Here is a 288,358-nt window from a genome sequence, read left to right as displayed (position 1 = left end):
GAAGGTGCCCAAAAAAACCCCAAGTCATTATGACGGGAATTCAGGCTAGGGTTTCTGGAAGTTCGATGGCTGGTGTGAGAATACTAACAGTCACCTAAATAAAAATACTGCATGATTTGCAGGGACGGACAGCCCTCAGCTGTGATCTGGTGGAACACAGAAGGGGAAAGGAAAAATAGCCCATCATAAAGTTAACGAATTGTTGTAGTTAGGAGGGAGGAGAAGTGCTGTCAAGTATCATTCCGAGTATGTCTCTAAAGGAACAATCGATTTAAGTTATTATAACATCAGAAGAATTTATGTTCCTAAAGTGGATCATCCGACATGACTGCAGCCCAGGACAGGCAGCAGTGGAGGCGATGCACCATTGTTAGGGAGAACATGGCTGCTCTGGAAGCACTCGAATGAGAGGCGAACGTCAGATTCACCTCTGTGGCATTATACATTTTCTTTTGTTCTTATTAACAACATCCAATCAAGTATAGTCGTTCATGGTTAGGGTCTGGACATCTGTGAGCAAGTATCGGTCAATGTTTCAAGGTCACGGTAGATTATCAACCTATGTCAATTCTTCTGTCATATCTAAAAATACTTGGTAAAGTTGCTCTTACCAAAATCCAAAACTTCATTGAAAAATATTCCAGTGTGCTGAAGGCTTCTATCCAGTCGCTCGTTGAGCAGACTGGTGTGGCAATAGAAGACAGCAAAAGGAAAGCAGAAGTTTTAAATTTCGCGTTTAAGGAATGATTAACGCAGGAGGTTCTCAAGAACATGCCGTCGTCTGTCACACAGATTTCTGTATGGAGGAGATAGTAAAAGGCATCCCTGGCATGGAGAAGTTACTGAAAGAGTTGAAAGCAAATAAGTCGCAGGTCCGGATGGAATACCAGTTCGCTTTTACACAGAGTACGCTGAGGCATTGAACCCTGTTTGGCTTGCATTTATCTCGAATATCTCTCCAGCACCAAGTCCCAAGCGACTGGAATAAGAGCGCAAGTGACTCCTGTATATATTAACGATAAGAGAACAGACCTCCACAATTACAGACTAACATCCTTAACGTCGGTTTGCTGTAGAATTATTGAACATTATGGGTACGTGTATAATTAATTCCCTTGAGACAGAAAAGCTTCTGCCCACAAATGAACACGGAGATAGAGAGCATCGCTCATGCGAAACTCAGCTTTTCCTTTTGTTGCATTACATCTTGCAAATAATGGGTGAAGGGCAAGAGGATTATTCTATGCTCCTAGCGTTCCAGAAAGCCTTTGATCCTGTGCCCCACTTCAGACTGCTTACGGAACAGGCATTTCGTTCAGCACACAAATACAACGGAGAAGTTTCATGAAGTCAAATGGAAAACTCTGGAGGAAGATAATGTTCTTTTCATGAGGCACTATTTAGAAAATTTAGGGAACCTGCATTTCAGGCTGTCTAGAGAACGATTCTACTGCCGCCAACGTACATCCATAACCATACTAATATTATAAATGCGAAAGTGACTCTGTTACGGTTTCACGTCTGAACCGACGAATCGATTTTGATAAAATTTGATATGGACATAGCTTGAAAGCTGAGGAAAAACATAGGCTACTTTAGAAAGTATGTAATGAAACATATTTATTTATTGGGAGAATATAACGCTAGATATGAAACAATAATTACTCTTTGAAAAAGCAATTTAACTCTTTCACTTTTGAACTTTATCATATTTCTAAAAATGCTTTTATTGTTTGATAAGTTGTACATGATACAATTCAACGTAATGGAAACAAAGTTTATACAATCCTCTTTGTGTTTAACCCCTATTTCGCTACGTCAGTCACGAACTCGTCGCATGTAGCCGCTGAGCGGCAAGCGTCTCTTATAATTTCTTTCTTGTGTCTAAATTTGCGTGAAAGCTCGTGATCATGCGGATAGCGCTGCTCTTTCACAATCACGAGTTTCCGGATTCTATTCCCGCTTGAGTCGCTCCTTTTGCTGCTCGCGTCTGGATGTGTACGTTGTCCTCATCATAATTTTATCGTCATCGACGTGCAAGTCTCCAGAGTGGCGTCAAATAAAAAGATTCCGAACATTCCAGTTTCTGAGCTTTATCATATTTGTGAAAAAGGTTTTATTGGTTGATATATTATATGTAATACGATTCAACGTAATCAATACAATGCTTATTGAAGACTCAACATATTTAATAAATACTTCCACAGTAATTGCAGTAATATTAACTGCGAAAGTATGCAACTCACTCTGTTACATTTTCACGACCCTACCGCTGAACCGATTCCGATGGTATTTGGTATGGAGCTTGAACCTTGAAGAAGATCATACGCTACTTTAGAAAGTTGTATCTTTTTGAATATTATTAACGTTTCTAAACATGTTATACGTGAGTGGCAAGCATACTGCGCTGGCAGGGTCGTCGGCGATTCTTAGTGCCTATAGATTATTCCGTTACAGGACAAATCCAGTGTCATTCTGCCCGTGGTTTATGATACTGAGTTCCTACATCACTTGGCATAGATTGAGAGTTTTACTGGAGATACGACGGTATGTATCAGACGGTATGTATCATTCATAGTGTGTCTCTATAGGAGCAATCGATTTAAGTTATTATAACATTAGAAGAATTTATGTTCCTAAAGTGGATCATCCGACATGACTGCAGCCCAGGATAGGCAGCAGTGGAGGCGATGCACCATTGTTAGGGAGAACATGGCTGCTCTGGAAGCACTCGAATGAGAGGCGAACGTCAGCTTCACCTCTATGGCATTATACATTTTCTTTGGTTCTTATTAACATCTAATCAAGTATAGTCGTTCATGGTTATCGTCTGGACATCTACGAGCAAGTATCGGTGAATGTTTCAAGGTCATGATAGATTATCATCCTATGTCAATTCTTCTGTCATATCTAAAAATACTTGGTAAAGTTGCTCTTACCAAAATCCAAAACTTCACTGAAAAATATTCCACTGTGCTGAAGGCTTCTATCCAGGCACTCGTTGACCAGACTGGTGTGGCAATAGAAGACAGCAAAAGGGAAGCTGAAGTTTTAAATTTCGCGTTTAAGAAATGATTAACGCAGGAGGTTCTCAAGAACATGCCGTCGTCTGTCACACAGATTTCTGTATGGAGGAGATAGTAAAAGGCATCCCTGGCATGGAGAAGCTACTGAAAGAGTTGAAAGCAAGTAAGTCGCAGGTCCGGATGGAACACCAGTTCGCCTTTACACAGAGTACCCTGAGGCATTGGACCCCGAGAATCATATTGAAAACCATTACTATAAACCTAGAAACGGAAGTCTGATTTAGCGCATAGTTCGAAGAGAGCTCAAACTGTGAAAGTTACTCGTAACCAGCAAACCTCAGAGCAATCTCATGTCCACCGGAACTTGGATGCAGAACGTCAGGCGGCTTTAAGAGATATAGAGACCTTCGGACAGTCGCAACCCCATTTTAGACGCTGAGCATCACATGTCTCTTACAGCTTCCAAGACGCTTGAAGACTCACAATGACGGTGTCATTTAAAGGCTGTACGACGAATAGTGTCGTATCTTTATATGTGACACATGAGAGGCTTTCGGTGAGACTGCATTTGATTATTGTCTATTAACTGACTATGGTAAAAATGTAAATGTCGTGTGACTAGGGCCTCCCATCGGGTAGACCGTTCGCCAGGTGCCAGTCTTTCCATTTGACGCCACTTGGGCGACTTGCTCGTCGATGGGGATGGAACGATGATGATGATGATGATGATGATGACAACACAACACCCAGCCCCTGAGCGGAGAAAATCTCCGACCCAGCCGGGAATAGAACATTTTTTTTTTTTTTTGTAACCATATATATTTATTTAAATTTTTAACAACGATACACTTCTAAAACATTTCTTTCTATTAAGATATTATATTCCTACAGCTGGTTAACATTACTGTCGTTTTTTATCGGTTTTTGCTTGTATGTTCTTTTCTTTTGCATTTTTCTCTTATTGTTGTTCCTAGAGCCCTTCTCCATGGCCATTTGTCGTCCTTTCTTTGTGGGTAAACCATTGCAGAACAGGCATAATACTCTATATCTATAGTCAACAAATTGATTATGAGTTCAGATTTGTGTATTGCGGTGCTACAGGCACGATGTGCATGCGGGTTTGATATCTTCCTCTATTCAGCACTGTTAAGTGGGACAGTATGAGAAAACATCAGCATAACGTGGAGCAGAAGTGGGAGAAATTTTTACATATACTACAACTAAAAGGTAAATTGAAGAAGAAGCAAAAATAATGTCTTATTATATAAGAGAAGCAGAGAGGAGAGTATAAATTTTATAAAGCACATAGGAAAGGAAACCTTCATTTTTTAATGAGTAGTTGGTGCTTTTTCACTGAGTAATGCTTGTATCCTGAACAATATAGTACAAATAATGAATTATATCTGGGTGCCATGCAACACTGCATGACCGTAATATCTGTTGTCTTTTTTTTCACATACATTCGTTTAGAAGCACTGGTAGTGCTATTGGAAGTACTTTTGACTCTGATTTGGATGTGAGCATGGTAGAGGTTTAGTGGGACACACTACAGACATCACAAGTTGCTTATTATCAAGTGAGTTGTACTGATTTTCAGTGTTGGATTTAATAAAAAGAGAAAAGTGGTGATCGTATAGCGCTTATGACAGTGCAGGAGTGTACTGATTTGGTCATAAACTTATTATTCCACTAATGGAAACTGATTATTTGAGAATAGATTTAAAAATTAGAGATTTGAGAATTAGAGTTTCAAAATGGTAAGGTCGATCCCTAACACTACCACTGCTGGCTATTTGTGGGTTAGGGGTTTATCATTATCTACAATGACAACAGACCTAGGGCATGTACTTGCTAAGTAATAAAAAGTTGTAAATACATCGCGAGATTAGTGCAATAGCCATGCTAGAATGGAAGCCAGCTACCACGACTCTTCAGCTTTTGCACAAAACAAACTACGTTAGTGGAATGGGCGTGTGGAACTACTTTAAGCAAAAACATTGTAAAAAACAAGGAGAAGAATAATTAGGATTGAGAAAGTTGATTCTGATATTGATCATTACTATAGCTGTTCAAATAACTCATTACTGGTGTAGACTCGATTTGCTGGGGACAATTAATCGAGATGTGAAACAATGGCTCCAAACCGACTTTCATAATAAATCTAAGAAGATTAATAATAGATTACATCATATTCGTGTAGGCGATGGTCAATTGTGGAATCACTGGAAGCAGAAATTCATGTCGATGACCTACTTCAAAATGAAATAGTAGACTTCCTTCCTGCTGTACCCCTTCTCTGGTGCAATTGGCGCAACAAGCTGAAATGTGTCAGTAGTGCACCACAAGATCCATGTATTGGCAGGAGTAGCACTGGTCTCTACTACCCTTTGCATGAAGAGGCTCAACCTTCACCGATAAGTCCGTGACTTGCTCCACGTCGAAAAATTTCCGAGTTTTAGTGTTGTAAACCAGGACAGCAAAGAACAGAGGGCTGTTCTTGTGTGTCCTAAGCGACTTTATCAAACCAGCAGAGTGGACTGGGAAACACTGAGATGTGGGGTTGCTGCTTCAGTAACTCCAGCTCCATCTCAGACTTGGCACAGTGGGTGTAACAATGCCACTTTTCTTCTTACAAAAGCTTCATGAGCTTGCATTAATCACCAATTCTCTCTGATTGGACCTCTGCAGGTCGAGGGCACCCCCGCGAATGCCAGAGGGTTTGGCCACGGATTGGATTTTCTTGTGGAAGATCTGATAGCCCCCTGGCCACTGGATGGTGATCACTGGTGAACGAGGCGGTTTCTTCAGCTATGGCAGCATCGTCTCGTTCTCTTTAGCTGCTTCTGGCATGTCATCATAGCAGTTTGCAGTCTCCACACCAGCCAGTCAAACTCGCCGGAGCTCAACACCGCTGGCAGTGTGCTTCCAGTCAGGAGCAAAGAAACCATTTTCGTCAGATTTATGTGGGGATGTGCCACTCTTCTTCACCCTCTTTTTTGCTGCTTCCATCTGTACATGGTGGACTGGGTGAGGAAGAATTCCTCTATGGCTGTGGCAGGGCGCTTCTATGAAGTTTGGGACACCTTCTTGTCCTCACCCTGACCAGGTGGGTTCGTCCCACCTTCCTTTGGTGCTGCTGCTCCTGCCGCATTGAAAAAGGTTGCGACTGATGCGGTTGTAGCACCCTGTGTGATGTGGTTGTGGCCAGTGTCACTGCTGCTGTCGCATTTGGCACGGATTCCACCAGTGTGGCTGGCTTGTGGACAGTCACTCCATGGGCAGCGATTTGCGATCCAGAGGCAGTGGTAGTCAGCATGCAGGTGTCATTGCTTGCAGTGTATCTGGCCTTCACCATCATGAAATCCTCATCTCCTGTGAAGAGGAACAAGTTGCCTCGTGTGCTGAGATGATGTATAGCAACTTTTGGTATGGCCACCTCAGCTGCTCAGCCACTGCTGTTGCTGCTTCTGCCGGTGCCCCTGCCACCCCCCAGTTGCTGCAAACACTGTTTCTCCTGTTGCTGCTGCCCTGACCACCACAGCTGTTGCTGTTTCTGAGACATCAAGCCATCGTGGCTGTTACCGTTAACCTAGACTATAAAGCTGCTGTTGCTGCTGCTGCCCCCAGCAACCACTGCTGTTGCTCCTACCAGTGCTACCCTGCCTGCCTCTCTCCACCCCTCCCCCCTCAGGTGCAGTCAACACTGTTTCTGCTGTTGCTGTTGCCTTGGTCACCATCACAGTTGCTGCTGCTGCCACCCCATCGACTGTGACTGTTGCTGCTACCCCTTGATGACAAAGCCACTGTTTCTGCCGCTGCCCTCACCACCACTGCTATTGCTGCTACTGCTGTGGCATTGCCGCCCCCCCCCCCCCTCCCAGTTGTTACAAACACTGTTTCTGCTGTTGCTGCTGCCCTGGCCACCACCACTGTTGCTGCTGCTGCCACTTCCAACCCACATGACTGTTGCTGCAGCCCCTAGACACCACAGCTGCTGTTGCTGGTGCTGCCTACAGCAACTACTGCTGTTGCTGTTGCTGCTACTGCTACTGACCCCATCACACCCAGGTCGAACCAATTCTGTTTCTGTTGTTGCAGTTGCCCCAAGCCTCTGCCATCATCGCTGCTGCTGTCCATAGGCCACCACTACTGTTGCTGTTGCTGTTGCTGCTACTGCTGCTGCCTCTGCCCCCCCCCCCCCCCCCCCCCAGGTGCAGCAAGCTCTGTTTATGCTGTTGCTGCTGACCTGTCACCCTGCTATTGGAGCTGCTGCTACCTCCACCCACCACAGCTGTTGCTGCTGCTCCTAGACACCAAAGCCGCTGTTGCTGCTGCTTCTCCGCCCCCAAGTGCAGCCGACACTACTGCAGCTGCTGCGCTTGGCCACTGCCGCTGTTGCCACTGTTTCTGCTGCTGCCGTTCACTGCCGCCATTGTAGCTGCTGAGGCCGGTGTTGTTGCCGCTGCTGCCGCTGCTTCCGACTGCTGTCATCGCTGCCACAGCACCCACAGGACTGTTCAGTGCAGACGTAGCCTTCGACAGCTTCGACTGTCAACACTTCTATCGCTATCCAGCTCAGGCACTGTCGTACACCCACCTCAGGCAGCCCACAGACACAAAAGATGTCACATAGTCGAGCACGGGCAGCTACAGTTGCTTATTATCTGGTGAGTCGTGCTGATTTTCATTGTTGGATGAAGTAAGAAGAGAAAGGTGGTGATCATATGGTGCTTACGACAGTGCAAGAGTGTACTGATGTTGTCATAAACTCATTATTCCACTAATGGAAACTGATTATTTGAGAATAGATTTAAAAATTAGAGATTTGAGAATTAGAATTTCAAAAGGATAAGGTTGATCCCTATTACTACCACTGCTATCAGTTCGTGGGTTAGGGGTTTATCATTATCTATGATGATAATAGATGTCGGCCATGCACTTGCTAAGTATGAAAAAGTTGTAAATACGTCTTGAGAGTAGTGCAATGGCCATGCCAGAACGGAAGCCAGCTACACCACCACTTCAGGTTTTGCATGGAGAATTATGTTAGAGGAACGGGCATATGGAGCTTCTTTGCGCTAAACTATTGTAAAAGAAGCACAGAGAAGATTAGCATAGGATCAAGAATGTACCTAAACATGTTTGTTCGGAAAATGATAGTTCAAACGAAAAGTTGATTCTAATATTGACTCATTAGTAGAGCTGTTCAAACAACTCATTACTGATGTAGATTGTAGATTGGATCTGCTGGAGAGTCTTAATCGAGATGTGAAACGACAGCTCCAAACTAACTTCCATAATAAATCTGAGGAGATTAATAATACATTACTTCTTCTAGACGATGGACCATCACTGGAAGTAGAGATTCAGGTCGAGGAGCTACTTCAAAATGATATCGTTAACAGTGTAGATTATGTTTTGAATCAACATGGTTGGTTAAACTAAAAACTCGAAGCTCATAAGTAGAAGTTCCAGTCAGTGAAATGTAATGTGAGCGAGGATCTCTTTTCAAAGCTCAGGTCATTGAAGGAAAGAGAAACTCATTGTGAAAGGCAATGACTGGGAAAATGATAGTCCTTTATGGCGTGGATCTCAGTGCAGAATTTCGTGTGTTCCACACCAGGAAAAAGTCGAGATTAGTAGACAAACATCAGCGAGAGTACCACGTGTTTCATATACGTTAGAAAGACGAGGCGAAATTTCTGTTTGTTTGGTAGGTTATGCCCATATGCTAATGTTGCGAGGGTGATGGGATTTTGCGTTGTTGGGTTTACTGAATACTACGAGGACACATGATTAATAACGAATTAAGCCTGAATGGGTCATATGGTTATGCACGGAATGACTGTACAAGCCAGAAGGTTAAGTTCAGTGCAAAAGGAGTGACAGAGGCAGTGCGACCTGTCTTTTCCTCTCAGGGGAGATTTAAGGAAACGCGTAAAACGAGAAGAAAAGAAAAGCCAACAATGAAACTCGAAGTAACAATTAGATAACGTGATATATCCCTGCTCATAACGTGTAATCAAATGAGAACGTTATTTGCGATTGTTCTGCACGACTTCCGAGTGTGTCGCATTATGATTTTGTTATTGGTATCACTGTTATGAAGTAATTAAGTAAGCAGGCTAGCTTAAGTCTAGTCCTTCAGACATGAACAAGGCTTTGAAGGAGTAACCGGTAGCGCTGAATCAACCCAGAGAGTGACAAAAAGTTTTTTAAGGCAAAGGAGTGTGAAACTGGGGTCGGAAAAAGCGTTTCCAACTAACAAGAATATTCATGTAAAGATATTTACAAGGACTATGCGGAGCTCAATAAGCTCGGGGTCAAAGGATTGGTTGGTTGATTAGAGTGAAGGGACCAAACAGCGAGCTCATCGGTCCTACCGAATTAGGGAAGGTTCGGAAGAGGAAGTCGGCTGTACCCTTTCAAAGGCACCATCTCGGCATTTTCCTGAAGTGATTTAGGGAAATCACGGAAAACCTAAGTCAGGAAGGCCGGACGCGGGTTTGAACCGTCGTCTTCCCGAATGCGAGTCCAGTGTGTGCTGACCGCTGGCCGGTCTGGGTTCAGAGGGGCCAAGCATGGGGCCCTACGGGAACTGGTAAGGATCGCTCGTGGCGCGGCTGTTACATCATTTATGGTAAAGTTATGTAGGCTGCTGGACTAAAGTAGTGAGATTCCAGTCTCATGTATGCTCTCGAAGGTAGGGACAGTCACTGTGACTACTGAAGTAATCCGTACCACCTAAGATTTTTGCAGAAGTGTGAAAAAATTAGTAATAATAATAATAATATGGTTGGAGAAGGGAAGGCACGTATATCTGGCCAATAGTCACTGCGTGTTGAAGCCCGTAACTAGATCGAGTCGTGCCCTAGGTGTCAACAGAATTTACGGAAGCTCTTGTTCAATACAAATTTGTTATTTTTTAGACGATTATCTTTTCGACAGCCAATAAGAGAACTAGTCATCCTGTTTCATACCCTCAGAGAAAATGTAACTTTTATATGATTGCCGCACAATAAATACTTATGTGGACTTCAGTCGCAGAGTTCTTATGGTAGTATATGGTTAGTTGAGCAGATTTGTTTAATGAAGAACTGAGAGCGATTGGAGATGTTCTCTAAACAGCAGCGCTGACTGAAATCCTTCCAGATTATATAGACATGTTCCTTCCTACAATGGTTTACATTAGTTTATAGCTTGAACGTTTAGCTATTTTTCGACACAATCACCATTTCTGTCGATGCATTTTTGTAGGCGCTGTGGCAGTTTTTGTACGCCCATGTCATACCAGCTCGCCGCCATGCTGTTCAGAAAGTTATGACCCTCTTCTTTCACCTCGTCGTCGGAGCTGAACCGCTTTCCGGCCAAAAGCTCTTTTAACCTAGGGAACAGGTGATGTCACTGGGCGCCAAGTCAGAACTATAGGGTGGGTGGGTGGGTGATTTATGTTCCACTGAAACTGTTGCATGAGAGCAACGGTTTGCCAAGCGATGAGTGGGCGAGCGTTGTCATGGAGAATGTGTACGCCGTTGCTCAATATTCCTCTTCTCCGGTTCTGAATTGCCCGTTCGAGTTTTTTCAGAGTCTCACAGTACCTGTCAGCGTTAATTGTGGTCCCAGTGGGCATAAAGTCGACCAACAATACCCCTTTCCGATCCCAAAAAACGGTTGTCATGACTTTACCGGCAGACTGTGTTTGTTTGAATTTCCGCGGCTTTGGCGAAGAAGGATGGCGTCTACTGGCGTGATTGTTGCTTGGTCTGAGGTGTAAAGTGGTACGCCCAGGTTTCGTCGCCCACGACAATTGAGTCCAGAAAGTTGTCCTGTTCGGCTGCAAGGCGGTGAAGAAATGTGCGGGAAGCATCAACTCGTTGCCGCATGTGGTCCTCAGTCAGCATGCGTGGCGCCCATCTTGCGCACACCTTCCGGTAGTTCAATGTTTCCGTTAAAATTCTGTGAGCGGTGCTTCGGAAAAATCTCAGCAACCAACGTGCAGAGATCATCCAGGGTGACCCTCCGATCTTCACGCATGCTTTGCTCAACCTTCAACACTGTGTCCTCAGAAACTGACGATCTCCCGCTCCTTTGTTCGTCGTGAATTTCGGTCCGACAAGCTGCAAATTCTCTACACCACTTACGAACATTTTTGACATCCAGGTACGACTCACCGTACACTTCCGTCAATTGGCAATGGATTTCAATCTAACATCCAACGGGAACTCCATTCTCAACGACTGCCAAGCCAAGACTGAGCGCCTCGGCGCGGCGTGCGCACGTTTACACACAGCACGAGAAGCACTCTTCATAACAGTGTGACCAACTGCCACACAAACACAGTTCTGTACTTATAAAAAAATAGAAGATCTTTCTTTTTGGATTACCCTCGTATATTATGTGTGCTAACATTGCACTTCCATTGGTAGAGAACTGACAGCAGAATTTACTACGTGTGTCTTTTTCCTGCACTGCCGCTATCGCTGCATCTTACATCGTCAAAATTTCCGACTTCTCATGCTGAAAAGACGAACCTGCACGAGGCTTACTTAACATCCAAGCCAAGAAACCAAGTGCAGAGCGCTACAAGAGACACAGTGTTGTATGTGTGTACTGACCTTCAAATTCTTGAACGTGGTGTATTCACCGATCAAAGTTCCTGCGACACTTTGGTCCTTCCTCACGTGCGTCTTTTCAGGAGCGCATTCTGCCCTGACATTTTTATGAACGACTGTTCGCGATCGCATCGAACAGCACAGATGAAGCAGCTCTTGGAGCAAAGGGATACTCGGCGAATGGATTGGCCTGCACGATCCCCCGATTTAAATCCTGTAGAGAATGTGAATGGTGCCTTGGGGAGACGTACTGCAGCCCGTCCACGTGTACCAACGACCATCCAGCAGCTGGCAACCACGCAGGTGCAGAAATGGAACGTCCTGTCGTGAGAACTCCTCAGTGGCCTTGTGGCCAGCATGGGAGCACGTCGCGAGCATGCACTGCTGTCGGTACTGATCACACAGCCTACTGAGGACCAGGTCCCATCACAAATCGTGGTGACTTCATTGTAAGTACTGTCTTTGAATGAAAGGGTCGTTTCTATTTGTCTGATTACGTATGAGGCGCGTTTTTTAAGTAATTACCGTTTTGAAATTTAAAAAATACGTGCTAAGATATCTCAATAATCTTATTTTTACATGAAAGCCTGTACCTTAATCTACTTTTCTACATAATTTCCCTCAATATTGAGGCAGTTGTCATAACGTTGTACCAGTTTTTGAATATACTCTTCATAGAAGTCTGCCGCCTGATTTGTTAACCACTTTTTTGACTTCCTCATCATCTTGAAGACGCTGACCGCCCAGGTGTTTCTTCAAGTGCAGGAACACATGGTAGACACTGGGTGCAAAGTCGGGGCTGTACGGAGGATGATCTAGAGTTTCCCACGGAAAAGATGTGATGAGATCTTTAGTCTGATTCGTCACATGCGGACGGGCATTGTCTTGCAGTAAAACGATGCCCTTGCTCAACTTTCCACGTCTTTTGTTCTGAATTGAACAGCACAGATTGTACAATGTGTTACAGTAAGCTGCTGCATTGATTGTCTCATTACGAGGCAGAAATTCCACAAGCAATACTCCTCTTCTGTACCAAAAAACTGTGCACATGATGTTCCGGGCAGAAATTGTTTGCTTAAACTTCACTTTTCTGGGTGAATCTGAATGCCGCTGTTCCATGGACTGTTGCTACGTCACCGTAGGCAACCAATGTTTCATCACCCGTAACAATTTGGCTCAAGAAATCATCACTGTCGTTGTGGTACCGCTCAAGGAAAGTCAATGCACTAAAGTCAATGCACTGTCTAAACGTTTGGTTTTGTGCACACCCGTCAACATTTTCGGTAGCTAACATGCGCACAATTTTCGGTAATTCAAGTGCTCGGTCACAATGCCATTCAAAACACTACGAGAAATATTAGAAAAGTCATCCCGGAAGGAGGAAATCGTAAAGCGTTATGTTTTCTCTCACCTTATTGTCCACTTCCTGCACCAAACTTTCATTAACGACCGAAGGACGCCCACTCCGTTGTTCATCATGCACATTTGTGCGGCCATCTTTAAATGCTCTCACCAACTTAATCACCATTCCATCACTCATAATGTTTTCTCCGGAAACTGCACAGATTTCACGATGAATATCGATCGCTTTTAGGCCTTTAGCACTAAGAAATCTTATAACAGCCCGTACTTCACAGTCGGCGGGACTCACGATTATCGGAGGATAAGCAGCTGCAGCAGCAAGTCGTATACTCTTAGCTCACTCATTTGTTACATAGTTTAATTCTTAATTTCTTTGCGTGTTTTTGGTACTTGCATTGTTTCATTCATAAATTTCGGGCGTATTATAGTATTTGAGAGTTGTAGCATCGCGTTTTAGTACCTGAATAGTGTAAATTCGCGTAGTCGTTTGTCTACTGTTTTTGTTTTGAACGGCCAGTGTCGGTTGGTCACAGTCAGTGTGCTCCCTGCCGCCGTTGGATAAGCAGCTGAGCAGCAAGTCGTATACTCCTAGCTCACTCATTTGTTACATAGTTTAATTCTTAATTTCTTTGCGTGTTTTTGGTACTTGCATTGTTTAATTCATAAATTTCGGGCGTATTATAGTATTTGAGAGTGTAGCATCGCGTTTTAGTACCTGAATAGTGTAATTTCGCTTAGTCTCCTTCCGCCGCAGAGCAGTGTCAGCAGTGCGCAAGTAGCAGCATTACTGCATTTACTAGGCAATCTTGTATTTTAATAACCGTTTAAATTTTGTCGATTTGTTTGCGCTCTCTGTAGATTAGTTCAGATGTTCTTTGCAAAACAGTTTTTAGCATGGATAGGGACTGCAACTGCTGTGTTCGGATGCAGGCTGAGTTGGCATCCCTTCGCTCCCAGCTTCAGGCAGTGTTGGCTTCGGTCACACACCTTGAGGCTGTTGCCAATGGGCATCACTGTGGGGGTCCGGATGGGGGTTTGTCGGGGACGGCCAGCTCGTCCCACGCATCCCCTGATCGGACTACGACTGTGGTTGCCCGGGATACTGCCCGCATTGAGGCTGATCCCTCACCTGTGGTAGAGTGGGAGGTCGTTTCAAGGTGTGGCAGGGGGCGAAAGACATTCCGGAGGGCTGAACGGAAAGCCTCTCAAGTTTGTCTGACGAACCGGTTTCAGGCTCTGTCTCAGGCTGATACTGATCTTCGGCCTGACACGGCTGCTTGTCCTGTTCCAGAGGCTGCCCCTCAGTCTGCAAGATCCGGGCAGTTGCAGAGGGTGGGCTTACTGGTAGTTGGGAGCTCCAACGTCAGGCGCGTAATGGGGCCCCTTAGGGAAATGGCAGCAAGAGAGGGGAAGAAAACCAATGTGCACTCCGTGTGCATACCGGGGGGAGTCATTCCAGACGTGGAAAGGGTCCTTCCGGATGCCATGAAGGGTACCGGGTGCACCCATCTGCAGGTGGTCGCTCATGTCGGCACCAATGATGTGTGTCGCTATGGATCGGAGGAAATCCTCTCTGGCTTCCGGCGGCTATCTGATTTGGTGAAGACTGCCAGTCTCGCTAGCGGGATGAAAGCAGAGCTCACCATCTGCAGCATCGTCGACAGGACTGACTGCGGACCTTTGGTACAGAGCCGAGTTGAGGGTCTGAATCAGAGGCTGAGACGGTTCTGCGACCGTGTGGGCCGCAGATTCCTCGACTTGCGCCATAGGGTGGTGGGGTTTCGGGTTCCGCTGGATAGATCAGGAGTCCACTACACGCAACAAGCGGCTACACGAGTAGCAGGGGTTGTGTGGCGTGGGCTGGGCGGTTTTTTAGGTTAGATGGCCTTGGGCAAGTACAGAAAGGGCAACAGCCTCAACGGGTGCGGGACAAAGTCAGGACATGCGGGGACCAAGCAGCAATCGGTATTGTAATTGTCAACTGTCGAAGCTGCGTTGGTAAAGTACCGGAACTTCAAGCGCTGATAGAAAGCACCGAAGCTGAAATCGTTATAGGTACAGAAAGCTGGCTTAAGCCAGAGATAAATTCTGCCGAAATTCTTACAAAGGTACAGACGGTGTTTAGAAAGGATAGATTGCATGCAACCGGCGGTGGAGTGTTCGTCGCTGTTAGTAGTAGTTTATCCTGTAGTGAAGTAGAAGTGGATAGTTCCTGTGAATTATTATGGGTGGAGGTTACACTAAACAACCGAACTAGGTTAATAATTGGCTCCTTCTACCGACCTCCCGACTCAGCAGCATTAGTGGCAGAACAACTGAGAGAAAATTTGGAATACATTTCACATAAATTTTCTCAGCATGTTATAGTGTTAGGTGGAGATTTCAATTTACCAGATATAGACTGGGACACTCAGATGTTTAGGACGGGTGGTAGGGACAGAGCATCGAGTGACATTATACTGAGTGCACTATCCGAAAATTACCTAGAGCAATTAAACAGAGAACCGACTCGTGGAGATAACATCTTGGACCTACTGATAACAAACAGACCCGAACTTTTCGACTCTGTATGTACAGAACAGGGAATCAGTGATCATAAGGCCGTTGCAGCATCCCTGAATATGGACGTTAATAGGAATATAAAAAAAGGGAGGAAGGTTTATCTGTTTAGCAAGAGTAATAGAAGGCAGATTTCAGACTACCTAACATATCAAAACGAAAATTTCTGTTCCGACACTGACAATGTTGAGTGTTTATGGAAAAAGTTCAAGGCAATCGTAAAATGCGTTTTAGACAGGTACGTGCCGAGTAAAACTGTGAGGGACGGGAAAAACCCACCGTGGTACAACAACAAAGTTAGGAAACTACTGCGAAAGCAAAGAGAGCTCCACTCCAAGTTTAAACGCAGCCAAAACCTCTCAGACAAACAGAAGCTAAACGATGTCAAAGTTAGCGTAAGGAGGGCTATGCGTGAAGCGTTCATTGAATTCGAAAGTAAAATTCTATGTACCGACTTGACAGAAAATCCTAGGAAGTTCTGGTCTTACGTTAAATCAGTAAGTGGCTCGAAACAGCATATCCAGACACTACGGGATGATGATGGCATTGAAACAGAGGATGACACGCGTAAAGCTGAAATACTAAACACCTTTTTCCAAAGCTGTTTCACAGAGGAAGACCGCACTGCAGTTCCTTCTCTAAGTCCTCGCACAAACGAAAAAATGGCTGACATCGAAATAAGTGTCCAAGGAATAGAAAAGCAACTGGAATCACTCAATAGAGGAAAGTCCACTGGACCTGACGGGATACCAATTCGATTCTACACAGAGTACGCAAAAGAACTTGCCCCCCTTCTAACAGCCGTGTACCGCAAGTCTCTAGAGGAACGGAGGGTTCCAAATGATTGGAAAAGAGCACAGATAGTCCCAGTCTTCAAGAAGGGTCGTCGAGCAGATGCGCAAAACTATAGACCTATATCTCTTACGTCGATCTCTTGTAGAATTTTAGAACATGTTTTTTGCTCGCGTATCATGTCATTTCTGGAAACCCAGAATCTACTATGTAGGAATCAACATGGATTCCGGAAACAGCGATCGTGTGAGACCCAAGTCGCTTTATTTGTTCATGAGACCCAGAAAATATTAGATACAGGCTCCCAGGTAGATGCTATTTTTCTTGACTTCCGGAAGGCGTTCGATACAGTTCCGCACTGTCGCCTGATAAATAAAGTAAGAGCCTACGGAATATCAGACCAGCTGTGTGGCTGGATTGAAGAGTTTTTAACAAACAGAACACAGCATGTTGTTATCAATGGAGAGACGTCTACAGACGTTAAAGTAACCTCTGGCGTGCCACAGGGGAGTGTTATGGGACCATTGCTTTTCACAATATATATAAATGACTTAGTAGATAGTGTCGGAAGTTCCATGCGGCTTTTCGCGGATGATGCTGTAGTATACAGAGAAGTTGCAGCATTAGAAAATTGTAGCGAAATGCAGGAAGATCTGCAGCGGATAGGCACTTGGTGCAGGGAGTGGCAACTGACCCTTAACACAGACAAATGTAATGTATTGCGAATACATAGAAAGAAGGATCCTTTATTGTATGATTATATGATAGCGGAACAAACACTGGTAGCAGTTACTTCTGTAAAATATCTGGGAGTATGCGTGCGGAACGATTTGAAGTGGAATGATCATATAAAATTAATTGTTGGTAAGGCGGGTACCAGGTTGAGATTCATTGGGAGAGTGCTTAGAAAATGTAGTCCATCAACAAAGGAGGTGGCTTACAAAACACTCGTTCGACCTATACTTGAGTATTGCTCATCAGTGTGGGATCCGTACCAGATCGGTCTGACGGAGGAGATAGAGAAGATCCAAAGAAGAGCGGCGCGTTTCGTCACAGGGTTATTTGGTAACCGTGATAGCGTTACGGAGATGTTTAATAAACTCAAGTGGCAGACTCTGCAAGAGAGGCGCTCTGCATCGCGGTGTAGCTTGTTCGCCAGGTTTCGAGAGGGTGCGTTTCTGGATGAGGTATCGAATATATTGCTTCCCCCTACTTATACCTCCCGAGGAGATCACGAATGTAAAATTAGAGAGATTAGAGCGCTCACGGAGGCTTTCAGACAGTCGTTCTTCCTGCGAACCATACGCGACTGGAACAGGAAAGGGAGGTAATGACAGTGGCACGTAAAGTGCCCTCCGCCACACACCGTTGGGTGGCTTGCGGAGTATCAATGTAGATGTAGATGTAGTATACTAAGTAAACAAGGAAGAATCAGACTGTAATGGTGTCAGCGCGTAGACAACAGATGTTGGTACCCAGTGTGCATGCGGAGAACTCCGACCGCTGCGGTGTGGCAAAACGGTACTTACTTTAAAAACACGCCTCGTATTTGTTTCAGTTACCTTGTGTACAATATTATAGCAGCTCTTCCTATGTATGGTCCAAGTTTCATGGAATTAACTTACTTGGCAGTGACACGTCTTGCAAAAGTTAGTTTCGTCTTAAATTTTTCACATGTGTGTGTGTGTGGGGGGGGGGGCTGTTTATATAAATATTATTTTAGTGTTACATAATTGTTTATCAGTGTAAAAATTACTCTAACGTAATGTTTTTACATTTCTTCTGTACCCAAACCATACGGATTGTAAATGTACGTCGTGAGATAAATAAACTACTACTCGCAACTAACTTTAACAAGTCTTTGTGATAGTTATTTTAGACCGTCCCCAATCAAATCCTCCATTTATCAGTACTTGCCCTCTTAGTCTAAATATATGTGCTATAAGAAATTGTACAATTCTCTATTTGATCTTTACACTTCTGTGACATAGTAATGGGTAACATTACTGACTGTTATTTTGAAATTATGTTTGTGTAGCATCTTGAAGTTTGTAAGGACGTCATTGGACAAAGCTGACAAATGGTATCGAAGGCTCTGGTTTATCTCATTTATGAATATGTCAAGTCCTACTGACATTGGCTTCTCAAAGAATGTACCAATATATACACTGAAGAGCCACAGAAACTGGTACTAACATCACCCCCGCGAGCACGCAGAAGTGCCGCAACACGACGTGGCATGAACTAGACTAATATCTGAAGTAGTCCTGGAAGGAACTGACACTATCAATTCTGCAGGGCTGTCCATAAATCAGTAAGAGTACGATGGGGTGGAGATCTCTTCTGAACAGCACGTTGCAAGGCATCCCAGATATGCTCAACAACGCTCATGTCTGGGCAGTTTGCTGGCCAGCGGAAATGTTTAAACTCAGAAGTGTGTTCCTGGAGCCGCTCTGTAGCAATCCTAGACGTGTGGGGTATCGCATTGTCCTGCCGGAATTGTCCAAGTCCGTCGGGATACATAATGGACAAGAATAGATGTAGGTGATCAGACAGGATGCTTACGTAGGAGTCACCTGTTAGAATCGTATCGAGACGTATCAGGGCCATATCACTCCAACTGCACACGCCCCCCACCATCACAGGGCCTCCACCAGCTTGATCACTTCCCCGCTGACTTGCAGCGTCCATGGATTCATGAAATTGTCTCCATACCAGAAAACGTCCACCCACACGATACAATTTGAAATGAGACTCGTCCGAGGCCCAGGTGAGGCGTAAAGCTTTGTGGCGTGCAGCCATCAAGGGTACACGAGTGGGCCGTCGGCTCCAAAAGCCCATGTCGATTATGTTTCGTTGAATGGTTCGCACGTTGACACTTGTTAATGGCCCAGCATTGAAATTTGCAGCAATTTGCGGAAGGGTTGCACTTCTGTCACGTTGAACGATTCTCTGCAGTCGTTGTTGGTCCCGTTCTTGCAGGATCTATTTCCGGTCGCAACGACGTCGGGGATTTGATGTTTTACCGGATTCCTGATATATACGGTACACTCGCGAAATGGTCGTAGCCGCTGTGTCCCATCGCTCGTGCGCCGACTACAACATCACGTTCAAAATCACTCAAATCTTGATAACGTGCCAAGGTGGCAGCAGTAACCGATCTAACAACTGCGCCAGACGCTTTTTGTCTTATACTATAGGCGTTGCCGATCGCAGCGCCATATTTTGCCTGTTTACGTATCTCTGTATTTCAATACGCATGTGTATACCAGTTTCTTTGGCGCTTCAGTGTATAATATGTATTTCTATCTAAATATTGTGCGATGTTTTTGTACATATTTGTTTTTTTAGCAAATAAATGTTGATGTTTTGTAATATTCGGACGACAATTTCCTATTGTTTCATTTCTCAGCAGTTTATCACTCAAACTTCGTTAAATAAACTATAAATTTCGCCTTGGCCATTATTAGTTCCTTAATCCTGACACTATATTCCTATTATTTTGCATCTTAGGTGGCATGTCATAATCTCACTTTTACTGCTGGGTACTTGCGTTAGTGAAGCGACTTCGTGCTGACGTTTCATCTAGTGTGAATGAAAGACAACCTGATGGTGATGTAGCCTGCCGTTTCCATTCCTTTCCATCGACGTCTAGTGTGAATCGGCCTTTATTAATGCGCAGCGTAGGTTTTTTTTTTTCTTTGTTCAGGTAGTGTAAAATGTAAACGAATTTTTAATTTCAGGTACTTGGTGTATCTTGTAGAAGATCAGGAAAATATCAAGCTTTGGCTGTGTCGCAAACACAATGCAAATGATAAAATATAGATTAAGAACATGCAAAAACACGAAATCCATAACTACAACATCAGGGAGCGCAGCGAAAATGCGTTACCTTAAGTCGTTAGCAAATGTCGCTGTTTTTTCTTAATCATCCCGGCTCCTTCATTGACAGCCAGCTTCATCCATATACTTTGGCAGTGATCACTGTTATAAAATACATTAGTCGTACGAATTACTGTCGATAGCTCGAATTCCCTGACAGACAATTCACGAAAAGTTTTTGAATAATAATCGATACTATCATCCACATATAATCTTTTTCTGTTCGTGCTTAAAAGTATATGGACGTCTACTTGTTCAATCTGGGAAAACCCTTAAAACTCCAAAATTTTCTCTCGTGGAATGCTAAGCACTGATGGGCACTGTTCTTATGTAAAGCACAGTCACTTGGCCTAGCTCCCCTTATGTAAACAAAGCTTGTAATTTATAACCATGATGTAAACAAACTGCTCACTTGCACTCTTAGTTTTGTTTACACGAGTGTTACTTAATGGCTACATCTTTTAGCCTAATTCAGTAGCTGTCATTTTAATTACAATTCATTCCTAAAATTGCTACCACATTACCAATTTATATTTAAGAAAGTCCATTAACAATTATCTCAATTTATGATCCAAAGTTGGTTGTCTCCCCTCCTTCACTCGTCTAGTGCGTTGCTACTGGTACCTCACCACCACCACCATTGTTCAGGATACCGTCTTAATGAGACAGACTTTGGCATTTGTGCTCTGCAAGTCGGTCGATCAACAGTCGCAGCAAGTGCAATTTCGAATTCTGCTTTTGCAGTTTGCAGCAGAGTATGGAGCCAATGGTATTTTTTGTAAGCACGCTGCCTTCGTCATATTTACAGTTTTATGGCCATTCGTTTCAATTTTGTTGATTTTCTCGCTGTATTGTGCAGATACCTACTTTTTCAAGAAGATACGCATAAATATGGAGACGTAAAAGTTTAATAATTACCACGACAGTAAATGCACTGCAAGCACGCCAACGTATGATGCTATTTACAGTTTTGAAGCAATTCATAACAATTATACCGATTTTCTCTCAGTTTTCCAAATACACGCATAAATACGGGACTGCAAATGTTTCATAACTGTGTCCACAGTCCATGCCTTACAAGCACTCTGACGTGAGATTCTGTATACAGTTTTGAGGCAATTTGTTGCTATTTTAACTGTTTTCTCATACTTTTCAAGAAGATTAAGAATGAATTCCCAAACTGCGATTAAGATTCGGCATCAGCTATAGAATATTTCAGAACAAATCAAAATTTGTGTCGGTCTGCAACTCGAACACGGACTTCTAGTTCGTCGCGAGCGAGCGAAGACACCAGGACAAATGGAGATACAGGCCGCTCCTGAGGGTCCCAGGTTCGATTCCCGGCGGGGTCAGGGATTTTCACCTGCCTCGAGATGACTGGGTGTTGTGTCGTCTTCATCATCATCATTCATCCCCATTACGGTCGGAGGAAGGCAATAGCAAACCACCTCCGCTAGGACCTTGCCTAGTACAGGGGTGCGGGTCTCCAGCATCGTCCCCTACGCTCTGTCAGGGAGTATGGGACATCATCATCATCATCATCATCACACTTAAATAAGGGACTTTAAATGTTAAATAATTAGCACAGTGCGATGTTTTAACAAATACAGCGATATCCCAAGTTAAATAACTACCGAAGTCGCTATCTCACCTTAAACAACTAGCACAGTGCAACAAACACAGTTTTGCTATGTGCTAAACCCACTTCTCACTTCAGCGTAATTATTCTGTGCTATAAAGCAATGGCTCCCTAAGAGAAGTTTGACACTACGAGATTATAGCAAATAATGGTGGAAAGGTTTCTGCATTGTTAACAATTTGCCACTGTTGCGGCCACATGTAGTAAGCGTTGCTTCACGCAGTGGAGAATGGCAAAACAGAGGCAGCCGGCGATCGCGGCATTGCGAAGTAGGCACGGCAGAGATAGCCTTGCTCACAGTTGCAGTCTACTAACCGGCTGACGCCAGGACGCACGCAGACCGAGCGCCGAGTGAAGCACGGAGAGTGCTGAGTAAGGGAAGTGAGGCCAGCACGCTAAGTTACGCTGCAATATACTGCAGGAGTAATAACAAGAAGCTGCCACCGAGGGTAAAAAAAATCCTCCTGCCGGATATAAATAGTGGAGCACAGGCAGCAACGGGTAGAAGCCATTAGGAAGCAGTTCGGATCTGAGGACGGACGTGGTCCGTGTCCGAATGTTCAATCTTCGTAGGTGACGATTCCGGAAGTCTGTTCCAGCTCGCAGGAGTAATCCGCTCACCGCCAGATGTCTACTTCAGCTCTGGGGTACGGATGTTCAATCTTCGTAGGTGACGATTCCGGAAGTCTGTTCCAGCTCGCAGGAGTCATCCGCTCACCGCCAGATGTCTACTTCAGCTCTGGGGGCCGACCCGAGTCCGGTCGGCACCGTGGCTGACTAACTACAGCGAGAACTTCCAGCAGGACCGGCCACAGCGCGGTCTTGATCACAGGTGATGCCGGGGACTGATGCCCGGACTCCACGGCAACCCGCCCACGCCGCGTGGTCCATCCATGCCGGGACCTCGCGGACATCGCGACTGACGGCTTCCCAGCCGCCGGTGCAGCAGGCGTCGGCATCTGACCTCACGGAGAAGCAGCTCCGTGGGAGTGCCATACTGGGCTGCCGAGCGGTGACGAGTTCATCTCAACCACAGGGCATCCCGACTTCAGCGGAGCACTGGTGGCGCGCGTTGCGCCGCGCACTGTCGGAGAATCTAAACAGCAGAAGCCAGGCGGAAGGATCCGCAGGGCTGGGCAGCGACGACGAGGGAGAAATTGTAAAGAAAGCTCAATAAATAATTGTAAAACTCCACGCCGTCTCAGTCTTTAGTGCAGCCACTGTGTCTGCTGCTAACAAGTACTGCAGAAGTCGTAACAAGTAGCAAACGGCCATAACAAATACTGCAGAAGTTGTAACAAACGGTCATCTGACATAACACCACATTCACCATCACTGAGGACAGGAAACAGGAGAGCTAAGCACTTTATTTTAAAAAAATAGTAAGCGAAATGAGGGAGGACCTCTCAAACCGTCCTTATTGCGTCGTGTTGGGCAGCTGTAGCCGGCTCCTTTTGCCCATGCACACCATAGTTTCCAGACGCCTAGGCCGCCACCGCTGCTACTGCCATCGCAAGCATCCGATCGTTCCTGCTGTTTCTTCTCATCTAAGAGTAAAATCTGTCTGTTATTCCTACATGGAAAGATCCCAGTGAGAGTACAACAGCTTCTTTATAGTTCTTTCGAAAATAAAAAAAAATGTTTGTCACAATTTCTAATTACAAATTAGCTCCGCCTCTTCAGCGGTTCCACTCAAAACAAAATTCTGGGGTTTGGCTCCAAAGACTTCCTGGAGCCGGAACTGATCACTAAAATGACCAACCCTAAAAGAGCTGTTTTCCGAAACAGATGCCTACTTCTCGGTCTTACACTGTCGTCACCGATGACAAGTCGACGAGAAGGACTACAAGCAGTCGGCTCACGAATCGGCCAGATCTCGTCTATGGGAACTGTCCACAGTTGCCACAGTATATCTGCAAAACTCTATGTCTTCTCATATATGTTCCTCGCTCACCGTCGGAACCTTTCCACCAGTAGAGGGCCGTCTGTCATGTGGTGTTCTTCCGTGGGCAGTCGTTGTGGGAGGTGCAGGCTGCGTTTTAGTGTGCGGTTCTACACGACTTGTAATCTCAGTGGATATGAAGTATTAGGATTTCTGCTTCGCCTTCTAAATATAAAATATACATGCATCGGAATACATACGTAGGGTTTGTGGATACATAGCTGTTTCTGTTTGCTGGTTTATTTTTCTTTGGATTATTAGAACAAAGAGAGTTCTGAGCCACTCTGCATTCTTGCCAGATGTATCCAAGATGTTGGCGATGACGTCATCCAAGATGACGGCTTTTGGCGGGAGGTCTGAATTTTGGCAGGAAGAAGGTCAATTGGGCTGCCTCCACTAACCTAACCCCCCACCCCCAGAAAAATGGCGGGAATTTCAAATTCCAACAGGATAATCCAGCACACCTAAGAAAATGGTGGGAAAGAAAGGTCAATTGGGCTACCTCCACTAATCTAAGTCACCCAACTGCCACCTCTTCCTAGAACCCGACGCCAAGTTTGAATTTTGGCGGTAAATAAAGGTCAATTTGCATATCTCTACTAAGCTAAGAAAATGGCATGAAAGAAAGGACACTTGGACTAACCTAAGTCACCTGACCTCCACCTCCTCCTAAGGATTCGTGGGAAAAAGACTTGACCAGTGCTGGATATAAGTCTTTATTTAAACAATTTCATGAAGTATGGCCATCAAGTGTGTTCACCATGAGGCCCGGACTCCAACTGACTTAGTACACGTACCACCACCAGAGGCCACTCTCATCTGTGAAGTAATTCAAGATGGTGGGAAACAAGGTGTTCGTCACAAGGTCCGGACTCAAACTGACCTAGTACACAGTGCCACCACCAGATGGTGCTGTCGTCCAAGATGGCGGCCATGACGTCTTGTGCTGTGCACATTAGTGCAAGTTAGTACACGTTAGTCTGCCAGCATGGGTTCATAAGGGGATATTGCGGTTGGTTAAGGATAGTGGTGGAGATTTTAACTATTTCCTTCCAAGTCCAGGTGGGTGTGGCAATCGCGAAAATTTGACAAAATTTGAATTTCACTCCTGGGAGGGGTGTGTGGCACTTTTTGGATTTCCCGCCACCGCCATCTTGGATTTGGGGAGGGAATCCTATCAGTGTGTCTGTGACATCACAAGTGTAATGGTACTTGCGTCATCACCTGGCGACATGGCCGCCATCTTGAACAACAGCGCCCTCTGGTAGTGGCGCTGTGTACTACGTCAGTTTGAGTCCAGACCTTGTGGCGAACACACTGTTTCCCACCATCTTGGTTTGTGTCACAGATGAGAGTTCTCTCTGGTGGTAGTACTGTGTACTAAGTCAGTTGGAGTCCGGACGTCATGGTGGACACACTGGATGGCCGTACTGCATGAAATGGTTTAAACAAAGACTTATATCCAGCACTGGTTGAGTCCTTTTCCCACGAATCCTTAGAAGGAGGTGGAAATCAGGTGACTTAGATTAGTCCAAGTGTCCTTTCTTTCACGCCATTTTCTTAGCTTAGTAGAGATATGCAAATTGACCTTTATTTACCGCTGGTTCCTAGGAAGAAGTGGCAGTCGGGTGACTTAGATTAGTGGAGGTAGCCCAATTGACCTTTCTTTCCCACCATTTTCTTAGGTGTGATGGATTATCCTGTTGGAATTTGAAATTCCCGCCATTTTTCTGGGGGAGGGGGTTTAGGTTAGTGGAGGCAGCCCAATTGACCTTCTTCCCGCCAAAATTCAAACTTACCACCAAAAGTTGCCAACTTAGATGACGTCATCACCACCATCTTGGATACATCTGGCAGCAATGTAGAGTGGCTCAGAACTGTCTCTGGTCCAATACTCTTTGGTTGCTACTATATGCAACTACACTTTTGTTCTGCATTCTTTTTCAGTATTTTTCTTCATTTTGCTAGCTCAGTGAGTGGTGATAATGAAATGGGTGTGAGCTTAATCCTAAATGGTGGTAAGTGAAGACACTGAGAGAGCGTGGACTGAAGTGTAAGATGCACATCAGATTCCGTTTTGGCTTTGCAATTTTCGGACGATCTACAGTGGACAATATCGCTGTCTTTACCATGTTATGGGGATAATGATCGATTGAGGTTCTTAAGTAAGAGCTAGGAGGGGTTTGCTTCAAAAGGGAGTGAATTTAGACTAGAGTGGGCCTTAAGTGTCCTTCATAGTGGGCATTTCGTTATATTTTGCTGTGTGATGGGTATGAGTGAGACAAGGACTTGTTAGAGTTCTTAAACTAACTAAGATCTTGGGGGGGGGGGGGGGGGGTTTACAAGAGGAGTACATTTTCATACACAACAGTTTATGTATAAACTCATTTCTTTTCTTTCACATTCATTCAGGGTATTCACCTCAGAAGCTCTGGCCACCCTAGTTGTGATTAAGTGGTGGATTTTATTTCCGAGGACTCTTATGGGGTTGTTTGGTGATTCTGTGTCTTCTCGTAGAAGTTGCTAGGTGACCATCGGAACCTTCCCGCCAGTAAAGGGACATCTGTCACAGAGTTCTTCCATGGGGAATGGTCGTGTGAGGTGCAGGGTGCGTTTTAGTGGGCGGCTCTGCATGGCTTTTAGTCTTTTGAGTGAGATCGGTGCGGTGTTTCCTCACACAACTGTGGTGTATTCGAGGATAGGGAGCACCTGTGTGAGGTATAAGATGACACCAATTCTCAGTGGTAGAACTGATGCAGGTTTGAGTACTGGGTACAGGGCTTGCAGTTTACCAAGCACCTTCATCCATGTCTCCTTACCGTGTGGATGCCAGGTTAGTCGTCGGTCTAGCGTGACGCCTAGATACCTGGCTGTTACTGCTCAGGGAATGGGAGTGCCCCTTACTTCCACTTGCGATAATTTATCGGGACTGGTCTCCTTCCTAGTGGGATGGCTCAGGTCTTAGTTATGTCGAATGACAGTCTCTATTTCTTTGCCAATTCAGTCAATGCATCACAGGCGCTTTGAAGTCTTCTCAGGAAGTGGTTGGCATTGGCGCACCAGGATTACAGGGCAGTGTCGTCTGTGTATAAGACCAGGTGTGTTGGTGTGTACATTAAGTATACAAGTGGTCCCAAGACACCACCCTACCACATTGATGCATCATACTGTACATCTTAGGCTCTGATCTGAAATGTACTTCCTTCCAGGTAGTTTTTCAGCAGCATTACGTGTTGGTTGGTTGGTTGGTTTGGGGATGGAGACCAGACAGCGTGGTCATCGGTCTCATCGGATTAGGGAAGGATGGGGAAGGAAGTCGGCCGTGCCCTTTCAGAGGAACCATCCCGGCATTTGCCTGGAGTGATTTAGGGAAATCACGGAAAACCTAAATCAGGATGGCCGGACGCGTGATTGAACCGTCGTCCTCCCAAATGCGAGTCCAGTGTCTAACCACTGCGCCACCTCGCTCGGTGCATTACGTGTTACAGAGTCCAACGCTCATGAGACGTCCAGGAATACGGCAGCTCGTTGGCAGTTTGTAGTCCTTTCCCGGCTTGGGTATGGCCACAATATCTGCATATTTCCGTGCTGTTGGATAACGACTGGTTGTGATGATGTTGAATGTATGAAACGTCCCCTTTGAAGAATTTACACATGACTGTGCTTAACCTAACACACAATGTTTTTAGCGCAACGCAATCTGACTTTCAAAAAATCCCTACGAAAGAATGGGCCCTGACTAACAGTAAACTATACCTTTCACAAATCACTTACCTCACAAAAATCTTCGCTACTCAAGCTTCTGCAATACAGCGAGCGCCACTACTGCCAGCTAAATAAAAGATTCAAACTACTGAAGGCACTAACTACTGATAGGGATAGTTAGAAAATGAAAGATATTAATAGAGAACAAACAATGTATTTACCTTGATATCATCATATATAAATATAGCAGTTCATGACAAATTTCAAAACTCCGCCATCTCTCTCCCCACATCCACCACTGCTGGCGGCTCACCTCCAACTGTGCAACGCTACACGCTGTTCACATCCAGCTGCCGCTGCCCAACACTACAATGGCAGACAACAATGTAAACTAGCCACAGACTGCACACAGCACAGCCAGTGATTTTCATATTGAGCGCTACGTAACGTTGCCAATAAGAAAACATAAACAGCCTACTTACATAGAGAAAACATAAACAGCCTACTTACATAGCCCCCATGCTCCCCACAAAAAAATTTTACAAATTTTTTTTTTGGGCAGTGGCCAATAATGATTTGATAAAATTTTTCATAATTACAATAACAAAGAAATCAAATGCACACACTTATTGATACAATGTTGGTCAAAAGCTAAAATTTTCTGACAGTCCATAAAGATAGTCCTGATCATTCATCATAATAGTAATGACAGGTTTTTTTTCACAAAGTCTCATTAGTAAAAGAAATTGCACACAGTGGATTTCCATGCAGTCTTGAAGAAGTAGTGTTGTCCTTCCAACGGAAAGACAGTGCTGACTCTTGACATGCTGACAGGTAATGGGCCACAATGGAGCAAACCCACAGCAGAGTCATTCGAAGTTTTGAAGAATATTGGTAGGTAGGTCATCACAGAGCAGACCCACTGGAGTCCTGGTAGAGATTGTGGTATTGGTGGGCCACCAGAGGTGCAGACCCACTGTAGTCCTTGTAGAGATAATGGTATTGGTGGGTCATCAAAGATGCAGACCCACTGTAGTCCTTGTAGAGATAGCCAGCAGCCATCTGTTGTGACTGTGCAGGTGCACAATCACCATTGAAGAGTCTTGCGGATGATATAGCAAGTCCATAAACCACCACTTGTGCACTCACAAAGTTTTTGAAATTGTCCTTAGAACCAGCAATGCTGTTATCCAGTCCCTTGCTGAATTATTAACACACGTGCAAACACTAACAGTCCCTACTTCTCATATATTGTCCATATACTATGACCAACAGAAACGTGTGCAGTGAAATGTAACTCACAAGTTACTTAATTTGATGAACTGGTGTCAAGTACAGTTTTATAACATGAGAATACAATTACAAAGATACAGAAAACATCATTGAAACATAATAATACAGATAACATTTGTAGATAATAGGGGCTTTACAAAAGAATAGAAATAAACATATACATCAATGTTACAGGAATTATGACATGAGTACATACATAAAAGATCAGAGTAACTTTCGAAACATCAACTTCACACATGAGCATTAAACAGAACAGAATTAATAATATCCAACATCTTCACAAAGTAAATAACATATTATTAATGCCAATTATATTCGAGGATAACAGTATTCCTCATCATAGTGAATGTAGCTTAATATTAAAAGAAGAAAAAAATTCTATGAAATTACACAGAGACAGGAAGAAAACAAATACACAAGGGTACACAAACACATAGTGGGATAACACCAATAGGAAAGGACAGGGTTCGTTGTACTGCAGTATTTTGCAAACAAAACTTTCTTTACTTCTTGGAGATCTCCCTTCATTCATCATTATTCCCAAAAAGTCCTATCTATACCTGCTTTCTGTATTCTATTCATATTTCTTTCAATATAATTATTTCTCAGTGTACAATACTCATTTTGGCCCAAATCTTTTTCATATTGTCCATAGTCAGTTTCTTATATAGTCTACCTCCTCTTAAGCTAACTTAAATCTACTGAGCTCAGATGTTAAACTAAGGAACGAGGCAATGCAGCAGCACATAAAACAATTAATATAAACAGCAATAAAAAAAATGGAAAATCGCAAAGCAAGCTACAGTAAATCTAAATTACCAAGCAATTCAACATTACAACTAATATGAGGCAATGCGCAGCAAACAAAAAAATAAATCTGGCTTAGCAGAGTAACACAAATTAAAGTACAGTAGCACTATGCCTGGCAAACAGCAGTAACTTATACCTAAACATGACATAGCTCAAGCAGAAAAAATAGTACACTAAAGATAACAATGCAGATAAGGGAAATGTATAATCACATCTTAATGTCTAAGTAATTAAAGTGGTGCACCACAACAACTTATTGTAAAAAAAAATTACCATGTACTTGAAAAGAAAATTGTGTGTGCAGTTACTGTTACTAGTCCCTTCTTATTGTTCTTTCCTTCCCAAGAGCTCCTCTTTCGAAGGATGTGGATCATAAAGTAATTATTTAATAGATCAGTTGACAGAAAGTGTTCACATTAGCAAATGCATTTAATTTTATTTTATGAAACCAATGCTGCAAGACAGCTGGAAACCAGATATCAAATGAAATAAGCAACTATGAAAAGCAAAGCATAAAAATATCATTCAGTAGTCATGTGACATTTCATAAGTTAGTAGAAATTCTCTCATTCTTGTCATTTTATTAGGCATTTCAGTAAATATCATAAATTACGAGCTCCACAGTATGCTTTCAACAAGGAAATGTCAGTAGCACGGACAATGGCCTCCCCTTTTTTCCTTTTTTTTTTACCTGTGCCGCTGAAAGGCTAATGGCTTTTTTTCGGGCGGCTGTCGCCCAGGTGGGTGCCCGCGACGCATTACGTGCAGGTGGTCACTTAACTTTCTTACGGAAATATTTACGACAGCAGTTTCCGCTACAGTGACAGTCATATATACAAAATTTCACAGGTCGAGAATTTACGTTGCAAATGTGTAGAAACAAAATCCTATGAATATAACAGTGTCCAAAAAAATTTTCAGTGGCATTGTGATACATTCACACATGATTCACACATGTACACACATTTCATAATTCTAAAGTACGATTCTTGGTTTCCAACATCGTTTTCCATAAGTCAGAGTCCCTAATCACTATTCATTACTCCTTACCTTATTACACATATACGTATCCATCGACACTCGTCAATATTTCGTCATTATAAATATGAAGCATAATCAAATAACTCATATAGCCTCAGCCTATTAATCATAAACGTACCTCAGCAGCATAATACACATCGTCGTCGTAAAAATAACATCATAACACCTCAGTCAAATCTCAAAATCGTCGTAGCTTCCTCCAATAATTAAAACAATTCTCTGCTCATGTCAAAAGTGTCATCTGCCTCAAACGTACTTTAAAAATCATGAATCCATACCAAATACATCATTCAAAGCTCTCATAGTATCACAATGGTTCCGAAAAAATATGAACAGTTCACAAAGTACAGACAAAATACAATTTCATAAGTGTGAAGTTATCCAACTCTGTAATTGCGTAAACATATGTCACTGATTTAATAAAAAAAGTTTATCTCTCAGTTACATGATCAGATAGCTGTGTAATTTGTGTGTTAGAGAAATATGGTACCGATGTGTAAAGTTGTATAAGCAAATACCATATTAGCTAGGGTTCCTTGTGGTTGCCACACACATGGTACACAAAGTAAGTGTGTACCCCCCTGAGGATTAATGTAATTATATCCTCAGGTGTTACAGATTACAGCAATGAAATGAAATGTATCACTGAAAACCTTTGTATCATTGTACTTCAAATATCTTTAAAAATAAATGATTTAAGTGCAAAATTAATCACTCAAATGCGTGTCCTGTAGCGCTAAATGTTCGTCTTGCTGTAAGATAATTCTGTGGAAGTGTCGTACTTATCGTCCTCCGAAAGCTAAGTTCTGCAGAAGTCAATGTACTTACCTCATGATAAACAAAAGTGAAATGCTTTATGTATAGATATCTTAGTTATTACGCTTATTGCCATGATGAAGAAAGTACTGTGCTGTAACGTATTGTTGTGCTACAGAAAAGGCAGTCTCATTGTAGCTATACCACAAAAGTTACTACTAAAACATATTTTACTTTCCAGAATAAAACAGAAAACTGTGCAGATATAAAACAGAAACACTGCAAAAGCAACATTGTAAATTGTCACTCATTAGTAGCGTCGTGATAAAATCGTGTAGCTGTCACATAAACTAACCACTGTGTCCTCTGGTATCTCACAGAAAGTACTTTAAACCCAGAATGTATTTTCAAGTAAATCAAAAGTTGCATTAAAATGTCATTAGCAGTACCAGTATGTGTCCTAAGTATGTAAGCCTGATAGTCGTTACGTAATCGTGCAACTAACAAGCAAGAATGTACAATTAACAACACTGTGTCGTCTGTTCATTATAACAATGCATTTGTAATTTCTGTTTAAATAAGTTCTCTTGGTTCTTGACTGGATATTTCACTTCAAACATTGTTACATGTTAACAGATTCTAAATCTGACAAAGCATACTAGAAATGTGAAGTGAAAAGTTTTATGGCAAAGACAAAGTTAAAAAGCAGATTATCTTTCAATAAACGGTTTTACATGTGAAATGTGGTGTAAACCTTTACTCTTCCTAGTGCACAGAGTTTCAACTTCAAAGCAATTATCATGTTGTATACATCGGTAAAGAATGCTAAAATTTTTCTCCAGGCTAGCGTCTTATGTTATTTTTCTCGGAGCCAGCGGGCGCACGCGGCTGCCTGCTGTGCGAGTCATTGTCTGTCTCTTTGTTGGCGCGCGCCGTTATTGGGATTAGGAGACCTAACTTCTACAAATTCACTCTGACGAGAAGGCCCTGCCCTGTTTGAATCCCGCCAGTTCTGATGCAATTCAGGTCTGTCGTTACGAATATATCGTCTGTCGTCATGTCGGTAGTTCCTGTAGTTTCTTTCTTGTCGGTTAAGTGGTGGAGAATTTCTCCCTGAATCGTAACTGCGCGCTGGACCGTTGCATCTGAAGTTATTCTGTCTCCCTTGATAATAATTATTTTGGTTCCCATATTGCCTGTTTCTCTGATAGTCTCTGTGATAGTCATTACCGCGGAGAGGTGATCTTTCCCTGTAGTTATTACTACTCTGCCAACGGTTGTCATACGGGTGGTGTCTGTTTTCGTCACGATTTGTGTTGTGAGAATAGCCTTGTCGTGTCAAGTTATTACTTCTTTCATCGCGGAATTGCGACGGATGTGACCTGTAATTGTTGTGTTCCTGGCTTCGCATTCCGCGATTGTCAGTGTCAATTTCTAATTCTTGTAAGAGTCCCTGAAATGCTTCAATGTCGTCTTTGCAACGTCCTGCCAAAATAATATGTCGTAAATGTTCACGCAGTTTGATTAGGCAAATGCGGATGAGTTCTGAGGGGCTGTATGGGTTTGAAAGATACTGATTCTTATGCAACATGTCTTCAAAATATTTCATAAGACTGGAAAATTCAGATTGATCGAAACGTTTCATCATTATGATGCTATGCTTTACTTGGTCTTGTGTGGCTTGAGACCAATATGCTGAGAGGAAGGCATGGTAAAACTCTCCTTCACTGTGGCAATCGTGAATTACCGATCGCATTCTTACAGCTGGTTCATTCTCCAAGTAGCCACACATAAATTCTAATCTGTGTTCTAACGACCAGTTGGGAGGAAAACAATGAGAGAATGGATGGAGCCATGCTTGTGGATGAATGTCGTTGCCAGAATTCTTAAATGTTTTGAATTTATGTGTAGTAATGAACAGCTTATAGTCAAAATCATCATGTCGGCGAGTCGCATATCGGTCATTGTTAGGTCGTGTCGGCCGTTCCATCTCAAAATTCGGTGCACATTGCCAATTTCTTTCATAACTTCCGAAATGCCCTGTGTTATTATTTTGTGGCTGTTCCGTATTTCTGTGTCCCTCTTCCCGTATTGGGGCGCAAGTATCCTCTGAAATACGTAATTCTTGTATTACCTGTGTCAGCTGATCTTGTACTTCCCGGATTTCTCTTTTGTACTGTGTATTGATTTGATTTTGATTCTGTTTGAATTTTCTAATTTGTTCATACTCTTCTGTGTCAGTGAAGGCTACAGGTCTTGTGTCATTCAGATCATCATTTACCTTTGTAGACAAGTTAGTAACCTGATCCGAAAGTTCGGCTACTTTCTCCGATAGTGAACACATTTCCTCAGTGTGTTTTTCTGAACCAAGTTTCAGAGTGTCCATTTGTGTTGAAATCGAATCTACTGTGTCCTTTAAGTTTTCCTGAGTTTTTGCAAGTTGCTTAACCGAATCGGTAGATGCAACTGAGTCAATTTTAGCCCACAAGGTCTCATGATTTTCATGAACAATGGTTTGCAGTTCTTTTATGGCTGCTTCGTGATTCTGTAATGCATTTTCATGCCGCGAAAAAATAGGTTGAAAATGCTCACAAATTTGTGTTTTTACGTCATTACAGACCTTTTGACATTTCGATTCGATGTTATGTAACTCAGTGGTTAAATCTTCACGTGTTTGTTCAAGTGTAGTGTCTAACTTTTGAAGATTTTGTTCCATTGTGTCTAACTGTTGCTGTGTTTGTCTCTGGTGTTGTTCCATTGTGTCTAACTGTTGCTGTGTTTGTCTCTGGTGTTGTTCCATTGTGTCTAACTTTTTAAGATTTTGTTCCACTGTGTCTAACTTTTGCAGCTTTTGCTGTGTTTGTCCCATTTGTTGTATTAATTGTAATAACAATGCATTGGTGGCTGAAACATGTTCCTCAGTGCTTTTCGGCAGTGAATTTACACCGGAAACATTCACATTTTGACAAGCAGAAAATGTGTCTTGACTTATTTGAGAAAACGGTGAGGATCCAAAACCTGAATCTACAGTATTTGCAAAATTGTGTCCTGTCATTTCGGATTCCTGAGGCGAGCTGTTGCCGACCGATCGATCGATAATGCTTCCCTCTTCACTAATTGTTTCACTGTACACGCCATTGTTTGCCGCCCGCTCCATTTCCCTATGCACAATTACCAAATTACTACTTTGAACATCAGTTAATTCATTACTCGGTGGCGCTAACACACTGCTTTCATTTTCACTGTCATTTCTCAGTTTATTTTGGAGCCTAGTATTACGTTTTTCACACGCCATTATTGTCACAGTATTTCACACGACAACACAGAAAAACACAATTTGAAGATCAAAAATAAGAGAACACATTAACATAGCACTGAAAATAATATCTAGTTAATTGCAGCTGCGAAATACTTGGTGCAAATCTACATGCATGCCACAACTGTTTTACTGTACAACAATGAAAGTCTGCAACTACAAAAGAGATTTTCTCTACAATTACGCGCTAGCAATAAACAAAATCTACACTAATTACACAAACTACAACAAAAAATCAGAAGATTCCAGTGAGGTATCCTCGGCTAAGGGTCGACATATGAAACGTCCCCTTTGAAGAATTTATACATGACTGTGCTTAACCTAACACACAATATTTTGTTAGCGCAACGCAATCTGACTTTCAAAATTCCCTACAAAAGAATGGCCCTGACTAACATTAAACTATACCTTTCACAAATCACTTACCTCACAAAAATCTTCGCTACTCAAGCTACTGCAATACAGCGAGCGCCACTACTGCCAGCTAAATAAAAGATTCAAACTACTGAAGGCACTAACTACTGATAGGGATAGTTAGAAAATGAAAGATATTAATAGTGAACAAACAATGTATTTACCTTGATATCATCATATATAAATATAGCAGTTCATGACAAATTTCAAAACTCCGCCATCTCTCTCCCCACATCCACCACTGCTGGCGGCTCACCTCCAACTGCGCAACGCTACGCGCTGTTCACATCCAGCTGCCGCTGCCCAACACTACAATGGCAGACAACAATGTAAACTAGCCACAGACTGCACACAGCACAGCCAGTGATTTTCATATTGAGCGCTACGTTCCGTTGCCAATAAGAAAACATAAACAGCCTACTTACATAGAGAAAACATAAACAGCCTACTTACAAATGTAACTGTCAGTAGCGGGATGACGGTTGGTTGCATCTGTTGTATTAATTGGTTTGTTAGTAGGTCTGGTCTTCTCAGTTTTTTGGTGCTGAGGAATCGGACTTGGGCTTCCAGTACTGTTGTGGTTATTTCTGTTACGAGGGCGATGTGTTCTGGGTCTCCTGGATTGTTTATTGGCTAGAAGTTTTCTGCGAGCACATCCACCAACAGGTGAACTTTGCGTTCGGTACGCAGATTACGTCGTTTCCAATTGTTAACGGCGGTATTCCATTCGTTTTGTTCAGCAGATGTTTTCTTGTTTTCCATGTAAATTGTCCCTGTAGGTTTAGTGTGGCAACTTTATCTACCCACTCTCTGTTCCTATGTTCTTGTACTTCGTATTTTATTTCACAATGATGGCCTTTTATTTCCTTCCTCACAGCTGGGGATCTTGTTTCTTCTCATTCTCTAGTCATCAGGTTTTTGCTCCTTATTTTGTCCAGCAGCTCTTGCTGCGTCCAGTGCATATGATACCTAATAGCGTAGCGTCCGTTCCTGCCGTTGATGAGTCAGGGGCTGTGGCCAGTGTTTTTTCTAGTGTGTCCTTACAGGTTCTGCAGTTTTTGCTCTTCAGGTTTATGCGACTATTTTTTTGCCATCCAGATCGATGCCGAAAACGACAGGTACATGGAGGCTAATTTCCTAATGGAGGTCGCGTTTGTATCAAGGTGGATCCCCATTATAACAGGAATGACTAATTTGTCTGGCTGCCCTCTGTTGCGTGGGTATATCGTGGGTTCATAGGGTGCAACAGTTACAGCGTCATTTCGTTTAATGGTTCTTTCCAGTCTTCTGTCGCTAAGGTTTGTCAGGTGGCTGTTCCAGAACGTTTTTTTTGCGCTGAAATCGCCTCCTAAAAATATGTTGACTGTTATTGACAGGATGGCTTGAAACATTTGTGGCTCTGGTCTTCCATTTGGCAGTCTGCACAACGATATGAATTTTATTGTGCCTCTCGATGTTTTGACTGCTGCTCCAGTTTCCTCTGTTGTGGCGAGATCTGACAAGTTTATGAGATGTATGAACATTATTGCAGTTCCTCCTTATTCTGTTGGTCTGTTAGTCCTATAGAAATTCTCATTTGTTGCTTTGACGTGTGTTCCTGGCGTCAGGTTGGTTTTCTTGGGGTAAGCAAATGTCTATCCTTTCTTCGTGCAGGAACTGCCTAAATTTTCCACCTTGGTGGATTAACTTAGCTTCAGCATTCCATGTGGCTACTATTTGACCGTGTTGTCTAACATACATGTTAGTGCTTGGATTTCACGCTGGGCATGGCCTTTAAGGCTGCTTGGAATGCAGTGTTGATTTGCTGTGGGTTTGTTTTCATCATGACTTCCATGGCAGATGCGACAGCTGTAGCAACTGCTTCCTCTAGCATGGCCATGGTCACTGGTGCACCTTCATCAGTCGGTGCTGTCTGTGAGGTGTTGGGTGCTATGGGTCTCTTCTTTGTTGGTTTGTCTTCAGGTCTCTGGGTTGTTGTTGCTATTGTCAGTACTTAAGTTGCTGTCCTGATTTACCTGGTCAACTTTTGGCAGCGGGTCTTGAGGCACTTTGTTGTCTGGCTGTGTGTTTCTCCATAGCATCACAGCCCATATAGTTTGCTGGGTGTTCTTTGAAGTAGTGGGCACAAGTGGGGGCACTGTTTTTCTCTATGGTGCAGCCGTCTGAGGAATCGTTTCTTGCACATTTTAGACACTTGAGCTGCATGGTTAAGTGCTTCGCTATATGGTCTAGCCCTTGGCATTCGTAGCATCGTCTTTGGCCTCTTTTCTTCTTGGGTTTCTGCTGCCTAACGCTTATCTTTGCTGGTGAGGTGATGTTTCTTTGCCTTCAGTTCTCCGATGTATCTATGGCCGCTATTTGAAAGAGCAGAGTGTCCTTCTTGGTCTTTGAAGATTTTGTTCTTGAGATTGCGCTGGGGATGATCTGGAGTTTTGATAGCTCTGACTTTACCTTTACGATGCCGATTGTGAAAGAAAGTCCCCTCATTACCAGATCAATGGGTTTGTCTCCAGCAGTGGGGTAAGTGTAGTATCCTCACTCCTTTGCTTCCAGCTACTTGGTGACTCTTTCAAAGCCTGGTAGGGACTTGGCGAACAGTCTGTAGGTGTCTTTCCCTGCTGTTTGAAACTGAAAAAGGAAGGAGGTGTCTGATCTGACTGTTTCTAGCAGGTTGTCATATTTTCCCTCAAAGTGGATGACGATGGGGGGTGGTGTTTTTCGTTATTCGGTTGCCTGGGGGTGGGGTTCCTGTTGTTCCTTCTGCAGGGTCTAGTGCTAGGTAAGCATTCGCTGTGGATGCTGGTGTGTGGTGTTGTGCAGGTGTATGGGGAGGGGGGGCTCTGAGCACTATGGAACTTAAATTCTAAGGTCATCAGTCCCCTAGAACTCAGAACTACTTAAACCTAACTAACCTAAGGACATCACACACATCCATGCCCGAGGCAGGATTCGAACCTACTACCGTAGCGGTCGTGCGGTTCCAGACTGTAATTGTAGCGCCTAGAACCGCTCGGCCACCCCGGCCGGCGGGGGGAGGGGGGGGGGGAGAGTTCAGGTGGCTTTGATGAAGCCCTCTTCGTCTAATGCGCCCATGGTTTCTTTGTCTCTCAGGGGTTGCCTGATATGTAGGCGACTGGTACTTACTACTCTTCCTTCTTCCTTTTCCTCGATTACTTGTCAAGGTCATTGGTTGGCTGAGTGTGTGGCGCCCAGCAACGATGCTTCTTCCATCACTGCTCTGGCAGTAGCATGCGTGGTTGGTGGGGAATTGCTGTCATCACCTGCTTGCATCAGGTTTGGAAAGCAGCCTTGCTCGAACAGGACACGATGTGGTGTACCAGCTACCGCTTCTGTGCCCCTCAAGGCTATATGGAGTTCCACCTGGTCTTCCAGATAGCTGTCTGGGGAGTGGGCAGGCAGTGAGGAACACATGGTGTGTGTGTGTGTGTGTGTGTGTGTGTGTGTGTGTGTGTTTGTGTTTTCTGTGCTCCTACCCATTTACTTACAGTTAGTGGCATGTAGAAGTTTGGGTGAAAGAAGATAGATTATTAGCTAAGTGACTCCTGGCTTGTCCCACATAAAGGAGGCCCTGGCTCACAGCGTTCCGTAACAGTCCCTAGGCGCAATACAAATAATTACTTAATGATTTGTATTGCAGTCAGAACAGAGTTGTGTGTGCCTGGCACACGTTGGACCTGCGAGTCTTTCGACTCTTGACGACTTTTACTTTTTCTCCCCTACTAGGGCGGCTATAGCGGTGGTCTCGGAGAAGATCTTGAATAATCTTGTAGACTCGGTGGATTATTCTGTCACCCATAAGTTCTTGAAGATGGGCTCGTCCTCTCTCCTTAGCTCTATTCGCGACACTAGAAGTGCTCTGGGAAACAACCCCTGGAGAGAGGAGAGAAATGGCTGGGTGACCACCACTGAAGTGGCTGCTGTGGTCTCTCGCTGACGTCTGACCCAGCTGTCACTATCGCTGTCGCTTCTTTGGCGAGCTTTCCTTGCTCAGCATGTTGAGCAGTGTAGGCATGAAAATGCTGTTCCCACTGTTCCTGTGGGGAAGGAAAGAAAAACCTTAGCTATACAAACTGGTATTATGTGTTGTGATGATGATTTCCTGTGTCATCTGCGAGAAAATTATTCTCGCAGCAGGACAGGCTATGAGTGGTTGGCCTGTGATGTGGTTGATGGCCCAATTCTAGGATAAGCCGGTTGCAGGATTGCCCTGCTTATTCGTAGAACGACCTCGTAATGGTTCTGTATCTGTCCTGCAGGAGTAGGGTGCTTTTGTCTTCATGTAGACGAGTAGAGACGTGTGAAATATTCTCTCGGAAGATATAAAGCAGCCTTCAGAGCACGGTTCTGGATCCTTTGCAGAGTTATGATGAGTGAATCTGCGGCCTTTCTCCACACCACAGCTGCATACTCTAACACTGGTTGGACCAGATTTAGGTTCAGCGTAATGCCTTGTTGCGGTGGCAGCGTTGACTGCCGGGTTGAGCAGTGGGTATAGTGTAAAGGCGTCCTATGACTCTGCTGTTGACGTCTCAGATACATGGCGCCCAGGAGAGTCTTTGGTCTCGTGTTAACCCTTGGTAATACGTCGTCTTGCTCCATGGGATAGGAGATCCCAGGATTTCGACTTGCAGGAGATCTGGCGGCAGCAGCCTTCGAATTTTCGGATGAGGATCACTGCCTGACTCTTCACTGTGTCGAATTTCAGCAGCCATTTCATTGGCCATGAATCCAGCGTGTCGCACTCAAGTTTAGTGTCTCGTTGACAAGTGAACTGCCATTCAGGGAACAGTCGGTTCTTCTTGGTGACAGCTGCCAGGATGTGCGGCGGTAACACGCGAGAAGTATCGTGGCCGCTGCGGTCGTCTCGGAATGGCAGCATTTGCTGCATGGGGTATTCTTCAGTTGAAGAAGGTTAGGGCTGCGTCGGCCCCAACAACTTCGGGGTTTTCCGCGCCTTCGAGTAACTCGAGTATTTCTGTGTGGAACTGCTCACGCCAAGTTTCTGTAACTCGGACGCTGGTCTAGAAGGGAGGTGCCGATCACATCCATCTTTTAGATGACTGGGACACGATCAGATGATAGGACGTTCTGCGTTTCACCGTACACGAATTGTCCGATGCCTTTCAGGAGCACAAAGTAAATTACGTTCGGTTGGGCTCGAGCAGGGAAGTGAATGGGGTCAAACGGCCTGAGACAGACTGCGCCATTTCGATAATGATGTGGAAGAGTCGACGCCCATTGATGTTGGTAAGACGAGTGCTGCATTTCGGGGTTTTCACAATGAAATCCCCTGGAATGAAAAGTCGCCCCTCCGGTGAGAGTAGAGCATTGAAATTTGCTTTGTGTATCAGTCGATTGGGCCACCGACATACCGACACAAAGAGAATCTTCCTAGCAGTGGTACTGACGGCCGCATCCGTGGCCTCAAACCGATGTTCTCCGGTTGGACCTTGTAGAGGTCGCAGCCTCCACCACGAATGCGGCAGGGTTTGGTAATGGAGAGGATCTTCTTGTGGCATGTGTCATAGCGTCATGAACACTGGATGGTGATTGTTGGTGGGAAATTCCGTTTCTTCATCTGTGGCAGTGTCATCCTATCCTCTTCGGCTGTTTCCAGAATGTCACAATACTGGTTTGCTGTCTCCACTCCAAATGGTTGCACGTGCTGGAGCTCAACAGCTCTGTCAGTGTTCTTCCAGTTGGTAGCAAAGATGCTGTCTTTGCCAGGTTGATGTGGGGATGTGCCACCCCTCGTCTTTGCCCTATTCTTTTGCTGCTTCAGCCTGCACGTGCTCGATTGGGGGGGGGGGGGGGGAGAATTCTTCTGTGGCTATGGCAGGGCGCTTCCATGAGGTTCGGGCCACCGCCATGTCTTCACCCTCAGTGGGTGGGTTCGACCCACGTTTCTTTGGTGTTTCGACTCTGTAAGTGCAGAACGGGGAATCAGTGATCATAAGGCCTTGCAGCATCTCTGAATATGGAAGTTAATAGGAATATAAAAAAAGGGAGGAAGGTTTACCTGTTTAGCAAGAGTAATAGAAGGCAGATTTCAGACTACCTAACAGATCAAAACGAAAATTTCTGTTCCGACACTGACAATGTTGAGTGTTTCTGGAACAAGTTCAAGGCAATCGTAAAATGCGTTTTAGACAGGTACGTGCCGAGTAAAACTGTGAGGGACGGGAAAAACCCACAGTGGTTCAACAACAAAGTTAGGAAACTACTGCGAAAGCAAAGAGACCTTCACTGCAAGTTTAAACGCAGCCAAAACCTCTCAGACAAACAGAAGCTAAACGATGTCAAAGTTAGCGTAAGGAGGGCTATGCGTGAAGCGTTCAGTGAATTCGAAAGTAAAATTCTATGTACCGACTTGACAGAAAATCCTAGGTAGTTCTGGTCTTACGTTAAATCAGTAAGTGGCTCGAAACAGCATATCCAGACACTCCGGGATGATGATGGCATTGAAACAGAGAATGACACGCGTAAAGCTGAAATACTAAACACCTTTATCCAAAGCTGTTTCACAGAGGAAGACCGCACTGCAGTTCCTTCTCTAAATCCTCGCACAAACGAAAAAATGGCTGACATCGAAATAAGTGTCCAAGGAATAGAAAAGCAACTGGAATCACTCAACAGAGGAAAGTCCACTGGACCTGACGGGATACCAATTCGATCTACACAGAGTACGCGAAAGAACTTGCCCCCCCCCCCTTCTAACAGCCGTGTACCGCAAGCCTCTAGAGGAGCGGAAGGTTCCAAATGATTGGAAAAGAGCACAGGTAGTCCCAGTCTTCAAGAAGGGTCGTCGAGCAGATGCGCAAAACTATAGACCTATATCTCTGACATTGATCTGTTGTTGAATTTTAGAACATGTTTTTTGCTCGAATATCATGTCGTTTTTGGAAACCCAGAATCTATTCTGTAGGAATCAACATGGATTCCGGAAACAGCGATCGTGTGAGACCCAAGTCGCTTTATTTGTTCATGAGACCCAGAAAATATTAGATACAGGCTCCCAGGTAGATGCTATTTTCCTTGACTTCCGGAAGGCGTTCGATACAGTTCCGCACTGTCGCTTGATAAACAAAGTAAGAGCCTATGGAATATCAGACTAGCTGTGTGGCTGGATTGAAGAGTTTTTAACAAACAGAACACAGCATGTTGTTATCAATGGAGAGACGTCTACAGACGTTAAAGTAACCTCTGGCGTGCCACAGGGGAGTGTTATGGGACCATTACTTTTCACAGTATATATAAATGACCTAGTAGATAGTGTCGGAAGTTCCATGCGGCTTTTCGCGGATGATGCTTTAGTATACAGAGAAGTTGCAGCATTAGAAAATTGTAGCGAAATGCAGGAAGATCTGCAGCGGATAGGCACTTGGTGCAGGGAGTGGCAACTGACCCTTAACGTAGACAAATGTAATGTATTGCGAATACGTAGAAAGAAGGATCTTTTAGTGTATGATTATATGATAGTGGAACAAACACTGGTAGCAGTTACTTCTGTAAAATATCTGGGAGTATGCGTGCGGAACGATTTGAAGTGGAATGATCATATAAAATTAATTGTTGGTAAGGCGGGTACCAGGATGAGATTCATTGGGAGAGTCCTTAGAAAATGTAGTCCATCAACAAAGGAGGTGGCTTACAAAACACTCGTTCGACCTATACTTGAGTATTGCTCATCAGTGTGGGATGCGTACCAGATCGGGTTGACGGAAGAGATGGAGAAGATACAAAGAAGAGCGGCGCGTTTCGTCACAGGGTTATTTGGTAATCGTGATAGCGTTAGGAGATGTTTAGCAAACTCAAGTGGCAGACTCTGCAAGAGAGGCGCTCTGTATCGCGGTGTAGCTTGCTCGCCAGGTTTCGAGAGGGTGCGTTTCTGGATGAGGTATCGAATATATTGCTTCCCCCTACTTGTACCTCCCGAGGAGATCACGAATGTAAAATTAGAGAGATTCGAGCGCGCACAGAGCCTTTCTGACAGTCGTTCTTCCCGCGAACCATACGCGACTGGAACAGAAAAGGGAGGTAATGACATTGGCACATAAAGTGCCCTCCGCCACACACCGTTGGGTGGCTTGCGGAGTATAAATGTAGACGTAGATGTTTCCACTCCTGCCGCATTGATCGTGCAGACTGCTGCAATGTCGCTGGGCACGGTTGTGGCCAGTGTCGCTGCTGCTGTCCAATCGGGCAGGGTTGCCGCTGGTGTGGCTGGCTTGTTGCCAGTCACTCCACGGGCAGCAATTTGTGTCCAAGTGGCTGCGGTAGTCAGCATGCAGACGTCACTGCTTGCAGAGTACCTACCCTACACTGCAATGATATCATGATCCCCTGTGAAGTGGAACAGGTTACGTCCTGTGTTGAGACGACACACCACAGCTTCACAATGTTCAGCATTGGCAGCCATGGACGCCTCAGGCGCTTGGTTGCTCAGAGCAGTCGTCGCCAACTTGATGGGGCTCGAAAGGTGGGAGGTGGATGGTGGCGGTGGCTGTGACAGGAAAGTTTTCGTCAAACGCCCATCCCTCCCATCCTGTATTTTACAAAAGTAACTTTCTCTTTCTAGCTTCTCGGCTGTGGGTTTGGGTCGTCTCCCACTGAACAGGACGCTTTACTTCCCGTGAAAGCACAACACTGGCGCCAGCTTTGAGGCTGCGGCCCTTTATACTTGCGGCAGCTGCACAACACTAGTACGCTGAGAGGCCAATGGCGGATGTTCCTTCCTGCAGCAGCGCGTGGGAGGGGAGGGGGGGGGGGCACCGTAGTCGGATGTGATACGGCCACGGCCTGCAGTGCCCATGGTTTATTAAATAGCCGTTCTCCAGGAAGAAATGTGCTGCCTCCTAACAACTCGTGACTGGGGGTAGACGTGGTCGTGTAACGCAGCGAGCGATCCCCGCATGTCTGCTGCAGACCGCATGAGCGTTGTATTCCGTGACTCGCGGGTTATAGTTGTCATGCGTGCTGCAGCTGGCGTCCCTGGGTACCATAATTAAGGATGTGGGCGGCAGCCGCAACCTGGAGATGATTTCAATGGTGAGGTGTAGGATGGGGCAAGGTCTCCACCGTCTCACAAATATGAGCACAAACAAGAGGAAATGCCACATGGGCAGAGGGCCCATCATATGACAGCCCCCCTCCCCGATACTTGCAACTGCAGCAGTCTGAGCTCTCCACCACAGTCTCCCAGTGCCCAGGAGGCAGCTAAGTGAGACGCTACGCCACCGTCCAGTCCTCCAGCCAAGTCTTTATGAGATCGTACATATTGTAACGTATTGTAACGACTAAAGGAGTAATTGTGGCTATGGCCGCTTCCTTGAGTAATTCTTTTAAAACTCATTTTTCACGATACACCCAATACGTAATACATATTAAACAAACAGATATTACAGAGCATCTACCACACGTGATTATTAGCTTCAGAGAAGTTCTATCATTTCATCTTAACAGAGCACGCTCGACAAGAATTGACGAAAATGTATATGCTACCACGAGATGTGTTATACAGACATAATCCATTCTAACAACTTAAAAGATCGTTGGTACACCATTTTACACCTAACACAACACGAGTTCTACGTGGCACATAGTCTTCATCATTTTCTAGAGATACATGACTTCAAATGTTTATGTAATTCACGCTCGTTTACGATTTTACTTTTGCAGTATTTTTCCATCATCCTGACAGAATGACCATCAACTACTGTATCAATCCTGAACTGACGTTCCATTCACGGCAGATGGCTCTCTCTGTTTCACTTTTCTGGCGATCAGAGACACAGTGTGTCACTCCTAAGAGTCTGTAGGCGTATTTTTCTCCTGTGTTACTACCATCTGTTCTTGTACCATTCGCGAGTGGTGCGTGGAAATAATGTCTGTTTGTAAAACCACGTAATTTCTCGTTGTGTTTATTCTGAGAGATATGCATGGGACGCTGTAATGGCTCGAAAAGAGATTTTGCAAGCCCCTTCTTCATGGATAATGAATCCCGTTTCCGTAAGATTCTTCCAATGAACCTCAGCACTGCGTCTGATTCATCAACAACTTGCGTTATGTAATCATACTACATTAGCTGCGTCCAAGCTTTTGTTCCAAGGCATTATGAGCTTGTCACCAATCCAATGAAAAGAGCGTATGTCTACGGCCTCTCATAGGGTAGACTACTCACCTGGTGCAAGTCTTTTTAACTGACGCCGGAACCTGGACCCCTCGCTTGGCATTCTACTGCACCGACTACTTGGCAGTCGAGGCGGATGTTGATTCCAGTGGCTTACTGCCAGTAGCATAATCGAGCAGTGATGGGCCTCTTCGCCTCTGTATATACAGGGTGCATCAAAAAGAGTCATCCAATTTAAAGAAAGCATAACTATCATGCTATTTGAGATGTGTGTGTGAGTAATGCACTGTTGGAAAGAGCAAACTCTCCAATTTTGCATGGTTCCTACTAGGAGCAGCAGTGTGCTTCCACTTCAGTTCAAGTAAAAATAGTGTCGAGAGAACAAAAACCGTTTTGTGTTGTACCTTTTGCGCAGTGCGGGCCAGTAATAACTGCTCAGCGTGACTTTCGTACTAGGTATGGTGTGGATCCTCCTACAGCACAGAGCATTAGACGATGGCATGAACAGCTCCGAGAAACAGGTTGTTTTTGTAAAGGCAAATCGCCGGGCTCTCCCCTAATGTCTGACGCAGACGTCGAACGCATCCCCCATAGTTTTACAAGGAGTGCTCAGAAATCCGTTCGCCGTGCAGGTCGACAGCTCAACAGCCCCCGGGGTCCGTTTGGCGTGTGTTGAGTCGACGTTTACACATAAAACCATACAAAATTCGGCTACTGCAAGCTCTTCATGAAAGTGACAAACAACAACGTGTGGAGTTCTGTAATTTCGTCTTGGCAATATGGAAGATGACAGTTTACTTCAACGCTTATCATTTAGTGACTAGGCAACATTCCATTTAAATGGAAAGATGAACCGTTATAATGTGAGAATATGGGGTACAAAATAACCACACGAAGCTGTACAACATGAGAGAGACTCTCCAAAAGCCGGCCGGGGTGGCCGAACGGTTCTAGGCGCTACAGTCTGGAACCGTGTGACCACTACGGTCGCAGGTTCGAATCCTGCCTCGGGCATGGATGTGTGTGATGGCCTTAGGTTAGTTAGGTTTAAGTAGTTCTAAGTTCTAGGGGACTGATGACCTCAGCTGTTAAGTCCCATAGTGCTCCGAGCCATTTGAACTTTGTTTTTTACTCTCCAAAATTTAATGTGTTTTGTGCAGTTTCACGGGAAAAGGTGTACGGTCCATTTTTCTTTGTCGAGAACACTGTTACAGGAACCACATATCTGGATATGCTTGAGAACTTCCTTTTCCCCATAGTTGGAGACTGATTCGAACGACTTCATTTACCACCCGGATGAGGCACCGCCACAATGGCATTTGGAAGTGCGCAAATTTTTAAATGAAAAAATTACTGAAAGATGGATCGGTCGTACTGGACCAAATGATTCAGCCTTACATTATTGGCCTTCAATGTCACCGGACCTGACTGTATGTGATTACTTCTTGGGGGATTTATAAAAGACTGGTTATGTGCCTCCGTTGCCAACGACAATGAATGAACTGAGACCCTGCATAACAGCAGCTGTGGAAGCTGTAACTCAAGACATGATCGCTGCAGTGTGGGAACAATTTGAATACTGCGTTGACACATGTCGTGGATCTCAAGGGGGTATATTGAACATCTATGAAAGGAATGAAAAAAAACTTTTTTGTTTCCTGTTCATCAAAAAACAAAATTTATTGTATATGTTTATTAGAAATAGAGACAGGCCAAGTCCGATGATTCTTTTTGATATACCTTCTTTAATATGTTATATTTATTTATAGCCAGTTCTACACCAGTCGTCGATCCTACGCAGGTCTTCCTGTAAATCACTACAGCATACTGGCTTTGCATCCCCTCTATAGAAAGAGCAGTATCGTCTGCAAACAGCCACAGCCAACATTCAACACAAACATTCCACAAGCCACTATCCTGTGCACGGTGGGGGATACATCTTAACAGTATTATCGATTTTCTTTCCTATTCCACATTTACTGATGGAGTAAAAATGACTCTCTATATAGCTCTGGATCTATTATAATCGCTACACCAGACATAGTTCTTTTACTGGCAAGAATGTAGGGGAATATCTCTCCTGAGCAATTATCAAAGGAGCCGTACTACTGCACCTTTAACTATACATGATAACGGATTTCGACTAGAGTACATACCTCCCCGAAACGGACACTGCACGTATTCGTACCCTCTCTTTAATTGCATGATACTGCACTGTGCGATTCATATTACGCGTACACAATATCACAAAAGTATCTAGACTCCTACATTTGTTTTGTAGGAGCTTAAACAGGAATCCATGAAAAAAATACAATAGTTTTCTGAGCCGATTCTTGCGTCTGTATGGGAACTGTACTGAGAAATCAGATTCCCTCATGTCAGATTACAGTATGTATTGGAGAGTACATTAACGACTATATTGCTCTACTCACGTGGAAAGAATGACTGCCGGTTAACACCTGTAATTGCCGGCCGCGGTGGCCGTGCGGTTCTAGGCGCTCCAGTTCGGAGCCGCGCTGTTGCTACCGTCGCAGGTTCGAATCCTGCCTCGGGCATGGGTGTATGTGATGTCTTTAGGTTAGTTAGGTTTAAGTAGTTCTAAGTTCTAGGGGACTGATGACCACAGCAGTTGAGTCCCATAGTGCTCAGAGCCATTTGAACACCTGTAACTCCTTCTTGTAGCCATTTTGTGAGATGCGTATCTAAGGAAGGAAGTAACATTTCACCCTCAATGTGCTCTCGTGAATTATTTCGTCAGCAGTAAAAATCTCTCAATGATGCACATCATCTCTCTCACAGCACCTGTCATAGAAGTTCGTTGACCATCCCTGTGATTTTGTCAGTCCGAGTAGATGCTGAGCTATTTCATTAACAGAACCTGGTAAGGGTCTGGGCGCGACGAGCAAATACTAGTAAAAAACATCAGTCTAACAGGTGTTTTGGATTACCAAATACACAGTTTTGAGATTCTTGCAAATGAATTCAACCCCAACAACTTCGTTTGTGTTAGGTCACTTTGGATACGCTGGGTATTTCACGACAGTTAATGTTCCCAGAGATAGTGTAATTGTACAGTAGAGGGTTTTTTGGTGCAATAGTTACATTTATTTTGCGTTCAGATAAACTGCACCACCACCGATACCCCACAGGTATTCCAACAGTTCGCCTCTGCCTCCTTCGAGACAACTGCATCTTTGCAAACATCCTACCTCGAAAGCCACTGTACAGAGCGTGGTGGAGATACGTCAAAGCAATATTATCGGTCTCCCTACCATTTCATTCTCACACAGCGTTCGATCAACTAAAATGATTGTCTATATAGCTCCGTACATGCTCTGACCTCCCTTACGTTTAGGGAGTAAGACGTCTTCCCTTCCATGAGCTTTATGCTGTTTCATATTCGAGCGGAGTATGCCGACCTAACACGATCTTAGCAGCTATATGATGCGGGTGCTTCCCAGGTCAGCCACAACCAAGCACGTAACGTGATTTTATCAGTGGTAGTGTTTTGGGAAACCACACCTTTCATGGATGTTTTACATTTCTCTGAGCCCAACATCTGCTTCCGCCGTATGTCCCCATTCCACTTCAGGTCGGTTACGCCTAGGTATTTTACAGGAGCTACTGTTTTCAGCCATAGCGCAATGGAACAGTACTGGATTTCTTCCACTATGCACGCACGTTGTGATACATCAGTTTCAACTCCAACTCTCACTGTACCAATCTTCGATCCTCTGTAATTCCCTGCTGTCTACCGGCACTACCATCTACGCCTTCTTATAGACATCTGCATCACCTGCGACCAGCCTTTTGCCTATTACGATAAAGAATGTATACTGTATAATCATAGTAAACCACCCCCACTTTATTATTTACCTAGCATTGCCAACCTCACACTCTATTCCTTACTTATGGAAAGCAGTTAATGACACTTCTAATTCTGCTTTTAGCATATGAGCCACATTTTTCCTGCGACAGGACCTCCAACCAGGAAATTCAGAATAGTACCCGTCCCCACCACTCCAGACAACTTGCCCGCCCTGGACCGACAGGTTTCAACTTGGTAGCCATTTCCCATCACCCCAGATAGATGTGGACTCTCAAGACTGGTAGACGCCAGTGGCCGACACTGGCGTTGACCGAGGGAGGTAGCTCATTGGACTCGTTTCGGGAGGACGCCGGTTCAAACCAGCATTTGGCCATCCAGAGTTAGGTTTTTCGTGATTTTCCTGAATCACGTGAGGCAAATGCCGGGATGGTTTCTTTGAAAGGGCACGGCCGATTCCCTTCGCCATTCTTCCCTAATTCGAGCTTGTGCTCCGTCTCTAATGACCTCGATGTCGAAGGGACGTTAAATACTAATTCCCTTCTCCGCTGCCGTTGTCACCTTCACTCTCCGCTGCTGTTGACCGCAGTAGACTCGAACTCAGCATGCCTCTGTATTGCCTTCTTCTTCTTTATTTCTTGGAGTTTCGCACCTAATTTTCCCAAACCTAACTTTTTCTACCGATTCTCAACATGCAACTACTGTAAAATCGTATACTCAGAGCCCCCACGCCAACTGCATGCTAGGGAGTTTGTTTGGGGGCTCAGAGAGTAAGATTTTGCAGCAGTTGTGTGTACGTGGATCGGTAGCAAAAGTTAGGTGTGGGGAAATTAGCAGAGGAACTTCAAGAAAGAAGAAGAAGAGTACGCAGTCAACTCGTGAGTTCGAGTCTGCAGTGGCCAGTGTGAGGTGAGGCACCTCGTATCGCTCCTATCTAGAGCCTGTGTATCGGGAGAATGACTCATGCGTGCCGGCCGTGGCAACTCTGACAACCGGTGGCGACTTCGTCCATCAGCATCGGCATTGGGAGCATCCACACATTCGGCAGCAGTCGATATATGGGAACCTACAGAGCTATTGTCAGTGATAGAGCTTCAGACGAATAAGCAGTCAACCAGCATGTGTGGTCCGGATAATGTTAGTGGCCAGTTAGTCTCAATTCTGAATGCGGTGATAGGGAGCTTGATAGGGACAATATTACTGTTGGACCAGATAGTACAAAATTAGAGAGTGGAACTTTGCTTTCAGACATACATCGTCACAATTAATGCAAATTTGCTACAAATGCAATATAGTATAAGGGAATTGAGTACAAAGATGGAACAAGCAAACTCTGATCTCAATTCAAACTCTAAAGTGTAATAACTAAGGTGGACAAAATTAAATCAGATATTGAAAGGGTTACTGATACAAAATTAAAAGTTATAATGGCAGACACGGGCAAAATTTCTGAGGAGGTTGGAATTGATAAAACCAGAGTCGATACAGTAGAATAAGGTTTTTGGGAAAAGTCAGAGGAGGAGGAGGAGGAGGAGGAGGAGGAGGAGATTAGTGTTTAACGTCCCGTCGACAACGAGGTCATTAGAGATGGAGCACAAGCTCGGATTAGGGAAGGATGAGGAAGGAAATCGGCCGTGCACTTTCGAAGGAACCATCCCCGCATTTGTCTGAAGCGATTTAGGGAAATCACAGAAAACCTAAATCAGGATGGCCGGACGCGGGTTTGAACCGTGGTCCATCCGAATGAGAGTCCAGTGTGGGAAAAGATACGAGACGAACTAGGTAGTGATATTAACAATTGTATCCCGAGGCAAAATACGCTTGAGGAAGTGACCACTAAATCGGTTAACAATTTTTCAGGTAGAGTACTAGCATGCGAGAAAGAAGTGCTTAAGAACATTTTGAAGCTGTATTAATTAAAGAAGCTGTGCAGAATGAGCAGCAGTTTGAAGACATGAGGACAGAAATTATTTAGCAGCAAATCAGGCTACTACTGTGATGTGTGTTCCACGGGGTAGTTCAACAACAAAGTGTTTGGCAAATGTAGTAACACACCATCCAGTTGATTCTCTTGCTGCATGTAAAGATGGTTCTTTTTGTGAGGAATGTCGGAAGAGGCAGAAATTAAGTTCGCGTAAAGGCATGTTGAGGGCAATGCACAATCGTGGGAAAATTTAGTGAGTGCCTCATTTCATACCTTTGAAATGTTTGAGATTTGCTTCCTGGAGAAATTCTGGAGTGAAGTGAAAAACAAATGCGGCTCCAGAATGACTCCCTAAACGGAATAAATTTCAAACATGAAAGTGGGTCGATGCGGAATTTTTGTGAGTGTGAACTGGCTAAGCTGACGCTTATAAACCGTCTGCTAGGAGTGTTGACGGAGATTACGACGCTCAAGCGATGACTAGCGGAATTTTCACAATGGGATCTTGTCCCTAGTCTGACACATTCCATTGACGAATCTTTAGTAACAAGAAAACAGTCAGCGCAGGGAAGGCAGGAATGACTGGCCACACGCGGGCGGAGTTGCTTTCTGAATCGTCCGCAGTCTCGTGAGTATCGTGAAGGTTTAATATTCTACGAACAGGGAGTTGTTCTTTCTTTATAAAGAAGGATAACTCGTAATGGAAAATAACGGATGTAACACAGTAATGTGAAATACAATAATGAACATAGTACAAGCAACTTTTTTATTGGCTTATACAAATCATCCTTTCCTTCTTCCGCTTCTTTCTAAATCCTCCACCTTCCTGAGCTCTTTCATGAAACTTGATCTCTAATTTTGCAATTGAGCTTTCATTACATTTTGATCCACAGTTAGAATATCGTCTAGGAATATTTCAACATTATCTTTGTACACCCTGCTGTTTACATTCTTCTTCATGTAATGTTCCTGAATCATATTTCACAAACAAGGTCTTCTGCAGGACAATTTTATAATTTTTCGATGTGGTCAGTGGTCCACTCCTCCTTTGACATACTGAAAGAGACTAGATCTTGCTGTCACGTGCAGAAAAACTCATTGACGTTCTGAACATGGACTGGCCCCTTGCTGCAGAAATACGCACATGTACGCCCAGATAATAAGGCTGGATTGGCTGTTCGACAATTACAGCTGACAGCACCAAAGTCGTATCTCCACTAATGTACAGGCAAAGACTGCAAGTGTTCTAGAATCCGTCGGAAATATCCGTGGTCCGCCTCTAACATCCGATCGTTTGCGGCCTGTTAATGCAGTCTTACGTAGACAGTTCAACGCTGGAGACTATGACCAACCCCTATGGGGATATTATTATTATTATTATTATTATTATTATTATTATATCAGAAATACGTATCATGCAGCAAAGATCTTCCAACGTCCAAGAATTAGAAAATTAGAAAATGTATAGAACAGAAAAAAGAACTTTCGCTGAAGCTGGAGGAGAGAACTGACACGTGTGTGAAGACAGTATGATATGGCAGGATTTCACACAGGTCGCAGATACTCAAAATAAGTTTGTAGGTTTTGCAGATTGTAGTGACTGTCTTAAGTTGCTGGCTTTCCGTGATAGCAGTACTAGTAGCCTGTCGCAGCACTTGAATACCTGCAAGTGGCAACCTTCTGGCGTCAGCAAAATCCATTATCCTGGAGAAGTTTATAACAAATATGCATAAGAGATCTGCGGCCATTCAGCAAAGGAGAACGAGAAAGCTTTCTAGATCTGCCAGAAATAGGAGCACGGTAGCCCATTGAAAGTGCAAGAGACGTGCTTCCTCACCCATCAATAATTTCTCGACACGAAAAAGAAATAGCGGACGAGTAACGTGTGGTTACGGTCCTCCTGGATATGGAGGATGGTACAACTGACACGATGACAGGTGTGTGCACTAAAAGGTATTATTTTACTCCTACTACGCATCCAGCGTCATGCAAGTTGCAGTGCGAAAATCGGATTTTGTTTGTTGCAGATGTGTTGCTTGTTGGGAAAAATTGCAACAAATGCGCGGAACGAAAACTGTAACTAACATAAGCAAGTTAGTAATACTTACAATCTCTTGAATGTTACATTTGTCGCCAATCAGGGGGCAAATGTTGAAAAAGTCACTAGAGAACTGTCGCCGCCTTCCATACACCAACCACTCCCTCAGAACTGTTCTCTGCCACATTCTGCAGGAATATTGTCCTAACGTTCACCTATCGTTGGAATCAACGAAACATGCCGCAACTTATTTAAAAAGTAGTAGCCACATGGAAGACTCATGGTTGTAGTTTAGCGTGAAGCAGTACGTTGAAACTCGCTAGGATACTTAAAAGTGTGTCATGCTAAAATCGGTGTCGATGCAACGTGAACAAATTGCTGAATTTTTAAGTGAATTCGTAAGCTAACACTTGTTGGGGAACTGGCATTACCAGGTAGTTGATAAATTAATTCATTTTCTCGAAGTATTTCAAGGGGCCACCAAGACTATAGAAGCTTACAGTGATCCAACGCTGCAGTTGCTTGTGCCATTGGTGTACCAGGTACAGGAACAATGTGCTCAGAATGTGGCGGACAGTACGGTAAACACTCCAATATATGTAAAAGAACGCGTATATAAACCAATAAAATTTATATTTTGGTTAAATATTTTAAACACCTATAACTGGATAAGAAATCGTATTTGAAGAAGACGGTTTGCCTCAATACTGTCAAACATTTGTGAGAAATAGCAGTGCTGAAAGCGAGCACTCGAGACCTCCTAAGTGAAAGCATGCAAATAAAGTCAATGAATTTGCTTCCATTATTTCTCGTACCCTGATGCGTCATCTAAAGCAACTCTCGATAACTGAGACAGAGGAAGTTTATGCCACAGCGCTGCACTACGAGGTAAACGCGATGTTGGTTAGATATTCCAACTAAATATTTTGTCAGTACTAATGCCCTCAATGTTTGATCGTATAGTGGTGGAAAGACGTAAATTCATGTGAACAATACAACAAATTTATTAGCAGCTACGTGATGTAACATACTTCTCCTCCATGCAGGCATGTTGTATTATTTGCAAAATGTCATACAGAGAACGAAGACTCAGTATCGACGCCTTCAAAACGTGCAGAGTGTGCAATGTGAGAACAGTTCTACCCTGATATAACCTTCAAACTTTCGTGTGTGTCAACAAAAACTTTGAAATACTTCCCATTTCCTTCAACACTATTACAAAAATTCGATAACTATTAGGGGAACCTTTAATAAAATTAACTACTTTCAATGCATCACAAGGTATGTACTTTTTCACATGCACTTAACAGTAAGTCGATTTAACAATTACAAGCAACGAGATGTAAATAATGATCTTGTTACTGATGTTGGAGCCGTAAGATATTTTAATGTAACACCCGAGGTGAAGTACTGTGTCGGTAAATACTGTGCGAAGCAAAAAAAAAAAAAAAAAACGCTCGCATAAGGGCCGCAGAGATTTCGTTCTGCGCCCGCAGACGTGACGAGCAGCCACGCCGCCGGGCGCCCGAGCTGACTCGGGTTCTGTCGGGCACCGTTGCTCGCTCGCACAAGATGAGGTTTTAAACCACGGCATGTTATGAAGTACTAGCTCCGCTAGGGGCGCTCCACCTTCAGTCTTGAGTGTTTGTGATGGGAATTTCATGAGAAACTGGAGTGTACTTGGTGGTGTGCTTGTAGTGGTTTTTTTTTTTTTTTTTTTTTTTTGTAAAGATGAAAAGAAAGTTAGAGGGATAGTAGAAGAAACGGAAAACGAACGGCCCATTTGGCTGGCCAGGGTATTATTTAATAATGACAGATGAAAAGATAGTAGAAGGGACAGTGAAAGAGAGGAAAACGAACGGCCCATTGACTAGCCGGTTGTTTGTAGCTACATGACAGAGTAAAGGAGAGGAGGATAGACAGTAAGACATGAGTGAAAGCGAATGGCCATTGTCCTGGCTTCATCTCCGTGGCGGCGTCGGTGACGGCGGTGGCAGACAGTCTTGAAGGGAGGGGATGAAGTGGGGGGGGGGGGGGCGGCGAAAGGGAAAAAAGTCAGAGATTGAGGCGGTGAGGGGGGGGGGGGATGGCATGACGTAGTGATGAAATGGAGCGATGATATCGAAAAGATGAAGTGACTAGCGAATATGGAGTCATGGGGGGCGGAAGAGGAGGTAGGCCAGCGGGTGGTGGCCAGATGGTGGACATGGGTGCCCAGCGATAGGATTGGGGGATTGGGAGAGTGGCGGGTTTGCTGGTAGAAAGAAGCAGGGCCCCGGTGCTGCTAGCCCGGCTGAACGGGTAGCGCGAGTCGAGGCTCGCCCGGCAGTCGTAGCTGCGGTCCCGGGCGGGACGCGCAATCTCGATACCCGCCTCTGATTGCGGCCATAAAGAGGGTCCAAAGAATATTATACAGTGCGTAAAGAAGGTTGATAAAGATTTGGGACTGAAAAATTTATTGCATACAAGGGAAGCGAATGACGGAATGAATGTATGTCTGACGGTAAAAGTGAAGTGAATGATGGAATGAATGTATTTTTCGTGCACAATTCTGTGATCAGAAAAGAGGCAGAGTTGGATCTGAATTTGATGAAGGTGGAATGTATAACGAATTCTGATAGCTAATAGTCAGTGGCAACAACTATAGTAATGTAGGTGAAAGTAATGACGATGATTTTGTATCAGAGAAACTAGGTGAAGCTATCTGTGAAGGCGGCGAGGCAGTGATCTTCGTCAGCTTGAGATGAATTTTGTGGTATATCTTGAAAGGGTCCTGTAGTCCCCTTCCATTATCATTTTATTTACTTTCCAGTGATACAAAACTCTCTGGCAGGCGTGAGTGAATGAATGAATGTGGGTGTGTTTCATGTTGCTATACGGTGGTTTAGTCTGCTGCAGAGAATCAGCGGTAGTCGCACATAATGGCCAACCCCTATAGTTTTCAGGTAGGCAAAGAGGTTTGCTCACCTTGCATGAAAGTTACCGGTGTTAGGTTGGTGGCGGAAGCCTCATCTCTGGGTTTTCCTGGCCACTGAACCACGTGGGAGACGTTGGAGAGTGTGAGACGGTCAGTCTGCTTCCAGCACACCGCGCCGAGGGTCTGCAGCCGAGCTCTCTTTGAAGGAGGGTGAGTTGGTTTAACCGCGTGGCGCGTTGTCTCGTAGCAAGAGGGGAGCTTTTAGCTTGTGGTCTCGCGTCTCGTCTTATAAGGATTGTTTAACCTTGCCGCAGCAAGGAATGCAAGGATTCTGTAGACTTTCAGTTTGATTCCTACTGCAGACTTTGATGACTTTGATCCGTAAGAACGTAACACAAAGGGGTTGCATATGTAAGAAGTGCGTCCTCGGTTCAGTGTGAATGTTTGTCTGCCTGCAACTGCGTCTGTATACGTTCTAATCATTACTGAACTTTAATAATTTTGCCTCTTCGTGAATTTTCTTTCTCAATGTCCGTTGGAAGCCATCCTCGTGGTTCAATATTAGAATTTGTTGGCCCACTGCCGTCACCCTTTGTCCATTTAAATGTGCCTCCTGAAAAATGTTAATTGTTCGCGACTGCTTGGTTTAATATGGTTAAAACTTGGCCACGGTATGTAGAAACTGTGTCTCCGCAAACCACGTGAGCATACGAGTGCGTTGTGAATTGTGTACCGTTTCACAAGAAATTGTACTTAGTTACCAGGCAACAGCAGTTGTGTAGATGCATTACATCAATGTTTTATGGAATAAATAATTTTGCTGTGTACCGATGTTACGTCTCTATTACCTACGCCATTTACCTTGTAGTTTCCTTGTTAGCCTATCCATAGCATTTCCATGTGCACAGGTCCAATAATTAGTGTTCCCTTTTTATTTAGAATAGACGTTGCTCTCAGGAGTGCTGCTGCAAGCTGCTCTTGTGCACAGTGTTCACGCATTGTTTACTTTATTTTAATATTTGATTCCCGTGAACAATGCCTGGACCAGACTAGTAATTACATCCCATTCTTTACGAGTGATAGTACAATGAATGTTCTCTGAGTCTTTTTTTCTCAAGATTAAATTAATTAATTTTCCGATTCAGCCGAACCCTTTATTTGTCGTGTGGCTAGAGTCGGTGGCGACCCAATCTTTTACATTGATTTCAATGTCAGATAGCATTTTCTTATTCAAAGTGAGCTTCACGTAACTTACACACAACGCCAATTTTTTGCGCAACTTACACATAGTGACCATGACGCAAGCTAACTTACAATCTGCATGTGAATATATTTGTGAAGACGGCATAGCAATAGTCTTGTCAGCTGTTGATGAATTTTATTATACAAGGTGATTCACCAACTATTGCCACCAGGAATAGCTCCGAAAGTATGATAGGAGCTGAAAAGTTTGTGGGACAAATTTTGCATGGGACAATGGGGGCCATAATATGACGTTGGTTTTTTGTTGCTTGGCGGGATCGCGTCACAGACATGAAGGTCAACTTTGTTTTTGTAAATGGGATGCTATAGTTTAGTACTTATTTTCTGATAGCGGCTATCGAGACGAAATCAATGATGTGTAAGATCTTTGAAGTTCAAAAAGGTGGCATGAACGTCCATTTACAGAAGGTGTTCGAAGTGATGACCATTGATATCAATGCAGTGCTGAAGTCTTCTTATCATGGATTGAGTGGTATTCCTTATCACTTCGGGACTTATCGAAGCACATGCTCTGACAATTCTCACTCGTATATCGTTCAAATAGTAAATATTCGCCGAATACAGCGTATCCATCTAACGTGCCATTGACATGTAAATACCATTCGACGGTTCCGCAATACAACACTAATAGGAACCGTAAGACTAGCCTCATCGAATCAAGCGAATGTGAATGATGTATTCCTTCGAAGAAAAAGTCGATATGCTTCTCATTTAATGAGAATACCAACGATATCTAGTGAGAGTTAGAGACGCTGAAAGATATCCTCAACGTACTCACCCTACAAGCCGTACATTTTAACATGTGTGTAATAAACTGAGAACAACTGGATCTTTAACGCATCGGAAACATATCCGGCAGAGGAAAGTTACTAACGAGGAAATGCAAATTGAAATTCTTGCCACTGTGGTTCGAGATCCTTGTGTTAGTTCGCGTTAAATCGCAAGGGAATCTGACATGAGCCAGAGTAGTGTTGTTCGTATTCTGCATCGCCATAAATATCATCCTCACCATATAAGTCAGAATTAACTGGTACGGATTGTATGGATCGCATTGAATTCTGCCGGTGGGCACAACTTCACATTCAGAGTGATGACACGTTTATTAATTTGATTTTATTTACCGACAAGGCTACATTCACGAACCATGGAAATGTTAATTTGCATAACACGTATCATTGGGCAACTGAAAATCCATGTTGGCTGCGGCAAGTTGCACACCAAAAACCGTGGTCGTCGAATGTATGGTGTGGGATTCTGGAGGACATAATTATAGGCCCCTATCTCATCGAAGGAAATCTTAATGGTAGGAAGTACACCACATTCCTTCAAGAAACATTAGGTCTGTTATTGGAAGAACAAGGAACAGAATGTGGTATCAACACAATGGGTGTCTGGCACATTTTTCGTTGGTGGCTAGAAATGAGTTGCAGACAAAATACCTAAATCGTTGGATTGGACGCGGAGATGTGTCGTGGCCGGCTCGTTCGCCAAACTTGACGCGCCTGGATTTTTTTCTTGTGGGGAATCGTAAAAGGCATTGTTTATAAAGACGTTCCAACAGCACCTGAAGATACGCGAGAGACAATTGTCAGAGCATGTGCTTCGATAAGTGCCGATGTAATAACGAATACCACTCAATCCATGATAAGAAGATTGCAGCATTGCATTGATACCAATGGTCATCACTTCGAACACCTTCTGTAAATGGACGTCCATGGCACCTTTGTACCTTCGTTGACCTTCAGAGATCTTACTGTCACACGTCATTGGATTCGTCTCGATAGCCACTATCAGAAAATAAGTACCAAGCTATAGCATCCCATTAAAAAAAAAAAAAGCTGACCATATATCTGATGCGACCCCATCTAGCAACAAAAAACGAATGTCATACTATGGCCCCCGTTGTCCCATGAAACTTTCGTCCCACAAACTTTTCAGCTCCTATCATACTTTCGGAGTTTTTCTTGGTGGCAATAGTTAGTGACTCACTCTGTATATCGGCGGAAGTGGGTGATTTATTGTTACACGGAGGTAAAGGTGATGTTTTAGGTGGTGAAGTTGCGACGATTGATGCTACTAATCTGGATATCCCGGAGGAAGGAATTCGTGCATTTATTTATATTGATGGAAGTGAATCGATGGCTCTTGATGAAAATATACATTATGAGTGGACGTGGAAGGATGAGTGTGAAAGTAAGTATTAGATAGTAGATCAGAAAGCAGAGTGCCAAAGAAATATGAGAGTAGAGAAAATGTAACGGAGACGAAGATGTATCCGAGTTTGGCACAACTCCGGTGTCCTGTAATCTCTAATTTGGAACGATTTAGTTGCGGCAATTTATATAGTGTGTCGGCGGAGGAGAACAGAATGTTTGATGCTTACTAGGATGATGAAGAGATGGGTTTTGAGGGTGATCTAAATCCTACAGATGAGCTGGAGATAGACCAGGAGGATCTAGAAATGGATAATTAGATTGAGGGTTGTTCTGAAATTATAATGTATACCATAAATAAGGAAAAAAGGAAGGGACGTTAAAAATGATCTTTTGAGGGAACAATATTTAGAGGCGGGTGAAATTAAAAATGTGCAGTCCTTAAGTGAAGTGATGATGATGAGGTCCCATACTCCGAGGAGCGTAGGGAACGATGCGGGAGACCCGGACCGCCGACTAGGCAAGGTCGTAGCGGAAGTGGTTTGCCATTGCCTTCCTCCGACCATAATGGGGATGAATGATGATGAAGACAACACAACACCCAGTCATCTCGAGGCAGGGAAAATCTCTGACCCCGCGGGGAATCGAACCCGGGACCCCGTGCGCAGGAAGCGAGAACGCTACCGCAAGACCACGAGCTGCGGACTTTAAGTGAAGTGATCGATGTTGAAAAAGCAAAGTGGGCATTTCTAGAACATAAAAATGGTGCTCCAGCTGTGATCACAAATTTTGTCTGTGTAAGTGCGAGTCCATTGGTGAACGAGCAAATGGGGGCTCGAATTTGAGCAGGTGAAAAAGCGCAAAAACTTGAGATTCAGAAGATACACTGGCGAGCTAAATGTTATAAGAGGCAACAGTGGCAGAACTGCATCTCGTAAATGAAGTACTTGATGAGAAAAAGTGTGTTTAAATAAGGGTACTTTCATGCATAGTTTATAAGAGTTTTGGGGGCTATTTCTATTTTGCGTAAGGGGATTTGGTAGATTCACAGTGCAAGTGATAAAGTATTGAAGCAAAACATAGTGCAAGGAATGAGTAAATACTGGCCGCACAAATGTTGGTGATAGCAGGTAGGCAGACCGTAAATAAGTACCATCGTTTACAAAAAAGACAAATATGGATGATACTGTACATAAGATTTGGGGGGAAATTTTAAGGTGTTATTTGTATGTGATACTTGCAGTATTTTGTACGGGTTTTTTGTGTAATGTGTTTAGTTTATTTGTAGTTATTGTTCGCACAAAATTCTGTGTGGTGGTCATAAGACCTCATTAAAATTTTAACTGGTTGTGGGATTAGAGCGTGTAACTATGTCCAAAGTATAAGCAAAGTTTTGGGGATACATTCCGTCGAGAAATTCTGTAATATGTGTTATTTTGGAAGGATTTTCGAATAGATTTCTATTCGTAAAATTCTCGGGATAACGGTGCATTAGTGCAAATAAGAGTGAACGTTTTCTGAATATATGACGCTGTTTAGCTGCTGAGAAAGTGAGATACATGTGCGATTTTTACGCAGGGTAGGATTAGTTCAAAAATGGTTCTGAGCCCTATGGGACTTAACATCTGAGGTCATCAGTCCCCTAGAACTTAGAACTACTTAAACCTAACCTTCACACACATCCATGCCTCGAGGCAAGATTCGATCCTGCGACCGTAGCAGCAGCGCGGTTCCGGACTGAAGCGCCTAGAACCGCTCGGCCACAACGGCCGGCTAGGATTAGCTATGAAGTTTCTAATTATATGTAGTAAAATTGTGAGAAGTTGTAAAGTGTTAGTTGATGTTTGGTGCCGATAGTTTCATAGCAAGAAAGACGTGTTTTCTAGCTGGAAAATGGACAGAGTGTTTGAAATGTGCTAAATCAATTATGTTTTGCCTTTGCTATAGATAGCTTTTGCTTGTTTGTGAATGTATCGATCTCACTGAAGAGGGCGTTCAGTGCCTGATCTATGGGGATTTGGGCAGTCACAAGATTACTGATAACTATACCGCTGTCTTATTTCGACAGCTATCGTCCTCCTGCACTGACGGTGACTGCGGATTGAGGCATGTTTTGGCGCAGTACATAGCCAAGGGCGTCGTGAATTTCGGCAGACTGCTGGACTACGAATCATCTAAATTTCGAGACCATAACATCACTTGTGTGCTGTGTCCTGGAAAGTGAAGCGCTACGATGCAGTGGTCCAAGCAAAAGATCCTATCAAATGAGCACAAAAGAGCTAAGAACTTCTGGAAAGAACAAAATTGACTCGAGAGTTTATTTAATTTTGTATGTTTATTTGGCATTTAATTAATATTCCGTAATTTTATAAATTGTGTTACATTTACAAAATTTAAGCTGATAATATGATATACCATAGGAAGTAGACGCTGTTTCATATACCACGAGAAAGATACTTACTCTATTGTTTGGACACGAAAGCATGGTACTCCATTTATTATGTAATGCATGTATTTATTATGTTATGTGTGTCAAATTTGGTGTGACTTAATGTGCCTAGTTAGCAAGCTAATGTGCCACATTACGTGGAGGTGAGTCACGTTACACCTACACAAGCAACGTAATTGGCCACCTAGAACTGGTACAAGGTAAGGTGATTTGTTTGCGAAGTTGTGCGGTCCAGAGTCGAGAACGTGCTACAGCTAGGTGGGCCACGATGGCTGCTGCAGGCGGGCCAGATGCAGAGACGAGCAAAGGGCCGGATGTCGGGAAAATACCAGTGGATGAAGCGTAGATTGCTTAAGAGGGCCGGCTATGCTCCTAGCATCGGCGAACTTTGAGACAAGCTGCAAGATGGCGCCTCACAGCTCTTCCAGAATCTTATAATAGTTCACCAGCAAATGTTAATGCAGATCTGAATACATCGACGATCCCACAAAAATCAGGTGCATCTAATGACACAACAAATATCAACATCTTTAAAACTACAGAAATTAATTTTTCACTGCGAGTAAACATTTTCACAAAGAACCTCTGAGTTAACAATTTTTAAACGCCCGATCCGATTTTAACTAGTGATATCTTAAACGACAGCAATGAACAATAGCTATCGTCCCCGAAAGCCATTATCTGTATCTATTTTATATATTGACTTATGGCATTCTTTATAACTTTTTGTTACACAAATGTTTGTCAGAATGTACGCAGCTAATGAATACAGCCTGAACACCTCACATATTGTCATACTTGTGTAGTTATTTAACGAACAGTTTACTATTTTGCCACTTACTTTATTTAAATGTTGATTGCAAGTGCTATTAAAAAATTGTCCTAATTTAAAAGTGGACAATAGTAGTAGGGAGATGGCAATATTGGTGCAGTTTTGATATTAAATTGATACGCAAATTAATTAAATTGATCGATTAATTACCCCACTCACCCAACCAACCCCATAGTCACACCTCTGTGGATGATGTCATGTGTTTTCCTTAGCCTGCACCTGAGCCCCTGCACCCCCATTCTTTCCACCCCTCCCCTCCCTCCACCGCCACCACCTACCCTATTACTCAGATATGTCCGAAAGAACAGACACCATTGATGACCTGCAGCCGTCTAGAACGAAATTTGAATTAATTTAACACCTTCAGCTGCTGATGGGAGTTGATATACATCAACAGGGACAGGTGAAAATGTGTGCCCTGGCCAGGACTCGAACCCGGGATCTCCTACTTACATGGTAGACGCTCTATCCCTCTATCCATCTGAGCCATCGATAGCACAGAGGATAGTGTGACTGCATGGACTATCTCGTGCACGGCTCCCACGTGACCCTCATTCTCATCTTGTATGTCCACACACCACATTTGTAGTGTCCCACGCCAAGACACTCATTACTCATGGAAGGCATTCTTACCAAGTCCCGTAAGAGTTTGGGGAATATGTGTGCATCCTCACAGAAGGAGGAGGTCATGGCCGGTATTGCCAGAACTATATACTTATATGGATTGATGACCTGCAGCCATCTAGAACGAAATTAGAATTAATTTAATACCTTCAGCTGCTGACGGGCGTTGATATATATCAACGGGGACAGGTGAAAATGTGTGACCCGACCGGGACTCGGACCTGGGATCTCCTGCTTACATGGCAGACACACTATCCATCTGAGCCACCGAGGGCACTGGGGATAGTGCGACTGGATGGACTATCTAGCGCACGCCTCCCACGAGACCCACATTCTCATCTTGTATGTCCACACACATGCTGTTTTAACTATGTATTTCTTTCTCCACCTCTGAAAATGTGCCCCGTCCAATTAGTGTGAACTGTGCAGTCACCTCTCCCTTAGGACACCTGAGGCGGTTAGTGCAACGTTGGCCCCCCAGAACGAAACAAGCTACGCAACTCTGTCCAAGACTTGCACTGCATCGCTTGTAGCCATGATATTTATGATCCATCCCTATCCTTTGATAGTCTGCAAAGTGCCTTTTAAAGAAAAATGTTGCATCGTGGATCGTCACCTACTCTCCATTCCAGCTCTGCATTCATAGTGAAACGTATATACATGCAAATGGGAAAAGGAATTACTTAGAATCATATTCCGATCAGCCAAATACACTTTCATTACCATTTGATATGCAAATTAAGTGTGTCACGTCCTAAGTATGGCATGTGACATATCATTCGAATCGTCTAGTTGAGGAGATGCCCATCGAAGGTGGTAAAATGGACTGTCGCCTTATCTATTGGCCATGGAAGGGTGGTAAAAATGGACTGCAAACTTACAGACCCAAATCTAAAAGGAAGTTGCCATTATTAGCCCACTTATCAGTATGGTGTTGCAGTCCCTCTGGTCTGGATGCTGATTCAACTGGGAAGGCTCTCAAAGCCCGTTGTAAATCCTTCCTGAGGAATGCTGGTCCACTACTGCTGTAACTGGTCTTTGATGCCCTGGAGACTGTCACTGGGACAGAGTTGACGTCTCAGCTGGTCCCCCACATTTTCTATTGGGGACATATCTGGCCACTAGAGTAACTCAACATAACGCAGACATGTGTGGACAAGCACTAGCCTCTTGAAAAATGGTCCCACAATAGTGCAAAATGGGAGGTAACACACAAGGATCTAGAAGGAGAGTGATGGACAGTTTTGCTGTCAGAGTTCCCTCAGTCACTACCAGATGTGACCTAAATCCATGACATTAGGAGTAACACTGCCATGTCTCTCCAGAACATTGGAAGAATGGGACCTCGTTCCAGGTTGCTGCTATACTTGTTGATGGTCATCTGGGGTACTACATAACTGCGATTTTCATCATTGAATACAGTAGATACCATTCATCCACAGTCCATGCCTCCCAGTCATGGCACTATGACAAATGCAGCCATTTGTATTGTTGTGTTACCATCAGCATGTGCATGGGATGGTAATTTCCTGGATCGGCTGCTACCAATCTCCCACCAGTGGTGTGGGATGACACAGAATGTTACTGGGTGTCCATTTATTATTCTTGGATATCAGGCACAGATCCGAAAGGGTTACAGTGTAATTGGTGCAAAGTATGGTAATCCTCCCTTGTGGTGATCAGACTTGTTTGGTCAGAATCTTGATGATGAGTAGGGCCTATCCCTGCTTCAAGTTCCGATGTAGTTCAAGTTAAACATTGGGCTACCGTCACACATGAAGCCCCCACAAATGTGGCTATTACACAATTTGGAATGCCAGCCAAATAGAGACCCTTAGTGGGACCCTTCAAATTTTTTAATAATTCGACGTAACTGCTGCGCCAAGCGGTTAACTGCCCACTTTTTTTCCGCGGAAATCTCCTTTGCAATTATCAAGTGATTGACTGTCGTGTGGATGCCGCTGCCATGCTTATATAGCCACGCTGTCACCAGTGCCGTTACTCTGCTCAGTGTCAGTCCTGCACCACATGTAGTGTTTTGGTGGCGTGACTGTCATGTCTGTTTCAACTCCCCAATCATAGGCCGTGCTCAGCTGCAATCCACGTCTTTATTGAGGGTTTTGTCCAATATTTTGACCTCTATTGCTTCGGTTACCATGCTATCCCAGAAGGCGTTGGTCCGTTTGATAACAGACGTCTTTTCAAATGCAATTTGGTGTGTCTTGACCGCATGTTCCGCTACACCTGATTTTTCTGGATGGCGTAAGTGGAAACATCTTCCATACTCTATGCAGCGCTGTTCAATAGCGCGGACAGTCTGACTGACATAAAACTGCTCACAGCCACATGGTATTTTGTATATTGCAGAAGTTCTGAGACCTACATCGTCTTCATTAGTTGCTGGGTCTTTCCTGGGGGCGGGAAGACTGCGATGATTTTATTTCTCTTCAGGAGCCGGCTAATCTCCTGTTATTGAGCCAAAATTTTCTGAAAACGCGATCTTCCTAACGTCTTCTTTGAAGGCCTACTGCTTTCATGGCTTACACGAAACTGGTTGCAAAATTTGTCTGTTGAAACCATTTTCTTTGAAAACTTTCTGTAAAAGGTTCTGTTTCCTAGACAGGTTTTTGGTGTCTGTGGCGGTTTCAGCTCAATATAACAAGGTCCAAAGAACTGACCGTTTCAGTGCTGGGTGGTGGTAGCTGGTGGCGTGCACATACTGAGCTGTGTGGGTGGGCTTGTGGTTAACACTGTAACTGAGACACCCATTAGGTTTACAGCAGGCAAGGACGTCCAGGAACAGCAAAAAACTATCACCCTCTATTTCATTGTGAACTTTATGTGGCCTTGGACGTTGCTGATGGTTACAAGTACTCTTCCAGCTTTTTAAGTCCATGAGGCCATATGTTTTGTTGACAGGGTTTCCAACTTTTTACAGAGAAAATTAGGGCTCAAGGAGGAAGCCTACAAAATAAACAATTCAAATAATGTTTTCTACAAAGAAATATATTTAAAATTTGCATACATGTTTCATTCTACATTTATTTACAGATTTTGCTTCTTTTTGCAGAGATTCAGTCGCTTTTACATATGTGAAGAATTCTCTACAGTTAAAATTCACTGCTACTTGAAGTTCTGCTTTTATAAGCTGAGTGGTACATTTGTTGCACACCTCTGTCCATTTATGGTTCATTAGGGAAAAATTCTTTCTGCCTCAGCATTTGAACCCAAAATGCTTCATACAAACCTAACTACTTTCAACAAATTTGGAATCTGAACATTTTTGGCTCTGAAGGTACAGAAAACATTAACCCACCTTCTGTTTGCATTTTCTTCCATAGATATGCTTTGCTTCAAAATATTCTTTACATTACAAAATTCCTCATACAATCAATCTTCATCTACATCATCTATCTGCACTAACTCCCTTATTCCTTGGAGATGCTTAAATTTTAGCTCAGAATTTAGACAAATAGGTATCCAAGACGCAATTTACATTGGCAGTTGGCCTTCAAATTTGAAATTCTTGACCAAATATGTTTTCAATGACACAAAAAATTCCATAAGATTATCTTCAATGCATTTTCTGGTTATGGAAAAAGTTAACTTATTCGAAACTTTATATGTGCCGCTAACTAAATATGTCACTCATTCTTAGCTCAATTTTACTGATCAATGTCTTGACTGTCTCAAAAGTTTCGATTATAGTAACATCAGAGCGTTCTGAAAATTTAGAACAATATAAAACAACTGCACCAACATGGCGAAAAAAAGTTAAATAAATCTCCAAAGTTTACTATTTTCAATGTCGTCAGAATCATTTTAAAATGTCTTAAGGTCTTTGGGACAATCATCGGTACTTTTCATACAACTTTTAACAGGTTCAAAATTTGTAAGGATTCTATCAACTGCTTGTGTTTAACCCAGATAACCCTGACGTCCTTCTGGAAGGACGACGTAACTCATTGTTGAAATTATTTATTTTTGTGAATAAAGCATTGTTGCAACGGACTGTGACGCATTGTTATATGAGGTAGGCAGAGTCAGTTGCGTGATGCGACAGTCAGTTTGATGCTGTCGTTCATAGTGAGTGAGAAACTGTGTCTTGAAAATAGGGCCGATTTTACCATGGATGGCTGATCGACCTTGTCATCGATGGGTATGTATATTTTCTTTCATATTGCGTCAATAATTCTGAAACTTGTCATATAATACCTTAAAGAATTAACGTATATTATTTATGGGTTCATATTACGATTGAAAGATTTCGTCAGTTGTAATTCAATAATGTTTTCAACCGTCCTTCCAGAAGGACGTCGGGGTGATATGTTGTCATTTTGTATTCACAGAAAACGATGTACACTTATGGAACTTTTGGACATGTTAGAATCAAAAGATGAGGGAATACCTAATACTGGTGTGAATGTAATATTACACCCTCCTCTATATTCAACTAACGATGTAACAGATGAAGATTCGGGTGCTGAAGAAAATCCAGGTGTAGATAAATTACCACCAAGTCAGCTCAATGCTACTGCGCTACATGACCAAAAGAGAGGGGGGTGGAAGCAACAGGAACAACAAGAGGAAACAGAGTTAAGAATTGTACTCTATCATCTGTAGATAAAATGATAAAAAAAAAAATAGAGGATCATATGAAATTTGTTCTGACTCAGCATCCGGGATTTCCATTGTACGTTGGAATGACAACAATGTTGATACTGTAGCCACCAACTTTGACTACGCTCTGTAGTAAGATTTTCCAGGGAACAAAAGAAATGGCTTAGCGTGCCTCAACCTAACTTATTACACTCCTACAATACTCATATGGGAGGCATAGATCGAGCTGACCAAAATGTATCCTTATATAGATGCTCTATAAGAGGGAAAAAGTGGTATTTCCTCCCGATCATTTCACATTTTATACACATTGAAGAGCAAAATGCCTGGGATCTTTACAAGCACAACTTAGAACCCATAGATCATCCGACATTTCGTCGTCGAATTCTTGAAAGTAACAAAAGAGTCACTACCAGCAGAGGACGTCATAGTAAGAGGGCAAAACTAGATTCTAGATTTGATGGAAGAGAACATTATGTTGCTGAATTACCAACGGACGAGATAACAAAAAAGAAGAAGCAGCTGAAATGTCGTAGTTGCCACAAAAATACTACTACTATGTGCGTAAAATGTGACGAACCACTTCATGTTTGTTGCTTTTTGTCTTATCATGCTAGTGCATAAAATATGTGTATAGGTTATTTTCTTTGTTTTTGTATTTATTAGCTGTTTTAGCCCATAATTCAAATTTATTAATGTTTATTTCAAAGTATAAAAACCAAAACAAGTTAATTGTGCAATGTCATATACTTTAAAAACATGTTCTCTTATTGTCCTGACGTCCTTCCGGAAGGACACCCATTTTTGGAAACAATAAAAATAAATACTCAAAATTGTTTTTACTTTCTTCCTTACAACGTTGTGAATGAATGTACATAAGATATAAATCAATTTTGAAAAACAAATAATTCAGGACTATCTGGGTTAAAAAAGACATCAGTAGGTACATGTCAGAGAATTTCATTCCATTCTACATCTACAGATTCAAAAAAGGATTTTAGAATTTCCTTTCACTTTGCAGAAATGGAGAAGTGACCATACAATTTTAGGGCCAAATTTTCAAGATCAACATATATGGTATCACAGGCGTGTTTCATCGCATTGCGCAAAATATGATTCGAAGAGTTTGCCTTGAATATTTGTTTGTTATCATCATTTAACAGTTTCAATACTGAATTACACTTTCTAGAATTAACGTTGGCATTATCGGCACAAAAGCAAAACAATCAGAAACATCTTCCCTTTTTTTATGGTGTGAAGCATCGGTTGCTATAGAGGAAAATTTACTCGACTTATTGCGATCGTTTAAATTTTATTTTTATTTTTGTACCACTGAATACATCCTTCGCAATTTTAAAATTGCTGTCCAAGCTATTATAACTGAGATTACGTTTCACTGTGTGATGCACACCTCAGTTCTGCTGCAAAAGCTCTGAATAACCACTTGTGGTGGAGCTACCACTAGCGGAAAAGAAGCTGGAAATCTTGGAAGACTCCTATGTGTCTTTCTCCTTGTTTGTATGGCCTAATGGTATTAAAGATATTTATTACTACATTAAATTCATATTTACGTAATTTTAAATTGCACCAAACAAAGTAAAACTTTGGTAGCACAAAATTTACTTATAGATTACCTGTAGTTTTTGCATGGTGAGAACTGTTGGTATTGACTCCATGTGCCATACTAAATTCCCGAATGCATGCACAACACAAGGCTTCAAAACAAGTAGTCTTCACAGGACAAATCCAGGAATATGTCTCTTCCTAACATGAACGGTAAACAGACATAGTCCATTAAATTTCTGCCACTGATATTTCGGCGGCATATCGTCCGGCCATCTACAGAGTAAGTCGCAACACATGTGTTTTTCGTTATCTTCCTTGTGGGTGATCTCACTCTGTCCTCATCGTTACTCATCTTAAATCAATAAATCACAAACTCCTAATCTGACCACAACAACGTCACGCCCTTTACTAATGTGTTTTGAGCTTCCAGGAAAGTAGCTATGTTCACAACTGAAGTAACCAGTTAATACTTGGTGCCATTGAAATTGATAACACTATTAGTACCGGTGCTGACGAGTTAAATAAGGAACAAAACTTTCGGAAAGTACATATCGAGTATCAAAATAAATGCAAAATTAAAGTACATTTAAGTGTCAAAGTTGAAGACAATGCAGTCAACACCGACTAATAGTACGCTGCACAGTTGGCAACAAACATCTGTAAATCGCTACGACACGAAATCCCCCGCCCCCCCCTCCCTCTCCGACAGCTACCGAGAGCCACCGACCAGAAACCTAGAAGCCCCCGTGCCAAGTTACAGTTCCGCATAAGTACACGACCAGACGAGCGTTTATTTCACGTGCAGCACCACCAGTGCTGGCCATATGGACGCCTCTCTCATGCAGTGTGATTCCCCTTGGCTACGGCCATGAGCGTTCCTTTCACATGCGTTTGTACGGCAAGTCATACCGCCAATATAGATAACTATTTGTTTTAGTACTGCTTCGGTGCAAGCTGCGGCAACTTTTACTGCACACAGTTAGTATCAAATGTGAGCATATCAGGCGAAATACATTATTTAAAATACTACTGCAAAAGATAGAAAAATACGGTATAAATTCGAAATAATACGTGACAAGGAATCTGACCAAAAAAGAAGCCAAAATACGGGATTTCCCGGGAAATACGGGATAGTTGGCAACCCTAATCGTTGACGTAGTGATAAAAACAACTAAGCTTTCCAAGAGCTGTGTCCTAGGCGATGTCCTCGAAATGCTCAACAAAGAGTTTGGTTACAACTGGAGATAATGAGCTCCCCATTACAACGACGTCCGCCAACTTAAGTATTCTCCACCATGTAAAACATACAATGTACATTTAAGTAAGCCCACATGATAATGTCGTCAAAGAGACGGGACAGTAGGTCTATGGAGTCTGTGATGGGCGCATTCATGAACAGGGAAACCACATCAAAACTAACCATAACATCTCCTTCAACAAGGTATAGATGTTTCATTGATCAATGAAGTCCAACATATTCTTTATATGGTGCACACAGTGTGTTGAGAGGAGTCCAGTCAAATGTTTTGCAAGTCTACAGTTCGGTGATCTGATGGTGCTCACTACAGACCTTAAAGGTGTCTCCTTGTGTATCTTGATGGGGTTTGGGTGTCTGAGGGAGGAGATTCTTAATAACACTCTCTTCCAGTGATGACCATTTGAGAAGCTCTGAAGTCTTCCTCACTGTTCTGGGTGTTGGGTCCTGAGACAGTTTTTGGAATATGTATTCCTCCAACATGTGTCTGATTTTCGTGCCATTAGTTGGCTCATTCCAGTAGGTTGGCATCATTGTCGTTGTCAGGTGGCGATGAGAGGATCGTTGCAGAGAGCACTGAGACCACTGTGTTCAGCTCTAGTTATGTTCAGTGATAATGTTAGTTGTGACATCGTTGCTGCATCAATCCAGTCCCCATCTAAAGCCAAAAGCAACCACGTCAGTGGCAGGTGAACAGCAAAAGGCTCACAACCATTTGTGTCCAGCTGTTTTCAGGTGAGGTGTATCCTTTCCCGCAGCAGGGCGAAACTGGCATAGCGTAATACTCTTCTGGTTACTACAGTGTTAATGTGAAGGTTAATGGCAAAACATAGGCTGACCTTATCATATTGGCAGTGTAGTAGGAAGGCCAGCAAGCTTAATAACCTGGCCTTCTTAACATGCAGCTTCCACATGCGTTTGATGCTGCGCCATGTCTCCTCCCTGTAGAGGTATGTTACGTATGAACTCATGTTCTTGTAGTGATATCCATCAATAACATATTCTCGAGTTTCAAGTTTTATTAATGCATATCACTGCAACGGAACGAATTCATTCACTTTTTTTGTCAGACAGTGCATTTGTACTCTCAGTTAACCACTTGTTTGTACATCGTTTGTTGTCACTAGTGGCTCAATCTATTATGCTGACAGAGTTTAGGAGCATGAAGAATGATACTGTTCTGTGATGCCATCACTTGAGATCTTAAGATTAAGGAAAACAAAGTAAATATGTGTAGATTACTGACTATTTTATTGGACTTGTAAAAAAATAGTCTTTGCATAGCAGTTTACGTAGTTGTGGCCACTACTCTCTACAACTGACTTGTCCATATCACCTCAGCAGAGTAATACGTCACAAGGTCAATTGCCAAACATTTCGTACGCTTGTCACCAGCAATACGAAACTAATCGTCAAATCTTCTTCTCTGTCATAAGTAGAAACCTAATTTAATGCATCTTTCAGGTAGTGGAATATGTATATCACTCAACATTCGTCCTCAGTATTGCTTTTCCTGTATCTCAAGCAGTTTTTTCAGTATAGAGTGATATATGGGTTAGTTGCTCCTGAAAGGTCGTAAGGCACCTCATTACATCAGGATAGGGGACAAAAGGGCAAAATAGCTTCATTTTCATCTTCTCCAATAGAAGTTGACATCATAATGGAATCTGCAATTGAAAATCTTTCCAGTATTTTTGTTGTGTGTCTCTCTTGAATTAGCACAATCACTTCACACTGTTGTACCCTTATGCCAAGGAAACTGTTGAGGGCATCTGTCATTATACCAGATTCACAATTTTGAGTGTTCAGAACAACAAAAACTGTTATACAACATCTACCTTGTGTTTGCTATGTAACACAGAAGGATTTGCAACACTCTTTGAAAACCTTCTTTCTTCATGCATCCCATAACACATTCATTCCAACAGCCTGGTGCTGGAACAAGTACATAAAACCACACATTCAAGAGACAAAGTCAAACTGCACAATCTTCAAAACTTTCTGGTTGTTCTAGATATATTTCATCTTCAAGTTGTTCATTCAAAAAAAGTGGTCATCACACTACAATTGTTTTAGCAGAATCTTCTTTGAAGCAGCTATAGCTATCAAAGTTCCAAAGGTGTCATAATGTGTAACAGAACTAAACATATCTGCATAATCAATTTTTGCTTCCTGACAATAATCTTATGCAAGAAGTGGGGCTTATAGTGAGCAGTTCCTTCAGATGCAATTTTTCAGCATAGAACCCAGATATTCTACAAACTTTGGCATTCTTAGGATTAGGACATTCAACCAACAAACTTCTGTGATTCAGTTTCTTTACTAATACCTTGCATCTACCTTTCCTTCTCATTTGACGGCAATACTTCAGAAAAATAGCTTGGGTCTGTGTGTTCACAAGAACCAAGTTTTGTTAGAATCAGAAATTTGCTATTTCCCATCAATGTTTGGTTTCATTCACTGCCTTTTGTCTTCCTTCAGAACTTTGGAGAACATCTGCCGTCAAGAACTATGTTGGTTCTCCTATTTTGTTCCAGCACTTGATTCTTGAGTTCCTCCAGACTCAAGAGCGCTGGTGCTGTTCTTTACTTTTGCCTCTTCTGGAAACTTCAAATACCGAGTCCAACCATTTCAGAACTGGGAATAAATTCATACTGAGACACAAGAAATTTAGCATGATAGTTATGAAAAGTAGATACTTTTCATGTCTTTAATTTTGAGTCATGACACAATTTTTTTTTTTTACGGGGCTCCAAGTCTAAATCTATGTCACTGACATACCCTAAAAAGTAATCCAAAAACAGCTTTATCATCAACCTTAGAGTTGAATGGTTGTTTGCCAGTAACATGTACCAAAACCTCTGACATGGTCAAATGTTCAACTGCTTGTTTGTCGTGAACATCACAAGAGATTTGTATGGAACCAAAGAGAAAGATTCTCTCTCTTTGTTTAGAATAATAGAGCTTGCAGCACAATTTAAGATAGAGGCTGCCGCACTGTGAGCTTCTGTCCACAGTCCTTTCATTAGTTTACCCGAGTCCAGCATCAAGAGTGCAGCTTAAGAATTTGTAATCTATTTGGTCCTCCTCCTCTATTTTACATGAATCGGAGTCGTTATCTTTTTCATGTCCAACAAAATAAAATACATCTGTATTCTACGAGAGACAATAATGGTGGTGTAAACAATATACCACATCTAAACTGCCTATATCAGGAAACTGTAGTCTAACAAGGTGCAGGGCTCTAATGCACAGCAGTCTTACCTTTTCGGTTCTGTATTGTTGAAGTCCAACTGCGTCATCGCCCCCATGTCACATCCACCTGGTCTTACCCAGAGGACAGCTGACAGCATGTTGCACATCAGCATATGAATACAGAGGACAAATGTGCAACAAAAATATTAATCTGGGGAAGTTATTACACCTACAAACAAATCACAGACACATCTGACAAAGGTTAATACATTCATGAGGCCCACTGTCCTCCAATTTCTAAGGTGTACATCCATTACAGCAAATGCATAAAGGTCCAGCTGCTTTCATCAGAACTCACAGTGCTCTCACAAATGTAACTATTGATTCTCAGCCCGACATTACCAATATGCCAGAGAAATTTACGTGCACCAATAAGCACAATACTAATCTGGCACAAGTCTACCATGCTTTGAAACCTGAACCTGCCATATAGGTCTCGCTGTCACGCTGCCAGTGTAGCTTAGGAAATGTAGGCACTGTTGCAACAAACATAGAGTAATTGAATTCTTTCCTTGCTGCTACTAAATGGTTATCAATCATAATAAATTTACAACACTGAGGCAGTACACATTAGAATGGGAAAGACAAGCAACTTACCTGCACGCACTGTAGTCATGGCACTGTGACTGGCATAAGCTTTGCACATGGTTTGACATTGTCTAAGTTGGTCAGTTTGTTACCAATCAAAAATACTTATGATCGCCAAAAAAAATTCACTTCCTATGTAACATGACTTGCAACTGCATTATTCACATACTATGTGCAAAGACAAAGCATAATCTGCCATCTTCTCAACACGTCCGCTCGCTTCAGGCACCAGCTATGTTCTCTCGAACAATGGTGCATCCTCCCCACTGCTGCCCTACCAGGGCGACAATGTTACCATATTATTTAAGCCATAATATACATAATTTTTCTCAAAAAGAAAATTTGACAAAATTCATTGTAATTATCTTTAACACATGTATGGGTACTGAGCAATTACCAAATCATCCTGCAGATCACTGATTCATTGTTATTTATATAGTCCAGCAGTAGAGCAGTTTACACATTTGGATGGTATTATTTGCATCCTGTTTCCTAAAGCACAGTTGTCACAACATTCATCCTTGTCTTCATATGTTATTTGTTCTAACTGCCGGATGGCAGTGGTACACTGGCAGTAACGGGTGCTACATGTGCTCGATAGGTCCTTTTTGGTACAAAAATGTGCATAGTCAATACTTGCAGGCTATTTTTGACATAGATTACCATTGCAATTTTTACACCACAGTCTTAAAACACACATTTATAATATTCTGGCCCTTTGTTATACTGTGCGACAGTGGGGCTCCAAGTGGACAGTAAGCTACACACCTGAATATGATAAGAGTTTGAATAGTACTGTGTATTTGTAGTATAGCATTGTACATTTGTAACATGATTTTTGCAATGGGGAGCGTATGTAGTGCCACAAAATTTGACAGTAACTAAAAAATTACACCACATCTGTATTTCCTAAGTTAGGACCCTGATAGGTACGAAATGGTACTTTAGCGAACAATTTACTTACAATCCTCTTGTAATCTACAGATATTTACTGAAGAATGTTGGTTTCTTTTAAGAATAAAAAAATTGCAATTAAACAGCAGGAGACTGGACCTTTTGGAGGAAGACGTCATATATCTACTCAACAACGTGAAATTTTGTTCAATATACTTCCAGTCAAATCAGAGAATGTGAACACAGAACATTTGTATGGAATGCAATAGGCATAACTACCTTATTTAACTTACAAAATAAGCCAACAAAACTATAGCTGAAGGGGAAACCACATAGATGCAATAATAAAATGTCACAACAAATAAAACTGTTCACCAACACAGAAGAAACCAATTCCACAACTTATGCTACATCTGACAAAGCCAAAAATAGCAAGAATCTTCAACAAATTCACTTTTCAAGCAAAATGTATTACTTTTACTGGAATATTCATGCAATGGAAAATCAAGTGCAGAGAAAGGACATTGGAATCACTAGGCTCAATACAAAATTGTTACGTGTAGAAGGAAGTGTCTATCATAAAAAGAACAGACAACAGAAATATTTGCTACTCATCCATGAAATATTTTTTTCAGCAGAGTAAACTGCAGTTATAATCACATTCGATAGTATTTCTTCATGAACAAACTGTAGCTTATGTCACTGACTCAGTGAGATTTGGCTATTTTTACATTTATTTTGTGATAATTCATGTCTGTTGACAGTTTACGAATCCTTGGAATGCAAAACTATAACAACAATCCTGTTAATTAAGTAGAAGAATAATTAAAAACAAACATTAATCTTACAGCTAGCTTACTCACCACTAGGGACACTGGGTCATTCCGATTGTCAGATGGTGAGAACTTTCACATCAGTGAGGGTCACGACTGTATATGTTAGACTGTGGTTGAAACTCAGGGTTGCCACAAATTTCCCCAAGTGAATTTGTCTGATATTTCCCTGATTTCCAGACAAGTTTTAGCATTTTTCCCTGACAAATTTTGAGATCTCAAGGGTAAGTAAAGGCACAAGTTGACAAAGAAGATGTAAGGACTTTTGTATTTATAAACATGTGAGCAAAAATCTTAAGTCCTAACATCAACATCTTTTGCAATGAAATGTTTTTAGATGGAGAAAGCAAGCCAAGTGGTATATATGTTTCATTAAGACCACTGATGTTATTTTTGTGGCAAAAATAAACATTTTGTTGGTGTCGCAAGACAGATTTTAAATATTTTCACTGTTTTCAGAAAAAACCTGAGAAAAAGTAGGCCTCTTGTAAGAAATGTATAAGGTGAGGAAGAGTTGTGTAAACCAAAACTACAGGTGACCGCCAATAAAATGTTGGTTCTACAATGTTTGTTATTGTCAGTTATTACCACTGGGTTATGTCTATTATTCTACAGGTATTGCGTGATATTTCTTTCAAGAAATGCACATGTGCACAGCATGCAAACTGCCTGCAACTGCCACAATTTTCATCATCTTATCGTCCATACTTTTCAATATAAAAACTACTTTTGAAGTACCTAAATGTACTAGAATAAATAAAATATCTATAAAATGCCACACTGTACGATTTACTTGTTGTGAGACAGTCTCAATTCCTCAAATCCATTGCCCGTGACCTCTGGCCTGCCGAGGAGCACCACAGTCCTGGGTCCATGGATAAGCCACGAAAATCCATCACATTACGCCACACACAAACAGACCTGGCCTGTGGCGTAAATCAGTGTGACTAGATCCGATGGGCAGGGCTTGCACATTAGTGAGAAACTATGGGCTTCAGGCAGGCAGGCCCGATCCATTAGAGATATCCACAGAAATGGCCTTCGGTTTTGGCCAGTCATGGAAGTCCACTCATGTGGCCAGCTATTCACGTGTCACAGACACAATCTTCATGAAATGAGACCACGGTAATCACCCACACAACAGATAACTTGCTTAAATACTCTGAGAGTCAATACTAATGAGGGCAGGTAGCAACTCACCATAAGGATGGTTTCTGAGCCACAGACAGGCACATAGAAAAGACAAACACCCTCACAACTAAATTTTTGGCCATTGCTTTTGTCAGTAAATGAGAATGCACCCATATTCAGACCAACTTGTGCACACATGACCATTGTCTCCCGGCACTGCATCAATGATCTCTGAGAATCAGATTCAAACAAACCACCCTGCCTCTCATTGGCAGCTGCTAGGCTAGCACCAAGTAGTGGTGACAGAACTGACTGCAAGCTGAGGGGCGGGGTCGGGTGGCAAGGGGAGAAGCAGTAAGAATGACAGAGTAGATAGGCGGCGCACATACTTAGCTGCGCCCAGCCAGCGACAAAGCACGACATTTCAGTAAATAAACAATTTCATGCTACTGAGACAAAAATGAGATTTTTCCAGTTTTCTTTATCAAATTTCCCCATTATGTTTGAAATTCTCTGATATCCCTGATTTCCAGAACTTATGGCATCCCTGAAACTGCTTTTGTAATGCTGTTATAGCCAAAAGGTTGCATTTCAGCCATCAGGTTAGAGAAACCCCCTCCCTCTTGGGGTCAGAGTCGAATGCATGCCAAAATCCAAGTTACATCAGCCATCATTATCTCAGAGAATGCTCATCTTCACAGCTGGGATGCAGAAAAGATTAATCTATTGGTAAACTGCAGGAGCATCCAAGGTCCCAGAATTAGTATTGCTTATTGAAGGTTATAATGCCCATGTAGTATTAGGAACAGAAAGTTGGTTCAAACCAAAAGTAAATAGAGTAGATGAAAAAAATGGGGGTTACGGCTCATTATTCCCAAATTGTCAAAAATCATGAAATCCTCAGAATTTCATAATTTTCTTCCAATTCTGGGAAAAATTACCCAGGATCCCGAATTTTTATCCATTATGGCCAAATATTTGTCATTCTTAGGATCATGGAGGTAAATGAAAGTAAATGAATTTGGCAATTTTGGGGCATTTTTTGTCCAGAACCAGCTAAAATTTACAAAAATGTAGTAAATGATATGAACTATAGGTAAATGATGACGAAATTCATCACTGTGCGATCTCCTGCTTCAGGAGCCACTAGTGAATTCAGTATCATGAAATTGTTTTCATGAACTTTTTCCATTCCTTTTTATCACAGCATAACTCTTCCATCTTCAAAAAATTTGCAGTCCCAAACAGTAACCAGGGAATCTCGAAGTCAAACAATTAATGCTATAATACTAAAGCATGAACAGTGCAGTAATCCTCAAAAAATTAGTGAGATATCCTCAGTTAAATTTTTAGGCACTTTGCTTAGGTTCATAAAAAAATTTACACGAGTTTAAAAGTCATCATGAAGTTGATTTCAAAAATTATAAAATTACACACACTGAGAAAAGTCCATATATATCATCATTAAGACACTACAGGATGACTATTTTACAAATATAACTAGAATGTCTGCTAACTGACAATGGCAACGATTCAATTAAAAAATTTGGAAACAATTCATGGGAAGAAATAAAATAGCATTTTGCATTATTAACTTACTTCAAATCCAGCACAGTGCCTCATAAGAAGAACCAAAAATTTATCAGATTTTGAAAGAGTTGGAATAATGTAATCCATGGAAGCACTGACACACCACTTTGCACAGCATGAGTGTCAAACTCATGTCCTGCAAGCTGCATGTGGCTGTTGACAAATATTTTTGCCTAACCCGTGTGTTTTTTGTACTTAAAACAAGGAAAAAGCAGGCAGTCACCTATAACTCACATGTGTGGAACGTAGAAACTCTCAACAGAATATGGTATTTGCACTAGATTTCGAACTCTTGCTCCTTCTCTAGCAAAAGTATACACATTCACATAGCCTGCTGGCTAAGGTGGGACTAACTGTTGATTATTGAGGGCAGATGGAGATAAGGAGGCAGTAGGGAAGGATGCACGAGGCGAGGAAGGGGTTGCAGGATGGTGTGAGGCAGGTCTTTTGACAGATGAATTACCAGCTGCACAATAAGATAAAAGGAGGAGGAGGAAGGGAGGGGAGGGGAGGGGAAGGGGGAGAGGGAGAGAGGGGGAGGAGAGAGAGGGGGGTAGGAGGAGGAAAGGAATGGTTTGTGAGGGAGAGGATAAGGAGGGAAGAGGAAAAGAGAGAGGGGTGGAAAAGGAGGAAGAAGGAGGAAGGGAGGGGAGGGGAAGGGAGAGAGAGAGAGAGAGAGAGAGAGAGAGAGAGAGAGAGAGAGAGAGAGAGAGAGCACATGCCAGCATGGGCAGTGGGTGGAGGAGGCAGAGTGATAGGAGAAGGCAGCATATTGTCTGGGGAAAGAGAAGTGGTGGGGCAACAGAGAAAGGAAAAGGTATAAGGTGAAGCAGTGAGAAACAGGTTAGTGAATGTTTAGGCCAGGAGGATTGCAAGTGCACTGGATATGCTGGAGAGGCCATTTCCACCTGCATGGTTCAGAGAAACTTTGTAGATGTGATGTCCTCTTACTTAGAGGGCAATACAAGTAACTTAGGCAGCCTACACCTAAAGTCCATAGTGAAGTTCGTTCACAAGAATAATCCACAAACTTGTAATCATACCATTAACATCTCACTTGTTATTGTATCATTAACATCTCTCAAATATGACAGAACAGGCTGAAAATAGAAATCAAGCTTGCCCCATCAGAAAATTTGTTAGTGCAGTCACAGCAGGGAATCAGATGCTTAAATTCCATCTTATTTATTTTTTAAACAAGAAGTTATATACAGTGTTTGTGTCAGTTTACCAGAAAAAGAAATACTGCAGGCTGTTATTTCAACTGTAGAAGTGTTGGAAGTGAATATAATTATAAGAAATAATTATCCAAAATAATTTAAAGCGCATTATACATCTGTGAACTTGCATCTTAACATTTGATACCCAGATCACTCTGAATGAAGTGTACATTCATTCATGAAACTAGATGCTAGGCAACACCATACATACCATTAGTTACACAGAACTGTTCACATTTCAAGTACGTAAGTACACAAAGCCATAGCCAGGTAAGCTATGCAAAGAATTTACAAATGCAGCAACATGGAGCTTCTGGTTTCATACCTTAAACAAAAGAAAGGGTTCAGAAGTGAGATATGTCAAAGTCTGTAGTGGAACCAAAGATGTCTGAAGTCAAGAGCAAAGACAACAGTTGGCACTGCCAAAAATAATGAAGAAGCCAAACAGAAAGGCTTCCTCATTTACAAAGTGAAGGATACACATGTGAAGCAAACACTGAAATGAGAGAAAAGAAATTAACAGAATGGGTTCTGTAATTTCCTCAACAGGAAGGTATTCATTACTGATATATGGAGCAAAGTTAACAGGTTTCAGAACAGAAAAGTTGATACTACTGGATACGTGACACCCTCCTGACTAAACGACTTCCTTGATAGAATCACTTCAACTGCAATTAATAAAATTGTATTATTCACAGAAAACCATAATTATAATAACCACTTTCTACTGCAGCCACTTTCAGTGGAAGAGCTTTATAACACTATGATTTAAACAGTACAGCTCATCAGAAAAAGACTACCCAAATATGCAACTTACTGCAACTGCCTCAACTATCTTAGTTAAAATATTTAATTACATAATTATATGCAAGCAAGAAGTATGCGAAGACCTGAAAATACAACTCATCATCCCTAAACATGAACCAAGTAAAGACCTGTTGAAAGTCAGTGGTTTTCCATCCTGATCTGTAAAGACATTGGAGTGTTAGTAAAACAAAGACTGGAAACATACTAAATTCTTTCACTAATAAAGTATGGATCTAGAAAATGCAGAGGAGCCATAATAACTTAGTGGTGTTATGCTGGAAATCACATTTGCCTTTCACTGGAACCATTTTGTTGTGGGTACCTTTTTGGATATTAACAGAGATTATGATAATGTGCAAGAGAATACATTAGCAGAAAACTATAAGGACATTAAATACCTAAAAGATTTATATGAGAGGCAGAGAGGAAGTCTTTCTTCAGGTATCAGGATAATGTAATGGGCCCTGATACACTCATTCCAGATCACCACAATACTGGGTCACTTCCTTCATATTGTTTATTTGTTTGCATATTGAGTTGTGTGACCCAGTTCCAACCCTCATTCTTCACTATGAAGATGGTGTCAGCATCTGTTCGGCTCACCAGTTGAAAGATCAAGCAGAAGAAGATCTAAACAACGTAATAAGATACGTTCATCAAGGGGACATAAACATCGGCAAAAAGTCATTGGTTGTATTGTTTTCAAAGAGGAGACTTAATACAATACAATCTGTTACACTTCTGGACTTATTTAACTTACACTAAAATCATGAGGTTGATTCCTGGAAGTAACACTTGATGCCTGGATACCTCACGTCAGAAACTTAATTGCAAATAATATACTTAACATTACTTAATATATCTCAAGAGTGTGGTGGAAGCACTCCCCAGTCATTTATCATGTACAGAACTCTAATTCTACAGAACAGATTATGGCAGCATTTTATACCACAACAGTCAAAAGCCACATTTGAAAGAATTAGACAATTTCAATACAAATGTAGTAGAACATGTCTAGAAGCTGTGAATAGCACACCTCGAGGCACTAAAGAAACTACAGCACATAAGAAGGCAATGGCTACCTAATAAATATTTCCTTTCTTCATTATCGTAAACTAAATACTCAGCTTGCCTAAAAATGTTCTTTTGTTTTGTTTTAGGGTGCAAAAACAGCTACGGTCATATGCACTCATGTCATAACCCTACAACGCTAAAACGAAAAAGGAGTTAAAACGATTACACATTAAGCCCAATTGATGGAATGAAAGACAACTAAAAACAAAGAATTCTTCTTGCAGAAAGGTACAAAAAATACGCTGTACAGACGACAGAGATATGAACTAAAGATTAAATGTCCTTCGCCATACTTCTCCAATAGCTGAAAAATAAAAATCTGGTTGACAGCCAGCACATCATTAGCTAAAACAGCCAGTAACTCTGACGGCAAACATACATTTCTAATGTATGTATGTATGTAAGTGGTTAAAAAGGGCATTCTGTCAGGAAATTGTAAACTGTCAAAGGTTGATGACAACGAGCACAAAGTGGTGGGGGATCACCATCTAACAAATGGCGACGGCTGAAATGACAGCGCCCAATATGCAACCTAGCTAAAATGATATCCTTGTGGCAAGAGAGCCAAGAGGAGACGGCCAAGCAGCCAGGAGAGGTTTAATTCCCCAGAGTTTGTTTCCATAAAGGGAAGACCAGCATTGATGCCAAAGTGGCACCAATTGCTGACAGATGGCAACATAGTGATCATTGGAAGGATTGGAAGAACTAGCTGACTGAGGTAGGAGAGCTGCAGTGTTGACAGTAGCATCAGTAGCCTCGTTTCCTGTCCGACCAATGTGACCAGGGACCCGCATAAACATTGCAGTGCCTCCCTCAAGAGTGAGCAAGTGGAATCTTTATTGGACCCGTTGCACTAAAGCATGGACTGCGTACAGCACAGAGAGGCTCTGAAGGGCACAGAGAGAATCTCAGCATATGACACAACTGAGAAGCCTGTGTCACCAGAAGTACAGTGTGGCCTGATAAAGGGTGAAGAGCACTGCTTTCAAGTACTGGGCTGTGATCCGTAAGTCAATACTGAAAATGGTCAGTGCCAATGATGAAGGCACACCTGATACCACAGTCAGTCCGACAGCCATCAGCATACAAAAAGGTACTATCGCTGATCCATGCAAAGGTTGAGAAACTTATAGCGATAGATCAAATCTAGAATAGTGTCCCTAGGAAGCGAATGAAGTCCAAGGGGAACATGGGTCGCCGCATGAAGCCAAGGCAGTGAAGGATCAGTCCAACCTGGAAAGCGGCAGGTAGCATGAAGTTTGCTGCTGGAGAAACAGCCGAAAGCAGACTCTAGGAAGAAACAGAGAAGAGGGATGCGCCCCATACTGGCAGTCAAAAAGAGTCATTGAAGAAGGAGGCACAGGATGGGTGGCCAGGCATGGCAGACAACGGCAGGCGTATCTGCTGAGAAGAACATCACACTGGAATGACAGGTGTAGTTCAGCAGCTTCTGCATATAGACTCTCAACTGGGCTAGTATAAAAGGCGGCACAGCTTCTGCATATTGATTGAAAATGAAAGACAACTGTCATGTAGAATGTCTTTTGGAGTCAATTGATCTCAGTAGGAAAATTGTTCCAGATTCCTCAATAAACTTTTACATTTATAACCGAAAGCTTCATGAGAAAAGAGGCACTGAGGTTTTTTAGAAACTTCCCCAAAACAGAAGTGTTGCTACTATTAGACTATGTCTATAGCAAAAGCACTGGAGGTCTGGAAACATTCTAGGACAGGGAACCACTACATTATTAAAAGAATACAAGAGCTTACAGAATGTAGAAACTGCAATCGGACAACAGTAGTAGTAGTATGGATTTAACTACAGCAGTACAGTGGAACTTTGCTTAATGAGCACTTCCAATAATGCGCAATTTGCGTAACAAGCAAAACAAATTGTACAGAAATGACTTGCTTAATGAGCGATGTTTCACATAAGAAGTGATGACAATTTAGTGAGATCTCACCAGCCATTCAGGTGGGGAAATGTTCATATTGTTGAACACTTTTCACTGTCAGCAACGGCAATTTCTTTAGTATGTACTGCAGTCTGGGTTCAGTGCTCTTTCTGCTACCATTTCTCTAAACTTGTGTTCACACAGTGGTTTTTTGCATGCAAATTTTATAAACTTCATAGAAATGTCCTCGAATATAAAGTTTGAACAAGACAACCATAAGTGGAAGAAAATGACATTAGAAATGAAATGTAAAATCACTGAAAAACGCAAACATGGTGTGAGAATTGCTGATTTAGCACACACATACAATTGGTCTACATCAAATATTTGCACTATCCTTAAGAACAAGGACAAGATTAAAGAGGTAGATGCTTCAAAGGGAATGACAAGACTAAAGAAACGTTTCAAATTCTGGAGGGCACCAAAATATTGCTCCTTATATGGATAAATGGAAAGCAATTGTAAGGTGACACTATTAAAGAGATCATCAATTGTGAGAAGGCAAGAATGATTTTCACCGACCTGATTAAGAAGACACCAGGATCATCAGCGACCGAAGAAGTGTTTAAGGGAAGCCATGGCCGGTTTGAGAATTTTAAGAGAAGAACCAGCATCCACAGCACTGTGAGGTATGGCTATGCAACCAGCTCTGACACAAAGGCAGCAGAGAACTTCATCAGCAACTTCAAGATGCTTGTAGATTCTGAGGGTAATCTGCCGCAACAGGTTTTTAATTGCGACAAGACATGCCTATTCTGGAAAAAGATGCCGAAGCCTACCTTTCATAACAGCAGAGGAGAGTGCATTCCCTGGTCACAAGCCAATGAAAGACCATCTCTCACATCTATTCTGTGCCAATGCAAGCAGCAATTTGAAAATTAAACCACTGCTTGTTTACCATTCAGAAACTCCATGAGCCTTCAAGAAGTGTAAAGTCCAGAAGTGCAGGTTAAATGTATTGTGCAGGTCCAACAACGAGGCTTGGGTGACATGATATTTTTTGTGACTGGATCAATGAAGTGTTTGGTCCTTCGGTGAAAACATATTTGCTTGAGATGAATCTGCCATTCCATGTCTTGCTTATTATGGACAATGCTCCTGCCCAATCTCCAAGACCACCTCCTTGAAGAAGTTCAGTTCATCAAGATCCAATTTCTGCCTCCCAACACTACTCCGTTACTCCAGTCAATGGACCAGCAGATTATTTTTAACTTTAAGAAGCTCTACACTAAAGCACTCTTTGAGCATTGCTTTGAGTTGATTGATGCTACCAGTCTCACTCTCCAAGAGTTTTGGAGCATCAGTTTTGGAACACAGTTCAACATCGTTGCCTATGTCAAGATGATCATAAAGGCATGGGAAGAGATTATCAAGAGAACACTCACTTCTGCTTGGAAGAAGCGTTGGCTGGTGTGCATTGTTGAATATGACTCCGAGGCATTTGAGTCAATACCTGTGGCATCTGTAGTCATTGAGATTGCCTCTTTGGCCAACAGCATATGACTAGATCTGGATAACAATGATATTGATGAGCTTGTGGAAGATCACAGCCAAGAAATGACCACCAAAGAGCTTATATAGATGCAGCGTGTTTCACAGCAGGAAGCTGTGGAGAGCAGTTCTTCAGAGGGGGAGAAGGAGGAGGCAGCGGTAACAGCAAAGCAGCAATCTTCTGGCACAATAAGAGAAATTGTGAAAGCATGGGAATTGGTTGCATCATACACTGAAAATCACCACCCCAATAAAGCAGTGGCTATGTGCATTACAAATTTATTTGACAATAATGCTGTGTCGCGTTTTTGCAGAGTGTTGAAGCACTGGCAGAAACAAATAATTATAGACAGCTTTCTAAAAAAAATGAATAATAAAGCACATAATACCGTATGTATAATTTTCTTTGAATTTTCTTTTAGTACTTTTTTTGCGTGGAACGCATTATTGTATTTTACATTAATTTATATGGGACAAATTGTTTCATTTAACAAGTGTGGCACTACGAGTAAGATTCTGGATTGAATTATGCTTGCTATGTGAGGTTCCACAGTATAACCAATAAAGAGAAGCAGACCCGCTGGCAAAGGAAGCAATTTCTAAGAGGTTATGTCTTTATACAATGCTTCTGCCTGGCTTTGAAACTCATGATCAAGTGGCAAAAACAAAGAATCATTAATGATGTGCACCTGTGTTTTCTGCCAAGTTGTTTCCATTTTCTGCTCAATAGTTCTGCGACTGACCCAGTCACCATTATCTACAGGTGCTGTGAGTTTTGCTGTTACTTGTGCTGACTTCCTTTAGCTCCACCAGGCTGGAGGATAAAATGGAAACAAGACCTCAGCAGAACACCCAGAAGCACACCATTAATCAATCATGGCAAGAAAATGTGAGACATGAAAGATCATGTTCGAAGAAGGTGCTACCCAGATGGACAACCTATCATCCACAACAAAATCCTGTTTAAAGATCATGATTTATCAAGACTAATCATCACTATGATATGCGGGATGATATTTGAGTTGGGTGTTTTCTGCCTCCCCTGTGTGGAATGAACATCAATGAACGCCTTTTTGTAACTGTGACAATGAGATGGTTGGAGATCTAAGCCGCCTGTTGTTTTCTTGTAAGTTTTACTGTTCAAATTTGAGAGTAATTAAATTAACAACACCTTGGGAGATGGTATTCTGTACTATTTTAACATGTGTTTCCAATCATATGTGTTTTAACATATATTAGTGTCAGTTGAGCATTCTAGCTGATTCGCTGCAAGATGTTTGTTCAGAATGCTTGATATGAAAAATTTATTGTAACTCATTCATAAACGAGCAATTATTATAATGTGCAGCTGTCAACTGCCAAATAGGATGATTGTAAGGTTCTCACTGACCAAATGTCAGTGAAATAATGAAAAGTGATACTGAGTGCTTTTGGTAATGCCAAAGGGTGGGATCAACAGGTTATGCACATGAGAAGAAAATCATCAGAAAACATATTGTCGAAACCTCCTGCTGAAGTTACTGAAGGCTGCCAATACCAAGTATCATTGAATGCGTGGGCAATTGTACTTTGTCCCCCCCCCCCCCCCCCCCCACACACACACACACACAATATGCTTATGACATGGGGCTTGGTGCTTTCTTCCTCTTTCCTCGAGTGAAGAAAACATTACGTGACAGATACTTCCAGAACGATGAGTATGTGATTTTTCAGGTGCAACATTTCCCAAACTGTCAAAATGCAGATTTTTACAACCAAGGTCTCCTCTATGTTATCCATCACTGGGAACAATGTGTCTCATTGTAGTGTGAATGCCAAGAGGACAAAGAGCCATCAAGTGTCATGGTCTTGGCAATGGCTCTGAGCACTATGGGACTTAACATCTATGGTCATCAGTCCCCTAGAACTTAGAACTACTTAAACCTAACTAACCTAAGGACAGCACACAACACCCAGCCATCACGAGGCAGAGAAAATCCCCGACCCCGCCGGGAATCGAACCCGGGAACCCGGGCGTGGGAAGCGAGAACGCTACCGCACGACCACGAGATGCGGGTCATGGTCTTGACTTGATTTTTTTGCAGTGGTAATTCAAACTTTACGACTATTCCTTCTAGCCAAGCATGTTTATTTGAGTGCTTCTTTTGTGTTTGTTAGCTCCAAAGGAGGACATTGTCTGACAGCTTGGAAAACTTTGAATTTTATGTGCCAGCCAGACATTTAGTATTTCAATTATATGATGTGTGGCTGTCTTTACCCCTATCATTAATGTATGCAAGGATGTACAGGGTGTACGTCAAGTCCAGGAACACTTTCAATTATTTATTGCACAAGAACCATACATTGTACAGATACCCATACATATGTCATTTTTGAAGAGGAACCCTGAAAGTCCCCATGTATATCCCCACAGCGTGGTTTGGTAATTTGCTGATAGTCAGCACTAGTCACAAAAATGGAGAGTTCAAGTGCAGCGTGAGCTGTTTCACGAAATTGGCTCCCCGATCACCAGATCTCCCTCCATGTGACTTTTTTCTGTGGGGGCACATTAAAGATCTACCACTTGATGTAGCAGAGCTCCAGGAGAGAATACGGGAAGCGATTGCCACAGTCAACAATGCCATGGTGGGACAGGTATGGCAAGATTTCGACTACAGTATTGACGTCTGCCATGTCACTCATGGTTCGCATATCGAATGTTTGTAAAAAAAACTTTCAGAGTTTCAAAATGCAATATGTATGACATCTGTACAATGTTTAGTTCTTGTGCAATAAATAATTGAAAGTGTTCCCGGACTTTATGTACACCCTGTATTTCTGAAATATTTCTGGGTATAATGCACCAACTGACCAACACTGATTGAAATACTATCACGCATGGTGTGAACCCAGATTCATAAAAGTTGCAATGTTGAGTAAAATGTTTGAAGAAAAAAACAATGAAAATATCTTCATAAAGGAGTTACTTAAAGTCTGCCATTGTTTCACATATCAGAACAATTATCCAAGTAGTATGAAGACAATAATGTACAAGGTTACCTTCATTCTACAGCTAATAATGTAACAGAGAGAATATTTAGTCCTTAAGTTACTCCGACTTCAATTAGTTTTCTTGAAGAAAATATACCATTATTTTCATTTAATACAAATCGATTTGATGTGGGTTACAGTCACACTCAGAAACAAAAGAAGAGACCAGGTGATCAAAATAAAAGATATGCAAAATGCTTACAAACTCGCTACGCAGAATGCTGATGGTTCCATAGTACTGAATATTGGCTACTTGTATTATATAAAAGGAATCATTTACAACTTGAGAAGCCATTCCCCTCAAGACTGTTGCACCAACTATGATATCATTCTGCATAAAAGAATATCTTTCTAGAACTGACTGACTTGAGCTGTTTTCTCATATGAAGAAAATTTGTAATACTGTAAGTAAAATTTACATCTTGTAGGAACAGCATGTGGAACATCATTACTCTCTCAGAAAAAGAAATGTACAAAGAATGAAAAGAACATAATCTCACTGGACAAAAAATTAGCCACTCCAGTGCATGCAAGGATGAATCGTTAAAACATTTACAGATGGGGCAGTGGTCACGTCACATGCTCAACCGTACATGCACTGCCACAATTTGTGCATAAGGCAGCAGTGATCAGTGAGTCATATAGGTTTCACATGGACATTGTATGGAAACATGAGTAAATGTGAGAGGGTTACAGAGCAGCACAAAGGGGCAATTGTGTTTGGCTGCCAATGGCCACACGGTGTGTCAAGTTGTTGGATTTGTTGGCTTTTGTGGCAAACTGTTCAACACGATTAAAGCAGTGGTATAACAAATGCGGCCACAAAACACATTGGAACTGTGGCTGTAAAATGACACAGACTGAGGGGTACTAGAGAAATATTCCACAGCTTGTGAATCAAAATCGCTTCCAAGCTTGACAGGAACTGCTGCAGGCAGTGGATGAAGGTCCATCCCAACCCGTTGGCAGAAAACATTGGGGCAGGAATGACACGCAATGAACATTTGGGGTTGGTCACCTTGAAAAAGACCACTGCTCATACAGGCAAGTAAAGACAACAGCACAGGACTGGAAGAATATGTGACTCATTTTTTGAACACTCCCCACTATTACATCTTGACTGACCTGCATAATCACCTGACTTGAACCTCACAGAAAACCTGTGGGGCACGATGGAACACCAGGTAAAACACAGCATCCCTGAAATTTGGTGGATTTCTGTTATCAAATCCTCAGCAATACCTGGATGTGGCATACCTGCAGAACCTCCTGGACACTTCCTACCCGAATCCAGCCAGTTATCAAACTACAGGGGTGGAATTACTCAGTATTAAATAATGCTTCTAATGATTTCTCTAGGGGTGACTAATTTTTTGTCCCATGAGCTTATGTACCTCATGTGTCTGAATTAGTCTCTCTGAATCTGTTTAGTAATAAGTAATTAATACTTGCAAAACAAGTTTTTTAACTATATCTTCACTACCAAGGCCACTGTAGAAGAAACATTGAGTAGAATGCTGACTAGTAAATACACATGCATTTATTAATCATATTTGAATATCCTGTAAATAAGACATCCTACCAATGGTGTTAAGTCAACAGAAGAAATTTAAAATAATTAGAAGAGCATTTTCTTTGTTTTATGCCGCAAACAAGTTTTGTCTTTCTGGCATATTGTCAGTTACACAATATGATTTCTTTACAAATAAAGTATATTTGATTGCTAATAGTCCCTGACTAGGAAACGATTTTTAATTATGGAATAAGCGATAACAAGACACCAAGCAAGGAAACACACAAAGATAAAATATAATTTCTGGAAGTTTAAGGACAGACAATTAATACTAAAACTGTAATGAAACAGTCACAATGTGTCCACCTTTAATTCACTTACTGTTAATAGTATATGGCATCACGCAAAATGGTGAAATTAAAGGAAGTAGCAAGGTTAATAAAAATAAATCAAAAGGGGTAGGTATAATGTAGACTCAAATATTTTCAATAAAATTTATATATTTTATATCTTACACAAAAATATTTTTTCATTTGTATTTACAATTAACCTGGTCAAAATGTACAAAACTCTAATGGGAGTTTATCTGTGATGTCACTCAGTTTCGAACACACTTGTGACTGGGTGCACATCGTCTACTAATTACAGCTTAACAACATTCTGACTAGTTGATATATCATTTTGTTAAAGCTATAAAGTTTCTGAGGACAGTGTGGAAAACACTGTGCCTTATAGTGAAATATTGTGTGTGTCAGAACATACAAAAATTACACTATCATAACGAACGTTAACTACTGAGGAAAAAGACATTTAAAAAGACTGAAAAATTAATGTTTATACATAAATAATCTCTCATGTCCTCATTTAGCTAACACTACTATTATTATTATTCATAACACGGTTTTAGAATGGAAGGATAAAAGCATTCTGCTGCAAAATTAATTTGAAATGTAAAACTTATCTACAGTAACGGCAAAAACATATTTTGTAAACAGCAATCACTTCTATTTTAGGAATCTGTAAACATCCTCTATCATTGTCATTCTACAACAAAAACAAGTAAGTACATTAGCTTTCAAATTTTTCAACGAAAGAAGCTATGACGTAGGTCCACAAAATTTTGAAATCAGAATAAAGGGATTTTAAAAACTGGTAACTGCATCCAACAATGTGTGTATTAGTGCAACATGAATTTACAGTTACAATACCGTTCATTGATATCAACACTCTCCATCAAATGAGGTATGTTGTGCATTATATAGAACAATGGCATTGTGGTAGACGCTGTCACGATGATGCAGACCACTTTGTCCAAAAAACTGAACTATTATGTGACGGCAGTGAAAATGAAGATTTGTAAATAAATTTTAGTCCAAAAAGCAGCAAATACTTCAGTCATAATCAACTATAATTACAGCTTTCTGCACAACTGGAAACAACTAAGTAATGATAATGTTTCAAGGACTTTGTGTTACATTTAACACATTAATGAAAGGAACTTCAAATATTAAGAAGCACCACTTTGTGTAATATGACAATGTTCACATCAGCTAATAAAAAATAAACATCAGACAACGAACTGAAAAAAAATTAGAAGATATTACATCACTTTTTTCCAGTTCCCAAGTCACCTGATATAAAACTTACAGAAAAGGAATTTAACACATTATGGTATCAAATCCAATTAACTCTGTTACGTGAACTTATATTCCATACTTTCTTTTACTGATATGATGTAGCTGCACCAACAAGCTCTCTTTTTCCTTTTAGTGTCAAAAACCTGCGAAGTCACAATGACATACTTCAAAATAATATTACGTCTTCTGCATTGTGCTGCCAAATGCACTTTTTAATCTTCAACTACTAAGCCTAGAAGTGCCATAATTGCTATACCAAACAGAAGTGACATAAGCTGCATTAAGGAGTCCTTTGGATTCTCTTCTTTCAGTAAATCTGGTAATACTGTTACCAAGGCAATGTGAAGAAACCCTCCTGCAGTGAATGGATGAATCCAAGACGTTTTTGCCTCTGAAAAACAAATATTCACACATGAATAAGAAATAGAGAATTAGTTAGATGACAGGCAGTAATCCTGTGTTAAATATATGTTTTGGTGACAAAACACACACACACACACACACACACACACACACACACACACACACACACACACACACACCACAAATTATAATTTTAAAAAAACTGTAGTAAGGCACCTTAAGGTGTGTGGCTGACTGTTTTTCAGGTTGTTGTTGTGGTCTTCAGTCCTGAGACTGGTTTGATGCAACTCTCCATGCTACTCTATCCTGTGCCAGCTTCTCATCTCCCAGTACCTACTGCAACCTACATCCTTCTGAATCTGCTTAGCGTATTCATCTCTTGGTTCCCTCTACGATTTTTACCCTCCACGCTGCCCTTCAATACTAAGCTGGTGATCCCTTGATGCCTCAGAACTTGTCCTACCAACCGATCCCTTCTTCTGGTCAAGTTGTGCCACAAACTCCTCTTCTCCCCAATCCTATTCAATACTTCCTCATTAGTTATGTGATCTACCCATCTAATCTTCAGCATTCTTCTGTAGTACCACATTTCGAAAGCTTCTATTCTCTTCTTGTCCAAACTATTTATCGTCCATGTTTCACTTCCATACATGGCTACACTCCATACAAATACTTTCAGAAATGACTTCCTGACACTTAAATCTATACTCGATGTTAACAAATTTCTCTTCTTCAGAAACGCTTTCCTTGCCATTGCCAGTCTACATTTTATATCCTCTCTACTTCGACCATCATCAGTTATTTTGCTCCCCAAATATCAAAACTCTTACTACTTTAAGTGTCTCATTTCCTAATCTAATTCCCTCAGCATAACCCGATTTAATTCGACTACATTCCATTATCCTCGTTTTGCTTTTGTTGACGTTCATCTTATACCCTCCTTTCAAGACGCTATCCATTCCATTCAACTGCTCTTCCAAGTCCTTTGCTGTCTCTGACAGAATTACAATGTCATCGGCAAACCTCAAAGTTTTTATTTCTTCTCCATGGATTTTAATACCTACTCCGAATTTTTCTTTTGTTTCCTTTACTGCTTGCTCAATATACAGATTGAACAACATCGGGGAGAGGCTACAACCCTGTCTTACTCCCTTCCCAACCACTGCTTCCCTTTCATGTCCCTCGACTCTTATAACTGCCATCTGGTTTCTGTACAAATTGTAAATAGCCTTTCGCTCCCCGTATTTTACCCCTGCCACCTTTAAAATTTGAAAGACAGTATTCCAGTCAACATTGTAAAAAGCTTTCTCTAAGTCTACAAATGCTAGAAACGTAGGTTTGCCTTTCCTTAATCTTTCTTCTAAGATAAGTCGTAAGGTCAGTATTGCCTCACGTGTTCCAGTATTTCTACGGAATCCAAACTGATCTTCCCCAAGGTCGGCTTCTACTAGTTTTTCCCTTTGTCTGTAAAGAATTCGTGTTAGTATTTTGCAGCTGTGGCTTATTAAACTGATAGTTCGGTAATTTTCACATCTGTCAACACCTGCTTTCTTTGGGATTGGAATTATTATATTCTTCTTGAAGTCTGAGGGTATTTTTCCTGTTTCATACATCTTGCTCACCAGATGGTAGAGTTTTGTCAGGACTGGCTCTCGCAAGGCCGTCAGTAGTTCCAATGGAATGTTGTCTACTCCGGGGGCCTTGTTTCGACTCAGGTCTTTCAGTGCTCTGTCAAACTCTTCACGCAGTATCGTATCTCCCATTTCATCTTCATCTACATCCTCTTCCATTTCCATAATATTGTCCTCAAGTACATCGCCCTTGTATAGACCCTCTATATACTCCTTCCACCTTTCTGCTTTCCCTTCTTTGCTTAGAACTGGGTTTCCATCTGAGCTCTTGATGTTCATACAAGTGGTTCTCTTTTCTCCAAAGGTCTCTTTAATTTTCCTGTAGGCAGTATCTATCTTACCCCTAATGAGATAAGCCTCTACATCCTTACATTTGTCCTCTAGCCATCCCTGCTTAGCCATTTTGCACTTCCTGTCGACCTCATTTTTGAGACGTTTGTATTCCTTTTTGCTTGCTTCATTTACTGCATTTTTATATTTTCTCCTTTCATCAATTAAATTCAATATTTCTTCTGTTACCCAAGGATTTCTACTAGCCCTCGTCTTTTTACCTAGTTGATCCTCTGCTGCCTTCACTACTTCATCCCTCAAAGCTACCCATTCTTCTTCTACAGTATTTCTTTCCCCCATTCCTGTCAATTGTTCACTTATGCTCTCCCTGAAACTCTGTACAACCTATGGTTCTTTCAGTTTATCCAGGTCCCATCTCCTTAAGTTCCCACCTTTTTGCAGTTTCTTCAGTTTTAATCTACAGGTCATAACCAATAGATTGTGGTCAGAGTCCACATCTGCCCCTGGAAATGTCTTACACTTTAAAACCTGGTTCCTAAATCTCTGTCTTACCATTATATAATCTATCTGATACCTTTTAGTATCTCCAGGGTTCTTCCATGTATACAACCTTCTTTCATGATTCTTAAACCAAGTGTTAGCTATGATTCAGTTGTGCTCTGTGCAGAATTCTACCAGGTGGCTTCCTCTTTCATTTCTTAGGCCCAATCCATATTCACCTACTAAGTTTCCTTCTCTCCCTTTTCCTACTACCGAATTCCAGTCACCTATGACTATTAAATTTTCGTCACCTTTCACTACCTGAATAATTTCTTTTATTTCATCATACATTTCTTCAATTTCTTCGTCATCTGCAGAGCTAGTTGGCATATAAACTTGTACTACTGTAGTAGGTGTGGGCTTTGTATCTATCTTGGCCACAATAATGCGTTCACTATGCTGTTTGTAGTAGCTTACCCGCATTCCTATTTTCCTATTCATTATTAAACCTACTCCTGCATTACCCCTATTTGATTTTGTGTTTATAACCCTGTAGTCACCTGACCAGGAGTCTTGTTCCTCCTGCCACCGAACTTCACTAATTCCCACTATATCTAACTTTAACCTATCCATTTCCCTTTTTAAATTTTCTAACCTACCTGCCCGATTAAGTGATCTGACATTCCATGCTCCGATCCGTAGAATGCCAGTTTTCTTTCTCCTGATAACGACATCCTCTTGAGTAGTCCCCGCCCGGAGATCCGAATGGGGGACTATTTCACCTCCGGAATATTTTACCCAAGAGGACGCCATCATCATTTAATCATACAGTCAACCTGCATGCCCTCGGGAAAAATTACAGCCGTAGTTTCCCCTTGCTTTCAGCCGTTCGCAGTACCAGCACAGCAAGGCCATTTTGGTTATTGTTACAAGGCCAGGTCATTCAATCATCCAGACTGTTGCCCTTGCAACTACTGAAAAGGCTGGTGCCCCTCTTCAGGAACCACACGTTTGTCTGGCCTCTCAACAGATACCCCTCTGTTGTGGTTGCACCTACGGTATGGCTATCTGTATCGCTGAGGCACGTAAGCCTCCCCACCAACAGCAAGGTCCATGGTTCATGGGGGGAGGAACCAATATTAATACCCCTCCCCTGGCTTTTCCCCTCTTCCATTCACAAACGGTGTGCAGGAATAACAACTGTTAATTGGTCTTATGAGTTCTTATTTTCCCGTCTTGGTCATTTCACAAGAAGTATTTTGGAGGAAATAATATGTTGCCTGACACTTCTTGGAACATAAACCTCATCATGATGCACACCACCTGTCTCTTAGTGTCTGTTACTGGAGTTTGTTGATTTTCTCTGTAACACCTTTAAACCCACTAAACAATGCCCTGATAAAACAAGTCACTCTTTGTTGGATTTTCTCTCTCTCTTCCATTAATCCAATTTTGTAAGTTTCAATACTGATGAGAAAAACTTAAGAACTGGTTGCACCAGTGTTTTGCAAGTCACTTCTTTCATGTATGAATTGCATTTCTTCAATATTCACCCAAAAAGTCTAGGCCTGCCACTTGCTTATCCTACAAATTGTTCAATTTTGTCATTTCACTTGTTCAATTTTGTCATTTCACTTCAGGACACTCCAGACTGTTACCAGGTATTTTACAGCTGTTGCTGTTTCCAGTGACTTCTCACCGGGAGTTTAATCAAACAGTAATGGATCTCTTCATCACTTATATACAATAAATTACATTTCTTTACATTCAGATTCAACTGCCAGTCCCTCCACCAGCTGTCAATATTCTGCACATCTTCTTTCACTTCACTACAGTCACAGACAAAAAATATCTTTCAAATTACAATTAGTGCTATATCTGATGTATCTTTTCATTAGCATCCCTTAGATGCAACAATCATAAAAAAAAGGTTGTCCTACAATCGTATTATCAAACATGGTGACTATATGAGACATTTGAAACATACACTTACATTAGCAGTTTCTGTCTTCTGTATTCAAACAACCAATGAATTAATAGCAACAAAAACACTAATCACTGAACTTCACTACAGTTTCATTTCTTTGAGTCTGTAGGTATCCCTTATCTAACTGTGATGATAAACGCTTAACTCTTACTGAAAATTTACCACAAATAAGTAGATGGGGGACCTGGGACTAATTAACTGAAAATTTACCACAAATAAGTAGATGGGGGACCTGGGACTAATTAAAGAGTCTGTCATTATACCTAAAATGCAAATGTCAAGCAGTGTGATATACAAACAGTGCTAGGTAAATAGTGAAGTACTTCGTAATGATGAACTGCAAAAACATATCCCACTCATTCATTTAGCATGTAGGTAACATTTCCTAGCAGGCTTTGAAATCTTTGAAATTTTTTTTACTTCTAAAAACAGTGTAGAAGAAGAAATTTATGAACCAAGTTGACGAGAGAAATTCTGTCTAAAAGTAAACTAAAATTTCTTATTATTTTCCCATCAGTAACATTTTGATGGAGATAGCTTGATTTACTATATCAGCATAAAATCCTCTCCATAACTAGTGTTAATAAACTATATTTAGCTCCATACTACAAATATTACAATATGCATTCTCTTGTTCATAACATTTTCTGCTCATTTTTGATTATCCTTCCATAGAAAAGTTTTCAGACCCGTTCGTTTTTTCCTATGTTTTCTTAACTCCTAAAGAACTTACCATCACTTTTGAAAATGCAATTTCTCACGTATTTCTATCACCCAAAAGCCCAGGGACACCCGAGTATTGTCAGTGATCATAAACTTGACCAAGGCATAGGGAAAGGCTCCACCTAGAGAAAAGCTCCACGCAAGCAGTTACATGAAGAACAGAGCCTCTTCTATCAGGCAGCCTAATGTAGTGCTCTCATGATGTTTTCGAAACAAGAAGAACAGAGTTAGATAAAAACTGAATATGCCACAGGATGTACAGTGCAACAATATCATGATACTTTTAAGAGTCTGTGTGCTTACAGAGCAGTGACAAGGTGGGTAAAAACTACCAATTGTCAACACCAAAACATGACAAATGTTTGTTGGCCAGTGAAGTAAAATTGTCTGTTCTTACTGTGTTAGTAAGAGCTGTCTTGAAAATCAGGATTAGTGTTTACTACTGTGCTTCACATTATGGAGGAACTCCTGGGCACACGAGAAACTGCGTTATAATGTGTTCCACACAGTTAGACAGGAATAGAGAATTAGCTATGACACACTGCTTACTCATGCCACTTGAAATATTATGAATATGACAGAGGTTTTCTTTTGCTCTGTCATCGTGCTGGGTGAGTCATAGACCAAATTGTACAATCCCATAAAATTCCCATAAACCAAATGGCAGCATTTTGGATTACCATGACAATCGATAGTTTTACAGAATCCTACAAAATAATGTGAAAATTACAGCTATTCTCATGTGCATCTGTGACGGTGTTACCCCTCACACACCCCATTCATCAAAGGCAGACTATCATTGCTCCCCACAGATTATACACAATGCTGGTGTCTACTTTTAAGGGATAGTAAAACTATTTTGTACCAGTCGTATGTGTACACGTCCAAATATAAAACTGTAAGGAAAATGATATGAACAGAGTTCATCTCTGAAGAACTGCACGATTACCATAAAAGTGCCTTTTGCCAGACCACAGACTGAAGCAGGAGAAGTTGCTAGTTCCAGCTTATATGATGTTGAGCTCATGGGGGGAAAAACACATCATTTCAGCATACAAACCACCTAACATACCATTCCCGTTTATTAATCTCAGACCTTTGAATCCACCTGATACCAACATAATGATAACAGACTTCAACAACAACAATGAAGCAGAGGGATAGTCTGGAACTGATGAGAAGTGCAAAAGCATTTAAAAATGGTAGAGGAAAGTAAATTTGTATTGCTCCATGCTGGTGAATTCCACTTACTCTTAACAGTGCAACATGGAAAACGTTGCTATAACTCTGACTAAATTGTGGTTTCTGATAACTTGCCAACAAATTGCCAAACCAATAGGTGACTCTACCCTAACACACAAAACAGACTCATTATTTGCCATGATGTTGGCTCATTTAAGAATGTCAACTGGTCCATTCACAAGAAGATACAACATCTAGAAAGTAAATTGGGTTAAGTTTCCTATAGAGCTTGATACCTCTACAACAAATATCAAACAATTTCCACATAACTACAGACATCTTATGAAAGCTGTTCAACAATCAGCATGGCACGACACATTATTCAAACATGGCATTCTCGCCTAATCTCTTGAAAAATACCACTTTTAATCACATAAATTTTAGCCTATCAATTGCTACACTGTAGCAGAGCAGACAGATGGTTTCTTTCCAATACACTCAATTAAATTTAGATGCCATAAATGTGAACAGCATTAAGCAACAGAGTGATAGTTTACTGTTAATACAGTACACAAATTAACTTTTTATAATTTCCTTATCTTTTATTAATGTAGACCATGACTCGTTCCACATCCCTAAAGGTTCTCTTTCTTGATTGGATATCCCGAACAAGGCAAATGAATGAAGTTAGAAGGGAAACTGGGCATCACCTTAAATGGATCCATACTACCAAACAGAGACAACCTTCCTAGTTATCACCTTTGATAAGTCTGTACCTTCAAGAACCACAGACAAAATTAACAGAAGGCCGAGACAAAAAAGAACTTACTTGCTACACTAGTCAATAACTGATGTGGTGCAAGTACTGCAGTCATGTGGACTTCATATTCTTGTGTTGTGTTGTTAATTAACTGAGTAATAAAGCAGAAAAGCTTCTTGCCTATTTCTAAAATAGAAACTCATGAAGAACTAATACGGGAAAACGGAGTTGCTGCATACATTATGACAAAACGTAAGTTCAGAAAGACTGAAACAATTAAATTTTGTAGTGGTCAGCACATAAAAGTGTGTGCTTGTGAATTAATACTGATACATAATTCATTTTTAATTGTAGCTGTATATAGAGCCCCACTGCGAAATTATGATTTTTTATGAGGCACATGAATTCCTTATTATGTTGTCAGACAGCAGCAAGCAGTTAATAGTCTCTGGTGTTTCAATGTAAATTTTCTAAGAGATTCTCATAAGGAAAATTATCTGGAAACATTTGCATCCTGCAATTTGATTTAGGTAACTGGCTTTCCAACACAGGTGGATAAAGACAGTAGGACCCTAATTTACAATGTTTTCTTTGATGAAGCAAGTACACCCAGTAACTGTATACCCAGACACAAATACTCTCTTTGAATATGAAGTGCAGTTAGTCAGGATAAATAAGGCACTGCCTTATGGTAAAGGTACTATTTAGCGAAAATTAGTTAGAATAACTAATGAGTCCAAGACAAACATTTTTCAGTATAGTTTACTAGAGATGACCTCTGATGAGATTTATAATGAACCAAATGTTGACATAAAATTTAATCTCTTCCATGATTAATTCATCTCATTGTTTGAAAATAGCTTCCCCGTAAGCTAACAAAAAGGGCATTAAACAGCCACGTCAGAAAACTGCAGAGTGCTAGATGGATTAAAGTACCTTGTGGAAGGAAAAGGTAAATATCTCTCTTGGTAAGAACATGTAAAACTCCTGTGGCAATTGCACATGGCACAAACAACTCAAATTTGCTAAGCTGAGTTATTAAAAAAATAAGGAACATGCACACCATCTCAGAAATCGATATTTCTACAACAGACTTAAGGCCTTATGGGAAGTAGTAAAATGAGAGACAACACAAGAAGCTACAGCACAGAAACATTCTTTCTAAATGAAATGGAAGGGCTATTAATTATTAGTCTCAGGTAACAAATATGTTAAATCATAATTTCTAAACTGTAGTAAAAGACACAGGTATCAACAGATCAACAGAAAAAGCACAGCGGTGTGTTGAAAAACAACTCTCAAAATTCAATCATATAATATATCATGAACTTCTCCCTGCGAAATTAAGAACATTATCTATTCTCTCAAAAATAAATACACATTCACTCATCACATTTTAGAATAACTAAATGACAAAAAAAGGGCCAGCTGGTATTTTCTGTAAGCTATCTATGGTACAGCCAACCAATTGATAATGTCATATCTAACCAAAGGAATGCTGATAGCTATACTTAATAACTCAACCAATGTAAGCAGGCGAGAGTCTTCTGAATGGGGAGGAATCACTTAAGGGATTCCTAAAGGTCAAATCAATTTCCACTATTGTTTCTTCTTTATGTAAAAACCTTTTGTCTAATATACAACAAGCAGACTTAGTTCTTTTTACTAATGACACTAGCAATGCGATCAGTTCAAATACATACACAGGAACAGAAGAAATGATAAACAACTCTCTTAAAAAGTATTACTGGGTGGTTTTCTGCAAATGTTCCCACTGCCAATTTCAAAAATACACAATATATTTAGTGCTGCACATTCAGAGGTACCACACCAACGATAACTGTAACGCGGCACCAAAAAATATGAGGGCATACTGGAAATGCCTTTGAATTTTGTATGTGAAAACTCTTAAAACTTCTTAAAAATAAAACAGACTTTATTAACATTCTAAATCTTTTTCTTGAAGCCTAGACATGTATTTATCAACATAATCACCCTGGCAACAAACACATTTCTCCCAATGAAAGACCAGTTTATTGATACCGTTACAGTAGAATATTTGACACTGTTGATGCATTCACAGCCTCAACTCTGCTTGCACCATATCATCACTATCAAAGTGAAGTCCTCGAAGGTGTTCTTTAAGTTGTGGAAACAGATGAAAATCAGATGGGGCCAAGCTGGGACTGCATGGAAGATGATCGATGGTGAACCCCAGGAGTCAGAATATGATCGATGGTGAGCCCCAGGAGTCAGAATATGATCAATGGTGAGACCCAGGAGTCAGAATATGATCAATGGTGAGACCCAGGAGTCAGAATATGATCAATGGTGAGCCCCAGGAGTCAGAATATGATCAATGGTGAGCCCCAGGAGTCAGAATATGATCAATGGTGAGCCCCAGGAGTCAGAATATGATCAATGGTGAGCCCCAGGAGTCAGAATATGATCAATGGTGAGCCCCAGGAGTCAGAATATGATCAATGGTGAGCCCCAGGAGTCAGAATATGATCAATGGTGAGTCCCAGGAGTCAGAATATGATCAATGGTGAGCCCCAGGAGTCAGATTGCTGTAATGTCATAGCACTTACGTGTGGTCTGGCATTGTCATGCTGATAGAGAGCCGATTCAAGTGTGGATTAACTCTTGAAATTCATGCTTTCAGCTTCCTCATACATGATGCAGTTAATAAAGGCTTGATTATAGCCAGCAGTTACATGTGAATGTACACTACAATAGTTATGTAACTAAGAAGAGGCTTGCAGAGGAAAAAATAGTGAAGAGAACCAAGCTTCTGACATAACACCACAACAACGATATCATAACTCCAGATATGAAAAAAATATATGACGAACACCCATGAGCTTACACTATCACAAAAAAAGACCAATATAAACAAATTTTTGTGGAGATGAGTGACTGGATGAAACCTGCCAAAGACATCACTCCAGGATATTATAACTGCTGTTCCTTAATAAATTGAGGACTGGCATGGGCAGATCAAAATATAATTCAGTTACATGGCGTATACTATGATGTGGAGCCATTGTGAGAATGGGGAAAACTTAATCAATATCAGATGTTTCAAAATGACATCCAAATGCAGTGAAGTACATTATCAAGGTGGACCTACTTCTACTGACTGAAAGAGAGTCTTAAAGTTAGTGAGTGTGCAGCTTAATGTTCTGTTAAATTAAGTTTTTAAGCATACTAGTGAAGCTAACAACCAGACCTGAGAACTGTTATGTCACAGTTACTTTATCTAGCTACTTAGACTTTAGTTTTGATTTTCATTTTGTTGATAACAGTAAACAATAGCTATGAAATTAATACAGCAACAGAATGAATTTAAAAAATAGAAATATTTTATATTCCCACTAGAAGTACCTTCTGCAGATGTTTGACAAATTTTTATGACATATGACCTAGACACTGCAAGCACATTTTCTGTTGTCGCACTATGTTGTATGCAACAGATGCTTGAGAAACAGAGGTAAAATGTGTTTTCTTTTGTAACAGTTAAGACTTTCACCAAACGACCTACCCAACTCACAAGAAATACCTTGCTGTCAGTAATCAAAATACATAAAACAGGTTTATCAATATAATATACAAAAGTGTGCATACCAACTGTGTTTGATGCTCCACTGAGTAATATTGCTGTCATTGACCCAACAACACCAGCACCAGCTGTGTACACCTGGGCTTTTGCAGCATCCCATCGTGAGAAACCCGAACGCAGCAAGATTGCAAAGTCACCCACTTCATGAGGGATTTCATGGAGCAATATTGCAAATGTTGTAAGTGCACCATGAGGTAAGGACACCATGAAACTACCACCAACTGCTAAGCCATGAGTGAAGTTGTCGAATGCATTAGCCAGCAGATTCAGGTAGCCACTCACCTATTCAAAAGAAAAACAAACAATTTAGACCTATAGAGAGAATAAATTACTATTCATTAATTGGTGGCACAGCAATAAACATGAGCAAAAAAAGCCAGCTTTCACTAACAGGCTACTTCATCCAGCAAGTAAGTGGAAAGAATGTGAGGAAACACAGCTATTCAGAAATAGGAAAGAAATTATAGTTGGAGCACAAGTTATTTTGTTCATATTTCTTAATTTACTATCACTTAGTAAATATTTGGTTTTAAATTTATTTTAGATTTTTTTTTTCATTTTTTTTCATTGTAGATGTCATTACAGATCCAGGTTTTCTTTTCACTTGTCATGCAAAATTATCATCAAATTCACAGGAACAATTGTAACTTAAATAATGATATAAATATATGTAACTCTGAAAAACACTTCAGTAACTGAGCAAAAATGAAACTTACTACAGTATGTAATCTAAGACGAAGCCGCAACAGGCCTTTTGACTACAGTGTTAAGTGAAGTGAAGACTCTGTAGTTAAACATAACTTTTATTTGCTACTACAAACTTCTACATGATATACATACTCCCTCCTTCTCTTTCCTATAATAACATATTTTGAAGATTAAGGAGAAAAATGTATGGCAATAAAGACAAAACAAGTAAAAACTTTAGTGACTTTCAGTGACATATTGGAATTTTGAATAGTTTTATGAATTTTTTATCCCACTTACAGACAGACACTCATTCTCTAGGGCACACAACTTTCCACTTACACTTTACTTTTGTTTGACTTTTTCCCTAGCACATGAATCAATTTCTTCCTCCATCACTCTTGATAAAGAGGAGGAGAAAAAAGGAACAACTGTACATTCAACACATGGAGTCTTAAGTGAAGCGAACATGGCCTCTGTAAAATTTTAAAAAACTTTTCCCAGTAAAATCCATTTTGATGCTCTTAAGAAATGTATCGTGGCAGCACCAAGATGAGCATATTGAACTTGGCCAGTAGCAATTCGGAGATCTTGATTTCACAAAGGTTTTATGACATGTCTACAAATAAGGTAGTCCAACCTTTTTTGAAGTTTTTGGACAACCTAACATTAAAAATACTGGGCTTCTGGCTGTACTCTATTCATTACGTGTGAATGGAATCAATGACCACTTTTCTTTCCCAAATTCTTTGTAAACAGGCTTGATTCGAAAACATCTATGTGACCTTGGTTGTAGACACATTTTGCTTCTGTAAAGGTGGCACTATCCATTCCAATTTCTTTTTAATATTGTGCTGTGATCTGGTGATTTGTATTTACTCTGCTCAGAGAGTACATCATTTCCAACTATGTGTCTGGAACATTCACAGGAACTCTTGGCAGAACCCTTCATTTTACCTTAAAACTTAATTCACTTAATTTCTTTCCCCAACAGTACATTTTAAGTTCTTATTCTTGTAAGCAGTAAAAGGTACTGATACCTTAAGTGAATAAATTAGCAGTGTATCTAAACTAATGCTCATAAATAAAGGATAATGCTGATACATGATGAAACAACGCTCTGGTGGGTGGTTTGCAGGTTTAAATCACCTTGGGGTATGACCATGGGGTGCATTTGACCTGCGGTCATCGCATGGAGGCACTGGCAGCAGTCCACATACGCAGAAGTGTGTTGGTCAGAGTACGGTGCAGCGACTAAGTGTGCAGAAGTTTTCAGATGTGCTAATGGTGACTGTGTGTTGAAAATGGCTCAAAGAACACACATTGATGACATTACGAGGGATAGAATACTAGGACGACTGGAGACTGGTCAAACACAGCAGGTCATAGCGCGGGCCTTCCGTGTGCCACAAAGAGTGTTCTCAAGATTGTGGCAATGATTCCAGCAGACAGAAAACATCTCCAAGTGCTACAGTACGGGACGTCCACAGTGTACAACACCACAAGAAGACCAATATCTCACTATCAGTGCCCACAGACGGCCATGCAGTACTGCAGGTAGCCTTGCTCGGGACCTTACCACAGCCACTGGAACAGTTGTCTCCAGACACACAGTCTACAGACAACTGAACAGACATGGTTTATTTGCCTGGTGCAAGGTGCAAGGTGCATTCCACTGACCCCTGGTCACACGAGAGCCTGTAAAGCCTGGTGTCAAGAACACAGTACATGGTCATTGGAACAGTGGTCCCAGGTTATGTTCACAGACGAGTCCAGATATAGTCTGAACAGTGATTCTCGCTGGGTTTTCAGCTGGCGTGAACCAGGAACCAGGTACTGACCCCTTAATGTCCTTCAAAGGAACCTGTATGGAGGTTGTGGTTTGATGGTGTGGGGTGGGATTATGATTGGTGCATGTAAATCCCTGCATGTCTTTGACAGAGGAACTGCAACAGGTCAGGTGTATCGGAATGCCATTTTGCACCAGTATGTTCGCCTTTTCAGGGGTGTAGTGGGTCCCACCTTCCTCCTGATGGATGATAACGCACACCCCCAGCGAGCTGCCATCGTGAAGGAGCACCTGAAAACAGAAGATATCAGGCGAATGGAGTGGCCTGCCTGTTATCCAGACCTGAACCCCACTGAGGACGTCTGGGATGCTCTCGGTCAACGTAATGCTGCACGTCTTCAAACCCCTAGGACACATCAGGAGCTCCGACACGCACTGGTGCAAGAAAGGGAGGCTATACCCCAGCAGTGGCTCCACCATCTGATCCAGAGTATGCCAACCCATTGTGCGACCTGTGTACGTATGCATGGTGATCATATCCTGTATTGATGTCGGGGTACATGACCAGGAAACAGTGGCGTTTTGTAGCACGTGTTTCTGGACGGTTTTCTCAGCTCATCACCAATACCGTGGACTTACAGATCTGTGTTGTATTTGTTCCCTATGTGCCTACGCTATTAGCGCCAGTTTTGTGTAGTGCCACATTGTGTGGCACTACAATCTGCAATTATCCTTAATTTATGAGCACGAGTGTAGTTTACACCAAAGGTAGCTTCACTCTTACTGCACATTGATTTAATAGCAAATGGACTGTTCACATTCCTTTGTGCCACAATTAAAGTTGCTTGTGACTAATCAACATGCAACCCATGTTTTTTTGTACTGGTTATACATTTATTTAAAAAGAATATACACTTTAGTTCTTTCTTGTTGTGTCTGACTTGCAACTACCAAATTGCTTCACGCTAATGTTATTACGTGAGAACAAATGCTAATACTTTGATAATAGTGTAACATTTCATTTCATACTCTTCTGGCACAAACTCGTTACTTTTCAGCCTTTACATAAACACATTTGTTTGAGTATGATGCTGACAGTTGTCAGCTTGCTGAATTGTGATTTGAACTATTTATGTGAGAATACATATAGTTTTGACATTTACTAAGCACACTACACAACACGAAATTTTGTCCTAAAACATGTCTTCTGTGAATTACTCATAATTTTATTTGTAATTCATTACATTGTCACTTCAAAATCACAATCAAACCCAAATCCCAAAGCAGGATCATCGATGAAATGCAACACTTAGCAGTGAAAGCACATTCACTACAGACATCAACATACGACTACAACTGACTGAACTCCTGGATGGAGGTTGCAGCTACTAATACAAACACTGAATATTCCAGAATACACAAAAACAAATATTTCTTGAAAAATCCAGAAACGATAAATAGTAGATAGCAGATAACTGCCAGTAGTTGGGTTTGAACTAGTGACCCACAGCACATCAACCAGCGATGCTAATCACTATGCCACACTGCATGCTCCATCACTCACAACAACATAATAGGCCCATAGTGGGCAAAAGTAAGATTCACGTCATGTCCAATGTACATCAACCATGTTATACAGTAATGTCAGAATTCATTTGCCCCACTGTCTTGTGACCAACTGGTGCCATCAATGGTCAGATATAACAAGTGGTTAATGATTGACAAGTACAGGTTCAAATAAAACCAGGTTCAAAAGGCACGAAGGAGATATACATGAAGTTTGAGAAGGAATTTTAAATATTTCAGGATGTGGTAGTAGAGACTAATTCAAATAAAACATTCCATCTGGCAACCCAATCCACCTAAAAATGCAAGTCAAAGTCTGGCACTGGCATGGCAATTTATTTGTGGGGAAGGTCAGCCACTAGCCCACTATGTGCACTGTACTGGCTAAAAGAGCCACACATTATGTAGCTAGCAGTCACTGCTAAGCCCTGCTCCTGCAGCTGCAGGCGACATGGTAGCTCGCAGATGCCATCACTGCCACGAGATGTCACTCCAAATGCCAATTAAATACGGAGCACATAACATTCATGCTTTCCAAGAGCTTGACTCCAGTGCCAGTCTGACACGAGTATCAAAATACATGAAAATATGGTGGGAAGCTTTAATCTATAATACAAGGTAAGTCAATTATTATCCAGAATTTAGTTAAATTTTTGGTTATTTTGGCAGTACTGTCATTTTATGTTGATGACAAATTCTTTGCTTATTTGTTGTTATATCTTTGCAATTTTCAAGCTGCTAAAGCAGTTTCGTTATCGCTGCCGCGTTGTTAATCATGGCTGCTCCGCTATCTCTTTGCACCAAAGAGGAGCAACGTTCAGCGATCTATTTTCTGTGGTTGGAAGACGTATCAGGGGCCGAAATTCGTCAAAGACTTTCCGTACAGTATGGGAACAGTGTTTTGCCACAACAGAGTGTCTAAGAATGGACTAAAAAATTCCGAAATGGTCGCACAAGTGTTACGCATGATGAAGGACTCGGACAACCGTTTACTGCCACAAATGAAGAAACCAATGAGCGTTCACGTAAAATGATTCTCTTAGACAGACGATTACCTATTGACAAAGCGGCACATCGTCTGCAAATTAGTCACGGTACTGCCTACGAAATCATCCACAACAGACTTGGGTTTTATCAAGTTTGTGCAAGATGGGTCCCAAAACAACTCACACAGTTGCATAAACAAACGCGCTTGGAGATCTGCAAAAAAATTTGGATCGCTATAGTAATGAAGGGGACAACTTCTTAGACAGGACCATTACTGGTGTTGAAACATGAATCCATCATTACATGCCAGAGTGAACGGCAGAGTATGGAATGGAAACATGCAAATTTGCTGTGCAAGAAAAAGTTCAAGACCCAACCGTCCAGGAAAACTGATGCTTACAGTTTTTTGGGGCGCACAAGGTCCAGTACTGGAAAATTATGGGGAAAGAGGCACAACAATAAACAGTCTATGTTAGAGCGAGATGCTTACTGCGAGGCTAAAGTCAGCCATTCGAAGCAAACGCTGAGGATTGCTGTCAAAAGGTGTTGTGTTGTTGCATGACAATGCCCGTTTGCATACTGCTGCCTACACTTCTGAAACGCTCCAGAAAGTGAAATCTGAAGTACTGGATATCCTCCATATAGTCCCGATCTTGCCCCTTCTGACTATCATTTGTTCGGTCCCTTCAAAGAGCCATTAAGGGGCCGTCGATTCGCCTCGGACACAGCAGTGAAAGAAGCGGGTCATTCCTGGCTCGCAGCTCAACCGAGAACCTTCTTTTATGAGGGCATTAGGAAGCTTATACAATGATGGACCAAGTGCGTTGAAACATGAGGAGACTATGTCGAAAAATGATGTTCTTGTAAATTTCCTATTTGATTACAATAAAATTTTATAACCCCTTTGAAGATAATAATTGACTTATCCTTGTATGCGTGGAAGGAAATTATATGGATAGATGCAGAGACTCTAGTTATAATAATGTCATGTGGCTTAAAGACCTAGTTCAAGTCCTTCAGCTGGGCATCACTTCGTCAACTTGAGTGTCCGTCAGTTATCCAACAGGGGAAAGGGGATCTACATTTTAACTCTGAATCCAAGTCATGTCTCATTTCTGTTGTAGGAATCAGGACATGACCCTACAGTGGAGGGTGAAATGGGCTCCTGTTAGGTCACAATGAAGTACAGTTCCCAACTGGGACATCGGCTGTGGTGGTGTGGTTGGTGGTGGTGGTGGTGACTGGATATGAATGGTGGACCATTAGTTAAAAGTCCCTGGTTAATAAGTCTTTTATTCATGACAGTTATGAAAAGCAAGAATGTAGGCTCGCACACACTGGTGCGCAATAATAGTGTAGCTGGGAGCTAGCTGGTCCAGGCTCATCAGGGAAGTGGCTGCCGGCAGGAGGAAGTCACCCTGTGGATGACCCAGCAGTGTGAAGACATGAAGTTGACTTCATACAAACTTAACTCAGATGGATACCTGCAGCTATTAACAGCAAAGTTCGTCAGCAGCAGCTGGCTGCTTCATCATGGACTGTGAGTGGTCTTCCTCTCATGGTTATTAGCATGGACTACTTTGCTGGGCATACTGTGCACACCTGGATCCTACTAAGCACAATGAGAATGAGGGTCTCATTTGGGTGGTATAAATGTGAATCAGGCTGGCTGGTATTTCTCCACAGGCAGCACTCTGAGCCTGGAAATCATAACAGGCTGAAGTGGCTGGACATCACCAATGGGCAATGATGACTTCATTTGCCTGGGTTTGCCATTGTGGTAGAAGCAGCTCAGTTGTAGCTATAAGATGTCACAACTTTGGCTCTCAGAGGCACTGCGTCAGCATATGAATTCGTGTACTTGTGCTCTTAATACTCTTTCTTGGGCCGTAGCGCCTGGTCATCAGGCTGATGGGCATTATGATGTCATTCTCCTGAATTGACACAAGAGCAGTTCATCCTCCCCACCCATTTCATCGGCCTTCATGGCGAGCCATCCTGGCCTTACATTTCGGCAAGATAATGCCCGCCCATGGTGGAAGTTTCTACTGCTTGTTTTCATCCTTGCTTAAGCCCTACCTTGGCCAGCAAAAATCCTTTGGAATGATGTTGCTAGATCTTTTCTTCGCCAGCGCATGGTAACCCTTTCCCTTGCTGTGTTTGTTTATGAATTCCATTTCTGATTTCTCGTCGTTAACTAACACTAATTCATTAAAGATGCCCAAAAGACAGTAGCTGTGCATGATATTATTTATGCAGCAATACACCTATGTCCTTTTTTTGAAAAATTTTGAAGGACAGGCATAAACAAATATCTTTAGGCAATTTCTTCTAAAATAGGATGCACTCTACTATAAGTAAAAATACTGTACAGTATTATAAATCTGTATCAGTACCAATTTTTTTCATAATGTAATTCACCGACCTATTCTACACGGAAAGTGTGTTTCACTTAATGAGTGTTATTATGACTGGAACGAATAATGCTTATCAAGTGAAGTAACACTGTATAGCGAAAAATTTTACAATGCAAATAAATCATGCAAAATACGTACAGTCAGTTTATTATTATTATTTCTCTTTCCTATCTCAGACGTTATGTCTGGTTATGTCTGTTATTATTATTATTATTATTATTTCATGACCAATGAAGATACACATTAACTGGCACATAAACTGAAGGACATTTTGAAGTATTCAGCCTCAGCTGTGCCCCCCCCCCCCACCGAATTATTCAATTTATTATACCTTGAATGATTGGCCAACTTCGGCCTCACAGGCCATTTTCAAGCACAGTAGGTGTCCATGTGTTATAAGCTTCTTATCCTGTCAATAAACGGTGATTAGCTGCTCTGAAAGTTAGCGCATAACATGCAAGCATCAGAATTAAAACTGGGAAGTTTACTGCACGCAGTAATAGTCATGTTTCTAGCTAATGCCATGTCATAGGACAGTACATGTGCTCACATTCGTTGTCAAGCTGGTATTGGAAAATGAAAGCATTACGAGAACTTCTTGACTGTACCAAGCAGTACAGTTCCGAGCAGTACTAGGGTAACAGACCTCAATAAAACTTGGACAGACTACTCGTATAGTTAGATATTGGCCCTTGGTGCTTTGTGGAAATGCAAGTTTGCCCATAGACTAAAATGATTGGATATCCTTATCTAACACATCAACTGGACAGAATTTGGCCCAATATCCCTCAGAAGGACATCCACCAACTCTACCAATCAATGCCAAGCCAAATAACCACTTGCATATAGGCCAGGCATGGTCCAATGCATTACTGACTTACTCAGTTCGCGAAGCTCTTTCTTTTGAATAAATCATCCAGTTTTTCTAAAATTGTTATCATTTGTTTGTCTGTACATGCAAATCACATCAACCGATTTCCATCCCATTTTTGATAATTCTTTCATGGTGTGTGTGTGTGTGTGTGTGTGTGTGTGTGTGTGTGCGCGCGCGCGCGCGCGCGCGCATGTACGTACTTGTGCCATATATTAGAATTGCCCAACAAATCACAATAACAAATGGAAAATTCAAATACCTAAAAATTAGTAAAATTTCACGACTTCAAAACAAAAATGACAATTGATAATAAACTCACAGCAACTGGAGTACCGATGGTGTCCACTGTTACACACAGTACTCAGCCACAACCACAAAAGGTGCCACCAGCGTGGCAGTTTCAAGTGTGACACCACACAGTTGTATTTTCATCCAAGAATAACTTCAAGAGTATCTGTTTCTTTGTTATGAGAGTTTCATTCTTGGTTCTTGGTGAATGCATAATAAAATTGCACGATCTTGTTCTAACATTGCTAGCGTATTTGCTTTACCACTATTTATTTATTGCATCTTTTCCTAAAAGAAGTACATCCTCTTCAATTAGTCCTTCCTGTGATTCAAATTAATCACATTCTGACACCTCTTGTCCTATTCCTGAATCATAATCGCTTTATTTACACAATCCTGGTTCTCTGAGTCACGAATACAATTGTCATGATCTTCATAACTCAGCTCATGAAATCATTCCAGCCATACATCACGACTTCTGCTGAAAACTTCCCAGATTTTATGACATTTATTAGAAAAACTACATCTACATCTATATTTACATCTACATCTATACTCCGCAAGCCACCCAATGGTGTATGACAGAGGGCACTTTACATGCCACTGTCATTACCTCCCTTTCCTGTTCCAGTCGCGTATGGTTCGTGGGAAGAACGACTGCCGGAAAGCCTCCGCGCGCGCTCAAATCTCTCTAATTTTACATTTATGATCTCCTCGGGAGGTATAACTAGAGGGAAGCAATATATTCGATAAGTCATCCAGAAACGCACCCTCTCGGAACCTGGACAGCAAACTGCACCGCGATGCACAGCGCCTCTCTTGCAGAGTCTGCCATTTGAGTTTGCTAAAAATCTCTGTAACGCTATCACGATTACCAAACAACCCTGTGACAAAATGTGCCACTCTTCTTTGGATCTTCTCTATCTCCTCTGTCAACCCAACCTAGTGCGGATCCCACACTGATGAGCAATACTCAAGTATAGGTCGAATGAGTGTTTTGTAAGCCACTTCCTTGTTTGATGGACTACATTTTCTAAGGACTCTCCCAATGAATCTCAACCTGGCACCCGCCTTACCAACAATTAATTTTATATGATCATTCCACTTCAAATCGTTCCGCACGCATACTCCCAGATATTTTACAGACATAACTGCTACCAGTGTTTGTTCCACTACCATATAATCCTACAATAAAGAATCCTTCTTTCTATGTATTCGCAATACATTACATTTGTCTACGTTTAGGGTCAGTTGCCACTCCCTGCACCAAGTGCCTATCCGCTGCAGATCTTCCTGCATTTCGATGCAATTTTCTAATGCTGCAACTTCTCTGTATACTACAGCATCATCTGCGAAAAGCCGCACGGAACTTCCGACACTATCTACTAGGTCATTTATATATATTGTGTAAAGCAATGGTCCATTAACTTTCCCCTGTGGCACGCCAGAGGTTACTTTAACATCTGCAGATGTCTCTCCATTGAGAACAAATTGCTGTGTTCTGTTTGTTAAAAACTCTTCAATCCAGCCGCACAGCTGGTCTGATATTCCTTAGGCTCTTACTTTGTTTATCAGGCGACAGTGCGGAACAGTATCGAACGCCTTCCGGAAGTCAAGGAAAATGGCATGTACCTGGGAGCCTGTATCTAATATTTTCTGGGTCTCATGAACAAATAAAGCGAGTTGGGTTCCACACGACGCTGTTTCCGGAATCCATGTTTATTCCTGCAGAGTAGATTCTGGTTTTCCAGAAATGACATGATACGCGAGCAAAAAACATGTTCTAAAATTCTACAACAGATCGATGTCAGAGATATAGGTCTATAGTTTTGCACATCTGCTCGACGACCCTTCTTGAAGACTGGGACTATCTGTGCTCTTTTCCAATCATTTGGAACCCTCCGTTCCTCTAGAGACTTGCGGTACACGGCTGTTAGAAGGGGGGCAAGTTCTTTCGCGTACTCTGTGTAGAATCGAATTGGTATCCAGTCAGGTCCAGTGGACTTTCCTCAGTTGAGTGATTTCAGTTGCTTTTCTATTCCTTGGACACTTATTTCGATGTCGGCCATTTTTGCGTCTGTGCGAGGCTTTAGAGAAGGAACTGCAGTGCGGTCTTCCTCTGTTAAACTAGACGTAAAGGGAATATTTACTTTTCTTACGTTAAGTATTCTAGGCAAAAAACAAGTTAACTGTAATTAGTTTTGATATGCCTAAAATTATGCACACGACAGTTGGACTGAATCTACGTAAACAATGAAGTAACATAGAATCACTTTGTTTGAGACTGTAGCAGTACAGCTCACCCGGATGACCAGCATCCTCAAAGCTATATTAATGTCTTATAAACAGTTCAACTTAACGTAACTGAAACCAAATAATAATGGCTGAGTTAACGGAAATGTACTGAAACGCGCACTGAATCAATTCAGTGCAGTCAGACAAAACAGAGCGGGAATGTCACGTGGATGACAAATGTCAGCAGTGCGAGCGACAGAGGGTTTAGTGGCTGCTGGTAGGGAAGGGAGAGTGTGGTGACGTCGAGCACTCACGTGGATGGTCGGCTCGTCGGCCGGCTGCTTGGCCGCAGCCGCGCACAGCACGGTGCCGATGTCCTCTATCTGCTTGCAGACGCCGTCGGCGATGTTGGCGCACGCGAAGACGACGTCGTCGTCCACGTTGTTGTTGTTGCGCGCGCCGCGCGACAGGCGCTTGCGCAGCCGCTTCTCCAGCATGCACACCTCGGCGCTGCACGCCACCTTGCGCGCCGTCTTCTTCTTGTTCTTGGCGGCGCTCTCGTCCTCGCCGTCCTCTGGCACGAACGTGAACATCTTCTCCAGCACAATGAACACCAGCAGCCCCGCCAGCACTAGTAGGCCCTTGTCGACGCTCGGATGTCCGCCGTGGTCTGCAACAGCCATTCAACCGTGCGCTGGTAAGTTGGTTCGTATGTTTTGTGCCTGGTGGGTATAATTCAAGTGCAGCTAGTAAGGGAGGTGCAGTGTGGGCTGTAATTATCGAGAGGCAGCGGAACCTGGTAGATATGCCAACGCGTTAATGTGTAACAGATTTACGCTGGAAAACAACTAGTTCCAATTGTGACCGCCAGGTACAAATCTGTCGCTGTACACTGATTTTATGACGGAATGACATCTATGAACCTTGCCGCTGGTGGGGAGGCTTGCGTACCTCGGCGATACAGATAGCCGTGCCGTAGGTGCAACACCAACGGAGGGGTATCTGTTGAGCGACCACACAAACGTGTGATTCCTGAAGAGGGGCAGCAGCCTTTTCAGTGGTTGCTGGGGCAACAGTCTGGATGATTGACTGATCTGGCCTTGTAACACTAACCAAAACGGCCTTGCTGTGCTGGTACTGCGAACGGGTGAAAGCAAGGGGAAACTACAGCCGTAATTTTTCCCGAGGGTATGCAGCTTTACTGTATGATTAAATGATGATGGCATCCTCTTGGGTAAAATATTCCGGAGGTAAAATAGTCCCCCATTCGTATCTCCGGATGGGGATTACTCAAGAGGACGACGTTATCAGGAGAAACAAAACTGGCGTTCTACGGATCGGAGCATGGAATGTCAGATCCCTTAATCGGGTAGGTAGGTTAGAAAATTTAAAAAGGGAAACGGATAGATTAAAGTTAGATATAGTAGGAATTAGTGAAGTTCCGTGGCAGGAGGAACAAGACTTCTGGTCAGGTGAATACAGGGCTATAAATACAAAATCAAATAAGGGTAATGCAGGAGTAGGTTTAGTAATGAATAAAAGAATAGGAGCGCGGGTAAGCTACTACGAATAGCGTAGTGAACGCATTATTGTAGCCGAGATAGACACGGAGCCCACGCCTATTACAGTAGTACAAGTTTATATGCCAACTAGCTATGCAGATGACGGAAAGATTGAAGAAATGTATAATGAAACAAAAGAAATTATTGAGATAGTGAAGGGAGACGAAATTTAATGGTTATGGGGGGCTGGAATTCGATAGCAGGAAAAGGAAGAGAAGTAAAATTGTAGGCGAATGTGAAATGGGGATACGGAATGAAAGAGGAAGCCGCCTGGTAGAATTTTGCACAGAGCATAACTTAATCATAGCTAACACCTGGATTAAAAATCATGAAAGAAGGTTGTGTAACGTCTATTAGCAAAGTTAAGTCCCATACTGCTCAGAGCCATTTGAACCTAAATCTGTGCCTTTCCATTATATAATGTATGTGAAACCTTGCAGTATCTCCAGGCCTCTTCCAAGTATACAATTGTAACGTCTATTAGCAAAGGACATATTTTGTAGTAAAGAGAGAACATTGTGCATCATATTCTGTTATTGTATGGAATTATGTATTTTTTTATTATTATTTATTTTAGATAATATCTGTGTCGGCGAGTAATGAAACCGCACAGACGCTGGGCGCCAGTTTCGCGTCAGTTTCACTTTTCGTAAAAACTCTTTTCTCTTATTTTGCTTTGTTTTATTATTATTATATGCGTAACAACGCATATACGAAAAGAGCCGCGAAATACCTTTTATTAATGCTGCGCCATGAATTTCTTTATAATCATTAATTTTCAACAAAACAGAATATATTGGGTTCTTATTGTTCTGTAACTGGCTTTCTATTAAAGGAACATTTTTCGTTACTGTAACTCACTATAAAAGTCAACATATCTTCCCTACTTTATAGTTATTGAAAATGAAAGATTATTTTGTTATGAAATATTTATGTTACAGTTCGCAAAGATTGTTCATCAGCAAAATAATTTTGCAGTGGATTTTTGTTAAGAGTAAAACACCAATAATTACCGCGACTAGCACAAGAGCATGAGACTATTGTCGGAGAAAAATACGTTTTCACTATAAGGTTTGCCAGACAAGAACTAAGCACAGCGAAATTCCTATTATGTTACGAAGGTAAATTATCTTTTTTGTACTGTTAGTAATATATTATCAGCAGCCCGCGTCAACCTGCAAAACACATCACAAAATCTGCTGCTCTGCTCTGCAAGTCCGGAAGCTGAAAGAGATGATTTTATTTCACTATTACCTTCCCGCTTCCTTGCGGTATGATCGATTTCTTTTTATGCAGTTTGAATGCGCCGCGGCAGCGGCTCGTTCGTTCGTAGCGCAGCTCTGCACCACGGATATCTCAAAAGGATGGGATAATATTCCAAGCAAGCTACTACAAATAATAATGCAAGGCTTCATTAAATAACTCTATTCAAAACATTCAAATATGTTAACTAATACACACCTTTTACAATGAGTACGTAATGGCGTACATCTATCGACCTTGACAAAAGAAGACTACGTTAGCATATACTACAGCGTCACAGGCTATCTTACTCGTACAAGTCCAAAAAGAAGACAGAGAAATTAATGTTCGTTCTGTATTATTTATACTAGTGGTATATTCTTATCTTTGTATGATATTTATCGTCTGTGCGGTTTCAGTACTCGCCGACACAGATATTATCTAAAATAAAATAATAATAAAAAAAATACGTAATTCCATACAATAACAGAATATGATGCACAATGTTCTCTCTTTACTACAAAATATGTCCTTTGCTAATAGACGTTACAGTTGTATACTTGGAAGAGGCCTGGAGATACTGCAAGGTTTCACATACATTATATAATGGAAAGGCACAGATTTAGGTTCAAATGGCTCTGGGCAGTATGGGACTTAACTGCTGAGGTCGTCAGTCCCCTAGAACTTAGAACTACTTAAACCTAACTAAACTAAGGACATCACACACATCCATGCCCGAGACAGGATTCGAACCTGCGACCGTAGCGGTCGCGCGGTTCCAGACTGTAGTGCCTAGAACCGCTCGGCCACACCAGCCGGTCGCAGATTTAGGAACCAGGTTTTAAATTGTAAGACATTTCCAGGGGCAGATGTGGCCTCTATTGGTTATAAACTGTAGATTAAAACTGAAGAAAATGCAAAAAGGTGGGAATTTAAGGAGGTGGGGTCTGGATAAAATGAAAAAACCAAAGGTAGTTGAAAGTTTCAGAGAGAGCATTAGGAAACAATTGACAATAACGGGGGAAAGAAATACAGTAGAGGAAGAATGGGTAGCTTTGAAAGAGGAAAAATTGTAAAGGCAGCAAAGGATCAAGTAGGTAAAAAGACGTAACGGGAGAGATATTGAACTGATGAGAGGAGAAAATAGAAAAATGTAGAAAATGAAGTAGGTAAAAAGGAGTACAAACGTCTCAAAAATGAGATCGACAGGAAGTGAAAAATGGCTAAACAGGGATGGCTAGAGGACAAATATAAGTATATTATGGAAATGGAAGGAGACGTAGATGAAGAGGAAATGTGAGATGTGATTCTGTGTGAGGAGTTTGACAGAGCTCTGAAAGACGAGACAAGGCCCCAGGAGTATACAAAATTCCGTTAGACCCACTGATAGCCTTGGGAGAGTCAGCCCTGACAAAACTCTACCATCTGGTGAGCAAGATGTATGAGACAGGCGAAACCCTCAGACTTAAAGAAGAATATAATAATTCCAATCCCAAGGAAAGCAATAATTAACAGGTGTGAAAATTACCGAACCATCAGTTTAATAAGTCACGGCTGCAAAATACTAACACGAATTCTTTACAGACGAATGGAAAAACTTGTAGAAACCGACATCAGGGAGGATCAGTTTGGACTCCGTAGAGATGTTGGAACACGTGAGGCAATACTGAGCCTACGACTTACTATAGAAGATAGGTTAAGGAAACGCAAACCTACGTTTCTAGCATTTGTAGACTTAGAGAAGGCTTTTGACAATGTTGATTGGAATATTCTCTTTCGAATTCTGAAGGTGCCAGGGATCAAACACAGGGAGCGAAATTTGCAATTTGTACAGAATCCTGATGGCAGTTATAGGAGTCGAGGGGCATGAGAGGGAAGCAGTGCTTGGTAAGGGAGTCAGTCAAGGTTGTAGCCTGTTCCCGATGTTATTCAATCTGTAAATTGAGCAAGCAGCAAAGGAAACAAAAGAAGTATTCGGAGTAGGAATTAAAATCCATGGAGAAGAAATAAAAACTTCGAGATTCGCCTATGACATTGTAATTCTGTCAGAGACGGTAGAGGATCTGGAAGAGCAGTTGAATGGAATGGACAGTGTCTGGAAAGGAGGACATACGATGATCATCAACATAAGCAAAACGAGGGTAATGGAATGTAGTTTAATTAAATCAGGTGGTGCTGAGGGAATTAGATTAGGAAATGAGACACAAAGTAGTAGATGAGTTTTGCTATTTGGAGAGCAAAATAACTGATGATGGTCGAAGTAGAGAGGTTATAAAATGTAGACTGGCAATGGCAAGGAAAGCGTTTCTGAAGAAGAGAAATTTGTTAACATCGAGTATAGATTTAAGTGTCCGGAAGTCGTTTCTGAAAGTATTTGCATGGAGTGTAGCCATGTATGGAAGTGAAACATGGATGATAAATAGTTTGGACAAGAAGACAATAGAAGCTTTCGAAATGTGGTGCAACAGAAGAATGCTGAAGATTAGATGGGTAGATTACGTAACTAATGAGGACGTATTGAATAGAATTGGGGACAAGAGATATTTGTGGCATAACTTGACTAGAAGAAGGGATCGGTTGGTAGGACATGTTCTGAGGCATCAAGGGATCACCAATTTAGTACTGGAGTGCAGCGTGTGGAGTAAAATTCGTAGAGGGAGACCAAGAGATGAACACGCAAAGCAGATTCAGAAGGATGTAGGTTGCAATAGTTACTTGGAGATGAAGCAGCTACCGCAGGACAGAGTAGCCTAAAGGGCTTCATCAAACTAATGTCTGGACTGACGACGACATCACATCCAAGCTACGATTTGACAACCTTAACATACGTTGAACTGTACTCGCTATCGAGAAGAGATATCATGAGCTGTTCTGTAGATTGTTTTATGTGAACGGCAGCAGTTACAGTCCTGCATTGAAAAAGTATAGCTGACTTAAAGGTCTGAGGGGAGGCCCATATGTCACTGAATAGTTTAAAAAAATGATAACGGAATTCGAAACCATATGTTACTTGGTGTTACACCTGGCAGAGCAAGGCGTCCTATCCCGGTGGAGGTCGTCCACGAGGTTTTAACTGACCACGCAGCATGTGCCCCGGGTAGTACTAGTACTCGTGCAGTGTCACGACAATTGTCCATCCCATGGTCAACAGCACGGGTCTATAGGACACTGGTACCTGTACAATATGCACGCAGTGCAGCAACTGAAACCTCATGATCTCCTGCAACGTTCTGAATTTAGAGTCTTTAACGCTATTCATGAAGGATGACAATTTGCTTTGTCGTATTTGTGATCGAACTGCGCAGCTGTCATTGTCTATTTATAATGACTTGATTGTAAACAGGTACCGCTAGAAAATGGGATCTGCTCAAAACCAGTAGCGAAAAAATAAAACAACAACTGCAAGAATGAATTGCACCTCTGCAGAAACAAATCTACGACAAACGAAGCTGTGGAACAGCATACTAGAAAATTCATATTTGATTACGCTGCGTCACTGAACCACATAAATGGGTTCGAGCGTGACAGTGCCACTTGTATGAAGGCTATCGTTCATGATGGGATTTACGAGACAGGAATGGGAGTAGTTAACTCAACAAACGTGAATTCGAAGCAAAGGTTGTGGTTAGAGATTTGTATGTGGCGTACCCGAAGTCTACACTGATATTGCGTTTAAGACAAACGACAAATAGGTCCCTTTCACCAAGAGGCAAGTACGGTTAAAATAAAGAAAATCATTTTGATAAAACGGTAAAAATCGGTTAAGACACGACAAACGTTTAAAATCCTGAGCTTTTGTTAAAATTTATATAAGAAAGGAACTGTGGCAGCAGTCACAATCGCAAAACGGTTAAGATAACCGAGACTAGTGAGCAAAGAAGGGGGCGGGGGGGGGGGGGGGGGGGGGCGAGTCAGTTCAACATATAAGTCAGTCACTTTTCAGTTGCCTTGTACATTAGAATTTCCAAGTCAATTTTGGGGCCGAGGACTTTAACAGATTTTAAGCCCTGTTATCGGGATACAAAATGCAATCGTTTAAAAATCTTCTGCAGTAAAACCGATATGTCACACCGTGAACAAGTGCATCGTAATGCAATGCCCTATCCTTTATAATACTGTCTTTCCAAAAGAGCGACTGAAGCGATGTAGGTCTTGACCCTATAGCTGGCTTTCCTTGTTTTCGCTTATTAATTAGAATATCCATACACTCGTTCTTTTAAATGGCTCTGAGCACTATGCGACTTAACTTCTGAGGTCATCAGTCGCCTAGAGCTTAGAACTAATTAAACCTAACTAACCTAAGGACATCACACACATCCACGCCCGAGGCAGGATTCGAACCTGCGACCGTAGCGGTCGCTCGGTTCCAGACTGCAGCGCCTAGAACCGCACGACCACTCCGGCCGGCATACACTCGTTCTCCCACTGACACTGGACCCTTCTCTTTAGCATGGTCTCATGCATCCGAAAGATCCAAGAATGTCTGAATTCATTACGTTCCGTGACTCCTCACTTTACAGTACCACCTTCCTCGTTCCACAGATCAACGATGATATTTTCTTCACTAACGCGAGCTGCGTCGCACGTTGTTGACCCTGAGCACCAAAATCAGTGTGAAAACTGTGGATTGTCCTCTTTACAAACACCTGTACCTGAGCTACAACACAAGCCTTCTAGGATAGTACATGTGAACATCCGACCACTGGTCACCTTGTCACCACGTGACGTGAACATTTTTGACTTAACTTCTGTTGAGGTGAGCAACGTCTGGTTTCCCTATACGTCCAAAGACATCTGATCTGTCGGTAAAAATTTCTTGCCGACTTGTTATTACAGAAACGTTATTTAAAGATAGTGTAGAGTGTGAGGCCACATACTAAACTGTATAGACGTAACATTTTAGAAAAAGCGGTGTTATTTAGAGTAAATGTGTGTTATTAATAATTAAGTACCATTTTCAGATGCAACACAAATAAAGCGTCTAAGGGGGTGCAAGCAATTAGCGTTGGAATGGCGTTGAAAGCTACACCACAATTCCCACAGATACCCACAAAGCAATTCCGACGAAGGGTGATAATTTCCAAGATATGCAAGGTCTATGCGAAGCATGTTGGAGGAGAGAAAATAATAATAACTAGCACTTTTTAAATATTTGCTAGGAAATGAGCTGATGTATTCACGAGCGAGACCAAAATTATATCAAAATGTAATACATAATTTAAAAAAGGCAATTAAACCTGTGCGTGGGATACATGCAACTCAAAGAAACGTGAAGCGAGAAGAAGATATTCAAAAGAGGAGTGACGAGCGGCTTGAAGAAAATGCGATTAACAACTTTACCAGCGCGTAAGCGATTCGTTTTGTTTGTACAGGTTATTAGTGGAAGTTATCACAAAAATTCAAACTAGTCTAAAGATTTACAGTTACAAAATTATTGCTTCTTTACATATTTCACCGGAAAATAAGTCAAATAACCTTTGTTTTTAACGTGCAATGAGACGCCCATTCAGTAAAGTCTGGCCGTCTATATGGCAACTGTGTGGTGTTGATATTGAAGGCACTAGTTTGTGTGCAATAATCTATAGTTTACCCCCTCCTTCCATCTCGAAAGTCTTCTTTACATTCCGCACTTATCCGTCATAACGTTGAAATGATCGTATATTGTAATATGTAGATCACTGCGACATCACTTTTCAAGTGTTGAGAAACACTGTTAAGTCACCTCTACTACGAGATTCTCAACGAAGAGAGGGAACAGAGACTGACAGTATATGGCGGCAATCAAAAAGTTTTCATTCGAAGGCCGCAAGTACTGAGACAGTCACCCCACCGACGCACCAGGTTGAAAATACCCGTTTGGTAAACCACCGTGTCCTGCTGCGTCAAGAAGTCAATTAACTGCCTGCTGCATATCCTCCTCCAACAGGCCGACCCTTCAAGGCCATTTTTAACAGGCCATAGGTGCGATAAATGCAGGGGGGGGGGGATCAGGACAACGACAACAGGGCTCGAGTGTCTCCCATTTGAGTTGGAGGTGACTTCTGACTTCTACGTTACGACCAGCACTAAACCTGACGCACCATTCCACGACGGTAGTTTTCGACACACATGGATGCCTACCGGCGTTTGTCCTTTGGCAGCCAAGAAAAGAGAAGCAGCAGACTGGTCCTATTTGGACGCATTCAACGTCGCCACAGTTCACGTTTGCACATTTACCGCACACACGTCGTAAAGGCACGAATTTCACAGGACGTGGCCGACTTCCTTTACCAACCTTGTATAAGGTGCGATCAAAGAGTTTCCGTTAAAGGCATTGCTGCAGCATATATGCAACGTAGCCCGTGTCCGATGCGGGTGTACAGGGTGGTCAGAATCAGTCCGAAAGGCTTGTAAGGATACTGCAGTGTAGGTTGTGTTGCGAAATAATTTGTTACAAAAAATTCGATACGTTGCGCAGTTTCAGAATTAATTAGCACTAAGTTAGGCAATCAGGTCGTTGCACGCGCTAATTCTAGCTGCCCGTATATCATTGTTTAATGTCGCATCTGAGATTCCAATCACAGTATCGCATTAAGAAAACCACTGATAATATTAAATCTAAGAAAACAAATTCTGTGCCTGCTAAAAGTATTTTTTATTATTTATTGGATTCCGATAAATAATTCATGCAGCCAGTCACCATGTGTTAGCCGATAAATACACGGCTGGAGGCACGAAAAATATTACCATACGGAACAACTTATCGCTGTATGTGTGTTATATCACGTTAATTATATAAAGCGTGATTCCTTCATACAGAATTCTCTTACTGCAACATGTCCAGTATTCATTTTTATATTTGAGCTCCAGTCCTCCGCTCACGTCCTAAGATATTTTGCTGCCCAACTCAGCACTGCGATGAGTGTATAGCAAACGAAAATACTGAATTTGGTTTACTAGGGGATCGGAGGGTGTTTGTATCTTACTGATGAAAAGTTCAAAAAATGGTTCAAATTGCTCTGAGCACTATGGGACTTAACATCTGAGGTCATCAGTCTCCTAGAACTAAGAACTACTTAAACCTAACTAACTTAAGGACATCACACACATCCATGCCCGAGGCAGGATTCGAACCTGCGACCGTAGCAGTCGCACGGTTCCAGACTGAAGCGCCTAGAACCGCTCGGCCACCGCGGCCGGCACTGATGAAAAGTCTCACGAAGATTTCCCGCAAGACGGTTAAGCAATCTTCAGCAGACTGCGCTGTCAAATAGCGTGCGGGCCACAGGTGGCACAAGCGCATCCAATCTGCGTGGTAATTGCGAAAGCGAATTGCGATGTATACGGGCCCGCAAATGAAATCCTGGTCTCAGCCCACTCAGACCGATCATCGCTAGAAAATCGATTTCACTACATAAAGCACAAAACCTACCCATTTGCAGCGGATATTACAACATAATTTTACATATGAGGTATCCTACACACTTGAAAATTCTACTGACACACTATCATATTCAAAATGTTCGAAACATGTGTAACAATTTCTGTCGATACGAATGAATACTACTCGACAGGGTAAAGTGAAAGCCTTGTTCACCCACGCCCATGTCAGAAACCAACTGCCAAATGACGAGATCAGGACGACAGACAAGCATTAACCGTCCGCCTTACTTGGTGAGCGCATAATCAAATCTTGTCTAAATATACTGTATGTCTGTCTATGCCCTCGAGCATGAACTAATGGAACGGCAAGAATTCTTAATTCAGTATTGTAGTGGGGAAAAAAGGAAATGCCATGTCATAGACGTTGCCCTGGGGAAATGCTGTAATTTCCTAAATGCAGCACATTCTGTAACGTTGTACTTCGCCAGTCTTCAAGATATGGAAGCTAAGTGCGCTTCTTCGCCTAAGTGAAGATTTTCCGGAAACATAAGTATTTGTGTTGCGAGTTTACACTGTAGGTTACACAAAGATGAGACAAAACATTATGACCCTTAGCTCAGCAACATTGGTCCATATTTGGAACGCAATACAGTAGCGAATCTACGTAGTATGGATTCGGAAAGTCCTTGCTAGGTTTCCAGAGGCATGTGGCACCAGATGCTATACACATGTCACACAATGCCCGGACGTTAGGATCTGGTGGTTTATGGGAGCAGGTTTCCCAGAAATATTCCATAGAATTAAGTCATGTAAACTTGGTGACCAACACATCACAGTGAGTTCACTATTAACGTATCTCAAATCGCTGTAGCACGATCCTTGCCTTATTATCCTGCTGGACAATGGCATCGCCGCACGGGAAAACATCACGCATGAAGAGAAGCAGGTGATCCGCAATTATGTTCACACGTAGCCCACAGTGGTCATGCTGCCTTCGATTACTATTGCAGGTCCCATGGAAGCCCAAGTGAATGTCCCCTGCAGCATGATGCTGTCACGACGGTCCTGTGTTCGTGGCACGGTGCAGGTTTCGCGCAGCCGTTACCCTAGATGATGGGATATCTGGACGCAACCATCGACATGGTGTAACAAGAAATCTGAGTCATCCGACCAGTCGAGACGTTTACATTGATCCACAGTCCAGTGACCATGATTCTGTACCCACTGCAATCTTAACTGATAATACCGCTAGGTCAACATGTGAGCGCGTAGGGGTCGTCTGCTGCAAAGCCCCAAGGACTTCAATGTGCGCTGTAGCGTGTGTTCCGAACACTTGTGCCTGCTCCACCATCGCACTATGTCGTCAGAATTGACACTGATCGCCGCCTATCCAGTATCGTGCATTAATCGGGTAATACACCACGAACGGAAAAGGTCTACAGTGGCTGCTATCTGGCGATAACACGCGGGGGACACATGCTACAGTAACTCTCTCTCTCTCTCTCTCTCTCTCTCTCTCTCTCTCTCTTTCTCTCTCTCCCCCCCTCCCTCCCCCCACCACCCATCCCCGCCGGCGCTCTGTGAGTCTTTAAAGAATCAGGTTCCAATGTATGAAACAGCTATGTGATATAAATTTAGAAAAGGCTTGAAATTAGGTTTGATGGAAGTCGGTAAGTGCTCTCATTGTCAAACAATGGATGAGTATCCGAATGTTTATGACGTCCTCATGCAAACTGTATAGCACGTTGATATAATTTTGGAGGCACATTCAGTGGTATACAGGGTGGTCCATTGATCGTGACCGGGCCAAATATATCACGAAATAAGCATCAAACGAAAAAACTACAAAGGACGAAACTTGTCTAGCTGGAAGAGGGAAACCAGATGGCGCTATGGTTGGCCCTCTAGATGGCGCTGCCATGGGTCAAAAGGATATCAACTGCGTTTTTTTTTTTAAATAGGAACCCCCATTTTTATTACATATTCGTGTAGTACGTAAAGAAATATGAATGTTTAAGTTGGACCACTTTTTTTCGCTTTGTGACAGATGGCGCTGTAATAGTCACAAACGTATAAGTGTGGTATCACGTAACATTCCGCCAGTGCGGACGGTATTTGCTTCTTGATACATTACCCGTGTTAAAATGGAGCGTTTACCAATTGCGGAAAAGATCGATATCGTGTCGATGTATGGCTATTGTGATCAAAATACCCAACGGGAATGTGCTATGTATGCTGCTCGGTATCCTGGACATCATCCAAGTGTTCAGACCGTTCGCCGGATAGTTACGTTATTTAAGGAAACAGGAAGTGTTCAGCCACATGTGAAACGTCGACCACGACCTGCAACAAATGATGATGCCCAAGTAGGTGTTTTAGCTGACAAATCGGGAATCTCAAAAACGTCGGTTTTGAGAATGCTACAGCAACATCGATTGCACCCGTACTATATTTCTATGCACCAGGAATTGCATGGCGGCGACTTTGAACGTCGTGTACAGTTCTGCCACTGAGCACAAGAGAAATCACGGGACGATGACAGATTTTTTGCGCGCGTTCTGTTTAGCGACGAAGCGTCATTCACCAACAGCGGTAACGAAAACCGGCATAATATGCATTATTGGGCAACGGAAAATCCACGATGGCTGCGACAAGTGGAACATCAGCGACATTGGCGGGTTAATGTATGGTGCGGCATTATGGGAGGAAGGATAATTGGCCCCCATTTTATCGATGGCAATCTAAATGGTGCAATGTATGCTGATTTCCTACGTAATGTTCTACCGATGTTACTACAAGATGTTTCACTGCATGACAGAATGGCGATGTAGTTGCAGCATGGTGGATGTCCGGTACATAGCTCGCGTGCGGTCGAAGCGGTATTGAATAGCATATTTCATGACAGGTGGATTGGTGGTCGAAGCACCATACAATGGTCCGCACGTTCACCGGATTTGATGTCCTCGGATTTCTTTCTGTGGGGAAAGTTGAAGGATATGCGCTATCGTGATCCACCGACAACGCTTGACAACATGCGTCAGTGCATTGTCAATACATGTACTAACATTACGGAAGGCGAACTACTCGCTGTTGAGAGGAATGTCGTTACACGTATTGCCAAATGCATTGAGGTTGACGGACATAATTTTGAGCATTTATTGCATTAATGTGGTATTTTCAGGTAATCACGCTGTAACAGCATGCGGTCTCAGAAATGATAAGTTCACAAAGGTATATTTATCACATTGGAACAACCGAAATAAAATGTTCAAACGTACCTACGTTCTGTATTTTAATTTAAAAAACTTACCTGTTACCAACTGTTCGCCTAAAATTGTGAGCCATATATTTGTGACTATTACAGCGCCATCTATCACAAAGAGAAAAAAGTGGTCCAACGAAAACATTCATATTTCTTTACGTACTACACAAATATGTAATAAAAATGGGGGTTCCTATTTAAAAAAAAAAAAAAACGCAGTTGATATCCTTTTGACCCATGGCAGCGGCATCTAGAGGGCCAACCATAGCGCCATCTGGTTTCCCCCCTTCCAGCTAGACAAGTTTCGTTCTTTGTAATTTTTTCGTTTGAGGCTTATTTCGTGAGATATTTGGCCCGGCCAAGATCAATGGACCACCCTGTATGTAAACATTGTCTGCGAAACGTCTTACGAAAAGAGATGGCAGTAAAGAAGTAATAAATTAAAACGTCATGCCTGATTCTACAGTTTTCCTGCACCAACAGTGAAAATTTATTGATTGGCGACTTCATAGAGTGCTGTGTGCACAACGAGTTATTATGATCGTTTCTTAGCTTTGGTTACCAGTGCCTAAGAGTTTAATTCGTACACCACAGCACTGAAGATGATCACTATGTGATTGAAAATCGATTTTGCTATCAATATCACGGCCAACGCTGACCTTCCTTCTAATTTAGCGAAAATTTAGTAAGCTAAGAACTTCGGTGGGCAGTGGCCATAAGGGGCTGACATGTCATCCTGAGTCAAGTTAATCAATTTTTGAATGCTTTCGTTATCAGCTTCCACGTTTTCTTATTGTCTTGGTCAGTATGACAATGCACGAAGATCGTCAACTTGACGCAGAACGACACCCTGATTTTAGGATGGTTGAAAATAACCAATGACCGAAAGCGGAAGTACTTAAAACAGTGGTTATAAGTAGATATGCTGGTTTTGCGCTGTAACTTATCAAGTTTTTTTTTTATTTTTTGTGATGGATTCTCAGATTGGAGTATTACACGTGATACCAACGCTCTCAGTTGCTACGTCTCTGCGATGACTGTAGCCATGTCGGCCCCCACCACATCTCACTGTGGAGTGACGCACGTGCATCATCGGTAACAGAATTATCACGGGATGTAGTCTGTGTTGAGACTGGGATGCGTCATACCTCACAGAGACGTTGTGTTCTCCGCTTCTTCAAACACATCTCCTTTAGAAAATCTGTTAATTGCTGCGTCATCAATGCGTTCGTTTTCTAGCTTCACGGTTCTAATATTGGAAGAGCTTTTGGGACACTTAGACGGTAGTTGTGAGTGCATTATCAAGTTCGCCGTGAAGTGGACAAAGAGTGCTTCCTAGGGATGTAGCATGCTGAAAAGTTGACGGAAAACTTAGTGTGAACAAGAAAGCCAAATCATGCGGTTCTGTATCTGTATAGCCTCAGATACCAGCACCAAACACAGGCGTAAAATGTCCTGGTGAATTCAGTACACTGTGAAAGAATCATACTTGTCGCCGAAAATCTGTGCTATGAACGGATTCACCAGTGTGAAGTATCCAACAGAAAAGTTTACAAACATCTCATGCTTTATTGACAACAATAGGCCATAGAGCTTGGGTTTCTTCAGTTTTGTAACTAGAACGCTAATGAAGAGAAATGACATTAAAACAGCCTTTCGGTCTTCACAAATAAAAGGGAAATCCTGGGTCTTGCCAATGACTAGCCGTGCAAATGCACACAAGTCTACAGCGGACAGAAAGATCACACTACAAAGCATTGGCATCGGAAGGTACATGAAAGTTATATACTAACACATTTATTCTTATTAGTACATAATATCATTTATACCAACATGTTTTAGCAATAACAGCAACAAGCGAGCAGCAGATACGGAGTGTGTTTCGAAACCACTGAGCACCGCGAAGGCCACATTAGCAGAACTCAAACAGTTCCTAGACGATGTAACAAGGGACAGTGATGATTAGAACCAGATAATTCAATTCAATATCTAAATTAGTTCAATAACTCTGTACAGGGCTTGTTTCCAATATTTTTCTTCCAAGTAGGGTGGAGATCCAAAGAAGCTAGTGCATCATACCGTCCTGGGCCCGCTGTTAAGTTGTATCTGAGGGTGGATTATGTATAGGAGTCTTAAACTGTCCCTGACGACAACGAAAACGTTTACATTTACACGAAGTGATAACTAATGTTACTTTAAAGGTCGGGCAACCTCAGCCAAAATTCCACTTGGTTATTAAAACTTCCGCATTGGCTGTCAACATACTTTTTAGTAAACGACACTACCGGTTACGCATTAATAAAGATGTATATTCAGGTGATGTGGCCTGCGGAGCACCATATCGTTGACAGCTTACTGTGCTAATTATGGTGTCTACGGCGTGGTGATCCGCTCTCCCAATCAGTTTACTAATGAACTACCGTTTTTAGCGTGCTATCTGTTTCTATCCTGACGATGAACGATGAGAATTGGCTCTAAGCAATCACTATGCCGCACCATGATTATTTAAAAAACCTATCACCTGAAGGTGCATCTCGATTAATGCGCAAGTGGTAATGACTTTTTAATGAAAGTATTTTAACAGAAAGTGCGCAAGATTTTATTCATCATGATAATTAGTGAAGAGGCATAGAATCGAATCGGGTAGAAAAGAAATGTGTGGCTCAAGTTGCCCAAAAGAAAAGATTATTGACTGCGTTTCACCCCTTCCTGTTCAAATCGCGAACAATCCGCGGGAAGCACATTTCCGTGTGAGCTCGATTCTCTCTAATTTTACCTGTACTATATTTTCGCAAGATACACGTTGGCCGAAGCAATATATTGACTGACTCTTCCATGGACGTAGCCTGAAGTTCTATAAGCTAATATATTCGTGGCTGGGTTACACTTCCTGATGCTTCTTCTACTGAATCTGTCAAGCATCTGCCTTTCTACAATTAGTTTTATGTGATTGTTCCATTTTAAAACACTCTTTACGCCTACCATACATATTTAATGTATGTGGCTGCTTCCAGTGATTGTTCTGCAATCGTGTGATCTTACAGTAATGGGCCTTCCTACCTATTTATGTGCAATATGATACATTTGTTTATGTTCAGTATCAGCTGTCAATCGAATGGTTCGAATGGCTCTAAGCACTATGGGACTTAACATCTGAGGTCATCAGTCCCCTAGAACTTAGAATTACTTAAACCTAACTAACCTAAGGACATCACACACATCCATGCCCGAGGCAGGATGTGAACCTGCGAGGCTGTCAATCCTTGCACCAAGCTTTTATCCTGTGCAGGCTTCCTGAACTTTACCACATTTTTCTAAGGGTTGGGACGTCTCCGTTTACAGTGCTGAAAAAATTTAAACTTTCGTATCAAATCTGTTTTATTCTGCCTCGTAGCGAAACATTACAGGGAAAAAAGGTTTTTGTCTTTTCAAACGTGACGATTAATCTGCTAACTTTTCAGGGGAAAAATAGTCTTGCTCAAAAGTGGCTCATCTTGCAACTGTGAGTTTCGGTATAAAACAGGTAAGTTGTTTACTACTGTGTATTACCAAAAAATTGCAAAATTTGTTCTATCCCACTATTTTGGACTATCTGGTTCTTAAAACCGCCCATTTTTTCTTGAGGTTTTTCCTCCCAACGTATTTTGAATATCCTGCGTTGACTTTTAAGTTGGCAACAGATACTCAGATGTTTCACTCTTCTTATAGTGTTGTGGTATACCAGCCTTCTATCATCATGAGTTGTCTGTTTTGTGTTGGAATGTTTTCACGTTGAGCAAAGAATCTAAAACAATGGGGTAAAACAAAAATCATAATTTTTTTGTACTGCACAGTAGTAAACACCTCAAAGTTCTATTTTTGTACTAAAACTCTCAGTGCTACGATGATCTGCTTTTGGGCTAGATCATCTTAAACATTAGGTAATTAGTCATCATTTTTGAAACCGCATAAAGATTAACAACACCTACACCAATTGAGTTTATATTGCAAAATAGTTTCGCTAACAAGACACAATAAAACAAACTGATATGAAAGTAAGTTAACGGGCAGCTTTGAGGTGACATTACATGGTGCTCCTAATTAGGGAACTGTACCTCACTCGGTAAATACGGAATCGTTATAGGTTCACTTTTTTGTCCGTCTGTCATTCCGACTGTTCAAAACCTTTTTTCTTCTACAGGAACGTGTAGACGTATCAAAATGAAATTTAAAAATTTAAAGTCACATATTAAGGCTTGCGGACCCTTGACGATGCAAAAACGTAAAGCTTCTAAGTCAATGAAGTCAGAACATACGACCATATAAGCCATATATGTTGGTACTCGCAAACTCAACTCATCAAAATGTACACGGTGCTTACCGCTGACCTATAAATCTATCGCTTTCGATATTCTGCACTAAGTATAGAATATTCGACGTATCGATAATTTACATACAGATGACAAATATCTATATTTTTTACCCGTCCCTGCTTCGGACTGAATGAAATAACTATAAAAAGCAGTAGAGTAAGTTAGGCAACTCACCGAGTCGAAGCGCTTCCCGGCTCCAGATGTCTGGCAGCAGGTGCAGGAACACATCGCCCAGCAGACAGCCCACTGCGAAGCTCAGCAGCACCTTGAGCGTCCGCGAGCCCCCCTCTGCAACAACACACACTGCCAATCACGTCCGTGCTCTCCTAGTAAGCATTTCCTTAACTGTTTCAAACAGAACAAACAGATGAAAGTACCAAAAAAACGTAACTGACTCAAATGCGCGCGCGCGCGCGCGCACACACACACACACACACACACACACACACACACACACACACACACACACACACAGAGAGAGAGAGAGAGAGAGAGAGAGAGAGAGAGAGAGAGAGAATACAGTTGTTGCTGCTACGATCCGTCGTTTACAGACCATCACACGTTTCATCAGGCACCTCTACCTAGATGTGTTTGACAACCGTCAACGGCCTTGCCCGCAGGGGTAACACAGGTTTCCGGCAGATAAGCGAAGTTAAGCGCTGTCGGGCTTTGCTAGAACTTTGATGGGTCCGGAACCGTCGGGCGCCGTTGGCAAGCAGAGTGCACTCAGCCCGAGGCATGAACCAACGTTTGTTAGGTTCTTTTTTCCAGATTTTGTATCTTCCTATATTTCCCAAAGTTAGACGCAGAATTTCCCAAAGAAAGCAACATCTGAAATAAATGCTAGGCAGTCAACGACTCGAAATAATGTCACAACGTATTGAAATAACATCGGCCTTGAAAATAGAATGATACGTATACAAGTGCCTGCGAAATTCTTTTAATCCGTTTATCCGCACACTGATATATTTACATTTCTCTCAGCAAGAGATTTTTTTTTTTAATGTGCTGTTGGGTTTTATAGTCTCGGTTCATCCAGTTTGATTTGGCCCACTGCCTCCATGCTGTCTGCAGCTCTAACTAGTGGGACATTCCAGGGGCATGAGACACTTCATACAGCTGCTCCTACTAACTATACTTTGTATTTTTGGCGCCCAGTACAAAAGCAGCAAATGCAGCGGCACGTGTTCACGCTCATTCGTACATTAGCACTTGATTTACGCGGAAGATGTTTCGTAGTAAGAAATGTTTAAGCCAGCTGAAGTGAAACCTAGAGGCAAAGGTAGGAAAAATGTAGCACGATAATAGATTCGCTGAAGTGCATACAAATATATTGGGTTTGTTGTAAATAATGGAATATTTGTATTAGGAATAAGTAAACTTTTCGCCGACACAAATGCTGTAGCGGTCCTAAAGATACTATCTGTAATCACTTAAATCTGTTGAGCGGCGCAATTGTAAAACAACGTGGACTAGATGCTAAATGATCTGTGAGCAGGCGAGGCAGATTTTCCCTCAATGGAAGAATAAATGTGGGATCTGTGGACTACTGGCCCATTACACGTCATTAACTCACCAGAAGACTGAAAGTGGGACTTTTTGGATTAAAATAAATTATTCATGAAGTAAATACTGTGTCTTTCTGTGCGTTTCTACGAAGTTTGCATAGTGTTATAGAAGATATTTATATTGATTTTTATTTTCCTTAAATATTTGGATTCCATTCATAGTACAGGACATGAACAAGGAAACAAGTGTATTATGTAAGATAAGCTATGTGGCGGAACCGTTTGCGATACGGAATCATGTTATCTCCCCGCCTCAGAAATCAAACAGCTTGTATTTTATAGCAGACAATTTCCACAGTTCTGTTACTTACGAAAGCCTTTCCTTATAACTCTTTCTGACCAAGGGTAGGTGGCAGTAAAGCGCAATGTGGCGAATTTGGTACGCCGATTACTCAAGAGCACAGCAAGGTGTAACAGATCTCTTCGAGTATGATGTCCAGTCGACGACGAGGTCAATAGTGGCGAATAGCAAGCTCTGAGTGGATATAGATTGGGAAGGAAACAGACTAAGGCCTCCTTTTGGAATCATCTGTCATTCGTCTCAAGTGATTATGGGAAATTAATAAGCATCTAAATCGGGAAGATGTTTGTGCAGTCGGGGACTTGCACCCCTCTCCCCCAAATCAACGCCTCCACGATCGGACAGTGTCCACTTGCATACACTACTCCTCCATTTGTACGCCTTACGGCGTGTGACAGAGGGTACTTCCGACACCCACTTCTCTGCTCCATTCGTGAATGATGAGAAAAACTATTAATAATAAACCTCCGAATGACCTCGAGTTTCTCAGATTTTTCACGTCTGGATCATTTCATGAGATGTTTGAGGAGGAAGTAATATAGTATTTTGACTCCTCTTTGGAATGTACCCTGTCTGCGGAGCACAACTCTTCACAATGAAAGAAAATAAGTTTCATTCGAATGCTGACGTCAATTCTTGAAGCATAGAGCAACCCCTTCCAGTATTTCTCCTCTGTATCCATATTCTTGAACACAGTTGCGTTCTTTTCTCTTTGTTCATTAGCCTCTGATTTTGCTGTGCTCGGCAACGATACATCAAATAACGCATTTTTTTTTATTTTCCTGAACGTCGGAAACTGGAACAGGAAACAAATTACTGCAGACCTTCTATCACGTGCCAGCCACCTGGCCCCATTGCCTGCTAGTCCTACAGTCATGAGAGCTATCGAGCAAACGTACAACTTTTAACTGGATCCGTGTGACATGGCCTTAATGAAGTAAGTGGAAATGAAGAGGCCGGGACTAGGGAGAGGGCCTGTCGCGCCCTCCGTTATCACGAGACCACTAACTCTGACACCGTTGCCGCTTTCCATTATTTTCCAACTCCAATTCTGGGAGTTGAGTGCGCGCGCGTTGGACACTGTCGCGTAGGCAATAAAAAAACGACCTTATGGAGCATTGGACCAGCTTTGCAATTGGATCGCCGGCCGGGGTGGCCGAGCGGTTCTAGGCGCTACAGTCGAACCGCGTGAACGCTACGGTCGCAAGTTCGAATCCTGCCTCGGGCAAGGATGTGTGTGGTGTCCTTAGGTTGGTTAGGTTTAAGTAGTTCTACGTTCTAGCGACAATGTTGACTGGAATACTCTCTTTCAAATTCTGAATGTGGCAGGGGTAAAATACAGGGAGCGAAAGGCTATTTACAATTTGTACAGAAACCAGATGGCAGTTATAAGGGTCGAGGGGCATGAAAGGGAAGCAGCGGTTGGGAAGGGAGTGAGACAGGGTTGTAGTCTCTCCCCGATGTTATTCAATCTGTATATTGAGCAAGCAGTAAAGGAAACAAAAGAAAAGTTTCGGAGTAGGTATTTAAATCCTTGGAGAAGAAATAAAAACTTTGAGCTTCGCCGATGACATTGTAATTCTGTCAGAGACAGCAAAGGACTTGGAAGAGCAGTTGAACGGAATGGATAGTGTCTTGAAAGGAGGATATAAGATGAACATCAACAAAAGCAAAACGAGGATATGGAACGTAGCCGAATTAAATCGGGTGATGCTGAGGGAATCAGATCAGGAAATGAGACACAAAGTAGTAGATGAAATCTGCTATTTGGAGAGCAAAATAACTGATGATGATCGACGTAGAGAGGATATAAAATGTAGACTGGCAATGGCAAGAAAAGCGTTTCTGAAGAAGAGAAATTTGTTAACATCGAGTATAGATTTAAGAGTCAGGAAGTCATTTCTGAAAGTATTTGTATGGAGTGTGGCCATGTATGGAAGTGAAACATGGACGATAAATAGTTTAGACAAGAAGAGAATAGAAGCTTTCGAAATGTGGTGCTACAGAAGAATTCTGAGGATTAGATGGGCAGATCACATAACTAATGAGGAGGTATTGAATAGAATTGGGGAGAAGAGGAACTTGTGGCACAACTTGACTAGAAGAAGGGATCGGTTGGTAGGACATATTCTGAGGCATCAAGGGATCACCAATTTGGTACTGGAGGGCAGCGTGGAGGGTAAAAATCGTAGAGGGAGACCAAAAGATGATTACACTAAGCGGATTCAGAAGAATGTAGGCTGCAGTAGGTGCTGGGAGACGAAGCTTGCACGGGATAGAGTAGCATGGAGAGCTGCATCAAACCAGTCTCAGGACTGAAGACCACAACAACAAGTTCTAGGGGACTGATGACCTCAGAAGTTAACTCCCACAGTGTTCAGAGCCATATTTTTGCAATTGGATCAAGACATTCCAGCACACAGAATTCAACATATAATTTTTGACTGGAGGAAGTTGTGAGATGTGAAAGCAACTACGAGCGCAATCCGAGTGAGAATGTTGGAGGGCTGTTGCTGTTCACATTTAATATACTGTTTGGTGTGGTGGTAATAAATTACACACAGAAATCCTCACCGTGATTCAGCCACTCTACTAGTGGAAAAAAAACTAAACTACTCCCGAACAGGCCGGGTAGGCCCAACGGTACCGATCAGCCGCCGTGTCATCCTCAGCCCAGCGTCACTAGATGCGGATATGGAAGGGCATGTGGTCGCTACACCGCTCTCCCGGCCGTATGTCAATTACCGAGACCGGAGCCGCTACTTCTCAATCAAGTAACTTCTCAGTTTGCTTCACTAGGGCTGGCTCAGTGCATCCCGCCTGCCAACAGCGCTCGTCCGACCAGGTGGTCAACCATCTAAGTGCTAGCTCAGCCCCACAGTGCTTAACTTCGGTGATCTGACAACAATCGGTGTTACCACAGCGGCAAGGCCGTTGGCCTCTATTAGTGAAAATCGTATCAAAATCCCTACAGCCGTTCCTGAGAGTAGCCGTCACATACAGATAGAACATTCTGCGACGGATTTTATGTTATAAATTAAGATCCAGAGACGGTCTTGTGGATAACGTCGGAAGCTCCGCAAGTCTGTTCACAGACGATGCTGTATAGGGAAGTCACAACGACAGGAAAAGCGCTGAAAGACCCGCCAAGGACCGACGCTTGGTTCTGTTAGTAAAACTAAACATTAACAAAAGTAACGTATTGTACACAAGATTCAATTATTACTGGACACACGATTGGCGATTAATCAACGAAAACAGTAATAACCATTTAATATCCAGGAGTATGCTTATGGTGTAAAACTAATTTACGAAAAAATATGTAAGCCAGACAGAATTCACCGATGACTAAAGTAGGTCACAAAACGCTCATTTGACTGATTCCTGATTACTGCTCGTCAGTCTGGGATCCTTAATGGGCTGATTTTATAGAGACGATCCAAAGAAGAGCAGCGCGTTTTGTAACGAGGTCCTGCAATCAGCATCATCGAAATGCTCATCGCAGAATCTAAACGCGATTCTTATCTATATGAATTAATCAAAGCTATACTTTATTTCATTATTCCCCTGTGGAACCATTCGCTGTACTAAAAAAACAGTGTGGGGTTAAGTTCCAACCAAGAGTCTTTCTAGCGTGGTTGCGCTCTCGTCTGAACCGACGGGACTCCTGATTGGCCAACGCTGACAACATTCAAACAATCTTACAAGGAACATAGCATCGGATCTTCATTCCATCATAAAAAACATGCGAACCTCCCCACAGGACAACTGGCTAGCAGTCAGCAGCGCCATCGCGCAAACTCGCAGGATAACTCGCTCCGTGTGACACGCGCCCCGCCTTCGCCGCCACCGCGCCCTCGAGTCTCACGACGACGTGACGCCGTTCTATCTATACGCTTGCTCCGCGACGGTCAGCTATGGTCGCAATGCGGCCCATCAAGAATAAATAGACTTCGCACTCTCACATTTAAAGCAGGCGAGACACACCGTCGCCTGTATTCCAGTCTGCCCGCCAACTGATTCGCAAATCAAAGGTCTCAAATACAAAACCAGTCCCTGACAAATAATCTCATGTAATTCGGATACAGGTAACTCACGCGGAGAGCAACGGCAGCGTTGCTATGGGTTGCAGGAATCTTGTTTTTGGTGACAACGAAGGGCAAGTGCTGCATAATTACGAACTTCATCAAAGGAGTCTTAGCTGGTAACGTATTGAGCGTACTGGCTACACTAAGCCAGATCTACCAAAGAAACTTAATCAAATAATGGGAACTCCAGGTAGGAATGTCAACAATGTAAGAAAAGACAGATTTCTGCTCACCGTAAAGAAGACACGTCCAGCTGCAGACACGCACAATTGAAAGACACCCGCATATAGCTTTCGGCCACAGCCTTCGTCAATAACACACACACACACACACACTCCACTGTTACGACTACGAGTTGTTCTTTCGTTCTTCGATCGTCGAATATTGAAGTAGAGAAGAGCCTACATTCTGCATCTGCATACACTATTTGATCAAAAGTATTAGGTCATCCCTATCAGTGAGGACCTGGCCACTTACATCACGAGAGGCGAACCCGCCAGCAGAAAAGGACGCGGGTAGTATTGTGTTTTAACTATGGAAGCAGGAACAGTAGAGTGAGTCCGTCACGTGGCCTCTTTGGATGCCACCTGAGTTATTTCATTCTTCTAAAGCTGCCCCAGTCGACTGTTGATGTTAATGCGCAGTGAAAATGCGAAGGGACAACTGCAGCTAGAACAAGACCAGACAGATCTCATGTAATAGTGGACAGCGATCTTCGAGCATCGCGCCGGTCGTTATAAAACAAATCGTACGATATCAGTAAACAGGACCACTCGTGTGTTCCGAAGTGCTATTACCAGTCTAGTTAGCACAATGATTGTGGGCGCCCAGTTCCTCTCATAACCTACGCATTTCTGTGCTCAGAGCTAAACGACGCTCGACGTGGTGTAAAAGTGACGGCACTGGACAGTGGATGACTAAAAGGAGTGATCTGAAGTGATGAATCACGTTATATCCTTTGGCAATACGACGACAGGGTTTGCGTTTGGCTAATGCCTGGAGCACGTTACCTGCCATCATGTGTAGCGCCAACAGTGATGTAAGAAGGAGGTGATGTTACAGTATGGAGGTGTTTCTCGTGGTTAGGATGTGGTCCCCTTATTGCTGTTACAAAAGCCAAACTGCAGAACTAAAGTTAACGAGACGTGTGTATTCCAACGAAAGAAACAGAAATGCAAGTGTTGTGTGTCAGAAGATTGATATGGACAAATTAGGACGCATTTGTAACAGCAGACGTAACATTTCCCCCCAAATGCTAAATACGAAGAAGTTCAACTACATGCTCGATTCAACAATCTACTTTAGCTTTCACAATATGAATTTAAAACCACCATATACTTAGTATCAGGCCCATGTTCCGTCGACGAGCCGACGATCAGTTAGCAAAATAAACAGGCAGCCTACAACAATATTGTCGGCATTTGTTTAATTTTAACGTTTAAACATCATAAAGAGATTCAAAACTCATTTGAAGTGAAATATATAGGACTGCAACGAAGAGATGGAACAGTACTTAGAAAACTGAAATCGTACTCTCAACTTAAAGTTTGCTCGTTTATAATTATGTTCGCGAGGTGTTCCTAAATTTTCATTTGTCTCAGGGTATGCTCTCTTAATTAAGACAGTGGCTGACACCTTCTCTATCTTTAACACAATATGTCAGTACTCAGTTTCGAGTGACTCCAGTGACCAACACAATATATGGAAAACGAGGGGAAAAAATAAAAATAAAAAATGAACAGAAAACGTCAGGTCGTTTTCTCCCTCCCTAGTCAAGGTAGAAATGAACGAGGAGTGATAATCATGTACCCTGTTGCCTCCTACTCCATCAGAGTCCACTGTCTGTTACTATTAAGGCTCTGCGCTCGGATGCTACAACACTATAGTACGACGTATGCAGTAATGGCATTCGAGACAAATACCATTCTGTAGTCTCACAATCGCTGTAGGCTGTATTGCAAATTCTTCGCAGATTAAGGCTGTGGGCCTCACTGAAACTTACAAACCAGACCTTCCCTTTTTATTGGCCAAGCTCTTACAGATTTATTGCTCATAAGTACCCGAATACCTCAGTGTGGGCACTGATCGCGAGGGACTGAGATAGAGTCCTAAGCGGACACACAATATTAACCCTTTGGGTTGGCAGCATGAGAATATCAACTGCTGGAAGTTCCCTCATGCGATTCTCCTAAGGGATGTTAACGGTCTTCATGGTGGAACAACAGGGCAGTTCTAGAGGGGCAGTGTCGGGGAGCAGACGAGTCGTGCTGGCGTCTATGTGAAGGGCGAGCACCGTTTCCGACGCCGGGTTCGCACAACACTAACGTTACTGACGCCACAGGAAAACCACGTTTGAGTATTCAGATAAACTCTCCGTGAGCAATTGTTTCTCCGACTTCTCCCGCGTTCAACGGCGGTCTCTTATGCTCATCTCACCATAGCCTGTGAACTGAAAGTTATCAAGCATGCAGTTCTTCTCTGGATTCCTGTGCTCATAATTTTTATTTGTTATTAATTTATTTATTTTTTGCATAGCCAGCCCAAATAACAGATTGTGTGTTGCTACCCTCACCAATCTTGTAGCTCTGGAATCGGTGGACATGACAAAGCTATTGTCCAACGCTGCCATTAGGATACTAGCGATGTCCTTTAATGCAGAGCTCAAGTCTATTTCTGTTATTGTATTTACTCTTTCGAAGGAATCATCTAGTATTATTACCTGACGGCCTTATTTTCGCTCAATTATTTCAACAAGCAATTCAGACAAAGTCTGTCCAAGACTAGGTTAACAAGGAGAGGTCTCCACGGGTGCGACTAACTTTTTGAACCCATGTGTATAGTTGTGTACGTTCGGGTTCCAGCTATCACATCCCGCAGCCATTCCCCGTGGTTGTCCCTCGTTTGCAAGTAATCGACGAAAAAAACTTTCGTAATTTCGTATGATAGTTTAATGCTTTAAAAATAGAAGCATTATGCAGGCTAGTTGTATAGCGTAATCGTTCGAATACGTAACTTATATGCAGAAGATTCTACATACGAATCCCGAAGGGTAGCTATAAATTTTTTTTTTTCAAATCTTTATCGAAATGAATTGCCACATTTTTATATTTAATTAAATGGTTTACATTAATTTTTTATTTCTAATCAACTGTCACATTATTTTAGTCATAGTTTTAACTTTTTTATTTGCTTTCATTTTTTCTTACTTTCATTCTTTAACGTCTGGAATTGTAGTTCATGTGACTTTAATTATTATTATGTAGTAACGTCGATGCAATTGTTTTCCGTTTTTATCATCTCAATTTCTTGTCCATATTATTGTATTCATTATTTCTTTTCTTCATTTGGCATGAATTTTGTTTTATTTATAATTCTTTCTTTCCTTTGAATCTTCATCTGCTTCGGTTCTAGGCGCTACGGTCTGGAACCGCGCTACCGCTACGGTCGCAGGTTCGACTCCAGCCTCGGGCATGGATGTGTGTGCTGTCCTTAGATTAGTTAGGTTTAAGTAGTTCTAAGTTCTAGGGGACTGATGATCTCAGAAGTTAAGTCCCGTTAAGTCCCATAGTGCTCAGAGCCATTTGAACTATTTTTTTTTCCATCTGCTTTATTGTGTCTGTAGGCAACGGGAATTTATGAGGTAAATGCAAGCGCGACGATTACCGTCCAAAGAAGTATATCTTGTAATGAAAAATACCTTCTTAACACCATGGCACACTCAATATGAATAGATTATTTCTTGTTTCTCACCCATAGATCAGCATTGTCAGATTTTTAACTATTATGATAGATAAACAAAAACGACACATGCGCAAAGATTCAAAATAAAAAAATACGGAAAGGAAGAAAAGCGAGAGCCAACCAAAAAGTCAAAACGATGATTAAAACAATGAGATAAAGGATTAAAAATAAGAAAAATACAATCAACTGAACAAAAAAAATTTGGACATTCATTTCGATAAAGGCTTCAAAATAAAAAATTTAAACATACAGAACCTTCAGCATAAGAGTAATGTACCCCTCACCATTACGCTACGCCAATAGGCTATGCAATGCTATTTTTTGACGTTACAGGGCATCACGCGGAATTATGAGAGGTTTTTTCGTTGACTATTCGCAAACGAGGACACACCTGGGTGAATGGCTGGAGGCTGTGATACCTGGAACCCTAATCTACATCACTATATAGATGGTTTCAAAAACTCGGGATCACCCCCCGAGTACCTCTCCTACTGCCAAGCAACATGGCTTGGATTGTGTTAAAAGGTCATGGGCAGTGGACACAATCGAACGATGAGGGCAGCATCGAATAAGAGCCTACAGGTAAGGGGGTGAACGGCTTTGGCAGTAATGATGTTTGTGTACAAGATAACGCGGTCAGCAGACAGCCGTTCGTGGCGGCTTGTTGATGCCCAGAAGGGAGCGCTCACTGGTCGGGCCGCCCCCGCGACAGAAATAAACGTCAGCGCTTCGACCAGGAGGGCGACGCCGCCGCGGCGGCTGCCGAGGCGCCAGTGACTGCCCAGCACCACGCGCCGCGTCTCCGCACCCGCCTCGACTCCCGCAGCTCGACCAGCCTCCGCTCGCTCGACTCCGTGAGTCGACCGCTGGAAGTCGATCGCTACCGGCGACCACCCCTGCCGCCTAGCAACCACGCCAAGTGAGCAACCTGCTTCTTCTTCTGTCCTAACAGTGACATTGTTAGCGCCATTACCTAGGCACCAGCAACCCATTACATACAATCCGATCACTGTGAAAGATCTCGTCCCTAGTGTGAGTGCGAGCGTAAAGAAGCGAGGTAACTGAAACGAAAGTGACAGGTAACGGTGCATATAACCTTCGAGTCGCACGCACGTCACGACGTAGGCACGCGAGTGACGGATAAAAAGCTTTTATCCACAACTGTTATGGTGTGCTTCGAATTAGTTCGCGTATGAAGTTGCGACGTTTTTGGGAAGTACTGTGCCCAGGTAGCCACGAGAGCGTTCCATTTTCCACGGCGATAAGAGATCGCTTTAATATCTGAAAACTACAAAATTCATGCTGTAAATAAGAAATTTACCTATAGTATAGATCTGCAGAACGTATGTAACCCTCCCGCATATCTGTTATTCATTTTAATTAGAATCGGAATTTTTTCCGTTCGGGAAATAGTTTCAAACTTATCACGTCATATCTCCAAAACTACTGAACGCAACGAAATAATATTTGTTTCTTTAACTACCAAAGTATCTCATTCCGTAACGGACTAGGCGAAATTTTCTTATTACCAGGTAAACTTTCGTAAATGAGAACTGATCAGCACAATGTTTCGGAAAATGGCCGTGGTAACACGGTGGCAGCCGACAACGGCTTCCATTAGCCTATTGCTGGCGGGAGCTGTCAAAGCCGCTCCCTGTCAAGTAAATCGTACTGTAGCAACGCGGAAAAACTCAGTTGTGGTCTTCACAATCTAAGTGTGCATGATAACTTGTATCTTTACATGAAGTGACAAATACTAATTAGACATACAAATGTCTCTAGTCCGTGAAAAATCCCCTCCACTTCCCATGAAGGCACGAATTCTATCATACAAGATGAAGAAGTCGGAAGTTAGCACAGGCTAAATTAAAATAAAAAATACACAAGACGACAAAAGTCCTACTAGAATGATGTAATATGGGCTAACGCCATGCAATGAAAAGAATACGGATAACAGAGGACAGTATAATGTATTTGGCGGCGACGTTGTTTTCACGCTTTTCCTCTATTCTGTAAGCGATGTCTTCGCCTCCATTAGCTACTGTAAATAGAGACTGCCTTGAACGTCAATTTCCGGGCAATCTGCTCGCTGCAGTTGGCAGGATAAACTTCCGGCGCAGGAGCGATTGATCGTCATGGTGGTTTCCATTTACATTACGTAAGAAATTTCCACACTTAATTTCTAACATTACAGGAAACATGAGATATTCACTCACCGAAAAAAAATTTAATCGCTTGGGAAAATCTTACAATGTACAACACAAAACTCGATCGTTATATATGTAACAACTAGCTGACTCGGTGAACTCTGTTCCGCCTTAAAGCAAATAAATAACCATATTTTGGATGTTAAGTTCAATTTCTTATTAGGAAATACAAATAAAAAATTAAGTACTTTAATGATTCTTTATTCTTTGTTTTCTGGTGCATGCTTCCACTCTTCAATTAAATACCTTGTGATACACGACATTTTTTGTTTTATTATCAGGCGCAAGAACAAACAACGCAGGTGATCCTTCCGACCCGTGAACATGCCACATATAATTGACCATGTGAAAAACATGGATATTCCAGATTTAAATCACAAACTTTCAAGGATTGGCCTTGTGATTTGTTAATGGTCATGGCGAATGCAAGACGAATCGGAAATTGAAGTCTTTTAAACTCAACCGGCATATCGGTTGGGATCATCGGGATCCTCGGAATGAGAACTTCCTCACCTTCGAATTTCCCTTTGAGTATCGTCGCGTAAATAACATTTTTCATCAATTTACTCACCACCAAACGCGTACCGTTGCACAGTTTTGGTTGGTTTATGTTTCGAAGCATGATTACTACGGAGCCAACTTTTAGGCGTAAATTGTGCGGTGGTAAGCCAGGCACATCCAAGGAGTTTAAAAATTCAATTGGATAGTTGGTGGCTTCATCTTCATTTGTTACACAGTCAATAGATTTGAATGAATGCATTTTACCAATGATCTCATTCTGAATTATGTAGTTTAGGTCATCTACATCTTTATTCTTAGCCGCTAAAATTGCTCGCTCACTCAACCATTCATTACTTTTGTAGTTAGTAATGATGTTTGGGAATACTTTGTTGATAAGTTCGTCTTTCGATGAGACAAAGTCACAGAAATTATGAGGAAATGAAATCAATCCGCTTGATTCTTCGTCAGGTACTCGACCATTACCGATAGTCAGCAATTGCTCAGAGAAATCTTCAGCAGATTTATCATTAAGCAATGCAACTCTCATGTTTGTTGTCAGCTGAAATTCTTCACATGGCGCCATAGATTCAATGATTTGAGGCAAGCATTTATTTCGTCTGCAGCCGTTAATCTTGGAAGTAATGGCAGTGTTTGGCGGAAATCGCCAGACAGTAAAATCATTGTTCCTCCAAAGCATCTCGAGTCATTGCGTAGATGTTTCAATATTCGGTTAAGTGCCTCTAATGCATGATTATGCCATTGTGCATTCGTCCCAGATGATACATACTGATACTTAACCAAGGCGTTTAGCTGTCATTTGCGTTTTGTTATTCCATGCGTTTTATAGCGATAGAACGAGGTCCTATGTCCGTCTCCTGGTTCTAAGCTACCACTCCATCAATTTTCAGCCAAATCGGCCCAGTCGTTCTTGAGTTATAAATAGTGTAACTAACACGACTTTACATATATACATATGGCTGTCTTTACCGCAACTTTTACGGTTGTAATTGTAGACTGGTTCTTAGAATATTCTCCGCTGCTGTTTGAAGATTTATACTATACCGCTTGTCAGTGACGCTTATTTGCAAAGTACGATCTGAAAACACAATTCATACACAACTATTTTTTCCATCATCAAACCTGTTACAAAGTGCAGTGTTCTTTTCCATTTACATATGCTCCTATCTTTTACGGACTTGTAAATGTCACAAGCCACTCTGCTTATAGTGAAGCTACTGTTAGCTAAAGAGAGGGAAGTCGACGTCGCCCTTTCATAACGTACTCATGAGTAGTGGGCAAAAGCGATAAAGAAGCGCCGGTGTGCGTCATCAACTTCCACAGCAACATGTATACCACGTGTCTCCTTGCAAAGATTTCAGAGGTAATTTCTATTTTTACAGCCTCTCCTAAAAGAAAAATTAAAAATCTGTTCCTTCTTGAATAACCTTATACATTATCACATAATTATACAGGGCATAGACTGCAAAAATGACGCCAAACCTTCTCAATGCTGTGCTCATTACTTTCGAAGATAACATACAGCATAAAGGTATTTCAAATAAAGAACGTAACGTGCTGGCTCCACTCCTGCGAATTATTTAGCAGGCTTTGCGCTACGCTTCCAGGTCTCTGTTAGACGAAGTATTGACAGAATACGCATTTAATACTCTTTACGGTCTCAACGTTCGGACAATGCAAGTACTGCCAATTCGCAAGGACAAAAGAGAAAAAACTTGCAGAGGTTACTGAACTTCTGTCAAGTGCTAAAATATTTGTATGGCTGTTTACAGTAACTAGATTTTACGAACCACCCCCAATCGCCGACTGCCATGAACGACACAACAATATTTGTATGGCTGTTTACAGTAACTAGATTTTACGAACCACCCCCAATCGCCGACTGCCATGGACGACACAACAGTACACACTCGCTAGGAAACTGATCAACGTGGTGCTTACAGCACTCGCATCCTGATGGTTGCCGGCCGGTGTGGCCGAGCGGTTCTAGGCGCTTCAGTCCGGAATCGCGCTGCTGCTACGGTCGCAGGTTCGAATCCTGCCTCGGGCATGGATGCGTGTGATGTCCTTAGATTAGTTAGGTTTAAGTAGTTCTAAGTTCTAGGGGACTGATGACCTTAGATGTTAAGTCCCATAGTGCTCAGAGCCATTTGCATGGAATGTGATTCAATCTCTACCAGGGCATCGAAATATAGATCTTTTCCCCCTATCTCTCCACGTGAATGTCAGGACGCTTACTCTAAGTACTGTAAGTCGTAACATATTTCCTTTCACATCCTTTTCCCACTGAATAAGTGTAATTAATGAAACGTGAAGAATGATAGTACACAGGTACGATTGATGGCGGATGGTAACGCCCGCGCGCGAGAAAGCGAGAGCGACTTTCTGACAGCACGGCAGCAACAACAAAATGAATGCTATTTGTGTCGAAAATAGATGGTTTATGGAATTCTGCGCCAACACCACAGAAAAATGTGGAGCTCGGAATAAAACAAATGAACTCTTCAAAATCTGTGTAAGCACATAAACAAAGATACCGCAACCATAACAGTAGTTTACAACGCTGGTACAAAGAAAAGCTGTCAACATGAAGGTGCTTCGAACACCACAAAGTGTTATTTGGCACTGTTCTATTGGCATTAGCGAGCAACTGCCTTACTTCAGTTCACTCAGCTAGCTTTAATGGAACCCTGTCATTTATTACGGCACAAGAACGGCGGCAGAAATTTATTTTTTCACATACACTTTTACCAGAGATTATGTTCACTTTAGCTACCATGAATAAAATCATAGGAACAAAACGAGTTTCCATTCCAGGCCTTTTCATTTGTAGTCTGACACTTAATATAGCTATGAAGCCATACTGCAGATGAAAACGACACGATAATAAGCAGAAACATTTTGAAAAGGCCAGAATCTTTTTTCCAATCACCACAGCATTATAAGCAATTGTGAACTGAGCCAAAATCAACTTCCTCTTTCGTGTAAGATAAAGAAACCACTTCCAATACTTCACAATTCAAAAACATGTGTTTATTGGTGTGACAGTCACTACATCTTTCCAGAAAATACAACAATGGTGATATTCTGCTCAATGGATACGAGGGTGGTTCAAATGGCTCTGAGCACTATGGGACTCAACATCTTAGGTCATAAGTCCCCTAGAACTTAGAACTACTTAAACCTAACTAACCTAAGGACATCACACACACCCATGCCCGAGGCAGGATTCGAACCTGCGACCGTAGCAGTCCCGCGGTTCCGGACTGCAGCGCCAGAACCGCTAGACCACCGCGGCTGGCATACGAGGGTGGATTATGTAAAAACATATGTTAGTGTCGTTCCGCATTTCTGTGTCTTAACTTTATTATCATAATACGAAAAATCTTGTAGATAGGTGTAAGCATTTTTAAATTCAGACCAACAAGGTGAGCGTTAACCTGTCAGCAAAATGTTTGCGAGTATGAAGTGGAGTAATGTGGTTTTACTGGGAGATTTTTTTCTTCTCTTATCATCTCTTTTCATCGTCATCATCAATAATAATAATAATAATCTTTTGCTGTTCGCTTGTTAAGTACCTTAATATTTGTTTTAATTACAAAAATGAGTCTAACTTTTAAAAAGTAATAGTGTGTTTTTCTCCTTTGACATACACAACAAACTCTGATGTGCACATATCCCTCTTCGCAATAAGTTAACATATTATACTTGGCATCGAATGGCTGCAACTTCGGCGATTGCCAGCACTAAATACATTCTTCGCGTTTATTTGTCAATCACGACCGCGTTTAATAACGCCGCCACTACCAATTTCCACAAGTACTGTCATCGAGTGGCTTTTTACCCACCACCAAATCAGCTACCAGTGAGGTAAATACATGCAATACATTATTAGATTAGGCCTAATTTCAGTTTCAAGACATCTGTTACGTGACGTTCTGCGGGATGCTGCTGACGTTATACTTCGAATCCGCGGATTTGCATGGCTGAACGAATGACAAACGAAGAACTACTGCGTCTATCGCAAATTTAATTTTGTGGATATTTACGGTGACTTATTTTCTACAGTTGAGACGCCTCCTCAAAAAATAAATAAATTGTTCAAATGGCTCTGAACACTATGGGGCTTAACATCTGAGTTCATCAGTCCCCTAGAACTTAGAACTACTTAAGGACATCATACACATCAATGCCCGAAGCAGGATTCGAACCTGCGACCGTAGCAGTCGCGCGGTTCTGGACTGAAGCGCCTTGAACCGCTCGGCCACCGCGGCTGGCCTGAGTCGCCTCCTCAAACAGTGTGCTATTCCACACAAATTCGAAGAATCGCATAATAATAATTTTATAAAAAACCGCACGAACATACTCTCGAAGGGACATGCATCAGTGATGTATCTCGTAAACGACACTGTCCGGAAATCACTGTCCAGATGCACACTTTATTTTTTAAACTCTTCGACCATGCTAAACACGTGCAGGTAACGATATAGCGGAACACACAAAACATCAGAAGCTTATGCACGTTACCCCTCTCTTTATGCTCATATGCAAACGTTGCCTACATCTTAGACACAAATTACGAAAGATGTTCCGCTGTGCCTCATTTGTTGAAGACCTTGGATAAACTATCTAGAAACGGGTGAATTTGAGAGAGGAAAATGCAATAAAGAGGTAACTGGGGCACATACTGAAAAGCAACGACAGCTATACTGCAAGGTAACAGATTGGCTCAGTGATGTTCAAGTAAGGCTCGCTAAAAACATCCGTTAACTACAGAAGAGAGAGAGGGGAGGGGGGGGGGGGAGAGGTTCCCGTTCAGAATAAGTTATAGTACGATAGACACTAGGCATCAAACAGTTTCGAGAAATTCATGTGAAGTACCGATATCACTGTGGTAAAATTGATGTCTGAATTTGTTACCATCTTTCTTTCTTTTTCCTTAGCTTTGCCCTGTCTAGTATGGAGTCTGCAGTTTCAGGATTTGGCAAATTTACTTTCTTATTTAACTTTGTGGCCGGATGGTCTTCCCGCCGCCATTATCGTCGAGGTCTCCCATGGGAAGTGAAGCCGTGTGCGCCATTATGTCTGTGGGTTGGGTAACGTTTCTTTGTGTGTGATCTATTCTAACTGTTTGTGTGCCATATTCTCTGAGGCGGAATCTGGGGACCAGACCGGCCGTTGCCTAAACGATGGTGGGAAATCGATTAAAAAATAATAAATAAATAAAAAAACACTTTGGCTGGCCGGTGTTCCAGCCCCCCCGGCGAGTGGATTCGATCCGGGTTTGGCTCACCTCCCAGGCCCTAGACAGCGTGCTGCGCTTTACGATATCCGAGTAGGTCAAGCTGTTATATTTCTTTCACACACAGAAATCCTTGCAGTGACAAAACCAAACAATCTAGCGAAAGTCACATACTGATCACTATAGGTGTGTTTCAACCGTTCGACAAATCACACTGCCTTCCTGAAACGTCCTCCCGATGAAAGGCAGGTCCGCAGCCGAATCTGTCGAACAGACCTTTCCTTCGGTAAACGACTACCTGAATGTCACTTTTCATTTTAACAGCCCAAAAGGCTGATAATGGCGTGAATAAAATTTTTTTTCACCGCATTTCCGGTAACGTGCGGGCAGTGAAAACCCTCTTTCTGCTGCCGAATCTCAAAGTCTACACATCTGGTAGCGAAATGCTACACTTTGACGTGCCTGTTGACAGTCATCCCTCTCGTAACATCTTACAATTATGACAGGTACAGCTTTACACATTTTGCTATCCATTCGCAACGATGCTTCTGCCTAATCTGTCTAACGAATTTTACCAAAAAGTGTACTTTCATGTATGCTTCCACTCTTATCCGAACACATTTCAGTATTATCTCGGTCACTGATAAATTGCTTCTTCTCCTTATTAAGGTAACATGTTGCGTACAGCGACATGGCATGTTGCGTGCGTCATGCTGCGAACTCACTAGCTCATAAACGAAGCAGAGGTCGGAAATTTTGCATTTTCTATAGACAAGCTATCTTTCCCATTGGCTTATACATCATATGCACAGTTTTAATGAATGAACTTGTCCATTGCTGAAGACAGGAATTTAGTATTGGGCAAATACACTACTGGCCATTAAAATTGCTACACCAAGAAGAAATGCAGATGATAAACGGGTATTCATTGGACAAATATATTATACTGGAACTGACATATGATTACATTTTCATGCAATTTGGGTGCATAGATCCTGAGAAATCAGTACCCAGAACAACCACCTCTGGTCATAATAACGGCCTTGATACGCTTGGGCATCGAGTCAGAAAGAGCTTGGACGGCGAGTACAGATACAGCTGCCCATGCAGCTTCAACATGGTACCACAGTTCATCAAGAGTAGTGACTGGCGTATTGCGACGAGCCAGTTGCTCGGCCACCATTGACTAGACGTTTTCAATTGGTGAGTGATCTGGAGAATGTGCTGGCCAGGGCAGATGTCGAACATTTTCTGTATCCAGAAAGGCCCGTGTACAGGACCTGCAACATGCGGTCGTGCATTATCCTGCTGAAATGTAGGGTTTCGCAGGGATCGAATGAAGGGTAGAGCCACGGGTCTAACACACCCGAAATGTAACGTCCACTGTTCAAAGTGCCGTCAATGCGAACAAGAGGTGATCGAGACGTGTAACCAATGGCACCCCATACCATCATGCCGGGTGATACGCCAGTATGGAGATGACGAATACACGCTTCCAATGTGCGTTCACCGCGATGTCGCCAAACACGGATGCGACCATCATGATGCTGTAAACAGAACCTGGATTCATCCAAAAAAATTACGTTCTGCCATTCGTGCACCCAGGTTCGTCGTTGAGTACACCATCGCAGGCGCTCCTGTCTGTGATGCAGCGTCAAGGATAACCGCAGCCATGGTCTCCAAGCTGATAGTCCATGCTGCTGCAAACGTCCTCGAACTGTTCGTGCAGATGGTTGTCGTCTTGCAAACGTCCCCATCTGTTGACTCAGGGATCGAGACGTGGCTGCACGATCCGTTACAGCCATGCAGATAAGATGTCTATCATCTCGACTGCTAGTGATGCGAGGCCGTTGGGGTCAAGCACGGCGTTCCGTATTACCCTCATGAACCCACCGATTCCATATTCTGCTAACAGTCATTGGATCTCGACCAACGCGAGCAGCAATGTCGCGATACGATAAACCGCAATCGCGATAGGCTACAATCCGACCTTTATCAAAGTCGGAAACGTGATGGTACGCATTTCTCCTCCTTAAACGAGCATCTCAACAACGTTTCACCAGGCAACGCCGCTCAACAGCTGTTTGTGTATGAGAAATCGGTTGGGAACTTTCCTCATGTCGGCACGTTGTAGGTGTCGCCACCGGCGCCAACCTTGTCTGAATGCTCTGTAAAAGCTAATCATTTGTATATCACAGCATCTTCTTCCTATCGGTTAAATCTCGCGTCTGTAGCACGTCATCTCCGTGGTGTAGCAACTGTAATGGCCAGTAGTGTATATTATATATCTTCCAGAGAACTGTAACAGCTTCAAGGTGATTAAAACAAAATATATTAACAGTTTCCCTGGGGTCATTAACGTTTCAGTAGATCATGGTTTAAATATGATCTAAGACTATTTACGATTAAAGAGGCAGTCGCTAAATCAATCGTCATTATTACTATAGAGTGGACTCTGGTTTGCCGTGTAGCCAAACTTCAGAATACTCCAATGCGTGAACTGAATTAAATATATTAAGCACAGGTCAAGCAATTCCCGAAAAATCATGGGATGACGGTTTACGGGCACGCAGCTGGCACCTGGTATATGTTGCAATGGGTACAGATCAAGCACATTTGCTGGCCGAGATATCAATGTTGAGTTTACTATAATGCCCCTCAAACCACTGTAGCACGATTCAGCCGTTGAACACGGACCGTTATGCTGATGGAAGATGTCATCGCCGTAGGAGGAGACTTCAAGCTTGAAGCCATGCAGGTGGTCCGCAATAATGTTCACTTTGTTAGCTTACTGCTGCCACGATGCCTTTAATCACCATCACAGATCCCATGGAAGCCCAACTTAATGGATCCCATAGCATTATTCTGCCCTTACCTGCATGCATCTGTGGCACGGTGCACGTTTCGTGCAGCCATTCGTCTGAATGACGGCGTGCAAGGACCCAACCATCGACTTGGTGTAAGAAGTACTGCCATTCATTCGACAGGCGACACATTTCTATCGTCGTCCATACCGTAAGGCCTACTCGTTATTTCACCATCCTTCAACCACTTTCGACATTAGTACACCAACAGACATTCTCGTTTCCAGCCGTAGCTCCACACAATGCGCCCTTTGTCAAAACCGCTTGTATCAGTGGATTTCCGAATTTGCGGCCCATGTCTTCGCTATAATGACTGCCAGCTCGACACTCTTCCGCTTACTTTCTTTCCTTACTGCGTCACGTGCCCGCAACACAGCCAGCAGGCATTCAACGCCGCGCGGTGGGCAGTGGTCATAATGTTTTGGCTCATCAGAGTATTTTTAACCATACATGAACGGAAAACTACTCAAGAATTTCGAAGGCTGCATGCTAACTTACGACACATGTCCACAGATGTCGACGGTGTTTCGAGATTTGTGACACTCCCAAGTTCGAATTAAACACAGCCATAGCAGGCTGTCATCGAAGTGTATGACGTAATCAAGCCTCGAATTGACAAATTACTTGCAATAACCACAAAGGGTGTGAACTTGTGGCTTGGGTAATTGCCAAACTACAGAAACAAAGGTTCCGGAATCGATCGCCAGTCGGTGCTAGGACTTTTTACCCTCATAGCTTCTCTCACCTCAGGGAATGTTTCGTGTACGTGAAAAGTGCCAAGTTCCATCATGATTTAAAGTACACATGTAACTAAATACCTCTGTAAGTGGTTAGGTAAGCCAGTGCAAAGGTCGGAGAAAGGCAGGAACATACCAGCTCCACGAGAACGATGCCTGGAAAAACACTGTGCTGTTCAAACCAAACTCCCGGCCGAGGACAGCCTTACATACTTAGCCACAAAGAAATAGCCCCATAGACTCAATTTCGTCCTGAGACGACGACCTGGTTTAAACCCATCTTCAGTGATGGTACCCAGACGGAATGCACTTGGAGTCAAACAGTGGTGTCGCGTGCCGGATCTCCAAAGGGCACACTGTCTGGATTGTGGAGTCGCTTAAAATAAGCGGTATCTGGTGACTGCTCAAACGGGCAATGCTGTCCGAGAGAACGCCAGCTTCTGGGCGATGCTGTGCTGTGTTACCGCTGCGTGATGTGCAATTGTGAAACCCTCTTCAGTTCAAACAACAGCCCAAACATGTCTTACTCCCAAGCAAACATTTATCTAGCCATTACAAATTTCACACCCAGTTCCATCGTCAGATAACAGTTAAACTAATGTACTGTTCAAATGCTCTGTTGTAATCTCTATGCAGGCAGCTGAAATCTGTTGAATTTCCAAGCCCTATCCAGACCAAGCATAAATTTAAATATTACAAATTGTTTCTGTAAGCATTTGTCAGCGGTGTTTTCTTATGTGGAAGTAAAACGGGGTCGACAAACAGTACAGAAAAACAAGAAAATGAAAAATTCTAAATGTCATGTTACAGAAGAATGCTGAAGATTAGGTGGAAAGATCAGGTAACTAACCGTCAGACATTGTACTGAATCAGAGTGTTATGGCACAACTGACTAAAAGTAAGGACAGGTTCATGGCATATATCCTCAAGAATCAATGAATAATTAATTTGATAATGACGAGAAGCGTAGGGGTACAACACTGTAGAGGGACACGAAGGTTTCAATACAGTAAGCAGGTCCAAATGGGTGCAGGCTGCATTAGTTGTTGAGAGTGCATCAAACCAGTCCTCGAACCGCGAGATTAACAAAACCACCTTCCCACCGTAGATTTATCAGTCATAATCCTTCACGCACAATATAAATAACAAAATTCTGCAAGACAAAGAGGACTGCAAGTACCTAGTTTCATCGAAATAAGCACACTGGGGGAAAAAAAATCTTTCACCGTCAAGAGAGGTCACGATAATGCCGTGCAACACGGCCTGTAGCCTTGATAATGATCACAATTAGCCGAGGAGAAGAGTCCAGAAGGTTCATCAAGAATGCCATATCTTGCTGAACACACTTATTAATGATTCGTTCCGGTAGAGCTGCCAAATTGAGCGGATGTTAACTGGAACGTTTCACCAGTTGTCCCAAATACACCCAGAAACTTTTTTGAAATTATGTTCGGGTGATTTAGAGGACCAGTGGAGGTGCGTAATGGTGCTTGAGTGATCGTCAACTCAGGAACGTGTGCGTTCAGCCATGTGAACAAGACTGTTGTCGTCTTAAAAGGCGGGAGTGCCCACAGCATGCTCGGCATGAACATGCAGAAGAAAGGGCTGCACCTGGTCAATGGAAATGTTAATATAAGCATCCTCATTCATTTTCGCAGTAACCAGAATGAGTGGGCCCAAGACACAATTCAAAAATGCCCCAAATACCAAAGCACCATGACATTGTGGGTTAAACGCCGCTTTGGACCGTTCGTGCACTAGACTAGAGGTAAAAATCGCGATTTGTTAGGGCTTATAGTAAGCCTCCAGTCAGACACCGCCCAGTTACTGCATTGTTTGGCCCACTGCTTTCTGCGAGGTATTTGATTCCAAACGGCCACTTAATGTAGTTCCTTTCGCAATTTTCTCCAGGAATCTGGCCGAGATGGATGTGCATACGCTGACTGTCGAGTTTAAAACCAACTGCAACTTACAAGAGGTGATACTCGACTCTGAAGCCTGATGGTCTGGATCTTTTATGACCGCTGTTCTTATGCAGTGTTACATGGCTGTGTGTGGGATACCATTCTTGGTAGACACGTTGGCAGTTCGCACTGATACACCAACGATTTCATTCACAATGTGGTCACAGTTACGTCCCAACAGGACAGCTTCTTTCCGCCATTTTGCCAAGTCTCCAAGTCAACCCACATTATTGTGCTTATTCCATAAAACCGACTGGCGCATATCCACCACTTCAATGCCATCTACTACTTCCATGGCGACCAATTTTATTTTGCGGAGGTGAATGATATCTTGTTCGGTAATTTTATAATAGGATAAGAAATACTGATTACGTTATAAGAAGAAAAAAGGAGAAAAACCATAAAAACTCAAAATATTGAAGGTTTCAAAGTCATAAAACATTGTCGGCGGATAGAATAAGTATAACGGCCTAAATAAAACATAAAAATTCCAGAGGTTGAAAATACCGGTTCAGTTGCCAAGTTCTTTTATCATCACATGACCGGTTTCAACCTCTGGATGTTCCTCCAAGAGGACTGTTTGATATCAAAATTCATTTCAACGTAGGTAACTTACGTACGATCTCATTATCTGTTAGATGTGTACAACACAATCCTATCAGTTTAGTGCAGTCAAACCTATATCAATATCGAGTGCAAAGTATTACGTATATAATGACTTTCACAAGAAGAATCGTGGCACGACAGCATTCGAAATACGCTGAAGCGCCAAAGAAACTGGTAAAGGCATGCATATTCAAATACAGAGATATGAAACCAGGCAGAATACGGCGCAGTGGACGCCAACGCCTATGTAAGACCAGAAGTGTCTGACGCAGTTGTTAGATCGGTTGCTGTTGCCACCTTAGCTGGTTATCAACTTCTAAGTGAATCTGACTGTGGTGTTATAGTCGGGCCACGAGCGACGGGACACGCATCTCCGATATAGCGATGAAGTGGGATTTTCCCTTACGACCATTTCACGAGTGTACCGTGAATATCAGGAATCCGGTAAAACAGCAAATCTGTGACATCGCTGCGGCCAGAAAAAGATCCTGCACGAACGGGACCGACGACGACTGAGGAGAATCTTTCAATGTGACAGAAGTGCAACCCTTCCGCAAATTGCTGCAGTTTTCAAAGCTGGGCCACTTAAACTGTCAGAGTGCAAACCATTCAACGAAACATCGATATGGGTTTCGGAGCCGAAGACTCTTTCGTATACCCTTGGTGACTGCACGACACAAAAAGCTTTACGCCTCGCCTGGGCCCGTCAACACCGACACTGGACTGTTGATGACTGGAAACATGTTGTCTGGTTGGACGAGCCTCGTTTCAAATTATATCGAGCGGGTGGAAGTGTACGGGTATGGAGAGAACCACATGAATCCGTGGACCCTGCATGTCAGCAGGGCACTCTTCAAGATGGTGGAGGCACTGTAATGATGTGAGGAGTGTGCAGTTGGAGTGATATGTGGCCCCTGATACGTCTAGATACGACTCTGACAGGTGATACGTACGTAAGCATCCTGTCTGTTCACCTGCATCCATTCACGTCTATTGTCCATTCTGATAGACATGGGAAATTCCAGCAGAATTGCTACAGAGTGGCGCCAGGAACGTTCTTCTGAGTTTAAACACTTCCGCTGGCCACCAAACTCCGCAGACATGAACATTATTTAGCATATGGTTCAAATGGCTCTGAGCGCTATGGGACTTAACTCTGAGGTCATCAGCCCCTTAGAACTTAGAACTACTTAAACCTAACTAACCTAAGGACGTCACACACATCCATGCCCGAGGCAGGATTCGAACCTGCGATCGTAGCGGTCGCGCAGTTCCACACTGTAGCGCCTAGAACCGCTCGGCCACAACGTATTAAGTATATCTGGGATGCCTTGCAATGTATTCTTCAGAACAGATCTTCACCCCGTCTTACTCTTACGGATTTATGGACAGCCCTGCAGGATTCATGGTGTCAGTTCCCTCCAGCACTACTTCAGACATTTGTTGAGTCCATACTATTGTAGCGGCACTTCTGCGTGCTCGCTATTAGGCACGTGTACCAGGTTCTTTGACTCTTCAGTGTATATTCGGGTGGATTCAGGTCACGAAATCAACCTGGCTGCTCCCATATCCGAACTGTTTGCTGATGCTGCTATTGGTCCACGAAACGAGCCCTGTGAGGGAGAGCATCGCCTTGTAGGATGGTCAAATGACAAAAACGTTGCGGAAAATGGTTTCAAAAACAATGCGATGATGTCATCTGTTTCACCGGAACGAGGCGCGCACATTAGCCTACATCAGACTTGTGCAGTCATAATTGCTCGTGGAAACACATAAAGGAGTCCACCTTCCAATATACTATACCTATACATGACAGAAATGACACTGCTTGCATTGTCAAACTATTTGCGTGAAAGTGTTTCTAGAGGCTAAAATTGTTATAGCATAAGGGTATATTTCAATAAAAATCGTCGAACTCGGTCGCAAGGGAGACACAGTTTGCTGCAGACGTGTTCTTGCGCGTCGCCTTCCGGCAGAGCTCTTGCGCAGTATTATGGAAATTTACAAGGAAAGATCGCGAAGTCATGCACAACAATTTTTTTTCTCCCCTGGTACTGCAGCTGGAATGTTGAAATTTCAAGACGATATAGTTGCTCTACAGAAGTTTATTTGTTTTCATGTGCAGCTCTAGCAAAAGACGCCTGAGCTGCGAAGAAAACACGGCGCGTATGTACTGTCTTCAACTCTCAGGTGACATCATTATGACGTATACACGCTGTATCGAAGACGACGGAGGCCGCATATCAACTTTTGTTATCGTTTGAAACGCTAAACTGTGGTAGCCATTTTCACAGACGAATTATTGGATCAGTTCATTATATCTTCAGTTGGTATAGTCACTACAATTTTGGAAGCTACTGATGTCTTTATTTTCTTTGAAAATGTGAGCCTGCCAACTTTTGGGGAAAAATTGAGCTCACAATACGCTTTGTAAATGGTAAATTTAGACGATTAATCAACAGTGTCACAGAGGCTAAGTCAGTTTAATGCAGTTCTTCGGTGTCAGAGCTCCGGGGTTCGAAACTAGTAAGGTGGTGGTTTTTTATGCAAGATTGTTGTACATAGTCAACGTTGAACTCGACGCAAGTAGCGAACTACCTTCAGAAATGATTTAGTATTAAAATTAATGACTGAAATGTCTAACGCCAACACAAATCCTCCAGATTTTCAACCAGTTACACATATCAGTAAAATTCAAAGTTCTGCTAACATTACTCATCACAATCCAAAAAGCTTAGGGGATGCCAAATGACAATGTATGTAAGGAAAGTAGTCTGCAGAAGGGCATAGCAAGCCACAGATTATTTTGCGGGTAGTTAAATATTTTCCTCCCATTTCATTAAAAAATAGAATTGTTCAATCCAGTATTCATCATCATTCGGAAACTGCAACGAAAGTACTGAAAATTTTAAAATGTTTTGGAAGTATGTGTCCAATGAGTAATGTTAACAAAACTTAGCATTTTACTGATGTAGAGAACCATTTGCAAATACTGTCTGTTCAGTACAGTCACTTGAAACTGGTATTTGAGAAAAAAAAAGCTCTTTGGTCACCTATTTTCTGCAAAAATGCTGTACCTATCATGTACACAGAAACAAAAATAGAAGTTAAATTTGGCATTAGATGTGACAAATGACTTCCCTGATGTCTCACAGTTAATAAGTCAGACTAGGACCTTCTCTCTAAAATGTGTTTGGACGTCAGATTAAATAATCCTTACTAACAAATAACGGTACTGAGACAACATCTGACACAATGCTACAGTTCTCCAATGATATTTGTAATTGGTTGACAATATGGAAGATATGCTTTGGCGTTAGACATTTCAATCTTTAAATTTAACAACTGAATCATTTCTGACTGTCAATTCCCTACTTGCGACGAGTTTAACGTGGATTCTTACCACGCTGCTACTTGGCAGTAATTTTTGCATGGAGAAAAACCCTTTCGGGAGGTATCCAACACTGGACCTCTGCCGCTGGGTAACTTGATTAAATTGACTGAACCACTGCGACGTTGATTCTATGTCACAAATTTACAGTTTACAAAGCCTATTATGAGCTTATTTTTTCCAAAAGTTCATAGGTTCAATTTTCATAGAAAATAAAGACATCAATAGCTTCCAAAATTGCAGTAACTATATCAATTAAACATATAATGAGTTGCCCCTAAAATTCATCTGCAAAACCAGCTGCCACAGTTTAGCGTCTCGACCGATCACAGAAGTAGGTACGCGGTCTCTGACGTCTTCGATACAGCGTGTAACGTCATACTGACGTCATGCGTGGCTTTACCAGCGTGCCATAAGACACACTAGTTGTTCAACTTATGAACAGCAGCAAAGCGTTGTTCGATATTTGTGGGCCAGAGGGTATAAACCAAGTGAAATTCACAGAGACATGCGTTGCGTGTATGGGGATGACTGTACGGCCCGTAGCAATATCTCCAGGTGGTGTGCATCCTTCCAAGAGGGCCGTGTGAACGTTATTCATTCGCCCTGCTCCGGGCGACCGGTAATAGCCGCAATACAGCACAATGTCGGAAATACTGAGACAGCAATTTTGAAAGGCCGGCGTGTGCAACTGCGAACCTTATCGCAGGAGTTCAACATTTCCTATGGTGCGGTGTACGATATTGTTCACGACACACTGAGATTTCAAATGATGACTAGCTACGATCACTTAACAAGTTTCGGAGCAGAAGGGCATGACTTTCTGAAAGCAATCGCGGGCGTACCACGAAACCAAGCAGACCTCTACGGAATGGAAACATGCTGGTTTCCCAGTACGAAAAAATTCAACGTGACATCTGCAACAGAAAAACGCTTATGACAGTGTTCTGGAATATGCATGGCATATTTATTATTGGTGGACTTTGCTGAATACGGGACCACTGTGAATGTTGCAGCCTACATTAATACTTTGGTTAAGTTGTGTCGTGACCTTCGTGGCAAACGCCACAACATTATTGTTCACGGCGTCAAATTTCCTCATGACAATGATCGCTCCCATGTTGCTGCTCCCGTTCGTGAGAAAATCGCCAAATTTGAGTATGAAGTGCTCCAGCATCCCACATACAGTCCCGGGATAAAATTGCTGGCCGGTCAAAGCTTTGAGACAGATGCGGAAGCGAAATCAGCAGTCCGCAGATGGCTACACTCCAACCAAAAGGTCTTCTACGAATAGGGCATATTGAAATTGGTACCACAATGGGAGAAATATGTGAAGAACGTTAGTAACTATGTAGAAAAGTAGGTAAAAGACTTAAGTCATTTGTGACTTTTTTTGATACCTATTAAACTTTTTTGTAGCAAAATATTTGTGCGTTATTTTCCGATCTTCCCTCCTACCTGCAGTAAGGGTTTAGGAAATGGAAGGAACGAATTCAGACTTCTGTGTGGAATCGTAAGGGTCCTACCTTTGAAGTCAATTATCACAAATTCAGTACCTTTACTAGTATTAAAATTCTGCAGTATCCGTCTAGCTTTTTTTTTTGTGTCAGTTCTGATATGCGATGCTTTACACGGAACCCGAGAACACGGCTGTAGTAAACTGCTCGTCGACTGCCACTGGGGATATCCATCTTAATGGAACGTATTCCGAAACGAGGGCACAATTGAGAATTTAAAATTAAAGTACTTGCGCACAAAAAGGTTGCGGAAAAAGATTTTCTAGCAATGCCAACAGTCTCTTTTTGTGTAGAGCACACAAAGCTTCATTGGAATGCACGTGTTTATGGATGGTAATAGGTTCAGCCTTCTCGTCAAATCGGAAAACAGATGTCACTTTGCTAGCTAAACCGGGTGTCACCTGCAAAGAGGACGCTCCTGCAATTGTACATGTTACCGCACTAATTGCAGTCGTTTACTTGCCTCACAAGCACCGTGAGGTTCAAAAACGGCTGGAAATGTAATACAGCTTTGTAAAGTCTTCTGCGTACAGTGCTCGATGACAACGTTCTTCCAGAGTTTACTTGGCCCGCAGCAGCTGTTGCGGCCAAGCCGTACCTTTCCAGGATACCCATTTCTTGTAGTTAAAACCGTAGTTAGAGCAACCTAAACAGATGCTGCAGCCCTCATATCCGGACAAGTAGCGAAGTGGCCTGCAGTAAATGTCTATTTCACAAAATTCGCTATGGGCGTGTACTCACGTCCGGGAGGCAATTACTTGTCCACAACTTTCGTTTCTCTTGCGAATCTACCTCTTTTGCAATCTTAAATAAGCACACAAATGCCAACAAATGTTCGTTCTAAAACTTCTGCAGAACAATGCTTACATTGCTAATATGCCCACGCCTCTGCAATTTCCCTCCCCTGCTGGGTAGTGCATTCTCCTGGATCCCCAGACTCGTCCATTGCGCTTTATCGTCTCTGACCCTTCAGCAGATTCAATGGCATGGGGCTCACGTGTAGCGTCTTTGTCTGTCCTCTTGAGTAAAATATTCCGGAGTTAAAATAGTCTCCACTCGCATCTCAGGACGATATTGTCATAAGGAAAAACAAAACTGGCATTCCACGGGTCAGATCAGTTAATCGCCCAAGTAAGTTGGAAATTTAAAAGGGAACTGGGTAGCTTGAAGTTACGGAAGAAATTAGTGAAGTTTGGAGGCAGAAAGAATAGGGTTTTACATACAAAATCAAATAAATGTTGAAGTAGGTCTAAAAACGAATATGATATTATGAATGAGCATAAGCTGCTACGAACAGCATAATAAGCACATTAACGTAGCCAAGATAGACACGAAGCCAATACCCATCACACAACAAGTTTAAATCCAAACTAGCTCCACAAATAACGCAGAGACCCAAAGAACGTATGATGAGACAATAGAACGTCATCAGATATCTAATCGAGACGAAAATTTAATTGTGATGGAGGACTGGAATTCGATGGTAGGAAAAGGAGGAGAAGGAAAAATAGCAGTAAAACATGGACTGGGAGGAAGGAGGTTAGGTTAGTGTTGTTTAACGTCCCGTCGACAACGAGGTCATTAGAGACGGAGCGCAAGCTCGGGTTAGGGAAGGATGGGGAAGGAAATCGGCCATGCCCTTTCAAAGGAACCATCCCGGCATTTGCCTGAAACGATTTAGGGAAATCACGACTGGGAGGAAGGAATTTAAGAGGAAGCAGCCTGGTGGAATTTTACGCGGGGCATAATTTAATCATCACTTATGCTAAGTTAAAAAAAATGACAGAAGGTTCTGTATGTGGAAGTGGACAGAGGAAAACTGCAGACTGATTAAGTAAGGTCAAGAAAGAGATTTCGGAACCATGTTTTAAAATTTAAGACATTTCCAGGGCACATGCCAGATTTAAACTGGAGACGTTGCAGAAGAGAATGGATCTGCACAATTTAAAAGAACCAGTGAATGTTGAAGAGTTTCCAAGGGAGCATTAGGCAACGATTGACTGAACACGGACAAGACACACACAAAAAAGTTGCATGGGTAGCCCTGAGATACGAAACAGTGAGAGCAGCAGAGGAAGACGATAAAGCCCAGTAGAAATTCTTGGTTAACGAAGGAGATATTTGATATAATTTGCGAAATTAAGAAAATTCTGCAAGTGGAACAGGGAAAAGGTAATATAGACATCTAAAAACTGAGATTAACAGGGAGTGAAAACGGCAAAGCAAGAATGGCTAGATGGGAAATGCAAGGATGTAAAAGGATGAGAATTAGGGACAAGGTGGATGCCTTTGCAAATTTAAGAGATATTTGGAGAAAAGAAGAGCACCTGCACGAATATCAAGAGCTCAGATGGTACGCCAGTGCTAAACAAAGAAGAGAAAGCCCAAAGAAATATATAGAAGGGCTATACAACAGAAATGAAATTGTAGGCAATCTTAAGGAGAGAAGAGGAAGTAGATGACGATGAGAGGGGAGATTTGATATTGCAAGAAGAATGACAGAGCACTGAAAGACCTAAGTCGAAACAAGCCGCCTGAAGTAGATGACATTCCCTCAAAAGTACTGACACCCTTGGAGAGGCAGCAATGACAAACTATCGGTGTGCAGGATAGATGTGGTAGGCAAAATACCCTCAGACTTCAAGAAGAATGTAATAATTCTCATTCCAAAGGAAGCAGCTATTGACAGGTGTGACTATTACCGAAGCACCAGTTTAAAAAATCGTGATTGCAAAATACTGACACGATTTATTTACAGAAAAATGGCAGAAGCCGACCCGGAGAAAGATCAGTTTGGGTTCAAGACAAATGCAGGAACACGCGAGGCAATACTGATCCTAATACTCATCTCAGAAGGTAGGTCAAGGAAAGCCAAACCTGCGTTTATAGCTTTTGTAGTACCATGTTGACTGGAACACATTCACTGAAATTTTGAAGGCAGCAGGGATAAAATACAGCGACCGAAAAGTTATTTACAACTTATACAGAAACCAGACTGCAGTTACAAGAGTGGAAGGACATGAAAGGAAAGTAGTGGTTGAGAAAGGCCTAAGGCAGGGTTGTAGCCTATCCCTGATGTTACTGCATCTGTGTGTTAAGTAAGCAGTAAAGGAAACTCTGGAGAAATTTTTAAACAGAATTAACTTTCAGAGAGAAGAAAAAAGTCTGAGCTTTGCTGATGATATCGTAATTCTCTCAGAGATGGTAAATGTCTTGGATGAGAAGTTGAACTGAATGGGTGTCTTGGAAAGACGTTGCAAGATTAACATCGACAAAGGTAATTAATGGAAGTAATCGAATTAAAATAGGCGATGCTGCGGGGATTTAGATTAGGAAATGGTACACTAAAAGTATTTGGGCAGCAGAATAACCTGAAGTAGAAAGGGTTTTAAATGCAGACAAGCTATATCACGTAAAGCTTTTCTGAAAAAGAGAAATCTGTTACCATCTAATGCACATATAAATGTTAGAAAGTCTTTACTGAAGGTGTTTGCTTGTGTGTAACCTCGTATGGAAGTGAAACGTTGACGACAGGCAATTCAGACAAGATGAAGACAGAGTCTTTGGAAATGAGGTGCTATAGAAGAATGCTGAAGATTGGGTGGGTTGATAGAGTAACTGATAGAGGGGTACTAAATCAAATTGACAAGAAATTTATAGCATAACTTGACTAACAGAAGGGATTAATTGGTAGAACACATTCTGAGGCATGCGGGAAACGTCAATTTGGTAATGGAGGGCTCTATGTTATTCCTGTAAGTTTTCTAATGACCTCACATTCCATTACGTTGTCGTCTCTGTCTTGTCTTTTGGAATCCAACAGAGAACTTCCTTCGTTAATCTTCCATCCAATCGCATCGCTACGCGAACCGCCAACGTGCAATTAATTTTCATTACAATCATAACAACATCGTCCATTCCAGTTCTTAGCTAATCAGTTTCTTTCTTTTACTGTCTCTCCTAGTAATTACCTACATATCCCTCCGCACTGCTTACTGAGCGATCACAGACAATGAAATGTTTTCACATTTAAAATCCCTGTCTCACGGTCGTAAGGCTAAACTGTAATGAATTTCCTGCAAATCTGAAGCATGGTCTTGAAAGCCTTATTTAGTTAACCGAAAAGACTCCAGGCCATTTTGCTCTCATCTCTTTACTTCTTTCACTGTTCATTCAGTCGTCGCCTTAACTCAACGTGTTCTATACCTTAACTGTAAATTTGCATGATTTTCTCGTCGACATGTTGACCATTCATTACTCACATTTACTGCATTTTATTTTCAGATCTACTTTCAACCTTACGCTATTAAGTTCCTCCATTTGTTGTTGACATACCATTTCCACTAGAGGAAGACAGCACAATGTTACCAATAAAAACGAAGGTGGATCAATAACGTTCCGTCAACACGTATTTCTGTTTCATTTTGCTAATTTAGGGATCTGAAAACTTCATCCTTAATTACTGAGGACAGCAGCGTTTCCTTGACAGCTATCACTAAACTAATATCTGTCGCGAAGTACAGTACATTTCATTTCATAGACATTAGGATGGCTATAAACGACCGATGAGTCGCTAGCCCGCTAAAACGGCAGTTTGTCACAAACTTAGACATTTACAGATCTGAGCGATGGAATTCTCTACCCAGACGCTCTTTAATCGCCCATTTACACAACAAATCACTTGAGGTAAACGCAACAAATTTCCTTTTCCAAGACTAAAGGATGTTGTAAGCATTCACCTCGCCCACTTTTTCCAGCATTGACTACCTTTACCATCAATAACGCCATGTGAACCTTGCCAGATTAAACAGGAACACACACACACACACACACACACACACACACACACACACACACATTGTCACCGAGCGAGGTGGCGCAGTGGTTAGCACACTGGACTCGTATTCGGAAGGGCGACGGTTCAATCCCGCGCCCGGCCATCCTGATAAATGCCGGGATGGTTCCTTTGAAAGGGCACGACCGCCTTCCTTCGCCATCCTTCCCTAATCCGATGAGACCGATGACCTCGCTGTTTGGTCTCTTCTCAACAAACAACCTAACCCAACACACATTGTCCTTGCGTCTCGCTGCTGCGAGATAGGGTCTTTCCTTTCCGTTTCACATACTGGTACGAAATAAAAATGTTAAACCATAAGAACTTGTCGATATCAAGATCAACACAGAAGTACTAGCTAAGATTTGGCAAGGATAGGTAAGGAAATCGGGCGTAACTCTTTTTAAGAAACGCCCCAAGTGCCGCAAGAAATTCGAATCAAAATAGTGGGACGACGATTTGAACTGTTCTCCCCCTAAATCATCAGAGACCAGTGATTTAACAACATATGAGAGGTTGGTGTGCCAGGCATCTCGATAGGTTGCCATCACGTGCTTCCTGATAAGGGAAGAATTTAGTCTTCAGTCTGTTGTAGAGTTGTTACCCTCAGTTCCTTAATCCTTAAGCACGCCCACTGCCAGTAAGGAATCACAGGAAGCGGACTTCTACAATGTTTTTCATCAGCTTGTTCTGAGTAATCGCATTCTTTGACAGCACTCGATTTGGTCAGATTCTTCCAAAAATGGAGTAAATTCAAAGCTCATAACTTACTATCATCCTTCATATTTGTCATTATAGTTCAGTCTATTACACGTGGTAATCCTCATCTCTGCTACACTACTGCTTCAGTCAGACTCAGTCAGAGCTGCGATAAAGCACTCCTGTCATACTTATTTCAACACACTTGCTGAGTAACTGCATTTAAAATTAACACCAATATTGAAGATGTTGTGACTGGTCGATCCCTTTCGCAGAGGTCAACACGCTTATCGCGCGTAACCTACTTAGAATTCGCCGTATTCACTGAACAATGGAACTGCTTTTCTCTGTGGCACGCATCTGCAACTCAAGGGTTATGGCAGAGTGACGCACTTCGGACGCAACAAAACAGACACACATGTTCGTTATGAATGCTCTTTCTCAAAGACGTACTGACACTGCGTCCTTGAAGGCAAATTAGGATGCCTCCTGTTTAGCTGTACCTACGGCGCAAGTAATACAGACTGACACTCCGTATGCTTGAAAGCAAAATAATCGCCTGTGTATTTTAACAACAAGCGATTCTCTCTGATACGAGCAAATGTGAACCCAACAAATTTTTAACGGGGCACAGCCTAACAAAATAAAAAAAAGACCTTACTAGAAATTGTAATCACTCTTACAATTCCAATCAGCCGAGCTTGTGGAAATATAGATGACCAATCAACTCAGCCTTACGTTAAAGAATCCGAAATGCACGAACAAGCTATGGTGCGCAGGAGTTGCAAAAGTAGTTTCGTATTCGGGAAGTCGGATTCCCATTCCCCATCCGACTATTCACATCAAGGTATTCCGTGATTTTTCTCAACCTCTTACTCCAACAAGGTCCCGACCGAGCCCCTCTCCTATCCTCTTTCAACTGAGCACATGCACTGGCTAAAATGAATGGACGTTGACAAAATAAGTTCTAGTCTTCCTTCTGAAGCTCAGGCCAAGCACCAGCCTGACATTGGATGTTTTTCAAAGGACTGCATTTTTAACCTTCAGTTGTACAAATAAACCTTTATTCTTTAATGGCTTCGGTCTCTCAGACCATCATCATAGGAAGAAAAGACAAAAACATCAGACAGAAAAGCAAGTCATCTTTCTCTTAGATGGTTCGAAAGTTCACAACGTTACAATAAGCACACATGGCCATCTAACATGTATCACAACCTTAAACAGCATCAAATTGATCTTACAACAATAAATGACCATGTGTGTAGTTGCTTCACATATGGTCGCGTATTACTGCAAGACCAATTTTATTCTGTTTAAGGGCATGACATATGTTTGATAGTCACGTATATTTGTTGTTACGTTGTAGACTTTCGAACCGTCACAGAGAAAGACTTTTCTTCCTTTGCTAATGGTCTGAGAGACCGTAGCCGATAGAGAATAAGGGTTTATTTCAACAGTTGATGGTTAAAAATTTAGTTCTTTAGGTATCTGACGTCTTGAGAAAGTCACCCCGCTAAAATAAAAAAAAATATATATTAATGACACTGAACAGATGGGAATATTTTCACGATTTCGAAACCGTGTGCACTAAAGTTAGCATAAGACGAAACGTAAACAACCCAAGGAATCATATCTTCGAAATAAACGTGGATTATTGCTTGCATATAAATTTATTGCAAATTAACGATAGTTGTGAAAGAGGGTAAATATTCGCAACCCTAATACAGGGCGGTCAGGAACAATCTGTAAAGCTTGTAAGGGTGTTGCAACGTACGTTGTGCTGAGAAATGATTGTTAAGCAAAAAATTCGATACGTTGCATAGTTTCCATGCAGTTTAGCACTGGAAATACCCAATCAGGCCGTCGTCCGCGCAAATCCAAGCAATCTGCCAGAGGCGGTGTCGCCAAACCTGTTCTTCGTTTGGTTTCTCAGACCAAACTATCATACACTCCTGGCAATGGAAAAAAGAACACATTGACACCGGTGTGTCAGACCCACCATACTTGCTCCGGACACTGCGAGAGGGCTGTACAAGCAATGATCACACGCACGGCACAGCGGACACACCAGGAACCGCGGTGTTGGCCGTCGAACGGCGCTAGCTGCGCAGCATTTGTGCACCGCCGCCGTCAGTGTCAGCCAGTTTGCCGTGGCATACGGAGCTCCATCGCAGTCTTTAACACTGGTAGCATGCCGCGACAGCGTGGACGTGAACCGTATGTGCAGTTGACGGACTTTGAGCGAGGGCGTATAGTGGGCATGCGGGAGGCCGGGTGGACGTACCGCCGAATTGCTCAACACGTGGGGCGTGAGGTCTCCACAGTACATCGATGTTGTCGCCAGTGGTCGGCGGAAGGTGCACGTGCCCGTCGACCTGGGACCGGACCGCAGCGACGCACGGATGCACGCCAAGACCGTAGGATCCTACGCAGTGCCGTAGGGGACCGCACCGCCACTTCCCAGCAAATTAGGGACACTGTTGCTCCTGGGGTATCGACGAGGACCATTCGCAACCGTCTCCATGAAGCTGGGCTACGGTCCCGCACACCGTTAGGCCGTCTTCCGCTCACGCCCCAACATCGTGCAGCCCGCCTCCAGTGGTGTCGCGACAGGCGTGAATGGAGGGACGAATGGAGACGTGTCGTCTTCAGCGATGAGAGTCGCTTCTGCCTTGGTGCCAATGATGGTCGTATGCGTGTTTGGCGCCGTGCAGGTGAGCGCCACAATCAGGACTGCATACGACCGAGGCACACAGGGCCAACACCCGGCATCATGGTGTGGGGAGCGATCTCCTACACTGGCCGTACACCACTGGTGATCGTCGAGGGGACACTGAATAGTGCACGGTACATCCAAACCGTCATCGAACCCATCGTTCTACCATTCCTAGACCGGCAAGGGAACTTGCTGTTCCAACAGGGCAATGCACGTCCGCATGTATCCCGTGCCACCCAACGTGCTCTAGAAGGTGTAAGTCAACTACCCTGGCCAGCAAGATCTCCGGATCTGTCCCCCATTGAGCATGTTTGGGACTGGATGAAGCGTCGTCTCACGCGGTCTGCACGTCCAGCACGAACGCTGGTCCAACTGAGGCGCCAGGTGGAAATGGCATGGCAAGCCGTTCCACAGGACTACATCCAGCATCTCTACGATCGTCTCCATGGGAGAATAGCAGCCTGCATTGCTGCGAAAGGTGGATATACACTGTACTAGTGCCGACATTGTGCATGCTCTGTTGCCTGTGTCTATGTGCCTGTGGTTCTGTCAGTGTGATCATGTGATGTATCTGACCCCAGGAATGTGTCAATAAAGTTTCCCCTTCCTGGGACAATGAATTCACGGTGTTCTTATTTCAATTTCCAGGAGTGTAGTTTTTGCTCGCCTAGCGTCAATTTATAATTTCCAAAAAAGGCACATTTTAATTGGTAATGTGCATCTGAACAAGTAGTAACTCACGGACCCACAGATGTCAAGGCAGTACCCATTTTACCGAGTGCAAGAACTTTAATTTGCTCGCGCCACGACCTGACTGGTTAACTTCAATGCTATATAACTTGGAAATGGCGCAACGTATCGAATGTTTTTTCTCAACAATTATTTCTCAGCACAATCTACCCTGCAACATCCTTACAAACTATACAGTATGTTTCTCACCACCCTGTATGAAAATTAAAATAACACTCCTTATTTCACCGAGCGTATTTCCCCAAGTGACTAATGGCAAAGATTATTTCCTGTTGACTAACTAACCACATCTGAGTGCGCACATAACAGTACAGCCAACGCCTACTGTAGGACTACTGATTTAGCTGTTATCAGGACGCTAAGAGATGATATCGTCTGAGCACTTACGCCACTCTTTATTTACGCATGTATTTCATATGGCAAGATTACGTCCAACCACATATCCTTGATTAAGCTGACATTACAAAGTACATGGTGAACGTAACAACAGTAACAATAATACAACGAAGCTAATATAATGAAATTGTTTTGGAAAATTTTTTTGGAAATTTGTGGTAAGATCCTATGGAGCAACTGCTGAGGTCATAGGTCCCTAAACTTACAAACTACTTAAACTAACTTACACTAAGGACAACACACACACCCATGCCCGAGGGAGGACTCGAACCTCCGACGGAGGGAGCCACGCGGACCGTGACAAGGCGCCCTAGACCGCACGGCTACTCCGCGCAAATTGTTTTGCATATGATATTAACATACCAGATGAATGTCGAGAACAGACAAGAGTTTTTAGCAAACAACATTCCAGTATTCATGTTTCAAAGGTATCAATCGCCGACTTCTTTTTTAACTGGTTCGTAAAGCTAACAAATAAATCGTAAAACCAGGCGTTTCATGATCTCTCAACTGTCTGAAATTACACGAAGTGTTTTGCATGAGATTGTCTAAACTGGATACCCCAAGTTTTGTATTGGTTCGGGGTTGCAAAATTCCTTTCTCGTAACTACTAAACTTCAACGAATAATTGCTTATCTGGATTTTTTTCACGTTACGAAGCGGAAGAAGAAACTACGTCAAAGAATCGTGACCAATGACGAAACATGGGTGTTGTTACTGTTGTTGTTGTCTTCAGTCCAGAGACTGGTTTGATGCAGCTCTCCAAGCATACAGTAAAGCTGTATGCATTCGGGAAAAATTATGGCTGTAGTTTCCCCTTACTTTCAGCCGTTCGCAGCAAGGCCGTTTTGGTTAATGTTACAAGGCCAGGTCAGTCAACCATCCAGACTGTTGCCCCTGCAGTTGCTGAAAAGGATGCTGCCCCTCGTCAGGAACCAGACGATTGTCTGGCCTGTCAACAGATACAATCGTGAGGGGTCTTATTGTCTCGATCAACAAAACAATAAAGTACGTAAAACTCTGCAAGTCGGAAATATTACAGCCACCCGTTTGTTTTTTTCTTCGTGGATTTTATAGACTGTGGAAAGGACAACGATCCTAGTCCCTACTGTGACACATCAGAAACTGAAGACCCATGCAAAGTGACGCTATCTCTTGACTAACTTTGACTGTCTTCCCCCACCGCAACGCTCGCGAAACTTTACAAGGTAAACAAGAATTGTTGCCTCACTTTAAATGTGATGTGACTGAAGGTCCTTCCTACAGTCCAGGCTTCATTGTAATTGACTTCAACATCACCATTCACATGAACGAAGTGGTTTGCCTTCCAACACTTCGACTCCAACGAGGAACTTTGTCGATAAGCTGAGAGATGCGATTAATTCTTACATCTAAATGGTGGTCTTGTAGAGAAGTACTATGTAGGTGCAATTGTAAGATACTTCTAAAACATTTACATTAGCTGTTCCAGTATTCTATTCATTGCTTAACGGAAGTTATTTGTATTTTTCTGCTACCAATCGCATTTATTTATTTTATGCTTAACTGAACACAACAGCTCCGCCGGTGTACCAACAATGCAGATGAAGCTTTGGGATGTCTATATCGCTAGTGAACAACCGACATACATGAAAGTATATCACACAATTGTCATACCATGGCAACTGATGCACAACTATCGGCATCCCCCGCTGGCAGTGGTGCCAATCACAACGAAAAACAGCTCAGCTCCAGTAGAAGAGAAGACTGGGCATAGATTTCAGACCCCCCTCCCCCCCCCCCCCCCCCGGGTATCCCAATAGCTACTCCAACAGCAGAACGGGGAACAAAAAGAGTTCTAGGTTATTTTAGACTAAGGCTTTTGCCTTAAAGTAACATCTGTATGCCACCTGAACATGAGGTAAACATGCTTGAAACGCCGTGTAATGTGTTAAATTAAACATAAAACAAATAAACGTGGCTGACAGCAGAAAAAATTATTATTCCAGACAGCCACGGTTCCTAAAATTTTACTGCGGTTACTTTCCAGTCAGTCATCGTGTGAAAAAATTAATGAAAGTGAATTGCTAAAGAACTATTATGTAATAAATAAAACTATTGCGTAATTAAAGAGAAATCAAAAGAGACTACAAGATTTAGGAAACGCGACATTTCTGAAGCGTCATCTTCCTGGACTTCGGCCTTGGCCTAGTAAGACCCCGCAAGCTACGATAAAGTCGATGCAGTCTCAGTGCACGATACCACAGCCACACTTCCAGATGGAGGCTACTGCAGAAGGCGGGAATAAAATCTGTTCATTGCACCAAATAAACTCTGCCTTAGAGTAATTAAAGTATTCTCTATCATATATAGAAAATAAAATGACATTGGAAAGCTATATCAGTCGGTCAATAATACAAATAATGCCTTCTGCATTTCCGTGTAACCAATTAAGTAAGCCGGCCGTTGTGGCCGAGCGGTTCTAGGCGCATCAGTCCGGAACCGCGCTGCTGCTGCTACGGCCGCAGGTTCGAATCCTGCCTCTGGAATGGATGTGTGTGATGTCCCTAGGTTAGTTAGGTTTTAGTACTTCTAATCTAGGGGGCAGATGACCTCAGACATAGTGCTTAGAGCCATTTGAACCATTAATTAAGTAAAAGAGCAACTAACAGTGTTTCCTCGAGACTCGTAATATTGCGTGAACTTTCGTGTCGTCGTGTATTGCACGCATGCCACTGCACGGACACTGAAAACGCATCAAAGCAATTACCAGTTAAAATCTCTATCCAAGCGTAATCGACCTATCACAGTGAGAATGTGACTTTGGTGATGACGGACCGTGACATTCAATTGATAGTTGAATATAATACAACTGTCAGTATAAGTTTGAAATTTTCGCATGCCGAAATACTACACTGATTTCTCTTGTAACGCTCCTGCCGCCACTTGAGGGAATTTATTATCGTAATTTATTGAGTGTAGTATGCTAATCACCGTCGGGAGAATAAGAAAACTAGAAAAAGGCAACTACGGGCGTGCGGGACATTCCCAATTTAAATACTGCGCTCTTCTGCCTTTCATTTAGACGATTGGTGAATATACTACTGAAACTATTCAAATTACGAAGCCAGAACTACTGTTAAGGAAATGGCAGCATTTCTAGTTACTATTCAGTGTGGAAGACAGCAGCTGCAGTAGTAGAAAAGATCACAAATAATTTCTAGACTGTGGTAGTGCGCTAATTGCGTTTCTATTTGCAACTTGATGATTCTATGTTTTTGATCTAGTTTTCTCCACCTGTATTTTTTCATCATGAGAAGACGGACATGATTATGTATTTATTTACTTTTTTATTTTGCTCCGTTACCCAAAATCAACCAACCAACTTTTTTTATTCCCGTTTTACACACAACCCAGTACCTTCATAATTGAAGGAGGCCTTTAAGATTTTAACGTAAGACATGTTTGCGAGACCAATGTGTGAAAATGTATTTTATTATCGTTCTTCGGTTTCTTGAAGCTTACAATCACTACGCTCTTTTACTTCGAAAGGCAGTCCATTAATGAATTGTTCTGCGTCCGCCCCCCGCCCCCGCCACACACACACACACACACACACACACACACACACACATTAATTTCAGGTAGCCAATGGTATTTAGTCTCTTGGAAGACCTCTGCCGTGAATAGTGCTGGATGGCGATACATCTACATCTAATCACATACTCCACAAGCTACTGTCGACTTTCTCTCGTATGCAACACTCGCGTACTGATAGAGGAAAAGAATGATTGTCTATATGTCTCTGTACGGGTCCTAATCACTTTTACTTTTTTCTTATGATTGCTACATCAGATATACGATGATATCACAATCTTCACTGAATTCTTATCCTTTAAATTATCCAGTGGCGTTTTGTGAGAAGTACGAATTTGTTTTCTGAGCTTTTCTGCAATATTTTTCGAACGGAGTATAACAACCTGATACGAGCCTAACTATCTTTCGGAGCTTCCGAGACTAGCCACTGGATCATTTATATAGATGTGGCTACTTCGCTTGTTAGCCACAGCCAATCACTTGACGCGATATCATCGGCAGTAGGATTTGGAAATCACTTACTTCGTGGATGAATTACATTTTCTTAAGATTTCTCTCAGCCTTGCATGTGATCCTGGTTTATGTGGCCGTTGCACGTGTGGTACCTCCGGCTGCTTGCTCCGAGGTCTTTTACTGTATTTAGTGTTTGCGGTAGTATCGTAATAGAACAGCACTGGATTTCTTCGCCTATGTATGAATAATAATAGATTACATTCACTTGCATACCGTGTCTGTAACGATCATCGATACTCTGTTAATCACTACGGTCGACCGGCTCTGCTACTTTCTTCTTGTAGACAATCACACCATCTGTGAGCAGCCTTTGCGTAGTACTGTAAACAACCTACATATGCTTTGTGCACATGCCGTTAGTCTCCGGACCAAAATACCTACCTAGAGAGGAAATTAGCGGTGTATATTTATAAAAAGTAATGCTTATATCGTAGCTATCGTCCAGATTGCGACGAAGCGATACTTCAGTGGAGAGCGCGCGCGCGCGCGTGCGTGTGTGTGTGTGTGTGTGTGTGTGTGTGTGTGTGTGTGTGTGTGTGTGTGTTTTGTAGATAACAGTGTTCGGAAATTACCGTTACAATTCTTGTAGATGGGAGTAAGTACATAATATTTTGACCAGTAATCGTACCATTTCCGTGCTACAGCTAGGTAGGTATGGAACAGGGTAGTCATGGTAGGGGTTACGTCAGATCGGCTGATGTCATCTGACGTCTATCCCACCTCTCTGACCCGGTTCGGATCTCATTCATGTGTGTGAGTGTAAGAGCAACATGGCTGAGTAGACGTTTGCAGAATATATTGACATGATCCTTCTAAATGGAGAAGCTCACAGTAATGGAAGAGCTGCTCGTCGCCTTTATCAAGATCGCTTCCCACATAGTCCGACACCATCGCACACTCTTTACGGCACAATTACGCAACGGCTTCGAAAAAGGGGTAACTTCACCGTCAGCAGGCGTGACCTTGATGCTCCAAGGACACTCCGCACAACAGAACTGAAAGAGGTCGAACTGCATCACGTTGAAGAGAACCCACCAACGAGTACACGTGCAACTGCTCGTGTTTCTTTCGTTAGTAATGAGTGGACTTGTAGAACAAGTGATGTACCACTTGTAAAAGTGGTCCTGTTAGCAACATGTTTTCAAACGACTGTAGCTCAGAAATGGTACGTTTCCGGACATGGATTCCTATTCAAGATCTTACCTACTCACTCCTCTCTACAAGTCGTAGAAGTTTGTAACGGGAATTTCAGAACAGGCTGCATAAAGGTGTGGATGGGAGGGAGGAGGAGGAGGAGGGTACTAAGGCAGCTAGCGATCTGATAGTTGTATGTGTCTGTGTGCTGCAGGTACGAGCCAGTATGCTGCACGCCAGCAGCAGCTTCCTGCTGAATGAGGCGACGGCCAAGCAGTTCTTGCTCAGCCGCCGGCCCAAGGGACAGGAGTACAAAGGCACGGCCGTGAGTACCCTGCACGCGCACTGCTTCTGCAGCCGCCTGGCGCGGACACTCGCAACGGCAAAATGACACTCCTACAAGTGCGATCGCCACTCACCAAAGTGCAACCAACAACGTCACGATGTGATACTTCATCTGTAAAGCTCATGGCTCAAACATGTCAGCATTGTTTCAAGATTTCATGTTACTTATCTGTAATACTTTCTTTTGGGGATATCATTTGCAACAATGGTCCAACTCATCCTTTCTTTGGCTTATCTTTTTTCCTTAGGCTGTGAATAATCGACCACAACAACTATTTAACTACATTTGATCTCGTGCACATAATTTGAAATGGACGTCCGAGGTTGACGTTTCAGACTTTTTCAGATTTCAGTGTCTCCTAGCTTAGATTTAAGCTAGCAGGTTCCAGTGAGTACCCTAAAATTGGAAACGTCTGCACACTAACTTAAAATGCAGCTAATTATTGTCTCGAATGCATCATCGATCACTACGACGACATGGACACATTCACGCAGCACATACTAGTAATTCGTTTTGCTCTAAAAGAGTCCGATGATATTCGAAAAATTCTATGTAATTATATTTTTGTGGTAATAGAACGTAAATCCTGTTTGTCACTGGTGCTACTGGTACAAATGAAACACCAACAAAGCCCAATAAAACTACAGACGTCCTCAGACGCTCGTACAAAATCTAAAATAGCAACTTAATTCAGTCACGAATCTGATGTGCTTTCCTGCAGCTATGATACTGGGCTCCCTCATAGGTCCTATTATCAATTCGTGATTATTTAATTTATTCTGGTTGATTCCTCGATTTCCCTCATATGAACGACCCGATGACACCATAGATCGCTGTGAGCAGCAGTCGCAAAGTCCCATGAGAAGGTAACAGAGCATAGAATTTAAGAAATATCTATTGCTCTCTCATATATATTTTCCACGCTATTCAACGTCTTTCGTTGATACCGCAGACTTTTCACAAAAATTTAAAACAAAAGCGGAAATATTAAAGATTGTTACGTTACTGATAGCACTGCGTACCTGTTTTTCCGTTATACGGTGACCCTTCCGGAAACCTTTAGGAAATCTGCGTGAGAGACAAACACAACATTCAAACTCTATAGAGGTGAGGCAATGGATGGAGCACTGAACTAGATTTCGGGAGGCGCACGGTGCATATCCCCTGCCGATGATCCAGATTTAGGTTTTACACAGTTTCCCTCAATCACTAACGGCGCCTGCTGTATTCGTTTCTCCGAGAAGGACACGACCAGTTTCCTTTCATATCTATAAACAATAACCAAATGCTCCCTCTCTCGAAGTTTCGATGGGAGCGAATATTAATCTGCAAAGTTTCTTCGACTGTGCCATTCCCCTATGAATGCAATTTAAAAAAATCTTTTATGCAGAAACTGTATTTACTAACTTCTATCACGGAATTCGAACATTATGCTATCACAATACTCTGCCAGATGTGTCGAGAGTTTGAGCGATCTTGTTACACAGTTGCGTCCAACGGTGGCGAGATCGTATGACTTGTAAACAACCAGATACACAATCACGTGGTAAATATTCTGTGCGAAAGCATATGTCGGTCACTTAATATCGGGTGCCTGGTTGTCTCATATGAGAACTATTTCTCAATTAGTGTAGCGACAAAATGTACTGTAAATGTAAGCAATTTAATATTTTCCTCTTTTACACGAATGAGCTCATTTTCCTTCCCTTACTTACTGAGCTGTGAGGAGTACGTTGCAATATGTTTACAGCAAAATTGAATTATTCATAAACAGAGAAAAATCCTGCGCACTTTACTGCGATGTCTGCTGCGCGAAGAAACAGCAGTGACCGTGCGACGTACGCAATTAGGACGACACCAGTAAGGCCGTGAGGCAGGGGCGTGAGTCCTACCATGGATAGCATAGGCGTTAAGAGCACTGTCAATGAAAGGCAAGATTCTGGGTTCGAGACTCGGTCAGGTATTCAGTTTTAACCTGCCATGCTGTTTCGAAACACACATTCGGATGCAGAGTGAAAACTTCATACATTAAATGCAACAAACATTCAGAAACATCGCTATCGTACTTGTTCATGAACTGCATATCCTGGCAAACACAACAGTGCGGACTGCAACCTTGCAGCAAGGGCACACAACAGCAAAACTCGTAGCACCTGAAGAAGACGGCTAAGTCGGTCGTCGAAATACTGTGTTTAAAATGGAATCAACAACTCGGCAGGAACCGGAAGTTCACAATTAATCAATCGCGTCGAGAAAACCTGAGGAATTAAGTGGTAAGTGATAGGAGAGAGTCGGGAGAGAGAGAGAGAGAGAGACAGAGAGAGAGAGAGAGAGAGAGAGAGAGAGAGAGAGAGAGAGCTGGAACCGACCTGGGATTACCTCTGGAACTTTGAACTTTTAGTCTAACACTCCGAACGATATTGGCTTTACTCAAGTACTGTTCAGCTCTATGCCTCAACAGTTCCCCAGATATCTAATGATTGTTCAACTTCGACAGATCATGTGCATCGTATGTGTTACTCTGCCGCCTACGCCTATTCAACGGCTCCGGGTTCTAAGTGACATCGCTACGCCCCACGTAAGAAGGCGGCAACATCTCGCTCGATTGTGGATAAGAATATAAAAGAGCCAGTCTTTGCCATACACGATACTATCCAGCTAGTTTCTATAATCAAAATGAAATCTTGTCCGCCACACTGAAGAAACGCCACGAGTCCTTTAGCCAACAAGTTTCAATCTTGTGACTGCCTGGATATCTTCATCACAGCAAGGCTTTTTGCTAGTCGAGAACCCAACTATCAGATCCCGGGGCTTCAATCTTGCTCATGTCACCTGGTGCGAAACGCAAGTGCGGGGCAAGGGGTACAACTGCCAGTATCTACACCTGGGGTTGTCGCAACTCCCCAAGCTGTGACAGCAGCGAGGTGGCGCATACGTTGCCAAGTACCCTTCAGAATCCCCCTTAGGTGCCACGGTCGCAGGTTCGAATCCTGCCTCGGGCATGGATGTGTGTGATGTCCTTAGGTTAGTTAGGTTTAAGTAGTTCTACGTTCTAGGAGACTGATGACCTCAGATGTTAAGTCCTGTAGTGCTCAGAGCCATTTGAACCATTTTGAACCCCCTTAGGTGCCATCGACGCATCACTGGCTCTAACGCAACTGAGTGGTTGTAAAATCCAGAAACTGATCTCTTTGTTTATGTAATTCGTTATCTAAGAGCATCAAACGCTACATAAAAAAGTCACACTGGCCAGTCATAGTGTTAAACGCTGTGTTACAGGAAGACTGCAACATTTTGCAGCGCTGAGGGGAAATGTGTCATACTGGACGGTGGCTGTGGTACACGCTGTATAACGGAACGACTGCAACATTTCGCTGAGGGCAACGTTGCATGATTTGAGATGGGCTTTCGACTCGGGTGCTCGCCCAGGGCAGGTAGCGCTGTGCATCGAGACTGCGCTGCTGGCCCAAGACGGCACGATCACTGCCAAGTTGCGACACTACTTGAAACGGACGACACGCCGCCTAATTCATTGTGTCACAACTCTTACTCGCCTTTCATCGCTTTCTGGCCGAGTTCACTTAACGTGCAGCTCACGGCTGCAAACGCCGATCACTGAAAGACAATCCGGAGCTATAGTTTGTCCATCAATCCTGCTTACTGTAAACCTGATATGCGGATCACGGAACTTACTAATTGCGATCCTATAGAAAGTGGTTTGTCTTTATGTTTCTTTGATCTGTTTAAGCTTCTCACTTACGCTAATGATACTACAAAAACAACGTTTCAGAGAGTGTCAGCGCAATATTCGCCATATTAGGAATGTGGTGTGCCACATCTTTACAGAGGAACGGTATGCAATAGTGACTGAAAAACTTGACACAATTTAATATTCCACTAGGGAAAAGATACGAAAAAAATGGGATTAGGGTTAACGTCCCGTCGACACCGCGGTTCTTAGAAACGGAAAATAAGCTCTGATGTTTCAATGATGGGGAAGGAAAGCCCTTTCAATGGAATGGTCCCTCCATTTAGCTCGAGCGATTTATGGACATCATGTAGAAACTAAATCTGTATGGCCGCCGCGGATTTGAACCGTCGTCCTCCCGAATGCAAGTCCAGTGTGCCAACCACTGTGTCATCTCGCTCTGTGAGAAAGATACGAGCGGAACAATGTGATACAAATTTTTTCATATGTGTAGAAAGTTAAATGTTGCAGAGAAGAGTCTACTAGATTTATGCTCATTAGGGAGTAGTTCAATTCCACATTACAATGTTGTGTGATTAACATCCGTGTCGTTGGATCAGGTTTCATTCAACCTTTCCTTCGCAAACTGTTCCTCGCACCATGTACAGCCGGGATTCAAGTACAGACCGGGTAGACATAAATCTGGTCCCTGAATGACGTGACGCGCATGTAACGATGGTTTCTTTGAAAGGCTACTGTCATATTTTCTGCGTCTCTCTTCCAAATTCACAATGTTTTTGTCCCTAAAGCCACGTGTCACGAAAATTCTTCCTTAGTCTAACGTTTAATCTTTCACAAAAATTATACGGTAGCTAATTACTTACCTTCCGCTAATTTATTCAGAATATTTCTGAGAAGAAGTAGAAAGAAATTAGACTAAATATTTTTCTTCAAAGGAAGACAAAGTTCCCGAAGAGAGACAGTATATTACTAACACCTTTTCGGTTCTTACTCTAGAGTTACTGACTTTTTCTATTCATAATTGAGACTTTTTCTATTCATAATTGACAATCGCTGGCGCCGTCGTTCAAGGTAGCTTCGTTCGGCAACTCATTCGGCGCGCAATAGGATTTCGCTAATTTCGTAATAAATTATGAAGCGTCGAGTCTAGCGAACGTATTTAAACTGCAATATTAATTATATACACCACGTCGTGGAAAGGGCAAAGGTTTGGTGTCCTGTTTTCGTTCTACAGGAAGAAACATGTGTTGGAGTAAGTTCTACTCTTGTTTTATTATACAGTATATTTCACCCTCACGTCACACAACTGATACAACGAACGGTTTTTCGAAGTATTTTCTGATCTGTTGTGATATCTGTTGCCCATGTTTCTTTGCTTTCAACCTCTGTTGAGGTTAGTTTCTCCCGGCTTGCACTTGGGTAAGAGCTGCTTGATTTATCCGTGCTTTCATACTGCGGATCGCTCTGCAGGCGGGGCGTCACCTACCCTGCTTCTTGTGCGAACCTAGCACATCTCCATCAGTAGGTAAGTACTTTTTTACTACTTTTCATTTTGAGGGCTTTCTCTCACAACCAATATCACAGTGTGAATACTGTTAACCACAAATTTGTTGTTTATAAGTTACCAACTTCAAATTATTACGAGGTCAATTGTAGGCTTCAGTTCCAGAGAGCAGATAACGTTGATTGTGAGCGCTTCTCCGGGCCTGTTCAGTTTGCGAGCACGTAGTCGAAGGTGTACGATTGGGGATGAAAGTTAATTTGATATGCAATTTAGCTTCCTAGTATTTTACTATCGCTATTTTCTTTCTTTTAAACAGATCAACAGATGACTTCGTAGTAAGTCGAAACCGGTAATAATGCCAATTGTATGTCCTGAGAGTGAAATACCAATAAAAAAATTTTACTATGTCTCGCCTCCTGTAACCGGTCGCTACCCGATCAAGCTTAAAGCATTACACTGAGTTTCCCTAAAACAGTACACCTAGACTGCAGTGTGCAAGTGTTTATTAAAGTGCTGTGGCTGACATTTGTAACTAACTAACGTAATAACAGACTTCAGAGCCAAGCCCTGTTTCGGGATGTGGATCATCTTCCCCTGAGTATACTGTGTAGCTCGTGGAAACTGTCCATTTCGTATGCAACTTAGTACTTAACTTTTTTTTTATATCTGCTACTTGGTTACGGATTCAGTAATTACCAGTTACTGGGAATCAATAATCTGTCACTCAAAAAACGCAAACGGTAAATCATAACTTTACATGTCTGTTTATGTGAGAAGGAAACATGTTGTCTCTGAACGCATGTTCCTATTCCAATATCATCTACACGTTGATTCCTTTGAGTGTGTAAGGGGATTTTGCTAACGTTGTGTATATCTGTGCACAATTTAGTGAACGGCAAAACTAATGGTGATGACTTCATTGTTCGGTTTTCGTTAATCACTCGTGTTGTTGGTTGTGATGATGATGATTGGTTTGCGGGGCGCTCAACTGCGTGGTCATCAGCGCCCGTACAAAGTCCCGGTTTTTACACAGTCCAATGTTTTGCACAGTCCAATCTAGCCACTGTCACGAATGAAGATGATGAAATGGCGAGGACAACACAAACACCCAATCCCGGGCAGAGAAAATCCCCAACCCGCTGGGAATCGAACCCGGGGCCCCGTGGAGGCAGCAACGCTAGCCACTAGGCCACGAGCTGCAGACGATGGTGGTTGTGGAGAAGCGTGCAATTAGGTAAAGCCAATCGGGGAAAGTGAGCTATTAATCTCATCTCATGTAAGATTATAACAGACCCCACAGCAGAAAAAAAACAACAACAGTTCCCGTTGTCCTCCTCTTTCCTCTTCTCTGTAGTAGATCCAGGCATTTAATGTTTAAAATACATCTCAATGTAAAACTTAAACCATACGTAACCACTTCGAATAGTATGAGATTGCTGTCGAATTGATTGGTACGCATCTTTCGCACTTTCGAGATGTATTTCAATGATGCTCACGAATTCTGAATGGCCAAGTTTCTCTCAAATGGCTCCTGTGCCATTTGTCAGGTATGTATTTCTTAACTATGCTTCTTGAATCGTACAGTTATACCACTATAGAAGCTAGGAAAGAAGCGAAATGACATTTTGATATAGAGACTTCTAGTTATTTTAGTATCTTAAATGCTACTGGAGAGAGTCCCACGTATTAAGAAACCCCTTGCTTTAGAGAGTGGTGAACGCTGCGTATTCTTTATCAGCCAGCGGGAAATGTTGCTCCAGAGACTAGTATATCTCGTCGATGCCTAAAGGCCTCCCATCACCAAGTTGCAAAGTGTAAACAGTGGTGAACGTATGAACTTCGTAAATATGATTCGATACACTTTGTAACTGAGCCCGTGGTATCGCTACTACAGCCATGTTTATACGGGAGATAACTCGACGGCGTGTTACCCGGTTGTGGATAATTAACAATTGCGTCAGAACTGGGTCAGACAATCTTATCTACATGAGTGTACAGAATCTGAACTAAACCTTGGTTCCATATTCCCGTTCATAATAACATTAGTGCTTTATTTTACGTGAACTGGTATGGAATAAACAGTTGCATAGATTTGGGAAGCACTTATCTCTACAGACCATTACAAATGCATCCTACATTTTTCTTGTCTGCAAAATGAAGCGAACGACAAGTCTTCAGGGAATGGATAACTACACAGAAATATGAATATCGCTGTTTGGAAGGTGTTCAGCGTTTCATCGTTATAACAAGAAAAAAGTGCTATTTCAAGAATGTAATAATTCCAATAAAGGATGGTGCTGAGAGAACCTTCATTTAAGAAGTCACGGTCGTAAAATACAGATCTGAATTATTTACAGAATAACAGTAGAAGCCGATCTGGGGGAAGATCAGTTTAACTGGGTAGGAATACGCGAGGCAATACTTACCCTACGACTTCTCTTAGAGGCTCAGCTGGAGAAAGGCAAACACATGTTTATTATATTTGTAGATTTAATGAAAGATTTTGACGATGTTGACTTGAATAAACTCTTTGGAATTCTGAAGGTAACACGGATAAAACAGAGCGTCAAAGGTTATATACAATTTGCACAGGCCACTCTGTGATACTGAGAGTCAAGGAACACGGAATGCAGGCAATAGTTGAGGCGAGAATGAGACATGTCTGTAACCTATACCCTACGTTGTTTAATCTGAACATTAAGCAAGCTGTGGAAGGAAACCAATGTAAAATTAGGAAATGGAATTAAGGTTCAGGGAGAAGAAATTAAAACTTTTAGGTAGACGGCAAAGGACCGTGAAGAGCAAAAGGATAGTGTATGGAAGAGTGGTTATAACATGAAAATCAACAAAAAAATGAACAATGGAATGTACGGTAACGTATAGTTCCGCGTTCTGCCCCTAGGCGGGCCAACGAGGCCCCACCGACCACCGAACCTCTACCAGTAGCATCACTGGATGCGGTGTGGAAGGGCACGTGGGTGACACGCCGCTCTCTCGGTCGTTGTAGGGTATCTTGACATTGGAGTCACTACTGCTCGGCCAAGTTGCTTGTCAGTTGCCCTCACTAGGTTGAGTTCTTGTCCTCCCACGGAGGAAAAATCCATATCAGTATCGGGAATCGAACCCGGGTCCCCCATACGGCAGCCTGCCGCGCTGACCACTCACCTACGGAGGTGGACAGTAACGAAATGTAGTCGAATTAGATCAAGCGATGCTGCGAGAATTAGAGTGTATTGTGTAGTATTTGTCTTGAGTGCAGCCTTGTACGGAAGTGAAATGTGGATGATACACAGTGCAGACGAGAAGAGAATAGAAACTTTTGAAATGTGATGCTACAGAAGAATGCTGAAGTTTGGATAGGTAGATCATGTAACTAATGAGGACGTACTGAATAGAACTGGGGAGAAAATAAATTTGTGGAGTAACTTGACCAAAAGCAGGCATCGGTTCATGGGACACATCCTGAAATGTCGAAGAATCGTCAGTTTGGTAATGGAAGAGAACAGGAGGGGCAGACCAAGGCTTGACTACCGTAAACTGGTTCAAACTACAGTGGGTTGTAGTAGTTTTGTAGACACCAAAAGGCAATGCATTGGATAGACTAGCGTGAACAGCTCTACCAAACCAGTCTTCGGATCGAAGACAACAACAAAAACAACAACCACCACAGTATGGCTTGGCTCTGAGCACTATGCGACTTAACTCCTGAGGTCATCAGTCACCTAGAACTTAGAAATACTTAAATCTAACTAACCTAAGGACATCACAGACACCCATGCCCGAGGCAGGATTCGAACCTGCGGCCGTAGCGGTCGCTCGGCTCCGGACTGTAGCGCTTAGAACCGCACGGCCACTCCGGCCGGCAACCACCACAGTATTCCTAATGAGTTGCAAGGCATGGCCAAAAAAAGTTGTCGCTGTTGGTTTTTATGCCTTGATTACTCTAAAAATTTACAGTAATTACGGATCAAAATGGTGTTTTTTTTCAAAGATCGCAATCGATCACAGTCTTTTCTAGAGCATTAGATTTTCGCGCTGCTCCAGATAGGCACGCCTCTTGAGCTTTATTTGCGCTTCGGCGCCTGCTCGGTGACTGGAAGTGCCTGGCAGCGAGAGATAGGGCGACGCACGGCTTACAGGACATTGCACGCAGCCTAGTGAGAACGCTCTCCTATGTTTTCTATCAGTTTCTGACTGATACCCCAAAACGTGACCTTTGGAACCTGACATCGATTCTGTAAATGGCTTCATTGGTATCTGAATGTTATCTTTTGAAACGTATAACATTTTTCTTAGCCATCTATATTCTGTTACTGATAAATATTATATTATGGCTAAAATTTCGCTAGTTGAGCCAATGTAAATGGAAAACTGTTTATCATATGAACATCCAACTCAACAGAAGTGGTGTTCACACTGCGCTGCAGAATTTGGGTTGTTACTAGTGTCAATATCATGACTTGCAGTTAAGCACCGGTATTGGTTCAAAAATGCGTGTGAAATCTTATGGGACTTAACTGCTAAGATCATCAGTTCCTAAGCTTACACACTATTTAACCTAAATTAGCATAAGGACAAACACACACACACACACACACACACACACACACACACACACATACACACACACCCATGCCCGAGGGAGGACTCGAGCCTCCGCCGGGATCAGACGCACAGTCCATGACTGCAGCGCCTTATATATTTTTGTGTGGTATTAATATAACCTTCTACATAAAAGCTGAACTGTTCCACTGAAATTACTGAATGCAATTTTTATGGCTAATTTAAATATAGTGGTCACTCAGACAGCACCTGGGACAAAGTGTGACCAAAAAATAATATGGGAAGCTAAGGTTTGATGCATTTTGAAGACTCTCGTAGCCTTACAGTTACATGCACGATAATTTGCAATAAAAAGGCAGCAAATATTTGTGCTAAGTGAATAAAGTTTCACAGCAAGTAACGAAATGGATATAGGATACATATCTTAAAGAAGTCTATGTGAAGTCAAAAGACTTATGTTCACATGTTTTGTTTTCCAGCAGTGTCAGTTTCAATGGCGCAGTGTGTAGCGTGTTATTTCAGGACTGTAGACATTTAAAACTGATTTCATTATTTATAAGGAATATTGGTTACTACGGAAGCGAAGTAAATGAGAATCGATCAAAATGGCTCTGAGAACTATGGGACTTAACTTCTGAGGTCATCAGTCCCCTAGAACTTAGAACTACTTAAACCTAACTAACCTAAGGGCATCACACACATACATGCTCGAGGCAGGATTCGAACCTGCGACCGTAGCGGTCGCGCAGTTCCAGACTATAGCGCCTAGAACCGCTCGGCCACCCCGGCCGGCGAGAACTGAACAGAAGGAAAGGAAAGAGTATCAGTGTTTAAAGTCCCATCGACGACGAGGTCATTAGAGACATAAGCAAACCTTGGACTGGAGGAAGAAAATTTGCCGGAATTATACTGTCATTTCCTTTATTTAGCGAAGTCACGAAAAATCTTAACTTGGATATCTGGATGGAGAGTTCAACCAAAGTGTCGTACTCCAGAAGGCGAGTACAGTGTGTTAAACACTGCGCCACATCCTGCGAATCGGGAGATTTCATTGTAATAATGTGGATGTCAGACTGACGATCATTGTGCATTCGCCTCATGACTAGAGAATGTGGCTAAACAGATTTAAGAGAAATTTTTCTGTAGTTTTCTAAAATTAACTGCGTTGGAGGTATCGGGGTTTCTAGATAGGCAACTCTGTTGTTGCTGTCGTTGTCTTCAATTCTGTGGCCGGTTTGGTACAGCTGTCCACGCTTGTCTATCCCCTGCAAGCTGCTTCAGCTCTGAAGAATTACTGAACCTGCTTACGGTATTCAATCCTCTGTCTCCATCTACAATTTCTATACCCCCCACAAAACAAACGCGCACAAACTTACTTCCATTACAAATCTGACGATTTCTTAACGCCTCAAGCCGTGTCCTGTCGAAGTCGATCCCTTCTTGTAGTCAAGATGTGCCTTATAAATTTCTCTTTTCTCCAATACCTTTCAGTAACTCTTCATTGGTTATTCGATCTACACTTTTAATGCTCAGCATTCTTCTGCAACACCATATTTCAAAGCCTACTCTCTTCTTGTCTGAGCTGCTTAGACTCCGTCGCCAATGTTTCACTTCCCTACAAGACCACACTCCATATATTATCTTCAGTGAAGACTTGCTAATACCTGAGTTTATACCAGATGTCAACAAATGCCTCCTTTTCAGAAATACTTTTCTTGCTACTGCCGGTCTGCATCTAATAACCCCTCTACTTTAGACTTCATCAGTCATTTTGCTGCTCAAAAAGCAAAACTCTTCTATTACTTCCGGTTTCTCATTTTCTAATCGAATTCCATCAGCATCGTCTGGTTTAATTCAATTACATTAGTTTTACTTTTGCTATGCTGATCTTTGAATCTCTTTGTGAGACACTATCCACTCCATTCAGCTTCTCTGTTTTGCTATTTCTGGCAGAATTGCAATGTTTTTATTTATTCTCCCTGAACTTTAATCCTCTTTCCCAATTTCTTCTTGGTTTCCTCTACCAGTTACACAACGTACACACTGAATAATGTCGTTGATAAGACTACAACCCTGACTCAATCCCTTCTAAATTAATGCTTCTCGTTCACGTCCTTCGAACCTCACAACTACATTCTGGTTTCTGAACAAGTTGTAGTTAACTTCTCGTAGTCTGTATTTTATCACTGCCACCTTCATGGCAGAGGGTAGAAGGTACTTCATTCCAATATTAGCTATTTTCTGCCCTATGCCTCTGTACGCCTCGTGACCTCTTTTGTCTTATTCTCATGATCCCTACGCGCAATGTACAATGGTGGTATAATGGGTGTCCACTCTTTTTCGATTACAGGATCTATAGATTTACGTAACAGGGTTTTGCGAGAACTACGTCACTTTCCTTTCACGGCCGCGTAAGTTCTCGAGCATTTCTGTTACACTTTCATGAGGGCTATAACGTATTATTACGATATTAGCAACGCGCCTCTTTATTTGTACGGTGTCTAATTTCACGCATGCTTGGTAACGACCTCAAATACTGGAACAATACTCTAGAACTGGTCATACTTAAGTGTCTACGCTATTTTCTCTAAAGATGCTCTGCACTTTCCCAAGATCCTTCCAGCAAATCTAAACCTTTTATTCGCCCTCCACAATACTAGTTTTAAGTGTCTGGACAGATTTCACATTAATTCTTAGCATTATCCCTAAACACTTATACGATAAGCTGTGATGGAGACGTTTACCACTATTCTTGAAAACACTGATAAAATATATGAAATCTGATGGGACGTGACACATATGAAGCGCTATCAGGCAAACCGTTTCTGGAAGAAGATTCACCAAGCTTTTATCCGAAGGCGAGGGACTGTAATTGAACCACAGGCAGCAGGGAAGTGGACATGGTGCATTAAGGAACACCGCCGTTGCGTGTTAAGTTCGCCTCCGTACCTTGCTGTCGCGTTCCTTCCCGCTGTTGTTTCCGGCTGGGGTTTGATTCGGTTGGTTTAGAAATAGCTTCTCCCGAGATGACTAAGTTCCTCTGCGTCAAACAGAGCAAACACGGGCAGACCGTGGCGTGATATGAGCAGCAGTGAATGAGACCTACCAAGTATAAATCTCGAAATTGGAAGTTGTCAAACCACTTCGAAGACTATTTCTGTTAAGCGTCAACATACTATCTTGCATCTACAGATATCTGCTTTTGTGAAACGATTAAATAGACCACAAATTCCTTTATTTCGTCGATTTCAAATCTAAGAAACATAAGAACAGCTGCAGCTTCGGAAATGTTTCAGTGAAACTTAGCTTTTCAGATGGACAGTCAAGTTTTCGAACAGAGAATCAGAAGTGATATATGCTTAATGATAACGAAACAAATGCCTTCGTCAGTCTAACAGCACACTTGTACTTCTCACTGAACGTCACTGCTATTCGAGGAGGAGCTGAGCGCTATTCCATTGTAGTTTCTCTCGCATTTATCTGTTACTAATACTCCCCGAACGGATGAACGCCTGAAACAAGTAGCCATAAATTGATGCCGTGAGCATATTATGACGCCCTTTATTAAAAATACAGAACCGGGCAGTGTAGTATGCCAAGTTCGGTCTCTGATGTGTGCTTCATTCACCCATGTTGCCTGTGTATTCATTTACTGCGAAAGATGGCATCCCCAGGTTGTCAGGGATATTCGACACTAACAGTCTACTTATCTCTTCCGGCAATGCGTCACGAAACCATGAATACCTGATACATAAAAATCACCAATTATATCAGCCCTTTGACTGCGGTGAACTAGCAACTGAAGCGCCCCGCCCCTTCAGCGCGGTCGACTTCTGTGGACATTGTTATCGCTTAGCCATGGCGGGATACCAAGTTCATTAAGATTGCAGCGAGCGACTAGCTTCCTGGGTCATTAATTTCTGCATCACTGGTGGCACTTCTTGGCGTGTTCACCGGATTGCACCAGGTTTTGATGGAGAGTGATTCTGAAAAATAGCTTTGTTCGAAAACACACAGGTTCAGAATTATTTACGGTCGATTCATTCTGACTAAGTCTTCACGCTATGTAGCTGCTGCTGCAGTGCCTACGAAATCCAGAAGACAAAGGCATCGCCATCGGAAGACTAGCGACCTGAAACTGAGAATGATATCTTATTCTTACAAATCAGTGTGGATAGTGATCAATGTGATGTGCTCATAAGAAACTGGAGAACACGGAGAAATCTTCTAGTGGCCTATGGAACTGTTTCTTCGTATTTTAGATATGGCGGTGTTCAACCAATTTTAATTATTCCGAAAATATGAGATGCAAAAAGACGTACAAAAAACTTCATTCGAATGTAATTATGTTTCAAACCTTACACATCGAGAGAATGAAATCTGATAGTAGCAAACATCAAGACTGCCCTTTCATCGCTTCGAAGCATATACCAGATCAGCGGGGAAGGCACACGACATGAAAAAAAAATGTGTTGAAAAACCAAAAGTTGTGTTATAATGAATGCAGTGTAATTCTTTTTTGCTTTTCCGTGCTTCAAAAGTGCTGATGTGGCTCCTTTCGTATAAATAGATTAAGTTTCCCGACTATATTTATGATAGAGTCTCAAACAAAAGGATGGCGTTAAAAAGGGGAAGTTCAACAATTCTGATTTGCACCTGAAGTTCTGAACAATGATTTTTTATTTTTCAAAAAATCGTATTCACTGGCCTCATGGGACGAAAGATATTTAGTTTAAGGTGTAAAAGTCATTGTCGGTTAACGTCGTGTTTGGCGACCAACTACCATGTATGTAGTTGACGTACATACAAAGAACGTTATTTTGTAAAAGGTTACTAGGACTTTGAATTAAGATGCAGTTCCGGCTTTTAATAACTGATGACAGAGCGCTTAAGGCGCTCGACCGTTGCATCATCAAATAAGTCGCATTCAACTTAATGTAAACGGCCCGAGGGCAATTACACAGTTTGATTAAAACAGGAGAACTGAGAGGTTTATTATTTTATGAAAAGAAACATGTTTTAAATGTAATATCTCAATTAGTGCTTGCAAAAGACACAGTAATGCTCTTAAATCTGTATCGTGGCGATGCAAGAAAAGGAAGAAGAAAATACAATCTGATGTCGCTTCTTTCACTGAGAGTGTAATTACAACTTTGTAGAACTAAGACTGGTATAATATCAGGGATTATGCATGTTTATTTTCCGAAGACTGCTATTTCTTAAGTAGAAGCAAAAGGATTTTTACTGTTCATTCAATATAGTTGCCACAATTTCGCAAATATTTTAACTGGAATAATATTATGAATTGTTACGTGGCAATCCACAAGCATCATGTCTCTTCTGGTCTATTCAATCAGGTACAACAGTTCACCTTTACGGTTTTGTGAACAGTACTACAAACAACTTCTGCAGTAAAAAATCTCTTTCAGTCTTGTTTCGAGAGGACGCACGAGCATGTCTTGTATATAAACGTGTTTATATATATATATATATATATATATATATATATATATATATATATATATATATATATATATATATATATATATATATATATATATATAGGGTGATTCAAAAAGAATACCACAACTTTAAAAATGTGTATTTAATGAAAGAAACATAATATAACCTTCTGTTATACATCATTACAAAGAGTATTTAAAAAGGTTTTTTTTTCACTCAAAAACAAGTTCAGAGATGTTCAATATGGCCCCCTCCAGACACTCGAGCAATATCAACCCGATACTCCAACTCGTTCCACACTCTCTGTAGCATATCAGGCGTAACAGTTTGGATAGCTGCTGTTATTTCTCGTTTCAAATCATCAATGGTGGCTGGGAGAGGTGGCCGAAACACCATATCCTTAACATACCCCCATAAGAAAAAATCGCAGGGGGTAAGATCAGGGCTTCTTGGAGGCCAGTGATGAAGTGCTCTGTCACGGGCTGCCTGGCGGCCGATCCATCGCCTCGGGTAGTTGACGTTCAGGTTTCATAACTAACCTTTTTCGTAGGACTCTCCATACAGTTGATTGTGGAATTTGCAGCTCTCTGCTAGCTCTGCGAGTCGATTTTCCTGGGCTGCGAACAAATGCTTGCTGGATGCGTGCTACATTTTCATCACTCGTTCTCGGCCGTCCAGAACTTTTCCCTTTGCACAAACACCCATTCTCTGTAAACTGTTTATACCAACGTTTAATACACCACCTATCAGGAGGTTTAACACCATACTTCGTTCGAAATGCACGCTGAACAACTGTCGTCGATTCACTTCTACCGTACTCAATAACACAAAAAGCTTTCTGTTCAGCGGTCGCCATCTTAGCATCAACTGACGCTGACGCCTAGTCAACAGCGCCTCAAGCGAACAAATGTACAACTAAATGAAACTTTATAGCTCCCTTAATTCGGCGACAGATAGTGCTTACCTCTGCCTTTTGTCGTTGCAGAGTTTTAAATTCCTAAAGTTGTGGTATTCTTTTTGAATCACCCTGTATATACGTAACAATTCATAATAATATTTCAGTTAAAATATTTGCGAAATTGTGGCAAATATATTGAACGAACAGTAAAAAATCCTTTTGCTTCTACTTAAGAAATAGCAAAGTCTTCGGAATTTATTTTATATATAAATATATAAAAATACGACATGATTGTAAATAGCGTAAACATAAATATTCCCGTGGCTGCTTCTTGGCCCTATCAAAGTGCCTGTGCGAAGGTTGGAAAATATAACCCTTAGAAATTGCGCGCGCGTCGAAGTATTCAGTACCCGAGGCACAGCCGCAGAGTCACACACGTAGGAATCAACTTTTTCAACGACTGGTACTTGGACGTTTCAGCCCAGTCGCAAAATTGTTCTGCCAGTGCAAACACATACTGTAACATGTGAGCGCCCTGAACTGATCAACAACGACCTGCTGAACAAATGCAATTGAAGAACAATGCATTTCGTGTCTCAAATAAGGCAGACGAGCTTAAAGAAGCCGCCACGTGTCAGTCGCCGCATTCTGCGCTCGACTTGCAGCGACACATGAACCGTTCAAGGGTCGACCGGGAAACTGGTGGTGTGCCGCTTATCAGAGTAACAGAAGCCATCTGCTGTATGTCACATGATAGCACACAGCCGAATGCATTCAGACGGTAGGTTGCGCGCAAAATGCCCTAGTTTACATAAACCCTGGTTATGTATATAGAAGCGTCTCCTATACCTATTGTCATTTTTTTCTTCTGTCGTTGTGAACTTCAGAGCGCCAAATTTCAGCAGTTGACGTTAATTTTCTTTTCGTCCCACTTCCGTATTCCTTCACCATTTTAATGTGTGCTTCTTTTTATCTTTCCCTCATCGGACGCGTATTTCGGATTATCACAACACTTATCCGACCAAATTGCGTGTGTCGCAATTTACAGTTGCGGTCGCCAAAATATCATCGTTGGAAGCGTTAACAGGCGCGACCGTCTATTACACAGAGCGCAGGTTCTCTTGCTAAGCTAGGATGTTTGGGGTCAACTGAGTGTAGGGAAAACTAGATTCTATCGAATGGATTTGGGCGAAACTTTCCAGCTTCTCTGGCCTCTGATCACAGCGGCTGCGTTAAGCAAAATGACTTTTGACTCGATCCGGTTTTGCAACTGGCATTCGGTGCGTCAGTATGAAGTAACTCTCCACAATGTACATTGTGCTGAAGAACCTTGGTGCAGACGCGTGCAAGCCATTGAAACCAAACTTCAAATAAAAGAAATAAATGTGGGCACGGAATTAAATGGAGACGATCCGTGTGAGAAAACAGTTGACACAGATTGTGGCCAAAGGGAAAATAGCTACAAAAACAACCGTTACATGTGATATGAGCAAATGTACAGACGAAAACGACTGCATAGATACAAACAACTGTGTGTCTAAAAGACGTAGCGAAATTCGGAATTCGACTGAAGTTCAGTCTACAGGATGCGAAGAAGTAATCGCTGCTTTGAACATTGGTCCATAGCTGACCACTGCGACTGCATTGAGGTGCTACTGACAAAATTAAATACTGTCACGTATTGCTCACAGTACGCTTTTGCAGTAATCTTTGTATCAATATTATAAAAAGATAGCTGTGACAAACGCAAAATGCAGTCCCCTAGAGATACAGCAGATACTAACGAGTTAAAACCGACTGAGCCACAGCTGATCTGCCTTAAATTTATGTATGACTTGCTACTAATACCTGAATTTCCAAGAGTGTCAGAATTGGCCAGTTAATCCTGCAAGAACATACAATTATTTGTCAGTGATTTAGCATGACCACAGATTTACATCTCTCCGAAATTAAACCAGTTCTTTAAAAACGATGCATGAAGGTGTGATGTAGTGTAGGACACTTGTGATTAAGGGTACGTCTTCGTTTCTGCTCGCCTCTCGGGATTAATTTCTTCTTTCATGATGATGATAACCAGTAAAGTCCAGTTAAGGTCTGCAATATTTATCTGCCCGTACACGGAAGCATGTATTATCAGGCGATCACTTAAACGATACAAACGCTAGTAGGCTTAAAGGGGAAGGATGGGTGGGAAGCAGAAAGAGGGGCATTTAAAGCTTTCTTTTTTATTTTATAATACATAAAAGGGTACCACACATACAAATGAGCGTTAAACGGAAAGAAACTGTATATAAGCTAGGTGTTGACGTAGAAAACATTTCTCCAGTTTTTACCTGTTCACCTTTTAAAGAAAACGAAAATGTCCATCAAAAAAGCACTAGTCCTAAAATCTACTACCTCATATCAAACACTAGCTACACTAATAATATATGCACTAGCGACCCTAAAACGCGCAATTTACTGTAATACTTACAGTCAGTAATGATTCTACTTTTATATTACAGCATACTGCAACGACTATTTTCCTACGCTCCTTATTTCTCGGGGTATTTTCACAATCCAACTTTCCATTCTTTAAACCGAGTAAGTAATATAAATGAAACTATCCAAAACTGTCCACATGTTGTGTGGAATCTAAACGGGCCACTTCTCTTAGACACGACTTAAGTGTCATACGACCGCTCTTAACGCCGACGCCACGATCTGTAAATTTTTATGCCTGCTCTGCTGCATTGAAATTCTATGTACTCGGGTCAATGACGCGACGATCCTATCTTTTAATTAACCTCTGGCAAGTGACGAAACATCAACGCACACAAAAACGAAAAATTTTGTCTACGTATGAATGTAGCGGGTGCGCTGAGAACATCCCTACAGTCTTTCCCATTACACCAGACACATAAAGGTACTGGGCCGCCTCCCAGTCTCAAACTACTCCGAGTTAGTTGATGTATCAGTTGCAAGCTTATTGGCTACATAATATCCCACAACACATCTGCAGACAATACGCCATCTGTTTTCGCGCTGACCAACCAGGCAGGAGTAGCGACACGTGCACTGATTGCAGGTACTTAGTGGAACGGTAATAGGTAATTCTGATAAGTGCTATCGCCTCTTCAATGTTATCTGCATTTACTTACGTAATTAATTTCATAAATATATCTTAATCCGTTGTGATTCTCTTCGCGTTTGACGCTCAAGCGAGTGGCAAAGCCAAATGAGCTAAAATAGCCCAGACACGTTCATCAATTCACGTGGTACATCTGCGACGTCTCTCTCTGTCAACGCAACAAACTACACTGCAGTTCAGGCCACGACTTCACTGTCATCAGCCTGGTCTGTTCGAGTCCTGATACTCTGAAATGCATTATTTTACTTGCAGGTCATACATTTCTTCCCTCAGTTATATCAAAGCAGATACGACAGTCACAATAACAGGGCGCTTTCTACCAGTTAACGAAACTAGGTTGGTAGAACGAGACATTACAGTCTCTAATCACCTAAAAACTAATCAATGCTTCTGAAGCTGAGCATGCTAGCGTTCACGCCAAACCAGTTTGACACGTTGCAGTTCAGAGATATCGAGATCATTATAGAATGACTACTAGCGTGACAGAACGAGGAAGGAGTGGTGGAAGTGGAGAGAGAGGAGCGGATGGTTAAGGAATTTATCGCAACTATTTCTTTTTTTTTTTTTAATATCTCGAATCGTATTATGAATTCCACAGAAATATTATTCAAGAAGGCCAGGCGTTAAGTATAGCGTCACTGTTGTCGAATACGGTTCCAGAGTGGTAACCACTATCCCACCTTGCTCGGCTACATGGATAACACCCAAAAATGATCCGCTTATATTCTAAGAACTTCAGCTCTTCACATATCAAACAATCATATGGGCAAAACCGACAACAAAGCATCTGAGAAAATTCGAAGATTCAGATCGTCTGTGAAGAGAATCATCTTTATCTGAGGTAACAAATGAAGCAAACTTAACACTGACACACGAAGAGGAAATATTGAAGGCACCTGTGTCGCCCGATCACGTGCACACTCACATACAAATTTTGCTCCAAATACGCCAGCATCACACACGGAAGATTGACGGCACAAGGAACTCGATGTGCGCACAAAAACACAGGCATCATAACATCTAATCTTTCAGCGTTATACCATTAGCCCCCATGTATAAACAGCTTAACTCCCATGTATAAAAGAGCTTCAAACGTCTATTTTTCAAACGAGTTAATGTGTTAAATAAATGACGTTGTCCATGTAAAACCTTTAAGGTTGAAGATTCAACATTGTAGTAGTTGTTGTTGTTGTGGTCTTCAGTCCCGAGACTGGTTTGATGCAGCTCTCCATGCTACTCTATCCTGTGCAAGCTTTTTCATCTCCCAGTACCTACTGCAACCTACATCCTTCTGAATCTGCTTAGTGTATTCATCTCTTGGTCTCCCTCTACGATTTTTACCCTCCACGCTGCCCTCCAATACTAAATTGGTGATCCCTTGATGCCTCAGAACATGTCCTACCAACCGATCCCTTCTTCTGGTCAAGTTGTGCCACAAACTTCTCTTCTCCCCAATCCTATTCAATACTTCCTCATTAGTTATGTGATCTACCCATCTAATCTTCAGCATTCTTCTGTAGCACCACATTTCGAAAGCTTCTATTCTCTTCTTGTCCAAACTATTTATCGTCCATGTTTCACTTCCATACATGGCTACACTCCATACGAATACTTTCAGAAATGACTTCCTGACACTTAAATCAATACTGGATGTTAACAAATTTCTCTTCTTCAGAAACGCTTTCCTTGCCATTGCCAGCCTACATTTTATATCCTCTCTACTTCGACCATCATCAGTTATTTTGCTCCCCAAATAGCAAAACTCCTTTACTACTTTAAGTGCCTCATTTCCTAATCTAATTCCCTCAGCATCACCCGACTTAATTAGACTACATTCCATTATCCTTGTTTTGCTTTTGTTGATGTTCATCTTATATCCTCCTTTCAAGACACTGTCCATTCCATTCAACTGCTCTTCCAAGTCCTTTGCTGTCTCTGACAGAATTACAATGTCATCGGCGAACCTCAAAGTTTTTATTTCTTCTCCATGAATTTTAATACCTACTCCGAATTTTTCTTTTGTTTCCTTTACTGCTTGCTCAATATACAGATTGAACAACATCGGGGACAGGCTACAACCCTGTCTTACTCCCTTCCCAACCACTGCTTCCCTTTCATGTCCCTCGACTATTATAACTGCCATCTGGTTTCTGTACAAATTGTAAATAGCCTTTCGCTCCCTGTATTTCACCCCTGCCACCTTTAGAATTTGAAAGAGAGTATTCCAGTCAACATTGTCAAAAGCTTTCTCTAAGTCTACAAATGCTAGAAATGTAGGTTTGCCTTTCCTTAATCTTTCTTCTAAGATAAGTCGTAAGGTCAGTATTGCCTCACGTGTTCCAGTGTTTCTACGGAATCCAAACTGATCTTCCCCGAGGTTGGCTTCTACTAGTTTTTCCATTCGTCTGTAAAGAATTCGTGTTAGTATTTTGCAGCTGTGACTTATTAAGCTGATAGTTCGGTAATTTTCACATCTGTCAACACCTGCTTTCTTTGGGATTGGAATTATTATATTCTTCTTGAAGTCTGAGGGTATTTCGCCTGTTTCATACATCTTCCTCACCAGATGGTAGAGTTTTGTCAGGACTGGCTCTCCCACGGCCGTCAGTAGTTCCAATGGAATATTGTCTACTCCGGGGGCCTTGTTTCGACTCAGGTCTTTCAGTGCTCTGTCAAACTCTTCACGCAGTATCATATCTCCCATTTCATCTTCATCTACATCCTCTTCCATTTCCATAATATTGTCCTCAAGTACATCGCCCTTGTATAGACCCTCTATATACTCCTTCCACCTTTCTGCTTTCCCTTCTTTGCTTAGAACTGGGTTTCCATCTGAGCTCTTGATATTCATACAAGTCGTTCTCTTATCTTCAAAGGTCTCTTTAATTTTCCTGTAGGCGGTATCTATCTTACCCCTAGTGAGATAGGCCTCTACATCCTTACATTTGTCCTCTAGCCATCCCTGCTTAGCCATTTTGCACTTCCTGTCAATCTTATTTTTGAGACGTTTGTATTCCTTTTTGCCTGTTTCACTTACTGCATTTTTATATTTTCTCCTTTCATCAATTAAATTCAATATTTCTTCTGTTACCCAAGGATTTCTACTAGCCCTCGTCTTTTTACCTACTTGATCCTCTGCTGCCTTCACTACTTCATCCCTCAAAGCTACCCATTCTTCTTCTACTGTATTTATTTCCCCCATTCCTGTCAATTGCTCCCTTATGCTCTCCCTGAATCTCTGTACAACCTCTGGTTCTTTTAGTTTATCCAGGTCCCATCTCCTTAAATTCCCACCTTTTTGCAGTTTCTTCAGTTTTAATCTACAGGTCATAACCAATAGATTGTGATCAGAGTCCACATCTGCCCCTGGAAATGTCTTACAATTTAAAACCTGGTTCCTAAATCTCTGTCTTACCATTATATAATCTATCTGATACCTTTTAGTATCTCCAGGGTTCTTCCATGTATATAACCTTCTTTCATGATTCTTAAACCAAGTGTTAGTTATGATTATGTTGTGCTCTGTGCAAAATTCTACCAGGCGGCTTCCTCTTTCATTTCTGTCCCCCAATCCATATTCACCTACTATGTTTCCTTCTCTCCCTTTTCCTACACTCGAATTCCAGTCACCCATGACTATTAAATTTTCGTCTCCCTTCACAATCTGAATAATTTCTTTTATTTCATCATACATTTCTTCAATTTCTTCGTCATCTGCAGAGCTAGTTGGCATATAAACTTGTACTACTGTAGTAGGCGTGGGCTTCGTATCTATCTTGGCCACAATAATGCGTTCACTATGCTGTTTGTAGTAGCTTACCCGCATTCCTATTTTCCTATTCATTATTAAACCTACTCCTGCATTACCCCTATTTGATTTTGTGTTTATAACCCTGTAGTCACCTGACCAGAAGTCTTGTTCCTCCTGCCACCGAACTTCACTAATTCCCACTATATCTAACTTCAACCTATCCATTTCCCTTTTTAAATTTTCTAACCTACCTGCCCGATTAAGGGATCTGACATTCCACGCTCCGATCCGTAGAACGCCAGTTTTCTTTCTCCTGATAACGACATCCTCTTGAGTAGTCCCCGCCCGGAGATCCGAATGGGGGACTATTTTAGCTCCGGAATATTTTACCCAAGAGGACGCCATCATCATGTAATCATACAGTAAAGCTGCATGCCCTCGGGAAAAATTACGGCTGTAGTTTCCCCTTGCTTTCAGCCGTTCGCAGTACCAGCACAGCAAGGCCATTTTGGTTAATGTTACAAGGCCAGATCAGTCAATCATCCAGACTGTTGCCCTTGCAACTACTGAAAAGGCTGCTGCCCCTCTTCAGGAACCACACGTTTGTCTGGCCTCTCAACAGATACCCCTCCGTTGTGGTTGCACCTACGGTACGGCTATCTGTATCGCTGAGGCACGCAAGCCTCCCCACCAACGGCAAGGTCCATGGTTCATGGGGGGACATTGTAGTTATGTTGGTTTTATTAGTTACGGGTTATTCACCCACAGACTAATGAAAAAGTCGAAACTAACCGCTTTATATTCGCATCGATATTTTTTGCAAATAGTGCATAGTGTCAAACTATTTATTTTAGGTTTGATCACAGAAAAGCAAGTTATGAAAATTAAGTCAGGGTAATTAGCGCTCCGTGAGTACGGTTTCTCAAGGCATATACACAGTTTCTAACTTTAACACTTCTTGTGTTTAACCTTTAACGCAAGATTATACACGGTCCAGTCACATTAAAGAGACAACCGCCTATGTTCGACGTGGCGTGAACACTAACAGACGGCATGTGGCAGCACTAGCAGTGAAGGGTAGACAAGGCGTGTCAGGGGGATACGGAAAAACAGAGCACTCGTTGACGTAATGCGGAAACGGAGCGATTTATCAGACGTCCAAAAGAGCATGATCACTGACTTTCAGGCCAAGGATGGAAGCATTTCCGAAACGGCTACGTTTGTAAACTGTTCGAGTGCCATCGCCGTTAATGTATACCGTGCATGGCAAAATGGCGCCATCCAAAACTGGCGCCGAGGCATCTGTGTTGTACCAAGGGGCATAGAAGACAAGGGTGAAAGACGCTACGGAGATGGGTACGCATGCATAGATGTGCAACTGTTGAACAACTGACCGTCCAGATGAACCAAGGGACTACCAGCACTGTCTCCTCGACGATCGTTCAGTGAACGCTGCTTCTGCAGTATGCGCCTGGTTCACGCACTGGACGTGCACTGAGTGGCGACAGCTTCACTGTTCAGATGAATCACGTGCAACCGTTTGTCAGAGAGATGGCCGTTGGTGTGTACGGCGTGAAACTTCTGAGTGGAAACACCCTGCAACAATCGTCGGAGCGTTATGGTCTGGCTATTGTTTTCCTGGCATTTCCTGGTCGATCTCATCATTCTAGAAGGCACAATGGATCAACACATGTATGCATCTGTCCACCCCTGCATGCAGTTCGTTTCTCCTCGGCACCACGCCATCTACTAGCAGGACAATGCAACGTGTCATATAGCTGATGTGTACGTGCGTGGTTCGAAGAGCACCAGGATCAGTTTACCGTAGTCCCCTTACCGTAAAACTCTCCGGATTTAAACCCAATCGAGAATCTGTGGGGCCGCATCATCTGATCTGGTCGTGAATCCCCAACAGAGAATCCTACGGCATTTGTGACACAAGTCCTACACGTCTCGCAGCGGTCCGCGCTGCAAAAGGCTTATGACACCCGTCCGTGAGGTAGCCGCGCGGTCTAACCAGGTCCCCACAACCGCACGAGTGGTCGACTGTGAAGAGCGGACAAATTGAATAGCTGGGCGGCGGCCATTAGGGTGGTAAACTGACGCGCGGAGTTCGAATGTTTATACATCGCTTTTGGTTATAAAATGCCATCCCTTGAGTTAGGTCAAAAACATAATGCCTCATTTAAATACGTTACTACAATATACTTTTTAATTTATGAACAAACAGCAAATAGTCACTGTTTATGAATTTATCTTACGTACTACATGGAATCTGCCGTAGCTAAAAGTTATGTTCTGGACCCCTAGCAATTTTCGTAGTTCATTTACGATAGATGTACGCAAAATGCATCAAAATACTCGAAGATTTGCCCACTATATTAATACATATTTTCTGACTCTACCTTGCTTTAGATTTTATGACGAGAAGTGCGTTATATATGGCATAGTGCTTTGGCAACTCACGATCAAATTATCAAGTTTCAACCTAACCTAGACCATGAAAACACTACCGATCAGCCAACTTTCTTCAAAATCATCAGAACATATAAAATGGTTTTCTGTCGCTCGGAAATGTTGCCTACTGACAGCGTGTAACCATTTTTGTAACAGCCGTGGTTTTGAGAAAGGAAACCTGCAAATAGATGCACACACATTATGCTAATACCGTGTTACAAAAACATTTATTAAGCAAGTGCACTGACATACAAAACAACTTAAAATATTCACTTACCTGTGAAATGTAATATTCGTTCCTTTCTCGAATTTATTTGTACAATTAATCGCTGCGCCGGCCGATGTGGCCGAGCGGTTCTAGGCGCTACAGTCTGGAGCCGCGCGACCGCTACGGTCGCAGGTTCGAATCCTGCCTCGGGCACGGATGTGTGTGATGTCCTTACGTTAGTTAGTTCTAAGTTCTAGGGGACTGATGACCACAGCAGTTAAGTCCCATAGTGAAAAAAAAAAATAATCGCTGCACGACTCTTCACATTGTACTTCTTTTGATTGGAACGTACAGACAGTAGAATTACGAGTAACAAATACTGTATGTACGTCCCAACAAATATACAACGTTGAATCAGGGTCTTCATAAAAAACAGTACTACACAACACATCAGACTACAACCACTATAATGGCGTCCAGCCGAAGGTTCAAATTATCCCGCGACTGCAGCGCCATCAGTGAGTCTAGTTATTTTTTACAAGGTCTTGGGTCTAACGCGCTGCTTCCCGAGCGGGAAGGCGTGCCGGTCCCCGGCGCGAATCCGCCCTGCGGATTAGTGTCGAGGTCCTGTGTGCCAGCCGGCCTGTGTGGCCGAACGGTTCTAGGCGCTGCAGTCTGGAACCGCGCGACCGCTACGGTCGCGGGTTCGAATCCTGCCTCGGGCATGGATGTGTGTGATGTCCTTAGGTCAGTTAGGTTTAAGTAGTTCTAAGTTCTAGGGGACTGATGACCTCAGATGTTAAGTCCCATAATGCTCAGAGCCATTTGAACCAATCCTGTGTGCCAGCCAGCCTGTGGATGGTTTTTAAGGCAGTTTTCCATCTGCCTCAGCGAATGTGGGCCGGTTTCCCCCGTATTCCGCCTGAGTTACACTATGTCGGCGATTGCTGCGCAAACAGTCTCCACATACGCGTACACCGTAATTACTCTACCACGCAAACATTTCAGGTTACAGTCGTCTGGTATGAGAAGTTGAGACGTTCGGGGGAGGGGGAGGGGGGGGGGGGGAGGAGAGTTCACTGGGGGCCGAACCGCAAAATAACCTTGAGTCCGGTGTGGGTCGGCGATGGGGTGGGTGGACTGCTGTGGTCTGTTGTGGGGTTGTGAACCACTGAGGGCTAGGGCGGGACGTGCCTCTCCGTCGATTCTAGGTCCCCGGTTCAATACACACAGGCTTTTGACAGGTGATCACATTACTGTGATTGGACAGTGTAGTGCTTAATGAGTAATTACCACAGCATTTTTATTGAAAATCATCTTATTTTTCAAGTCGGGTCATTTCGAATAAAACAGTCGCGCTTTCGAGGGCTATCTCTGCCGCTCTCTTCAGCAGTAAAAACCCATTGACTGCCTATCGGAAGTTTGAGTGTTTTATTCCAAATGTCGCGGTTTAAAATCTGAGAAGATTTTATTCAGGCATGACGCGACGAAAGACTCTGGGGACAACGCTTTTGATTTTTATATTCGGGTAATAGCTATACGAAATACTGAAGTTTCATTTTTTTCCCCCACTGGAAGCTGTTCGATAAGCAACCTGCAAGTGCGACCGGGCGAACATTTCAGCCGTTTGGCAATATGAATTACTCACAGTATTAATTCAGTTTCTACTGACGAAACGCAGGTCAGTTGGGCGATGCAGGAAACAAGTGACACGAACCATTTCTGGTCAACTCTTCACTCATTATACGAGGGTAATCCCGAAAGTAAGGTCTCCTATTCTTTTATAAGTACATAGACCTGTTTATTTCTACAATGATTTACATCAGTTTACAGCTTGAACATTTAGCTATTTTTCGACAGAAATCCATTTCTGTCGATGCATTTTTGTACACGCTGTGGCAGTTTTTGTATGCCTATATCGTACCAGCTCGCCACCATGTGATTCAGAAAGTTATGACCCTCTTCTTTCACCTCGTCGTCGGAGCTGAATCGCTTTCTGGCGAAGGTTTGCTGAGCGATGTGTGGGCGAGCGTTGTCATGGAGAATGTGTACGCCCTTGCTCAACATTCCTCTTCTCCGGTTCTGAATTGCCCATTTGTCTTTTTTCAGTAGCTCACAGTACCTGTCAGCGTTAATTGTGGTCCCAGCGACGTGAGGAAAGAAATTTCAAAATGAGATGTTAGACGTAGTACACTAGTTCCGCTTCCTCGACAAGAAGATATACAAGATATAAAATCTCCAGACAGGCAACAGCAAGAAAAGCTTTACTGATACAGAGACCTGTGTTAAAATCTAATTCAAATTTATGGGTTAGAAAGTTTTTTCCTCAAAGTATTTGTCGGAATGTAGCTTCATTTGGAAGTGGACGATAAACAAAAAATGTAAACAAGAAGAAAACGGGCGTTAGAAATTTGGTGCATCAGAAGACTGCTGAAGATTTAATGGGTAGATTCAGTAACTAATGAGAAAGTAATGAATCGAACTGGGGAGGAAAGACGGAACGTGGTGCGGGGGAGGGGGGGGGGGTGTAAAAATAGTAAAGGGAGACCCAGGCTTGACCACAGGTAGCAGTTGCAAATGGATGAAGATTACAACAGTCATGCAGAGCTTAAGAGACTTACGCGAGTTACACTAGGTTGGAGAGCTGCATCAAATCAGACCAGACTTGAGACAAGAACTACAGATTGATTCAAAAAGAAAGAACAGATTACAGCTGTTTATTACAAACTATGAGAGGTAGAAACACATTGTCGCTGGATAGAAGAGGGTTCAATGTTTTATGTTTGCACGGACACTCAACATGAGCACCATACGTTGCTGGAGAAACATCGAAATCATAGTCCATTCCATTCCACGCACGAATCAACGGGTATCTGTTTATTGAATAGACAGCTTCGACGATTAGAAAATGTTCAAATGTGTGTGAAATCTTATGGGACTTAACTGCTAAGGTCATCAGTCCCTAAGCTTACACACTACTTAATGTAAATTATCCTAAGGACAAACACACACACACCCATACCGGAGGGAGGACTCGAGCCTCCGCCGGGACTAGCCGCACAGTCCATGAGGGCAGCGACATAAACCGCTCGGCTAATCCCGTGCAGCGACAATTAGATTTCTCAGCTCTTTGAGAATAGCTGCCGTAGGTGGAACAAACACACTTTTATGTACCCCCACAGAAAAAAATCTCAGGGTATGAGGTCTGGTGATCTGGGAGGCCAAAAGCAATGAACAAGACCTTGTTGTCCATCTCTGCCGATCCAACGTTGAGGGATGGCGTTGTTAAGATACCGCGGCACCTCAAAGTCAAAGTGAGGTGGGTCGCTGTCATGCGTAGAAATGATATCACTGGAATCTTTGTGAGGTTGGGGAAACAACCAATTTTTCAGCAAGCCCAGTTATGACATTCCTGTACAGTTTATGAACAGAAACGGTACGAAATACATTCAGTTTCGGTGAATATCTTTCATGTTCGACGAGGGCGGTACGATTTTGTGACCCACAAATTCCTACATTGTGGCAGTTTGAGTTCCAGGCCTGCCCGTCTTGTGGACTCTGAGGACTCCGTGTGAACGCATCTCGGACACGCCCGACATTTTCAACAGACGCACGTGGCCTATCAGTGCTCTTCCCTTTGCATATCCAACTAACTTCCAAAAATTTTGTATCCCACTCATAAATCTGCTTGTGCACAGACGGAATCTACGTCGGAATGCACGTTGCACTTTAACAATGGACTGACTTCGCGCAAATTCCAACACTTAAAATGATTTCTCTTGTGGTCTAATCGCCATGTTGTTATAAGCAGGCAAACAAAATTCTGAACCTTCCTCTATCTAGTGACATGCACAATGTGTTTCTGTCTGAAATCTGTTCTTTCTTTTTGACTCACTCGTTATAGTATTGGAAATGTGTGAATTCGAATCGAGAACGTTCAGTTATTCGAGAAGTAGTGCTTCCGCACACCCCGTGAGAGAAAAGAACTGCGGAACCAGACGCAGTAGTGGGATAACGCAGCTTTGTTCAGCAATCTGTTGCAGGGCAAAATTGAACGTAAATAAATGGAACGTACTGCGCACAAACAGGCCAGGGAATCCATCACTGTTCCAATTCACTATTGGCGGCGAATCACTGGAAACGTAAAAACCTTTAAATACCTAGCGGTAACCAACCGGAGCGACGGAAAGTGAAATTACCGTACAAAAACGCAGAAAAAATAAATGACAGGCGGAGATCCGCTGCTAGAATACAAGAAAATAAAATTCATTGACGAAAAAATTGGATTTCAAAACACTTATTCGAACACTTCTTGGGTATCGCTCATAAGGCTGGAACCTTTACCGTTACGGGTTTGGATTAACAGAACAGTTCAAACTTCGCGAGAGTACGCTCCTGGAATAGTCGAGCAACGTATTTATCATTCTCTCGCATACACGTTTCGCGAGATGATCACAATGAGAAAATCGAAAAATTAGAGCTCATACGGCTTTGTACCGCCTGTCATCCTTCCCATGAGCTATTCGTAAATGGAACAGGGGAAGCGGGCAAAAGACAGCAGGAGGTACCAGGAGTACCCTCCGCTACCGACCTTTAAGGTGGCTTTTGGGATATAGATGAAGATTCTAAATCTAAGGCATTACGTTTTAAAAACTACATCATCTTTTGTCCAGATGCTAAAAAGTTCTATTTGTATTTTACCTCGGCATAATATCTGTTGCGATGGCAGGCGACAGCCGATGATATGGTTTGAGTTGACGTGTGCGACGCACTCTCACAGCACTGATTCAGTCCATTGTAGTCAATGAAAGAGCTGTCTAAACCTTCTATGATTCAATCGGAAGCGGAACTTTATCACGTGAAAGTTCCTGTGATACTCTCCAATCGTATCACGACAGTGATGATACGTTCAGATCTTTTTTCCGCATAGCAGGTATAAAATTCGCAATTTGCTGTTATAACTGATTCGTAATTTACAGTAGCACCTGCAGAAGTAGGTCTACGTGTGAAACATGGCACATTTCGTCCTCGCATTGTGCAAACCCTCTCCGCATGCGTAACAGCTTCATTTACTGTAAGCTGCAGTGCCCCTCACTCATATTGTAATGTCATTTTTATGTCGAAGATAAAATTCTGCCTTATGTTCCACTCTTTGATAGCAAATATGTGGTGTTGTAAACTAGCATGTTTCTTTTAACGCGAGTCTGATAAAATTGTGGTTGTTTTGTCATCCACGTTGATGACGAGGTTAAGTTCTGCTACTAACGCACAGCCATCTGTAGTAAGCCTGAACCATCCTCCCCCCTGTATTTTCATCATCATAGTATACATCACCCGTATCTTCAGACACAATCGACCCACAGAGGAGTCGTGCATTTCCCCATTCAGTAACAACTTCGTAAAAAAAAATTGCATTTTTGTTAGACTCCATGTGCGTCTTTACGTCAAAATTCATCGTCGTATTACGATAATCTCTAGTGAAGCACGGATGGTGAGTGAATGCTGCCGTTTTCGGACACAATTGTAGCTATAAAAGAACATACCAGTGGGGAAAGCTTTTTAAAAAAGCTTGTAACATTTAATTCCGTTAGTCTACAAAACCTCATAAACAAATCGCCATCTTGAACTGTGCTCGCTGTAAGCAATACGTGGAACCAACGTATTGCCTCCTGAGGACGAATGGAGTCCAGTTCTATTGCACAGAAAGGAATTAGTTGGAATTTACCTCACTGCATCCTCACAGCTTCTAATCGCTTTATCGAGCGGGGTGACGCGGTGGCTAGCACACTGCAACGGCATTCGGAGGATGATGGTTCAAATTCCCGCCCTGATATCCAGATTTAGGTTTTCCGTAACTTGCCTAAATCATTTACGGCAAAACCGGGTTCCTTCTTTTGAAAGGGCACAGCCGATTTCCTTCCCCTTCCTTTCGCAATCTGTGCTCTTGCTCACTCCCTGATGACTATGTTGTCGACGGGACGTTAAACACTAATTTCCCTTCCTTCCAATCGCTTTGTATTTACTTGTATCAACACTTTGTAATAAAAATTCGGTAGTCGAACCAAAGTGGAAGTGCCCGTAATACATACACGAACTTAGCAGGTTCGAATCCTGTCTCGGGGCATGGATGTGTGTGATGTCCTTAGGATTAAGTAGTTATAAGTCTAGGGGACTGATGATCTCAGATGTTAAGTCCCATAGTGCTTAGAGCCACTTGAACTATTTTTTAGCACATGGTCCAGCGTTTTCATGCATTCTTAGGTAGGCAACCCATCAACGCCCAATAGTTGCAGTTGCATTTTCAACGTATACGTTTTAAATGGAAGGACTGAGTAGGTTTACCGTCAACACATAGTCCAATATATCGAACAACTTTTTCTAAGCCTATATGAAATGGAGTCTGTAGTATTGGCTACCATTCATGCCCTCTATTTCGAGTATAGTTACACGCAGCGGATTTCACTGGATATACACTGGCCGAAAAAATAAAATAAAAAAATAATTAACGTAGAGTAATGAAATTTCGGGAGTGCATTCGTCTAGGTAACATATTTAAGTGGTTAACATTGCAATATCACAAGTTAATGCATGCCCGAGACAAGCCATTGCAAATATGAAATGCTCTGCACTGATGACCTATGTCACCGACAGAACGTTGAATGCAAACATGTATGAATTGTGTCGTACAGGTGACTGATGTCAGCTGTGGGATGCCTGTTGCACTTAGTCGGTCAAAACAGGGACAGTTAATGCTGTTTGGTGGAAGACGCTGGGTTGGTTGTCCGCTGATGTCCCGCATGTGCTCGATTGGAGACAGATCTGGTGATAGGAGTTGGACGAGGCAACATGTCGACACTCAGTAAAGCATGTTGAGTTACAACACTGGTACGGTGGCGAATGTTATGCTGTTGGAAAACATCCCCTGGAATGCTGTTCGTGAATGGCAGCACAACAGGTCGAATCATCAGCCTGACGGCAGGTTTGCAGTCATGGTGCGCGGAGTAAACACGAAAGTGCTCCTGCTCTCATACGAAATCGCACCCCAGACCATAACTCAGGGTGCAGATAGAGTGTGTCTAGCACGCAGACAGGTTGACTGCACGCCCTCAACTGGCCTCCTCAAACCAACACCCGGCCATCACTTGCACCGAGGCAGAACCACAAAACAAAACAGACCTCCAACCTGTCCTTCAATGAGCTCTCGCTTGACACCACTGGAGTCGAGAATGGAGGTGGTTTGGGGGTCAGTGGAATGCACGTTACAGCGCGCCTGGCTCGGACCTGCCCTACAAGTAACCGTTGTGTTACTATGGTGCCAACTGCTGCCGAACTACTGCTGCAGACGCAATAGGATGCACCACAGCCACACACCAAAAACGGCGATCTTTCCTCTCGCTAGTGCCACGTGCCTGTCCACAGTCCGGTCTTCTTGAGACCGCACTTTCCCGTGACCACCGCTGCCAGCAAACATGTACATTGGACACATTCCGCCAAAGTCTTTCTGCAATATTGCAGAAGGAACATCCATCTTCTTATAGCTGTAATGCACTACCTCGTTCACAGTGAGATGTCGATAATATTACTGACTAACATCCAATCTGAAAAGTAACTAACGCTAACGACCGTAACAGAGTACTTAAAGAAATGTTTGATTTGCATTCTCACAGGGGCGCTACTAGTACCACTCTTACGCGACTGGCGTGAAGTTTAAATAGACATCATCTTTCTGATGTAGAAACACGCCCACCAACATTCGTTTAAATCACACAAATCCTGCTACGTGTTGCAATTACTTTTGCGTCAGTGTACTTCTACAGAAATTAAAGGTCGTCAAAAGTCGTCGTAGCTGCGGATATTTGACGTCAGCATCCCATTAAGCTCTAATTCATGGTACATAAGAAGTAATCATGCGCCCAATGTATCGCCTTCGCAGTGCTGTGCGGAATGGTCTGTAGATCTGTAGTATACAGGTAAGAAAGCAACGGCGATGAAACCGTCTTTGCGTCATCCAAAGAGAAACGTCAGTCAGTCGCTTTTTCAGTATAGGAGGATATAGAAAAAAGTCAATGAATCTCCGAAGCTATTATGACGAACTTGTAGCTGGATTAAAAAGTGTGTTTTATACAGGCGCTGATCCAGGAGGATGGGTATCGTTGGGGAAAGTTCTCCCTCCCCAAGGAAGATTTTTAACATAGGAAACTTTTCAGCTGCTCACTTGTAGTGTAGCCTACTGGGATGTGCTTGTGAACTGACTGCCTGCAGAGAGCATTCCAGCTAGGTAAAAGCGTCCATTCATGGGCTGACCGTAACAGCTGTCAATAGCAGCAAATTTGACACGGCCCCCGCGTCCAAAGGTAGACCCGGCAAACCACAGGTAGTTGCTGAGGCAAGACAGAAAGGGGAAAAAATCCTCTACTAAGAAAAAAACAAAAAAAACAGAAACACTGACTTTCCTGACTGTAAACGGAAACGACTGAAAGGAACACCATTCCTCTCATTCAAACGCACGCACAGCCGTGGTCTGCAGCCCTGTGTTTCCCTTCGTTTTATTTTAAGTGAATTATTTAAAATGGTAATTGCATACCTTCATTTTACACCATGTAAATTATGCCACAGTGACATATGAAGCCATGATGTAAGCAAGTTGTTATAATACCGGGGTAATCTCAAAAGTAAGGTCTCCAAAGCGCTGGGGCCGCAGGGAAACTGTTCACGTGGCTGTTGGCCACACTGTTTTTTTCCTTGCTGCCCCTACTCTCTACAGAAACAATCGCACAAACGCTGGAGCTTTCAGTCTCGGCTTGCCATCCTGATGTAATAGAGCTCCCGTTAGCCACTACCACCATGTGCCAAGCTCGCACAGTTATTCGGTTTCCGAATGCAAAAGGCGTCAAACCACTTGACATTCATCTACAGACGACTGACGTGTATGGAGAGTGGTGTATGGATATCAAAAATTTACGTAAGTGGTGCTGTGTGTTTGCAGGTGGGCGAGCAAAGAAGCGGGAAACTGCCGATTCCCAAAGAGACAATCGCAAAGGTTGAATAAACTGTGCTTCAAAACCGGCGAATCACACTTTATGAGCTATGCAATGTTGTTCCTGAGGTTTCTCGAATCTCGAAACACCAATCACCGGACTTTGACTGAAACGTAGAAATTTCGGAATGTTGCGCAAGATGGGTCCCAAGAATGCTGGGAGAAGACCACAAACAGCAACGCGTGGAAACTTTCCCTCAATTTCTCCAACGCTATGCAGATGAAAAGGACAACGTTTCGGATTCAATAGTCATGGGTTATGAAATCTGGCCTTTTCATTTCGGGCCGACCGCTGTGACCGAGCGGTTCTGGGCGCTTCAGTCCGGAACCGCGCGATCGCTACGATCGCAGGTTCGAATCCTGCCTCGGGCATGGACGTGTATGATGTCCTTACGTTAGTTAGGTTTAAGTAGTTCTAAGTTCTAGGGGACTGGAGACCTCAGATGTTAAGTCCCATAGTGCTCAGAGCCATTTGAACCATTTTTTCACTTCACACCTGGGACCAAACAACAGTCACATAAGTGGCGGCACTCCGACTCAATCTAGGCGCGAAAATCAAAAGAATACAGAATGCCGGCAAGTCATGGGAACTGTTTTTTTGGACCGAAAAGTGACAGTGTTGGTCGACTTCATGGTTATAGGGAGAACAACAATTGCCGACAAATATCGTCAGACATTAAAGGGACTCAGACGGGCAATCCACAACCGAAGAAGAGGAACGTTGAGCAAGGGTCTTCTTCACGATACTGCTCGCCTGCACATCGCCCGTCAAACCGTGAAACCTCTGCAGTAGTTTGGATGGGACTTCATCACCCGTCCACCCTATAGTCGGGCATTAGCGCCCTGTGCCTACCACGTGTTTCCCCAAGTTGAAAGAACACTTGGTTGGAAGGCGCTTTAGTGACAGTGACAGTGACGACGACGACGAGGTGAAAGATGAGGTCCGACGCTACTTCCGTAGCATGGAGGCGGGCTTCCATGTCATGGGCATACAGGAACTGCTACAGCGTTTACAAAAATGCATCGATCGAAATGGCGATTATGTGAAAAACAGAAAAATGTTCAAACTAAAAAAAACTGTGTACAATTTATTGTAAATAAACGTTTCTGTATATTTTTTTAAAACTTTTGGGGTCACCCTCGTATTACTACATTTTATTATTATTAAACCCTAGAAAACTGAAGTCTGTTAAAAGTGGGAGAGACGAATATATATGGGGAAGTGGGATGGAGAACACAAGTGTGAAACTGCTATCCGTTACAAAACCCAGCCCTGGATGCGTGCCTTGTTTTACAGTGGAGAACAGATCTTTACATAGAACAATCATATGAGAAATCGATGACTACTCAAGAATGACAACTTGGCGGACTGTAATAGTCATACTTTGAACGAAAAAGTAGATTAATTATATTAGAACAAAAAATAAGCCCTCGGTCACAAATATTAAGTCAAAATTGACCAGGTTTCGACGCTACTATGAGCGTCGTCTCCAGAATTAGACTAACTGATCTAAAACATTAAGTGTATAATACATTAATAAAAGTAAAGTTTGTACTGACTGGAAAAAGATGCAGTACTTACAAGTCACATAATAAAAAAGATCTAAGCCAGAAAGGCGACGACATGAATAGTTGTAAGTAAGATGTCGAGCCGCTAAGGGCTGCTCGTACTTTAGTGAATGCACATGTACCGCCATCATTCGTGTGTACTGAAAGCGAGAGAAACACTGAGTAACAGTGGTGTAACTCCGGGCGTAGTCTAAGAACGTGGGTGGCCCATGCACGACCGCTCCTGTAAAGCATGGCGCAACCCAAGAAGTAAATGACACCATAACGTAGTTCTGCACGCAGTGTACTCGCGTACACGCTTCCCCAACGTGCGACCCGGTACGTACGTACGAAATGATAATTAAATCAAGAGCTTACGCTGTCGACAGGCGTTGATATCCATCAACGGGGACAGTTGAAAATGTGTACCCCTACCGGGACTCAAACCCGGGATCTCCTGCTTAAGTGACAGACGCTCTGTCCATCTGAGCTACCGAGGGCACAGAGGATAGTGTGACTGAAGGGACTTATACCTTGCACGCTCCCAGTGAGACCCACATTCCCAACTTAATGTCCACACACTACATTCGCAGTGCCCCTGCCCATTACACTCATTACTCGCGGCAGACAATCTTACCGAGTCCAATAAGAGTTCGGGCAATACGGGTGCATCCGCACAGAAGAAGAAAGTCAATGGCCGGTTAGCCTTAACTATATATGAAGATGGTATCTGTTCTTTCGGATATCTTCATATACGCTACGTACGTTGTTACGTACCCACATAGTAACGACTGCACTTGGCTGAGAAGGTTGTAATGAGCTCATGCAACAACGGAAGCAAACTGGCTCGTCAGAAGACGCGCACTCCATGCTTTATCACGTCAAGATATGCCCCCTTCCTAGAGAATGACAGCGCATTACAATCTTAACAATTTCAGGGAGTGAGGCACCGATGGTTATACAAGACACAACAAAGGCCGTAAACTAGGTTAACCCTTAGCTTCACAGGTCAACTGTTATGTTACTTTCTGTCCCAGATGCAGTCTGACAGAACGCTATATTTAAATATCCATAAAAATTTCATTCGGCAATTTCAGTGAAACAATTCAGCTTTTCATGAGAAAAGGTTACATTAATACCACACAAAAATGTATGCAAAAAAATGTTAAAGTTTATTTTTTGGAAAAAACGTAAAGAAACAGGAAACTGCACAAAATGAACGTAGCATTACATTACTTCCAGCACTACCAATGAGTTTCAGCTGCTTTCCGTGCCATTGGCTTATAAAAATGCTGTCACGGGGTCGTCCTAATATTCTATCGGGTCATGGACATACTCTGCAAATCAGTACGCCACGCGCAGCGGAAATGATAGCTGCGTAGTGTTATCGTGTCAAACAGTAGAAAATCTCTTTCACTTTCCGTATTATTCTAACGTCAGCAGGCCTGGCTTCCAACTTTCGGTGTCAGTGAACCGCTCAGAAGGGCACTGTACAGTGTGCACTGGCCGAGTGAAAGTTCAGAAAGCCAACAACCATGAAACTGTTGCTACAGACGTCTGTAGCATGCTCAATGATCCGCACAGCAGGTTCCAGCCGAATACAGCGCAACGGGCTTGGACGCTCACTGAGCCACCATGTTTCTAGCATTACTTGAAACGCCGTAACAGCTTGTGCAAACTTTGTATTTATTTTCCCATACTTGCATCTCTCTCAAGAAATTACAATATGGACTACCCAAATATGCCACTGGAGTCAAAACCTTACAAAGACCGGACGCAGCCTGTTATCCTGGGTGGACAGACATCTACATACATAAAATAGTTACATGTATGTCCCTAGGGAATGTCGTAGGGAACTAGCTCTTTGAGTACGTTGTTGGTTGAATTCTCATCTCTGTCATATGATCAGTTACCTACGATGAAGTAATATCCTAAAAAAAAGTTTGGTAAGATGCAGTCAGAGGTGCGCCAAACACCGACATGGAGCAATGCCCTCTTAGAAAGCCGGATACATAAATTTGGTTTTAAGATTTGTCTGAATCTAAATTTTCTGAAGAGATTTAACCCTAATAATAATCCGCAAGCATATGAAATGTACAGAAATTTTTATTCATGCTTTATGAGAGGTACGTGGTTAGTAGGGAGGCGGCGAGTGGGGAAAAAAAACGACTCATGGATTGCACTCTAATCCATGTGGCCCATATTTTTCACCGGAAGTTTTATCACGATAAAACGCTGAAGGCGTCCGTGTTCGATACAGAGGTGAAATGAAAAACAAATACACTTTTCATAAAAATAAAATAGTTAACTGTTTTGTTATTTGTGATTCATTTACAAAAATTACTCCTTGAACGAAGATGAGACATAAGAGAGGAAAAAATGAAAATGGGTCTGCATTATACCTTCTGAACACAGAATGGAGATCTTTTAGTGTGCTGCAATCTCACTATTCTGTTACTATTAAAAGTGAACTATGATTCTTGTAACACGTCAGCGTTTCCAAGAAGGGGATTGGGCTTAAAGCTCCAAACGAAGAAAAATGAGGAGGAAGAGGAGGAGAGGGAGAGATCGCTGATTCTGAGCCGATATTTAAGTGGATAAATTAAATATTATGCGTAATTTAATGTTGATCATGGAATATCTAGCGTATACTATGAAGGGCATCTCTCACCGTCACGGGATTCTATGAATCACGGGATTGTATGACAGAATTATCGAGATACCTCCCACTGGCACACACTCTTAAGAAAGGCAATTAATATGTCGCTAAAACCTACTTATAGAGTTCCTAGCAATTGTTCACAGAGTGGAATCTGTGAATTTCCTGTAGACTCAAACGTCAAGACAAGATCAGACCCATGGCAGCTCGCACAGAGGAATACAATCATTATACCCACGATCAAAATGTTAATGAGAGGGAAAACGTCACATTGCCACAACGGAAGTTAGTCTTTGACACATTTACTGGAGTACAGGTGTAAATGTAGGTGTATATGTATAATCTGCTTCATTACAGAAAAAACTGAGCGCTAATTTTTGCCACCCACCTATAGGTGCACATCTGCATGGCGTTTGCGGTTCTCAAGGTTATTTGAATGCCTTTGCAAATAGCCACCACTATAGTAAAATTCTTAGAATTACAACGAAATATGATTATTTATATGAAGGATGCATGGTCGACAGACAGAAACATACAAATATTAAATTCATTTGATTGTTTGGATGCCTATCTTTCTCAACAACTGTTATTTAACTTTTTTTTCTTTATGAAGCGCATTACACTTTAAGAGACTGTTACGCACGACGCATTCCGCTTTCACTAACAAAGCATCATCAGTGGTGATTACAATTTCTGCTTATGAATGTGGTGTTCAATTTACTTACGGCGCTTAATGCTCCTTTTTACATCTTTTAAGCCAACAGACTTTTCCATCGTTGCACGCAACAGTCGGGGTGAAACCAAGCTCTTTCGACTAAAGGCTCCTTTGGTAACGAGGGAAGAACCTGCTGACTTCAGAATACAGAAAAAGGAGCAATAAATGCAGTTAGAAAATTGCAGACCGCATTCATAAGCAAAAATTGTTTTTAATCCATAAGAATCAAAGCGTAGGGAGGTATCAGCGTTCAAAATTCACTAACTGCGACTGATGATGCTCTGTCAAAGTGAAACGAGTCGGATCTTACAGTCCGCTTAAAAAATGCTATACTAAACGTGATCTTTGAAGGTACGATTCGGCTGGCTGCCTATTGATACAGTTGTGTGCACTGTGAAATACACATAAGCTGGTAACATCTGGGAGAGTAACGTAGTCCTTGCCTACTATTCCGCTACATGTTTTGACAGAACTAGTTCCAGTATACACTTCTTTTAAAAGTAATAAATCTTTTTTTCCATATTGGCGTAAATTCTGCTTTACTGAATAGCCGCTGACATACTATTTGAGCATTTCCACTAAATGTAAGTCAGGATAACTTTGCAGTGGTCTAAAGTTTTCGCATGCATTAATTCCGTATTCTTTCGTACTAATACATTTCTGCGAACACAATGGTGTCCACGAGCAATGCAAGGTTCCCAGCGCTGATAGTTTACCGCCGTGCTGACGATGGACGCCGTGCTTAATCATTATGCAGAATGAGCGACAAGGCACGGCGCTGATAAGCGTAAATGTGAGCGCTGTCACGCAAGAAACAGCGGCAAAAATCATAAATCGAGGTTTTGCCATATACGCTAACTTTTCACTATATCATCAAGGTCCATCAACTGATGTATAATTTTCAAAAAAGAAATGTTACAACTTGACCGAGGATCGACACAGCACACTCAAGTACGTAAGAAACGTCACGTATGACGACAGAGAACAGGCGTACCTTACCTGATTAGAATTTTATTTTACTAAATCCTATATTTTGCACACAGCTACGAACTGATAAACTACATGCTCTACGATTGCACTCTACAGTGACCATCTACTGCGATGATGAAACGATTTTAATATTTCAATTTAAAGAGTGCAGGTGGGTGCTAGAGATAGGGGGGGGGGGGGGGGGGTAGCAGCTTTACAGGTCCAGAAATTATTTTATCAATAAAATCTGAGGAACCTTTTCTGGATTTCCGTTTTACGGTAACTACAAAGCAAATACTGCAGGTTGTTATTTACTGCACTCTCTACAACTGCACAGTGATCAATTATTCGCTTTTATTCCGTTCCTTTAACGGTTTACCTGGAATTACAACAGCGGATACACCATTTTTGGCAAAATCCACGTTTAGCAGGTCTGACCCTAAGAACTGATAATCTACACATGCTTAAATGATACATGTCACCTTTCTCTCGGCAAGCGCAGAGCATTTGAGAACAATAATTAAAATTTCTTACTTGTTTTAGTTTTTATACGATTTTTACTTGCATTTCTGTTTCATTGTTCTAGTATACTCTAAGGCAATGTAATAGAACCGTTGCAGTTCACCTGACACACAATTAGCTCTGCGGGGCTGTTCGCAGGCGATATAGTTGTATGAAGGGAGATCACGTAGATAAGAAATTGTTACAAAATGCAGAAAAACTTGATAATCAGCGCTTGATGCAAGTATTGACAGATAAGTAATTGTAATGTAATATGCTTAAATAGCCGGAAAAGTCAGATATCGTTTGACAACGTAATCGAAGATCCATTGCTGGATACAGTCACAGCTGCCATATATCTAGGCATCCCTGTTCAGAACAATAGAAGGTGAAACGAGCATATGAATCTAGGCGTGGGGCATAAAGACGTCATACTAGGGTCCATTGGAAGATCCTTTGCTTAACTTCAACAGCGATTTAGTTCCACAACAAATCCGACGTTCGATCAATTCTTGAGAAGCTGCCGTCTGTTTGGCGCAGTTGCTAAGTTGGATTAACGAAGGGGTATGGGAAAAATCAAAGAAGAGTTTCATGGATCGTCCAAACGCCATTCCGTTATATCAGTGCTCTAAAAACTCTAATGGTATTACGGAGAACTTTTAGTCCTAAAATTCGGAGAACCCAAGTTCATTACTAGTCAAGAAAAATTAGTTTCTTAAGCTTATACACAATCAACAAAAGTTTTACATCGAAATTCATGGCACAGAAAACAAATCGGATCTGAGGTATGTGTACATGTTCATCTACAATTTTTCCAGATAACCAAATTTTAAAAAAAGGAAAAAAACGGTTTGTGTAAACACAAACTTGTCTTTTTCTCATTGCGAATGGGTGGAAGGTGTTTCACAGCATTCATAAGCAGCGTAGTGGAACGTCCCCTCGTTCGGATGCAGGCTTGAATCCGTCGTGGTATACCATCAATGAGATCATAAAGCCAGAACTGGCCAAATTGTCCCACTTTTCAATGATTATTCTGCTTAAATTGCGTAGCGTACGTAGTCGCTGTCGGTGGACAAAATCAGCTCGTTTGAATCTATCCCACGTATGTTTGATTTGATTCATGTCCTGGGAACAGGCAGGTCACTCCGTTCTGGTGACTCCTAGCATGCTGAAGGAACGCGTTCACGAGAACAGGTCGATGAGCATGCAAATTATTATCCATCATGGTGAAACTGTCACCAACATGTAGGCGATACGGTCCCATTATTGTCTGCAGAACTGTTTTTCGCAAAAACACCATGGAGGTTTAGCAACAATCATTCCTCAAGCTGAAAGGGGGAAAACCAGTAGTACATAAAGTAGCCTCCGCCACACACCGTAAGGTGATTGGGTGGTTGTTTGAGTTAAAGGGACCTCAAAGATGTAGATTCATTTCTTATCATAACGAGAGATGGCGTACGCGCACACACCCCCGTAACTCTTTCATGCAAAATAAATGCTTGTATAACGAGCCCAGAGGTTCAAGTATATTGGGCCAAATATAGACGCTTCACACACAACTTTCCACATTTTCCCCTCTTGAGTATAAATAAATTTTTGGCTGTAGCTATAAAAGGGAAATATGCGCCAATGTAAATACAAAAACTACTATTTAAAACGAGAATAGATGTTTTCAGCCGTTGGGCAGCTCGGAATTTCTCATCGCTACGTCTACACAGGTCTGGTCTAGACTCTAAAGAATGAAAAAAAAATGTGTGGGTGGCACTTTCTTTCGGCAAATCTGACTGCGTTCTCTGCACGGTTCGAAGTGGCCGATAATAGTACTCAAGGAAAGCTAGAATTCTGCTGATCTGATCTCTGTGAAAGTAAAGACTGCGTCACTTGGCGATACGGGGAGGAAGTAATGCGCCGCTTACTCCGCGTTAGACAAAGCCGCTGCCGAGGTCTGCTCGGTAGCGAACGCACTGCTGACGTGACGTCACGCGGCCCAGGGCCGCCCGTAACTAGTTTGGGGAAGGTCCGCCTGCACAAGCGCGCACGCTCCGGTCTGCGATCAAGCAAACAAAAACTTGTCTGCTAACCGTTTCGCCTTTCACTGCCCACTGCTAGCCGCGCTGATGAGACAATTCTTTGCAGCGATACTGTGGCATTCTTAAGAAAATAAACTGAAAGATGAGAGTACACTTTCTCCGTTTTCCTATGTTTTTTCCACTTCATCCTCCCTCCCTTTTACCATCCCTGGTATAGGAATATTATCAATGCGCTGGACATAATTTAACTACAAGGTTATTACCAATGTTTATCAAGTCGATAACCAAGTTTCTCCTACGTCGGCGCAGCATGTCCCTGTCAAGCTGTTCAGAAGCACTATTTATGCGGGCTCTCGCAGTTCTGATAGTTTTGTTGGTAGAGGAGGCGTCAACACTGAATCATTGAAATGAGCCAGTACAAAAAAGTCGCGTCGTGTTAGGTCGGGAGAGGGTGGAGGTAATGACATAAATTGCTGAGCATCGACCCCACCACGCCCGATCCATCGGTTTCTCAATTCCCTATTTAAGAATGCACGAACATCGTGATGGGAGTGGGATGCAGGACCATCCTGTGGGTAGGTGAAGTCCACACTGTCTATCTACAGTTGTAGCACGAGCCAATTTTCAGCGTGCCACATGCGTCCTGTAAGTCTTTTTTCAGGAGAAAAAGGGACCGTAAACTTCAAACCGTGAGACTGCACAAAACACACAAACTTTTGGAGAATCTCAAATGCGTTTGTTGCACAACAGCGTGGATTTTCTCAGTCTCCCAGATTCGCACACTATTCACTGTGCCATTCACAAAAAATGTTGCGTCGGCTCACAAATCGCATCCTCTTCCATAAGCTTTTACAACTTTGACGAACATTCAAAGCATCTTTGTCATCGGGAGTCAGAGCGCTCAGCAAACTGCAAGTGGTAAGGCTTCAGCTTCAGTCGTTTTCTTAAGGCCTTCCAAAAGGTCGGTTGTGGAATGTTTACCTCCCTGCTTGTTCTGTTCGTCGATTTCTGTGGGCTGCGTGCGAAACTCGCTCGCAACGCGGTCAACCATTTCTTCACTCACTGCAGGCCGAGCCGTTGTTTACCCTTGCATAGGCGTCCTGTTCCTTCAAAATGCGCACACCATCAACGAATGGAGTTGGCAGATCGTGGTAATCAATGTGAATGCATTTCAAGCATAACACTTTCTCAGCGCTTCTCGCCATCTTGCTCAATGCTGCGCTCTCGTGGCAGAAATAGGAAGCGCAGCTACAAAAATACAAAACTTCGCGTTTTTTGACACGAGTGTTGAGTTTTGTGACTGTATCAATTAATGTAGCTACACTGAATTTATGAAATGGCTTCGTCCACTTTTAATGACCTTGTATTTGATGTATTCCACGAGAGTGGTATAAAGAACATTCATAATGAAAACTATTTAATAGACCATTTAACTCATTTACTTATTTCAGTGTCACAGTTTATCCATAACGTAGTAAAATTGCCCTGGTTACGAAATAAGCAGTGATGATAAAGTGGTTATAATTTTATTCATTCTTGCATTTAACCTTACCTATCGACGTTAGGGCCTCTCGTGTGATCCCTGTCATACACTACCTTACTAAAAGTATCCTGAAACACTTGTGTAATGCGGAATTGACCACCAGATGTCAGCAGAGGTGGATCAGCCACTGTAAAGGGAGGCGGGGAGTATACAGCTGCCAGGAAAGAATGGGCGGACTAGTCATTGGACGTCACTTGAGAATAAATCCATTAGGACTTTTCAACCGTTGCAAAGTTGTCCAAGTCCTCATGTACTGGCGGACAGGGACCGCCGAGCACTGCGGAGGTAGCTTGAACAAAATCGCATGAAATCAGTGGACGGAATCCACTCGTGAATTCTGAAGTCCAGACTTTGACTGATGCGGGGAGTTAAAAGAACGTAGTACAATAGTATCGAGCAGTTCCTCATAAGCCACGTCGAGCAGTTCCTCAGAAGCCACAAACTTCTCTAGCCAGTAAGAGGCGTTTGTGGTGGGATGGTGTAAAGAGCGATGCCACTGGAGAGTGGATGATTGGAAACTAGTGATTTTGAGTGACGAATCACGCTATATCCTGTAGTAATACGATGTCAGGGTTTAGGTTTGACGAATACATGGAGAACGTCTTCTGCCATCATGTGTAATGCCAACAATGAAGCACGGAGGAGAAGGTGGTGGTCGTGGTGGTGGTGGTGGTGTTACGGTGTGGGGGCGTTTTTCGTGGTTAAGGCAAGGTTCCCTTAATGCGCGTAAGAAAACGCTAAATGCGGAAGGATATGAGCTAATTTTACAAGACTGTGTACTTCGTACGGTAGGTGAACAGTTTCAGGCCGATTGTTTGTATCAGCATTAAGATACACCCTGTCATAACAATCATCTGCGAAGCAATGTTTTGTGGACAATAACGTTCCTGAAATGAACTGGCGTATGTGACCTGAACACAACGGAACACCTCTGGGATGATTATAGTTGGAGTGACGAACGACGACGGTCGAGTTTAAGTTCGTTCTGCACCTCTTACGCCCAGCATTCTCCAGCAGCCAATGAGCGCTCGGTAGTGCTCTGCTCTGAAAGTCGTGGCCAGTGCGAGCATTAAATGCGATTGTAGCGAGTTATTTTGGTGAGTTTTATTCCATTTGATGCTAGCTGTCAAGGCTGACGACGGTAGTAAGCACAAAAAAATCTGCGTAAGAATGCGATAGACATAATTTGCTTCATACAAAAATTTTTCCAGAGCAAAGAATGTACATGCGCTTACAGCGACTGTGGTTTGGAACTGGAAAACAATGCAACATTGTCTGTGCCTCTGTTCACGCAAACCCACAGGGTTCGTGAATCGATTTCGCTCCAGACCCCAGAGTCCTACATGACTACCTCACATGGTTTCGGCCCAGGAAAAGCTGTCTTTCCTCCACTGACGTTAACACAATTATTGAAAGTTTCCTCAATAAAGTTCAAGCCGTCATAAAGACGAAAGGTGGATAAATCTCATTAACTTTCACTAATACGTGTCATACTTTTTATCAAATAGTTTATCTAACCAGGCATACTTAGAGATTCTATTTGTTGTTTATACTGCAACCGTAAACACAACTGGTTACATATAAGGACAACAATAATAATAATAATAATAATGCTAAATAATAACGATATAATAATGAACATCCATATTACAATATAGTCTGATCTACTAACCGTGAATTATGTACATACGCCATTATACACCATTACTATCAAATGGGAATAATGGTACAATAACCTATATAGTGTCAGAAAGATTAAGTCAGGAGAAGACCTAGAAACAATACAGTAATCTTAACAGGATGGAGGCGGGAGGAGAGAGAGAGAGAGAGAGAGAGAGAGAGAGAGAGAGAGAGAGAGAGAGAGAGAGGAGGGGGGACTTTTCAGCTTTCTTCTACATCTACATATATATTCCTCAAGCCACCATACGATGCGTGTGAGTTTGTGCCCTGTACCTCAGTCGTTCTCATTTCTAATCCACTCGGAAATGGAGGAAATTACGGTTCCCCAAACTTTCTCAACGACATTTCGCGAAAAGAACGTCTTCCCTTCATTCCTATGAGACACATACTGAACCGTTGTTGAGAAGAGGGACAACTCTGGGAGAAGCAGACAGGGCTGACAACAAGCGAACCTTTAATGCAACTTGGTTAAAGTTAGGACGCCGGTTACTGGGGAGATGAGGAGAAATACACAAATCAAAAAAGTTGTGCGTCACCCGAAACTCGGGAAGATAGACGTTGACTGTGGATATTGTATTACAGACACAGTCCCTTTGACTGTTGAGAGATGTCACTAAACCCACCCAAAGATGTAAACAACGATGCATGAGCAGCGCCTATTAGACGGAGAGGGTCCGACAGCCGATCAGTTCCCGTCATCCCATCAAGGAGGTGGTGCACGGCTCGGGTTGGCTGTAGTGCCTAGACGGTCAATACCGCGGTTCGATCGCGTCCACATGGTTACTTTGTGCCAGGAAAGGCTCTCAACAAGGGATGTGCCAAGGCATCTCGGAGTGAACCAAAGCGATGTTGTTCGGACATGGAGGAGATACAGAGAGACAGGAACTGTCGATGGACATGCCTCTCTCAGGCCGCCCACGGGCTACTACTGCAGTGAATGCCAACTACCTACGGGTTATGGCTCGGAAGAACCCTGACTTCATGTGTTCCTTCAGAACTCGATGTTAGGTGTCTGACAAGTTCCCAAACAACAGATCTCATTTTCAATACATTCATTATTTTCAGTTTCCTTTCAGAGCCTTAGCTCTGCTGCGCTAACACATGGTATCATGCAACACAAATTTGTCTATGGCGACCAAACCTACACTCGAGAGCAGAGGTCGTAGAACTGCGGCCCGAATCAGGTATTCGTGGGGGCCTTCGTTATCAGCCCTATTTTCTAATAATATGCATCAAGTAATTAACAGCCGAATCCAAAAACGTCAACTAACCCTATAAGAGCCTCTTAAGAGTACTTTTCTTGTTCAATAACAAGCAAAAGTACTTGCAGAGACAGTAATACATTAAGATGTGCTTAATTTTAATTGACTTTAGTGAATTCGGCCGTGAGCTAAATAAAGTTTACCGTAGGCAGAGCGATATGCGGCGCAGCCACTGCAGGGTTAATAGAAGTGAGAGGGAGAATATTTTATTGTTTGTCTTCCAATGCTAACAACTCACGAGCCTGTGCAATTAGCACTGATCAGCTGCTGCGGTATAACAGTCAAACTGAAGTAACGGATTCGTGAATGCTCTTTACAGAGACTATCGTCTTCAAATGTGTAGACGTTTGTAGCAAGTAATATGCAATAAAATTAACTCAATGCAATGAGTAAAAGAAAAATGTTATTCGAAGCATTTGTTATCGTGTATCAAATTGCAATTACTGTTAATAATGTAATATACTAATTAATAGAAAGATCGGTAGGGGAAGGTGTGGTAAAGTGACCGGGAAAGCTGCCACTGCATAATTTGTTTTTTGAACAGCACTGCTTCCTGCCGAGAAATGTTCTGACCGGTTCTAATATACATCGTGATTGATATCTGTGAGACTGGCACAGAAAGCTTGTTCCGTTATTTTTCAGTAAAAACATTTTTTGTGTCGTCTGATATAGGATGAGTCATTTACATTATACATGTTACCTCACATGCATGCAGAGTAATAATTTTTTACAATATCAGTCTTTAAACAACGTATTTTGGTCTACAAATGTAGTTCGTTGTTATTTACTTCAGTTTGATAGTTTCTACTGTGAATCACTAATGCCAACATGACGTACGATGGGGAAAAGTGGCCAAATTACTCGTCGGGAAAAGTGACAATGATAGTCACCCCAACAAGAGTTAGTTAATTCACAAAAGACACACGGATAATACGACACATAAAGCTGACTTCTAAACCCTTTTACATACAAAGCTATCACCGCCTTTCTATCTCTTTGAGATAATTTTGAATTAATAAAGTTATATTATTTGAAACTTTCTCTGTTCTATTTCGGCTAATACGTAAATTATATTGAAAACGGTTGCTGACGGCGCTCGGTATTCTTTCAGAAACTAAAGCTTGAAGACGACTACAAATGTGCCCAGAAATTAGAAAACAAACACGAGACCTTATTGCGATGGAACTGGCCACAGTACCTGCTTAAGGTACGAAAAATTGGACACTATGTAAGCCTTCAGAAAAATGCATGTAGTTCCAATACATTATGTTCTTTTTCACTTAAAAATATTTAGTTCGATACCTTACAAAATTTAGATTCGAAGTGTTGGTAAGCTTTCAGCAAACCATGGTTTGGAGGAAACTAAGTTTCTATTTGACGGCCACTTTAATACCACAAACCTATGCGGCCCCAGCCGTTGCCATAATGTGTCAGTATTGGCTTTTCAGCAATAAAGTTTGTACGACCAATGGGTCTGTTTACCCAATACCAAACATTTGCAGCCCATGAAAGTGTAAGCAACTTGCATCTACTGTTGCTTGCGTCAGTCTGCGGGCAGTTTTCTGATACGAAGACACAAATCTAGAAACAAATTCAGCCGATGGTCTTCGCCTCAACTTTAAACTCTTACTGGAAGCAAGGAACCAACAACCGCTGCCTATGAGATTTCGACTCGCCCATAGTCTTCGGGATTTCGCGGAGGACTCGCCCTGGCGCGGCACCGTCTCCACGATGTCACTGGGGCTACCTGTCAATAGTAGCAGACTGCGTGTGCCCTAGGCTGCGATATCTTTCATGCGCCCCTAGTTACCTCTGATAAGGAAGGTATGGTCGGCAAAAGAACTCCTTCCCGTTATTCATCTCCTCGTCTTTATATAATTACTGACGCAATACCTGAGGACTTGCTTCTGAGAGTACAGTAGCGCTCTTCAGCTTGATAGTGGCTGTGCGGTGCTTTGGAACTCCCTTATCAGACACCTGGGCGCCCACGTTCCCGCGGCGTGAAAACACTCGACCGCGTTGCTAAGTGCGGTTCCCTGACCTGCCTCAAGCCGCACGTGGCGCCCAGCCCTCCACCGTAGACACAAGATAGCACTGGGACGCAAAGTCACCGACCACCATTTCTGCAACCAGTTCTTTGTCTTATCTACCGTCTGCACCGGATTCACGGGCACCGATGCCAGTTTAATTATCCACATTTCGGCCAAGGTTTGTCAAATCTACGGCCGGTGAAAATGAAATGAAATGTCGTGTGGCTAGGGCCTCCCGTCGGGTAGACTTTGAAGTCAAGGTATCTACATACCTTTATTTATCTTGTTTGCAGCCGTAGCATCTATATTAGGAAATAAATGGTGCCGCTTCACCTATCTCCTTCCCTTCTGCAGAATAACATTTACACGTTGCGCACGGGAAAGCGATTGTTTGTACTCATTGATGTCTTTGCCTGGTGTGCACCTAAGCCAAAGCAATATAACCTTCAATTTTTTTCTAAGAATATGTTATCGCAATTTTGAAGAGCGCGCGCGTGTGTGTGTGTGTGTGTGTGTGTGTGTGTGTGTGTGTGTGTGTGTGTGTGTGTGTGTGTGTGTGTGAAGCTGTTATTTATAATTTTGCAATACTAATAGAAATTTTCCAAGTTGCATCCGCATTGCAAATACCACTTCTCAGTTTTTTCTACGCCAACGTACCTGTTTCTGACTTTCACATGCAGCATTTCAACCTGTTTTATGTAACGGAAGAACCCTTCTGGGGTTTCCGGCTGCCTTGTGCTAATCTTTCTTATTTGACGCCACTTGGGCGACTTGTGCGTTTTTTGTGGTGGAGATGGGATGAAATAATTAGGACAAAACAAATACCCAATCCCCGAGCGAAAAAATCTTCGACCCGATCAAGAATGGAACACTGGACTCCGCGATCTAGGGGCAGCGACGCTAACTACACTACTGGCCATTAAAATTGCTACACCACGAAGATGACGTGCTACAGACGTGAAATTTAACCGACAGGAAGGAGATGCTGTATTATGCAAATGATTAGCTTTTCAGAGCATTCACACAAGGTTGGCGTCGGTGGCGACACCTACAACGTGCCTGGTGAAACGTTGTGATGCATCGTGTAAGGAGGAGAAATGCGTACCAACACGTTTCCGACTTTGATAAAGGTCAAATTGTAGCCTATCGCTATTGCCATTTATCGTATCGCGACATTGCTGCCCGCGTTGGTCGAGATCCAATGACTGTTAGCAGAATATGGAATCGGTGGATTCAGGAGGGTAATACGGAACGCCGTGCTGGATCCCAACGGCCTCGTATCACTAGCAGTCGAGATGACAGGCATCTTATCCGCATGGCTGTAACGGATCGTGCAGCCACGTCTCGATCCCTGAGTCAACAGATGGGGACGTTTGCAAGACAACAACCATCTGCACGAACAGTTCTACGTTTGCAGCAGCATGGACTATCAGATCGGAGACCATGGCTGCGGTTCCCTTGACGCTGCATCACAGACAGGAGCGCCTGCGATGGTGTACTCAACGACGAACCTGGGTGCACGAATGGCAATACGCCATTTTTTCGGATGAATCCAGGTTCTGTTTACAGCATCCTGATGGTCGCATCCGTGTTTGGCGACATCGCGGTGAACGCACATTGGAAGCGTGTATTCGTCATCGCCATACTGGCGTATCACCCAGCGTGATATGTGTGGGGTGCCATTGGTTACACGTCTCGGTCACCTCCTGTTCGCACTGACGGCACTTTGAACAGTGGACGTTACATTTCAGATGTGTTACGCGCGACCGCATGTTGCAGGTCCTGTACGGGCCTTTCTGGATACAGAAAATGTTCAACTGCTGCCCTGGCCAGCACATTCTGCAGATCTCTCACCAACTGAGAACGTCTGGTCAATGGTGGCCGAGCAACTGGCTCGTCACAATACGCGAGTCACTACTCTTGATGAACTGTGGTATCGTGTTGAAGCTGCATGGGCAGCTGTACCTGTACACGCCATCCAAGCTCTGACTGAATGCCCAGGCGTATCAAGGCCGTTATTACGGCTAGAGGTGGTTGTTCTGGGTACTGATTTCTCAGGATCTATACACCCAAATTGCGTGAAAATGTAATCACATGTCAGTTCTAGTATATTTGTCCAATGAATACTCGTTTATCATCTGCATGTCTTCTTGGTGTAGCAATTTTAATGGCCAGTAGTGTACTAAACCACGAGTCGTGGACATGTCACCTGATATTTAGATGAAATGCAGCTAAAAGTATTACCCTTGATATGTAAACCACTGACGTGAACTTTACTGAAAATTTGTGGTTAACTGCCAAGCAAGAATTGATACGGAAGAAAGAGCTGGAAATTTGGCAGAATGGTAATGGAATAAACCATGCGAAAAGGTCATGTAAACCGCGCCAGACCGTAAGTTTGATAAAAAAAAAGTACGAAGATCTGCAGACAAAAATACCGAACACTTCAATGCAACACCTGTTCAAACGTAGATTTGCCATAAACGTATAATTTGCAAACAATATTCTATTCTATTCCAAAATTAGCCTAGGGTGCTATTTCTTTCGGCTATGAACGGCAGAGATGATTGTTCATGGTAAATGCCGGGTAACCGCCGCTGAAATGGTCACCACACACGGACACACGGTGCGACGAGAGCGCTCGACGATGCAACTTACGGCCCCCAGGCGGGTTGTTTGGCATTTGGCAGCGGCCTGCGATCTCGAGGTCGTCCTTGCCGCAGGACGCGTCTCCCGCATAAGCAGGTCAAAGCCGCATACGACTACAGCTTCACGCTGTATTCGCTAAATGGTAACTTAGTGGCTCAGTAGGGGCAGCCACGAAATTTTCTTTTCTTTTCTTTTGAAGCTGGGAACATATCAGCGAAGTTTAAGGTCCTGCGACAGTTTGGAGCACAGCATTACTTTCAAGTGACACGTCGACAGTGAAGTAACCCAGAAAGAAAGTCTACAGCCAAGGTGGGATGTCAACGGAGACGCATTTGGAGTGGGTGACAAAAACAAAAAGCAAGATCATATATAAAAACTGTAAAAGTATCGACTAAATTTCGTATTTTCGAGACACATACCCGTTACAAAATGTTCGTTACTCGTTACTTTCTTTACTGAAGGTCATTACAGATTTAGCGACCATATAACTTTTTTTATTTGTCAAGCTGTGCATATAGCCGTGTTCGTGACCGCGGCTACAGTGTGATCTCTTTCGTGAACCGGTTACTTCTTCTACATACTGACGCACAGTCCCTATGGCTGTTAAATTTATTTAAAAAAACCAAAAATTCACTATATTTAAATACGAAAATTTAAGTAACGTACAACATGTTACATAGCCTTACACAAATTAAAAGGAACCGTATTATTTACGGAAGGCAACTACTTACTGTCAAAAGAATTTTTGAATACAGTGTTTTAACTTTCCTTGAAATATAAGGAACACAGTAAAACATTTACACTTCTAGAAAAGAAGCTGTAACTTTGTCTAGAATCTTATTGACCATAAAGTACAATTTAGTTTAAACGCAGATATTCATAAATCTTCACTAATTTCTCGAGTCTGTTTTCTTCCGAATTATTTCTAATTTTTTACCACACAAGCCCGTTGGTGGAGCAGATTCTCTCAATGGATGCAGTGCTGGCAGGGCAAGAAATGAGGCACTAACGAAGTAGTTGTATGAATGGATTAGCGTTTCGAATAAATTAATCATAGGAATTTAAACCGAACTATTGGCAATTGTAACGGTTGAAGTGGCAAGAGTTGGACTAGTTGTCAGATCAAATCAATTCCAAATTGAATCGTCACGCCACAGCCTCACATAGGTCGCTATCAGCAGGGACAGCCATTCTGCATAGGGCGGTCGGTCTCTGCAGTGTCACGGGACGACGACACACGGTGTTAAACGGCCACTTGCCTTAATCCTGTTAACAATCCTGGTTTAACGCTATGGACTATCGAAAAGTCGGTGATTTGCCTTACGGTGGAAACGGTAGAATACGAGAAGGAACTGGAGGAACAGAAATAGTCCCGACTCCGCCCGAGTCGGACGCGAACTGCAAGCTGGGAAATAAAACGGCGAGTGACAAAATGTACCTGGTATTCTGCGTAATTAATTGACGCGGTCCGCCGAGAGTAAGATGAACAAAAACGGTCGACTCAGGGACTTTGACCACAGTAGGGCATGACGTGTACTGGTCTCATCATTACAGATGATGGAAGTTATCATCGCGGAACCGCAAGCGCAGCTCAAATTACCCTGTTCGCTGGTGCTAAAGAGGGCCAAGGCTGACAGTCCATCCAGACGTAAAGGCTTATATCTCCCGACTTTGGACTGGATTAGAAATACGGAGTCCGACTGCGTAAAATTTGCGGAGTTTTTCAAAATTTCACTGTTGACGATTATAGTTAAGGAAGCTGGACACAAATCAGCTGCACTATAAGGATATGCTTGACGGCTAAATCACGGTACCAGACCGTGCCACAAGGGTGCGAAAATTTATTTAACCAAAAAGAACACTCGATAGTGTGTACACCCTTCAATTTTACAAAACCAAGTGACACTTTTCCTTTGCTTGAACCAGGAGCTAATGATAATAGTTTTACATCTCTGGAGTTCATTTTGAAGTAAGTGAAGGCAGATTTCATGACAGTGTGATCGATCTAAGACATTGAGCTGCTAATCCTTTGGACTCGCATTCTAGAAAAGATGAGTTCAATTTCCAGAGCTGTTAATCTGTTGTCAATGGTTCGCGGTTTCCACATAAGTTCACACGAATCTGGGACAGTTTCTTCAAAGAGTTCATGGGTATTCCCTTATCCATAGCTCTATCCCTAATGACATCAACGAGACGAAAGACCAACACGCCTTCCTACACGCACGAGTTCCTTCTACAAGCAGTGACAGAAAGAGTCTCACACAGGGACATGCCTATTATTTGCGTTCGGATAATTTTTTTTCTCTGATGACCGTGGGGAAACTAAGTGCATGCAAGACGGTGTGTGTGTACCAGGATCCAATTACAATAGTTTCGAAACCAAATGTCACTGACTAGGTGACACACTAGTGTTTGGTACCGATTGGCACACACATATCACGTCACCGGTGGTCACATGACCACCTGGTACTAGTTCTATGTCTTCTACGAACTGTCTTTCAAGGGAGAAATTAATATTTTTGTCTGGTGAGCTTATTTAACCAGTGGTTACACTCGTAAAGTGAGGGTGGTTATAATTAAAATGCAGCTAGTCACGGAGGTCCAATGTGGGCTGTCATCATCGTATGGCAACAAATCTTGATAGATATGCCGACCCGTTAATGCGGGTCGATTTACTCTGGAAAAATTTGGTTCCGATTTTGGCTAAAAGCTGCAAATCTAGCGCAGTACACTAGTCTCTTTTATGACCGTATGATATCCACGCTGTCATCTGAAAAGCCATAGCGTCAGTGAACAATATGGCTGTGGAGAAGAGAGACCGTGCGCGGTTAGTGCAAGTTTTCTATATGAACGGCAGCTATTACGGTGCCGCATTGAGAAAGTATTGCCGACTGAAAGGTCTGATGAGAGAGCCCGATGTCATGAAATGGTTTGAAGAAGAAGAAGATGGTTGGTTGGTTGGTTGGTTGTTTGGGGGAAGAGACCAAACAGCGAGGTTATCGGTCTCATAGTATTAGGGAAGGAAGTCGGCCGTGCCCTTTCAAAGGAACCCTCCCGGCGAAGAAGAAGAAGAAGAAGAAAATGATGATGATGAAATTCGATAACTCGGATTAGTGTGGTGTGGCACCTGGAAGAGGAAGCCGTCCTATGCCGGTGGAAGTTATCTGACCATGCAGCACGTGCGCCAGGGTATGGGAAGTTCTGCGGTTTATATTACACTAATACCTCAACACGATCCAGTTGGTGCAGCAACTGAAACCGAATGATCCTCAGCAACGTTCTCAATTTCATCTTCAGTTTCTGGCACGGATCGATATCCTATGGAATGTTTAAGCACATTTTACACTACAGGGAGCAGTGAGTTCACAGAATTTCCGAATTTGGGATACTGTTAAATCCTGGTTTGTGCACGAAGAGACACTACACTCGCTACATGTGACTGTGTGGTCTCGATTTACAAGCACCATTATTCTTGGTCCGTTCTTCTTTGAAGAGAATACGCCCAGGGGACCTGGCAGATGTACCGTGATGTCTGCACTTATCGAGACCACCTTGTACAGCATGATATTCCTGCTTTGAGCGTAACTATGTGGAAACCACTGTGTTCATGCAAGATCTCATTTTGCTCGTCGAATGAAAGATCTGCATAACGCAACCTTCCACGAGGTTTTCCAGGTGCACGGCTTGTAAATTCACCAGATCTGAATCCGTGTGACTTTTCGCTCAGGGGATATCTAAAACAACGCGTTGTCCTGGGACACGTTCGGTCTCTACCCGATCTGAAGCCCAGTATACAGGTTCAAATGGTTCAAATGGCTCTGAGCACTATGGAACTTAACATCTGTGGTCATCAGTCCCCTAGAACTTAGAACTACTTAAACCTAACTAACCTAAGGACATCACACACATCCATGCTCGAGGCAGGATTCGAACCTGCGACCGTAGCGGTCACGCGGTTCCAGACTGAAGCGCCCAGTATACAGGAACTCGTTGCTCAGATTCCACCGGAACTGCTGCGAGCAACTGTTGTTCACGTCGTTTTACGGATGCAGCATCTCGTTGACGTCTCCGGTTCTCATACTGAACACAACTGTGTAGGTGGCGGTTAATAATAAAAATCAACATTATTTCTTACATGTTTGACCTTTTCTGCCCATGTTCTGTTCCTAATCCATAACGTATGGAAACATTTCTATTCGCCTTCTTTGCGCCAGGTTTCCACCTGGTGGCCAAAATTGGAACCATTTTTTTTTTCCAGAGTGAATCTGTTCCACAGTAATGCATTAGCGTACCTACCAAGTTTCGCTGCCATACGACAATTACAGCTCACAACTGACCTCCGGCAGTAGCTGCACTTTAATTATAGCCACTCTGTATCTACAAACACATCTTCATGACTGTTGTGAAAAATACGCTACTAGTGTGACCTGCCTTCCATCCGGCGGAGACGCTACCAATGCGTGAGAGTTACAGAAAACGTCTACGATGCACTCGGTTCTTACAGCGCGATATATCGGCTATGTTGTGCGACTGCACTGATGGCCACGCTGTGGTATGCGGCAGTGACAGAAGTCAGGCACTTAGTTTCACTTTTTTCGGACTCGGGAGTAAAAGATGCAGTAGTAAATATGCCTGACGAAGGGTTAATTGAGATACTGGTTTCAAGCCTGGAAAAATCATGGTATCCGGCCCTTGCTTTGACAGCCGTTCAAAGATACCACTAGAGAGCATCACTATCTCCGCATGTTTCGACACTGCAAACAGTTTCTTCCTTGGCCAGTCACAAGAAGTGACTATAAGAGAAGCCCTGAACCCTCCTCGACTTACAGTTCGGGATATGAACAGTTCTTTTATTGATATCCATTTGTTAAATAGCTGATGACCGAGTATTACGGTCTAGAATGCATGACCACATTAAGAAAGTAAATATACACGAAAGCGCGTTTTGCATGCCGCGTTTCGCCTTTTTAAAATGGCATTTTAATGGATGTTCCGGAATATTACATGATTTTTTGTTTTTAGATTTAAAACAGGTCTTGGAAATATTTTATAACAAAATGAAAAGGTATTTGCAGTACAAAGTCTAATTCAGGGACGCCCAAGATTTTAGCTTACATGGGCCACACTGTAAGAACAGTATTATCGGGCTGCACATAATGCAGGGTGTATCAAAAAGAATCATCCGATTTTTAAAAACTCGTAACTATTACATTATTTGAGATGTGTGTGTGAACAACTTACTGTTGGAAAGAGCAAACTCTCGAGTTTTACATGGTTCGCACTAGGTAGCAGCAGCGTGCGCCCAGTTCAGTTCTAGTAAAAATGGTGTCGGGGAAACACAAAGCGTTTTGTGGTCTACGTTTTTTGAAGTGCGGGTCAGTAAAATTGTTCACTGTGCCTTTCGTATTAGCTATGGTGTGCTCCTACAGCACAGAGCATTAGACTATGGCATGAACAAAATTCGAGAAACAAGTTGTTTGTGTAAAGGCGAAACGCCAGGCCGTCCCCGAGTGTCTGACAGACGTCCTGAACGCATCCGCCATAGTTTCACAAGGAGTCCGCAGAAATCCGTTCGCTGTGCAGCTCGACAGCTCCACATACCCCCTATGTCCGCCTGGCATGTGTTGCATCGACGTTTAAACATGAAGCCATACAAAATTCGGCTACTGCAAGATATTCGTGAAGGTGACAAACAACAACGTGTGGAGTTTTCTAATTTCGTTCTTGGCAAGATGAAAGATGACAGTTTCGTTCCACGCTTAGTGTTTAATGACGAGGCTGCATTTCATTTAAATGAAAGGTGAACCGTCATGATGTGAGACTATGAAGTACGGAACAACCATATGAAGTTTTACAACATGAGAGGCACTCTCCAAAATTTAATGTGTTTTCTGCAGTTTCGCGAAAAAATGTGTAAGGTCCATTTTTCTTTGCATAGAACACTGTTACAGGAGAACTTCTTTTTCCCACAGTTGGAGACTGATTCGAACGACTTCATTTACTAACAGGACGGGCACTGCCACTCTGACACCTGAAAGTGCGTGAATTTTTAAATCAAAGGATTACTGAACGATGGATCGGTCGCACTGGACCTAATGATTCAGCCTTACATTACTGGCCTCCGAGGTCATCAGACCTGACTGTATACGATTATTTCTTGTGGTGGTTTATAAAAGACTCTTTATGTGCCTCCGTTACCAATAACAATGAATGAAACGAGACATCGCGTAACACCAGCTGTGGAAACTGTCTAACTCGAGACATGCTCGCTGCAGTGTTGGAACAATCTGAATACTGCATTGACATTTGCCGTGCATCTCAAGGGATGAGAGCATGTTGAGCACCTATGAAAAAGTTTGATAAAAGCTTTTTGAGTTTCCCGTTCATCAAAAAACAAAATTCGTTGTATATGTTTATTAGTTTCATAAATATAGGTGCGCCAAATCGGGTGATTCTTTTCGATACACTCTATACTTAACACTCCTAACAATAACCTCTGGAAAAATAGAAAGGAAGAGAGAGAGAGAGAGAATAGCATCGTGTGGAGGGAGTTTCACACTGAAAATTGTCAATTTACCATAATTTTACATAAACTGAGTATTACGCAATATAGTTCCTGGTCGACAGGACGTGCAAAATGGCTAAGCAGGGAAGGCTAGAGGACAAATGTAAGGATGTAGAGGCTTATCTCACGAGGGGTAAGATAGATAGATACTGCCTACAGGAAAATTAAAGAGACCTTTGGAGGAAAGAGAACCACTTGCATGAATATCAAGAGCTCAGATGGAAACCCAGTTCTCAGCAAAGAAGGGAAAGAAGAAAGGTGGAAGGAGTATGTACAGGGCCTATACAGGGGCGATGTTCTTGAGGATAATATTATGGAAATGGAAGAGAAGGTAACTGAAGATGAAATTGGAGATATGATACTGCGTGAAGAGTTTGACAGAGCACTGAAAGACCGAAGTCGAAACAAGGCCCCAGGAGTAGACAACATTCCATTAGAACTACTGACGGCCTTGGGAGAGCCAGTCCTGACAAAACTACCACCTGGTGAGCAAGATGTATGAAACAGGAGAAATACCCTCAGACTTCAAGAAGAATATAATAATCCCAATCCCAAAGTAAGCAGGTGTTGACAGATGTGAAAATTACCGAACAATCAGTTTAATAAGTCACAGTTGCAAAATACTAACGCGAATTCTTTACAGACCAATGAGAAAACTGGTAGAAGCCGACCGCGGGAAAGATCAGTTTGGATTCCGTAGAAATGTTGGAACACGTGAGGCAATACTGACCCTACGACTTACCTTAGAAGACAGATTAAGGAAAGGCAAACCTACGTTTCTAGCATTAGTAGACTTAGAGAAAGCTTTTGACAATGTTGACTGGAGCACTCTCTTTCAAATTCTGAAGGTGGCAGGGGTAAAATACAGGGAGCGAAAGGCTATTTACAATTTGTACAGAAACCAGATGGCAGTTATACGAGTCGAGGGACATTAAAGGGAAGCAGTGGTTGGGAAGGGAGTGAGACAGGGTTGTAGCCTCTCTCCGATGTTATTCAATCTGTATATTGAGCAAGCAGTAAAGGAAACAAAAGCAAAGTTCAGAGTAGGTATTAAAATCTATGGAGAAGAAATAAAAACTTTGAGGTTCGCCTATGACACTGTAATTCTGTCAAGAGACAGCAAAGGACCTGGAAGAACAGCTGAATGGAATGGACAGTGTCTTGAAAGGAGGATATAAGATGGAACATTAACAAAAGCAAAAGGAGGATAATGGAATGTCGTCGAATTAAGTCGGGTGACGCTGAGGGAATTAGATTAGGAAATGACACAGTTAAAATAGTAAAGGAGTTTTGCTATTTGGGAAGCAAAATAACTGATGATGGTCGAAGTAGAGAGGATATAAAATGTAGACTGGCAACGGCAAGGAAAGCGTTTCAGAAGAAGGGAAAATTGTTAACATCGAGTATTGATTTAAGTGTCAGGAAGTCGTTTCTGAAAGTATTTGTATGTAGTGTAGCCATGTATGGAAGTGAAACATGGACGATAAATAGTTTAGACAGGAAGAGAATAGAAGCTTTCGAAATGTGGTACTACAGAAGAATGCTGAAGATTAGATGGGTACATCACATAACTAATGAGGAGGTATTGAATAGAATTGGCGAGAAGAGGAGTTTGTGGTACAACTTGACCAGAAGAAGGGATCGGTTGGTAGGACATGTTCTGAGGCATCAAAGGATCACCAATTTAGTACTGGAGGGCAGCGTGAAGGGTAAAAATCGTAGAGGGGACCCAAGAGATGAATACACTATGCAGATTCAGAAGGATGTAGGCTGCAGTAGGTACTGGAAGATGAAGAAGCTTGCACAGGATAGAGTAACATCAAACCAGTTTCAGGACAACAACAACAACAACAGTTACTGGTCGTGTGATAGATGCTCACTTCTTGGACAGCACTGATGCTCTGGGTCGTGGGTTGGACACCAGTGCTCAAATTCATTATTTAAAAATCGTGCCGTTTTCCCTCATGTGGAAAACCAGTTGAAAGTTCGCGCATGTTCTTTAGTGACTGCAATTTTGTAACAAAGTTTCAACCGCAATTTTCTCTTTTCCTGCTGAATGCGCGTAAGTGGTTTCTTTTTTATCTTAGCAGGAGAGCCATTGTATCTGTGATTTCTTGCAGCGATGTCTGTCCCATTCAATAGGTCATTTAATAGTAGTTTATTAATTGCCTCTGCTTTGTATACGCGATAGTTTTCATGTAAAGTTAGCATTTTTCTTACTATTTTCACGTATTTTTCTCTCTTGTTGTTAGCTTGCGATTAATTTCTCTTAAACGTTCTGCAAGCGGAGACTTTCAGCCGTTTTCCCAATATGGGTCACCAAGGATGAGGTCCCACAGAAAGGTTGGTTCCTTGCGACGGAACCACAAGTAAGCACAACCGCTGCCTGACGCAACGACGTAGAGGTCGGCGTAGACACGCCTTCAAGAGTTTCCATACGTCACCACTGGAGAATGCTTGCTCACGTCAGAGTGGAGTGTTTGTGTTGCAGTATCAACATGGGCTCCTATATGTGGACCAACCACTGTGCCGACGAGTGTAATTTCGTCCAGCACAACACGAAATGCTTCATGATTTTCCAGAAATGAAATAGTCTTGTACTGTAAACACAGTTTGATTTTACTAGAAAATATTTCCGCGAACTGCTTTAAATCTAAATATCAATACGACAAAACGAAAAACCTATGTAATATTCCAGGATACGCACTGATAGTAAGTTCCTAATAAAGTGAAACACGTCTGAATGTATACGTAAATAAAAATCGTGCAGAACATAAGAAGCCTTTTTTTGTAAAATATTGCAGTTTATATTTTCAGTGGTGCGAAAAATATCCCCAAAAGAAAAATTTTAAAAATCTGAAAAATAAAGGATTTCGCCCGATATTTATGAACCAATTATCTGACAACGACATGGAGCATCGAGTTGCAGCATGTTGTGCTTTGTTGGCTCTACTTCCTGTCAAATGTGTGATGTACCACAGAAAGGATGTGTTTTTGTGGGGTAAGGAAAAATCCCCATTATGTGCAAGTGTTGGAAATAAAGTTTTATAATACGGGCCGACATTTCATCACAATACCTGTAAGGACCATGTGTTTTCTTTCTTTTTATGGAGGGGGTGGGGACGTGAATGTAAATTCTTATTTATTTAGACACGTTGACAACGTTGGTTAATACTTCAGCTCGAAGACAAGGGAATCACGAATGTTAAGAGCACATGTTCTCTGTGTAAAGATATGAAGACAAATGAGGGTAAGAAACCAAACGAAATGCAATCTCTCAAACGAACCACCGAAGACCACTGGTCCATTACAACAAAATACTCAGAAAATATCTCTGAAAAACCTCAGAAATTTTGTCGATGGAGTTCGGGCTCACCCTGTGTAGTGTTTTGACCAAGGAGTATACGAGGTTCTAGGCGCTACAGTCTAGAGCCGCGCGACCGCTACGTCGCAGGTTCGAATCCTGCCTCGGGCATGGATGTGTATGATGTTCTTAGGTTAGTTAGGTGTAAGTAGTTGTAAGTTCTAGGGGACTGATGACCTCAGCAGTTAAGTCCCATAGTGCTCAGAACCATTTGAGTATACGATGACGTCTATTTCTGGGTGTGAGGATCTGTAGCTGCATGCGTCGAGGTGCGTCTCTCGGGTTCACATGGGCAGACGGAAGTGTTCACTCGAAAGGTGGACGGAAAGTATACTGCCGAACAGCTGTTAGGGTTCGAAGGCTGCACGCCCGAATCTAAAAAATGCAGTGGTGTTGGAGAGGCACTTCCGACTGGGACACTTGCGGGTACTTCGATGTTCAAACTGGCATTACCCCAGTTTCAGAAGATATCTTCCGCAGCGATCCAGGGAACTGCGCGTCCTGGAACCGAAAAAAACAGGACCGGATAGCTAGTAGAACGGGTTCTTCCAGCTTTGTTTAGGCAGCTGAATGGTCTGGCTGAGCCGAGCTACGAGACTTGCGAGTTGCCTGGAGTGGCGCACCCGCAATGACGGACGGCGGCTTCCTGTGCTTGCGGCAGCGATGGGCGATACCGTCAGGCTTGCAGGGGGAGAGGAGAGGGGGTACGACAGCGCCAGCAGACACGCGGCTACCCAGAACCTCGCTGCGTGCGCCTCCTCACACAGCAGCTTGACTCACTCCTCACTGGGAAATTACAGACCGGCCGCAACAAACGTGCAACCAATCCGCATGGCACTATGCAAATGTGAAATGTGTGGTTCCTGTTGTTCCCGTCATGAACAGGGTTGTGCTCTACCAAAATTACGGTTTGTTAGATTTAATACTATACATTACTGACGAAGTAAATGGTAAGGTTACAGGTAACTCTGGTAGGGAAAGAAAGATAAATGAGTGTGTGTGAGAAACTGGGAGCCGACAAGTTCTCCAAGTTTTTTGTTTGTTTTGCACGTAACTGAAACCGCACATCGTTCAGTGCGAGCAGTCCGAAGTGTATCCTTACAAAATACAAATTGCAGTTTATAAGTAACCCATGTTAGATGGCCGCACAACTTCGGGACTTTTATGTAACCAAAGCAAATATTTTTGGTGCATGCACAGTTTACGCGTAAAAACATATAAAAGTCTATTCAATTATTGCTGTTATTTTGTACTGAATAGAACATTGTTAATCATGATCCAAGCCAGAAGTTTCTTGTTATTACTGGCGAGTGCAAAAGCTGTTTATGAATAAGAGAAACATGTTTTGTATAACCCGATCGATGTGCAACACACCTAACGTACTGGTAACGAGTTTGCGATCTTAAGTGAGCAATGCTACTAGGAAAATTACCGTAGTATACACTTTTGATACTCTACGGTGGCCTACGGTAGTTTTTCAACTCTAGTCATGAATGCTAAGGTTCGTTTAGTGCAGCTCCCAATTTCTATAGTTTTCCAGTTATCTCTTCGGTTCATCATAACTACTACATCCCAAATCACCAACAAGCTTTGCATATCGTCAAAGCCACAGTGGTCCCCTACTCAGCGAATCGGTGTAGGGGAGGAGACGCAAGAATCCTGCATCGCTGCTTTTGGCAAGGTCCTTTTCTGTTTAACAGCACTGAGGGGGTCGCCAAGCTTAACGTCCCTATCCGACACCAACAGTGTCCCATGTTCTCGTTTCATCAGACGCTGTGGAGAGGTCTGGAATTTAATCGAGGAGATTTGCGCGAAGAATGGTGATTCAGGAACTTTACGCCACCACATCTCCACCCCTTACGGACCAAATATTGGCAGGGAAATACTCGTCCATCACCAGGATTCGAATCGACTTACCTCCGAGTCGAACGCTACCATACAAACGTGCGTTAGTGACCTCGGCTACGAAGATAGGCCTCGCATACTGACACTAATTGATTACCCAGCGTTTTCCGGCTATTTATTCAAATATTATACAAGGGTAAAATACACTCCGCAACAAACTTAAAGGATAACTTTTTCAAAACCCCGCAATGGTCCCCGATTGTGACTCTTAAGATAGAAAGTTGGCTCAGAGGTGCCTACAACCTTTCTCTGTAATGGTGCAAAATCGTGGCGCCCTGCGATGTTACCCTCGGATTCTGCGACTCTTCAGACTGCAAGGTGTCGACTCACGCGAAAAAGAGGCCACAGCTCAGAAGTTCACCTGAGATGTAAGACGGGTTAATGATGTCACATTGGCACCAAATTTTACAGCAAGTCTGCCCAGCCGTGGACGTGTAATTCTATGGCAAGGTCGTCATACGACCGTCTTACCCACACTTCGCCCTTTCTTTCGACACCTCTGCGATGGAGGTGGGAACCGCGATACCAGCGTTGAAATCGGGCGGTTTGTCAAGAACGTCATCCCGTTGCTCACCACACTGCGAACTGTCGTATTCGACCCCGAAAATGTTTGCGAATCAACGCCCCAACGGATGGGGTGGTTTCAGTGACGCCCTTTATACCACCCCCTGAGGCCTTTTCGTGTCGATTCTAAGCTGTGGCGTATCTGAGATGTTTTCCTTGGCCGCCCATAAGAAACCTGCGTGATTTCAACGCTAGGCGTCGTGGATCTGACCTCCATCGCACAGGCGTCAAAAGAAAGTGTGAAACGTGGGTAAGAATAATGCGACGACTTTCCCATAGTGCCACACGTCCACAGTGGCTTTGGACAGAATTATGGTGATATTTGATGCCAATGTGACATCATTAACCCGCCTTAGAGTTAACAAGAAATTCTGAGGTGTGGCCATCTTTTCACCATGTGTCGACAGCTTGCTGTTTGAAGCATCGCCGAACTCGAGAGTGAAGTTGCAGGGTGCCATGCTTTTGCATCATGACACAGAAAGGTTGTCGACAGCTTTGGGTCGAATTTCAAACTTATGCATTGCAATGGGAAGCAATTACGGGGTTCCGGAAAAGTGATCCTTTAATTCTGCTGCGCAATGTATAATCATGTCTAACAATCGGCCCAGATGTCCCAAAAAATCTGGAATTCATTATTAATGCAGGTTACTTTCGATTATTACTAGCGTCATTCCATTTCTACCCATAACCACATTCCCAGAGGTCAAATGTCACCAATCAGCCAGTTGTCCTTGCCTGCAGTCCGAGGAATGAACCTCTCCACGCTAGACTAACCTTTGAAAGCCTCTTCATTTGTGAGTAACTACAGCTACGTACATCAGTTTGAACGCGCTTACTGTAACCAAGCCTTGGTCTCCCTCTAAATTTTACCCCTCCACACTTCCCTACATTACCAAATTAACTATTCCTTACTAGGCTGCGTTCTATCAACAGATCCCTTACCACCACGTTAGTTATCTGACCTATCCACCTGATCATCAGAATGCTACTGCTGTACTACACTTCTTGGTAGGTAAGGTCTTATGGGACCAAACTGCTGAGGTCATCGGTCGTACTACACTTCTTGTCTCAACTGATTATCGCGTACGTTCCACCATCGTACAAGGCTACACTCTAAATACCTTTAGAAAAGATTTCCTAGCACTTAAAGTTACATGTTAACAAATCCCTCTTTTTCAGAAAGACTTTCGCCCTAAAGCCAGTCTGCATCATTTACACTCCTGGAAATGGAAAAAAGAACACATTGACACCGGTGTGTCAGACCCACCATACTTGCTCCGGACACTGCGAGAGGGCTGTACAAGCAATGATCACACGCACGGCACAGCGGACACACCAGGAACCGCGGTGTTGGCCGTCGAATGGCGCTAGCTGCGCAGCATTTGTGCACCGCCGCAGTCAGTGTCAGCCAGTTTGCCGTGGCATACGGAGCTCCATCGCAGTCTTTAACACTGGTAGCATGCCGCGACAGCGTGGACGTGAACCGTATGTGCAGTTGACGGACTTTGAGCGAGGGCGTATAGTGGGCATGCGGGAGGCCGGGTGGACGTACCGCCGAATTGCTCAACACGTGGGGCGTGAGGTCTCCACAGTACATCGATGTTGTCGCCAGTGGTCGGCGGAAGGTTCACGTGCCCGTCGACCTGGGACCGGACCGCAGCGACGCACGGATGCACGCCAAGACCGTAGGATCCTACGCAGTGCCGTAGGGGACCGCACCGCCACTTCCCAACAAATTAGGGACACTGTTGCTCCTGGGGTATTGGCGAGGACCATTCGCAACCGTCTCCATGAAGCTGGGCTATGGTCCCGCACACCGTTAGGCCGTCTTCCGCTCACGCCCCAACATCGTGCAGCCCGCCTCCAGTGGTGTCGCGACAGGCGTGAATGGAGGGACGAATGGAGACGTGTCGTCTTCAGCGATGAGAGTCGCTTCTGCCTTGGTGCCAATGATGGTCGTATGCGTGTTTGGCGCCGTGCAGGTGAGCGCCACAATCAGGACTGCATACGACCGAGGCACACAGGGCCAACACCCGGCATCATGGTGTGGGGAGCGATCTCCTACACTGGCCGTACACCACTGGTGATCTTCGACGGGACACTGAATAGTGCACGGTACATCCAAACCGTCATCGAACCCATCGTTCTACCATTCCTAGACCGGCAAGGGAACTTGCTGTTCCAACAGGACAATGCACGTCCGCATGTATCCCGTGCCACCCAACGTGCTCTAGAAGGTGTAAGTCAACTACCCTGGCCAGCAAGATCTCCGGATCTGTCCCCCATTGAGCATGTTTGGGACTGGATGAAGCGTCGTCTCACGCGGTCTGCACGTCCAGCACGAACGCTGGTCCAACTGAGGCGCCAGGTGGAAATGGCATGGCAAGCCGTTCCACAGGACTACATCCAGCATCTCTACGATCGTCTCCATGGGAGAATAGCAGCCTACATTGCTGCGAAAGGTGGATATACACTGTACTAGTGCCGACATTGTGCATGCTCTGTTGCCTGTGTCTATGTGCCTGTGGTTCTGTCAGTGTGATCATGTGATGTATCTGACCCCAGGAATGTGTCAATAAAGTTTCCCCTTCCTGGGACAATGAATTCACGGTGTTCTTATTTCAATTTCCAGGAGTGTATATCCTCTCTATTCCGGACATCAGTTATTTCTTTGCCTAAATAGCAACAGTCATCTACCACTTTTAATGTCTCATTTTCTAATCTAATTCCCCCAGCATAGGGTGATTTAATTCGGCTACATTCCATTATCCTTTGGCTTAATTTTGCTGATGTTCATCTTACCGCTCGGCCATATCCTTTACCGTTCCTGTCAGATTTACAATATTATTCTCAAACCAAAGTTTTATTTCTTCTCCCTGCATTGCAATTCGCTTTCCAAACTTCTCCTTGGTTTCCTTCAATACTTGTTGGACGTTCAGAGCAAGTAACGTCGGGGACAGTCTACAACCCTGTCCTGTTCTCTTCTCGAATAGTATTCCCTTTCACGAAAGGGAGTGTTGTGTGATCGTAACGGACAGTCATTGAAGAGGATTGTGACGAAAACTAAGGGGACGACAGCTGCAATAGTCGCTGCAAAACTGAAAGCCGCACTCGCGAACCTTCTCAGCACCAAAATAACGGGAAGGGAGATCCGTGAGCTGGGAAATGCGAGGCAAGTTGAAAGCTTATCAGTGATGCAAATGCCCGTAATAGGAAAACGTGCTGTCGAAGCCATAAAACCCGAACTAAGGGAGCAACTGAAGCAAGTCATTTGATCGGATGAGTCTTGTTCCATACTGTTTCCAACTTTTGGCTGAGTTTACGTCCCATGTGCGAAACATGGCGGTTCGGTGACGATTTGGGTAGCCATACCGTACTATTCCGTGGGTCCCACGGGTACTCTGCAAGGTTGCATTACTGACAGGGGTAATGTGAGCATTTCCGCTGGTCAATTCAATCCCGTGGTACAATGTTTGTTTCCCTACGGTTTTGGTGAGTTCCAAGACGACGGGGCCCCTTTTCACACTGCTCGCATCGTACGGGACTGGTTTTGTGAGCTCGAAAATGAACTGTCGTACCTACCCTGGCCACCAGTCACCAGGTCTCAATATTACTGAGTCTTTTTGGTCTACTCTGAACATCGCCACCTAACCTTACCACTATTTTGCAGGAATAATGGTAAGAGATTCCCTTGAAAACTACATGGGACCTTATTTATTCTTTCGGAGATGATTGGAACCTGTTTTGATAGCCAACGGTTTTCCATGCCATATTTTTGTCCAATCGCTATATATACGCGCATCATTCTGGTGCAGGGTAATTCCGGCCGCATGTTGCCAAGGTTGTTTCAAGTACGGTGCAGAAGTTTGGTGGGAAGCCCTTAGACATCCTCCGTCAAGTTCCGATCACTCCTCAGGCGATTTCCATACTTCTGGAGCCCTGAATAAAGACATTCGTTGCCGTCGATTTGCTTTGGCCGAAGAGGTGCACGCCTGGGTACAATAATGTCTCCGCAGGCAACCGCAAACATTTTTCCATAGTGTCTTTCCTCACAGAGGGATAAATGCATCAACAGCTACGGCGAGTACTTTTGAAATAATCAACATTTTATTTACTTTTTTCGATCTGTTTTGTTTTCGGTTGACTGTCCCTTATGCGTCATAGTGCTGCTGACTCTATAAATCGTTTGATCACATAAAGGTTCTATTACACTTCTTTGGGGCAAGACCGATGTTACAATCGTTTCCACGGAATGGTGGAAATGTAGCAATTCTTGGGTTTGAATATTTGGGCTTAGTCACTAAAGCGTTCACATCTCACATCACGTGACTTGCATTTGATTTCACAGTTTCAAGTACACACGTGGAAAAATTTTTGCGTGCTACAACAATGTTCAAAAAGGACTGACAAATGTGATCGATGAAACAGTCGGAACAATTACACGACGTTGGTATCAACAGTTCGAACAAATGACGATAAAATCTAGGGTCACTTACGGTGACTGTGCAAAAGCAGTCAGGACATACTCTTGAAAGAGATTGTAATAGAGGAGCACATTAAAAGAATTTTCTGTTTTACGTTCAGTTCATATCGTGTTATGCAACGGATTTCCCGGTTAAAAATACACTTTCTCCCGGGTGAAAACACACTTTTTCTGAGTTAAGCGACAGTATATTTTCCCTCGGAACTGCAAAACTTATCAATCCTTTGAATGGTTATGGTTTTATACATAGGCGTAGAATTTCCCGGCACTTTAGACAACGAAACTTAGAGGAAAAGACACGTTTTAGAAATATCTTTTATGTGCACCAACATGAACGCTTCGTATTTTCGTATTACGAAAGTGTACATTGGAATTCCACCGAACACGGCATGTTACCTTCCGAATCATTGAAATCGAGATTGCGATGCGCTTTTTTAAGCCAGTCATAGCTCATGTCACGTGATCTCGCCAGCCGATGACAGCGGATATTCAGAGCATAGGACACGTGATGTAATCAACCAACAGCAACATCACTGTTCAGTAACACGAACACACAACCAGGAAAAGTTAATAGTTTAAATTAATATGCTTAGCTTTGTTATAAGAAAAGAAAAGCTTTCACATATAAAATTGGACTCGCCTAAGATTAATAAGCTACAAGAGAAGCTAAGCTATCGCATATGATGTTGATCTTTTTTGCTCGTGTAACAGTTTAAGATATAGTATACCAATGTGCCAGTAAAATTTTTAATAATGAGATAAATGTCTGATCTCCAGGGTTCGAAATTCTTCTAAATGGCTCGTCATCAAAGAAATGATTTTTAAATGAGAGTCAAAAGCTCTTTGATTTAAGAAATTCGTGGTACATTCTCGCACATAGTTCAACTTACGTAAAAGGATATTTACTTTGAAAGTAACGCTTTTCAAACCACCATTCGCAATATTTTCCTGCGACCTGTTAGAAATAGGTTCGTTTCAGCAGCAGCCAGAGAGCGCAAGTAACGGCGAAACCGCTCTTGCGCAGTTACCATGACGTAGGGGGTGTTAGCAGCAATGCCCTCACTAGACGTTCATTGGGCATTTTGCTCTCCCAGACAAAGCCCTTATGTACGTACGTGTAAAATATTAAAAGATCATACATATGTCAGAAAAGAAACAAGACATCAGAGGATATTGCAAGAGCATCGGAATTTCGTGAAGCATACTAAAATGTGCACATTTAAAGTGCATACTTAAAATGCACATTCGCATGTCCAGATTTCCAATGAAGTAGACCTCGACCTGATATTAAGCTTTTCAGTGTGGTTTTCGGGATGTAAATTTTCTTGGAGCACCAGTACTGTATTGTATCATGTTTATTTCTTTATTGTAGCATAATGCCATACGTGCACTTGAAATGCAGCAAACAGTTGAAACTAGCCTGTTTCAAATACATTGACTGCCTCTGCGGAAAAAGATTAATGAAAGTCAAATTTCTTTAGCAAACAGACAAAAATAACTTCATTGTTCTGCTCGACTGTCAGAAAGGTGGAAATAAAATAAAATCTGAAACTAATAACATATTTTAGCCTTCTGTAATTATGTGAATGTATTTTAATTCACTTGATAGCTCCCGGCCACAGATATCCGAAGGGGAAACAGCAAAAACGGGTCACGTGGAGACTACCCACTATAACTCACACTGCTCTGCGCGTAAGCCCCGGATTTACGATATTTGTGAACAGGGTTAATACTAAAAAAAAATCGAATTTTCAAAAATATGTTCATCTTGTAGCGCACATCTTTCTGAAAACTCTGAAACATAAAACATATCTGTTCGAGAAAATGTAAGACATGTTATTTGGTCTTAAGTGTGCCAAAATGCAGTGCCACGCCTCTTCATACAACATTCTTCTATAGCACGTCACCGTTATTTCGCTCGGTGGAATTGAAACACGTATATTTTGTAATGGGTGCCATCAAACCTACACAGGACAGTGGAAATTGAAATATCCTGTGGTGCCTCTCCTGCTCCCCGTTTGAAAGCCTGCCCTCTTTAAAAAAAAATCTCGAAATTAATAGCGAATGGGATTATTTGTAATCGGGAGAACAAGAACTCTTCAGAAAATTTGCACTCTTTATTGTCTAGCTAATAACTTGCTGTTTTGTGGGACATAAAATTAACTATATGATACATAAAACCAATAAAGACAAGAGACAAGCAAGAAAGTACATATTTCTTCAATCCTTAGCTCCTAGCATTTTTTTTTTCTCTCTAATCTTGATACAGCTTCACATGGCGTGCTTTCCTTTCTGCGAAAGAATCTATTACTTCATCAAAGTTCGTCAAACGCTTTGCTACATGAAAAATCGAAATGTTATCTAATACTGAAAAAGTTGTTAATACAAATAATACCCAAGACTGGTGTGGTTTCTCGATCTGATTACGTCTATTTTGTCACTGTCTGCTAGGTAAAACAAAATAGGCCTTTCTAACATTGCAGCAATTTTGGAACACACAGCAAATAAATGAGACTGTTTTGGCGCAAATAGTCATTTTTATAACACGAAAGAATATAATTCACGAAGTACCAATATCAAATGCCTATAAGGCCTACTACAAGCAAACGGCTTTATGTTAGGAAATAGTTTCACATTGCATTCATACGAACCAGTTTCTCAAGCACGAGATCGAAAAGTAGTATTACGAAATTTTTATACAAATTTGGAATCGTCTTATTCTTCCATATTTGTGTGATGTCCCCGTTATTCTCTTTTCTCGTTCTAACAAACAATCTTGTCATAAAGAATTCTGTAGCTATTCTTGCCATTGTCAAAATTTGTTCGCCGATTAACTTCACAAATCCTGCCAGAATCACAGGTTTAGTTATCCCGCAATTATTCTCCGGTTAGGTGATGTCACATATTCGTACAACACGTTTTCCGTGTTACTTCCAGAATAGAACTTCAGCGGCTGCTAGCCGGGGACTATACAACTGGTCCTTACTAGAGTAGCGTTCTGGCCAAAAATTTTCTGTCAAAATTTCATTTTCTTGGGTACACCGAGAAGATAATACGTAATCTTTCTCACCTGTTATTCCTGTTAGTCGTTTATTTCCACTCTGGTAGTCTGAATCTATGGATTTCGCTAGTAACTATAACAACGTTGAACATTTGCAACCCAATCAACTACATAATCAGACGGCGATTGGCGTTCATCCGTTCGGCTTTACTCTGCTCAGCTCGTATAGCCCCCGTGTCCCCTTTTGTCTGCGGAAAGTTTATTTCTAGATGCGACGAGGATTCTCCTGACAGAGACATCAAGTACACTACGCACCCATTCAAAAATCAACTTATGATTCATTCAGAAATCAACTTAAAATGTGTTCAAAAATGTTCAAAAACCTACAGGGATGCGTTTCAAAATCATGAATAATCGATAGACCAACGTGTGCTGGATGCTAGGCGCTTTGTGAAACAAGTTTTTTTCCCCATAAGAATATGAATTTGGCGCCCCCTTTTGCCGGTAGCATCTAGCTGCTTGCTGCGACTGCTTGCACAGCCAATAGCCACATTCCTGTAGCCAGAAGTGGGAGAATCTACTACTAAAACGCGACTCAACTGCGCATGCGCATGTGCACTGCTAAAACGAATCTAATGGAAACGGTTGTGACATCACGCTCATCGGAGGCAATTTGTTGTTATGAAGCATTGCATAGTCTTCCTAAAGCCTTTGACACATTTTGCTGTTAGCAGGCGCTTGCATGAGCACTGTGTGTCGTTGTATATGGCGCATTTCCTTTGCAATTTATGTTCATTTTTTTCTCTCGTTTGTGTTTTATTGTTGAAGTATCTGCGGTACGGGGACACAGTAATATCCTTTGGTAGAGTATCTGTTCTTACCAGTCAAAATTACAAAAAAATAACTGAAAACTAAAACAATGAAAAATTCCCCGGATGAAAAAGTTCCCGGTTGTATACACCCTGACAAACGATGCGCACGAAGTATCCAACGTTATAAAATACAGAGCAACTTAATACGGCGAACGACGCAAAGGAGTGCAAATAAATACTTCTATTAACTAACGCTCATTAGATGAAAACAGTACTCATCGAACCTAAAAGTCAAGATATGGTGTCGAAGCAGTGTTAAGATTCTTTACCCCGTAGTTCCCCATTCCAGTAACGTGCGCAGGAGGAAAGCTTCAGTTATTGTCCGAAGTTGCGACTACATAAAGAACATCTTGAGGATGGAAGCGAATAGCCAGCAGGCAGCTTGCTGCTGTATACACAATTAACGGGGCTATTATACTCCGGCAGACAACGGCAGTCACCAGATAACAGTCGCCGCCATCAACATGGGACACCGCGTAGGACTTAACCGTCTCGCAACTCTTATGTACTATGGAACAAAGAACGGACACAGTGCCACCAGCAAACGGGTGGTGACCCCTTTCGGCCTGTCCAACTGTGAACGAAGATGGTGCGTAAGGTCGCAGCGTTATTCCATATATTTTAGAAACACAACATAGCCACATACCAGAGACTTCAGTGATCAATAATATATTCTTTTTCACTATTTACAGCAGTCTGACAACGTTCGGGTAACTATTCCCACGACTGTAGAAATCTCGTGGTTTTGAGGCGAAGAACTCGTCGAGCCATGTTCGGAGGACATTTTTATCGGAAAGGAAGTTCCGTGAAAGTTGTACGACAGAGAGCGGAATATATGAACATCCGAGGGAGCAAGATCAAGTTAATAATGCTTAATAATGTATAGTGTTTTTTTCCCAGTATGACAGAATGCGGGCTGGCGTTATGGTGGTGTTGCATCACTTCACGCAGTCTTCCTCGTCGTCGGTTTTAGACTGCGTCTGCAGGACGTCTCAGTTGTTGACAGTAAACATCAGCATTGATGTGTACACCTCGAGGAAGCAATTCGTAATTCTGTCGCTGTTCCCCAGATGCGTAACATTATCTTTTGTGAATGCGCGCAGATCTTTGTGCTGGGAGTTGCTTCTTTGTTTCGGCTCGACCATATCCTTATTTTCCATACAAACACCATTTCTTGCCACCAGTAATGGCACATGATTGGAATGGTCTGTGTTGCTCACGAGACAATTGATGACGAGCAAGCGGAGATGCATATATAATCACCCACTGATTTTTGTGATTTTGACTGAGAGCATGCGTTACCCATATACCCGATTTTTGAACCTTTCCCATTCACGCAAATGTGGCACATTCGCCAGTTCTCGAGTACACTGCCAATCATTGCGGATTAACACTGTAAACGATTTTCATCAAAACCCAAAGGTCTTCCTAAACGTGCAGAGTCACTAATGTCAAAACGACCCTCCTTAAAATGAGAAAAATATTTTCTTGTGGTACTCTGTCCAATTATACTCATCCACGGCGCAAATGTTTCTGGCCGCCTCCGCTGCTGTCACCTCAGTATTGAACTCAAAGAGAAGAATATGTCGGAAATGTTCAGATTTTTCCACTAGGCATTCTATTTTCTGGTGTCCACAGATTTCTAAATGACAAAATGACAATACGTAAACTCAAATAGCAATCGTGAATTACAAATAAAACATGACAGTCGTTAAGTAAATCCACAGCAACCGGAGTACCAACAAGTAAAACAAAAACGCAACGAACTAATGCACGAACCTAATAATTATCATCAATATAGCGAAAACAATGATTTTAACGAGATCCACACACAGAACCAGTCGTATCCGCCCCACCTGCCACTATCCTAACTGAGAATTGCGGCCGGCCGGAGTGGCCGAGCGGTTCTAGGCGCTACAGTCTGGAACCGCGCGACCGCTACGGTCGCAGGTTCGAATCCTGCCTCGGGCATGGATGTGTGTGATGTCCTTACATTAGTTAGGTTTAAGTAGTTCTAAGTTCTAGGGGACCGATGACCTCAGAAGTCAAATAGTGCTCAGAGCCATTTGAACCATTTTTTTTGAGAACTGCGGGACACAGAGATCTTTAAAGGAGAAGGAAAGAAGAAAGTTTAGGATTCAACGTCTCGTCGACATCGAGGTCATTTGAGACGGAGCATACGCTCGGAATGTTCGGAGGATGATGTGGAAGGAAACCGGCCGTCCCCTTTCAGAGGAACCATCCCAACATCTGCCTGGAGTGGTTTTGGAAAATCACGGACAACCTAAAACAGCATGGCCGGACACGGATTTTCGAATGCGAGTTCAGTGTGCTTAACCACTGCGCCACTTCACTCGGTGAAGGGAGATACAGGGACCGAAATTATGTACTGGGGTCTTTTCGTCAATGAATACAGTTAAATCTGATTAATACGTACAACACGTGAAAGAGAAAAGATTGCTTTAACTCAGAATTACTTCTAAGTCAGATAAAAATATACAGTAATACACATAATATATTTCACAGGAGAAAAAAAATACAACGGGCCAACATGGGTAGACTTTAAAAACGACGAAGACTGAGTGCAGCATTAAAAGAAAATATTTATTCGGTTCCGCTTTAGAGAAATTAGAGATCGTGTTGTAATTTGGTACACCGAACTGTACCAACAAGACAGTTTTAATATTAAAGTGAAAAATTATTCTGAACATGATCTTGCCCTAAAGATATCAGATGATTTGGCTCGTTTCACTTTTCGTGCGTTAAGTGTATATACTTCATCCTACAAATTTATTAATGAATTCAGAGCTTTTTCACTACAATTTTTCGCACTGACGTAGCGCCTGAAAACATCGATTGACTGAACACTTCACTTCACTCAGTTTAGCTGTATCGAGATTCAAGTCATCATCTCCATAACTGTCACCCGAAGCAGGTCCACCTTCTTGATCCCGCACACGCGGCAAGATTTTCATCAAAATGTACAGAACTGCCCAAATCTGCACCCTCCAGTAGAGCTAGCTCATTACTAGGCACGATTTGACAATCGCCACCGAAATAATCATCAGTTGCAGTTTATTCCATTACGGCACCAGCTTTACGCAAACAAGATGTTGACAGTGGAGGATGACACCAGCTGCCAGGCAGCTGAAATAAATTGCACGGCTTGCAGTAAGTTAATGGAGAGATTTTCATTTCCTGTATTCGTCAATGCTATCAAATATTGAACCAGTTTTTCTATAATGCACCTTGAAACTTGCAATAATGCCCAAATCAAGCGGTTGCATAACAATGGTACAGTTTGGAGGGGAAAATCCACTCGAACATTTACCAGAATTATTTGGAGTGAATGTGCTGCACATCGGTCAATAAGAAGAAAAGTCCTCTTTTCCCTTTCATTCATATGCCTTTTATTTAACCACTATTCCATTAAAATCAAAGTCATCTAAGAATTTTTATTGGATTCGTATCCCACCTTTACACCTTTGATACATTTCGGATTCTAGGTTTTCTATCACCAGTGCGCGGAGTTTGTCAGAACCATCTGTATTTGTGGCAAGAAGAACTGTCACGCGATTTTACTTTTCCTCCCTCCATGACATGAGTCACCCTTTTCAGCTAAGTTTTGCTAGGAAGACTAGACCGGACTCGTCACAGTTGTAGATGTTTTGAGGTGGATAATCCCTTACGATACACGGCAGAACCTCGTCCACCCAGTGTTGCCTCGAGACGTCGTCCACAGCTTTCTATTCGCCTGAAATTATTCTCCCTGTGATTTCATGACGATCTTGGAATTCTTGTAAACATCCTGATGAAGCCTTGAAAATCAGCAGTGATGTTTATAGTCCTAGCTGAATCTATCGCCTTTGCTTTCAGCATGCCGCCACAGATCGGTAGCGTTGCGGCCTGTTTTCTCTGGAACCATGGAAAAAGTGCCTTTTCCAAATCTACATATCTCCCCTTCTCCTTGAAAGCGCGTTTTGTCGTTCAGAATACTGTTCTTCTTCTGGTGACTGCATAGTGTTGTACAGACATTTCCTAAGTCTGAAGCATTTCAGATTTTGTTTTGTGAGGCTTAGCATCCACCTCTCGTATGAATTTTACTTACTTATCCAGTGTGAAACTTTTCCTTTTCTGTTCTCCATGGCAAATCGAAAGAGACTGAATTACAGATCCACTGTTAAATAATAAACTTCAGCCAGCAATTTTTCATTTCTCGACTGATTTCTCGTATCGAAAACAATAGTAGCAGGAGTGTCTGTTTCCATGCAGGATGCCGCCCGCTCTGGTTAACCGTGTCTTTGTCTGAAATCGCGGAACCGCCCGTTCGCTGTACTTGCGCAAGTCAACCAAGTTAGGGAAAATATGAACGGGCTTCTTTTCAAACAACAATACTCCTTACAGCTACGCAAAACTCAATTCATTTCACCGTAATTAGTTACGTATAAGGGTTTAATTACGTAGATATGCATTACGTATATATAAGGTTTAATTAACACGTTTTTAAATTATACTCGTATTTTGCTGGGACCGACAAAACTTTACGTATAAATAGTCATAAGCAGAACAGAGTTATGTAGAAATCAGGTTCAACTGTATGGAGATTTCAACAAATGAAATGTATAATTTATTAAAGTATAATCTTTGGAAGTACACATTTCAGTTATCTGAATATATTGATACAGATGTCTGTCCGACACCCCAATTGACAGAAATTGTAAATATGAAATAGTTAAAGCCGATGTAGGATTTGTAAAACGTGATTGTTATTTAATCTAACGAATATTACCGAGTCAATATACTTTCTTGTGACCCATTAAGGGGTTTACGCATCCGTTGCAAATATTCATATCCTCATACAAAGTATAAGGGCAATAGTTCTTGTCTTACATCAAGGTATATCATTCCGTGTAGCGAAGTACGGCTCTTTTTTCAACCTTGAATAGGTCGCGAAATTAAAACCACAGCGAAAATCCGGTGGAGATTTGCGCATATCTGTTGCACAGTATCTCTACTACGCGTATCACGTCATGTCGCACTTTTCAGTTCAGAGTGCACAGTGAGCATGTAGCGATACCTAGAACAATTGTGTGTCCCGCCAAGTGTGAAGCGCTTGTTCAGGGGTTCCGCCTAATTGACCCAATGAAACGCTAGCTTTGAGGACGGCATTTTGGCACAGGCAACGAGTTACAGATCAGCGTCGGGAATTGGCGGAAATCGTAGGCAGCTTTTATGAGATGGGTATTTGAACGATGGTACCACGCCATGAAAAATGTCTAACAGTAAGTCAGAGCGGCAACTATGTAGAGAAGTAGCTGGAAGGTGTAGCTAAATACTGCAAACAAAACATTTTTTATTTTTACTGTGGTTTCCTTTTCACGACCGATCGAAGATTAAACAAAAATAGCCCCCGGTTACTATGGTTTGAAGTTCAACTAAGTGTATTTGTATGAAAACTTGGAACAGAATGCCGCCGACACTGCCGCTAACACATTTTATGTGCCAAAGGTCATAGTGGCAAACATGTAGTTTTCTTAAATTACTTACGTGAAAGAATTCGTTGTTAGCTACATTACGTGGAAAAGACGATGGTTTTTAATTAGCAAACACGGGAAATAAACGGCAGTAAGAGTTTCTTCACATTACTAAGATAACTAAAAAAAATAGTCTATCAAAAACGCGCGGGCGATTCCGAACATTCTATGCAAGATCGCCTTTATGTGAATTTAATTATAATTTTAGTGATCGAAACTCGTTGCAATTAACTGCAAATTAGGGAAACATTGTTTTGAAATAAAAAGCCAGTAAATTTTAATTTCCCAAACCACTCCGGATTAATTTCGAGGTCGTTCCTAATGCCACTGTGAAAGAAATAATATCGAAAACAGTTACTGCTTATTATTGTTATCTATTGGTTCATTCTTTTTACATAATTTTAAAAACAACAAGTTACGCTGTCCGAATACTCGACGAAGTATTCTGGAAGTGTTCAAGCATAAGTGCCTCCTTTAACTGCCAACAGAGTTAAGTATGAGCACTTAAGTCCAGTAGAATCTTCATAGTTTGCTTTCGGATCACGCTTTTAGTTCACCTGCTATTCCTATATTTGGCCATCTCCTCATTGAGAATGGTTTGAAAACTATGTTTATAATTATCATTACTATTGTTACTGTCACGATTTTTTTCATTTCCTGCACGAAATATAGTAGGTCTATTATTTGTAAATCAAAAGTATAGATCAGGTAAGTGAATTAGATTCCGACTTTGAACACGTTTAGAAGGTACAAAATGGATGCGTCAGTTTAGTACTGCACCAGTAAAATCAGTAAGGCACGTTTGCTACGGTAATATACGTTTCTCTCAAGTCCACAGGAAGTCAACGGCATTGCTCCAGCAAAGCTGCTCTCGGCGAAGGGGGCTAGTGAGTAGAACCATGTGTGTTGAGATTATCACGAGGGTGCTCTATGGGGTTCGGGTGAAGCGATTGAACTTTCCACTCAATGTGTTTGTTTGCTGAGGAAGAAAACGAACTACGTTTGCATCAAATCATTTTTATAGATTTCTGTCGATACACTTCTACTTTGAAAGACATAAACTTACAATAAACGGGTTTCCTTCCATATGAATTAAATGACGCCACTGGGTAGCCGCACAGTGTGTAGTATGCGTGTTTCGTGCACTGGTCCATTTGCATGGAGAACGGTACCAACGTGGCTGGTCCTGTCACAATTCACGGAAACCTCCTGCGCACCTCTACTCTATAATCAGTTCGTTGGCTGTTGCAAGTCAGCAACTGTGATGAGTTCGTAGTCCTGTTCCTCCGAGAGCTTAGCTGCAAAACTGCAAACTCCGGTCATTGGTTTGCGTAGTATCTGTTGATCACACGTTCTCCATGACAAAAACACAGAAAGAAACTGTTGTCATCGCCTATTAACAACGGGGAGATGGTCTAACAAACTATTCAATTTTAGGTTTTGTCTGTCTCTTAGTTGCCAACGACTCACCAGTGCAGTTCGTCCAGTAAATGAGGGCTCGACTTCATTCGTCCAAGATAGCGGTATTTTCCTTTGCAAATTTCGTCCTGCTCACAAACTTGCAATGGGCTTTTCTGTATATTTGAAAGAAACGGATTGCGGGTCGTTGGTTTGCGAGTTGGTTTACGAAGCTCTACTCTGATATTAACGTCTTTAGTTTTCGTCTAATTGCTTTATGTCTCCCAGAGTTATTGTTATGTTTGTGATTCTTTCTGCAATTTATCAATCTTTGCACAAGCACAATCTGCCTCTGCCCTACTTTTCCGTTGATGAATGAGAAGTCCTCAGTCACACTGAACCACTACATTAGTCTAAGTTTGTGGATGTCATGTTTGAAGAGAACACCTAGGCGACTGATAACGGCAGGGGACTCTATTAAAGATTGCGGTTCACAACTGTTAGCAGATCACAGTGAAGTTGGCAACCTGCTACTAGCGTACTGTGTTTGAAGTTTTGCACAAAATCAACAGTGGCCCCTTCCGTTGAGGGCTGAAACAGGTGTGCAACGAAATCATTTTACGCTATTGACTACCTTGTTAAACACGCAAAACTCATTTGCGGAAGAGATCGTTCGTATTTTAGTAAACTGCGCCCGAGAGAGTATCAGATGCATCTTTCCAAACGTAAGAGTTATTTTACAGTACAAAAGCTATCAGTCTTAAGTACACTGTACATTTAAGGTAATTCTCATATATTATTCCGTCTCAGATGCACATTTTTAATTAGATCACTAGTTTTGATCACTCTGGATCATCTTCAGATCTAAGTAGTTGCGTCAGCAACCCGTCTTGTCTACTCTGAACCACATATCGGAGTACTGTACATGTCTTAAGCTTATACCATATTCGTTGTCACTGGTTCCTCTGCGGTCAACTGTTCACATTTGGCAAGGATTACGAAATCAGCTGAAAAGGAAGAAAAGTGACTACTTCCTGCAGCGATTCAGGAAACTGTGAGAAAGAACTATAATTGTTTACAGCAAATCAGACAAATTCTTATAAAGACGCTATGTAGAGTGCTTGGTGTTTATCGTTGTGCAATGTACTCTAACTTTTTTAAATACAGAAGAAAGGGTTTATGGTTTAATGACACGGCAACAGTGAGGTTATTAGAGGTGAAACACTAATTCGACTGAACAAGTACACGTGAAAAACGCAGCCGCTGCCTTGTCGAGATACTATACCGGAATTTGGCCGAAGTGATTTAGAAAAATCACGGGAAATATAAGCCAGGATTGCCGGATACATATTTGAGTCTTATCTCCACCTTCCTGTATACGCGTTCATAATCGTGGCATCTGATCTGTGACACCTATCCCACATGTTATTTTAATCTGGACGGAATTTAGATGACACGTCGCAGTTCGTCGACAAAATTACAAATTGGAACAGTAATATCAGAATGATTAGAACAGTAATATCAGAATGATTACTTCGTATGTGCTCCCTGACAGGAACGGTCAGCGCTTCCGGAATAACAAAACCAACGGCTGTAGGTGATAACAGGGGGACCGGTATTAGAGCGGAATTCAGTCGCCACTTGGGTGCAGACAAGCACCAAGACAAGTGGCTTCCTGCCAACGTCTCGCGGCGAACAAAGAGCGCTTTGCTGATTAAGTCAGTTTGTCAAGGTAACGACGAACGTGGTACGCTAGTGTTTCTTGTCATTCATCCTGACACGTTAACCCGTCTGGCGAATGTTCCCCACAAGTAAAAATAAGACAGTGGACAAGTCAGAGAAAAATTAACGGCGTACTTAGTAACTCCTTATTCGTTAGCAATTTAATTAAGTCTAGCTATTCTGATGGAAATGGGAGAGAAAGGGGGAGAGCGACAGAGCTCCTTTCCCTACTGGGAGTGGTTGGATCAACGTGGTTATGATATTAGACCTGTTACCAACCGCGTCGTAACAGACTACCACAAAGCCCACAAGACATGCTATTACAGCGTCTTTGGTGTCGGGTGCTCGATGCATGGGATAATCTGAACTATAACCTTGTGCGGGAATTGGACTCTACATGTGTCTCTTTAGCGCTGCCCGGGTTCCTCGATTTGGTAACATCGCTGCCAGCAGAGTCAACTTTCGTAGACAACGTGTTAATGATAGTGGTCACGGCCGAAACTCTGTCTAACATATATATATATATATATATATATATATATATATATATATATATATAATGTTTTTGAGGTATGCAAGAGAGCTGTGTGGGTGATGATTACCATGTGTGAATTCCTGCATAACAGGACAATCACATTTCTGTAAGTAAGATTGCTTTCCATTACAGATAAGTTTCCACAAGGCTGTAGCAACTAACATATAGAAATAACTACAATTTGAGTCGGCAATGAAGATAACGCCAATGTTAATTATTTCCCGAAACGTATCGGACACAAGACAAATTAAAGTCACGGCTACCAGTGATGTCCAGAAAGAAAGCCTCAAAATAATCGCAGATGATATATCTAACCAGTGCTAATAAAAAATCTAAATTAAACTGTGCAATATCTGGGAATCGAAACATTAAAAATAAAAATTACATTTTCGAGCAAGAATGCAGAGGACTGTCCACTTCCTTACAGAATGCGATTTTTCGATTAGAAAGTGATAAGCTAGTTGTAGAGTTAGCTCCATCTACATTTAATTCTCCTTGAACTGTCAACGAAAAAATACAAATCTCATTGTTTTTTCCGGATAAAATTCAGTCGTCAGTTGCAAATATAATTTTATCATGCTCCACCGATTTCGACTAACTGATTTGTCATCTTCAGAAGCTTAGTATTGGTTTAGCAGATGTCAATATCTGCTTCACAGAAGCATAATGCTGTGATATGTCCGGAAATGTGCATATTGTATGTGATTATTGCAAACACAGATTGATAATTTACAGTAACTAGATCACAATTATGTATCTGTTGTGCTGCCAGGTGTGCTGGTGATTAGTTACTGTAAATCGTAAATCTGTGTTTAGTATAATCACATACAATATGTACGTTTCTGGACATATCATGGCATTTTGCTTCTATGAAGAAGATGAGGACATCTGCTAAACCAATACAAAGTTTCTGAAAATAAAAATTAATTTGTCGAAATATAAATTTTCACCTGAGCACTGAATTTTATGCTGAAAAAAATATGCACTACAACAACTGAAAATTACAGCCATGAATAAAAAATAACTCACATTGTCTTCTAAAGTACATGAGGCTTCTTTATACTAGCTTTGTACATATTTTCAGTACAGTTTTTTGTTACGCTTGTGAACTCCTAGAAAGGATAGGGGTGGCGAAAGGAAAAGAAAGGATAGAATAGGATAGGATACGATAGGCGAAATGATGGCAAGGAAAGTATAGGCAAAGATATACCTGTCAAGCAAGAAAACTGCAAAGTAATAACGTTCTAACTGCAGAAAAAAATTGTCCCTATCCTGTCAGAAGATCTATCGCATCCACTTACTAAAAAAAGAGCTAACATCTTCCACTAACATTACTTCAGCAATTTTGTAAGGGAGAAAAAATGTGACAATTTACTCTCCACATAAAGCATCCACATGAAAGTACATAATCACGAATGTACTCTTGAAAAGTAGTTCTCTAATGGTGCATCATAGTATCTGATGAAACTAGGAATTGGCACATGTTCGAATTTCAGCGTTCTTTACTTTATATATGATCTAGCGAACCTTGCAATGCTACACAGTTATTACAAATGTATGGGAATTGGATACACATCCTAATTTCTTTTTTACCCCTCTCTTTGTCCAATTTCCCCCCCCCTCCCAATATATATAGCATATGTCTTTTCGAACATTTATTAGAGTAATGTGTAAAAACTTCAAGTAATTTGGCCACGAAGGTGTAGGGATTTCTGGTAACATTTCCCCTTCATATATTAAATATATATTTGGATATTGTATGTATTCAGTGTTCCTTAGAGTATCACGTAAAAATCTGAAGTACTTTTCGCGATTTTTGGTAACAACGTCAAGCAACAACTTGTCTTCGTATAGTAGTATAGAAACAAACAAATAGTTACAGTCCAAATCACAATCTCTTTCGGTTCTCATACTCATCAAGTGACCAAAATTAAATCAACCAGGCCCAGTGAGGAGTATGGTACAAGGAGACACAGTTACTACCAAAAGGTAACCATCATCAGTTAACTAATTTTAACCAGATGAAGTTTGCGACAGCTGAAACCGGTCACCATCAACAGAAAAAAGGAAATTTTTCCTGATACAATGAACTAAGGCTTGAGTATCCATGTGTCAAAGGAAATCGCACAACTGCTGTTGCAAGCCAACGCCAGCATTGCGACGACGTATGACATAGTCTTGTAACTGCGGTACAGCACAGAAAGGAAGCCAGAAGCGAGCTATCTCCAAGCTTCAGGAAATACTTTTGCAACCAAATGACGTAAAGATGACTCGGCTGTGCAGCTAAAGCAGCGCGAATCAAGTACAAAAGTCAACTGCAAAGCGCATAAGGGTTATAATTACAAGGGACAATCAAGAGGTTTCCGTTTGAGAGCGTTGCTGCACCGTATAAGCAACGTACCACGAAATCCGCTGCGGGCATGTAAGCACCGACATCTAGACAAGGGAGCAGTTTTTTCGAAGTCTGTGCGGTAAATACGGAAATGTAAACTATGACGACGATATTAGCAAATGCGTCCAAACGGGACCGACGTGTGGCTGTTCTTTTCGTGGCTGTCGAATGACAAACATCGGTAGACATCCATCGCAGAATGAAGAAAGTTTATCGATCAGCATATCTGTCGAAAACCATCGTTGTGGAGTGGTGCGCCAGGGAATACTAACTTCCTAACGCACGTCCCCCACATCGCAAATATCGCAACGCAGGTGTTACAAGTGAAGTGGCAGTTACTCTAGCACCCGTTCTACAGTCCTAATCTCTCCTCATGCTATTATCACGCCTTCAGTCCCTTACAAAAGGCCTAAGAACGGTTGGATGATTGCCTCAATGCTCTCGGCGATAATAAATGTTGGTATGTCACTACATCGTACGCTCTGGTGAAATCCGTTGCTGCAGTGGTTTTCAATACTAGTGATTACACTTCAAGCAGTGGATCAAAATACGTGAATAGATTTTCAAATGATGAGATACGGTGCAGAACCCATGACGTACAAAGGCAAGAAGCGATTGTCACTCGGCTTCTACTAATGCGCTGCTGGCCAGTGACCACTGGACGACTTCCATGTGCTGGCTCAAGAATGCGGCTGGGCGTGTGAGTACCTTCAGACCACGTGCGAGTGTACCTGCTGACCACGTGTGAGTGTACCTGCTGACCACGTCAGCGACTCCAAATTTCTGACATGAAAGCTGCGTTTCAAACGACAGTACACCTCGGGTGTAAAATCGTAAAATGAACTGTAAGCGACCAGCTTTTCGTCAGATAACATTACCATGAGAAGTTACGAGGTGAAACCATTGTGTAGCTCGCTTTTACTTTTTTGTTTGAGTTTAATGTATAGTGGCCAATGAAGTCCTTGGATCCAGGATTTCGGTGTGGTTCGGCAAATATGGGGAATTACTTGGCTTGTGCATAAGTTCGTATCATTTTTGTTTTGCATGTTAGTATTCCGGTTGCTATGGGTTTATTTATCGATTGTAATTTTTTGATTGTAGTTCACCGTTCTTATTTGCGTTCACATATTCTCATTTTCTCATTTGGAGCTGTGGACGCTACCAAATGGCAGTGCCAATTGAAGAAATCTGAACATTTCCGACATATTCTTCTGTTTGAGCTCAATGCAGAGTAACAGCAGCGGAGACAACCAGAAACGTTTGCGCTGTGCGTAGGGATTATGCCATTGGACAGAGCACGGCAACAAAATGGTTTTCTCGTTTTAAGGAGGATCGTTTTGACATTAGTGACTCTTTACTTTCAAGAAGACTTTCGGTGTTCGATGGAGATCGTCTAAATGCAATAATCCACATTGATCTACGTCAGTTACTCGAGAACTGGCCAATGTGATGAACTGTGATCAAATGGCTCTGAGCACTATGGGACTTAACCTTTGAGGTCATCAGTCCCCTAGAACTTAGAACTACTTAAACCTAACCAACGTAAGGACCTCACACACATCCATGCCCGAGGCAGGATTCGAACCTGCAATCGTAGCGGTCGCGTGGTTCGAGACTGAAGTGCTTAGAACCGCTCGGCCACTCCGAACTGTGATCATCCCAACATCGTGCAACAGTTGTACGCAATGAGGAACGTTCAAAAATCGGGTGTATGGTACCACGTCCGCTAAGCCAAAATAATAAAAATCAGCGGGTGGCCACATGTGCATCACTCCTTGATCGTCATCAACTGGCTCGTGAACAACACCGACCATTTGTATCCTGTATCGTTACTGGTGACTATAAATTACGTCTTTATGCTAACGTAAGGAAAAGAAGGAATGGTTGAGCCCAAATAAAGCAGCAGCTCTCTGAAGAAAGACCTGCACGCATCCACAAAAGATAATGATATGCATCTGGTAGAACAGCGACAGTGCTGTGTCCTAGGAATTGCTTCCCTGCAGTGTAACCATCACCGCTGACATTTATTGTCAACGACTGAGGCGTCTGACAGATGCAGTCCAAGAACAATAGCCAAGAACACTGCGTGAAATGATGCTACTCCACGATAACGTCCGCCTACATTCTGCCAGGCTGACAAAACAGACAAAACATACTATACAGGAGATGGGTTGGGAAGTCATTCCTCAACCGCCTTATTCACCTAACTTTGCGCTCTCAGATTTTCACCTTTACCGCTCTCTATCGGACAACCTCGAAGGAACTTCCTTTCCCGATGAAAATGCGTTCCGAACACGAGTTCTTCGCATCAAAACCACGTGACTTTTAGTCGCGCAAGCGAAAAGTTGCCCCAGCTTTGGCAGACTGTAGTATATAGTGATGGAGAATATATTACTGACGACCAAAGTTTCTGTTATGTGCATCTGTTGTGCTTTTTGAACGTATGGATAAAGGCTACGAACTTATGCGCCAACCCCAATATTTAAGAAGGATCGTCTGTTAGAAACAACCCCAACAGTATCTCTCAGTACTTATGTTTTTCTGCTGTTGCCAGCATCCAAAATCAGGCCGTACAAGTACGTGTCGTGTCTGGAGTACTGCGACAACTCGTTTGGTGGATTGCCAGACGCAGCCGTGTCTGTGACATCAACTACGGTCGCAGGTTCGACTCCTGCCTCGTGCATGGATGTGTGTGATGTCCTTAGTTTAGTTAGGTTTAATTAGTTCTAGGTTCTAGGCGACTGATGACCTCAGAAGTTAAGTCGCGTAGTGCTCAGAGCCATTTTGTGACATCAAAACAGGGCTAACAGCGCCCTCACTGTTATTTACTTATTCTACTCATCTAAGTATTTAACTCTCTTACAATAAATCTTTTAATATCTAAGTGATCAAGACATAATTTTCCAAGATACGCATATGAACTTGTACCTAATAATTACTGCAATATATGACATTTCGTCACTATAAATTATAATCGAGTAAATTATGAAAAAATAGAAGAAAACCGCCAGGAGAAAGGGTCTCAATAGAGATGTTTGAAACTGGAGAAACAGTAATAAAAAGGTAACTTGAAATTTACAGAATGTCTACAGTGGGAGGCATTCGTCCCAAATGTGGAATAAACTTATACTGCTTAATGATAAATGTGATAAGCGAAATATTTGAAAAGCTGTAGATGTATTAGCCTCCTCTCAGTCATGTTCAACAGTCAACAAAATTATTACCAACCTCACAGGAAATGCTGCTTTTAGATGTGGATACAGCACAAATGGACAAACCGCAAGCTGTGAATGAAATTACAGAACGGAGTAACGAGTATAATTACTATTTTCCCTGAAATTCAGACACACTGACAAAAAAAGCTAAATATCAAAAGAGAATGAAATGAAATGAAACTTCGGGCAGTGGGAGGTTATAAGGTTTTATTCCAGCGATTCAAAACTTACGACTTTACTGCTGGTCCTTTGTCAAAAGGGTATTTACCCCTCGTGAGACCTGATGCACGCAGTGATTTGGTTAGAAAGGATGTCATACAACCACTGCATCCTTTCGTCAGATACATTGTCTCACAATTGTTGTAACAGGCCTCTGTACCCTGAATATTGACACCGTGGTGAAATTAGGTTCGAACTGGTCACGTGTTCTACTAGGAGCATCAGGCAACAGTTCATAAAGAGACGTGACGTTAATTCCTAATCTTTCCTCCTGTAAAATAATGAGTCTTGGCACAGGCTCTTCATCGTGAATTCTGTGCTTCACTCAGTACACATCGGTTGTTTGTAATATATGATTCAAAGTGTATTGGTACCTCAGTGGATGACAGATTTTTACTGTAACAAATGTAAAAAAAATTGATGTCTACTAAGCCGTTATTAACACAGAACACGGGAAGGCAAGTAACTCAAATGAAATCAACATCTCCATTTTGGTACAAAACAAACTATTTCTTCTCTCTGCTTTGTTATTTTGCTTTTGGAGTAAAGTGGCAGTTCAGAGTTCCATCCAAAACAACAAATCTGCAAATATAATCAGTTGGATTCTTTACCAGTTGAATTATTTATCTTGTCAGCAATTAAAAAGTACGAGACACAGTCTGCAGAAGCTTTATCAGGCCAATTCTTCAGGCAAAACGTTTCTTCTGATATGATTACAAGGTCTGCCAACACAATTTAGAATATTGTTCAGGAATATTTTCTCAGTATTTTGGCGTAAGAGACCAGAATTCATAAGTGGACAGTTACAGAGTGATAACGTAATTATGCTTTATTCGGTTTGTTACCACAACTGTTTTCTTTTATCTTAAAGTACTTTCACAGCAATGAAATCGTCTGTAATATGCAATCACGGGATGATCTCTTTTCTCATTAGTGGCTGTGTAAAGATGCAAAAATACTGTGATGTGGCTGCCACCCCACTGTCGACATGCACATCGTCAGTAAATATATATCGTGTATCATTGTTATCGTACAATTTAATACTACCAGAAAAACAAAACCGAGACGGAACTGCGAAATACTGAATGACAGCTTGAGAGCGAAGGGTGAAGTGGTCATTACTGTTGTCAACAGAATCTGAATCACAGTTCTACAATTTTGAGTGTATCTCAATTTCTCTTTTAGTATATTTTTTTCCAACCGAGCTTCAGGTTTTTGTTTAGTCAAAATTAACTACCAGAGAACCTGGCAATGCTTCGTAACTGCTAGATATGTATGGGAACTGGATATACTTTAGAGATATCGCTGGGAGTTGTCTACAAAAGCTTCAAAGATATCAAAATTAATATAAATCATAAAGAATATGAATCACAAAGATTCCTTACTTTCCATTTGTAATTTTTATTCTTTTAGGTTTCTTTAATGTACACAGTTATTACAATCACAGAACATCAGAATACACAAAAAGTGAATGGAGCAAGTTCGTTTCCCAGTAAGACAAGCAGCATCCACCGTCAATATCTCCACTGTTATACGGATATTTTCAGTGTCACACAGACAGAAAGACAATGTGGCGTAATAAATCATACGAAACACAGTTATTATGTAACGAGGCAGTGGAGATGGCTGGTCCCTTGCACCAAAATTACAGAAACTATTGCTGAACAACCTCACAGATTTCGTCGTTAAAGAGTTCTTGTTCAATCTGCATGGCGCCAGCTATTTAATACACCGTTAGTCGCCAATGGTACAATATCATACCGTGCATTTCATCGGTGCTGTTGTCTGTTGGAGTTTTACACCATCATTCACATGGAACGCCTTTAACATTAAAACACTGAAGGGGCAGAGGGTGACTGCATTGTTATTAAACCATCATAAATTTTACTATTCTATATTTTATTCAAAGGAAGTCATAATTTATAGTTATCCACTATTAACTACAATTACAGGGGGCACGAAGCTCCAATGGTATGTCACATACGGAAGTCCTGTTTTACACCCTATACTGACAATCTACAAGGGACACGAAGATTCAGTCGGATGTCACATACAAAAGTCCTGTTTTACACCCTATACTGACAATCTAAGACTGGTGGGATCCGCGAAATGGTACCATCTGTAATCTTAAATTTTACTAGTGTTTACTAAACTAGGGTTAAGAGAAGTACAGCACGTCTGAATTCGTTCTCCCATATCTTGTCTGCTGAAAATAAATCAGCAAATTTGTTATATCACTTAATCAGTTTTCAATGAATTTTCACTAGAGACAAACTGTTCAAAAGGAAGACTTATGACAACTTGGTATACCACTTTATACTTAAAAAAACTCACAACTGAGCTAATTTGAAAATGCGAACAAAGGAAACTTTTCCTCAGATCGAAATGACGTTTGACTCACATTATTGCGCGAAGCTTACCAAAACGATTAGCAACTTTTCAATGGCATAAACGCCATCTCTGTGCCAGCCAGAGAATTTTGCCACTTGCCCTTCTATTTCGCGTCTAAGATTTATAAACGGAGATGTGTTAATCTTACCGAGGCACAAATATAGAGAAGTTCATTCAAAGTTTCTTTTCATCAAAATTTGCTTGCTACTTAAGCCGTCCTCGCTAGCACAGCTCTCAGTGCATCGGCGCTCGACTTTAGTTTGTTACTGGGCGATATTGCGTGTCTATCAGCAACATGTAACTGCACGAGATCGCTTACGCAACATCGTCGGTAGCGCTGCAACCGCCCTGTCTGATCGCACGATCAGAGCGGGATGACCGTCGCAAACAGGTTTGCCGCGCCGGTTCCGGGGACGTGAGCAGCGGCGCATTAAATCTTGGAATGTATACAAACTACGTTCTCGCCAAATGCATTGTTTTCGCACGACTGTTTGAAGCCAAGAAAGTGAAACAACACCGCTTTGGCCCCTTAGTGATCACCACTCGTAGGAGAATGGACTACTGCCGGTGAAATGAGCCATCAGCAGATGAAATTAGATTAGTCCACTAGAATCTATCTTACTCAGAGGGCGCATTTCCGGTATTGGAAACTACGGACTCGAATTGCAATTTCCACAAAGAAAGCTTTCACCAAAATCAGAGGAGTCATACAATAAAGAAGGTGACGTTTGAAGTTGCACTTATCCCATCCTAAAAAGCGCGCCACATTGTCATCACACTTCTGCGGCGACCATAATCTGTGTCAACGAAAGTTTAGCCAACCGTGTGCATATTATACTCATTTATTGAATTGCACTGCAATCGCTTACGGTTGGCCCTGGATGTGTGCAGTATGCACAGGACTTTGAAACTAACGTAACAGGAGATCGATTTCTAATGTAACACGTCATATCGATTACCGCTGCCTTTGTACTCGAGTCTGCTACTGTCGTTGATAGTTATCACATCTGGGAACGCTTACATCTGAATGCGGTATCACGCAGAAGAATGTTGGATAGAAGTAGCGAGCCAAGTGTTCCAACAAATATAAATGAAAAATATGTTCGCAGCAGAAAAATATTGCAGCTCCTCCACCCCACCTTCCCCAATTCATGCACAGCAGTCAGTTTTCAATGTGCGTTCGTCGGTGAAACACTCGGAAACTATAACGGTTAGAAAAACCTTTACGATAAGTTATTTTCAAGTGCTCATGAATGCCGTCCTAATATACTGCTCTGCAAAACTCAAGGACGAGATACCTAACAAGGGAACCTCCCCATCGCACCCCCCTCAGATTTAGTTGTAAGTTGGCACAGTGGATAGGTCTTGAAAAACTGAACACAGATCAATCGAGAAAACAGGAAGAAGTTGTGTGGAACTATGAAAAAAATAAGCAAAATATACAAACTGAGTAGTCCATGGGAAGATAGGCAACATCAAGGGTAATCTGAGCTCAGGAGCGCCGTGGTTCCGTGGTTAGCGTGAGCAGCTGTGGAACGAGAAATCCTTGGTTCAAGTCTTCCTTAGAGCGTAAAATTTTATTTTTGATTTTCAGACAATTATCAAAGTTCAGGCACTCACACATAATCAACTGCGCTCTCCAAAATTCCAGGACATGTTCAGATTTGCTTAGACATATGCAGGATTTGACGGTCTACACACGGAAAAATTTGAAAACGTTAAAAACATATGTTTTGACAGAGCACAGGGAAAAGTGTGCGACTGTGAAACTGTTGGATTCATTTGTTGCAGTTTATGTGACAAACTCTTATATTTTCATCACTTTTTTGGGAGTAATTCTCACATCCACAAGAAAATCTAAATCGGACAATATAGAAGAATCTTTTTACCCATTCGCCAAGTGTACAAGTTAGGTGGGTCGACAACATATTCCTGTCATGTGACACACATGCCCTCACCAGTGTCGTATAAAATATATCTGACGTGTTTTCCTGTGGAGGAATCGGTTGACCTATGACCTTGCGATCAACTGTTTTCGGTTGTCATTGGAGAGGCACGTCTTTTCGTCTACTAATCGCACGGTTTTGCGGTGCGGTCGCAAAACACAGACACTAAACTTATTACAGTGAACAGAGACGTCAAAATGAACGAATGGACAGGTCATAACTGCGAAAATAAATAAAAAATTTTCACTTGAGGGGAGACTTGAACCAAGGATCTCTCGTTCCACAGTTGCTCACGCTAACCACGGGACCACGGCGCTCCCGAGTTCAGATCAGCCTTGATGTTGCCTATCTTCACATGGACTACTCACTTTGTATATTTTGCTTATTTTTTCATAGTTCCAGACAACTTCTTCCTGTTTTCTCGATTGTTCTGTGTTCAGTTTTTCAAGGCCTATCCACTGTGCCAACTTACAACTATCTGAGGGGGGTGCGATGGGAAGGTTCCCTTGTAAGTAACGCATTAACTCCTCGACCGAAATGAATGAAAGGCGGGAGTATGTTGCCAGATGTCTCCCAAACGTACACAGAACGTTGGGTCTCTTATGGCCTGAGGTCAGCGTGACTATAGCGCCAAATAGTCTGGCCTCGCAACACAATGTACTTGAAGGAACGGGAAAAGACAGTATACGTCGACCAGCGAGCAGTTAGAGTGCACTGTGACCGTGTTCTTCATAACAACACGATCCCGAGACAAAATCTGGATGACTTCCTACAGGAAATAATCGTCGGGAAACAGGAAGAAGGACGAAGTGTGACGGGTGTAGCCCAGGAGTTTGGTACTGCTCACAGTTTTGCTTCACGTGAATGGGGCGAGTTCTGAACCGCAGGCACTGCCGGCCGATGGAGGGAAGGTGGTCGACCGTGGTCAACTGCAGCAGCAGATGACAGCTACATTGTGCAACAGACAAGAAGGGACACCCCCTCCCCCCCCCCCCCACACACACAAGCAATGGGTGCAATTGCAACCACATTTAAGAAGAGTGCAAGGCACGCAATCTCACGCTCTACAGCGGCACGGCTTTTGCATGAGTTTTTTTTATTTTATTTTATTTATTTTTTGTTACGGTTTTAGGGTGCAAAACTGCTATGGTCTTTGCATGAGGGTGATCTCTCTCCTCGACGACCAGTGCGTCGTGTTCCGTTGACACCCGCACATCGGCGGCATCGTTTGCGCACTCATACAGCGAGAGGTGAGAACACGTAATGCATCCATGAACATTATCGAACATGATCGTTTTGGTGGTCCAGGGGTTATGTTATGGTGGGGGTGGGGGGGGGGGGGGAGGGAGGCAAAAATGGAGCTTGGGCGTACTGACCTCCAACTCTTTCAAAATGGTAGAGTCGCCAGTCAACGCTACAGAGACTTCCTAATGTGCATCTTTTCAGTGGTACATTCCGCCCTGACTTCCTCTTTGTGGATGACAATACGCAACAGCATCGAACAGCGCGAGTGGCGGAGCTCTAGGAAAGAGAAAGTGTTCGGCGAATGTACTGGTCTGTCCGTATCCCCGACTTAAATCCCACCGAATATGTGTAGAAAACGTCATCTGCTGCAGCACGTCTACAGGCACTGAGAACCATCCAGGAATTACCAACCGCACTGGTGGACGTATGGAACGCCCTACCATTAGAACTCCTTACCAATCTTACTGCCAGCACAGGGAAAGTTGCAGAGCACGCAGTACTGTCCATGATGAACACACACCCTAATAAGAACCATGTCTTGCCTTTTGTAATGTCCAGTGGACCATCATGAATCGCGATGGCTGAAGCGTAATTACGTAAATTTAAGATGGAAGGGGGGAGAAAGGAAAGGAAGGGGAAGAGAAGAAACTATTGCTATCAGCTGCATCGGGACTTAATGCCGAATCAGCAGCAACAAATGAAACTATGTGCCGGATCGGGATTCGAAACAGGGACCTCCTGCTTACGAGTCAGTTGCGTTAACCATTGCGCCATCCGGACACAGTGTTTACCGCAATTGCGCGGACTATGGCGGCACGCCTCCCAGCGGTCCCGCATTCCCAACTACCGCCACCTATCTGCAGTCCTCGTCCATATTCTCCATGTTCGCTATTTTGAGATACCCGCCAGAGGTCGAACGTAATTGGGCATTCGCACTGAAGGTGGTAACTTCATTGCCCATCAAGGCGAATTAGTTATCTGAAAGTGTGGTGTCTGCTCTTTGAAATAAAAACTGTGTCCAGGAGGCGCAGTGGTTAACTGCCTAGTAAGCAGGATATCTCACGTTTGAATGCTGGTCCGGCACACATTTTCACTTGTCGCTGTTGATTTCGCATAAAGGCCTGATGCAGCTGACATCAATAATTCCTCCCCCCCCCCCCCTTTTCAATTTGTATAATACAGGGTGTCCGAAAAGTCTTTCCCTGATTACATAAATTGATAACTCAGGCTAGAAGTAAGATACAAATATGAAACTGGTGTCTAATTGTTTACAAACTATCAAAGTTTTTTTCACACATCGGTAAACTTCCACATCAGTACCCCTGGTAGCACGTAGCACATCTAGGCGATATTCAATTTCCGTCCACACATTAGCCAACATCACTGGAGGGATCGATTCAAGGACTGTGGTTATCCGTTGCCGCAAGGTTTCAAGATCTGGTACGCGTGTTCGGTAGACCTCGTCCTTGACATAACCCCATAAAAAGAAGTCTAACGGGGTTATGTCAGGAGAGCGTGGAGGCCAAACCGTTGGCCCATCACGACCAATCCATCGCCCAGGAAAGGTCATATCGAGATAGGCAAGGACGTCCAAACCCCAATGAGGCGGTGCACCGTCTTGCTGAAACATGACATCGGGGTGATACTGAAGCAGCTGAGGAACAGCATACAGTTGCAACATGTCCAGATACACTGCAGATGTGATGGTAGCCTCAGCGAAGAAGAATGGCCCGATAATTCGATCGAGCAATAGCGCGCACCAAACATTCACCTTTGGACTGCCTCTGGTGCACTCCATGACCTCGCCAGGGGGTTGTGAATCCCAAATGCGCACATTATGGCGATTCACTACTCCACTGACAAAAAAGGTCGCTTCGTCGGAAAATGCAATTCGTCTTAGATAACCATCATCGTCCTCAATACGTGATAGCATTTCGACCGCAAAGTCATATCGACGTGTACTGTCATTGGGCAACAATGGAAGTGGAAGTTTACTGATGTGTGAAAACACTTTGATAGTTTGTAAACAATTAGACACCAGTTTCATATTTGTATCTTACTTCTAGCCTGAGTTATCCATTTATGTAATCAGGGAAAGACTTTTCGGACACCCTGTATGTATCACAGCTGCATACAGGGCGTGGTGTCCGAAAGAACAGACAGCACGCATTCATATAACTGAAGTGCAATTATTGTGTTTTAATAATGTCAGTTCTGTTCGTCTCATTGAGTATTTCCCCAGTTCCCTTATGTACTGTGCTGTACCAGCTCTTTGTATGTATGCCCCACTGTCACTTGACGGTGACACATCATGCCATTGTTACTTTCGGTCTTAAGTTTGGCACACACTGTTTATGGATTGCGCAATGTGCAACGCTGGATGAAAAAATCGGATTGAGTCATAGGCATACTCACAGACTTGTGATTGGCAATTTACTTTCTTTTTCCCACCCAAATGCCCAGCTGTCTTACCTGGAATCTGTGGAGTGCAGGCAAAGTTCCTTCCCTCACTGAACGCTAGAGTTCACGCTCTGTCGATGACGTGGTCACGATAAGTGTTAGCAATTGCTTTGTTGGGCAAACCTGGCGAAGATAACTGAATATGGCATGTTCGAGGAATGATCCACACTTTCGCCTGAAGTGACAACGAAATGATTAAAACTGGGCGGCCTTTCTACACTCATGCTCATAAATTAAGGATAATGCTGATACATGGTGAAACAATGCTCTGATGGGCGGTTTGCGGGTTTAAATCACCTCGGGGTATGACCATGCGGTGCATTTGACCTGCGGTCTCCGCACGGTGGCGCCGGCATCAGTCCACATACGCAGAGGTGTGTTGGTGCATGTCAGAGAACGGTGCAGCGAATAAGTGTGTAGACGTTTTCAGACGTGCTAACGGTGACTGTGTTGAAAATGGCTCAAAGAACACGTATTGATGACGTTATGAGGGGTGAAATACTAGGGCGACTGGAGGCTGGTCAAACACAGCAGGTCGTAGCATAGTCCCTCCGTGTGCCACAAAGTGTGTACTCAAGATTATGGCAATGATTCCAGCAGACAGGAAACATGTCCACGCGCTACAGTACGGGACGACCACAGTGTACAACAACAAAAGAACCCATATCTCACCATCACTGCCCGCAGACGGCCATGGAGTACTGCAGGTAGCCTTGCTCGGGAACTTACCATAGCCACTGGAACAGTTGTTTGCACACAGTCTACAGATGACTGAACGGAAATGATTTATTTGCTCGGAGACCTGCAAGGTGCGTTCCACTGACCCCTGGTCACACGAGAGCCCGTAAAGCCTGGTGTCAAGAAAACAGTACATGGTCATTAGAACAGTGGTCCCAGGTTATGTTCATGGACGAGTCCAGGTATAGTCTGAATAGTGGTTCTCGTCAGGTTTTCACCTGGCGTGAACCAGGAACCAGATTCCAACCCCTTAATGTCCTTCAAAGGGACCTGTATGGAGGTAGTGGTTTGATGGTGTGGGGTGGGATTATGATTGGTGGTCGTACACCCCTGCATGTATTTGAAAAAGGAACTGTAACAGGTCAGGTGTATCAGGACGTCATTATGCACCAGTATGTCCGCCTTTTCAGGGGTGCAGTGGGTCCCACCTTCCTTCTGATGGATGATAACGCACGGCCCCACCGAGCTGCCATCGTGGAGGAGTTCCTTGAAACAGAAGACATCAGGCGAATGGAGTGGCCTGCCTGTTCTCCAGACCTAAACCCCATCGAGCACGTCTGGGATGCTCTCTGTCGACGTATCGCTGCACGTCTTCAAACCCCTTCGACACTTCAGGAGCTCCGACAGGCACAGATGCACGAATGGGAGGCTGTACCCCAGCAGCTGCTCTACCACCTGATCCAGAGTATGCCAACCCGTTGTGCGGCCTGTGTACGTGTGCATGGTGATCATATACCATATTGATGTCGGGGTACATGTTCTGGAAACAGTGGCGTTTTGTAGCACATATGGACTTACCGATCTGTGTCGTGTGTGTTCCCTATGTGCAAGTGCTACCACATTCTGCAATTATCCTTCATTTATGAGCATGAGTGTAGTATCTGAGCCACGATTCCTCTCAAAGCCTTCCCACAGTCTCCATAGTTGCACAACGTTCCTGTTCTGAAATGCCACTGAGCGAAACTCTAAATTCGAAGGTATTCCAGCCGTTCTCCTGCCTCCGTCAGACCTTACGATAAGGGCTTTATATGCGAAATAAGGAAGGCCATATCAAGGATGTTGAAACACAAAAGTTTATTTTTTCTCTCTATGTTTAAGAACAATCCATACTTCTACAACTCGCTTCACAGTTTTTAATCTGTGAAACACCGAAATTTTACACGATTGTTTACCTTTACAGCATATTTTTGCAACGTGTTAATGAACCCAGAGATTACTATTGATTTTATAACAGCTCCAAACAAATTTTATGCGGAAAGCGTTCACCACGGCCACGATATAGATAAAGCGATTAAAAATTAGAAACTAGACAAGAGTCTCGAAATATGATGGACTGCTAAAAAAATTAATAAGAAAGTAACGAACGAAATTAATTTACATGTTTTGTTATGAGGCTATCAGAAATTTATCAACGAGAAGCAGCAAAGATACATTTTTTGGTACAGACACATATTTGGCATTGTGAAACACTGAACAAAAGCGTAGGAGAGCTAAAATATGTATTTTAATGAGCACACGCGCAGAAGAAGGCGTTGGTGCGTACTGAGATCTAACTCCATCAACGTTCTGGTAACTGCAATACTGAAGTTACGTCATATTCATACTACCCCGTTTTGACAGCAGTCCACAGACCGACGCTTCATGCGATATCTGTCGGCAGCAACTGCGGTACCAAATCAAAAGAAAAAAAATAATTTAGCTGACTCAGTCTGCGAAAGGTAATGCCGATATTTGCCAGGCAATACCTCAGGACAAATCACAGTATTGCAGTAGCCAGACAGATAAGGTAATTGCGCGATAAATAAAAACAGCCACTGAACATGTTGCGTAACAATTATATCGACGTCTTATCATTGCTGATCTCAAAACTGGAGCGTAGCCTTCGGCACGAGTTGTTGACTTCAGACATATCGTACCTCGGTTAGATGGCTTCGATGCACGGAACGTAAAAACTCAGGGGACCGAGATTACTGGTGTGAATGTTTTCTTTTGTTCAACAGGACAATAGTTCATAATTTTGCTTTTAGAAAAGTAGATATAGTTTTCAATGAAACTGACTGTACAAGTTTTAGAGTTCTTTAGATAAAAACCTCTTACGTCTAACTCGTGCCAGACATGTACCACCCGGATATGTCTTACTCTTCAAGTTAAAGCACATCAGTGGCTTCTGAGCACTGCTGTATAGAACACGCAGCGAACATCGAACTCTCGCTGAATTTAGATCTGTACTTGAACAACATATTACCCATCTACCGAATATTTATTTACAATGCTAGAGATAGTTCAATATGCTCATCTAATTATATAATCGTAGTTGTCTGAAATATTTCTACCCGCCTTCCCAGTCGTGATCGCTATAACTCGCTATTGAAAGAGGTTATATGGGAGCATTAAGCTGCACATCATAGTCTCACAATGTGAGGGCGTCGACACCGCAAATGGAAACACCTGAGTCGGGGAATTTAGAGTTCGTTATCTGCCTTAGAGCTATTCCAGAAGAGATAACTGAGTACCGACAACAGTTTCACCGTCTCTTTGCTTTCGCTTTCGTAATAACCCATAACATACCCAAATCAATACAGATGCACACCGTCATCTATACAACGCAATTACACACAGGATAGGCCTCCCATGTGTCATCAAGTGCCTTTCTTCCTGTGTTTCCGAAGCAGTACTCATTTTTAAACCGAACTACATAACAGAAGCACTGTAGATTATGTGTTATGTGCTACTGCTTCCGAATCCGTTGAGAGTGTTTTCTATGAACATCTACGAAGCTAAGGAAAAAGGGGAAGTGAGAAAACGGAAAGAAGAGGGTGAAATGAGAAAAATCTGTGAGCGGCGTGGTCATTTAGGAGTCTTCTAGGTAAAATAATTGTACGAAATATCGCTGCTACGAACGTTTTAACGACTTCGAAAATTATTTCCTATTCTCTGGTAACGTCATACTGAACGAGACGACGTACCACTTCCAATTGATGTTTCTAATTGAAAAGATAAGTATTATCATTTTCCTTCCTTTTACTTCGTTAACGGCTCTGAATGATTCTCGATATGGCGAAGAAAAACATTAGCTAGCGTATTAGCAAGGCAACTTCCCATTCCTAAACGGTGTTCTCGTATACACAGGGTGGTACAGCCTGAAAAGAGTGTTGCCGTTTGGTTCTTCTGAGAAATAATTGTTGAGAAAAAAAGTTCGATACGCTGCGCCGTTTCCGAGTCAATTACCCTTTAAGTCATCCAATCAGATCGTTGCCGCCCATATTCAAGCGGTCCGCCAGATATACTGTTAATTAGTGTCAGCTGTTCTCATAGCATAGATGATGGCGCACTAGACAGCTCAGCCTATCGCCAGGGTTCGGGCTTTACTACCATCCCACGCCCAATTTTTGTATCGGACGCAACGGACTGCTTGGCTAACTTAAAAGCTAATTTTCTCGGAAAGGGAGCAACGTATTGAGTCTTTTCTGAGCATTTATTTCTCAGCACAATCTCCCCTGCAACATCCTTATAAGCTTTTCAGCCTGTTTCTGAACAAGCTGTGCTTCCGCCTGAAGATCCAAACTTTGAAAGATACGAGAAGTGCTTTTTTTCTTTTTTTCCCTACGGTTCTACAAGTTAAAAACCTAATGCTATATTTCTGTACTTTATTATCACAAATAAAACGTTGTATCTCAGCTGTATCTATTTAAATACTGCTATTTATGTACCAAAATAGCGGCGTTACTCGTTTTGAACCGACAGGCTTATCATCAGTGTGTCGTTAACGTCTGCATTAAGTTTGTGTTGTTGACATTAGCTGTTGGCGTTTTATTCCCCAACAACTGACGTAGACAACAACAAATGTAATAGAGCAACACGCTGAAGGTGAATTTGATGGTTCGAAACCGGTAACGGTGCTGTTTGTGTAAATAAATAGCATTATTAACAGTGGGAGATTGCTGTTTTCGTCTTTAAAAGAATAGAGTTGTATTTCGTACACAGCCATAGTATCAAAAATGTTAGTTATCGACGGAATAGCAGGAAGAATCGTTTGTTCCAAGTGTCATTATGCTGTCGACGAAACAGTGCACAAGCTCCGGAATTTGCCCGCGAAAACCCAAAAGTGGTTCACTGGACGGGGATCTGAGTTGCTATCTTCCACGAGTATGAGCTCAGTGTCTTAACCACTGCACCAACTCGCTTGGTGTTGATGTTAGAGAGAATGGCGTACTCTACCAACTGATCAAAGGACTCAGGGCACAGAAGATACTGTTGTGGTTTGGTGGAAGTTTTAGTCAGCAGTTTAGGCGTTATGATCCTCCTACGTAGTTCACCAAATAGGTACAAAACTTTCGACGCAGAGATTACAGCTGTCATCTAGATAAACTGTGCGCCGATAGGCGTACAGACGATCAAATACATGAGAGTTTCCTATGGTGCCTGCAGAAATCAGTGCACATAGCCAGCCAAGAATTGCTGTTGTCAACATTAAAGACGATTCTATGGAACAACTGCAAAGGCATAAACAGCAATTTAATTATCCCACAAAGTAAAACACGTTTATCAAACATTTTGTGGATATTACCACACATGATGAGGTTTTTGCTGGAATGAATAATTATGACTGGTGACGCGACATTTGCTTTATGTGCAGAAGTTAACAGGCACAAGAAGTCCAAGTAAATTTTTTTTTTCTTATATGAGAAAGACAAAGTCAAGATGTTTAACCAAAGATTGAAGTAGCACTTCTCAATGGATGTTTCATACTTCGATTTCGTGCCTTGCAATTTCAATAAATACTATGACATAATGGGGGATGTACTACCACAACCGTTGAGAGTATCACATCTAGAGATAACTTGTGAAGTTACAACTACTGAAGGGGGACCGTCGTGCAACACGTCAAGTTCATTTACTTCCCTCTAGAGAAGTTGCTAATTCATACCTGCACATTCATTTTCATCAACTAAACAAAACTGGCATTATTTAGGATGGAATGTGGAATGTTAGATCCCTTAATCAGGTATGAAAGTTAGATACATTGGGAATTACTGAAGTGCAGGTACAGGAGTTGTAGTCAGGAGAGTACAGGGTTCTCAACTCAGAATCGAACAGGAATAACGTAGGAGTACGCCTAACGAATAATCAGAAAATATGACTGCAGGTAAGTTGATACGAACAACATAGTGAAAGTGTTATTGTAGGTACAAAGCCAACACCTGCAATAGTAGTAGAAGTTTATATGCTGACTAGTTGCACAGATGAAGGGACTGAAAAAATATATGATGACGTAAACAAAATTATATAGACAGTTAACTGAGCTGAAAATTTAACTGTGATTGGCGACTGGAAAATATGTAGTAGGAAAAGGCAAAAAAGGGCAAATAGTAGGAGAACATGGGTTTTGTCTATTTTCTCTTTACCCCTTTCTTCGACCATACCTTCTTCCTCCTCTGCCTATCCACATCATCATCCCCCACACCCCCTCTCTCTGTGTGTTCATCTTCTCCTCCCTCCTCTTCCTATTCCACCAGTACACTTTCCCACTACTCCTTCAACCTGTTGCTGCTTCTCACTCCTCTCTGTCCATCTCCTCCTTCCTCTCTCTCTCTGACCATCTCCTCCTCGTCTTCTCTCTGCCCATCTCCTCTTCCACACTCTCTCTGCCTACCCCCTACTCGCCCCTGCTCCTCTCTGTCCATCCATCCTCTCCTGCCCCCTCCTAGCTACCCTCTCTCTCTCTCTCTCTCTCTCTCTCTCTCTCTCTCTCTCTCTCTCTCTCTCTCTCTCTATTCAGCTCAGTCTGCAGCCCCCTCTGTACATCCACTCCTATATCTGTAACAATCTCCCCACAGCCGTGCACATCAACATATGTAGTAATTGCAAAACAGGTCAATAACGCAGCAGGTCAATACTCCTCAAACAAAATGCCTGTCATGTCTGGCAACCTACACATCAGGGGCTTGAAAACAGTTTTTCTTTTTGTCCCTGAAACATAGGACGCCATGAAAACAAGAGGATTAAGTAGGCCAATACTACTCCAACACAACACATCCATCGTGTAGAGCAGCCTACATGTCAGGGGCTCGACAACCACTTGGCACCTAAGCTGCACTTCAAAGCAGATCAATAAGACAGGCCATTATTACTCCCAAGCAACACACCTCTCACACAGGGCAACCTATATACGAGCAGCTGGGAATTTTTTTTTTGCCCATAAACCCACATCAACTGGAGCTAGGAGGTTATAAATCTCACAGTGCTAATACTCATGCGGCTTGCTGTTTCAGTGACACACACACACACACACACACACACAAGACATTGTAAAAAGGTAGGAAACTTAAGAGATGGAGCCTGCATAAATTAAACAAACTAGAGGTTGTAGAGACATTCAGAGAGAGCACCTGACAATGTCAAGACAGAAAACTGGGAAAGTAAAACAATAAAAAACAAATGGGTAGCTCTGAGAAGGTAGCAGACAATTATATAGGTAAAAAGACACGGCCTTGTAGAAATCCCTGGATAACACCTGATATACTGAATTTAACTGATGAAACGAGAAAATACAAAAAAAAGCAGCAAATGAAGCAAGAAAATGGGAATACAAAGGTCTAAACATGACATTGACGGAAAATGCAAAATGACTAAGTAGGGACGGCTAGAGGAAAAATGCAAGGCTGTAGAAGCATGCATAACTAGGGGAAAATGTATGCCCCCTATACGAAAATTAACGAGGCTTTATGGAGAAAGGAGAAGCAGATGCATGGATATCAAGAGCTTAGATGCAAGGCAGTATGAGGTGAAAAATGGACAGCTGAAAGATGGAAAGAATATATCTAGAAGGGCAATGCAGGTAAAAACCAACTAGAGGACAATGATATGGAAAGGGACGAGGAAGTAGGCGAAGAGAGATGATAGATACAATATGCAGGAGTAATTTGACATAGCACTGAAATGCCTACATAAAAGCAAGGTCCATGGTATGTAACATATATGAGACAGGCAAAACATTCTCAGATTTTTGGAAGAATATAATAATTCCAATTCCAAAAAAGATGGATGTTGATAGAGTGAATATTAGCAAATTATCAGTGTAATCAGTCATGGCTGAAACATACTGAGATGTATTATTTACTGAAGAATTGAGAAAGTAATAGACGACGACCTTGAGAAAGATCAATTTGGGTTCCAGGGAAATGCAGAAACATGCAAGATCATACTGACTCTACAATTTATCATAGAAGATAGGTTTAAGGAAAGCAAACATAACTTTATAGCACTTTTAGATTTAGATAAAGCTTTTGACAATGTTGACTGGACTGAAGGTAGCAGGGGTCAAATACATGAAGAGAAAAATTATTTACAACTTGTAGAGTAAACAGATGAAAGTTATTCAATCTGTACATTGAGCAAGCTGTACAGGAAAGCAAACTAAAATTCAAAGAGACGGAATAAAAACTTAGAGGTTTGCTGCTGATGTTGAAATATTGTCAGAGGCAGTAAAGTGTTTGGAAGGGCTATTGACTGGAATGGATAGTGTTTTGCCAAAAGTATCGATAAGGTTTGCTATTTGGGCAGTAAAATAACAGACGATGGTGGAGAGGATATAAAATGCATATTGGCAATAGCAATAAAAGCATTTCTGAAACCGAGGAGTTTGTTAAAATCAAATATCAATTTAAGTGTTGGAGGTTTTTTTCTGAAGGAGGTATCTGCTTGGTGTGTAGCCTTGCATTGAAGTGAAAACAGAAGGTGGTTAACAATTGTAGAGGGAGACCAATGCATGAATACAGTAAGCAGGTTCAAATCGATGTGCTGTAGTTATGCAGAGATTAAGAGGCCTGTGCAGGGCAGACTAGCATGGAGAGCTGGATCTAACCGGTCTACAATCTGAAGACAACATCATCATAGTCATATAATTATGGAGAGTGGTAGTACTTTGTCATACATTGTAATACAGCCCTGTCGTTTAGTACGAAGGTGGCAACCTGCACCCCTTATGAGAAACATTGCAATTGTGCCTACAATCTTACAATACTATTCTGCTGACATAACATAAACCAAATGAATCTGAAATCCAACAATGGAAACTAGAAATTGAAATATCAACAATATTAGGAACAGGCTATACTGCTACTCACAGTAAAGATGATATTTTCAGTTGCAGACAGGCACAACAAAAACCATTTACTTTTGGCCAAACCTCTCTTCAGAAAAGAAAACACACACATTCTCACAAGCAAGCAAACCTCACACACACATGGCTGGCAGCTTCGCTCCGAGCAGCCGGAGATGACGGTCTTGTATGCATGAGGTAGGTGTGTGTGTGTGTGTGTGTGTGTGTGTGTGTGTGTGTGTGTGTGTGTGTGTGTGTGTGTGTGTGTGTGTGAGAGAGAGAGAGAGAGAGAGAGAGAGAGAGAGAGAGAGAGAGAGAACGCACGCGTATTGCCCTTAAGTTAAATGCATAACCATCTTTTCATTCTGCCTGTCTGGAACTGAACATGTCATCTTTGAGGTGAGTAGCAATCTATCATTTCCCTAAAATGGTTGAATTTGATATCCATTTAGCTAAGGAAATAAAATCATCCAGCAAACACAGTGGACTTTTTGTGGTGTCTATGACTCTCCTGATACAGTCATTTCCTTTTTTTGTCAAAATCGAACTTCCCTTCCCCCACAAAAGCTTCAGAAGAGTGTTCTTTCATCCTGGTAACAAAGCTCCACAACTACCAGTTGGAAGCAATATAACAGATTAGATATAGTGGTCGTTGATCTCTAAACTGAAACAGCATGGAGGGTGACTGGCACAATAAAGCTGGTTAGTCGACAGTATTTACTGCAGACTTATAAATTCCCATGAAATTTTCTTTATCACAGTGATTGATTTAATATTACAACTGTTTCTGTCCACCAATAAGCTTGAGATTTGAAGACAGCTCATAAACAGCCAAACCAGCTATGAAATAAAAATAATCTTTGTGATAAAGACCTATCAGTGTGCTCCATGAAAGAAACAGTCCCTGCAGATTCCCACAGTTACTTATTTATTTAGACTATCTAGTAAATTTTTGTGCCAAAAGATGGTCGCTTAGACAATTTGTCATCAGGATGATACCGGTCTGAAGATGGTCACTAACACAAAAACCAGTTACCACAATTAATGAATAAATAAATAAAGATTTCATTCTGGACAGATTGATTCTGTAATTATTTATGTTTATATACTGACATTTACGTCAAAATCACGCAACTGCCTCTTGCAATAAATAATTGACATAGCTCACAAAGTTGGTTCTGTTGACAAAGGTCTATGGTTTCATAATACTAATCCAATAGGTAGATCCTGTAACTAATAAGGAGGTACTGAACAGAATTGTAGAGAAAAGAAATTTGTGGCATAATCTGACTAGAAGAAGGGATCTGCTGATAGGACATATTCTGAGACATCACCAATTTAGCAATGGAGGGAAGTGTGGTGGCAAATATTGAAGAGGCACACCAGAAGATGAAAAGTAAGCAGAGTCATAAGGATTTAGGCTGCAGTAGTTATTCGGAGATGAAGAGTCTTGTACAGGACAAACCAGTTTTTCAACTGAGGACCACAACAACAAAAACAATACTAATCCAATGTTTACAAACACTGGGGTACAACTCCTAGTGTTATTCTCTTTTGTTCAGAGATATTCTGTTTTATCAATAACATGGAAATTATGAGAACACTTTGTTAAGCAACATAAATTTTTCAATCTAAGAATCAAATCAAATGCTTTGTTTCCTTAACTGAATATGCTAAGCATGACATAAGACCGTACATATTAACAAAATAGTTGTTTTGTAATAATCAATTAAATGAGAATAACTGTGTCACAACTTAGATATGTGAGTTTATGGATTGGGTTGCTAAACGATAAGGTTATAAGTGCCCATACACAGCTTAGGTATCTTTCACGTTACTTGGGAGACTACACCATTCTGATAACAAGCATGACATAAGACCGTACATATTAACAAAATAGTTGTTTTGTAATAATCAATTAAATGAGAATAACTGTGTCACAACTTAGATATGTGAGTTTATGGATTGGGTTGCTAAACGATAAGGTTATAAGTGCCCATACACAGCTTAGGTATCTTTCACGTTACTTGGGAGACTACACCATTCTGATAACATACACATTCTCTGAGGCACAAAAATATTTCATTTAACCATTAACGTTGAGTGAAAACTTTTTTCCATTTTTCTAATGTGTGGGCAATCAAATACTAATGTTTCACTGTTAATTGTTACTGTGTTGTCAGTGGTATGTCTAACTTGGCTTATATACCGACTTGGCTTATATACCGACTGCAGCTTTAACTACTCAGACATAACATAGGGTTGAAATTTTAATTGTGGGAGCTTTATTAAATAGTACAGTCAATGGTGCAAATGGTAGCATTAGAAAGTTTCCTATGAAGCGGTAAAACATTTTAAAAAAGTCTAAGAAGATATGGTACCCACTGAGTTATGCTTTGCTGCTGTGAAGACTGCAATAAATAGAAAAGAAATTAGTACTCATCACTCCATCAACGACGATGTAATAACAGAACAAGGAAGAAAATTAGTCATGTCCTTTTTTAGGAACCGTCCCAGCATTGGCATTGAATTCTGAGGTAAACCATGAAAAACCTAAGTCAAGATGCCCAGTTGGGTTTGGAGTCCTGCTCCTCTTGAACCGAGCTCTATGGTCTTTACAACTTTGCATCCTTCTCCACACAGTAAGTTGAAAACCTCTGTGGAAACAATGGCAGCTAGTTATACTGATACCGTCACAGATGAGGTTTTAGCGGACTGTGAGATCTGTTATTTCCAATACTCTTCCTTAATGGTGCAACCTGGTATTCTGTCTAACTACATATTTAAGGCATATTCTGTCTAAAGATTTGCATTTAGGGCTATATCTCACTATGCCTATGTGCTTCTGCTACAAAATAAGGACATTTCTCTGTCAGTTAATGTGTTACAAGCCTTAGGGTCGCTGATGAAATTTCAATCATGGGGAAAGTCTAATGAATAGAAGTTCTCATGCAAATTTTTTTAAAGTTTTTCATATCTTATTTGCCTAACAAGTATTATCAAATTTCATAACATCACCTGCATTAAGTTACTGTCATTATAAAAACTCTATAATCATGTGGTCTTAACATGCAGAATAATAAAAAAAAAAATGGAAACCATTCAAATCTTTGTCAAAGCACAAAAGATGTGCACTCTGAGTACATACATGCACACTGGAAAAACCAATGTCGTGTGCATCAACAGTATTAGACCCACTTCACAAATGTTGAACCAAGACTTTTTTTTTCTTTTTACTACAACACAAAAATACTCTTTACACCTACCAGATTAAGAGCAGCCGACCAGTTGCAAAGGATAAAGTAATCTTTACCTAGGTTTCAATAGATATAAATCTATCTTCTTCAGAAGACAGCAGTATTATAATAACATGAAGTGATATGTCCTTATCGTTTTGACAAACATCTGCATAGTTTCATTAGTATGCAGATGTTTGTCAAAACGATAAGGACATATCACTTCATGTTATTATAATACTGCCGTCTTCTGAAGAAGATAGATTTATATCTATTGAAACCTAGGTAAAGATTACTTTATCCTTTGCAACTGGTCGGCTGCTCTTAATCTGATTACGTGGAACCGTTGCTGTAGCGCAGCTATGTTTAAAATACTTTACACCTATTATAACTGCAACAATGAAACAATATTCTGCAATGGTCCACTCAACAGCTGTTGCTACACAGCAGCTCAAGGCCATTGCCTCGATATTATATATGCTGCTGACCTTGACAAGCAGGCACATTGACATAAGGAAGAAAGCTATTCACTAAATATAAGTTCCTTGAGAAAATGAAATAAGCTGACACTTTACAGGTTACTATAACCTCACACTTGTCAACTTAGGCAAATAAGAAAACAAAGAACACAAAATCGCTAAGAACACTGTTCACTTCCACAGTGTTATTTGGACTACACAAGTTACAAATGATTAGTTTGAAAAGATGAAACACACACACACACACACACACACACACACACACACACACACACACACACACACACAGTGTGTGTGTTCTATCTTATAATTTACTCTTATTTAAATATGCCATCAAAAAATATAGTTAATTTATCTCATAATTTACTCTTATTCAAACATTCCACATTCTTAATGTCTTAGTATTTTGAGTGTCAACTGTAACAAACCAAAAATGAAAAACGGTTTTCCACTTTCTTGAGAATACATTGAAAACTATGCATTGTTGTAAAAATAATTCTAAAGGAAACTACATTATCCTTAAAATGTGAAAAGTCAGCAGACAGGCAGCAGAACACAGTTGTTGCAAATTTTGACATATTTTTCAAAACTGTGTGGCAAAGCTTAAGTACTCTTATGAAATGAGAATTGTTATGCAGTTGTTATTCAAGTGATGAAATATTTTGTAATGTTCATTCATTTCTCTGTGGTCCCCAAGACAGGTGTAAGTTATTTGCTTTTGACAAAATTTACTGAACTATGTTAATGAAACTGCTGCACGTGAAATCAAAATCCCACTTTGCACCTGGCTTAAATTACTAAATTGGACATCATCTCCTGTTTGGACCATGGATCATACATTATCCAGTATATTAACATTGGTATATAGTCTTGCACAGGTTTTAATATATCCAGTCTTGCACAGGGAAAAAGGGAAAACATTATAGGCTACTCAACTAAAGTAAATCTACAACCTGAGGGCTATAATAGTAGCAAACTCTGCTCTAAGAACACAACACACTAAACAGATCAAAAGGAAGCACCCTGTAGCTGTGGGATTAAGAGAAACTTGGAATACAGCACATAAAATATTCATCTAATGAAAATTTATACTGGTGTCAAAAAAATGTCAACAAAAGGAGAACTAGGATGCAGTGGGCTGTGCATTTTTAGCTGCTACTACTCACAATTAACAATGATGGAGAAATACATGCAATTCTGCACAACAGCATGATGTAACGGATAATAAAAAGATAATCGTGCATCACAGCCAATGAGTTATGTAGCTAGTTTGTTTGTGTGGTCATCCTCCGCAGCAAGTATATAAATTCTTGTTTTGTAAATAAATCTGTTTTTCTGCTGCAGGAAAAGGCAGTTTTATTTACAAAACAAGTAGTTACTTAGTTTTTCTTTCACTGCGCCGTCTTAAATGCAAATAACTGTAGGCTCACAAAAAAAGCATTTAAAAACTTCCCACGAGAAATAGAATTAACTGGAGAAAAAAGAAAATACAGGCAGGTAAATGCTAATCGTTACTATACAATTAATCTGGGAGAATTAAATACATGTAAACAACAGAACGTAAACAACAATGATAGGGGATATACAACCATCAGAAAACAACAAAACAAATCAGAATTTAACAAAATATATATGCTATAATTTTCCAGACACGCAAATCAAATGAAAAATTTGCAGTTGACATACCTTCTGATTTTATGTTGGCTCCTTCTTCGATGGGGATCACAAGAAGAGGAAATATTCCACTAAGTCCAATAAATGTTGATCCGATCAGTGAGAAAACCCATGGATGATACTCAAATCCTGAAATGCCTGAAGATATGGCAAGCAAAAGTGAACTCGGAATTAAATCAGAAACCATGTCCTTATAGGCATACCACAATTCCGCCGAATTATTAGACTGACAACTTATGAGAGACGCACTATCAGTCGAGCACATTGTCTACTACAGTAATTTTTAAAGTTGTCACTTCCTACTAAATGCACGAGACCACTTATTAAGTCCTAACAGCAGAGCTGCCGCTCATGTGGTATGATTAATGTTTGCGTTCTCCTCTAAAAGAGAATGATAGCTTCAGATATGACCACTGGCCATCGACGAACAAAATCAATGACCGATATGAATAAAACAAGCGCTCTTAGATAATGCTAAAGTGTAATCTGATTATGTTATTTGTACACGATTTCAAACTGCTCACACACACTGGTGCACAGCAGTTTGTGAACTGCCGACTGAGATTACATCCCTTGTGTTTACAACGACTACGTAACTCACGAACTCGTCGGTAGATGGCAACAGCAGCCAGCATACTCATTGCAGAGTAAAAGTCGCTCCCGTGAATTTGGACGCGATATTCAGCGACGATAAAGTGAGCGACATGCGCTAATATATTTATATATTTGTCTTAACAGCTTGATGTCAATTGTCCATGCGACATTCCACCGTATATGTTCATAAACAATACACAACTGTTTTCCGGTCAAGACAAGGGACAAGATCGCTGTAACGATGTTCACTAACTAAAATTTAGAATTTATTCTAAATGACAGCTCCCCACATATTAGAACTGCACATGTTCTTTACTTTTCAATGCAACGTAATTTTAAAGTTCATTACGATGTGCAAATGACCACAAGAATTTGGAATGTGATACTACTTACACTACCCAAACACAAGTTCAGTAAAACTAACAAACAAAAATCCTTGGAAAAACAAAGACTAATTTGAAACATACAAAACCTCTGAAGAAAAAATGAAGACTTTGCCTGAAACATGAATATATGTCTTTACGATCTTTGATTATATGACGCAATTATCACTCTCAAGTTAACGCAGCAAATCACAGAATTGGATATAAGATGGTGAATGTCGAAGAAGGAAAAAAAAAAATCATGTTTCCGCCCGGGATCGAACCGGGGACCTTCCGCGTGTTAGGCGGATGTGATAACCACTACACCACGGAAACCCTACGCCTGTAGTTGCAAATTTAGCAGTATAAAACGGCTTGACAGTTTACTCATATAATTGGTAATATATATTAGACTGTGGAAATAGGACATTGTGTTTGGAATGGGGCAATTCTTACCATTTCAATATCTAATGATTCATGTTTTAACCCTCCGTTACTTGCGCTAAAACTCGTGTGACATTGTCACTCGCGCGGAAAACAGGTGTCATCCACAAAGCAAGCGGTCTATTTGTATACTTTGAACGGTCTTTATGACTGATTTTATGATTTTTTATTCAGTCTAAATATAATAAATCTAATATTCGTACACAGTTCGACCATTCGAAGAACAATATCTTCAGGTGAATTACTGGCATTACATGGTCGCTCTGGTTGCTTACCGACGTAAGGTCCTAAATTCAAAGTGTAAGCTGTTTATACATCAACCAAAGCAAGCACTTTTAACCCATACTTTGCTAGGGATATATTGCCTGAATGGAATGGGCAGTTTGCTCTAAATGCCAAAAGCTGTTCGTCAACAGTACGATATTCACTAGGTGAAAAAGAAGTAAAATTGGCAATTGTTCGTGAATAGTACAAGTACCTCTCTGATAGGAGCCAACTTGTCACTCTCTCTGCGAACACCTCTATCACGGATATTATCAATCCTAAGACATCTCAAGTGAAACCTGAATCGGTTTTCACTTATACATAAATAACATGATTCAAGTCCGTTTCCCTTTGAGTTGTCCCACAATTTCGATATACTCTTCCTAGAATATCTCAAAGATCCACACAGATATAACAAACCAATGAAAGCTCTGATATCTATCGCATCTGTTTCTTTAGCATCCCTTTCCCTAGAGAAGTTACCATGAACTTCACTGATGGATATATTTATTAGTGCATGTTAGGATAATGCTTATTATGTTTTCATTCAAGAACTAATTCAGAATTTCTATTTCTATCTTTTTTATCTGAGCTTGATTTTTTGGTCCAGGCAAATGCGTAATAATATTACATCATCTGCTTCTAACAATGGTAGGATATTTATTTTGCCTCCGTTTAGTTATTCCATCTTTCCCTAAAAGAGATGCATCCTCTTGAGTTACTTCTTCCTGTGACACATATTCATCATTCTCTGGCACTTCCTGTTCTGTTCCTGAATCATGACCGCTTTCATGAACACAGTCCTAGGTCTCTGAGTCAGCGCTATCACTGTGAGCATCTTCATCACTCAGATCATTGAACCATTCCAACCATACATTAAGATCTCTACTAAACTCTGTCCGAGGTTTTTTTACTTTTGACATTTCTGCCACAATCTAAAAATAAAGGAATACTAGGTAACACGGAAGGTAACTGCAGTCACTTTCAGTAAGTCCAAACTTACGCACATGAAAGATTGATGGAATCTAGGAAAGCAATAAACTAACACCGACTTACTTTGTTTCAGATTGTGGCAGCAGAGCTCGCGCGGAAGACAGGTGTTCTTCAGACTATAATAATGTTTCATAAACAATTTATCTTTTGTAACTGAAAGCCAACAATGTTGGAGCTAAACTGCTGGAGAGTTAACAGAAA

General features: G+C 42.2%; 1 protein-coding gene and 2 non-coding genes across 3 annotated transcripts; all 3 read right to left on the bottom strand.

Annotated features, from left to right (window-relative positions):
• Positions 1-90,627: 90,627 nt before the first annotated feature.
• LOC124607028 (zinc transporter ZIP13 homolog) lies at positions 90,628-286,102 on the bottom strand. The gene is made up of 5 exons (XM_047139193.1): positions 285,513-286,102; positions 131,621-131,734; positions 113,981-114,336; positions 102,829-103,105; positions 90,628-92,175 (listed from the first exon to the last, which is right to left on the bottom strand). The coding sequence occupies exons 1-5, from the start codon at positions 285,763-285,765 to the stop codon at positions 91,997-91,999; spliced, it is 1,179 nt and encodes a 392-aa protein (XP_046995149.1). The 5' UTR covers positions 285,766-286,102; the 3' UTR covers positions 90,628-91,996.
• LOC124608749 lies at positions 245,324-245,447 on the bottom strand. Its single transcript, XR_006979334.1, has one exon. It is a non-coding gene; the product is annotated as a U4atac minor spliceosomal RNA (small nuclear RNA).
• Positions 286,103-286,719: 617 nt separating the features above from the next.
• Positions 286,720-286,792, bottom strand: Trnav-aac. Its single transcript has one exon. It is a non-coding gene; the product is annotated as a tRNA-Val (tRNA).
• Positions 286,793-288,358: the final 1,566 nt, after the last annotated feature.

Source organism: Schistocerca americana, chromosome 3 (genome assembly GCF_021461395.2).
Source record: "Schistocerca americana isolate TAMUIC-IGC-003095 chromosome 3, iqSchAmer2.1, whole genome shotgun sequence".
NCBI lineage: Eukaryota > Metazoa > Arthropoda > Insecta > Orthoptera > Acrididae > Schistocerca > Schistocerca americana.
Note: the sequence above shows the minus strand (reverse complement) of the source record. Positions and strands in the feature narration are given on the sequence as shown.

Bases quoted from the DNA above. Each gene is read 5' to 3' on its own strand.
- LOC124607028 (XM_047139193.1), bottom strand. From the start codon at position 285,765: ATGTGCTCGACTGATAGTGCGTCTCTCATAAGTTGTCAGTCTAATAAT. The intron at 131,735-285,512 runs GTATGTCAACTG...GTGTTGTTGCAG, and splicing joins AGCCAACATAAAATCAGAAG to AGGGGGGCTCGCGGACGCTC. The intron at 114,337-131,620 runs GTGAGTTGCCTA...TGGCTGTTGCAG, and splicing joins CCGGGAAGCGCTTCGACTCG to ACCACGGCGGACATCCGAGC.